The sequence below is a fragment of the Apodemus sylvaticus genome, chromosome 12 (genome assembly GCF_947179515.1).
Source record: "Apodemus sylvaticus chromosome 12, mApoSyl1.1, whole genome shotgun sequence".
Lineage (NCBI taxonomy): Eukaryota > Metazoa > Chordata > Mammalia > Rodentia > Muridae > Apodemus > Apodemus sylvaticus.
The window spans coordinates 71,717,458-71,941,238 of record NC_067483.1 but is presented as its reverse complement, the minus strand read 5'-3'; the positions used below and the strand labels follow the sequence as shown (position 1 = coordinate 71,941,238).

General features: G+C 42.7%; 4 protein-coding genes across 6 annotated transcripts; 2 read left to right on the top strand and 2 right to left on the bottom strand.

Annotated features, from left to right (window-relative positions):
• Window positions 1–22,236: 22,236 nt before the first annotated feature.
• Atp1b1 (ATPase Na+/K+ transporting subunit beta 1) lies at window positions 22,237–42,271 on the top strand. Its single transcript, XM_052200126.1, has 6 exons — window positions 22,237–22,816; window positions 27,095–27,223; window positions 37,355–37,510; window positions 38,660–38,844; window positions 40,701–40,784; window positions 41,550–42,271. Exons 1-6 carry the CDS (start codon window positions 22,720–22,722, stop codon window positions 41,811–41,813), a joined length of 915 nt encoding a protein of 304 aa, XP_052056086.1. The 5' UTR covers window positions 22,237–22,719; the 3' UTR covers window positions 41,814–42,271.
• A 504-nt stretch (window positions 42,272–42,775) lies between these two features.
• On the bottom strand, window positions 42,776–179,152 carry Nme7 (NME/NM23 family member 7). Its single transcript, XM_052200125.1, has 14 exons — window positions 179,041–179,152; window positions 178,552–178,746; window positions 172,797–172,933; window positions 156,502–156,609; window positions 153,899–154,065; window positions 145,296–145,406; window positions 142,742–142,792; window positions 140,539–140,746; window positions 138,107–138,212; window positions 105,609–105,673; window positions 103,862–103,930; window positions 98,827–98,928; window positions 80,617–80,724; window positions 42,776–43,072 (listed from the first exon to the last, which is right to left on the bottom strand). Exons 3-14 carry the CDS (start codon window positions 172,854–172,856, stop codon window positions 43,040–43,042), a joined length of 1,188 nt encoding a protein of 395 aa, XP_052056085.1. The 5' UTR covers window positions 172,857–172,933; window positions 178,552–178,746; window positions 179,041–179,152; the 3' UTR covers window positions 42,776–43,039.
• Window positions 179,153–179,309: 157 nt separating this feature from the next.
• Window positions 179,310–194,857, top strand: Blzf1 (basic leucine zipper nuclear factor 1). 2 transcript variants are annotated; one of them, XM_052200124.1, is made up of 7 exons: window positions 179,310–179,646; window positions 180,236–180,312; window positions 184,065–184,501; window positions 186,572–186,771; window positions 188,206–188,334; window positions 190,846–191,065; window positions 193,610–194,857. In XM_052200124.1, exons 2-7 carry the CDS (start codon window positions 180,282–180,284, stop codon window positions 193,793–193,795), a joined length of 1,203 nt encoding a protein of 400 aa, XP_052056084.1. In that variant the 5' UTR covers window positions 179,310–179,646; window positions 180,236–180,281; the 3' UTR covers window positions 193,796–194,857. The 2 variants fall into 2 exon arrangements, with proteins under 2 accessions (XP_052056084.1, XP_052056082.1); XM_052200122.1 differs by lacking the exon at window positions 179,310–179,646 and adding an exon at window positions 182,520–182,735 and having other exon boundaries at window positions 180,234–180,312.
• A 2,120-nt stretch (window positions 194,858–196,977) lies between these two features.
• On the bottom strand, window positions 196,978–212,345 carry Ccdc181 (coiled-coil domain containing 181). Of its 2 annotated transcripts, none has more exons than XM_052200844.1 (6): window positions 212,169–212,345; window positions 209,935–210,075; window positions 207,315–208,262; window positions 205,625–205,771; window positions 198,424–198,578; window positions 196,978–197,318 (listed from the first exon to the last, which is right to left on the bottom strand). In XM_052200844.1, exons 2-6 carry the CDS (start codon window positions 210,049–210,051, stop codon window positions 197,156–197,158), a joined length of 1,530 nt encoding a protein of 509 aa, XP_052056804.1. In that variant the 5' UTR covers window positions 210,052–210,075; window positions 212,169–212,345; the 3' UTR covers window positions 196,978–197,155. The 2 variants fall into 2 exon arrangements, with proteins under 2 accessions (XP_052056804.1, XP_052056805.1); XM_052200845.1 differs by lacking the exon at window positions 212,169–212,345 and adding an exon at window positions 212,026–212,145.
• Between the last annotated feature and the right edge of the window lie 11,436 nt (window positions 212,346–223,781).

The window sequence follows — 223,781 nt, the reverse complement described above, 5'->3', positions numbered from 1 at the left end:
ACAACAGAGGTTTGCTAAGTGTTCTATAAGATAAAAAATGACTTCATACCTATACTTGCATTCACCAGCATTGTAAAAGTGGGCTCTTCCCTAGGCAGCTTTTTAAAATTTTAATTCTGTTCTATGTGCATTGGTGTTTTGCCTCCCTGTTTATCTGTGTGAGGGTGTTGGAATACCTGGAACTGAAGTTATAGACAGTTGTGAACTGCCATGTGGGTGCTGGGAATTGAATCTGGGTCCTCTGGAAGAGCACCCAGTGAGCTAAGCTAGGCAGCTTTTCAAAAGAAAAATGTTACTGACAGATTCACTGAAATTTTCTTTATCAAAACATTTGCTCTCATGTATAAATATGATTATCTTATCTTATGCCTTTAAAATATTTGAGTATTTTATCAAAAATTACATTTTTTTAAGTACACACCATAATACCAGTGTGGAGGAAACTCAGATGGGAGAGGAACAGAGCAGAGAAGGCTGCATAATGAGTTCTGGACCAGCTTGATAGGATAGTGATATCCTGTCTCTATAGATCATATTTATATTACACACACACACATACATACACACACACATACACACACACATTGTTGTTTTATTTTATACAGGGTCTCATATATCCTAGACTGGCCTAGAACTTTCTACAGAGTCAAGAGTAAATTTGGACTTTTGATCCCCCATTTTCACCTCCTAATTGCTAGAATTACAGGGGTGAACTACATGCCTCTTTTTGTTAGATACTAGAGATGGAATCCAAGGCTTTGTGCATGGTAGGTGAGTGTTCTATCAACTGAGCTACCTCCTAGGACCCCAAGATCTTTTTTTGTTTTGTTTTTAAATTTATTTATTTATTTATTTATTTATTTATTTATTTATTTATTTATTTAATGTATGTGAGTGCACTGTAGCTGTCTTCAGAAACACCAGAAGTGGGCACTGGATCCCCATTACATACGGTTATGAGCCACCATGTGGTTTCTGGGAGTTGAACTCAGGACCTCTGGAAGAACAGTCAGTGCTCTTAACCGCTGAGCCATCTCTTCAGCCCAGACCCCAAGATCTTTTGCTTCCATGAATGTCCTTATTTTTGGAGCCTTTACTAGTTTTTAAAGGTATTCAAATCCCTTGAACCAGAAGGGAATCGGGGCCTAAGAACCAGTCAGTTGGAACCTGTCAGCCAGAAGAACAGCACATCCTACTTTGATCAGGAAAATTAAAATATTTTTCCAAGAAATTCTATTTCTAAAATATTTTCCAAAGCAAGGTCCAGTGGCAGGAATATTTTTGGCAACAAAGCAGCAGGGGGCTGAGAACCTGGTCTGTACCAACTTTGCTAACTCCATTGTGACTGGGGCTGGAAAATCTGACTTAGAGAATGATGTACTGAAACTCACAGGGCCCATGTAAGAAACGACATGTGTGTGTTAGGCAGCAGCACGTTTGAGCCACGGGAGCCTGCTCCTTGGTAGCCAGGACATGTAATGCTGTGACACTGAATGGTACATAAAGAAGGTGAGAACAGCTTGGGAGGAAGAGATGCTGAGGCCGGATGTAAGCTGCTACCTACACCTAGCAAATCTGAGAGACACATGCGCCTGACTGAACTGATCTAACCTAAGATCCACAAAGAGAGATTCAGAACCTTTTTGAATGAGATGCCAGGAGCATTTGGGGCATAGGGCTTGGCCGGCTTTTTTAAGCCTGGCAATGGGGATGGGAGGACTTACAGGAAAATACCCATATTATATAAAACAATACAGAGGGATCTCAAAATAACCCTGGCAAGAAAAAGGCAGGTGCTTTTAAAATGAGTTTATACTCCATGATTGCATTTATGTAAAACTCTAGCAAGTGCGAACTAATCTATACTGACAGAAAGCAGATGCTGCTTGCATGAGAGACAGAAGGGAAGATTATAAAGAACATATAAATATATTTACTCTCTTGACTATAGTGATGGGCCATAGGTGTTTACATACATAAACTTTAACTAACCATATAGTTTGAATATGGAAAACATCTTATAAGTCAGCTATATATCCATGAAAAGGAGATCGAAATTATATTTGGCTTACAGCAATTCTGATTCTGGAGGTTGAGGTGGAACCTGAGCATCATCGAGATCTTTAAGTGTTTCCCAAATGATTAAGGATGTAGAGCCAGGCTGAAAGTATGGGATCTTCTGAGCCACAGTGAGGTGTGTGGTGACACTGAAGGGCATTGACATCTTTGTTGCCGAGATCCAAGTCAAACACCTCTCCCGCCAACTATGGTTTCCTTGGAGAACATGAGTTCTACATAGACATCGTTCTCCTACTAAGCCTATTGTGGCACTGTGGTCGGTGGGTCTTTTACATTCTGAGAAAATCTATCGTGCCTGGACATAGTCTAGCTATTTGGTTTGGTTTGTTTGTTTTCACACTGCCAGGTAACAGACTACTATAGTTTCCAGCCGCCAAGCCAATCAAGGTGGCTGCTATGACCACCTTTGCAGGATCAGGTTCCCAGGTGCCCACCAAGGCATCCCACCCTGTGTGCTCCTCGATCAATAGGCTTTCAGGATAAGTCAAGCAAAACCCAACAGAGTATCAAGTTAAATTCCCCCAAGGTACAAACACAAAAGAATGCAAACTATTACCAAGGTCAACTCTATTATTAGCAAGAAGATATGTTTACATTGGTAGTTGGACATACCTTTAATCCCAGCACTCAAGAGGCAGCGGCAGATGGATATCTGTGATCTTGCAGGCCAGTCTGGTCTTCATTGTGACTTTCAGGACAGCTAGGCCTACATAGTGAGATCCTGTTTCAAAAAAAAGAAAGGGAGGAAGGAAGGAAGGAAGAAAGAAAGAAAAAGAAAAGAAAAAAAGAAAGAAAGAAAGAAAGAAAGAGAAAGAAAGAAAGAAAGAAAGAAAGAAAGAAAGAAAGAAAGAAAGAAAGATTTCACATATTTATTATTTTATATTTTTGCAATTTTAAAAAATTAGGCCTATAGACCTTTTGGTTAATAGCTATATAATTTCTATTTAAAATACTTTGAGAAATTTGTATGAAATTTTGAGTTCTTGCTGAGTCTGTCAGAATGTGTCAGAATAATTTTAGGAACCAATATTGACATATTTGTGGCTCCTAATTTATATAAAGTTTGAAGTACTTTAGAAGGTTTTGTTTCTTGGTTAAAAGTAGTTTGTCCACCCCATGCTTTGGTTCACAGATACAGATGGGGGGGGGGGGTGAGTAACCACAGCCTAAACTACTTTAAAGTATTATTCTTCATGTATGGGCCTTTAACAAGTAACCATTAAGCTTTGCTAGACTAAAAATGTACCTGCACATAAAAGCAAAATGGAGCTAACACCACTTTTATGGTTTTTACTTTAATTCTCTCTCTCTCTCTCTCTCTCTCTCTCTCTCTCTCTCTCTCTCTCTCTCTCAGAGACAGAGATTTGGTTTGGTTTTCCATTTTGATTCTTGGGACAAGTTCCTGCTGTGTAACTCAGGCTGGCCTCAGACTCCATCTGCCTCACTCAGTCTCTGAGTGCTGGGATTACAGGTATGTCCTAGCACGCCAGGCCAGACTTAATTTTTTCATGTGTATGTGTGCACTGTGTGTATGTGTATACATGTTCACATGTGAAAGTGCACATGCATGTGGAGAACTGAAGTTGGCATCAAGAATCTTCCTCCCTCCCTCCCTCCTCACCTTATTTTTTGAGGTAGATCTCTCAGTTGAACCCAGCGCTTGCTGATATGGGCAGTCCGGCTAGCTAACTTGCTCTGGGCATCTCCCGTCTCTAGAATTACAAGCCGCTGCTGTGCCCACCCAGCATTTATGATCGTACTCGGGGTGTGAGCTCTGCTCTTCACACTTGCATGGTGCGCTGCCCACTGAGCAATCTTCTCAAGCCTAGACTATTAATTTTTAATCTAAAGGCAAACTTCTGGATAAGTTTTTTCCTATATTCAAGAAGCATCTTCAATTTTATCTGGAAACTTCTTTTCACATAAGAAACTATCACTGAGTGTGCCCAATGTTGTGTTGAGGGAAGATGAAATCGTATGTGGAACAAGCAGGAGGATGGTATTTGGAGATGGCCAAGGGAGTTCTTGAGGTTAGGAACAGATAAAGCAAGAACAGGCTCTGACTGTGAGTTGGGGGAGAGCCACAGAGAGTTTGCCCACTCAGCAGAGGTTAAGGTTAAACACTGTGAAGATGAAAACAGGCATCTATCTTTCTCCTTCTCATAGTTCAAGGCCAGAAGCTAAGACAGAGCTCAGCTTGTTGGAGGAATGGAAAGATCTTTAGTGTGACTAGAATCCACTTGGACAGTGAAGGGGAGACCTACACTCTCTGGATGGCTGAGTTTCTGGGAACTGGTAAAGTATATCCAGCACCATGTGATGGAGGACCAGAAGACCCTCTGCAAAGCCTTCCTTCTTCAATAAGTCCTTTGGCTTGGTTATTTTGTGGAGGAATCATGTCTTTAGATCACAGACACTCAGATTTCCTGGGATTTAACTACTCAAATAACCAAGGCTTTAGTTCACTGTGCCTGAATGGACACATGGCAACTGGACAGCTCATCTTTGGCAAAATCCTGAGGTCACCGGCCTCCGAAACAGTGTGATTTGTTCATGACTAAGGACCACAGAGGATCTACAGCACAAAGGATCACGTCTCTCAGTGTTGCCATGGGGACTACTGGCTGGGTTATCTGAATGCTCTGTGGAGAACGATTCTTTTAAAGAGAAAATAGCTTCTATATTCCAAAGACTAACTGGTGGAGCAGGTATGTAGAAATTCTAGGAGAGCAAGAAGTGAGGAGTAGTTACTTGGTAGTCTGCAGGAGCAACCTCTGGTTAGGAAACTGGAGTCATTCAACCCACCCACAGGGGTGAGATCTCCACCAGAGAATGTGGGCTTTTCTTAGGTAACATCTGTATACACATAGGAGGAGATACAAGATTTGTAAGGCTCACATTTGCACTCTGAAACAAAGCCATTTGCAGCAGTGAAGGTGTGTGAAAACTTTCCATACTAAACTAGAAGGACACCTTGGCCTCACACTCCTGGGCTTGCCTGTTAGCTGTCTTGCTGTTAGGACTTCAGACCCTGTCACCAAATCTCCACAGAGCAAGTATCCAGGTACATTCCATCAATAGTTAAGAGAAGATGCCTTTGGTGTTCAGAGAGGTATCTTATCGCCCACACCACACTGAACAGAGCCAGATGATTGGGAGATAGAAGTTCAGCCCTGACATCTGCCCAGGGTTGACAGCAAAAGTTTTAAGAGTTCTATGAACTGTCATGTCCATCCAACCTGCCATCTGTCACTGGTTTACCATGACATGTATGGTCAATGACTTCCCAAGTCTGTGCCATCTGTGAAATGTGGATAACAGTATACCACATCCTTTGTCCACATCTCTCTCACCGTCCCTCCTTCTGTCCCTTGTCTTCTGTCCTTCTTCTTCTTCTTCTTCTTCTTCTTCTTCTTCTTCTTCTTCTTCTTCTTCTTCTTCTTCTTCTTCTTCTTCTTCTTCTTCTTCTTCTTCTTCATCTTCTTCTCCTCCTCTTCCTCCTCCTCCTCCTCCTCCTTCCTTCTCCTCCTCCTTCTCCTTCTTCTCCTTCTCCTGCCCCTGCCCCTGCCCCTTCTCCTCCTTCTCCCTAAATCAGAGAGACAGTGTGTCTGTAAAGTGCTTTGAGCTCCTTGGAGATAGAAGCTCTATAAATATAAGCTGTTATCACTGTCACCATGGGAACACACAGAGCGAACTGAGCTGCATTCCTACATGTGCTCAGCGTAATTCTGGCTTTCTTGCCTGCTGGCTGTTGAGCGTCAGTGCGTCTATGGAACTGTGTGGCCGGGCAGAGGTGGGCACCCAGAGTGAACTTAAACTTGCTTACTGGTCGGTTCTTCTTCATGCCCCTTAAAAAAAAAAAGATATTGTCTATCTGTTTGCTAAGTAGCAATATAAGGCTGGTGAAAGGATGCAATTTACGACTGGCTTGATTTGCAGTGGACCCACCCTAGGACCTGAGTTAGAAAGCAGGCTCGACAGAGAGCAATTCCAGTGAGCTTCGGGCATAATAGTCTACGCATTTCCTTAAGCTGTCCCCAATCCTGACTCTCTGACTTTAGAATTAAGGCTAGAAAACCTTGGTAGTGAAGAGGATCACAAGCCTGCCAAGTAGCCCATGCTTTTGCAAAAGTGAATATTTGAATGACTAAGTGTTCATCCAGTGTTAACTGGTACCTAAGATCCTAGAGTACATCATCTCTCCTTGAGGCTTGTCTGACTCCCCACCCCTCCGTCAAATACAAGAACAGTGTCCCCCCACTTCTAGTACCATGAGCTGTCCTGAAAAAGCCAAAGCCTTATACAGAATGATCTAGAATGACAGTTTCAGAGCAGGAAAGATGGCTCAGCAGTTAAGAGCACTGACTGTTCTGAAGGTCCTGAGTTCAAATCCCAGCAACCACATGGTGGCTTACATCTGTAATGAGATCTGACGCCCTCTTCTGGAGTGTCTGAAGACAGTTACAGCATACTCACATATAATAAATAAACAAATCTCTAAAAAAAAAAGAAAAAATGACTTTAGAATACCAGTTTCACCCTGGCCCAAGCTCTAGGGCTGGCTTTCCAAGGGTGTCACCTGTGGAGTTACACATCTCCCACACAGAGCACCTCCATACTCTGTTTAGTGCCAGATTATCATCCTCTTGGGCTTTAAAATCATATAACAAGTACCTCACATTTTCATTTTGCACCATGTAGTAGGTTTTGCTTGGCTGTCTGTGGTCCTTGAGTGATTTTTCTTCTTTCACATTCTATAATCCGTCTTTGTGAAGAAAGGGGCTCCCACCATCTTATTCTGGCGGGATGGAAACATCTCCCAGGCCTGCAGACTACACCCTAGTGAGCGCATTATTCAACACAGGTAGCCTTCTTCACACTAAGGGGCAAGCTAATACCATGGAATGAGTGTGCATGTTCTTTGTACACTTGCTGTACTAAAGCTATGTCCTCCAGACATGGCATGACCTTAGGCCTTCATGAAGAAGACTTGTGGAGTGACCCGTGGAGTGTCTGGCCCACAGCCTCTTCAACCAGGTAAGCAGAACAAGAGGGCAGGCGGCTAGGTGTGTGGCGGTGGAAGCCGCTGTTGGCATTCTATGGAGAAGGGGGAGGCACCCACTCAGACACCCCTCAGAGGGCACCTACAGTGAGCTAACCCTTGGCCCTCAGCTGCATGCGATCTTCTCTTGGATCATCGGGAACTGGGGGAGTTGCCACAGAAGAGGTAGAAGGTTGATTACACGGAAATTGTCGCCATGGCAACGAGCTTCCGTGAACCACGACCATCCTAGCATAAGGATATTTTTGGCGATGCCGCTGCCTTTGAGTTAGCCATACTCTTGTAAGCAATGGCAAAAAATTTACTGGTCCATCAAGCTGAACTTGGGTGGACTCAGTTTTTGGGTTTTTTTTTGTTTTTTTTTTTTCTGGACTGCTGGTACCTGAGCTGGGGTGAACAGATGTTTCTTTATGTCTCCCTAAGAAAAGCCACACAGTACTTAATAAGTTTTAGTGAAATGATAGGGTGAAACAGATGAAATTATAATCTCATGATATTCAGTGAGGAAGAAAGTGTGGAGGGGTGGGGGGGGGCTGTCTTCAGATGATTGACTCTTATATACCTGGCACTGCTAGGTGCTTTCTATCTTCAAATTAAGTGGAAAGCAATTAACAGAGAAAAAAAAAAACCTAAGTAATTGCCCAGGCCACTAATAAGTAAGTGGTGGGCGTCAGAATCTGTTTATCTAGTTTTTTTTAAAGCTTTGGCTCAAAAGTTAATTTCAATATAAAGAACCTTATGCTAGGGCCACTCATCATTGTACCTCAGCAAAAAAGAAAAGCTCGGGTGGCCTGTTTTAATTATATTCTTTTTTTCCCATTTTTTTTTTTAATTTTAAAACTTTTTGGTTTTTTGAGGCAGGATTTCTCTGTGTAGCCTTGGCTGTCCCACAACTCGCTCTGGCCTCAAACTCAGAGAGAGATCTACCTGCCTCCTCCTCCCAAATGATGGGATTAAAGGTGTGGGACACCATTGTCTGGCGGTCAATTATATTCTTTATTTGTGGACAGAGCCTTGAGGGGGAATGGGGGCTACTGAGAACAAGTTCAATCATTAATCAAGACAGGACTTTGTTCTGTGAAACCTTACAGTGTGACGCCAGGAGAATTCATTGTCTCCCCACAACTGCCTTTTAATTCTAGATGGCAAGCGACAGAGAGAATGCGGTCTGTGTTTGAAGGGCTTAGTAAGATGGAATGCAGATCCACCACATGGGGTGCAGAGGAGGCCACCACAGGAGGTCCTGAGAGCGCTCAAAGGATAAGGGACCTCACTTCTAGGCTGTTATGCAAGGAGATGATTGCTCTTGTCTTGGAGCCATTGTTTATTGGGGTCCCTGGGACCCCAACTTAGCTTTAACTACACAAGAATGCTGGGTCAGTTCATGGAGGAGGCTGCCATTGAGTCGGTGTCCTGTCAGTCCGCTCTGCCACCTGAGGCATCCTGATCATAGGCGTAGGCATTCTTCTAGGAACATCTGTAGGTCCTGTGGTGAGGGAGGAGCATTGCAACTAATGCAGAGGTCATGACCTCTGTCCTATCCTAAAATTTCCAATATGCTACACATTGTAAGTGCAAGATGTCACATTCCAATTACAGCATAGAAGAGTTCTGCTTGCACCTGGGGGTTCTGAATGTATAATACCTTTAAAGGACTTGTTAAAATGAGTTGCTACCCTGCTGAGGCCCAAGAATTAATTCTAATAAGCTTCTAGGTGCTTCTGTTGTTGCTGTTGGTGGTGGCAGTGGTATGGGAACCACAGTTTGAGATCCTCTGGCATGCAGTGTGTACTGTCTGTGCCTACTTGTAGTCTATATAGCACGTGATAGTCAGTAGAACATTAACCGAAGTCTGAATGCCAGATGTTAATGAATACTCAATGTTAGAATATTTTGGTATATTCAAAATACTGGGATGCATGTCCACTCTGTAGCATGGTGAGCAAACAAATACATAATTTATTTAACAAATGACTCCTCAGTGCTGATTTGGAGTAGGCATTGAGAACCAGGAGGTACGAAACAGACAGAAACGCTGGACTTCAAGGATCTTAAATGTGAGTGGGGAATACCTTTACTAAATTTCAGCTAAGTCCCATTACATCAAAGAGCTCTGGTTCTCACAAGAACAATATAACTGTCCTGTCTATCTCCACGATTATGGAGACTCAAGTGGTTCAGTGACTTTCATAGCACTCAATGCCTGTGTCCCCAAAGCCCATGCGTTTTCTTCAGCATCGCAGAGAAATATTTATTGGTTAAGTCTAGAAAAGGGACTTTTCACTGAAGTATCCTGCATTCTATCAGTTAAGGATTTCTTTTCTGTAGCTATAACTGGAGCACTCTCTAAGGGGCCTTTCATTTTAAGATCCCAAGAGCTGAGAAGGGCGGATCCTGAACTGGAGAAGACAAAGGTTGCTTCTGGCCCACACCCATTCACTGAACACCTGGCCTGGTAATTTGTCATTCAGAGCTTTTATGTTCGGAGGGTTACTTTGATCAGTCACTTGGCATTTACTCAGAAGGCCCCTGGCTAAGAGTGATAATCCTTTCTTTGCTTTTGATAAATGTTGCCTAGAGTTCCTGAGTTCCAGGCACTGTGCTTGACCCTCGGACCTTCCCAGGTGAGTGGGAAGGTCCTGGCTCTCAGTGAGTTCAGTGTTAAGGCTCTGCTGCTGCTGCTTCCTGGTTGCCTGGGTCCGTCATTTGAGCCTCTTTGGGGCACAGTGGTGTCTTAGTCAGGGTTTCTATTCCTGCACAAACATCATGATCAAGAAGTAAGTTGGGGAGGAAAGGGTTTATTCAGCTTACATTTCCACAGTGCTGTTCATCACTAAAGGAAGTCAGGAGTGGAACTCAAGCAGGTCAGGAAGCAGGAACTGACTCAGAAGCCATGGAGGGATGTTTCTTACTGGCTTGCTTCCCCTGACTTACTCAGCTTGATTCTTTATAGAATCCAAGAGTACCAGACCAGGGATGGCACCACCCACAAGGGGCCTTCCCCTTTGATCACTAACTGAGAAAATGCCCACAGCTGGATCTCATAGAGGCACTTCCCCAACTGAAGCTCCTTTCTCTGTGATAACTCCAGCCTGTGTTAAGTTGCCCCACAAACCCAGCCAGTACAAGTGGAGTGGTTGTTGGGGTTTTGTCTAAGCTCCACCCCACACCTACCTGGCAATAGCCAGGTATGCCCCACCCCAGAGATCTGGCCCACTATAAGAGGGGCTACTTGCCCCTCCTCTCCCTCTCTTTGCTCTCCGCTCTCCCACACTCTCACCTCTCTGCCCCTGGGGCTCTTCCCCCCTCCAAGTGGTCATGGCCGGCCTCCTCCTCCTCCTCCTCCTCCTCCTCCTCCTCCTCCTCCTCCTTCTTCTTCTTCTTCTTCTTCTCTCTCTCTCTCTCTCTCTCTCTCTCTCTCTCTCTCCCTCCCTCTCTCTCTACCTCTCTCTCTATTCTATACCATGTCTGTGTGTGTGTGGTCCCTCAGGGGCAGAGGTGTCCAGGCGGGCCCTTACAAGGGCCCGCCTGGACACCTTCCCCCACGCCGCCTAGCCACACTCACCTAATCCCCTATATTCCCCCCTTTTAAGCCCCTTCATCCTGCTGCTTTATGTCCTTCAGTGGTATTTTCATTTATAGGTTACAGGCCGGCCGTCTGAGAAGCTGAGGCAGGAACGTAGAGGCAGGAACTGAAGTAGAGATTATGGAAGAACGTGGCTGACTGGCTTGTTCCTGCTGCCGTAGCTGACTAGCAAGGGGTTATTCTCCTATTCTAGATGTTTCGTGGTTTACATTTTTATCTTTAGTCAAGACCACTGCTAATATCTCAACTTATGGCGGTGTTTTGCTTGGTTTCAGTAGAGTTGTTAAATAATAAGATTGGAGTATAGAGTGAGCTAATAATACTGTGATTGATTTTTAAAAGAGAGATGCCAGCGATGGGGGGTGGGGTGGGCATGGATTACCAGTTGCTGCGCAGGAAGGAGCTGAGCTGGTTGTCAATTCTCACGTCTAAGCCAGGCATGCGCCTGTCATCCCAACACCCCAACACTGGGGAGGGCAGAGACTAGAGGATGGAAGGGGGGTTGTTAACTGTTAGCCTATTCTAGGTTCGGTAAGAGACCTGTCTCAAGTGACTAAGACACCCACCTCATATGTGCACAGGCACTCTTACCTGCCCCCCAACACACACTTTTGGGCAGAAAACACACTCATACACAATAAATAAATAAGTAAATAAATAAATAAACGATAAACAGAAATGACAGTGATTATCCAAGATCTTGAATTATTTTTTTTAACATTTATTCAGTATTTAACATTTAAATGCGTATGGGTGAGCATATGGAAGTCAGAGAACAACTTGTGGGTGTTAGTTTTTCTTCCTCAACCACATAAGTCCCAGGGATTGAACTTGGGTCTTCCGCTTGGCAGCAAGTGCCTTTATACACTAAGCTGCTATGCATGCAAACTCCTTAATTTTGCTTTTTGCATTTACTTTATTTATTTTTATCTCTGTCTGTCTGTCTGTCTGTCTGTCTGTCTGTCTGTCATATATATGTCCAGGGCTACAGGTGTACATATGGAGGTAATTGGCTACAGTCCTTCCATCATGTGGACAGACTGGGCTCAGTTGCCAGTCCATTGAGAAGTTTTTTGGTTTTTGTTTATTTGTTTGTTTGTTTTTAAGGAGCCGGGTCCCAGGGCACAGAGAGAAGGAGTTTGGGGAGGAATCTTTAGAAGGTAAAGAACCTTGGATCTTTAAAAGATAAGAACTAGCCTCCAAGGAAGCCGGGAGAGACTGGGAATCTAAGAAGAGGAAGTGGTCTTTGGAATAGAAGGGGGAAAATGGGCAGAGGGGTAGGCCGTAAAAATCACACAAATGCTCTGTCCCCTGTGACTTGCTGTGACTTTCAGTGCCCTTTCTTGTTAAATGGCACTTGAGACCATATATTTGGCCAACTTCTTGTTTTTATTTTTGAGAAAACAAAGATTAACATTTCCCAGTGTCCTGGTTTAAATATCTTCCATAGGTAACCTTACCTGTACCTTAGTACATTTGGAACCCTGAAATCAGACTCAGGGCTCCAGGGAGGACTCTGTTCTGATTCACAAGGCCCCAAATTAAGAACACTGAGTCATCCGCCTAATGGAGATAACAACAACCAAGTCCACTTCTTTTTTTTCCTCCAAGACAGGGTTTCTCTGTGTAGCCCTGGCTGGCCTGGAACTCACTCTGTAGACCAGGCTGGCCTTGAACTCAAGAGATCCAAGTGCCTCTGTCTCCTAAGTGCTAGGATTGAAGGCACGCGCTACCATTGCTTGGCTCCAGGTCCACTGATTTAAACCCCTCTGTGCAGCAGTGTTCTGTGAATCTGCAGGGAATGCAATTTATCCTCATACTACCCAACTCCTTAGCCACATTTAACAGCTGCCTTCAAGCTTTCCCCGCTGTTTCCAAGTCTTAGCGTGCAAAGCAGTACACACTACTTTAAGCAGAGGTAGCTCTTGAATGCAACAGCTTTAATTCTGGCTTGTTCCTACGGCTTTAAGCAGTCTCCTCACTGTACCGGCTCCCCACCTTCTCTCTTACCCTACAGTGGGGCTTCTCCGATTTTGCAGTTACTGATGTCCTATACCGGGCTTTGGTTCAGGAGTACTTGCCTAGCATGCGTGAGGTCCTGTGTGTTCAGTCCCTAGCACTACCAAAAAAATTATTTCAAATAAATAAAACGAATCCAGTTACCTAAAAAGCTTGCTCATGTGCTGATCTCTAAACTGCAAACATCTATTTGTAAAAGTGGGATAAAGGTCAGGGAGCTGCATATGAAAGAGGGCAACTGGAGGCAGACTGCTCATCATTTACACAGAAAAGAACCCTTGCAGCTACGTGAGGGTTGGAGACACTCAAGGGAAGCAGCTTCATTCACTCAGCCAAGTTAACTGAAGGCACGCTGTGTGTTCCCACAGGGTATCCGAATGAACGGGGATGAAATCCCTTCTTATGAATTTAAAGTTTAAGCAAATAATCATACAAGTGAGCCTAGAAAGACAGCTGTGGCAAGCTCACAGAGAACTGCCCAGTGTGCAGGAAAACCTCTAATTCAGACATGCTTCCCACCGCCAACCCCAGAAGCCAAGGACTCTATACCCAAGGCTCTGTAGGTGTTATCCAGTCTAGAGGAAAATTGACTATTCCAAATGTGGAGGACCACGGGAAGTGGAAAGTTTAGACCACCAGAGAAGCTGACAAAAATGACTAGTGTCTTCAGTCACCCATGTCCATCGTTGGCCAACTCTCATGCCGGCTTCCAGAGTTCTCTCCAATGCCCCCACCCTCGTGAAATTGAAGACATGTCGATTTGCTGAAAGCAGCTATTAATCCACAGCTAAATGCATGCTGCTTAATGCCTTTTGTCAGTCACACAGTTGACACTTCCGCTGGCATTCCAGGGGCCTGAGTTGATCACACATCCTGTGTCACCTCATCCTGGGCTAAGAATGGGCAACAGCTGTCTAAATCCCAGAAGCCCCCCGAAGAGGCTGGCAGAGACTGGGATTCCTGATGCGAAGGGAGGGTAGGGTAGGACATCCACAGGGCTGGGCGTGCCAGCTGGTCAAGTCAGTGATGGTGCCCAGCGCCATATGCATCTGCTTTCTGATCTCTCTTCAGATCCTTCCTGGCTGCTTCAAGCCCCACCTCCCCTGGCCCCAGCAGCCTGGACTCCTCTAATAGAATGCTCTTGTAAGTGATTATCTTACAACAAAAAGAAAGAGATTATTATTTTTTTTAAGCATAAAGTGATAGTGAATGCTTGCCCTCCTGGGTCTTGTATTTTTAAAAAGTCTGGGTAAAACTACAGAGTTAAGAAGCCCATCAGGGTTGGTCAAGTTTTCTTGTCTCCTTCTGGCCAGGCAGCAATAGGACCCCTTGTTCTCAGCTGAACCTGGTGCCCAGAATAAAGACCATATTTCTTAGCTTCTCAGCTTACTAAGTGTTGCCCTGTGGCCAAGTTCTGACCAAAGAGATGGAAACAGAAGTGGCCCATGGCCGGTTTCTAGCACAGATGTTTCTGTAAATGGTGGTTGACTTCCATTTTCTTCTTTCTTTGTCCTTCCTTCTCTCTAGCCAGAATAGAATGACTGGTGGCCTGGACTCCATCTTGGGGAACTAAAGCAAGAGCTGTGTAGGAGGGATGCTAGGAGAACAGGAAGGGGAAGCAATCCCTGAGAGAGAACTTAGTACATAAAGCCATTGGCTTGGGCCATCAATCTCTGAACTTGTGGAAGGAAAATAAAATCTGATGTCACTGAAGGCACTACTGATTTGGATTTCTGTTATTCATAGTTAAACATAGCCTAAACTATAAGACCACAAGGCTCTCGCTCCCTCCATCTCCCCCATATCTATCCCTCCTTCTTTCCCTTCTTCCCTCCCTCCCTCCGTCCCTCTCTCCTTCTCTCTCCCAACAGTATTTCTGTTTTCATACACAGCAGTTTCTCTAGGTCAACTCAAGATGGAATCCCTGTGGCCTCGGAGAATGGCAGAACCACAGCTCTCCAGTCATGCTTCTCTTTTGGCCTTCTTCCATTTCTTACCTGAACATTAGCCTTCTTCTTACAAATCTGGTGATGGTGGTAGCCCATATGTATGCATGTGGTGTGTTTGTGTGTGTGTGTGTGTGTGTCTAATTACTGATTATTGATTGATGGAGATAGGCAGCAGGACCTCGTGGGTAGTGTCACATGGACAAGAAGCTGTCATATTTTCCAAATAAATTTCTGTAAAAGGCTCTTGCTTCTCCATGAGGTTGCAAGGGGAGGTATGAAACACTGTTACCACTTATTTTGTTTTATCTTTTCTGGTATTAATGAGAAAAAAAATAAGTGTTAAGTAGCTGGTTTAGCTGGATCCAGCGACTGCCATGGTCTGTCTGCTTAAAAGGACTTGCTGCTTCATTTACTCGTCATCTACTTGATGCAAATTATTTTGCATTTTCCCATCGCCAAGTTCTTCCTTTTAAAGTCAAATAAAAGCAAAATGCTCTTGTTTTCATCACCTCCCTAAAAACTAGGCACCTCAAAATGCAGTATTTCTAGAGTGAACTAGAGAGGTACAGTTTCTTAGAAAAAAAAAACAGAAAAGGAGGCACATTAGAGGTGGCATGAGAGGCCCTTTGCCCTTTGTCTACTTACACACGTGGCTTGGCAGTCAGTCAGTCCTGCAGGATTCTCAGCGCCTTGGCTACGTGGGAGTGAGGAACCCTGGCCTCACCAGTCAAGGCTTAGGTGCCCCAGCAACCTATGGCCTGCTAGGAAAATGTGTCCTGAGTCAATCTGACTCCTGCCTGGAGTCCAGACTGAAAGCTAAGTTTTCCAGCTCATAGTGGGAAATGCAGCTGCAGGATCATGAGAAAGGCAGGGCCATAAAAATTACAGGCATCAGATGAGGACACAGAAAGTCAGGGACATGGATAGAAGGAAACAGCGGAATTTGGGTGGGACACAGCCAGTCCGATCATGGCTGAACTCTAGAATTTATGATAGGTGTTAGGTTCTCTGGACATTACATTCCCTGGAGCCAGAGTAGCTTCTTAGGAAAGGCAGCAACAGGTAAGGATCTGTGCAGAAGAAAACAGCCAACATAATGAAGGAAGTTAGAACCATCTTACACAAGGACTGAAGAAATGCCGGCTTTCTTTTACAAAAAGTACAAATGAACTTGGCATGTCTGTGCTCTACGGAGGCAGAGGCCGGTGACTGTATGTTCAAGGCCAGCCTAGTCTACAATGAGCTCCTGGCCAATCAGAGCTACAAAGTACCTTATCTCAAAACAAACAAACAAACAAACAAACAAAAACAAAAACCAAAGCAAACAAAAAACCCAAAGGGCTGGAGAAATGGCTCAAACATTACCAATATTTCATGCTTTGCAAAGGATCTTAGTTTGGGTCTCAGCATCTGTGTGGAGGCTCACAGACACCTGAAACTCCAGTTCCAGAGGATGCAATGCTCACTTCTGGTCTCCCTGGGCACCAGGCATACATGTAGTGCATATACATGCATTCAAACACTCACACACATACATACATAAAATAACTAAACATTTTAAAAATATAAGCCAAGCCAGGTGGTGGTGATGCACACCTTTTATCTCAGCATCTGAGAGGCAGAGGCAGATCTCTCACTCTGGGGCCAGCCTGGTCTACACATTAAGTTCCAAAACAGCCAGGGCTACACAGAGAAATCCAAGATGGCAAAAAAGGCAACAAACTAACAAGCTAACAAATCAAAAACAAACAAACAAAAAACCAAACCAATCAACCAACCAATCAACCAAACCATGAGAGAGAGAGAGAGAGAGAGAGAGAGAGAGAGAGAGAGAGAAGGAAAAAAGCCAAACCTAAATAATTGATATATTCAAAGATGCAAAAGGTTCGCTGTTTGCTTCTTGGTCTTGCAAACAAGGGAAGAAGATTAAGCAGAAGCCACAAGGAGCTAGGGTTCAGCTCAGAACTTCCCAAGCACAGGATGTTTTCTGTAGGGATCTTGTAGATAGGGAGTTGAGAATCCCGGGAGAATAGCTGACCTTGTTCCAGTAGATGGGAATTTGAACCGGAGGACCTCTCTCCAGGAGCACCACCATTATCTTCTGGCCTTTGTCTGAATCTGCAATAAGAAGTTGAAGATTAGGTGGACAAAAAGAGACATTCTTTTTTATCTTTAGAAGACTCCAGTCTTTGAGGTTAAAACAAACCAAAAAACAACCAAAGAAGGTCATAAAATACCCCCAGCTCTCCCTCTCATCCTCTTTTGTCCTTGCAACTTTTCTAGAATGCTTGTAGAAGAACCTTTCTTCCCTTTTAGATTAATTACCCTTTCAGAAAGAAGTCCACTGTTGACTTAAAAGAAATTAAGTTTATGGGTATGTTTATTGTAGGAGTGTGCCACTGAGTGCAGGTATCTGCAGAGACCATGGGCATTGGCTCCTGCAGAAGCCGGAGTTTTAGGCCCGTGGGAGCTGCCCAATGTGGGTGATGGGCACCAAACTCAGGCTCTTTGGAATGAGAGCATGCTATTCTTAAACACTGAGCCACCTCTCAAGGCCCTCCACCACTACTGTCTTGTAAACAGACAGAAGATTCTGGAAATGAATTTATATATATTTATTTTGAGAAAGATACTGCTCTTGCCTTAAAGCAACCCTCCTCGGTAATTGGGGCTACCTTGACACTACTTACAATGGACCCTCATCCTTCTGGTGACTGAGCCAACATATACATCTAGACAAGTGCTCTACCATTGAAAAACATACTTAGGACAACACTTTATTTTTAAAGCTGAATGAAGATGCCTTCTTTGGTGCAAATATTCTAAAGGAATTCAATCAATTCACCCCTGACTGGGGGTACAGGTGCAGCTAATGAGGTCCAAAAGCTCCCAGAAGGAGTTGGTACCAGTAACCCACAAGTCTCCCAAACATCTGGGTGGGTCATGATTCATTGGTGACGTCACTCATCTCTGTCTTGTCAGGACAAAGCAAGCACCGTTCTCTACGTGTCGTTCTCTACGTGTCGTTTTCTCTCTGTTGCAGCCGCCTCCACCATATTTACCCTAAGATGAAAGGAGATGGACAATCTTGGCTTGTCTTGATACACAGATGTCTTCTGGATTCATCAGTTAGGAAACAGAACAGCAGAAAATGATCTTCCAGTGTCCAAGCCAAGCAGCATCCTGGTCCGCCAACTAACAATATTAAAGATACAACTTTCCAAGGAAACTAGGTTAAAAAGGTCTCTTTGGGGTTTTGAGGCATGGTCTCATGTAGCCTGAGATAGCCTCAGACTCACTAGGCATCAGGAGATGTCTTTGAACTTCTGACCCTTCTGTCTGATCTTCTGGACCATTGGGATTACCAGAGTCTTGATCCTTAGGCTCTGGGGTCTCCATTTGTTATTTTCATACTTTCCTCTTATAGGTCATAGATTCAATTTCAGACCTAGGCATATAGAAAAGTGTCAAAAAAAAAAAAAGGACACAAATGAAGGCAGAGGAGGACAGTGCCTATTAGTCCCCATTTGCCTGTTCAAGGTGTCTGAAACCAAAGCTGTCTCAGAGAATAGTTTCTCTTGTAACCACGAGGCATCCATTAGAAGGCAGAGTGACACCCTGTGGACTAATGAGGAGTCCTTCTGTGATGGATGGTGAGGGCATTCAACCCTGCCTCTTGTCTGCTTACACTCCAGCCGCACTGACCGGCCCACAGCCTTCCCAAGCCGACTTCCTCCAACTGCAGAACTGTATGTCCCAGATGCTTTCCACACAGCCTGCCACTGAGCCATTTTCTTCCGCAGTGCACACAGCTTCTGTTGCCAGGATGAGTCACCTCACAACTCAGCCCCTCAGCCCCTCCACTCTGTACTTAAAATACTCCGGGGCTGGCCAAAAAAGAACCCCGCTGTGTGCGTGCACGTGTGTGAGTGTGTGGACGTGGGGTTGGCAGCTCAGCCTTCCGCAGCCTCTGCAGAGCCAGAGTGCATTCTGCTTGCCAGAGGGCTTTAGAGAGTCGACTGCTCCAGGGAGTTCTGTTTTCGGCTCTGGTTCTCTCCAGAAGGCTGCCAAGTCGCAGTCTTCCCTTTGCGGGCACCTCCATTTTAGTCTCCCTGGTTTGGAGCAGAAGACTCTTAGAGATGATGTGTTCAGTCTCTCCTCTCAACCCCGTTTCTGGATGGCCATCTTGCTACAGCCAGGAATATCTATCACATCCTGCTTTTACCTGCTGGACCCTGTCTCTGCCCCCAGGTAAATGCTGTGTCAATTACAAATGCATCTGGCTGTTTTCGGGGAGTTGGAATCTGTTATCCTTACTTGGATCACGCCCCGCCTGCTCAGTTCTCAGCTGTCAATTCTAATGCTTCACCTCTGTCCACCCACACAGAATATTAACCTTGGACAGAACCAATCACAGGCTACCAGAACCGGCTCTTTTCCCTAGCCAGCACAGAAAGAGGACTGACAGTTGTTCTCTCCTTGAGCCCTTATACTGAGCTGAATCCTATCTTCCTCCAGAGAACTTCCGCAGGTACAGAGGGAACAGCATGCTCTTGGTTCCCGACGGTCCACACCCAGCTGCACACTGCACCTGCTAGCGGAACCCCTCCCTCTGGAGAGCCACACACATTTCGATTTCAACCTGCTGGTGCAGCACCCTTCACAGAAGGGGCCCTGGAACAAAAGCCCAGCCCAGTTCACTCCAAAGGGACATTATGTGCTTGAGTTATTCATTACTTGAGTTAGCTGAGGTCACAGAGCAGGAAGCACGTTGGGAAGAGAGAAAAAGGTGGCATTGAGGGTGGGGAATGAGTCAGGGTGACCTTCCAGGGCCCAAAGGGAACTCTGAGTCCTGGTTATATCGCAGTAAGATGGTCAGTCATAAAGTCATACCAATAGCCCCAAGGTTAGGCAAGGTCACGTGGAAGGAATTATAGTTAAGCTAGCTACTTAATAGCTCTAGCTATGCAGTAGGCACTGCGCTTAACACTTTCCCACATCCTTCTTTTAATCCTGGCTACAATGTATCACTCTAATTTTACAGCCCTGGGAACAGCTCTGGAGAACAAGCGACTTGACCAAGGTGGAGAAGCTGGAAGAGAGGACTGTGAAAACCCCTCTGTCTCATCTTTCCCGGGGCTGCTCTAGGTGGCAGATGTTGAAAGGCACGAGACAGCTCCAGATGGTGGAGACTGGCTGGCCAGGTGGGGTGAGGTGAGCCACGGACGGAAATGGTTCCCACATAAGTGGGCTGAGGTCATGTTCTCCTGTGGCAACACTAGCTCTGGGTGGGAATAGGGATGAGTCTTAGGACCCTGGGGAGACGCTGCAATGGCCCTTCAGGCCTGACCTGCACAGAGCTGGGGAACTCACCTGAGAAGGAGCGAAATCTACCCAAGGAAGGCCAGACAAGGTCAAGAAAGCAAGCTTTTTTCCCACTCCCCATTTCCAGTATTACTGGCATTTATCACACAAGCTGGCAGCTAAGGTGCAGTGCTTTTTTTTTTTTTTAAATAATTAAGGAAGTTCTGATTTAAAACCTGCCACGATGAACTGTTTGCAAGACATGCTTCTGGGGGTTTGAGGTACACTGGCTATGAGGGATGGGCACTGCAACAGCCTTAAGAGTCCTCTGACTCTCTTTTCTTTATCTTTCTTTTTCAAATTTGCAATCCTCCTGCCTATTTCCAGATTGGGATTATAGGTAGACATTATCAAACTCCAGCCAAGCCTCATCCCTGTTGAGGCGTACCTTACACCCTATACCCTATTCTTAATCCTTATGGTTTTAAAAAATTTTTTTCTGATTCTGCCCACAGGGTTTCCTCCCTCTTACAGTAGTGAGCAGTGAGTGTGTATGTGTGTGTGTGTATATATATATATATATATACACATACATACACATATAAACATTTATATGTATATATACACATACATACACACATATACATATACACATATATTATACATATATACATATGCATATACACACAAATATATATATATATAATTTCCCAGTCCAGTAGTGGTCTGGGAAACCCTGGGTCTGCTGGAAACCCCTCCATGATGTAAGTTCTGCCTAGAGACAGTGGCATTGAATCTACAGGTACAGTCTCTTCTAATAGCTTACCAACCACAAACTTGGGGTTTTTCCAAAATAAACGCTGCAGGAGCAAAGCAGGGGTGACTTCTTTCTCAACAAGCTGCTCTCACAGTTGTCCTTGACACAGCAGGTCGGCAGCCCCTGTGGACTCAGTGAGACTAAGTTGCTATGTCCCCCCAGAATTTTGAGGATTTTCGGTTTTTTTTTCAGTCTTACAAGTGGGATTAATGAGAAAAAGCTCATTTTGCATCCTTTCGATCTTGTCCTTGGGCCTGCAAGGTTGACCTTGAAAATGGCAGGGTGCCTGGGGAAACCATCTCTGTGTTGGGAAGGTCTCTGATAAGAAGCTAGCGAGCTTTTCCCACATTGGCCAGGTCGCTCCAGGGACAGGCTTTTCTGCAGCCACTGCAGAAGGCTCGCCATATTTTCTGCTGTGTCATCACCATAAGAGCTGTGTGGGAAGCTGCTTAGGGGCTCGGGGGATGAAAATATGAGTGGTTTTTCAGCCAACAAGGATGGAAAGAATGGGAAGCAGGCCATGTCCAACACTGCGCTCTGAGATAGTTTGACATGTGAGCTGGGTCTTCCCAAGTGCTCTGTCATTCCAAGAATTCTGCAGTATAGGGTAGGAGTGCCCCCTGTGAGATAGAACAGTAGCCAACGGTAATACCAACCACAGACCTGGGCCAGGAGAATCTTAGGTGGCTGGGTCACGTGCATAAATTGTTCCCCGGGGTCTAGACAGGCAGGAGCCACAACCGGTTCCCAGCTACAGCTCTGGGTGGGTTTGGCAATTGTCCGGATTGAGGTGGTTCAGGCCGCCCGCAAGAAGCACAGACCAGGAGTTAGGAACTGAGGCTGCCCGCTGGGCTGGCCTGCAGAAGAGGGACGGGCCGAAACTGCAACCGCAGTGGCAGGGAGTGCGAGGGGGCGGCAGGTGCACAAGCAGAGAGGCGGAGCAGAGCTGGGCAGAGTCACTAGCGTCCTGGAGTGACCTTCCCCTACCTAGCCAGGGCCTAGGGGAGGTGGACCTGCAGTAAACCCAAACCAGGAGTAAGAGGAAAGACCAGTATGAGGAAAGGAATGGAGTCTCCGAGGCTCCCAGAGAACAACACAGGTGCAGGCACAGCATCGGCGAGCGCGCAGGGTCGAAGGGGAAAATGTCCAGACACACCTCGGGGCGGAGAGAGGGCAGCAGAGCTGCGGGAGCACTACTCACCCGCCCCCAGCCCCTCTCTGCACCCTTGCTGCGGTGCCAGCCCCTCTAGCTTAGCCGGCTCCTTTGTGCCGGCCCAGTGCCCGCCCCTTCGGGGCTCAGGCTCCGCCTTTTCGGCGCTAGCGATTGGTCTGCCGTGCCGCCGGTAGGCGGAGCTACGGATGGTGGAGGCGCGGTATATAGTAAAGGTAGGGCGTGCGCCCTCAGCCAATTTCTCAGCTCCTGGCCTGCGCGCCCGTGTGTCGAGCCCGCGCTCCACTCTGCTCGTCCTTCCCGGTGACTTTCCCTCCTTGTCCCTGGTCCATCTTGCCAGAGGTCACAGCAGGCAGAGTGGTGCAGCTACAGCTTGAAGCAGCAGCTGCGGGGTTCGCTGAGACCCCCCGGAAGGCGATCGGAGCGCGGGGAGAGCCCGAGAGCGGCCGCGCGCCCACCTCTAGGTGCGGGGCTCGGAGCCGCCCAGCCCGCGCGCGCCCTCCTCCCTCCTCCCTCCTCCCTCCGCCCCCGCCGCACCTCCCCCTCCTCCCGCTCTGCCTCGGCTGCTCCGCGGCGCGCCTCGCACTCGGAGAGCCGCAGCGGCAGCGGCGCGTCTCGCATTCGGAGACAGAGCCGGGCCGCGGGGGACACCGAGCAGTCGCCGCGAGGACGCCAGGGCACGCGCCGCACTCACCCTTCCTCGGCCTCGGCCGCCACTGCTGAGCAGACACCATGGCCCGCGGAAAAGCCAAGGAGGAAGGCAGCTGGAAGAAATTCATCTGGAACTCGGAGAAGAAGGAGTTTTTGGGCAGGACCGGTGGTAGTTGGTGTAAGTACGCGCTCCGCGGCTCTTGCGGTCGGCGCCTTGGCTTTTCCTAGGAGGCGCATCCCTGTACGCGGGCACTGCGGACAGGTCTGCGCCCAAGGGGTGTCCAGGTTGTTAGGGATTGGGTGGTAGGCGCTGCTTGCTAGGAGCGCGCGGGCCTGGGCTTGGCATCCAGTGACAAATGTGGGGGGGGTCCCCAGGATGCTGCTTGGGTGGGAGCTGGAGCTAGCAAAACTGAGGGTTCTGGGCATGGTAGGGATCTTCGTTTCTTAAGCCTTCCCTCCTGGGAAATTCGGTCAGGTTCCAGGAGACTATGTCTATTCCCTCCCTCTCCATCTCTGAAGACCTTAGAAAAATGAGATTTGGGGCCGTAAGCAGAACTCATGACTGTACCTGTTCTAAAGCAGACGATGCTGCAATAGCATCATCCTTCCAGCCTAGAAATGTATCTAGAATGGAGAGGAACGGGGAGGAGAAATGCATCCACACTGCAGTCTTCACACACTGCAGTCATCACAGCCCAGAAATGGCCCAGTGAGCTCTATATCATGGCCCGTTTTTAAGCCTTGCCTAGACACATGGTGTTTATTTTTAAGATCTCCATGTTACAAACGAAGAAACAGGTTATATTAGAGCATTTCATGCAGCCTGTTGCTTCCTTGGCTGGAATTCCCTCATACCCTATTGAAAATTAGATACCGTATTTGTTTTTTACCTCCTTAGACCTTCGGAAAGGTGGTAAGTTTTTTTAAAGGTCATTTTGAAGGGCACAGTTGTAGACAAATCCTTGAGTCGTGACTGCGGAAGGGAGGGAGGGGACTCCCCACTGCTGCATCACTGCCCCCTCCTTCTCCAGTATCCATCACCACCAGCACCTCTACCTCCACTTTTGCCTCCTTCCCCCCGCCCCCCACCTCCCCTATAGCAGCAGCATTGCAGTCACTAAGGGAACCTTGAAAACTAGCGATGCGGCGTTCCTGTTTGGGGAGGGTCTATGGAAATAGACTGGAGAATGAGTCAGGGAAACAGCACTTGGCTGACATTTTGAAAAGGAAGAAGCTGGCGTGTATGTTGATTTTTTTTTCTCCTAAAGAAAAAAAAATGCAGTTAGGGAGGCTCTTACCTGACAAAAATAAAGGGTTAATAATGCATCATACTTCAAGGTTAGTCAAGGTGAAACTTCATTCATTTCACGGTATTACTAGGAAGCACTTGGCATCCCTGAGCCATGGGAAAAACGGTGTCTTAAATTGACGGTTTTTTTTTTACTTCACTTTATATTCCATTTTATTTGGGGAGACTGTTCTTCCATGGGAGTATGCCCTTAGCATTTCTGTAGTGTGGAAGGAGAAACCTGAAGAAATGTGAGGTATATATAGGATGAACCGCCAGGGCCATTTCCGGAGCAACTCTTTGTAACTCAGCTCAGAGGCCTAGGAGGTGCACTGCGACACTGGTCCCTCCTTCCAGTTTAGCTGGAACTGCTTTCCCCATGGTCTGGTCCCCGCAGCAGCATCACAGGACCAGGGGGCGGGGGCACTGACCCCAGGTACCTTGTGAAATTTGCCCTCTAGTGTTTTTCCACTTCTTAAAACAGATTTCTTTCCTCATTCCAATCTCACACTCCTTCTTCGAATAATATTTGCTTTAAAGGGTAAGGAAGGCTGTATGGAACCGTTTGTTCTGTAAACTGACATTTAATGGGACAGCCCTTCCGTATCAGAAAGAGAGAGAGAACGAGCCTGTGTGGTCTTGATCACATCCAGCAAGGTAGTGATTCCCACAGGCTTAGGAAGCAGCCATCGGAACTCGTCTTCCATTTTGTGGATGCCGGGCTGGAAACCCAGTTTGTGTCTTGTGCTAGTCCTGTCTGCCCTTTTAACAGTTAAGAAATGGCAGGGCTGTTCTGTTTCTATGGAGAAATGGAGAGCAGTTCCTATCTCATACAGAGAGAGAGGGGGGGGGAGAGAGAGAGGTATGCCCCCTTTCCAGCTCTGGGCCCAACATGGATGCCCTTGGGACCAGGGCAGGATGCCCTTGGCTCCGTTTTGCTTATAGGTAGATTTTTCACCAAGATGGACGGCAGGAGGCGCGAGCCTGTCACCTGCTGGAGAGATCACAACTTACAAATCACTTGGTGCTTTCTACCATTTAATTAAGTTAATATATGTGTTAGCAGGTTTTAATATTTGCCATCGGCTTCCCAGGCCTCTTTTAAACCTTACTTTTGGCATTTTAAAGGATATATATATATATCAATCAGCAAACTATATCAGCTTTATTTATTAAAGCAAAAGGATATATATATATCTGATATATATATATATGATATATATATATATATCAGCAAAATGCCTGGTGTTCCTTGTTCTTCAAATACAGAAGGAAAAGAAAATTTGCTTTAAACGTTAAAGATGCCTCTAAAGCTGACACCCCATTCCCCAACATCATGTCACCCAGCTAGTTGGTGGGACTAACCTAGCCTTTGTGTCTGTTTCTCCATGCCACTGGTAGCCTTGGTCTTGGGGAATCCATTGCCTGAGCTCACTAGACATGCGTGCTGCGCTCTGTCTGACCAAGTGACTTTACTGCAGTGACGGGTCTCCCAAGTCTGTGTGCAGCAGCAGCAGCAACAGCAGCAGCCCCTCAGTCAGCTTCGGTGTTCCGTGGGCAGAGTGAAAAGGCTGTATATGTTCTTGAGCTTGATCATGGTGCTTGTAGAATGACTAATTTGTCCATCAATTTGTCTTTTTAAACAGTAGCCTCAGTCCTGTGCCTTCTTAGGTTAGGATTAGCTACCTGAAGTCCAGGATATGAGTAGAAAGGTTGTAGTTAGGGGAGAGGGGCTAATGTGCCTAAGCCGAGAGCACCCAGGGAAGCATTGGAAGGCCAACAGGACAAGACAGCAGCCGAGAAGCCAGGCTCTCGGGCATTCTCGCTGACTGGCTTATACCAACTCTGTACCTCTTCGTTCGCTGGAAAAAATTTTCCAGATCCCTTGACGTCACAAGCTTGTCATTTGCCTACCGCTGCCTGGATACCAAATGCAGCACTTAACCCTTGTCCTGCCGGGGAGGAAGGGACAGAACAGGGGGTGGTTCTAGATGATGCAGCCGTCTCTCTTCTCATTTTTGCTTTTATCTTTATGTGTGTGTTGGGGGGGGGCGACAGGAGATGGGGTCAGCGTTTTGTGTGGGCTTTTATGCATGTTCTGGTTTGTTTCAATAGCTCCAGAACACTGCTGTCTTGAAGTATGTATTCCTGAGGGGAAAGCTGGTGTTTTTCCATGTATGGAAAGGGCTGCGTGGCTCATTTCCACAACTCATGTGTCCACTTCATTCCTGACCCCCTCCCAGCATGTACATATATGCCTTTTCAATGATCCCTCCACCCTGTAGCATTTTCTCAGAGACCCTTTAGAAGCAACCTGTGCCCCCCCTTTGCAGTCGTGTTTCTGATAACCTTACAGGTCTCTTGCTTCCACTTTCCCCTTCTAGATGAGTTGTTTGGCTGGCTCCAGACAGCCAGGCAATGCCTAGTACAGCCTGTTACTATGCTGCTAATCGGGGAGATAATCCTTGTATACCAGTAACTGATAGCCTTATTCCAGTCTACTGACTTCACGTTGGTTCAAGGTGGTTTTGTTTGTTTGTTTGCTTGCTTGCTTGCTTTTTTATTTTTAAAGTTCATTTGTAGCTATTTCACCCTGCCTTCTGTTAACCATGAGTAAAAGAAAATAAAAGAAAATATAGCTTACATGCACAGTCCTTACTCTGCTTGTCAGATGATGAGGTAAAAATGGCGGCCCTTTGTACCATAGGGTTTCCTTTGTATGTTTGATTGGTTCCAGTTGCCGCCCTGTGTCCTTGAAGAAAAGGATAGTGCTTTGTGGACAGAGTGACTTGATAAGGAGAACTCCACCTGTGTTTCTGAGCTGATTGTTCTTAGCAGTCTCAGGGTGTGGGGGACCAGCGAGTGACGCCCCTAAGGGAACACACGGCAGAGTGTGAGATGCATTGCGTAAGCGTGCCAATGCAGCTGCAGGTTTGCTGCTGATTTTCTCTACAGAAAAGGAAGTGACTTCCTGTTAGTCCTTCAGCTACCTAGATCATTTCTCCACCTGTGCCTTCCAAAAAAGTGCAGCTCCCTCTTTTGATTACTGAGAGAAACAGGCTGAGGAGGAACCCAGAAGGGGCTGTCTATGGGCCTTGTTGGGAAGGCTAGGCTTTGATTCCAAGCCTGTGACTACATCACAGCCTTCTCTGTCTGTTCTTCCCACAGTTAAGATCCTTCTGTTCTACGTGATATTTTATGGCTGCCTGGCTGGCATCTTCATTGGGACCATCCAGGTGATGCTGTTGACCATCAGTGAGCTGAAACCCACATACCAGGACCGCGTGGCCCCGCCAGGTAAAACCCAGGGAGTGGCTTCACCAGAGGTAAAAGGGTTCCACATCCAGTTGAGAAAACACCTTCAGAAAACCATGTGGTAGCGCTCTGAGCTAAGCACGGGGAGGAATCGGGAGCTCTGCTGTGGCCACGGCCCGCCCGCCCGCATTGCGGCTGAGTTCCAGATGGCTGGCTACAGATGTCTGTCTTACACTGCTCTGGGGTAAGGGTGGCACACGCAGCCCCACTGTGTGGCTGAGCACATCAGGTCCCCTTAGGGCTTCATTCTCCTTGGCCTAAACACCCAAGTGCTTGTCAGTGGGTTCATTCTAGGGTCTTTTTGGCTTAACACATTTTTTTCCTAACACATTTTTTTTTTTTTGTGATAAATCCTTCAAATAATCATGTCACAGTGAGGAACCATGGTTTCAGGGGGTCCTTTTTTTTTTTCTCTTGCTTATTTGACCTTGAACACAAACACCCTTCTTGCATATCTCAATAGGCCCTTGAGGGTTTTGTGAGCCCTCTTTCCGGTTTGGCTATCTCTGTGCTCTCTAAAAAACTTCATGGGGGGGAAAAAGATCTTCTTAGGAAAGGCTATCCTCCACTTGGGTTCTTCTGCATGGAGGACGGAGCTGGGGGAGGAATAGGGTTCGTGTTGAATAACTTTCAGTTCTCACCTTATAAATGACCTTGGGGTGGCAGCTGGGGGTGGCAGAGTGTCTCATGTGGGCAAGGCTGCCGTTTGGATACAGCCATCTGTAAGTGGCAGTCGTGGGGGGCCTGTGTAAGCCCTGAGCGGTCCCTGTCGCAGACCTGTCTCGCTCGCACTTCTCCTTGGGTTTATGGAAGAAGAACCTGTAGAATGCGCAGGTGGCAAACAGTATCACACAGTACTAAGTCAACGGTCCTCCAGTGCAGGGAAGGACCCCGGGTATTTTCAGATATATTTAGGTGGGGAGTGAAAAGAGAGAACCTGTAAGTATATGCAACGACTCCACCTGCTTAGTGATGTGCAGATGCCTGCAGCTCTTCTGTACCAAGAGGTGGGTCTTAGGAGAGGTCGGAGAGGTCCTGATGTGCCTTGGGATCTTCAGTGTGTTGCGTGGGATCCTGTGGTTGGAAGGCCTGACTTCCAGGGCCTCTTCTGCCAGGATCCTCGCATCAGCACAAGTGGCCATAGTAATTTTGTACAGAGCTCTTACTTTTTTTTTTTTTGTTTTGCCACTAAGTCGTTCTTCAGTCATGATTCTGTTTTATATTTAAAGATTTATTTTATTTATATAAGTACACTGTAGCTGTCTTCAGACACACTAGATGGGACATCAGATCCCATTACAGATGGTTTTTGAGCCCACCATGTGGTTGCTGGGAATTGAACTCAGGACCTCTGGGTCAGTGCTCTTAACCGCTGAGCCATCTCCCCAGTCCATGAGTCCATTTTATAATAATTTAAGCTTGAAGCAAAGATGACCAACACAGTCAACTTTATTATTTTTTTTTAAAAGACTATAGACTTTGGAAAAATAAGTCATTTATTTATTTAGTTTTTGATTTTTTGAGACAGGGTTTCCCTGTGTAGCGCTGGCTGTCCTGGAGCTCACTCTGTAGCCCGGGGCTGGCCTTGAACGAAGGAACTCAGATCCCTCTGCAGGATTCTACTGGGATTAATGGTGTGTGCCACCATGCCTGGCAGAAATAATGAAATAAAATTAAAACCATTTTTTCCCAGGTACTTTTCTGAAAAGAACCTTCCAAAATAAATAATCCAAGGCCCCGACGTTAAGTAAGGGTTTGCAGCTGACCTTGCCTGCTTGTCTGAGGTGCTCAGTCCCCCCCCCCACCCCCGTCTCCCTCTTTTCTTCCCAGCCTTTCCTATGAGCACCTATATTTAGTGTGCTCGCAGCAGTTGGACTGACCTGACAAACCCCTCACTTCTCCGAGGAATGCAAGTGGCTCATCTTGGAAATATGCATTCCTGTCCTTTGGTCTGAGTCACAGGCGACGTTTCCAGTCCTTCACCTTCCCATTCATCTCCTCTGTGGTTTTTCATCTTAGTGATTTCTGTCTCTGTCTGTCCTTAACTTTTACTTGAGTAGCAGAGTCTACACACCACCCTGCCCTAACCGTGTGGGGTTTTCTCTACTGCTCCTGACACTTTTTCAAACATGATGGTAACTTTGAATCAGGTCAGTAGAACTCTGGCTAGTGAAACTTAAAGCTCCTGGGCAGTCCTGAGCACCCTGTGCCCCCTCGGCTTTCAGGACCCTAACGGGACCCCCGTCTTTCAGAACAGATGTTGAGAATGTGTATTTGGAAGGTAATAATGGTTCATTAACCCTGCAGATTGAATAACTGTGTGGAAGTGTATTCTGATCATCTTTTGGCTTCCACTCAATGTCTCCAAGCCTACATTTTTGTCTTGAGTAAAGAGGGAGTTCTAATTCAGATGTACAAGGGAAGTGTGTAAGACCATATAGCACTTAAGATACTAGGACTTATGGTGTGTTGTCCTCTGGCCTTGAGGCATGAATATAAACATGGCCAGTCAGCTTTGGCATGCCTTCTACAAATTGAAATACCTTGTGACCAGATCTCTTCCAAATAGTGGGGCCAGGATGGGGGATGGGGGGTGGAGGGGGAGGATGGGGAGGTGGAATACAGCTGTGGCAATTCTGCCCTGCTATAATTGTGTAGATTGTATAATGGACAAGCTAATAGGCCAAGTGGGAAAGTTCCAGATAGAGGGGAAAGACACAAAATGGAAGGACAAGCCAGTCATGTGATTTCTGGATTCCCATAGATGCTGTTCCTTCCAAGGTCCTACTGCTGCAGTTATTAGAACTAAGCTGCTCGCTCCACCCAGAAAGCAGAGTCTTGGATGAGATGTTGACACATATTACTAAATAGCCATTTTTGTAGCTCAAAAAAAAAAAAAAAACCCACCATTTCTAACTCTCTGTTGCCTCAATATAATAAGTATTAAAGCAATGTTCAAAGCTCAAAGCTATTTGGACAGAGCTTCCTGAAGTTTTATCAGCCTAAGGAGCAAGAGCAGGGACTTTGGAGTTGAACCCAGACCCCACCACTGACCACACCAAACCTCAGTTTCATTATGAGGAATATTCTGTGATGACTAGACAGGAGATATATGCAGAATGTTAGTGCTTAGCAGAGGTAAACTAAATACAGCTGTTGCCTTCCTTCCTTCCTTCATGCCTCTGAGGCTTCTCCTAGAAGCAGAAGGCTCTGGATTTCCAGACAGCCAGCTTTGGGTGATGGGGACACTGCAGACCTAAATTTCATAGTCCCTGAAAAGGATTTGAATATCAGTGGATTAGAAAGCATTCAGAAACAGCCTCTGGTGAATCTAAAGGACACAGCAGTCAGCTCTCCCCTCCACACCTACACCTGCCATGAGTTTTTTTTTTTTTTTTTTTTTTTTGTCCAGCCGAGAATCTCTTGCAAGGTACGTGGCAGAGTCTTCTCTCAGCTGGATCTGGGACAGACACTGCCATTTGCGGTCCTGCAGAGAGTCAAACCCAGTGTACACAGATGTGCATACATGCATTCCACTTGCATTCACACTCCTCCTACTCACTAGGCCTTCCTCGCCTGGTGGCCTGCCCGGTGGTGTGATGGGAAAGGCTCTTTCCTGGGCTGCCACCCCTCCCCCACCCCGGGTTTTACTAGCAACTGTGCAGTGAATTCGAAGGTCACTGTGTGTCATTCGAGTCCACCGAGTTTCCACCTGGCTTGCTTCCCGGAGCAAAGGTAGGAATGCATTCCCTGTTCTTCCTCTTTAGGTTGTGGGAGGTTCTTTGTTTTTTTTCTATTCGTAAAGATGGCTCAGTGAGGAGAGGACTCAGTTTAAGAGGGTCAAATTCTTGGCCCCTGGGTAACTGGAACTGAGGTGGGGAGAGGTTGTGGATGAGCATGAGCAGGGGCGGCCATTCGAGTGCCATCCTGTGACTAGAACATAGCAAAGCCATCATGAGGGCACAGCCATCCCCAGCATGCTTCAGGCTCAGAAAAGCTGTGTTTCCAAACTACATGATGATTGGCCCTCTCTGATTTCAGAGGTAGTAGTAGAACCAGCTTCTTCTTGAGATTTGGAGGAACTGTATCTTCATAGTGTTGGGCATTTTCTATCATTTCCTGTCGGTTGGTCTGTGATCAGCAAGTGACTTCTGCTCACTCCTCCCACCCTCCATGGATCCTGCCAACCTGTTACCAAAGGAGATAGCCCAAAGTAGTTTATTTCTAAAGTCTCCTAGGTATGCAGGGAGCCCAGTACTCATGAGACTTAGAGGCAGAAGGATTTCAGGTCAGCCCAGAACTGCAGAAAATTAGGGTTTTACTCATTTGAAGACAAGTAAGCAGAGCTAGGACCTCTGCTAAGAGGAGCGAACAAAGAAATAGAGGAAAAGGGCAGCAGATATGTCAATGTCACCTCAGGCTGGTGGCATTCACACAAGAAGAGAGCTCCACCCTAGGAGACAGCACTGGAAAGACCATTGGTCTCACACCTTCATTTCTGCTGATGTAGAGTCACACAGGAGAGGACAGGTCATTGGCCGTCGGTCACTTGGCGATTCCAGAGAGGCTTGGGCAATGAAGAGCATCCAATGGTGTATTATTACCCAATAGCATCTGACCAGGAAAGAACCCCTTTTCATTCAGGGCTAGGCCCCCTAGAGTATCATCCATACTAAGGTGTCAGATTCCAGGGTATTAGTTACTTAGCCAATGCTGTGTTTTGAGGTTTGACAAGTGAAGTATACACTTGTTCTTTGTTTGACCTTGGCAAAAACAACAAAACAAAACAAAAACCCGTGGTGTAAAATGCCTAGAACTTGTCTATTGTCTTCCCCTTCATAAAGAAGCAGTGCCTTCCTTGTTTTGGGAATAAACACAATCAGGAGCTAGCCAAAACACCACACCCAGTGTCCGGAGAAATTGTCCTTTTAAATGATACAACATCTACACTAAAGTTATTCCTCCTCAACATCTGAAGTTGAATTTGCAGCTTCTGAGAAGGCGCCTGATAGATAATTCTTAAATAATGAAGGACCTGGGAGCAGAGTTTGTGGCATTTGGTTTAGACTGGGCAGATTCCTACACACCAAGGGTGGTTAACCAGCTAAATAGACTGTAGAAAAGGGGTAAGCTGCTTCTTCCAAGACTCCCCAGAGGGAGCAGACTTGAGGTGTCTGGGTGTACCCAGGCTGTGGGTGGGCTTCCTGTTGTCCCAAGGTAGGCCAGTTATTCCCAGCTAACCCAGCCTCCAGTCACGCTAACCCTGAGGCAAAAGGTAAGTGAGAGGGGACTGGTTCCCTGAATTCTGTTAGGTAAGTCGATAACCTTACCTAACCCCACAGATAAATAATAACCCCACAGATAAAATAATAAATAAAAATAAAGCACCTAGGTTGTTCAGATTGACATTTAAAGGGAGGTACTCTTCCAAATGTAATGGTAAAGGTGTACGAGTGTAGCCATATAAGTTGTTCTCACGCCTTTTTCTTTGTAACTGGAAAGTACTTTCAACCTGGAATGGATAGGAGACATGCGATGGCTTCATGAGAACATGTCCCTTAGCTTCCCGTGCCCTTGGAGGTTTCTGTGGAAGATGAGACCTGCATAAGAGATTTTGGCTGTGAGTCATCAGAAGTATCGAATGACAGCTCTAAGCAGCAGCGCCTTTGGTAGCTTTGGGATTCACTCAGGGGAAAACCGCTACAAGGTTAAAACGGCCACATTCTCCTCTAAGTACTCAGCTCTGGGAGCAGATTGAGAAATCACAAACTTGCTACATTGTAGACCTGACTGGAAACAAAATACCAGTTAATGAAAAGCCTCTTTTCTTTTTTTCTCTTCTACTGGTTTCTCTGGGTAGACCTGGCTGTCCTGGAACTCTGTACACCAGGCTGGCCCTAAACTCAGATATGCCTGCCTGTGCCCTGGGTGCTAGGACTATGGCTTTGTGCTACCACCACCCAGCAAAGGCAGAGGTTTTGGGTTTTGTTTATGCTTTTACATAATCCAGATCTTAATGTAAAACTGAAGTACTTGTAAGAACCCCAAATTAACATTACTCAGATTATTGCTTCAGTCCCGAGAGGTGGATAGGTAGCTTTGCTAGGTAACAGCAGGACCAGTTTTTGCTGATGGTGGCAAAGCAAAGGCTATATTGAGCCTCACCTTTTAGTGGACATTTAGGCTTTTTATGGTTTGGAACCCTAGCCAGAACTCTGCTATTCTGCTCTGGCCTCCGGGAGTTACCCCTGAGGTAGAGCTCACCCTTGTTCAGTTATTACTGTGTTAGCAGTGGGCAGCGGGAAGCCAGAAGGTCCTATGTGGGTGTACCAGCTGGCAAAGGCAACAGTTGGCAAGTGGGGGGTGGGTGGGATAGGGATTTGAGCTGTGATGTAGAAATCGGTGCGATTCCAGTGTTTTGATTTCATTATTTGCCTTGACTAGAGAAGGGTGGCACTGACATTGCACATCACCCTTCTGGGTCAGTGGTGCCACCACAGGTAACTACCGTACACACTGTTTTCACAGGTCAGATGGCAGGCGGTGGCGGGCAGCTCACACACTTGCTCATAAGTGAGGCTGGCATACACATCTAGGTGAGCCTGAGGTTCTGAAAAACAAGGACCCAGTTACAGGAACTCATGCTTGAGGTCTGGCACATGTCACTCTGTCTCTTAATGGAGACCTTGGCTTGGGATGGTGAGAGAATGACAAGGACTCTCTGTAATCCCGTGATCCTTTGCTCTTCTGAGAAGTGGCATCAATGTACTTCATACAGACATTTAAGAAATGGCACGTGGAGTGGCTCCTGAGAAAGAATACAGAGGGACCCTGGAGAGCGAGGCAGTGGGGATACTGAACCTGCTTTGCCACTTGGGTCCTATCTTGTTTATTTTTAGTGAGACCCTAAGGTCACTTCCGTGGGGGCAGCTTGTCTGCTGGACTCCATTGCTTTGCTAACAGGGTGGGGTTCTGCTGGATCTCCTGCTCTGCTGGCGACCACAGCTGGCACTGCTCTTACCTAGCTCGCTGGTGGCCCTTCATTGCTGGCTGCAGTCTCTCTTCTCCCAGCTTCCCTCCGTTCTGAAAGAAGAGGTGGGACTGCCCCTAGGCTTCTGACAATTGATCCCTTTCATTTCTTTACCCTTCCAGCTGCCTCCACCCGCCTCCTGGGCCCGGGAAGCTGGGTAGCCCTGCGGTAACCCTGGCCACCGAGTTTTCCCCTTTGTCCAGTTCTGCCTGACAAATTCATAGGCACTCGTTCTCGGCTCTTAGGCGTGACTGCCCCTCAAGAGTCCACTTTCTCTGGCTCCCAGGGCTCTTCTAGGAAGACACCCCCATTCTCCTGACTTTTTATTCTCTAGCACTAGTCTGTGCCCTTCACTTTCCCAGAGCCAGGCAAATCACCTTGACTTATGTCTTGTTTACAACTCAGCCTAGGCGTGGGTGGCCCTCCAGCTGCCTGTCCCGTTTGTTTCGGCCCTGTCCCCTTGCTGTCCTGTGCTGGCTGCCACTGTTCTTGCCCCTAGATGCCTTTCTCCTTGCAGACAGAGGTCAGTGGCTTTCACGGCTTTGCTTCATAGCACAATGGGTAAGTCACAGGGCTGGCCTCCCATGTAATGTAAAAAAAAAAAAAGTCTAGAATATATTGAGATTGATTTAGACATGAAAACAGTCTTTCCTGATTTAGGAACATTTACAGAAATGTTAACAAAGCCAAGTGTGGTGGCGCACACCTTTGATTCTCCTCAACTCTGGGGAGGCAGAGACAGGTGGATTTCTGTGAGTTCCAGTCCAGCCTGGTCTACAGAGTGAGTTCCGGGACAGCCAAGGCCACACTGAGGAACCTTCTCTTGAAAAATGGGGTGCTGTGGTGGGGGAGAATGTTTAATCGTAGTCCCCTTTATTTCAAGCTGAACACTGAGCTAACCCCGAAACAGTCCTCCTTTCCCCTTGTCCACAGCTTTTTCCCTGTGTATCCTTTGGGCTTTGTCATTAGCCTCTTTTTTTTTTATTAGATATTTTCTTTATTTACATTTCAAATGCTATCCCCTTTCCTCATTTCCTCTCTGAAAACCCCCATCCCATCCCTCCTCCTCCTGCTCACCTACCCACCCACTTCCCTTTCCTGGTATTCCCCTACACTGGGGCATGAGCCTTCTCAGGACAAGGGCCTCTCCTCCTTTTGATGTCCAACAAGGCCATCCTGTGCTACATATGCGGCTGCAGCCATGGGTCCCTCCATGTGTACTTTGGTTGGTGGTTTAGTCCCTGGGAGCTCTAGGGTACCCGTTGGGGACCCTGTGCTTAGTTCAGCGGGCCATTAGCCTTTTAAAGAACATACTTTACATTCATTTTTTTGTTATATGGGGTACCAGGCTCACGTGCCATGGTATGAACACATGGAGGTCAGAGGACAGCTTTGTGGAGTCAGTCTTCTCCTCCCCGCTTTATGTGGGTCCCGGGGACCCCGTCGGCAGGCTTGCACAGCAAGTGCTTTCCCTGCTGAGCAGCCTCGCTGCCCCCCCCCCCAGAAGATTCTTTGTTGTTTGTTTGGTTTGAGACAAAGTCTCACTGTGTAGCTCTGGCTGGCCTAGAACTTGTTCCAGGCTGGTCTAGAACGTACAGGGATCCCTGAGTGCTGGCATTTTAAAGGCCTGTGCCACCATGCTCCCCAAGAAGGTGCCTTTTGTCATTCTTGACTCGAGCACTCCTTTTCCCAACTCTACTCTCGCTTCCTCGTCTTCATCGCCATCCCTTCTGCCATCCCTCTGACTGGCAGCTCACCGAGCTCCTGCAGGTGGGCCACGTAGCCACTATGGAAGCTCAAGGCAATCCTTACTAGAAAAACTAACAGCTCTTGCCTTTGACTTGTGGCAGCGGCTTGTTCTCAAGTGCCACGAGTTGTACTGGTAAATAATTAACTGAGGTGGTTGTGCATCCCCTTGAATTTTGCCATTGTCTGCACTGATGTCGCCCACCATTGGCAGTCACTCAAAACCAAGGGTGCATTGGGCTTAGAGGTTATGCCCAGGTAGGTCTGGAATGGATCCTGGGAGGCTGTTGGACCCAGCCTTTGAGGAGAGTGGTGGGTGCTCCAACCTGCCAGGAGGAGACGGAAAGAGGTCAGGTATAGCTCCTGACTAGCAGGCCCCTGAGATGAGTGGGGCTGCCAGATATCACAACAGGAAACACACGATAGCTGGTTACCTTGAAATCTGTTAGACTGTATTCCTACTAAAGAACTGTCCTATGTTTATTTGGAACTTGGATGTAATTGGGTTTCTTTATCTGTTCTGGGGTTGAATGTCATTGTGACTGCCTTTCCGACTCACTGCCCTGGGTCTGGTGCTATCCTGTAGTGTAGTCCAAGTGTCCATTTAGAAAACACTACAAGGGCAGAGGCTTCTGGACAAGAGGGACTTAACAGCAGAGAAGGCAAACCCATGCCTTGAATTTCCCTCTGGCAGGGCTGACATGCTCAGACATTTGTTCCAGCAACTGCATATGTTTATTTTGAACTCCCCATTAGAAGCTGAAAGAATCTTCCTAGGTTACGAGAGCCAAAGGACTGTCTCCGTGGAGCAGTCTTGAGGTTAGAGAGACTTGAGATTTTTGTAACTCGTCCATGGAACATAGGGGCAGGTGTCTGCTCCACACTTCCGTGCTATTACTGACCAGAAAGCCACCTGCACACCGGCTGCTAGCAACACAGCTTTAAACGTGATGGCATCTGAGGGCCCTGGAGAGCCACGGGCTTTGGAGAACTGCAAACCTGGGTTGGGATTCTGGCTCCACTGCTTTCTCTGCGTCCTTGGACAGAACCCTCTGCCTTTCATTGCAAGTGGCATTCTCATTCATAAAACAGGTTAATGCTACTGTGACGAATTGGCAAGGAAACTGGATGATATTAGATATTATATCACCATCATTACATTTGGATACATAATCTAAATGCTAGTAGAATCCACCAGGGAAGTGGGGATTTAACGCATTCCATAAGCCAGGTGGGGATGAAGGAAGCATGTTTGTGCAGGGAACACCTGCTTTTGATGTCTCCTGGTTGCCGTCCTACTAATAGTGACTGTCTTTCTGACTCTTGCCCCGTTGAAGGATTGACACAGATTCCTCAGATCCAAAAGACTGAAATTTCCTTCCGTCCTAATGACCCCAAGAGCTACGAGGCCTATGTGCTAAACATCATTAGGTTCCTGGAAAAGTACAAGGATTCGGCCCAGAAGGACGACATGATTTTCGAGGATTGTGGCAGTAAGTGACTCCCAGACGCACGTGGTCCCACTGTTGAGAAGGACGGGTTGTTATTCGACTTCGTTGCTTTAGTTTAAAGGCAATGCCACTCAGTTCTTGTTAGAATTTACACAAGGTTTTCATCTTACTTCACAATTATTAAAAAGGGCCGAATGCTAAGCAAGGAGAAATTGTGAAGGGGAAATGATTTAATAAAAATACCCATTATAAGAATAGCCATAAAAATATATATCAAATATACAACAAAATATATGCATCGTTTATCTGCAGCATGACTTCAGATTCTATATTCATTTCCTTTTTCTCTGGCTTTTTACGTGAAGCATGAAGAACATCTCCCAGTTGATAAGTGCTTGTAATGAGAGTCGAATGTACAGCTTCCACAGGCAAAAGTGACGACTTCCATCTTCTCCTTGACCATTTACCCTCCGATTGGAGGAATAGCTTCAGAAAATTCTGACCCAAACCTTCCAGCTCGAAAGTATTGACAGCCTTTTAAATTCGTGTTCTTGTTGTAATGTCCCTGTTTCTGAGCAACGCTTTGTGTGTCTGGGAAAATGTTGCTGTCGCTGCTGCTGCTGGTGCTGAAGTCTGGTCTGGGTTCCTTCAGCCCTAAGTAGCTAAGCAATCCATTAGTGCAGGGGTTCTAAACCTGAGGGTCTCTGCCCCGTGGGGTGGAATGACTCTTTCCACAGGGGTAGCCTAAGACCATTGGAAAGCAGATATCTGCATTATGATTCATAACAGTAAAATTATAGTTATGAAGTAGCAGTCATGGTTGGGGGTCACCACAACATGAGGAACTGCATGATCGGGTTGCAGCATTAGGAAGGCTTGGAATCACTGCCTTCCTAATGCTGCAACCTAATGGAACAAGAGAAATACAAGCCCAGCCTCAGTCTCTGCAGTTCATGGAGGACAGCTGGTGAGAAGGTTAGCTTTGGGGTCGTGCACCAGCAATTGCCTTTGCTAATAACTAATACATCTTTACCTTCTGAAGAGAGCAGACAGCATAGGGAAGTCCGTGTGTCACGTAGACCATGTATATAGCCCTGTCTCCAATGGGAAATTCTAAAGAACAAGAAGCTCTTTTCTTCGTGGTGCAGAGCGAGCGACTGGCATGCTCTATCCACGTGTTTGTACTTTTAGGTGTTCCCAGCGAACCCAAGGAACGGGGAGACATCAATCACGAGCGAGGAGAGCGGAAGGTGTGCAGGTTCAAGCTGGACTGGCTGGGGAACTGCTCCGGTCTCAATGATGACTCTTACGGCTACAGAGAGGGCAAGCCCTGCATCATTATCAAACTCAACCGAGTGCTGGGCTTCAAACCTAAGGCAAGCACCGACTTACCGGCTTGTGTTGGGGGAGGGCACGGCGGGCTCACGGGCTCATGGGAAAAGGCAGGATGTTTCAAACGGCTCACTGGAACTTCTGAAGTGCAGTCCATCAGTATTGTAACACCAAAACCCTTCTCCTGGACCAAGGGTGACAGTCCTAGGCCCTGAGCTGCACATTGATGGCCACAGTCAAACTTTGTTGCCCAAGGCTTTGGATTTTTGTGTCTTTCTTTTTTTGAGGCAGGATCTCACATAGCCTCAGACACTTTGAGCCAAGGCTGGCCTTATGATCCCCATCCTCCTAAGTGATGAGACCATGGCGTGTTCACTCACACCTCCGTGGTCCTGTTCATCATACTCTGCTTCATGTCCAGATAAAAAAAAACCATTATTTTTACACGTGGTTCTGCACTGTGATTCCAGGCTGCTTTTGGTTTGGGTCCTTAAAGGAGCAACGAGGGTATTTCAGAAAAGCTGTCTGTTGATCAGAAAGAAGTTTTTTTGAGTGATGATTTCATTACCAAACCCAGAGCATACCATGGTCTCTGCCCTTTCTTTGATAACCACACAGTGTCTAACAAGTGACCATTACCTGTTTGCCATTTTGTGAGAAATTCTTCACAGAGGAAAAAAAATACTGGTGGTGTCTCAGTTTTTCTAAACGGTTAGGTTATTTCTCAGATCATGAATGAAGCAATGCTGGCTTCCTTAGGTGTGGCTTTCATCTGCAGGTTCCCCTAAGGCTGACACGAACACTGTCCATTAGTCATCATTTTAATTCTGAGAGGATTGACATCAGTACACTGAGTTAAAGCCACTTCCTTTCTGAAGCCTGGCTTTCATTCCCTCAGTTTCTCCTGCATGTCAGTCTGTTTCCATGATACTTGCTACTTAAAAGGAAATTAAATCAAAAGGCCAATTTTCTTTTTGTGAGATATGTTATCTCTATGTAGATAGCCCTGGCTGTCCTGGAATTCTTCCCACCAGGGTGGCCTTGAACTCACAGAGATCCACCTGCGTGAGTGTTGGGATTAAAGGTGTGTGCCACCAAGCCTAGCAGGAATTTAAGTTAAAGAATGCATCAAAGCTCCTTTATGCAATGAGAGGGAGGAACGAATTGTCAGTGGCTGGCTGGTTGTCCGACTGGATCTCTTGCGAATGCTAGTGTACCTTTCAGCAGAGTTTCAATCTTCCCACAGAGACAAGCACGCAGTGGGGAGTACTGTGGTTAGGACCACTACCCCAAGCTTACACTGGACATGCGCGCATGTGCGTGTATTCTTATGTGTTATGTCCAGACTCAGATGCAGGGCTAACCGGAGTAAGCAAATGGCTGCTTTCCAGCCATCCATATTCATCAGCCTTCCTTGTGGCTAGCTGGGCCAGGGATGGAGGAGGAGGGTTGTGTATCTTGCTGTAACTGTCATTTTCAGACTACCCCCAGGCTTAGCGGAGGGCGGAAGCCTGTTTGAAGACCGCATTGTGGAAGAGAAGCTGGCATATTGACTCATGGCTCAAGAGTTAGAAGTCTAACTCGTGCACTAAGGGTGCACTAGACTCTCCATGTGGTCACTGCGGTCTTAGCAAGCACCCAGTTAGCTCCTCATTGTCCTGAGTCAGGCTTCTAGTAGGTTAGGACCAGGCTGTGTCACAGTTCATGTGTAGCGATCATTTCAAACAAACCGAACAATTGTCTCAGACTGACATGGGGGATTACGCATTTGCTTTCCCGATGTTGTCTTATTAATTCAGCAGCTTATTGTCAACAATGTGTATTTGTTTGGACTACAAATGAGTTTTATTTTTCAGAAAAAAAAATATCTTTTGTTGACCAATGTGGGTTTTACTTTTAGCCTCCCAAGAATGAGTCCTTGGAGACTTACCCACTGATGATGAAGTATAATCCAAACGTCCTACCTGTCCACTGCACTGGCAAGGTGAGTTCGGGGCCACTGAGGGTGGGAGGGAAAGTGGGGCGGGGTGAGAGGAATGGGTGAGACTCCTCACAGTTAGAGGGACAAGAAACTGCTTTAGGAAGATAGGCTCAAAAGATGAGTCAGAGCTATACATGCTAAAGGGATAGAACTGTAACTAATAAAACCAAGTTTGTTTACTGGTACAAGGAACACAGATGTCAAACTATCTGAATTTAATGTAATAGAATGGGTTTATGGACCTGAGAGGTGAGCTAGCCCACAGCATGTGCTAAGTTCTGGGGCCAACTTTCTTTTCTCAATGAATGCTAAAAAGTTGTGCTACAGTACCAAGCTGAGAGATGGACGTAAGAAATAAGGGGCAGACATGTTAAGTCTTTGGCAAGAAATGTCCATAAGGAGACAGTATCCGCCAGAATACTGTCAGAATAATTTCTCTCACTATTGGCCTTCCTTGAGGCCGAGCCAGATTAGAGAAACCCGTCCTTGGCCTTTGCCTCAGGGCCTGCGTTTGCCCAGAGCCCCCTTTGTGAGAGCTTCTTGGCACTTTTGGCTAGAATTGACCTTCATCCTGTGGTGTCTCCTATCCATGTCACCCAGTGCTTGATGGGCTTAACTTCTGAGAGAGAGGGTTGGGATGGACACGCCACAGGGTGGGTGGTTTTCTTTTGTCTGTGATGGGGTTGAGAGTCTTGTTGTGAGAACACAATGAGACCCATGATGCATGTGTGCCCTTAAAATTAAGTTGCGTGTCCTTTTGGTTTCCAGCGAGATGAAGATAAGGATAAAGTCGGAAACATAGAGTACTTTGGAATGGGCGGATTCTACGGCTTTCCTCTGCAGTATTATCCCTACTACGGCAAACTGCTGCAGCCCAAGTACCTGCAGCCCCTGCTGGCCGTACAGTTCACCAACCTCACCTTGGACACTGAGATCCGCGTTGAGTGTAAGGCGTATGGTGAGAACATTGGGTACAGTGAGAAAGACCGTTTTCAGGGACGCTTTGATGTAAAAATTGAAATTAAGAGCTGATCACAAGCACAAATCTTTCCCACTAGCCATTTAATAAGTTAAAAAAGATACACAAACCTACTAGTCTTGAACAAACTGTCATACGTATGGGACCTACACTTAATCTCTATGCTTCACACTAGCTTCTGCATTAATAGGTTAGAATGTAAATTTAAAGTGTAGCAATAGCAACAAAATATTTATTCTACTGTAAATGACAAAAGAAAAATAAAAATTGAGCCTTGGGACGTGCCCATTTTTACTGTAAATTAGATTCCATAACTGACTTGTAGTGAGCAGGGTTCTGGCCCCTAAGTATTGCCGCCGTGTCTGTTTTATTTAGTGTACAGTACTATAGGTGCACACTCTGGTCATTTTTCAAGCCATGTTTTATCATATCTGTTTTCTACTTTACGTGAGCAAGGTTTGCTGTCCAAGGTGTAAATACTCAATGGGAATAAAACTGGCATGGTACTTTTCCCTTTCTTTCTTATTTTCTTGGCTCTGAGATTTCAAAGGTAACGGCCCATCAGTGAGCACTTTTAACACACTCCATAGTCTTTTCCTGTGGTATCAGGTCTTTATTATTATTATTTTTCTTTATTTCCTGGGGCTGGGGGGGTGGGTGGGCTGTCGTGGGGGAACTGCCCTTTAAATTTTAAGTGACAGTACAAAAAAATAAAGGTGATGGGTTGTGTTGTGTTCCGTGCTGAGTGCTGTCTCGCCGTCTCCCCCCTTGTCCTCCAGTGTGTGCTGACGCCTTGTCTGAGATCTGGATCTGCCCGCCCATCACTTTGGCGAGTGATGGGCGAGTTAATTTGCTTAGTACATTTCCGTTTCCTTCTTTCCTTTCTCTGGAGGCATCATGTGCTGGTGCTGTGTCTTTATGAATGTTTTAACCATTTTCATGGTGGAAGAATTTTATATTTATGCAGTTGTACAATTTTATTTTTTTCTGCAAGAAAAAGTGTAATGTATGAAATAAACCAAAGTCACTTGTTTGAAAATAAAAATCTTTATTTTGAACTTTATAAAAAGCAATGCAGTACCCCATAGACTGGTGTTAAATGTTGTCTACAGTGCAAATCCATGTTCTAGCATATGTAATAATGCCAGGAGTACAGTGCTCTTGTTGATCTTGTGTCGGTCAGGTTAACACAACGGACAATAAAAGAATGAACACATTCCTCACGTGTGTGCCTCACTTGTCTGAGCGTCTCAGTCTGTGTCGCTTTCACTCTGTGCGGCTAATTATCCAAGATCTTGAAGAAATACTGGACCTGAAGGGCAAGCACAGGCTGTTAGCATCATGCAGGTCTGGGCTCTCCTGCCGGCCACTTGCTGGAAGGGCGGAGGCCACAGTCACTCCACCACCACCACCCGGGGACCTGGATACACACTTCTTCCCCAAGAGATGACTGAGTTAACAAGAGGCAGGAAGGAAGGCTGAGACTTGGTTTTGAGAAGTGTTTTACAGTGCTGTTCTACTTAGTGAGCACAGGAAATCTTGACTCTCGTGACAATAACCACAGCTCAACAAAGTGTTCTCTGAGAGTGTGTGTATGTATAAATGTTTCTATCAGTTGAAAAAATGTTAGCATTGAGACTCAGTAACTTAAAACATGTGCATCTTGCTCTGGTTCAGGATTTAGCCTAAGTACTTACTTGGCTATATTTAATATTAGTCTTAGTGTCAGAAAAGACAAAAAAAATTACACTTTCTGGTATGATGTGTATGATGGAGCTGAAGATTTGGTACTGCCAACATCGGGACTTGCAAATTAAAATGATGGTGACACAGGGACCTGGTGCAGAAGGCCTGGGTTACTACAGCTCAGCTATATTCCTTCCTGCCTTCAGGCTACTGGGAATGCAGGTCCATGCCCGCTGGCCCCAAAGGCTACAGCTAGTTCACAAACACTAGTAATAGAGTTAGTTCCCACCTATTGCTCTATAGTAAAATTTCCCATTTTTTTCCTCTAAGTGTGGTAGGCCACACCTGTGATCCCAGATCTCCTGAGTCACAGAGTAAGACCTCGTGTGTGCAGCAGCAAATTATGGATGACAGATGAACAGCAGAGGAACAATTCCTCCATGTGACAGAAAGTAACAAAAGACAGCTTTGTTGAAAGGCCCGGTTGCCAAACTTTACTGGCTTTTGGAATTCTCTTAAATTACTAGGGAACTGGCAAAATTCATAAATGGTATCCTCAATATGAAAGTGGGTTTCTCAAAAAATCAGCCATACATTTATGGCAACAGGGGTGTCACTCCAGTGAAGAAGATGGTTTATCTTATTGGAACAGCTCGTTCTGAGATCAGGTCTCACTGTGTAGCCTCGGCTGTATGGGGCTCTATAGGTAGATGCTGGAGTGGGGGTGTGCCGCCATGCCTTGATACAGATCATCTATTTTTTTAGGCTGTGAATGAATTATGTTCATGATGATTGAGTAAGAAGGGGGATGGAGTGGGGAATCTCATGAAGGAATTTTTAAACTGGAGGACAGTTTACAGTTTTGAAGCTAGTCAAGAGTCACACTCTTGGTGTGACAAGCCTACTGGTTTCACAGACCTGTGTCCCCAGTGCTCTTGACCTACTGCACAGGCACACACCAATTTCCCTATTACCTCCTTCCAGATTCTCTCCAGATCTTGTTTCCTGAAACCTCTCCAGTGTACCGGCATGCTCAGGACTGTACCAACTAGGAAGGAGCCTTGTGAATGTTTTTTGCATTCTTTGACTTAACATATATATATACTTGTCTGCCCATTACACACTTACTTTGTCAATCGTCCTTTCAGCTAGAACTTGGTTAAACCTCAAAAGCATAAGGCACTCAATGGTGACACATTAGTATTAAGTGCCTGCATATTCAAGGTATTTTTCCTTCCGCACATTTGTGGATTTTGTTTTCATGTTCACATTCGTGTATTCTAACCACTTCTTGGGTGTGTGCAGAGAACCAGCCACCTGCTTCCTATAAATAGTATGATTGTTCTCCTGTTTGTCTAGATCCAGCCAGTCAAACACAAAGAGAAGGGAACGAGGTTTTCAAAGGTAGTATTAATCAAAGATAGGCAAGCCCTGAAATAATAAGAAGGCTCTTTCCACCCCTCGTAGCCCCTGAAGTGTTAGCATGTCCTAATCCCAGGTTAATAATGAATGGAGGCAGGCCATGGCTCAGCCTGAGCTATTATGTAATTAGAATTTAATGACCTTTACTTTCATTGTATTGATTATCTTCAGCTAACTAAGAACAAGGAAGGGTAGTTTTCCATCTATGGCTTTAACATAAACACTCCTGTAGTGTAGAGTAGTAAATATATTTAAAGGAAAATGCTACAAAAATCTCAAGTAGCAGTAAACTATGGCAGACATCTTAAGAGTAGAAATGGCGGCTGAAAGTGGGACAGAAGCCAGAGGTTCGGTTGTGTACCTGTTTGGGAAAAACTAAAGTTGAGCTCCTTCAGTACAAGAACAATAGCATGCTCTGTCTGCTCCAGCTGTACTTATTACCAAATGACTGCCCAACTTTAAATTAAAAATGTTATCAGTGATCACAGACAAAAGCCCAGTTATTAGAATCTTTCTAACCCAGCAGTAGCTCAAACTGGCTCTTAAAGGATTAGTAACACTTTCTATTATGTGTGTATATTGCCCATGGTAGAGAATCAAATGGGGTTACCTTGAAAGTCCAGGGCTGAAGACCCTCTACATACAGAAAAAGAGAAACCCCAGAAAGTTCAAGAGTGCTTTCAAACAAGTAAGTAAAGAGATTCAAATTCAACAGAGGAAACCTGGCTCTCTTCTGTAAGAGGGGCTAGCATTAACCATACATGGTACTTTTATTCCAGGGTTCCACGTTGGGAAACAGAATGAGGAAATAACCAACTGGTAGCTCCAGTTAGCATCACATCCTAGCCAATGAGAGACAAGCAGGGCGCAGCCCAAGTCCAGTATCCTGGTTTATTTGTCTCTGGAGTCCATTCTGTGGGACTGACTCCAGATCACACCACTACTTTATTTAATCGCTAGTGAATTCTGTATTCTAAGGGGGTGTGTTGCAACTATCACATTTACAGCTTGCTCCACCACACAGCCTTGTCAGGAGTCCTACAGGCAGCCTGCTGTTTTCAAGTGTTGGCTCCAATATGGGCCATGGAGGGGGTGGCATGGGTAATCTGACACTCAGGGACAGCTCCCGAGGTCAGTTTACTGGGTCAGTCTTTTGGGTTAAGTGTTAAGGACTGATTTCATTCCTGTGACTGGAACATATTGTCAATACCCTTTGGTATCTATAACTAGTATAGGAATCTGTCATCATTAAATTAGTAGAGGGTGGAATGGGGCCGAGACCAGCCATGCAGGAGGACACAGGAGCCAGTTTTGATATGGAGCAGGATCTACAGTGACCAGAGCTGGATCAGGCCTGAGGATTTCTCCCAAGGGAGCCTCTGGTTCTGGGATGACACATTTGTGGGGGTTGGGGATGAACTAGAGAAAATAAAAACATAACAAAGTCCACAACTAGCAACCCCTTCACCTAGAGCTGGCCTTTTCTTTCCTTGCACATTTCTTTGGGGTCTCCCACTCTACTGAGCACTGACTACTTGGAGAGGGGGGCCTCGAGACACATAGGGTCCCCATTTTCATGAACTGTTTGCCTTGAGACTGTAAATCATAAATGGTTGGTTTCTACCCACACATACTTTCTTTCCTCTTGCCAGCCACTCACTTGACTAACACACTGTGCATGGGACATCCACAACAATTTAAAAATGGAGAAAACTTGATCCTCAGAAAGTTCATAGCCTGGAAAGAGGAAAACCCGTGTGACAGAATAAAATCACAACCGTGCATGGACAGAAAGGGTGCTCATCAGCGGGAACAAAACACTTCAGGAAGGGGTTAACGTTTTGGTTTTGATTTTTGCTTTTCATTTTGGTGGGAATGTTAACATTTAACTTCATTTTTAAAGATGAATTACACCAAAATTGAGCTTGGTAAACGATTGCTATGCCAGCGGAAGATGATACACAACTATTTAGAAGAGGAGTAGTCTGAAAACTGGGTGAAGCCTTTGTCTTCACTGCCTTTCACACCGTACTGTCCAGTCACTTCAACTAATTCTATCTCCGTGACAAACTGGTCCTGTCACCTCCTTACCATGGAGATCTTGGCCCTCAGGTCAGCTAACCTTCCCCTACAAGTAGCCGGGAATTGGCTGAGTTGTCAGAACTGGACCTTTGAGCCCAGACTTTTCCCTTCTGTGGAGCAGTCTCTGCATTTATTGATGATTATAACCAGAATCATAAAAAGTGCTGTGTTTGTTAACAGTAGAGTTTAAAGACAGGTAATTGGTTCAGACAGGCTCAACAGAGCTCCCTGTGGGTCTGTGGAGCTCACCCAAGTGCAGTGACTAATAAAGATGGGCTGAGAACCCTGCAGCTGACTGCTGCTCACGAACCCGATGGAACTCACAGCGTAGAGATTTGGCGTTCGGTAAAACTCTGCATGGCTAGCCAACCGTGCTTTGCGCGATGGCCTCCCTTTGCAGACGCCTGGGTCTGTTCACTGAAAATGAATGCAGGAGTCTATTTTCAAATACTTCTTAATTTTGGCTTGAGCAGCGGGAAGACGTGCAGTCATTTTACTTCTCTTTTTTAAAAAGAAGATATTCAATAGTTAGGGATTTATCTCAAATGTTTAGGGAAATTTCTATTCAACTGTTGTGGAGTTCGAGCACCAGAATAGAGTATGCGCTTATACATAGATAGACTTTCAGATACGATTTAGTCTGTCTGAATTTGACAGAGGTATACGTTTGCTCCCTTCCCAATGACATGATTCTGGGCTTTAAAGGCATTCATATTTTCAGTAGGGAACCCACTGTCACTGCTCGTGGCCCTCCAGCCTTGGCTTCATGGGTTGTCACACGGCTCACCGCTCTGGTATTGATTAGAATTTCCTAATGGATTGTGATCATAGGGCCACATTTCCCTTTTGCTCTGGCTTTGTATCACACTGAGGGGTGGATATATTCAGCACCAGCTGCCCTAGGAGCTAAGCACACAATGTGACTGAGGGAGCTGCTCTTAAAACGAGCAGTGAGCAGGGCATGGTGGTGCACACCTTTAATTCCAGCACCCTGGAGGCTGAGGCAGGCAGATCTCTGTGAATTTCAAGTTAGTCTGGTCTACTCTGTTTTAGGACGGCCAGAGTACACAGTAAGACTCTGTTTCAGAACAAAAATAAATTGATAAATAAATAAATAAATAAAAATAAGAAATGAAATAACTATGCTGGCATGGTAGTACATAGCTTTAATCCCAGCACTTGGGAAGCAGAGGCAGTTCCAGGACAGCCAAGGCTACACAGAGAAACTCCACGTCAAAAAAACCAAAAAGGAAAATAAAATAAGCAACGGGAGTCAAGCAGACCTTCAAAGCCGATTGGGAGGTGGAGTAACCTAGGAGATGGCAGACTCTGGAGTGGATTTCTGGGCCTGAGCAGGGGTGTGCCGACAGCCACTCCAGCAGGCTGACACGTGGGCCCTTAGGCCCTTCCTGTGCTGGACTCTCTTCCCTGATTCCTTCCCTCAGTCATGACCCCTAGAATGCTCACATGTGGACAGTTGTGAGGAAGGGGTGACAGCCGCAGAAGGCTTAGAGCTCAGAGGGAACATTCAAACCTGACCAAAGAGATTAAACAACCGGCCTACCTACACTGCAGCCAGAGAACTCTCTACAGTGACAGGAAACTCAAGATTACATCCTTCATATGCCAACCTTCCTTCTCTACAGGTTCAGAGGCCACAGTTGACATGTCTTAAGACAAAGTGAAAAGGACTATCTGTTTTCCTAATCTTGCAAAACCTGGGTCCTCAGAGCCTGAACCCCCTCTGTTCCCGTTAGTGAGACCTCACACATGCAGGTGCTGACCCTACTTCATGGGAAGCACAGACACTCTTTTTTTAACTATCTGAGACACAGGACTCCCTTTTCAAAGTTCATTCTATGTCTTGTGCACATCTCCGAAGTGGCCTCTTCCACTTTCAAGGTAGTTTTGTCTCTCTCCAGCTCTTCAAAAATTAAAACCTAAGTGATTGATAATGTCACTTCTGTTCCCTTCTCTCAACCCCCAATGGTCCTCCAACTGTCCCCAAGACTTAACCATATTTCAGTGTGAGTCACCAATAATTTTCAACATTTATCTTAAAAATGTTCCTATTTTTAAATTTACTTTTAAAAAGATTCTTGCTGCACATTAAGTGGCTTAACAGGTTATTTCATCTTTAACAAGCCGCTATCAGTCTGTCTTAGTAATGGTTTTCACTGTGATAAAACACCATGACCCAAAGCCACATCGGATGGGAAGGGTTTATTTCAGCTTCTATGTCCTTCTATGTCACAGTCCTTCATGGAGGGAAGTCAGAGCTGGAACCTGAGGCAGGGGCTGATACAGAGGCCATCGAGGGGTCCCACTTATTGGCTTGCTTCCCATGGCTTACTCAGCCTCTTTCTTAGAGAATGCAGGACCATCCCCCCCGCCCCCCGGCCACCTCATCCATCCTAATTAATAAAATGAGCCACAGGCTTGAGTGGGGGGGCATTTCTCAGTGGAGTTCCCTCTTCCCAAACGGCTCTAGTCTGTCAAGTTGACATGAAACTCGCCAGCAAAGAGAGCAAAGAGAGCAGTGGCACAGTCTTGCTTTTTGCCTGCTGCAGCCACACAAACCAGCACGTGCTCCTTTTTTGTCACGTTTCCTCTCACGACCCACAAAAGCAGACCAGGGTCTCTGCACCTGAGATGTCCTTTCTCACAGACCCCAAACCCCTTCAGGGTAAACATACCTCAGCCATTCTGATCACACTGGTGTCCACACTAGGCCAAGAATATTTGGTTGTTAAGCATCCACAGGATGCACTCTCTAATCTTACTCACTCTTTTATCATTTGCTCTTTCTACAAGTTGGCCACACATGAAAAGGAAGCTTAACACGCGATCTCCTTCTCTGCCTTCGGTCAGTTTGGTTGACAGAACAACTCACAGGAAAGGAAGGAAAGGGAAAGGGCTTGGCCTCTAAGGCCACAGCTGGGTTGCAAAGAACAGTACAGGCAGTGAAGAGTCCGGGAGCACTCCGGGACAGGAGGACAGAACAGGCAGTAGAGAGTCAGGGAGCACTCCAGGAGAGGAGGACAGCACAGGCAGTAAAGAGTCCGGGAGCACTCCAGGAGAGGAGGACAGCACAGGCAGTAGAGAGTCAGGGAGCACTCCAGGAGAGGAGGACAGCACAGGCAGTAGAGAGTCCGGGAGCACTCCAGGAGAGGAGGACAGCACAGGCAGTAGAGAGTCAGGGAGCACTCCAGGAGAGGAGGACAGCACAGGCAGTAGAGAGTCCGGGAGCACTCCAGGAGAGGAGGACAGCACAGGCAGTAGAGAGTCCGGGAGCACTCCAGGAGAGGAGGACAGCACAGGCAGTAGAGAGTCCGGGAGCACTCCAGGAGAGGAGGACAGCACAGGCAGTAGAGAGTCCGGGAGCACTCCAGGAGAGGACAGCACAGGCAGGAGAGAGTCAGGGAGCACTCCAGGAGAGGAGGACAGCACAGGCAGTAGAGAGTCAGGAAGCACTCCAGGAGAGGAGGACAGCACAGGTAGTAGAGAGTCCGGGAGCACTCAAGGAGAGGAGGACAGTTCAGGAGGACAGTTCACTGAGAAAGTGACTGGCCCCATCCCTGTTCTCTTTGTGATGCATGGATTGAACCTTGGTTCTCATACACAGCAGGCAAGGGCCCCATCACTGAACTATACCCCAAGAAAGACCGTTTCAGGTTGTGCCGGCTAGCTCAGAACTTATGTTCCTGCCTTAGCTTCCAGAGACCTGTGTCGCCAAATCTGGCCAAAAATTTATATCATGAATTAATCTCAATTTCTTGCCAAAAAATCTACACTACAAGACTACTAGTGACCCACAAATAACTCCAAAGTTCTCTGACGTCCAGGAATGGCGCCATGTGTCAACTGTTCAAGTCGGGCATCTGAGGAGTTCACTCACAGGACAGAAAGCTTTATTTTGAAAGCTCTAACACAGATTCACCATAAAGCTAGATAATTTACTTCAACCAGAGTTTAATACTCTTCTCTTAAATTATTGACTACAGAAAAGTCATACCAAAAGCCAAAATGGAACCAAGTGGATCAAAGTACAGTGGGCTATTTTCTAGACAAATGCGGATGGAGGTCAGGAGTGTTGGGGGGTGGGGGAGACTCCCTATGCTTAGCCTTCTGCAACTTCATACCAGAGAAAAGATGACAAAGTGTTTCTAGCTCACATGGCAAAAACAGCAAGTCTGGTGCCCTTCACGTTTGTAAAATAATTTTGAATTAGCTGTTTGGGGTAGGTAGACAAGCACATGGCCTCTACTATAAGTGAGCAGGCTTGTTTGTGACTGTCACATAAGCAAACGTTATTAGACAGAGCTTTCCAGAATGTTCCTTCAATGGAGGTATAGGCAATGAGCTGTATTCTTGTGTCATTTACCCCGGAGTTCTTGCTGCCAGGAATGAACACGGGATGCTGGAGCCACAGCAGCCGCCAGGGAACTCAGAGGCAGTCTCGGGGAAACGCTAGGATCAATGCGGATCTGAATCACTGAGGTACAGAACCTGTGCCAGCTCCCTCTGTTTCCTGACTTCTTCTTCATGTCAAGAAGATCCACAGTTTGTTCTTCTGGCCCTTCAGCTGATCTAGGAGGACGGCAGTGAGAACAGGAGCAGCAGTGCTAACGCAGGTGAAGTCACCATCTGGGCTCCTCAGTGGCTACACTTCATCTCTCTACGGCCATCCCAGAGACTGAGGTTAGGTCTCAGCAGCGAGGAAGGAGCGGAGCTGTGCTCTGAAGCCAGGGACCCTCATCCTAACTGTGACCCACTTGCTGCCACCAGCCTGGAGGCTCTAGGTCATGTCGACTTTTCCCTTATGCCACTGACACACTGATACGTGCACACTAATGTGAAAGCAGCAAGCAGATCGGACAGTTGTAGACAGAAGTTCCCTGTGGGGGGCGGGTCAGAACACCTTGTGCTTCCTTATACTTCATCAGCTCAAAAATTCGCCTCTGGCCTGGTTCTCCTTAAAAGTCCGAGATGAGTTCTATCTTCATGAATTTTCTCACAACTCACAGTCCTAGAATCAGTAAAGACAAGGCTCTCTGGGCACGTCTGTGAGGGATTATCAAGATTAGGTTAACTGAGGTGGGGAAAGCACCCCTCAGTCTGAGCAGCAATGCTCTCCCGCTCAGTCCTGACTGCTGAGAGACAGTGCTGTGAGTGCCGTGCAAGCATTCCTGGCTTGCTGCTGCCTGACTAGAGATGCAGCGTGGCCCTGCTTCCACCTTCTGCCACCAAGGCTCCCCAACCTTCAGGCGCAGTGCCCTTGAACTGGGAGCCAAAATAAACCCTCTGTTCTTTACATGATGACATATTGGTCTTGTCAAGCATTATGTCCCAACATGAGAAAAGTAGCTAATCCAGTCGTTATGAAGAGAGCTAAGTCGTGCTCACCTCAGTGGTATTTTCCTGTTCAGGTAGCCTGTCTGGGAAGTGTGACAGCAGTGGGATCCTGGAGACTGAGGGGCACACACTGAAAGAGCGTATGTCTCCTCAGGGGCTGTGTCAGACAGCATATCTGACCACAGTGCCCTTCCTTGTCCCCTTCCTCACAACTGTTAACGCACGTGATGTACATACACACTGATGGCTCTCATGTGACAGGGCTTTGATTCAGTTACAATCTAACTAAATTTAAAGAAAAAAATGAGATACAGGTACTCTGGTTAGTCCAAGTTAACAGTTGATTGAATAGTCTGAACTGGACAAAAACCAGAACCACAGAAATTAAGAACTGAAGGAAATCTGAATTTTGTACAGTCCTGTCATTTAGATCAACCTCTCCTTTCTATGCCCTTTCCGTCCCCTAAAATTGCGTATCAGAAAGTGCTGAAGCTTAAAATTTTTACTCTGCTGAGATCAATTCCAGAATTAAGGAAACTCAGAGGAAAAGGAAAACTACGATGATTATAAAAACTCATATCAACTTGGAGTTTGTGCCACAATTTCTTCCCTTCATTCACAACACCTCTCTTATACACTGCTGTGTTTAGTTCTATGTTAAACACTGAGAATGCTACTAATAACACAACAGGCATGGATCCGAGTCCCAGAGAAGCTATGCCATGGTAAGAAAACGAAACCAAACAGCAACAATGATTTTTTTGGAACTATCTAATATATGCTATTAATGTTCTCACAAATATGTTGAAAGCTTGTTTTTAGCATATATGGACTAGGAAAATATAATAATAAACGTAACTAAGGGAGACTCTGGAGAAGCTAGAGATTCACAGACCTTTGGAAAATCAGGAGCAGTAGCAAAGCAAATGAGTCCTGGAGAGTGCGCAAGGGCTAGCAGGATGCTGGAGGGAGAGCATGCGCACGGGTCAGCAGGACCCTAGAGGGAGATTGCGGGCACGCACAGGCCAGCAGGATGCTGGAGGGAGAGCAGGTTCGTGTGATCAGGAGGGACGAACAGCAAATAAGACGCCATCGAAACTGTAGTGCAGAAAACACACGGGACAGGAATGAGACTGGGCTCAGTGGCCCGGGAGTCTGACTGCACCGTGCAGGAGTTCTGACTTCACAACTAAATAGATATGTTTAGGGATGAGTGCTCTGCCTGTGGCGGGTCAGCAGGAGCTGATCAAGCTGTCCCACAAGAGGCAGGCTGGGAGTCCGTTTCCTAGATCAGTGCTTACCTCATTGTTAACAAAATGTCAGTAGCCCCTAAGGCAAGGGGGCTGTAGGCTCCTAATTGTCTTTGTCTGCTGACTTCCCAGGTCTCACAAACAAAAACCACAAAACAGACAAGAAACCTAGTTCACAGAGCCTCTAGTCCTTTCAGTTCTGCCAAAAACAGCTGCAGATCTACCCACATGAACCACTGTGTTACAGAGCTTGTGCATGCACAACCAGGGAGTGGGCCACACGTGGCTAACGGCCTGGAGCCTGCCAACCCCTTATCTAAATCAGGTTATGTTGAATTAGCACAGATTCTCTAGCTGTTGATGACATACAAATTTCCCAGTCACTGAATAGAAAAATCAGAGTAATTATACACAGGAGGAGATACTTTGTCACAATGCTCACTTACCCTTATATCTAATAACAAAATTCTAAAAATTACTAGTACATAATAACCCTCAGTGGCCAATTTCTGGGTAACAATTATTGATGGCTCTTAGTGAAGTCAAATGTATACTTTTATCAAGCGTGTATCTGGTACTTAACAAAATACTAAGGAAAATGCTAGTTGAACCAAACGGGATAAAGAATGTCACAGGTTTCTTACTTTTAAAAGGTTTCCCATCATATTAAAATTACATCTGTTGTCTGTGTGGGTATGTGTGTGTCATGCACTCCTGTGGAGGTCGCCATGTGAGGCTGATGACTGAGTGACCTCAGTCACCAGCCTCAGTGGCAAGGCTCGCCGTACCTCTGAACCATCTATCAGGCTCAGTAGTAAGGCCTTTGCCACACCTCGGAGCCACCGTTCTATCCCCTCCCCTTTACTTCGATCATTTTATCTCATTCATTTATGTGTCATTATAAGAGAACTGTCTGACTAGAAAAGGATCCCAAACCCATTTTGACATCAGCTATTGCAGTCTCATCAGTTACAGCTCGGGGAGAACAGGGACAGGGAATGTGGCACCGGTGGATCTAATTCTTTACTCTGCGCCTCATCTGATAGTTGAGCCCTAAACCCTGCTCTGAGGGAACCGCCTTACTCTACGCTATAGACTTCATCTGCTGCACTGGTACAAGTTCTTTTCAATGATGTTATTGAGCTACTAACATCCTAAAATCTCCTTGGTCTTTATGAAGTGATTCAAGCTGATGTGCTCATTTGTATAAGTTTGGCCCAGGGAGTGGTACTATTAGAAGGTGTAGCCCCTGGCCAGGCAGTGGTGGCGCACACCTGTAATCCCAGCACTCTGGGAGGCAGAGGCAGGCGGATTTCTGAGTTTGAGGCCAGCCTGGTCTACAGAGCGAGTTCCAGGACAGCCAGGGCTATATAGAGGAACCCTGTCTCAAAAAAACCAAATCCAACCCTCCCCCCACCATAAAAAAGGTGTAGTCCTGTTGGAGTAGGTGTGGCACTGTGGGTGTGGGCTTTAAGACCCTCATCCTAGCTACCTGGGAGCCAGTATCTGCTAGCAGCCTTCAGATGAAGATGTAGAACTCTCAGCTCCTCTTGTACTATGACTGCCTGAATGCTGTCACGTTTCTGCCTTGATGATAATGGACTGAACCTCTGAACCTGTAAGCCAGCACCAATTAAATGCTGTCCTATAAGATTTGCCTTGACCATGGTGTCTATTCACAGCAGTAAAACCCTAACCAAGACACTCATTTAGCTTTATAATGATAAATCACTCAGTGTTTAGTATGTAGCTAATGGCATTGTCCTTTTCCCTCCACAGTTTTGTTTTTTTAAATCAAGCTGTGCGTGACAGCTCCTGTCGAAGGATGACCCTTTTGAGTTAGATCCTTCATATGGCCTGGAGAGTTCCTTTCTACTGAATTTGGGTTATCTCTGGACTTCCCTTGAGCAGGAGAGTGTAGTGGAAGGGCTACTGTACCCACGCTTGGCTTAAACTGTAAGAAGACCCAGCAGATCCTGCTGGTGGCGGTCCTGGAAAGGGCAGTGTAAGGATTGCACAAGGCCTCTTGCTGGAGAGGCGCCCAGAGAGAAGCTCTGAGCTTACATGGAGGGAACAGAGTCTTGGCTTCCCTTCTCTTCTGCCTCTGCCCAAACCCATGTGAAAGAGCCATCTAGAACATTCTATCCTCGCTGAGCACCTAGGTGACTGCAGCCCCAGTAAGCATCACAGGCAAAAAACACACGGGCTGTCACATCTTGTAAAATCATCTTAAGGATTTAATTGTGTACATGTATGTAATGGGTGTTGCAAACTAATTGGCAAATAAATGCTGAAAAATACTTCATTTTATATTTCACATAAGCTACAATGTATCCTTAAGTGATACATTAAACATAAAAGTTATATATGTTAATGGGATGTCATGTGCTGTTTCAACACATGTACACACTGTATAATGTTTAAATAAGGTTTACTATATTTATCTCCCCCCAAGTGTATCCTTTCTTTATGATAAAAGTGTTCAGAATACTTCCTTCTGTCATTTGTTGCTGTCTTTTGTCAGGGCCAGGGGCACTGAGTTGCTCTGGTTGGTGAACTCATTAGAAGACCAGCCTGGCCTGTAACTCACAGAGACCTGCCTGTCACTGCTTCCCAACTGCTGGGACTAAAGGCTAGTGCTGCTATACTAGCCATTCTCCTGGCAGTTTAAAATGTGCACTTCATTAGTGTTACCTATGGCATGGACTGTGTGACATCACAGTAGAGCCTTCTACCTAACCACAACTCAGCACCAAACTCGTCCCATCGCTCCCTGCGCCTCTTCTCCCCCGCCTCTGATAACAGCCCCTTTGAATAGTCACAGTTCTGTGAGATCAACTTCTTCAGACTTCATACACAAAAGGTCTTTTTGTGCTTCAGTTATTCTAGATCATGTAATGATCTAAAGTTGCATCCATGTTACAAATGAAAGAAGTTAATTTGTTTTAAAGACCAAATAGTCCCCACTGAGGTACCACACCAGTCCAGTATGAATGACCATTATTAAAAGACCAAGGATAACAAGTGTGAAAGATGTGGATAAAGGGAGAGTGGGGACAGCACCGTGGGGAAGGTACAGATTAGTTCAGCCATGATGGGCAACAGTGTGGAGGTTCCTTGGCCAACTGAAAACAGAAGCATCACATGATACAGAGAGCTCAGTAGTGGGAACAGAGCCAGAGGAAATGGAACCACTACTCTAAAGAGACATCTACACACTCGTGCTCTCTCCAGCCGTATTCACACTTAAGGACACCACTTAATTGTCCACGCATTAGTGAACCAGTGAGGAAAAGGTACCGCACACTCACAGTGGGTCTCATTTCATTTTCCTTCAGAGGCTTCCAAGGAAGAATTTGGATGAACTGGGCTCAGGGCCTGCCTCGGCTACTGGTCTATCCTGCAGCTCCCCTGATGCTCAGTCAAGCCCTGTTTCTGACCAAAATCTTCATGATTTCTGTTGTGGGGTACTGCCATGGCTGAATCACACTCCCTTCTTCCCTCTCAAAGTTCATTTGCTGAGGTGCACCCGAGCACTTCAGAGTGTGGTGCTGTTTGGAGATTGGGTCTTTATAGAAGTGATTAAGATATCTCCATCAAGGGGGGCCTTATTCAAATGGATGGGTGGGATTAAGAGGAGGCTGAGACACAGCCCGGTTTACAGGAAGCCTAAAGAACCATGACCCGTTGCTAACCAAATAGAGGCATCTTAGGAAGATAGCATCTAAGAAATGGTGCAGGTATAACTGGTTACTCACACACAAGCACGGCACCAGGCTTCTAGTTCTCAGCTTATATTAAAATCCACTTCAAATGAGTCAAAGAGCTGAAACTTAAAAGGGATGGAGAAGGAGGGACAAAGATATTGTCAAGAAATTGATGTGGACGAGTACTTTCTGAGCAGACATCACTTGTTCGTGAGATAGCCCCAAGCTTGACAATGGAATAAGAAAGTATCTGTAAGCACGGGAGGCAACCGAGGGGAGAAAACTATAGAGTGAACCAATCTGCCAGCCACGCGTCCGTCAGAGGATTCATACCGAGAATATATAAAGGATGAAGAAAACTAAACACCAAGACTATGAGCATTTCGATGAATAAATGTTCCACATCACTAACCAATAGAGACGTGGACTGAGACTCAATCACATTCTCAGAAGAATGGTATTCATCAAGGAAACAGATAACAAGACACTGGGGAGGATGCAGACAAATGGGAATCCTTATCCACTGCCCAGCAGGAATGTAAAGTGGTCCAGCCACTGCGGGACCCAGCAAGAAGGCTCCTGCAATGCAGACAGCACAGCTCTCAAAGGATGCAGCTCTGCACCTGCTCGGCGGTTACAGAAACACTTCAGAGATCCTTGCTCATCCGTGTTTACTGCCGCACCATCCATAACAGCTGAATTACAGAACCAACCTAGGTGTCCATAATGGAGGGATGGATACAGAAACTGATTTTATATACGCAACGGAACTTTATCATTGGTAAGAAGGAAATTATGTTGTTTGTAGAAAATTGGATACAATTAGGCATACTTACATTAAGTGAATCACGTCAGTCTCAGAGAGGTGACTATTGTATGCTTCCTCTCATTTGTGTGCCCTGGACTTTACAGGTACATAAAATAATGTGTGTGCAGATGGCATGAAAGTAGAAGCCACGCTACCTGGAGGCTAACAGAAATGGGGAGAAGAAAGGAAGGGGCACAGAGGAGAGACTCTGCTTAGAGCACAGTACATATTCTCACGAGTGTGTGTAACCTTGTATACTACAACTTCAAAAATGAAAAAAAATAAGTCAACTTGGTCTTGGATTCCAGCACCAGAATGGCAATGTGTCTACAATCCGGCCTACTGTAGTCTGTTATGAGAGCCACGGCCTACTGTAGTCTGTTATGAGAGCCGCCATGGTAATGACCCCAGCTAGTATGAAAACGACTGAGGTAAACAAGAGAAGCTGGTGAATTGTGGGTGGCAATGAAGATAAAAAGGAAACTGTACTGATCGTTTACTTGAAGAGGAGCCAGAGAGGAAAACTCCAGGAAGGAGACAGACTCAGCACTTAGGGAGCCAGGCCTGTGATGGTCAGCTGGGAAATGTCTTGATAGGTAAGATGTTCACCTGTGAACATATAAAATCAGAAAAAAAATACTTCTAGTGACCTATACTTGGAAGATTTTAAGTTCTAAGCCAGACTGAGCTACATAATAAGACTCTTGCCTCAAAGGGGGGAAAATAGAAAAATAAAAAATAAAAACGATACTTCTAAACCAATACAAAAAGACCGCAGGTTCTATCATCAGGACCCTTAATCTTTTGAAAAGTTTTAAACCATCTCCACAATAAAAATGGGAAGTAAAGCACCCCATTCATTGGGGCCCAGTCCTTCACTTTTTCAAATGACAACAGTGATGGCAGCATTGGAGATTTGGTACTTTTAATCTGTGTAAGATACAGCCACAGTTCGTGTAGAGTCCAGCTATTTTGTAGAAGTGGGCTAGGGATAACACTGCCTGTGTATGTATGTAAAATTACCACCCATCAATCATTTTCCCTGGTATAACAGAAAACTTTCCAGCCTTCTATACTACAAGAGTATCAAGTTTTGATAAATGGTCTGTTTGCATAATGAGCCAAAATGGTAAAAATATTGAAGAAATGAATTAGTTTTGGTCAAGGACATTAATTATGCTGTAATAATTTTTAAAAGAGTTACAGTTGCCTCTTTGCACCTTCTCAAGATGCTTCCTGTGCTCGTGACACATAGGAGCTCAGCAGCAGACCAACTTACTGGATATTCCAACTTGTAAAGTCAACCAAAGGCATTTAACTGTAGCCAATGATTATATTAGAAGAGGACTTTGTTCTCAGAGCTGAGTAATCTCTGTGATAAGATTAGACCTTCCTGAATCTTTGATCCACACAGAGTTCTAAACTAACCTTTGAGGGAACAAGGAACATTATTGAAAGTGCAGTTTATGGGCTGGGGAGTGCTCACTGCACAACTCTGCAGATCCAAGTTCACACTCCTGCAACCAGGTAACAAGCTAGAGCCATCTCAAGAACCCCAGGGCTTGGGATTGTTGGCTCCCAGCCTAGTTGAGAAAACTCTGAGGTCTGGGTTCAGAGATAAAGGAGAAAGGAGAGAGAGAGGAGGGGGGGAGAGGAGAGAGGAAAGAGGAGAGGAGAGAGGAGAGAGGAAAGAGGAGAAAGAGGAGAGAGGGGAGAGAGGAGAGAGGGGAGAGAGGAGATGAGAGAGAGAGAGAGAGAGAGAGAGAGAGGGAGAGAGAGAGAGAGGGAGAGGGAGAGAGGGGGGGAGGGAGAGAGGAAAGAGGAGAGGAGAGAGAGGAAAGAGGAGAAAGAGGAGAGAGGGGAGAGAGGAGAGAGAGAGAGAGAGAGAGAGAGAGAGAGAGAGAGAGAGGAGGGGGGAGGGAGAGAGAAGAGAGGAGGGAGAGGAGAGGGAGAGGAGAGAGAGAGGAGAGGGGAGAGAGGAGAGGGAAGAGGGGAGAGAGAGGGGAGAGGGGAGAGAGAGGGGAGAGAGGAAGAGGGGAGAGAGAGGAGAGAGGGGAAAGAGGAGAGGGGAGAGGGGAAAGGGGAGAGAGAGGGGAGAGGGGAGAGGGGAGAGAGAGGGGAGAGGGGAGAGGGGAGAGGGGAGAGAGACAGAGAGACAGAGAGACAGAGAGACAGAGACAGAGAGAGAGAGACAGAGAGAGAGGAGGCAAAGAGGACAGAGAAGGATATTACATGCCCTCTTCTGGCTTCCTTGCATGCACAAGCAAACACAATGGCACATCTATGCACATACATTACACACAGACTCACACACACATGCAGACACACATGGACATGGAGGGGAGAGCTGTACTTTACATTTTAAAATATGAAGGGTTGGAAGAACAACCTTTTATTTTATTTATTTTATTTTGCACGGCTTTTGTCAGGCTGATGTCTGAACCAAGCATACATACCTCATGCTCACCTCCCTTTACCATTGGACTCCACCAGAGAAACGCATTCTTTAATAAACAAAACCAAGCCATAAAAGTCTTAGCATTATAATGTAACCTCTTTTACTAATGTATATCAATATATATTAAATATATACAAGTATATATATATATATTTTTTAAATGGTGTAAATAAAACCTTATACCATGTTTAAAGTTTAAAGACTGGAGAGCTGCTACTATTTGAAGTCAGGGCACTGTTGTAATCTCATAGCACTGGCAACAAAACTACTCATTCATGTTCTTTTACAATTTAAAGTAACGTACTGTTCCCTTCCTTTGAAGTTTATTTAATTAGTGGAAAGAAACTTTTGAGTCCTTTAGTGATGCTGTAGAATTCCACTGTGCTTCTAAGTTGGGAATAAATACTCACAAATAATCAAATGAAATACTGTTATAGACTAGCACATGGTATTCTCTGTGGCTCTTGTCTAGACTTTATGATGAAAGTGTGCAGAGCAGAAGTGTTTTTAATCTGGACCGTTGGACCTAATCTCTGAGTACATAAGGGAAAAATGCTCACCAGTACAGCACTATAGTTCCTGCATTTCTGAAATCCTAACTGCTTGAACAAGGAAGAATGTTTACCCATCCCTTTGGAATGCAACTGGTCATAAGATCTGTACCTGAGACATGCTTATCTCCTGAGTTGCTATCATTCCCAAAAGACTAGTGAAAATCTCCATACTGAACCATGGATAGAAAACAGTTCTTTTCTTTATTTTCTGTGGGCTATAGATCTGTTTACCTTAAAATTCTGTATACTTGTTTAGATGATTCTTAAATGTCAGAGGTTCAATTTTTTAAATATTGAGTTTAATTAGAAACATCCTTGAATTGAACTTAGATTTGTGTCAATGTTCAGCGTGACTCTCTGTGGTCGTCGTTACACAGTGCAGGAAAATCTCTGCTCTGTTACTTGGTTCCACTACTACTGGATTAAAAACTCCAGTGTCTGAGTCACAAGCATTCCAAGGGTTATTACTCAGATATCATGTGGAGATCCGATTAGTGAGGAAATTTATTTTAATTACTAATCAGTAACCACATTACCTTAGTTTAGCAATTTGCCCACAGAACTTGAATTCAAATGCTCTAAGTGCTGGGTGTGGTGACACACACCTTTAATCTCAGCACTCAGAGGCAGAGATAGGTAGATCCCTAAAAGTTTGAGGTAGCCTGGTCTACAGAGTAAGTTCTAGGCCAGCCATGGCTACACAGTTGAGGCCTTGTTGCAAATAATAACAGAAAATATATAAAGAGAAAAGTACATTGTTTTCTGGATTTTCAGTGACATTAAGAATCTAAAAACATTTTATTAGAAAAATAAATGAATAAAAATTTTCAATTCTCTTGGCTCTAAATACTTAAATGCTTTTGAATACAATATTTTTTTTGACTGAGTAGCACACATAAGATACAGAATAAAACATGATTTGAGAAAAATGTATGCTACCAAGCTAAAGTAGGAGAAAGCTTCCTTTGCCCTTAAAAAGACAACTGGAATGCCTCCTGCTTTTCTAAGCATATCTGATCAGCTGACAGTGTTGTGCAAACTCTTATAAGTTGTTTTAAATTGACTCTTTCCTTGAGTAAAAAATGAAGCTCCATCTACGGATGTCTAGGGCCGTGAAACACGTGCAAAGCCCGCAGGAGAAGGCAGGGAGCTCTGCCTTTGCCCTGCTTCCTGGTATGTCTGATATCCATCTTAAAATGAGTGTAGAAGAAGCAGCACAGACCTGTTGTCAGGAAGGACAAGGTGTGTCAGATTGAGAGGAAGTGAGCAGGAGAAAGGAAATGGATAAAAGAGGTGAAACAAGCCGGGGCGGTGGTGGTGCACGCCTGTAATCCCAGCACTTAGGAGGCAGAGGCAGGCGGATCTCTGAGTTCGAGGCCAGCCTGGTCTACAGAGTGAGTTCCAGGACAGCCAGGGCTACACAGAGAAACCCTGTCTCGAAAAAACCAAATCCAAAAAAATAAAAAAAAATAAAAAAAATTAAAAAATTAAAAAAATTAAAAAAAAAAAGAGGTGAAACAAGACAAAATGATGATGAAACCAAGGTCCTGCCCCTGCTTCCTCAGCAGAGGGAAAGCAGTGTCAAAAGCACTGTGACATCTACAGGACATGTTTATCCTCTCCAAGATACTAAATGCTGTCAGGCATGTTTTGTCACAAAGTGGGGAATTGAAGCTGGTACTGCCAATTTAAGTCACTGGTTGTATAACTAAATAAATCAATACAGGCCAGGGTAAAGGTGTGGCCACAAGGCATGACAACTTGAGTCGGATGTCCAAGGCCAACATGTGGCAGAAGAGAACCAACTCCTTCAAAATGTTCTTTGATCTCCATATGTATGTTGGGTATGTGTGTGCACATGTATGCACATACATATATAATAAAAAAATTTAAAATACCTGGAAACTTGTTTCAGCCCATATTATCATGTTGATGGGATAATCATGTATGATCATGTAAATAACAAAGTTCCCAAAAAAGGTGATAATTTAGATTTAATTATATTCTATAGGATTCCCCTAGAAATAGAATCAAGTCAACTTCTTTAGGTTAATAAGCAAATTATACATAGACATTAAATGCTATCTGTACTTTGATAATAAATCAATCATAGAACTCCCCCCCCCCTTAGCAACATTTATTTAATGTCAGACCCTAGGCTGCACCCCTGTGGCAGACACTAAAGTCAGATCACTGACTTGACAGTGTACTTTTGTTTGGTAGTTGGAAAGCTATAAACTACATTTCCCAGACTTCCTGGCAGAGTCCACTAACTCAACTCATTTCCTTTGCAGGCCTAGGCTGCTGACAAGTATGTCAGAGATACTGAACATCTGGAGTGGATTTTGACCATGCTGACAGTTTCGAGGCAGTTTGGTTGGCAGTTGTGGCTAAGGTGGTAGCAAACAGCTGCCTACCTCTGGATCCAGAAGACAGAGACATGAGAGATCCACGTGTTAACTTCCTCACCTTTACACTGACCTTCCTAGATTTGAGTCATTGTCTTCTTGAAATACCTAGAGTGCACTCTGACTTCCGCATTGAACTCCACTGAATCTGCCCATCATGACATAGCCTTGCATAATTCTTACTGTGAAATGCCATTATTTCTATTCTGCGAGTAGGAAAAGTTAGTCTAAGTAAGAGAATTTGTCCTCAAGTTGGGAGAGAATGTGGTATTTTAAATTCAGAGCAGCCTCTCCACATCCTGGGCCTGGGATCCTAATGCCCCCTGGCCTTCCTTATACTTTAGTTCTCAACGGAGGAGGCCGTGAAGTATCTGCTTTGCATAAGAAGAACTTGAGTTCTAACTTTTACTTTACCAATTCAAGACTTTAAACTTTTGCCTTTGAACTCAAGTTCAGACCTCACAACTACTGAAAGCTCAGCTAACCACACCTGCGCACAGACTTTGGACTTTCTCAGAATGCTCTCTAAGCAGCGAGGCCACAGTAAGATAAAGGAGTTTCATTCTCCGAGGAATTCAGTTGTCAGGCTGCAAGTTTTAGTGAGCCAATGTTTGATTACACAGCGCACACAACCCTCATACCAATCATTGAAAAAGAATAAAGTATATTTGTGGATATAACTAAAGGAAAGAGGGAAAAAAATGAAGTGTGGAGTGGTGGAAAATCCAGGGCTTCTGACTAGGGACTCTTCTGCAGGTCCAGCCCCGTGACCTGAGGCTAGCTGCGCCCTTCACCGGGCTACACTCTCCTCACAGGCAAAAGCAGCAAAGCTAGGTTCAGGTTAAAGTTGCTCCAAAGTAAAATCCAGAAATGACTGGGGTCAGGGAGGGAGTCTCAAGTGCTGTCACCTTTGGCACACCTTGCTCACTACTTGAGGAACTCTCCTGCGAGTGCTTGGTGTTTGGCCAGGGTCAATAGTTGGTGAATGGGGTAGTGATTTTTGGTTTTGCTAAGGAAGTCTTCCTGGTGATTTTAATTTGTTGAATTAGCACGGTTCAATGCACCAAATTTCCTGAGATATGAAACAGGGCCATGGTAATGTTTTACTTCATTTTAACTGTGAACAGCAGCATCGGCCCCTTAGGACATTTCACTGCAAATATTCTTAATAGTTTTTGGATTGTGGGTCAGGCTGAGCTCTAATAAAAGGTATGAATCATTTTCCTAAGACAGTGACTATGTGCACCACTTTCAAAAGAGTGTGGAGGAGTTAGCTCTGAGTCTCCATGTACGAATAACTCTAAAGCCCCCAAACGCGACAGGAACAAGCTCGCGGCCTGAGCCTGAGCCACCTTCCCGTGTTGCCCGCCCTTCCCTCCCATATATTATTTTAGAGTCTAATTCATGGAATCCATGGATTTCGTTAGCACACAAATCATCATCTCTGCTAGAATAATGAGATCCTTTATAAAAAAAAAAATCCAGTCTCTAGTACTCAGAGCAAACCTTTATCCTCCAAGAATATCACCTGACTCTCCTGCTAGGAAATGGCTAATAAACTTTTTCAAGATGCCATGACACCTGATGACCTCAGCATTTGCTGAGAGAGGGAGAAAATGACCTATTTCAATGACAATCTTTCCTACAGACCATTAAATTCATTGGGAGTGGAAACTGCTTTATTCAGCCCTAGACAGGGTGGCCATAATAAACACATATGAAGCCAAGAAGGGGCAAAGTATACAACGTAGACGATCTAAGGGAACATGGCTGACACCCTTCAGCTAAGAAAAAAGATCTATCAACCAGTGAACATAAGTGTGTCAGCAAACGCTGTTCAAAACACAGCCGTGTCACCAGGCCACTGAGCTCCTGGGAAAATGGCCACCAAGCACTGTATGCCGAGCTAGCAATGCTGGTGTTGCTTCTGCTACAGAAAATTTATCACGCAGGCAACAGGGCAAAAGATTCTTTATTAAAACAACTTGAAGGCAAGCTCAGAATCTATCAGCACTGAGGGCATCAAGGAGAGCTCCACCGTGCTCACTGTGTGTGGCGTTTCATAATCTTTTACTGTGTGACTTGTAAGCAGCAGATCTTAGCTCTCAGTGATTGTACAGTAACCACAGAGTTAATGTGCAACAAGAGAAGGGGAGGACTTTGCACAGAGTTTTGAACAACTGATATTCTAAGCAAAGAAATGATTTTGTGGCTTTAAACCTGCAGGGGTGACCCATTTACTCAGTGGATTAGGCGATTTGCAGTTGTATGGAAGATGCTGTTAGAGCCAGTGTTTATCACCTGCACACCACTCCTTATATAACCATCTGTGGGCATGTGTAATGGGTTTTCGCGGTGCCTTGGTGCAATTCGACTAGAGGGTTAGTCCACGCATTTGTTCTCCTGCATTCTTCTTTCTGTGCTAGATTCTTTTATTGTTGGAGGCAGCAACTGTAACCCAGGAAATGCACAGTAGAGGCAGAGGGAGAAACATCAAAACCCTCATTGAAGGAATGCTCTGTTACAAAAGGTTGGTGTTTTGCTTTTTGTTTTTTATTAAACGCCATGTGCATTGGTGTGTTGCCTGAATGCAGGTCTGTGTGAGGGAGTCAGATCCCCTGGAACTGGAGTTCCAGACAACTGTGAGCTGCCGTGTGGATTCTGGAATTGAATCGGGGTCCTCTGGAAGAGTAAGCAGTGTTCTCAGGGACAGAGTCATTTCTCCAGCCCCTAGGACAGTCCTTTAAAGTACCCACCGGGAGTCCATATCCAGCTTTCTTCCAGGTCACCATAAGGACGAGTAGGCAGTGTTCTCAGGGACAGAGTCATTTCTCCAGCCCCTAGGACAGTCCTTTAAAGTACCCACCGGGAGTCCATATCCAGCTTTCTTCCAGGTCACCATAGGGACGGGAAGTTCCACGGACAGAGTAAACTCTGTCCAATATATAACATGGCTGACAAAAGAGTCGCTGAACCAGAGCGTCTACCCCATGTTAAAGTGAATTTGAAAACAAAAATACAAATATAAATTACACACACACACACACACACACACACACACATACACACACACACCCTACCCTGAAGTTTAAAAACTTCAGGAAAGAATAATGGTATCTAACACACAATGCACAATGAGCTAAGACGAAGCTGAAGTGTGAGTACAGAAGCCCAGGGGAGAACTGGAGAGCGGCAGACACAAGGTTTAATATTATTGCAGGCTGTGAACTTTATATTAGTCTCCCACAAATGGTATACAAATTTGTTGTTTTCAAGAATCAGTCATAATGTCTAAGGCAGACTTTCAGATATATTTTCTATACTATAAAATAAAAATTTTGATGCATGCATGATTTGGGGCCATAGAGGCATTCTTCATAAATTAAGCAAAAATGAGCATGCTTATCTCTAACTGTACACTGACTCACTAGGGCTACAGTTAAACCCTTTGGAGGACTGCACAGAAACCTCCACAGTCATTGGTGCACTAAGGACAGACCACATGTGCACATTGCCTGGCTACCTCTAGCACCTTCCCAGGGTTTTGACCACAAAACAATGTCAAGTCCAAGAAGGATTATCTTTAAAGTTTTCAATAATTAGACTAATAATCCTATTCTACCTATTGCATTCATTTATTTCTACAACCATTTGTCAATAATTATATTACTGAGAATTAGGTGCTAAGTTCTTGGGCTTCAGGGAAACACACGATCCCTGCTCCTGAGGCGCTCCACACTGAAGAGAAGCAACATAGAGATGAATAATGATATTATGGAATGTCAAGTGCTGTAAGAGGTAGGAACAGGGTGTGGTCTGGTTCATTAGATAGGAGCCATGAGAATAGTGCATTCACTTAACACATACAGATGACATTCTCCTCGTGGAGAAGTGAACTTAAAATGAGCTTTTCTCATTCCAGAGAGGCAGAAGAGCAGCAGGGCTCTTGCTCATGACAGCATAGTAGCCAATAATTGAGGAAATTCTAAACTAATTAATCTTGTAATTTTCATTTAAAATAGAAGAAACAAGTATGGGAGAAAAAAACATAAGTGAGGAGCTGGAGAGACGGTTCCGTAGTTAAAAGTACTTGTCACTCTCCCGGAGGACTTGGGTTCGGTTCCCAGCACTCACATAGGAGCACACAAAGCATCTACAACTCCAGTCCTAGAGGATCCAGTGCCCTCTCCCGGCCCCCTCAGGCATCAGGTGTGCATGGGGTACACAGACATACAGGCAAGCAAAGCACTTATTCATAAAATAAAATAAACAAGTCCTTAAAAATGAAAGTAAGTATGGGTAGAGCAGGCTTCTCAGTCATTCTGATTCTCTTTCGGGAGACCAAGAATTCTAGCTCCTCTGTAATGTCTTCCCTCACACTTAGCCTTTATTCTGCCGTTCTCTAGTCCATCACGTGCTCAAGAGATTGCACATGGAGCTAGAGAGGTTAGGGAACAGACTCTGGACCCACACGGCCTGGGTTCAATCTGTATTGTGTCATATGCCAGATAAATGGTTTTGAGAAAGTTGTTTCAGTAACTTAGCTGTAAATGAAGTTATCACTTGTACATCAATGGATTCTTGCACTAGCTTAGTTAATGCACACAAAACACTTAGACTAGAACAACTCTAGGCACAAGGTCAAGACTCTTTACAAGTTAGAATACATTGATACCACACAGATAAAAATGCAAAACTGGAGCTGAGGAGATAGCTCATTGATTAAGGCAGTTGCTACTCTTGCAGAAGACCCAAGTTCAGTTCCTGGCACCCACTTCAGACAGTCCACACCATCTGTACCTTCAGCTCCAGAAGATCTGACACCCCTGGCTTCTCTGGGGAATGCAGGCACACATAGCCCTTACACAACCACACACACTACACACAATTAAAAATGATAATCAAAGTTGTAAAAAAGTTAAAAGCAAATATAAAATCAATAATCGGATTATAATAAATTCTACAGCAGGATGAAATTTTAAAAGCAGTCACTAAGGTCTGAAGAAATGCCTTTATGGCTGAGAGCACTTGGTGCTCTTTTTTTTTTAATATATATTTTTATTTTCTATATTCTTTGTTTACAATCCAAAAGCTTTCCCCTTTCCCAGTTCCCCCCATATGTCCTATAAGTCCTCTTCTCTCCATCCATTCTCCTATCTTTCCCACTCCCCTTTCTCTGTCCTGGTACTCTCCTACAATGCTGGATCAAGCCTTTCCAGGATTAGGGCCCTCTTCTTCCTTCTTCATGGGAATCATTTGATATGCTAATTGTACCTTCAGTATTCAGAGCTTCAGAACTAATTAATATCTACTTATCAATGATTGCATTCCATGTGTATTCTTTTGTGATTGGGTTACCTCACTTAGGATGATATTTCCCAGTTCCATCCATTTGCCTAAAAAAATCATGAATTCATTGTTTTTAATTGCTGAATAGTACTCCATTGTGTATATATACCACATTTTCTGTATCCATTCCTCCATTGAGGGATATCTGGGTTCTTTCCTGCTTCTGGTTATTATAAATAAGGCTGCTATGAACATAGTGGAGCATGTGTCCTTATTGCATGCTGGGGAATCCTCTGGGTATATGCCCAGGAGATGTATAGCAGGGTCCTCCGGAAGTGTCATGTCCAGTGTTCTTAGGAACCGCCAGACTGATTTCCATAGTGGTTGTACCATCTTACAATCCCATCAGCAGTGAAGGAGTGTTCCTCTTTCTCCACATCCTCGCCAAAATCTGCTGTCTCCTGAGTTTTTAACCTTAGCTATTCTGACTGGTGTGAGGTAAAATCTCAGGGTTGTTTTGATTTGCATTTCCCTAATGGCTAATGATGTTGAGCATTTCTTAAAGAGCTTCTCAACCATCCGAATTTCTTCAAATGAAAATTCTTTGTTTAGGTCTGTACCCCATTTTTTAATAGGGTTATTTGGTTCCTTGGGGTTGGCAGGATTAATATAGTTAAAGTGGCCATCTTGCCAAAAGCAATATATAGATTCAATGCAATCCCCATCAAAATCCCAAAAGTTCTTCACAGAGTTAGAAAAATCAATTCTCAAGTTTATCTGGAATAACAAAAAACCCAGGATAGCTAAAACTATTCTCCACAGTAAAAGAACTTCTAGGGGAATCGGTATCCCAGACCTCAAGCAATACTACAGAGCAATAGTGTTAAAAACTGCATGGTATTGGCACAGTGACAGGCGAGTGGACCAATGGAATAGAATTGAAGATGCAGAAATGAATCCACACACCTATGGTCACTTGATCTTTGACAAAGGAGCTGAAAACATCCAGTGGAAAAAAGATAGCCTTTTCAACAAATGGTGCTGGTTCAACTGGAGGTCAGCATGCAGGAGAATGTGAATTGATCCATTCTTATCTCCTTGTACTAAGCTCAACTCCAAGTGGATCAAGGACCTCCACATAAAACCAGTTACACTGAAACTAATAGAAAAGAAACTGGGGAAAACCCTTGAGGACATAGGCACAGGGGAAAAGTTCCTGAACAGTACACCAATAGCTTATGCTATAAGATCAAGAATGGACAAATGGGATCTCATAAAATTACAAAGTTTCTGTAAGGCAAAGCACTTGGTGCTCTTTCAGAGGACCCTGGTTCAGTTCCAAGCCTTCACATGGTGGCTCACAACTTCCGCTCCAAGGGATCTGGCACCCTCTTCTGGCCTTCGTGGGTACTGTGCTCACAAAGTACACTTACATGTACTGTAAGCAATATACTCATCATAAGATAAAGTAGTCACAGCAAGACTTTAGTAAATGGCTATATCATGTAAGCATTTTTCTCATTATATTTTGAAACAGTTAAGTAGCATTTTCTTAAATTATTCTCAATTCAAAGACTGAAGGCTACTTTGCTATTGACAAGATGAGACATAAAGATTCTGAGTTTCGTTTGGTGGCTACCAGGGTGGGTGAATGCATGTTCAGGTTAATTAGAGCAGGAGATCTCATTCCCTGTTATTTACAGAAAGTTCCTCACAACATTGTCTTCGTATCTTCACAGTGTTGGAGGCACTGGGCACTTAAAGAGTAAACTTTTCAAGTTCTTTAAAGGCTTGGAACAATCTGGAAAACCTTGCTGAGTCTATTGTTCTTGGAAACCCAGGGTCTAATAGTTACCTTCTCAAATACTATTCCTGACTTTTTTCTAATCAGCACAGAAACAAATCTGCCTAACGGACAAAAAGAGGGGGTAGCAGTAGCAGTTATGAATGAAAAAAGAGGATGAATTTGATTAGGTCATCAATGTTTTAGGCTTCTTTCTATGTTCTCGATGCAGGCTTTTAATCAGTTACCTGAGAGTTACTCATTACCTCAGAAACAATTACTTAGTCACTGACTAAGAAATGACCAGTGTGCAGACCAAAGACAAGGACTCAGGGTCAAAGTGCAGAGTAGAAGGTCGTTCCTTCCTCCTCAGGATTTCAGAGCTAAGTACATGAAGAGATTAGACAGTGTGGTGCTGAGTAGTGAATGCTGTATCAGCTATGTTGTGCGAAGACACACAAATATATCCTTCCTTGATATCTGATCAATGCCATCCACAATCCCTCACCTGAGCCACTTTGGATTCTGCCTGTCAGCTCTTCCAACCATGCAGGCTCTGACAGTACTGTGGTTCTTCAGTCTCAGGCTTCTCAGAAACGAAATCAGAGCGAGCATTGCTGGTTTTAAATAAGGCTTCCCTCTGAGAGTTAATGTTTCAGTTACATACTTCTATTCATAATGCTCCTCACTTGTGCAGTCCTAAGATGATGAGTCCGTCTCTAATTTCTTTCCACTTTATGGTTTAGGGTGCCTTCCTGATCCCTACTCACCTTCGTTTAACCCCAGAATACTTATTTTAAGCTGACACAAATACTTTCATGTTCTATGAGAAGGGCAAATTTAAAAGTCAGTAGGCAAACTAGCCTCTCTGGACCCCAGTTATCAAAAGTAAGAGCTGCATCTTGGTGACAGGTCACAGCTAATGGAGAAATGCTGTCAGCGTCACCCTGGGTTTCAAGGACGTTTGTTCTTCTCTTAATCTACTATGGTGAAATCTCAAGAAAATTTCATATTAATTTCAATTTAAATATCAGCATTACTGATATTCATCTAAGAGGCCATCAAGGTAAAAATAAAGACAAGCTGGGCTAGAGAGAGGCAGCCACGAGTGTGCACTGCTCTTCCAGAGCACTCGACTTTGACTCCCAGCACCCAGGTGTGAGTTTGGCTCACAACTGCCTCTAACTCCAGCTCCAGAGGATCCAACCTCTGCAGATATCCACACACATGGTGCGCGCGCGCACACACACACACACACACACAAGGACACATGCACGAATACACACATGAAAATACACAAAGAAACATGATAAAGTCCTCTTTCTCGGTTCTTTTTAAAAGAATAGTGTTTGGAAGCAGATTTTTATGTGTTTTCCATTTGGTGAATGCAGAGTAAGCTGTGTCTTACAGTACAATTATACTTGTAGTCTTACTTCAGTTGAGGTGTAATTTGTAAAAAAGAGGCTAAGAAGCCTGCTACCTAACAGGCACGCCATAGAAGTTACAACAATTCCTCTTCCTCCCTGGGCAGAGGCTGAGAAGGAGGGAACATCTGAGCATGTGCAGACAGCTAGATGAGAACCTCCATACTCAGGCTTGGACAGAGAACACGGAAGCAGGATGGATGAACCAGCTGTTCATGTGTTGATGCTCCAGGGTAATAGATGTGAAGAGAGATGAATAAAAAGGTGAAGAACAATTGAGCACCAGGAGCCACACATCTGCCCCAGGGAAGCCACATGCTAGCACTTCCGCAAAGGCTCTTGGGCCCCATGGCCACCCCTCTTTGCTGGGGTGGAGCTTAGCACTGCCTGGAATAGCTTGGGTATATTTGGAGAATAGAAATAGGGGAGGCTCCAAGACTAGGACATAAGCTTTGGGGGGCAGGGGCACCCACAGAAGGGTGGGGCTGTTCTTATCAGCCTTGTCCTTATGAGCATCTTCTTTCCCATCTCCCTTCAGAGTCTCATCATGGCTCAGCTACTGACTGAACCCCATGCTTGACACGGAGGCAGCAGACGAGTGGAGCCCTACCCCAGAGCTCTCCGTAGACAGACAGACAGACAGACAGACAGACACACACACACACACACACACACACACACACACACACACAAACACACACCCCTCATCTCTGCTGTGGCCCAGGGATTTGTATCTTCAGTCTCCCTCTTAGCAGCCTCTACTTTTAATTTTTACTGTATTTTGCAATGAGGAAGGAGACTATGAACAAGATCAATCGTAAATGGTGCTTTGTAAAAGATATTATAAACTTGTATATTTTATTTTTACCAGTAAAAGGTAGTATGTTCCTTTGTTGATATACTTAAGGTATTCGAATTTAAAGACTGGGGCTTTTCTTAAAAAACGTCACTGCCTTTTCTTTTGATCCTAATACATTTATTTTCCCATGATCAAACTTAAAAATGGTACAACATTTGATAATACCATATAACCAGCTTCAAACTGAGACTATTCTTTTAAAGTAGATTTTTAAAAGAGTTTGATTTTTAGTGATGTTCGTGTGTATGAGGTGGACGTGTGAATTTGAGTATAAGAACCCCTGGAGGCCAGGAATGATACCGGAGTCACTGTAGGTAACCCTCTGGAGGCGTTTGTGAGCTAGGAATCAAACCCGGGTCCTCTGTAAGAGCAGTGTGGGGCTTTTAACTGATACACCGTCTCTCCAGCCCCTCATTTAAACTATTCTTTTCAGTTTAACACAAACTAATTTGCACATTGCCTCTTTTTTCTAAGTATTATAATTGTCATCCTAGCCTTAAAATAAGTGCTTGAGGCACAACAGTTTAAACAACTTTCTTAAATATCAAAAAAGTAGCAGAGCTGAAATTTAAACCCAGACACTCTTGAGTCAAGACTCATTTGCCATACTCAGAATGTTTAGCCACAGAGCCAGCCCTTAACACAGTGCCATTACTTTTATAGTTGATGAATGTGGAGCGAAGTGCAGTAAATGCCTCGCTCCTGGGGACTGAGGAATTAACATAAACCATGGGCTAGGTTCTCACAGAGCTGAGGCTGTGGGAGGTAGGCTGTAGTTGCTTAGAAATTGCATTCATTCCAGCTTCTGGCAATTATAAATAGGGCTGCTATGAACATAGTAGAGCATGTATCCTTATTACATGCTGGGGAATCTTCTGGGTATATGCCCAGGAGTGGTATAGCAGGATCTTCTGGAAGTGAGGTGCCCAGTTTTCTAGGAACCGCCAGACTGATTTCCAAAGTGGTTGCACCATCTTGCAATCCCAGCAGCAGTGGAGGAGTGTTCCTCTTTCTCCACATCCTCGCCAACACCTGCTGTCTCCTGAATTTTTAATCTTAGCCATTCTGACTGGTGTAAGGTGAAATCTCAGGGTTGTTTTGATTTGCATTTCCCTAATGACTAATGAAGTTGAGCATGTGGTATATATACACAATGGAGTACTATTCAGCCATTAGAAACAATGAATTCATGAAATTCTTAGGCAAATAGATGGAGCTGGAGAGCATCATACTAAGTGAGGTAACCCAGACTCAAAAGATGAATCATGGTATGCACTCACTAATAAGTGGATATTAACCTAGAAAACTGGAATACCCAAAACATAATCCACACATCAAATGAGGTACAAGAAGAACGGAGGAGTGGCCCCTTGTTCTGGAAAGACTCAGTGAAGCAGTATAGGGCAAAACCAGAACAGGGAAGTGGGAAGGGTTGGGTGGAAAAACAGGGGGAGGAAAGGGGGCTGATGGGACTTTCGGGGAGTAGGGGGCTAGAAAAGGAGAAATCATTTGAAATGTAAATAAAAAATATAGCGAATTAAAAAAAAGAAAAAAAAAAGAAATTGCATTCATATAGATCTATGGGTGATTCAGAGCAGGATATTTCTTACTGATCCCATGCTGCTTTCCTGGGTCCTTCAGACTCCACACTGGACAACCAGAATGTATGCTTCCACTGCTAGTATCCTCTATTCACCTTGAACTTCTATCCTTGGCTATAGGGAACTCAACTTTACCAGGTCATTTTCTGTCCCTTCCCCCCACAGCATTTAGCTGTGACCCTCCTGGCTGGCAACCCCCATCCTTCCCCAGGCGTTATCTCCGACCTATTCAAGCTGTGGCATTCCTGGCCTACAGCTTCCACCCTTCTCCTGGCGTTATCTCCGGCCCTAGTTCGGTTGAGAACAATACAGCTGATTTCACCTTAACTACCAAGGCCTCCACCCGGAGACCAGCAGAAAACTGCGTGACTGAAAGCAGACAACCCGCCGAGAAGAAGATCCTACGAACTCTCGGCCATTTGGGGGGCAGGGTGGTTTTTCCAAAGATTATAAATATTGGCTAAATGATAGTAAAGTCAGTCTCTATGGGCAACTGTCCTCTTGACTCATTTCTCTTTCCCCCCCTTACCATTAACCTCAGAATTCTCTTCCAGGTATTCTGGTTCGCATGTGGCCGCTGGCGGCAACAATTTTCTGCCCAGAAACCTTCGATGGATCCAATTTTCTACAGTTAAGGAAGCTACTGTTTGTTATTCACAGAAAAACCTTTTGCCCTCACCCATAGTGGGCTCCAAAAACCATCATGGAGACAGACATCTGTCTAGCAGTAGCCTTGGAATCTTCCCAAAGAATCAAGAATTGGCTCTTGAATTGAATTTTTTTTTTTAATCAATCTTGGCCCTAGTTTTCTAGGGGAAAAGCATTAGGTGGGACCTGAGGCAGACATGGGGTTGAACTTGCATCTCAGCCACTTATTTTTAGGGTGGTCCTGGAGGAGTCACCCACAGAACTGCACTGCCATGTGTAAACTGGAGACAATGGGACTTGCAGGTGATCTAAGGAACCCTTTAACAAATGTAGCATCTATTGCTTGTTAAATAGCATTTATTACTTTTAGCATCCATAACTTCATGTTTGCTGTTACTAGAAAACTTCCAAAATCTCAAAAACCTCTCTGTAACTTACATTTCATTATTTATCTCCCATAATTTATTAAAACAGCCATCTACTTTGACCAGATTTAATAAACCCAGTATCTCATAACAAATAGCTTGTCATGCTCTTTTAGGCACATAAAAAAACAAAACAAACAAAACAAAACAAAGCAGCTTTATACTGTTCCAGGCCTCCTCAGGGCAGTTTCCACAGAGGAATCTCCCCAGTTCCTCCAGCCAAGGCCGCTGGACTCCCCTTAAGCTCGCCCCGTTACTCTTACTGATCCCTCCGCACACGCTTACCGTCTGACAACACTCAGTCTGCTGCTGCTTAGATTTACACTACAACTCAACTCTGCAAACACACTGATCTAACTCTCAGTTCCTTAGAGGCTGGAATGAAAGAAACAGCATCTAGTGAAATGACCATACAGTCTCATCAGCAAATGAATGAAAGTCATTTAACTAAAATTAAGAAAGGTCATTTTTAAACTCTTTGTTATGCCGAAGGACTGGATGTGATATTTTTTAAAAAGTTTCTGATATTTTAAAAGTTTTAAAAGTAGCAAACTATGGAATTGGACCTTTACTTGTCAACTGATCATAGCGGAATATAGAGCTTATGATATATTTGAGCTCACTTATTCTAGACATGATAATGAAGGACTTGATTTTCTCACATATTTGGAAAGGAGTTTAGTTGTATATTATATTTTAATTTGTACAGTTTTTAGTATCCAGCATTATATTCTTGTGACTTAAGAAATCTTAAACAGTTTCTATTCCTTTTTGAACTATGAAACATGATATATGCCTTCTGCATCAGTTCTGAATAAAGCCAAGAGTGCAGAGTCCACAGTTAGGAGGAACTTCTATGTCTGTTGACTGCCACTCCATCGAGGACAGCGTTTCACCACTTCCCAGGAAAATGGGAAACCAGGGCTTCTAGAAGTGTGCAGTGCCAGGCTAGGTGACATTTCCACCTGGGGAGGAGGTAGGGTTTCCTCACTTACATGGCTTTGCCTGGGTCAAGTGACCACAAAAAGCAGAAAACATGTAGTGACTTTTACAGCTGTTTTTCAACTATGAACACAGGACAGAGCTGCTGTTGCTGCTGTTCCTGCTGTCGACTGCTTACCACAGCCATAAAAGTGAGCTTCGGGGAAAGCCGAGGTCAGTCAGCTGAAAGGATAATCCATTATTTTACCATTAAGTATTGTCAGCCACAAAATGCCATTTTAAATCAAATCGATAATGAAGCTGATGGGAAGTGATTTCCCCCCAGTGTCTTTACTGGTCTGTTTGGAACTGTCCATGCTTGAGAAATCCCAAGCATAAGGACACTGACTGAGGGAACAGCAGTGAGAGTGGCGGTGTGGCTGTCCAGTGTGGCGTCCTGGTCCACAGCAAGCATGCCAGAGCACGACTCAGAAGGGCAAGTGCTCAGGTGTGGCCAGATGCAGCCAACCAGAGACTGAGGGGGAGCATGGCAGGCTGTTTACAACAGCCTCCAGGAGATTCCACAGGCAGCTTACTTTAGGAAGCAGTACTTTAGGAACAGGAAAGGAGCGGAGACAACGTGTGAAGATTCTTAACTTGACTTTTTTAAGGTCTTTTTTGGCCCTGTGGTTTGGTTATGGACTTGCCTTAATTACTAATTAGTTTTTCAAAAGAATTTTCTAATGTCTCCACTGATTATTTTTAAGTGTCCGTATGTCTATATACAGAGCAATCAGTCACATAACCATTGTCCTTAAGGTGTTCACCTTGTTCCTTGTCACAATGGGAGGAGAACTAATTTAAAACAAGCTGGCATCACAGTTGTACTGAGAAACTGACTACTATGGACCTACAGTTAATAGGCATTAGGCACTACAACTGCTCCAGGATTATACGAACAATGTTTACAGAAACGATATGAAAAAAGCAGGTGTTATGATTATTCAAGTATGTTATTCCAGCACTTTATTATTAGATATTTGTTCTTGTTTTGGAAAAAAATCAAACTCTTATGGTGAGTAAGAGAGACACCAGTGGTTTCAACAGCACAGATACGGCTGGCGAACCCTGTCCCGCGTCTGCACCAAGGGTAGGCATTGTCAGCGTTTGTTCCCACCGCACATCCTTCAGATCCAGGGTGCTCCTCATGCTGTCACTTTGACCTTCCTAAATGGTTTTTTTTGAAAATTTTTGTTTCTGAATATCCTAATGGTCATATTCATTCAGACTACCAGAAATTTTTTCCTGAATTACTCTTCCCCAATACACCTCTAAACCTAAACGCCTACTCACTCTCTCTCTCTCTCTCTCTCTCTCTCTCTCTCTCTCACACACACACACACACACACACACACACACAGAGCCATGCCTGTTCTTTCTACATAGAAAGCCCATGACCTGTTCTCCATACTATCTAGAATGCCCTAACACTGACATGACCATGTTGCCCTGCATAGATTAATGGCTCTGGATAAAGTTCAGATGTCTTCACACGACTTTACAAGCCCCGAAGTGACTCTTCTAACTTTTCCCTTGTCACCTCTCACTTCCTGGTCAAAGCACCAGCCTCGCTAGATTATTTTTAGATCCTAAGAGAAAGCTGTTTGCTCTTGTCTTTGTACATCATGTTCCCTCTTTGACAGTATACTAGTCAGAATCACAACTCTGCTTCCTCCAAGACAGAAACTAAAACAAGGGTAAATCACAAGGGTCAGGATGTGCGCAGCCCTGCACTAACTATGACCTGTAAGTACGGGCTGTCCAATCAGAACAGACACCCTACATTTACATTTACTTCCAGCAAGTTGAGTCACTAGGGCAAGAATGTATTCACAAAGACTTGTCTGAGTTTCAGACTTGCTCTCATCACCTGTTGATGCATACAATGTTTAAGTGCTTCTTAAATCCCAGTTGGCAGCCAAAAACTGATATAACGATGCTACAGAATATTTGGAGAAGAAAAACAGAGGGAAGATGCATATTTTTCCAATATAATTACTAATAGAGGCTACGGAACAAGACCCTTGTAACCTATTTACTGCTATATTCTCAATACAATGTGTGTGTGTGTGTGAGAGAGAGAGAGAGAGAGAGAGAGAGAGAGAGAGAGGGGGGGAGAGAGGGAGAGAGGTAGGGAGGGAGGGGGAGGAGAGGTACAGTACATGAGCTTGCAGTTGTGCATAACTACGCATACCGTGGAGGGCAGAGGGGAACGTTTGTGACCCCCCCCCCCCCATAAGGTTCTCTGTTATGCGCCTTTAACACAGGGTTTCTCACTGATCGTGGAGCTTACTGAGTTTTGTTAGGTTGGACACAATCCTCAACAATTCTGCTCCATCTTCCCTTCTGCCCAGCACTGGCGTGACAGGAACACGTGGCCACACACGTCTTTTCACATGGGAGCTAAGAACCCAAACTCAGGTCCTACACTTACACAGGTGCTCTTATTCACTGAGCCAGCCCCACCCTCGTCCACAATGCAAGGTGCATTAAATGATAAAATCTGAGTGGAGGGGGACAGATCCATCGCCCTGGACTATAGAGTTCAGATCTTCCTGAACGTGCTAACTACACTACTACAGTCCAGCAGCAGCTTTGGGGATAGCACTGAGAACCGCATTGTCTGTTCTTACTGAGATACTAAGTGTAAGTAAGTGGAGCTACAGTATTGCATAGTGGACCTCTTACGTCTCACTAGAATATTTTTATGACTCGAACTTAATAATACCAGTCAGCTAATTTAAAACCATATTTTATATCTAACCAATTCTTATTAAACCATTTAAACTATAATCTATGCCAATAGAAAGTATTACTTATTTGATGACTAACTTTCTATGTATATAGAATAGTAAAAGATGGACTTTCCTATTTTCAGTTTATTCCTGAGGCTGCCTGGGAACTCTGGGGACCAGGGGATTCTTCTGGTCTAAAAACAGCGCCAGTTATGGGTTCCACCTTGAGGAGTGGGCCATAAATCCAATGAGAGTGGCTGGTTACTACACGGTGTTCCTGTCACTATTGCTTCAGTGGTTTTTCTTGCCAGACCAGTAGTTATTGTAGCTGCAGGGTTCAAATCTGGGTAAGACAGTTGGTTACTTTTTGCTGGCAGTGCACGTATCACCTCTAGGCACTATGAAAGCTAGCCAGTAGGGATCAAACACCCATGTCAGTACTGGCTTGATTTCTCCATGTTCTTTGTGGTATATTATGGTCAAGTTCTAGAAGGCTAACCAAGAGCTATGACAAGAACCTTTAGTTACTGATCAACATCTCTCTACTCTTATCAGAGAATCTTTTTCTTGGGGTAAATAGTAAATGGTGGTTAACCACAGAAACTCACAATTGGTCAATGTGCAAAGAATCAGAGATAACACAGTGCTCAACTCTAAGTAGTATCTCTATAGTATATCCCTTCCTCTCAAAACTATGGGCTACTTGCAGGAGAGGGTTATAAAGACTGTAAGAACCAGAGGCAGTGGCTGACTACACCTGAGCACTGTTTTCTAGAGAGAAGACAGCAGGTGCACATAAAAACTCACAATGATTGTGCTAAGACTTGTGCAAACTCAAGTCAAAAAATCTTTCCTTGAAGAGAGGTAGCACTGAGTCCTGTTCCTAGCTAAGGAGATACTAGAAACTGATAGCTTTTGAGAAAAGAAGAGTTGCCTTTCTTTAATGGTGTAACTCCTAATAGAACAACCATGCTCCAACACATGGCTCAATACCTATGAGGTTTAGGGCAGCACAAACTGGACTCTATTTTTTTACCTTAAAAAGGGTATGATATTGGGTGAGCAGGGAGGTGAGGATGGGTCTGAGAGGAGCTGGGACGGGGTTTGATGTGATGAAAATACACTGCATGAAATTCTTGAACAATTAGTAAAATCAATTATTTTAAGAAAGAAATTTTTTTGTCTTACCTTCTGGAGTACCTGGGGCCATAGGTGCATGCTTGAATATATTTGATTTACTGAGTATACTAGTATGAAGTTATTGGATGGCCAAAAGCCACCCATAATCCCAGACTATCAAATGGTTTGAGTCGTGCAAGAACTGTGGAGATTATTGATGAGCCTGCAGTACAGACGGGATTCTCACCCTTCCGTGGCTTACCTCCAGGAGCCCATCCTCTGGCAGGTCTGTACAATGAACAGCATTCTGAACCTTGGTTTTACCAAAAATTGCCCTGAGGGTCTCAGGTCGTAAATGCCGGGCGATTTCCTATGAAATATACATACATATAAAGTTTAAGTTAGTTATATGTATTAATAAGAAAAAAAACATTAGCTATATAAAACATTAATTATTTTATTTTATAAAATTCAAGTTATATATTGAGGGTGACAATTTTTCTTGGAAATATCACAAATATATGAAAAATTTGACCACTGAAAAATTTATATTTCCTAGTATAAATTTTTTAAACATTAAAACAGTGTTAGTAAGTTGGGCACCTTTAATCCTAGCACTTAGGAGGCAGAGGCAGGTGGATCTCTGAGTTTGAGATCTTCTTGGTCTTGGTCTATAGAGTACATTCCAAATTAGCCAAAGCTACAGAGAAAAAAACCTGTTTCACTCCCCCCCCAATTTATTTTAGTGCTATATTACTGTATGTATGTGTGTGAGTGTGTGTGTGAGAGACAGAGAGACAGACAGAGATAGAGAGACAGAGACAGAGAGAGAAACACACAGAGAGAAACATACACAGAGAGAAAGAGATTGTGTCAGAGGACACTGTGTGAGGCAGTTCTCTGTGAAGGACTGAACTCAAGTCATTAGTCTTGGGAGCAAGCTCCTTTACCTGCTGAGCCATCTTGTCTACCCTAGTGTGGTGCTTTGAATAAGAATGGCCCCTATGGGCTCATTTATTTGAATGCTTTGTCACCAGGAAGTTGATCTGTTTGAAAGGATTAGAAGGATTAGAAATTGTGTGGCCTTGTTGGATGAAGTGTGTGCCACTTGGGGAGGGCTTTGAGGCTTCAAAAGGTCACTCTAGGCCTAGTCCCCATGTGCTTGTGGATCAGGACACAGCTCCCCCCTAGTTTACTAGTACTACAACCTCCTGCTGCCATGTTTCCTGTCACCATGGTGCTTGCCATGATGACAATGGACTGACCTGAAAAAACTGTAAACAAGCCCCCCCAAGTAAATGCTTTCTTTATGAGAATTGTCATGGTCACAGTGTCTCTTCACAGCAATAATACAGTGACTAAGACATAGAAAAGCTTCTGTAGCCCAGTGTATACTGCATTATATTAGGAGACAAACAATAATTACATTTCTTTTTATCATTTCATTACTAGACCCACATAAAATAAGAGCTCTGTCAAAAACACATTTTATAAGGATAGTAAATATCTTACTTTTGTTTAAAACAAATCAGTTTTGTGGTATTGATTTTAAAGCTTTAAAAACTTTAAATCAGCTTAGCACTAGCTCATCTTCAAGGAGAAAAATGGTCACAATAGCCTTGGATTTACTGAGGCTCAGGTAGATGTAAGAGCACAAGGGACTAAGAACATCTGGGCAGAAAGCATAAGTAAGGAAGTGCAGCCCTGAGTGATGGAAGAAGGCGAGGTGATGGAAAGGCAGACCGGTGGGTTTGAGCTCAGCTGACGGGGTAGATAAGTACTGAGACAGAGTGCACTGGCAGCTGAGACCACCAGCATGGCAGTTCTCACATCACGTGCAATCTCCAGGTGTGAGGAAAGGGATTGGCAATCACCAGTCTAGAAGTATAACCATGGCTGAAGCCAAGGTGACAGCTGGAACGTTAGAAGAAAGAGAACAGGTTGCATGGCCAAGTTACTGATGACCATGTCTGTGGATATGGAGATCGGAATGGTGCCAGGCATGACTACAGTGCACTGATGCTGAGTACAATTCACAGCAAATTAAGGCTGCTTTGACAGTTTTCATTTACTTAATTACAGCCACGTGCCATCAGAAGGATACACTGAATCACTGTGAGCCCATGTGCAGAATGTAGGCTATGATGGAACCTCAATGTCCTATCATCTCATGGCATTGAGACAGTCACAATGTGTCACAATGTGATACCCACCTGACTGTGGTGCAACAGTGTAAATAAACACACTCTGCCAGTCATATACAAGGGTAAGGATACAATCACAGTTGGTAACATCTGAGTAACATGGAGGGACAACATGAGCAGTTTGTGCACTCCTCATGCTAGTCTCTGCATTCTTGGGAGTACTCCTACTTATTAGATCAAGCAGCCTCCACTGCAAGAGTTTAGGTTTTCATTTTGGATCACGTAAAAAAGGTCCTGCTAAACTGAACTGCCCTAAATGCATATTTCACATACGATCAACACACAACGTAAGGTGAAATGCTAAGAGCAATCTTTCCCATCACAAGCCCCTTCCATATTACAGCAGATTTTCCCCTAATCATTCCTAACAGATTCCTGTTCTTTCTTCTACTTACACTCTATGGTGAAAACCATCGTGTGCTAGCCTTTCTTAATGAGCAGAAATAACTTCTAGACACAAGGCCACATTACAACCATTTCATTTAATACCATAAACAATTCTTAGAAGGAACTTCAGTATTTATACATAACAGGCTATGCTAAGAATAGCCTAAGTGGACTCCTTAAAGAGTAATATTTATTTGCACTTAAAGCCAACAGCCTTTCAAACCACCAAGATCCTGGCATACTCATGTCCCTGGACAATCTGGTGCCCAGGTTCCTAGGTGCTTGGTTATTTCTCATCTCTGCTTAGGTAATCCTGCAGCGGGAGGGAAAAATCCTAATGAATACCCTCTAAGTCTATGGCAGGAAAAAAAAAGATCACTGCACAGTACCGTGACTAGTAAAAAACAGAAAACAATGACGGAATGAAAAGCTGTGTGCATTTCAGAGAATGCCACGGAGCACGGAACAGGTCTGTCCAGCTCATAAAACCTGTCCATGCCAAGAACCAATCGCTCCCTCAGGTCTTCACTGATGCAGGAGAGAGACACAAGAGTGACACACTGCCTCATCTCACCCTGTCCCTTACCAACAATGCCACCTACACTACTTCAGCAAGGGGCACCAGTGTCTTTACACTGTCACGTGTGAGCCCTTGACACTTAGCCCACGGGGTCACTCCTACATTCCTGAAGCTCCCCTTTGCACACCCACGTGCCACGATCCAGTCTCCTCGGGCTCCTCTTGCCACTCACAATTCAGTCTTGTTTCTGCCTCCCTGCTCCTGTCATCTTTATCTTCTGTTTTATTTTCTCCTTTTCTTTGGGCCCTCTCCATCCCATCCCATTTAGTGCTCCCCAATCCATGTCTCTTCAGATGAGACTTTAGCCCCTCACTTTCCTCAACAGCATCTCCCGGTTGTAAATTCCATTGGAAATGTGTTCTCTGTCTGTCCAAACACAAGCTCATTATCTCCTCTCAGCCTTTCTTCCTCCTAATTTCCCTCTCTTCAGGAACAGAACCAGAGCTCAATCAAAAAGCCTAGGCAGAAAGCGTTGAAGCCATCCCCAGACACCTCTCCCTTCCCTGAGCCCACATCTAGGCTGTCACAACACACGGACTGCCGCTGTTGGCACAGCATTCCTTCCCACGTCCCCTTACCAGCGGAGTTCTACCATTTATTCCCAGGCTATATTCAGACTTCAATGGTCTCCCAACAGGCTTTTTCACATCTGTCATTAACTTATATCTCATTTTCCTAATCCACACAAACTTAATGACAAGAGACTATGATCTTTACATAGCCAACACACTGAAAGTTCCGTGCAAGATGCCTGGAGTATCAGTATTGATGACTTAGCATATGAGTGAATGGATGAATCAAAGGACCAGGAATACCTAAATTTATACTCATGGGTGACAGAGTGGAGAAACTTAGCCACTTAGTTACCACTGGTAACTCCCTCTTGCTATTTTCTCCATAAGTGTTTATCTCAAGGAATTCAGAAAAAAATTCAACTGCCGTGTAAGTAACACCATTTGATTGATCTATCTTTCATCTTCATATATATGTGTATGACGTGTGTGTTTGCCTCTAGAGGCATCTGTGTGGCATAGTATCATGTATGGAGGTCAAAGGACAACCGCAGATATCAACTGTTGTCTTATATCTTGTTTGAGATGGAGTCACACTGTTTACTACAATATACATTAGCCTAATACCCCCCAAACTTCTGGGGGCTTGCCTGTCTCTGCCTCCCATCTCACCATAGCAACACTGAGATGCCATATGCACACTAACATGCCTGACTGTGCATGGGGTCTGGGGGTCTGAACTCAGGTCCTTATACTTGTGTGGCAAACACTTTAGCCACTGAGCTAAGTTCCCAGATGAACTTAACCTATTTGAGCATTGATAATTTTGTTTATCTGAAGTTCGCAAACTATGGCACACAGGGCAGAAAAGGCATTGAGAACCCTGAACACTAATTCCATATCTTTGAAGGAGACATGCTCTGGGTCTTGGACTTCATAAAATGTCACTAACATAAAATTCCACGTGGTACCCAAGTGAGATGGGGACAATCAATCAGACTAGCATTAGGGTTTTAAATATATCTAAGTGATTCTCCAGTTGTGATGATAAGACAGATTTAAAGTTCCAAGAACTAAGGTGTCTCCTGGTGCAGGAACATATCTGAGCACTGTAATCATCAGACTGCTACAGTAAGTAATCATTCAGTGTATTTGTTAGGTCCATCTATTACTACATTTAAAAATACACTCTGCTAAATTGTATTGACTCGTATTCTTTCTTTCCTCGCTCTTCTCTGACTCTGTCACTTTTCCTTTCTCCTCTTCTTCCACTTCCTATTTCTTGCTGGGTATCAAATCCAAGGACTCACACTTGCTAAGAAACCACTTTATTACTGAATTCCATCTGTTTTATTCACATTGAGACATTATCTCACTAAACTGTCCAGACTGTCCTCTAATGTGCAATCCCCTTACCTCAGCCTCTCCAGCAGCTGGGATTACAAGCCTGTGCCACCATTGGCTAATTCACATTGCTATGTATGACCCCGAGGCACATGGCCATGAGACAAGAGTCTCACACAGGGATAAACTCAGTCCCTTACAGCTGTGATACTATGACTGTTTCCTTGGTTACATATTTCCTAAAGTGGAACCATTGTGCTGGGACTGTGGAAGTAGTTTGTAACTCTACCTATGTGGGAAGCTGAGGCAGGATAATCTTAATCTTAAAACAATGTATTACCATTTTATCCTATTATGGATGTTTTACCTGCGTGTTTGTCTATGTATCATGTGCATGCCCCATCCCCATGCCCATGGAGACCAGGATGTAAAGATGGAGTTACAGATGGTTGTCAATCACCACGTGGGTGCTAGGAGTTGCACTGAGGTCCACTGAAGGCCAGCCAGTGCTCTTAGCCTCTGAGTTGTCTCTCTAGCCCCAGGGATCAGAACCTTGAAGCCTGCCAGGGGTTACTGGGTGAGTTTAAACCAGTCTAGATAACTCAGGGAAACTCAGCTCCAAATTAAGATAACAAAAGGAAGGCTAGAAAAGAATAGTGGTAGACACCTGCCTACCGTGTAAGAACCTGGAATTAGCACCTAGTGCCCCCCCACACACATGAAAGAGAGAGAGAGACAAAGACAGAGAGAGGGTGGGGAGGAGACAGAGACAGGTAATCCTGTTTAGAATGTGTTAATTATTCCTTTAATGAGAACAATTAATAAACCACAGCATGTTAACTGAATAACTTCGATATGAGTTGCTGTCATCAGAAAACTGGTTCCTTAGTGTCTTCCTTACCAGTTTCCCTCCACCACCACCACCACCACCACCACAAAAAAGGAACCTTTCCTTGGGGGATACATTCTAAAGGCAATATTATCTTCTTTCCAGTAGAACTGTAATTTGTGACTAGAGTCTTGTACCAAATTTACAGTTAAAAAAGTAAAATAACCCATTCTATCTCCTCATTCTCTTTTAGATCATTTGGTCTCTTTTTCTCCACCAAACCATCACCCAGGGCCTATTAAAAATTCATTTTTTCTATTATACAGTTGGAACAAATCAGTCATTCTAAAAATAAATGCCAATTTTGAATTTCAACATAACTAATATATCTTTAAAAAAAAAAACATAGGAAAAGCAACTTCAAAACTGCCACCCAATAGTACCTGGATCGAATGCTGGGCAGGCCCAGTCCAGGCATCCCAGCCTGCTGGTCGTCACATGTCCTGTCCCAGATCAACCCTATCACCTTCTCCCACTTCCTTCTCAGCCACTCACCAACTCAGCTTCTCTTTGATTCACTGCTGTCCAGACACTCAGACTAGACAGCACAGGCTATCTCAACATGCTAAAGCCCACAGATCATTACCCAACCTATTTATTGTTTTGTGCTGTATCCTAACCACCACCCTTTACCTTGTATATGACAGATGCTTTATTGATTATCAGTGTGCACATTTTATGAATCTCTTCCCAGAGTTGGTAAATCCACTGGAAGTGTGGCGGGTCTTTTACTCATTTTAATACATCTGGTAGCATTCGGGACATGTTACACAAAGAGGGACTTCACATACATGTCTGAGTTGCATTGACCTCTATATTTTAAGTATTCAAAAAGTATACACCATAGTTTATGAAATACATATAGTTCTAAAGTCACTCATGCAGTAAAACCTCTACGACTGAACTGCAAAAGGATTAAAGGAGACCTCTGGGAAATACAGTGCACTGACGGGCTCTTCAGACCTTACACTGGGGAATCAATCTCAGAACAATTCCAGCATCGCTGCCATGTTCAGGAGAAGCTGCAGCCACTTCTCCACCTGCTTCCTGTGGATGAAGTTTGTCAGGTACTGTCTTGGTTGACACTTGAGATGTACTCAAGTAACAAAACAGTCCCCACAGGCCCCAGCTCTAGATGCCACTGTCCAGCGCTTAGGTGGATAGGCCTCAGAGGAGCCCACAAGGTACCCAGAACACACCCTCTCTGAGAATGCAGGCCTGTCTATTATTCAAATGTGCAGCAAATTATTTCATTCAAATTCCTGAAGGTGTCTTCTGTGAGAAGGACATCTCCAAGGATACATCAGAAAAATGAGCCTTCTAGGGCAGATATGCTCCGGCTATTTTACTTTGCTTTGTTTGAATGAATGTGCTTTAAGGCAAATGACAAGGGAGGTCACAAGTGTTCCCCTAGTTTTAAATTTCAGGCTAAAATGATACTGTCACAATCTATTTGATATGATGTGGAAACCTGATACTCAAGTCACAGCCATGCAGCAAGTTACCCTAAATGTATGCAGGGCCTGCCTCTGGGTGCGCTCCCTCTCCAGCGTTCACCAAGGACATCCATCCATCCATTCAATGAGTGACCAAGCTTTTCTCCCCAGGCTCCACGAACCACACCTGGCTCAGCTAGCGAGAGAAACGCGCTCTCTGTGCTTTCACAGAGATCAACAATGACCCTAGGGAGTTTAACTTTGGACTTATGGGTCACTAGTTCTTATCCAAACTAGAGTCAGAAAAGTATATGTACAGAGAAGTCAAATTAAAGGCAGAGAAATTAAAGGGAGTAAAAGGAACCCATCATTCCTTTCGAAGCACATGAGGACACATGGCAGTAGCGGTGGGACCAGATACTGTTGACGGCTGTCTTTCCTAACTGGGACTCACTAGGCTGATAGCATCAGCTTCTTGTTGGGACACTTGTTAACCCTATCACCGAGGACAGGGGGTGCTGGTTCACATGGCACAATGCGAGATTCAGGAAGACATTCTCTCTCCAGTTGAGGGAACACTGGGCTTTTTGTGAACAATCATTTGTTTTATGCCCATTGTATTTATAAGGTGGGGCTGCTGGCAGCCACTGTATCACTGAACCCATTTGCTCTACTACCTGATGTTTTCACAGAGATTCTTACTAAAAAAGGAACTCTAAAGTTAATGAGCACATTACTTTTTTTGTTGTAAGCTAAAGATTCAAAGTCAATTTCCAGGTACAAATGTTGTATGTCAGCAGGTAATTTGGCTATAATGGTGCTGTCCTTTTAAGAATTCTCTGTTGCAGGGTCCTTTTACAGTGAAATTTATGCATTCAAGCTTTGAAAAATTTATTTACCTTATATTATTAAGCCAGTTAAAATAAGATACCTGTTTAAGCCATTTGCATTATTTATTTATTTTCCATTATTGTTATTTTTTTTTTTTTTACACTATGGTGTCTTATTAATAAGTGACTGCTTAGGGGGAAAGCTGACTTTGGACACATTTTCCCATAGACATATGAAAAAATCTCCCAGACACTACAAATCAAATGCTTATTAGTATGGAAATATTTGTATAGTTATTTTAATTCTTTTCCCTTTAATTGACTTTTTGATTACAGTCCCTTTCACTATTTTTCTTTATACTATTCAATACAATGAAATGTTAATACAGTACTGAGGAAACGGTGACAGGAGAATGCACATCAGTTCAGACACAATCCCTGCACAGCTCGCTCGGCTCCCTCTGCCTCCAGGTCCTCCCCCATCGGGTCCTTCCCCATAGGATGCCCCTTCCCTGGAATCGGTACCCTCTCCTCCCCATTCGTAGTCTGTGTTCTGTGGCCATCCCCACAGCTCTCCCTTCAACTCTTTATCCCATCTCATGAGTCCTTTCTGGTCTCCTGGCTTCTCTGTGCCTACCTAGTCTTGCTTGTGGAATATTTTCCAATTCTATCTCTTTTCCTTAGAAATTCCGTAGTTTCATGAAAAGCCGTGGTAAACATGAAAGCGCAAGCACTTCTGTAGGCCACAGAGTTCTCTGAGTACCTGTGAGGAGCCAGACGGTGGGCCATAAGGGACATCAATGCTGAGTGTTCGGTGGCCACCACACTGCTTTCCAGAGGGCTGGCTCAGTTTACACTCTCACCAGCAGCAAAGGAGGCTTTCTTTCCCCTGACGTCTTCTCCAGAATTTGTCCTCATTTCTTTCCTGATGATTGATAAGCTGTGCTATAGAAATTCCTATTTTTAAATCAGTGCAATGATCCACAGAATTATGTAACCATTTAAGAATATAACTGGTTCTATATTGGATTCTGCTTCCAAATGTAATTAAGGAAGAGATTTGAAATACAGCAATTCAATACATTCTCAAAATAAATCACCCCCAGTGCTTGTGCTTGTGCGAACGGACTGCAGGCTAGCCAGCTTCCTTTCCTTATATTCTTTTTTGTTGGTTTGACTCAGAGTGCAGAGCACAGAAAACACTATGATTAGCAAATGAAGCTCCCTATGTAGGGGAAAAACATAAAAGATAAATTTCTGCTTGGTGAAGAGACATTCATGTGTGAGCTGCTTCATGCAGGCTCGGCAGAGCCTGATGTGTTACTGTGACGAGAAGAGGACAAAGGCTGCATGTTAAGGCTGCTTCCCATCCCTGGGTTAATGAGGACTCTGAATGCCACGTCATCCTTTTGTATGTTAATGTTCTCTGGGAAATGGCATCCATCTTGTTATGCAGAGGAAAGGCAAAGGAAACCATGAAATAGTTTAACCCTCTCCTTTACACCATCAAAGCTACAGAAAGAGCAAAATAAATGCATCTTCAACGGGGTGCTTTATGCTGGTTCAGCAACATCACCCCCAGAAACAGACTCGAAGGCAGTAATAACGTGTTCGATTGCTCAGACAAAGGTTTGGTCTCCATAGCTACGTAGATGAATAAGGAAATTAGCAACAGTGAGATGCTGAGCTAAGCTCTATGCTGAACACCCACACAGCCCTTTTGCTTTGTTTTGCTTTTCAAGAAAGGGTTTCTCTGTGTAGCCCTGGATATCCTGGACGGTGCTCTATAGACAAGGCTGGCCTTGAACTCTCAGAGATCTGCTTTCCTGAGTCTCCTGAGAGCTTGGTTAAAGGCCTGTACCACCACACCTGGCTTTTTAGCTTTGAATAACAATGTTACATATTTTTGTATGTGTTGCAAACATGTGAATATACGTGTATGTGTATGAATGTGAATGTGTATGTATGTGTGTGTGCACAGGGCACATATGTCTGTATATATATATATATATATATATATATATATATATATATATATATGCACACAGAGGCCAGAGAAAAAGCCTGGGTGTTAATCTTCAAGAGCCACTATGACCACTACTTTTTTGGGAAGGGTCTCTCGCTAGCCCAGGAGCTGATGAAGGAGGCTATGTTGTCCAATCAAAGAGCCCCTGTCTCCACCTCCCTACCCCTGGAATTACAAGACCATGCCACTACACCTGACTTTTCTTACATGAGTTCTAGGGACTGAGCTCAGGCCAAAAGCACTTTCCTAATAGAGCCACTTCCCCAGTCCTGCAGAGGCATATTTAATAGTATTAGTGTAAAACTTAAGCAGGTATTAACAATATTAGTTACTGAATGACTTTAATCTTATTTTTATAAATATACGAATTTAAGGCCAAATTACAGTGTTTATTTCTGAAAAGAAGAAAAACAAGAGTGGTAATTAATTTTTGTTTTCTTAAGCCAAAATTACAGTATTTCTAAAAAGAAGAAAATTAAAAATGCCAACACAGGTAAATACACTTCTTTCCGTCTCTATTGGAACAGAGATGCCTCCCTTGATTTTTGCTATCTGATTTTACTTGCCAGGAATTTGATTCAAGGGGAGATCTGGAAACCAGGGGAGAAAGCAATACAAAAACCATGTAGGTCAGCCTGACTCACTCCAAACAGCACACTGCACTTGTCCTTTCTAGGAGGAAAGCAAGCCAGATATGCTTCTCCAGGCAAGCAGAACATGAATGCAGTCCTATGCACGCTCTAAGATTGGCGGGGAAGGTCTTCAGTAAGCATAACCTCCCAGGACCATCTATAATGTATACTATACACCGGCAGAAAGGGAAATGTGGCACTTCCTTCTGAACAAGGCGCACCTCTTTCCTGGCTACTGGTAAAGCTCCTGAACACATGCTCATTGCTCACTGAACTCTTACTGCCTACTTGAGTTCACTCAAAAGGACAAAAGATTTCATAGATGTACGTAAGCATCTACTGACCCTCCATCTTCAAGAGATATGTTCAGGACTCCAGTAGATACACAAAGCTTGGACATTGTGTGTTTCTCAAACAGACAAACTTTGCATAGAGTTGATTTTACCAAGCAAGCACAGTAAGAAATGATTAACAAGACTAATAAAGTAAATTGTAATACCCTACCCTTCTATAACAAAAAATATTTTTAAATGTACTAAATATTTCTAGAATTTTCCATGTATTGTTTTGGACCATGGGTGACTATGAAAAACTGAAACTGCTGATAGCAAACTTGCAGTGAAGGGAGACAGTGTATGTATAACTCTCAACTTTGAAGTAAGACCTTATCTGTGGGTTCTAGGATTTATTGGGATGACTATTCGTCCTTAGAACTAGACTGCCCTGAACAAAGGCAAAGGTCCGAAGAACATGAGATAACTTGGGTGCAAAGGCTTTTGCTTTTAAATCTGAGTCTACAAAAATCTGAAATAGGAATGCTTTAAACACGATCTCATCTGATCTGGCATTTATCTAAAATATAAGTCTATTTCTACTAATCAATGGGATAAATCAGGGAAAAAAGAAATATAATGCCTTAGTCATTCGTTTACATTTACTGTTGATTTTTATGTGAAATGTGCTGAGTTTGAGTTTTATTTAAAATGTAAGATATCTTTTTAAAGTACTTTTATGAAAAGTACAAATTTCTTTCATAATTAAAAACAACTAGTTCCTAAATCATATGTGAGTGAATATTTTCATTATATTTGAATTAAGTGCTTTCACAAATCATGCTTTTAATTAACTACATGGAAATAATGATTTTTGTTTATTAGCTGGTATTAACGAACAAAAACCAACATTCAAGATTAAAAGGATCACATATGTCTACTGGTTGCATTGGAGGGTTCTTAACATCCTTCTCTTTGGCCTTTCAAGGGTTAGGACTGTATCACTGACACAGCCTGAGACATCACGGCTCAGTATTTTTATACTGATCATAACAGAGTCAGGACTCAAACCTGGCCCTGGTGTGGTTGGCTTTTACCTTTGGGTAGACTTGTAAAGGGACAGGGTCTTTTGTGTCTAAATTGGTCATTTCCCAGAGTCTCATATTTTCCTTCCATCTCAATGCTCAGTCTATTGTCCTGAGCAGTGCCCCTGGGAGCTGACATTTGAAACTGACAAACAGCATGTGTGTGTTAGGGAGATAAAGCCGGCACATGTACACCAGCCTCCTGGGATTCCAAAATGCTAGCAGCCCCAGCTGGTGCTGCGCCTCTGTCCCAGAATGCACTGCTCCAGGCAAGCCTAAGTTCCACCTTCGACTGTCAGAGGGACTCATCTGACTGGAACCTGGTTATTCTAAAGTCTTTTATTGCAAAGGATACAACAGCATTTTTACCAGTGGAGAGAAAAAGAGGTGAGCTTGTCGCCTTACTCATGCTGGGTGAGGGCTCGATCACTGAGCTACGTTCTTAGTCTCGAAAGAATTCAACGAAGCAGCATTGCTACATAATATGTATTGAAGAAATACAAAGAGCTGCTCAAACTAACGTTTATTCTTTCCAAAATATATATTGAGTATTTGTTTAATACCAGATGTCCTGAAAATACCAGTGAAAGAAAAAGTAAAACTTCCTTTCCTTCCCCATGTCTACAGGGTGGCAGCGGGAAACGAAGGTTAGTGTCTGGAGAGAAACCCGTGCGCAGTGTAATACAGAGAAAACTAAACCGAAGGTCATGGGGCGTATGGGAGCAGTGCGACTGTCCACGGAGGCAGGAGCTGAGCTGGGTCTCTCCGAGATGGCACATTCAAAAACTAATCCTGCTAAGCACAAGTGATGGAATGGACTATGAACCAGCTTGGAGTCCTGCGAATGTGTAGTGGATGATGTGTGGATGGCGCCCAGCTACTGCTAAGGGAGCTAACTGGGCCTGCCCTGAGATTGCGACCCTAACCAGTCTATTCTTCGTGCTACTCCTGAATCCTCTCTCCGCCTACAGGAAAATACTGTGATTTAGAAACACAATTGTTGCTCTTGAAGTAGTAGGAGAAAGACTCTTAAGAGCACGGTTCCTATCCATCTTTAGACAGGTGTTTTTTCCTCCCCCCATATCACTCCCAGTCCATGGAACTTATTTTACCTGTTGGATGTCTGTCTTACCAGTGAAACAAAGACACTGCTAGATAGTGAATTTCTGTCACTCTCTCTGGCACCACTGCATCCTATGGACTAGCAATGCTTGGCATACAAATAGTATTTGGCATATAGTTGAATAAATAAAATAATAATTAAGAATGAGTTTTAGAAAGGAGCAAGTTTAGAAAATCGCCAGTATAGGTCAGTAATCAACCAAGTTCTGTTCTGTTTTGTTTTGTTTAAAAAAAAAAATACACACACACAAGGCTTCATGGAGCTCAGGATGGCTTGAATTCACTGTGTAGTGGAGGTTGGCCCTGAGCTCATGATCCTTCTTTCTCCCCCTCCCCAACCACGGAGATTACAAACATGTGCCACCATACCTGCGACGTTAATACTTGTGGTGTCAGCTTCCCGGGAAAAGTCATGTGCTCTGCCCCAGTTTGTACTGCGGCGGAAGCCAGTGAGAGGCAGCAAACTGAGCAGGTGAGCACAGCTTACAGACTGCTCAGCCTGTGATGTCACCAGTGGCTTTGCTTCTCTGATGGTGATCGCACACAGGTCTGTATTCAAGCTATCTGCCAGAATAGCGGGAAACATGGAGCCTGAGGGCTCAGGATGTAGCTCTCTTGAGAATTAAGAACCTTCAGTATAATGACATGCTCATTTCTAACCTAAAGGACAGTCTGGCGGAGGTGCATGACTGCAGAGAATCTGTGCAGATTTATTTAAGCCCTGTCTCCCTGTGGATAAAACAAGGTAACAGTACTATCAGTGAATGATAGCATCTGTATGCCACTGAATCATTGTTGGGACTAAATCAGGTTACCTAACTGGCTTATAAATTAAAAAGAATTGAAAATATATTATTTATTATAATCTCAGTAACCTTACTATCTATTATAATGGTTCACCAAATGTTTCAAACTAAATTTTCTAATTTTACTACATTTATGCTCAGGTGATGTTATCCCTTGAACTGGAAAGGGTAGATCCTCATTTCGCCTTAGAGAAACTCCATTCTGAAAGATGTGCTTACTTAGAAACCTTGGTATTTATTCCAAAGAAACAAAATCACTCCTTTTTAAAACAAACAAACATCGCTTCTTGGCCTTTTAGCTAAGAGCGAGTGTAAAACAAATGAACGAACAGTCTCTGTGCCTGCCTGAAAGCACTTATCTGACTCCCACGTTTTTTCCCATTGCCTGTGAGCATCTGTTTTCCTTCTTTTTTGTTTTTTTTTGTTTGTTTGTTTGTTTGTTTGTTTTTCAAGACAGGGTTTCTCTGTGTAGCCCTGGATGTCCTGGAACTCACTCTGTAGACCAGGCTGGCCTCGAACTCAAGAAATCCACCTGCCTCTGCCTCCCAAGTGCTGGGATTAAAGGCGTGTGCCACCATCACCTGGCTTGTTTTCCTTCTTATAATAGGTTACAAGAAACATCTAGCAATGTCTTGGCTGTTAGATTTTAATACATATTTGACATGGCTCTATTCAAATTTCAATTTATGCCTGTTGAAGCTCCTAAATGTGAGGTGTTTCTTGAGCCAGTTTGTTCTCTTTATAGATGACATAATTCCACGGGAAGTTCCTTCTTAAAAGACACAAAATAAAAAGGATAAAGATCATATACTAAAAACAGTTTCCCATGAATTTTCTGATCGCCTGAGAGATTGTTTTATAAGATCAAAATAGAAGCCATACAATCATATTGTAGTGGTTTGGCTAAGAACAGCCCCTATCAGCTCATATATGTGATTACTTAGTCATCAGGGAATGGTACTATTTGAAAAGGATTAGGGGGTGTGAGCTTGTTGGAGGAAATGTGTCACTGGGGGTGGAGTTTGGATCCGGATATAGTTCTCAGCTACTTCCACAGTCACCTGCTACCATGCTCCGAAACATGACCATGGACTAAACCTCTGAAACTATGAGAAACTCCCCAATTAAATACTTTATGAGAACTGCCATGGTCACGGTGTCTTTTCACAGCAATAGAAGATAACTAAGACACATATTTTACTAGTGTCATACTAATAATTATATTTGGTATATGCTTTTTACTGTTCCTTAACAGAATAAAGCAGTGTAGTTTATTTAAGGAACATAATTCCTATTGCAGGACCTGCCCTATGCATTCCGTACTTCTCCACATCCAACTGGGGCAGTGCCAAAGGCCTCCTCACCTCACCTAACTCAACTTTAGCATTGCTCTCACAGGCTCCTCTGAAGAAACGAGGGGCTCACTCCTAAGACAGCATTTAGCTCATCCTAACTTAACGACTCTCATAAAATCAAGACGTAGAAAGAAAGTCACTCTCAAGCCTTCTCATCCTGCCTACCATCTGCTCATGACACGTTCCTTAAGAACTCAAAACCAAAACAAACAAACAACCCAAAAACCAGTACGGAAAATTAGCTAGTAGTGCTTACAGTATGCTAAGCACTGTTCTAAGAAGCAGAACCATATTAGCTAATTTTAGCATCATAGAGTTGGGTTTTTTTCTTCATTTTATTGGTGAGAAAACAAGGAGCATTTGCTAGGCGGCCTGGCTTCTGAGCCCTGCTATACAGCAAGCGCACAATGCACCCTTCCTCCTGCTCCTCAGCCCACAGAAGCCAGAAATAGCCCATGAAAAATGTGTGAAACCATGCTGGTACTCTGAGAACTTCTCTCATGGCTCCCCCCCCTCTTACACAGAGTCAAGGCAAAAGTCTCTTCCCCCAGTTCCACTCTTACCGGAGTGGCCTCCTGGAGTCTCCTCACGCACCAACTGCACTCTGGCTTTGGAGCTGTCAGTGTGTCTATCTGGAAGCCCGGTGACTTTCTCTCACCTCTGCCAACTCGATATAACCTTGCCACCTTTCCCAATCTTCCTCTCCTGGTAACTCTATTTCTTGTCCTATTATTTCCCCACAGCATTTGCCACCATGGGACACAGAGTATATTTTACTTTTTAAGGTCTGTTCATGGTCTGTTCCCTCGGGTAGGCTGTAACTTCTGTGTGAGCAGGGTGAATGCTTTGTCTGTTGACTGCTGTATCTCTGGTCTCTAGAGAAGTATTGCATGTATGTGAGGGCCCCACAAAAACTTGGCAAATGAAGAAATTCATCCATACAATTAACTAATATAATTAGTATGATATAAATATGAGATTTGGAGCAGAAGCTAAGAGACTGAACAAGCCCAGCACTTGGGAGGCAGAGGCAGGCGGATTTCTGAGTTCGAGGCCAGCCTGGTCTACAGAGTGAGTTCCAGGACAACCAGGGTTTCCACAGAGAAACCCTGTCTCGAAAACAACAACAACAACAACAACAACAACAACAACAAAAGAAAGAAAAAGACAGAGAGACTGAACAAGAAGGATTTGCTGATGTGTTACTAAGCGATAAGAGAACTGGGCCAGGGGGAAGGGAAAACTACTGCTCAGAAAGGAACAGCATGGAAAGCTTCCATGGGCTGAGATATGTTTTCTAATCCCAGCAATCATTATTGGCGCTCTATAGCTCTCCTGTTCGCTAGGATTCTTGATCTCATCATGAACTTTTTCCAAGGCCATGTGTTTAAATGTACAAATACATGGGATTGATATTGTAATCACATTTTGTGATACAGTGTAATTCATGTACTTACTAAGCAGTATGCCCCTGCTGCAGAACCTGGCAGCTTGTACATACTGTTCACCCAAGAACTGTTCCCTGAATAGCTGTCTGTAAAGGGAGTGAATTGGCGTGTTCTCCTTTCTAGTACTCTCACGCCCACGGATACCCGTGTGTTCATCCCCAACTCCTCCTCCGTGAGCTCATCCTCTGTTGCTTCCTGCCTGTGCTTGAACATCCGAGAAAAGAGCTTGCTATAACGCGATGCTTTCTCATGCAGCCATGATTTTAATCGCCATCATCTGCCACCTTTATCACCTACTTCTCACATGCTGCATACTCTTTGGTAAGCTGCCTTGCATACATAGACTGAGATATCTATGCTAAGATTCTGGGTTTCTGTTTTACTTAAATATTTAACAGTGAGATGGCCACAATGCGTGAAGATTAACTGCTTATGGTGATCACGTGATATGCTGAGAATCCTTTGAAGCTTCCGCTCTTTTCCACCCAGGTTGACCTCGAACTTACAAGCTCAAATGAGCCTTCTAGCTTAGCCTGCCATGTACTCAGACCCAGCATGCACCACTCTGCCTGCTTGAAGCTTCTATCGTTATATCTGCTGTCTGTAAAGTTCAATAACCATTCACTGGCATATGAGAGAAGGAAACCATGACAAAGCTTAACCTGTTTCTTTTTTGTTATTTTTATTTCTCTAAATTTTTCCTATTTGATCACCTGATCATTCAGATTTTAATTTTCTCAAAAAAAAAATTAACAAATGCCTCATTTGGCTATCAAACAGAAAACAGAAACTAGAGTTAATAAAATGGCTCTGTCAGAGATGTCCTTCCTGAGCCTCCCAGGATGACATTCAGTAAATCCTCAGCATCGGCACGGCTCTCTGCGGACTTCTCTACGCTGTGCACCGCAGCATTGTTTCCGTCCTTCCTCCCTAACCTACACAGAGGAGGCCTTGCTGGCTTCCCTGCTACCCTCAGGTCTGCTCCCTTTTACTGCTAGAATCCCCTTCTTTACCCTCTTTCAATGTAATGTGATCTAGTTGAACCAAAAAAACAAACAATTCTGTGATAATTTTTAAAACTGAGATACATATAAAGGATTCTTCTTTCCTAATATATAAGAATTACATTTTCTTATTTCCTCTAATTAGGAAAAATACTTATTTCCTTATAGTTCCAAAAATGCATGCAACTGAAGCTGAGGAGATCATCCTCTGCGCAGCACTGAACGCTCGCTCGTCCTTCGTGCTCTCCCTGACCCTGTGATGCAGTGTTCATGCTCGCCCAGCTTCCCCGCACCCTAGTCTGTCCTTGAGTCTCTTCCTCATTGTCCTCATATTAGATTCTCTCTTACCAGATAATTCTTCAACATTTGAGTTTGCCTCAACTATCAATGCTTGGTCTTTATTCTTATTCCCTGTACATCCAGTTGTTCTAGAAGCTCGGGATGCATTCGCCGTCACTCATCTGCCCCACGCAGACAAGTTCAACTGCTCAGAATGTTTTAAGAATCAAGACGCCATATTTATTTTAGTTTAATACTTACAGGATCAGCAGGTCCACAGAATTCTCGAAATGTCTTCGTCGGGTTGCTCTGCTGGATTTCTATTGCTACGCAAGGGCCGGAGCATAGCTCTGTCACCATATCCTGTGGCATTCAAAAGAAACAAAATAATTAAAATAACTGAATGTTTTACCCCAGTTCCTTTAACTGTGCTGTTTTCCCACTACCTCTAGTCCCCAAATGGCTGGTCACCTTTGACCTCTTTCCCATCTGAATCCTGCACACAAGCTCCTTCTCAATTATGGCCACCTTGGCCTCCAAACATTCTCTCATTCCTTCACCTCCACTCCTAGGACCGTTAGCATTTTAAAGCGATGCTTTCCTCCTCTGGTCACGGAAGCCATTTCTAGCACATCTTCCTCAAAGACTTCCCCTCTTTCCATCTGCATAGTTTCATCAGATTAATATTCCTAAAGTATAAGTAGCCATGTTTCTCCTGCAGGACCTTCAAAAATCTATTATGTGGTTAGCAACAAGGAATAATATCTAGAAACTAAGAAAAAGAATAGATGAACCAGTTTCCACGACTGGATGGTGGCAGCCTAGGGAAGGGGGACCGTGTACTAGGCCAATTAATTGCTCCATCTTGCTGCATGACAGGAACAGCAGGCGCGGAGCAGGTAGTACAGTACAGCAGAGCCTGGCATTCCCACAGCACTGCAGAGGCAAGCTCAGGGAAGGGAGCCCAGCAGATACGATCGACAGGGCAGGATACTGCCCAACTCCACACCCTACCATACAACTTTTTCTACACCCATAAAACTTTTCCTACACCCATAAAACTTTTCCTATACCCATGCTTACTGCTGCTGTAGCCACTAGAGCAAGAAGTGGAAATAACTTAGATGTCCATCAACAGATGAGTGGTTAATAAAAATTTGGTTTATATATATATATATATATACACACACACACACACACACATAATAAAAATTTGGTGTATATATATATATACACACACATACACACATAAATAGATATTATTCAGCAAAGAAAACATAATCATAGTAAGTGAGGTCACATGGTCTCTACCATTTGCAGAACCTAGCCAAAACCACTCACACACATGTAAGCAAATGTATAGGTGGTTACCACAGCACGTGCAGAGGGTAATCATTAGAGCAAGAGGAAGGACTGAATGCAGGTGAGGGGCACATGTTATAAGCTGATTGTTTTCTAGTTCTAACTCTGTTGTAGAGTTTTCATTTTCTGTGGTGGATAAGTGCATGACGATGTATCCGTTAGTGAAGGTAAATTAGCAGGAGGCTCCACAGCTTCAAGATGGCCAAGAGGAGTCCATGCTTCTGTCATCCAGAGCTTGGAAAACCCTCAACAGCACATGGGTAAAGCACCAACACAACATCCAGGCTCTGTATCAGGTGGGGGCCTTAGAAGGACTCTGCGTCATAGCTGTCCTAAGTCGGACCTACATGAGGTGGCATCTGCCAATCCTACAAGGCTTGAAAGCCAGCCTCCCCAGAGTGAAGCTGAACCACAGTCACTTAACTGAGAGCCAGACCAAAGCCCAGCACTCTTTACAGGGCACAAGCCATGTCACCACACTTCACGGGCAGTCAATCATGACCAGGCCTGAGGAGGAGGAGAATACAAGCCACCAGTATAGTCATGTCAGGAAGGAGACATGGGTCCAGCACACAGGAGCAATGTAACGACACAGATTGCTCATACAGCTATCATCGATGAACCTGCATGCTCAGAGTATAGGAGAAACACAGACATTCTGAGGAAAAAAAATGAAGAGCAGAAACTCAAATCTAGAAATGAAAGCAAAGACACTAAACTAAGCAGTGTTTTGGATGGGTGAGCAGGGCACAGCCCTACAGGTAAGTGACCTGGGTGAGCAGGGCACAGCCCTACAGGTAAGTGGCCTGGGTGAGCAGGGCACAACCCTGCAGGTAAATGACCTGAGGCAGGCACTTGAAACTTCTTCAGCAAGGAAAACACAGTGAAGAAAAGCAAAGGCCTTGGGGCTTAGCATCACACATTTAACAGGGTGTCTTGGAAGACAAAGCATTTTAGTAAATGACTGATAAAAAAATTACACCGTTTCTACCCATAAACTTCTAAATCCAGCAGAGGAACAGGAAGGAGAATAAAAGGGGAGAAAAGTATCAAGCAGAACAGTGAAACCAGCAGGGAACAAAAGAAATCTTGAAAGTTAAGGAAAAATATTAAAGACAGGTAAGCAAAGTCATGTAGCAGCATCAACAAGGCCTGCCAGTCTTGGGCCCAAAACACATCCTATTCAGACAGACAGACATAGAAAGAGAAAAAGGAGCTATGAGAAGCCAGTGCCCAAATCCCTGTCTATAAGAGGCAGTCAAATCACATTGCACATATGTATGAAATTCTCAAAAATAAGTAAAAACATGTTCTCAAGGGGGAGGGCAGACAAAATTATAAACCTATGAAAAACAGCAGTAAGTAGAAAGCACTTGTTCTTTTTTGGCTGTCTTAAAGATACCTATTGAATGGCCCATGTCTAGATGAGGGGTTACAGACCTTATGTAGTTTCTGGGAGAGAGAGTAGGGGGTGGGGGTGGGGCAATCCAGAAAGTGATAAGGGCAATAGATGGAGAATATAATTAAAATATCCTGATGCATGTGTGAAATTCCAAAAATAAATAAATATAAATATATTCAAAACAGAAAAAAAAAGATAATTATCCAAAGAAAACCAGTAGTTTTGAGAGGATGGCCCCAGGTGGGTCGACTCCATTAGAGCGAATGGCCTACCACTCATTAGTACACAGACAGCACCAACTAACTTTAGGGGTTATTTACTTGTTTGTTTAGTTATTCATTTAATTTATGAGTCAAAGTCTCACTATGTGGCCTGTGCTGGCTGGACACTTACTATGCAGATCTCCTGGCCACTGCTTCTGAGTGCTGGGATTGAAGGAATGAGCTACCATGTTTAGAGCAGGGGTGGTTTGTTTGTTTTGAGTCTGGGAAACCAAATTGGAAAGGGGTGGGAGCTTGTGGTGGTGGTGAAAACTGGAAAGGGTTAAGGAAAGAATGGGAAAATATAATCAAAATACATTGCATTCACATGTGAGATTCCCAAAAAATAAATAAAAATATATTATTAAAAAAAACAGAAAAAATCATTCAAAGAAAAACATTAGTGGTGCACTGTAGAGTGTATCACACACACATAGAAATAAGATACAAGACAAAGTAACGCAGAGAATCGGGGAAGTTGTTAGCATTTTCACTCCATGTGAAATGGAATAAGGAAGAACAGGACGATCAGAGAAGGGCGCTTCTGGCCACTCTGCATCTTTTCACTCTCCTGTCAACACTGAAAAGCACTGTAGGCAAAGCTGAAAATAAATACGACTTTGAGGAAGAACTCCAGGCCCTGCCAACCCTTTCTCTGACTTCAGTGGGTTTGTAAGACCAAACTGAAACAACTTATTATCGGCACATTTAAATACTAACCCAAATGCTGTCTGTCATCTGCCCTAACGGAAATGACAGAAGAAGAAAGGGCTTAGGTAATATGATATATAGCCCTACTCATTAGAATCCCTAAATTTACCCCCAAGTGACTTTGCTATTTTTACGCATAATTCTATTAAATTTGATATTCCTTTTCATGATATTAAAGCACTGCCTGTACATAAAATGCCAAGTTCTCAGTTGGAAGAGATGTCAAACACTTTTTTTTTGAAAAGGAGAAAAAAAAACCTATCTGCCATTCTTCGCTCTTTCTTCCTTCTCTACTTGTCTGTGTCTCCCCCTTTGTGTTACTGTTGGCAGCAGACAGCGCTCAGAACAGCAGGTATGCAGGTTACTCAAATGAGCGGAGGAAGAACAGACAGGGAGCAGAGAAGGCCACCGGACACATCACGTTTCTTTACAAATTGACTCAAAATGTTTTGGTCCTCCCAACTTTTAGTTGTGATGGTTTGTATATGCTAGTTCCAGAGAATGGCACTATTAGAAGGTGTGGCCCTGTTGGAGCAGGTGTGATGCTGTGGGTGTGGCCTTTAAGACCCTCATCCTACCTGCCTGGGAGCCAATATCTGCTAGCAGCCTTCAAATGAAGATGCAGAACTCTCAGCTCCTCCTGCACCATGCCAGCCTGGACACGGCCATGTCTCCGCCTTGATGATAATGGACTGAACCTCTGAACTTGTAAGGCAGCCCCAATTAAATGTTGTCCTCATAAGACTTGCCTTGGTCATGGAGTCTGTTCACAGCAGTAAAACCCTAACTAACATTAGTTAAGGATAAATTTTTCTAAAAACTTGGCTGATTATTTTTTAAGAGTCTTTTGCTGACCTAAGTCATACATGGAATGATTGAATTAATGCCTATCCTCATTAAAACTTACCTTCTATCAATATAAGTTATGTGCCTTTTATCACAAAACTATAAAGTCTACAGCAGATGATCAGTCAGTATGTGCTGGCTTCATAATAACAGGATCAGGCCAAATTATCATTTTTAAGACAGCAAATTTGAAGTAAGTTTGAGTATAAGTATAAATGATCAACAAAAATCATCTATCAAAGAATTATTGAACAGTAATAAGACAACAACAGCAATAGCAGCTAATATTTACCCAGCACTTTCAATGAGGAGACCACTTTATATGATTTGTTTCAATTAATTCTCAAAACAATCTTCTAATATTCATCATTCTCATCTGTACATAGGCTACTAAAAGCTTTAAAAGAGTAAATACCCAAGGCTTCACCCAGGAGCTGAACCTGGGCCCCCTCACCCCCAGCCCTCTCTTCAGCCACGCTGAGCAGCTTTTGGTCATCTGCTGGCCAGTCACACTTGCTCTTTTAAGAAATATATTTTTAGATTGTATTTTTGTCTCTTTTTTTTTTGACTACGTTGTTTGTGGTATTAATCCTTTATAAGGTTTCTAAATAATCTTTTAAAATACTTTGAATTGACTACACACTATAAGTTTCCCAAGATTTGAAACACACACTTTGCATTTAGTCCCATTAATGGCATTTATGTTTATACTTACACTATACTCAGACACTACGCCTTTATAGACTTCATAGAATTCTTCAACATTCGCCCGATCCATATTGAACTACGGTAAAAACAAAAACAAAACTGTAAGCCAATCAAGTGAGATCCCTCAGCACCCTGCAGTTATTCCATACATACATTTCTACTTTTTGTTATGTGTGTGTCTTTTCCTCACACTGCTCTCAAAGACTCTATAAAGCCCAGGCTGCCCTTGAACATGCGGCTGTTCTACCTCAGCCTTGTAAGGGCTGGAATTAAAGTTAGTTGCTACCATGCCTGTTTCATTCTTTTAATTTCAAGATGTGATTCCTGGATAATTTATTCTTTTTAGGAGAAAAATGTTATTAAAGACCAGCTGATCAATAATAATCCTATAATTTATTTATTGAGATTTATCAAATACTTCATGTGTGAGGCATGACTAGGTTTCATACATGTGCCACCTCATACAAGTGTCACATTTCTGTGACATAAGTAGATGAGAAGCTCAGGTTTATGCATGTTACTGACAAGATTCAGAGGAACCAGGAGACCTCCCTGAACTGGCCTTCTAGCACTTCCAGAATCCGCCCCCAGGGACCATGCTCTCATCCACTAGTCTACAACTACAGGAGTGAAACCCTATTCTTGATACATCAAAACAGGTCCTTCAGATCGTGTAGAGAGAATAGAAAGGCATACTACTGCCCTCTGAAGGATTTGAAAAAAAAAATCACTAAAACTGGTTGGTAACAAATCACTTAGACACATCAACTAGATTTCTTACTAACATATAAGTGTGAATAGTATGTGTATAAAACACACCATGAACAACTAACTCCTTATCAAGGTTGGTTTTACATTCAGTTAGGAATGAAATATTGTATCTCACAAACTGGCAGTCTCACAACTAAAACATTAATTTAAAGGGGTCTGAACACACGTTTTACCCCCATTCCTTCTTTGCTTCTCTAGTATTGCCAAGATGGGAGTCACTGAGAATGCCCTCACCACAGGTTCGCACCTATAATGGCTTCTCACCAAACGCACCAGGGAGTACAGTTACAGAAGTATGTGCTATGACTTCAGTTAAGGACTTTCTGAGAATGTCTGAGAAGACAATTCTAAGCCAGTATGGGGAGGCTTAAGGGGCATGGGGAGATTATGTACCCTAACCCTTGAGGGACAGTTAGAAACTAGGCCCAGCTGAGAGTCATAAGGGAATCAGAACTCACATTCCTCCTCTATCACTATTTGCTAAGAAACTTAGAACACAGGACGTTCATTGATGCCCCTCACTTGGACTGTTTGACATTGGTAAGACTAAAGTAAAATGGCCTTTGCTCCCTACTTTTCAGCCAAAGTTCTAAGAAATGATGAAACTTTGAGGCTTAAATTAGGTTTATCATCTGAATATTGGTATCTCAGTAAGTCATTATTTTTGTTTCATTATAAAGCTACTGAGTTCGGTTTTTGTTTTGTTGCTGTTATTTTAGTTTGTTTTGTTGCTATGGTTGGTTTTGGCTGGACTGACACTCACCACGTACATCAGGCTGGCCTCAAATGCATAACTACCTCTCCTTCCAGAGTGCTGTGATTAAAGGCCTATGCTGCCACATCCAGTCAGGTTACTGAATTTGCATCTCTTTAATTTTAATAAATCCTAATCTCAAGTGCACAGTTAACATTCACTTACATGCATCTTAAGGGTTATTAACAACAATTCTCCCATTTAACGTGGCTTATTGCAAAGCACTTACCATCTGTATTGCTGACATTTCAAAGCATGCATCTCGAATAGCTATTAAAATCTTTCCCAACAGTCCTAAAAATGAAGAACAAATTGGTTTAAAATATAAAACATTTGAACTATTTCAGGTTTCTAAGCAATACAAGTTTTCAACAACAATGACCTTTGTTTCTACTCCAAATAAGGAAAATATAGCATCTCTGCAAAACAGAGCCAGCAAATCACTGAACTGAGCACCACATTTAATCATTTGATTCTCCATAAAGTTTCAGGAATATCAACAATGGTCCTGAGAACAATGTGAAAAGCTTTTAAGGTAGTATTTGCCTTTACAGCCCCATGAACCTGATATAAATAACATGGAAATCAAATAATTTAAAAATAACATTACCAAATGAAGTGGCATGCTGGATTTCAGAGGAAAACATAAAATGATAGATAAGGGAGGCAGAGGCTTCAAGAGGAATTAAAATATATATCATTCTTAAATCCTGAAGAAAAATGACGGCTAAAGAGAATAGTATGAGCAACTCAGAAAAGAAGACGACCACCAAGGAAGAAGAGAGACGGCACCCCAGTCGAAGGTCTGTGGAACTAGTTTGATTATTTCCCCACTGGGATATACATTGTGGTGGTTTGGATAAAAATGGCTGTCAGAGGCAAGTATATGTGAATGTTTGGTTTCTTGATGGCGGACTGTTTAGGAAGGATTAAGAGGTGTGCGGCCTTGTAGGAGGAGGTGTGTCACTCAGCATAGACTCTGAGGTTTCAAAAGCCCACCCCAGGTCCAGTCTCTCTCTGGCCCTGGCTTGAGGATCAGAGTTCGGCTTTCTGCTACTGCTCCACTACAGTGTCATGTCTGCCTGTCTGTCACCACCTGTCCCTCAATAATGGAAATGGATTAACCCCTAATTAAATGCTTTCTTTTATAAGTTGCTTTAGTCACGGTATCTTTTCACAGCAATTTATCAATAACTAAGGCATACACCACGACCAAAAGAAGCTTGGGGCAAAAAGGGTTTAACTTCAGCTCACAACATCCACCCCATCATGAAGGGAAGTCAGGGTACAGAACTCAAGGCAGGGGCCTGAAGCAGGAAGTAAAACAGAGACCATGGAGGAAGCCTGATCATTGGCTTGTTTTCCATGGCTTGTTTACCTTCCTTCCTTCCTTTCTTCTTCTTTCCTTCCTTCTTGCCTTCCATTCTTCTCCTTCCTTCTTTCTTTCCTCCCCTACCTCCTTCCCTTCCTTTCCTTCCTTCCATTCTTTCTTCTCCTTCCTTTCCATTCTTCTCCTTCCTTCTTTCTTCCCCCTACCTCCTTTCCTTCCTTCCTCCCTTTCCTTCTTTCCATTCTTCTCCTTTTTCTCTTCTCTTCCTCCTCTTCTTCTCTTGTCTTTTTGAGACAGGGTCTCACTACATTGTTTTTGTTGGTTTAGAACTTGCTATGTAAACCAGATTGGCCTCAGCTCATAGAGCTCTGCCTGCCTCTGCTTCTCTTCCTCGGTGCTGGGATTAAATAAAGGCCACTGCCACTATTCCCTGGGTCAGCTGCTTTCTAACACAACCCAGGACCACCTGCCCAGAGGTGGCACTGCTCACAGTGAGCTGGGCCTCTTCCATCAACCAACAACCAAGAACTTGCAGCACACACTTGCCGATAGGCTCGGAGTATGGAGGCAGGACCTTAACTGCGAGTCCTTCTTCTCAGATAGCTCACCATTTGTGTCACATTAACAAAAACTAACCAGCAGAGTCCTGGATGTCAACATGAGGAATTTGGCACAAATTCCTTCACAAATGGGTGGCTTTTTTAATAAGGGGAAGTTCTGTTGTTAAGAGTACGGCAATAATTTTGAGATAGTTTTGCTTCATATAAAAATTTTATGATATAAACATATCTTGACTAATTTTGTTACTTGACAATTTGTGCATTATTTATTATATTGTGGCTATTCTTGCCTCGCCTCTCTTTTCTCCCTCTCTTCCTATCACCACTGCCACCCCCACCAGTCCCTTTCCCAGAATCACAACTCTGGTTTTGAGTTGTGATCCATTTAACCAGGGCCATCTGTGTGACCATTAGATTGGAACAGTCTATCTGAGCCTGGGGGTTAGAGACACAACTGAGAGTAATGATTACCAGCACACCCTCCCCCTACACACACACACACACACTCTGACCCCACCAGTGAGGGCGGGGTCTCCGAGTCTCTGCTCTATCTATCCTCTCTGCTGAGGGACCCCTTGTTTTAAAAAAGATGTATTTATTTGTTTTATATATGAGTACACTGTACCTGCATTGATGGTTGTGAGTCATCATATGGTTCTGGGAATTTGAATTCAGGACTTCTGCTCACTCTGGTGGTCCCCGCTCCCTCCAGTCTAAAGATTTATTTATTTATTATATGTAAGTACATTGTAGCTGTTTTCTGACACATCAGAAGAGGGAGTCAGATCCCATTACAGATGGTTGTGAGCCACCATGTGGTTGCTGGGATTTGAACTCAGAACCTTCAGAAGAGCAGTCAGTGCTCTTAACCACTGAGTCATCTCTCCAGCATGAGGGGCCCATTCTTATGCAGACCCAGTGTAAGCATCCTTGGCTGCTGTGAGCTGTGATAGCAATCACTGTGTGTTGCCTAAAAGATAACTTGGAATTTTCAAGTAAACTACAACTCTATCTCCCTTTCTGTCTCTTATACACACTTGTGCACACATATACATACCATATGCTAAACCATCAAGATATGTACTTGGAATGTCCAGTTGCCAAGCGAGAATGAGGTCTTAATGTGCATTTTTATTTACTATCAGAATTGCAACCCAGTAGTGCTATTTTAGTTGACTTGGGATGGGGGCTGAAAGCAAGCCAGAGGTGGACTTATTTCTCAAATTATACACAAGTAAATAAAGGCCTGGTGATATCAACCACACAGTGAGAACATGGGTTTCTCTGAAGTTTGCAGATTTTTTTTAAAATGTGGTGTTCATTGTAGTTTTCAAACGTTTTACGATCATGGACCCTTTAATTCTTAGAAATTTTTAAGATTCAAAAGAACTGTTATTTATATAGATTCTATCTAACAGTATTTATTATAAATTAAAACAGGAATTTTAAAAGTCATTAATTTAAATATAACATATATATATAATTTAAATATAACGAAACTTTGTATGTTAACAGAAAGTACTTTGAGGAAAAGTGAATATTTACTAGTGATAAGAGAGACACTGCTTTATATATTTCTAAAGTCTCTTGAACTTCAAAGTTAACGGAGGGCAGCTGGGTTCTTATATATACTTTGGTTGTCAGTCTATGATGTTTTGGCTATGCATATTTGGTTGGGCAATGGTGGAGTATTTTAATAGCAATTCAAGACAAACATTCATATCCTTTACATGACAAGTGGTAGTTTCTTAAATGGTCACTGCAAAGCATAACATGGCAATGCTTTGATTTCTGCCACAATATTAAATGCACTGGTCTATCATATACTTTGTCCATACCCGGTTTGTACCACATAGTGATCATCCGGGAAGCACCAGTTTGCTGCATTGTGGAGGCCTTTCAAATGCTGACACAGTTTGTTCTGCCACAGCTAACAAACTGAGGACACTCCCAGCACCCGCACACTGTATGTTTGGGAAGCTAACCCTAACCCTCCGACCCTCTAACCCTCTAATCCTAACCAAGCTCAAGTTGGCAGAGGCTGTTCTCTGAGACTTCAGTTTTCATTTACAGTCTTCCCTTGGGCTTTACCTGCAGCAATAACTATTGCTAGCTGTTCTCTTTAAAATGATGTGCACACTTAAACTTAGGGTCTAGAGAGGTGGCTCGGTGGCTAAAAGCACTGGCTGCTCTTCCTGGAGACCCGGGTTCAGTCTCTAGCACCTTCACGGTGGCTCACAACCATCTGTCCCACCAGTTCCAGGGCATCCAAAGCCGCCTTCTGGCCTCTGAGGGCACCAGGCATACAGATGGTGTACAGACATACATAGAGGTGAAACATGTATATACACGATAATTTAACAAATAAAAATTACACGCTTATTTAATTGTAAAGAAAAGTCTTTCCATAATTAGGTCTAAAAGCAACCATTTGTCAAGTAAAAGTGTAACCATTAGCCTTTGTCATTCCTGTTCCAGAATAACAACACGAGGGTTTATTTATTTATGAATTAATGCCTAGGCCTTAAGCCAGCTTCTTCCCAAGCAACTTACAACTCTATACTACTAGTCAAGACTCTGCTACGGGGCTGGTGACCCCTTTTAACTTCAGTTTGTTCAAACCTTAATTTGAATTAAGTGGTTCTTAGACACTTTAACCTCCCTTTTAGCTCACCACCCACCAGAGGGAGTGAGAAAGAAAGGATATTGGAAAGTGGGCCTGTTTAGAAAGGTTCTTTGGAGCAACTCCCATCTGTGTCGTCTGGAAACCAGCAGTTCAGTTCACAGGTGAGCAGGCAGCGGCAGCTCGATCCACTTGCAAACACTTAACAGATACAGCAGCAGTCCAGCTCGGTAGAGTCAGGACAGCAACAGTGGTGACAGGACTTAGCAGAGACAGCCAGGCCTCAGCTTCAGCTCTAGTTAGCAGGAGGGACCAACAGGAACACCAGGAGAAGTTCTCGGCCGTGCCTCTCTCAGCAAAGCGAAGATCAGCAAAGATGACAGACCCACCAGTGTCGCACAGCTAGTTGTACCAGCAAGCCAAGCTCTGCCTCCGTCGCTCCACGGAGTCTGATTAATATCCTCCAAACATCACGTGTTCTCCACGGGCCTTGCCTCAGCGTGGGCCTTGCCTCAGTATGCGCATCCAATCAGCCCAAGTTTGCAGAGTCCTGACAAATGGAGCTCAACTACACGATGTAAGGCAGACCAATGCATGCGTGTTGTTGGCAAAGAGTCCTCCATCACATGTCCTTAATCGTGCTCGCTTTAGCAGAACATCCTCTTTCCTGTGTCTGCTTCAGTGAAATGTTCCTTCACAAGTCTGCCTTAGTCTTTCACCTGTGTCCACTTCAGGAAAACACTCCATGTGTTTGCCACAGCAAAACACCATCCAACACAGCTGACTTTCCAAGGAACCCTTAAGTTTCCACTTCAATCTCTACTCAGTTTCAGATATCTGACTTCCATATCTCAGCAGCGAATCCTCCGCACCTCACTCCTTCCCAGAGTTCCCCTCTCTGCCCGAAAGTTCTGACTTCCTACTCTCCTTTGCCAAAGGTCATAGGCTTTTTATTTTAAACAATCAGAAGGTGCTTCAGGCAGGCAAGGAAGATCAGAGACACATCTACAGTGTACAAAAACATCACTCCAACATAAAAGTGTTATTTAATGACAAAAAAATGCATGTAGTTGACTTCAGCAGAGCTCACAGTTTGAACAGCTGTATAGGATGTGAGTTTTCCTAGACACTTTAACTCTGGAAAGTTGTTCCTGTGTACTTCCCATTTCTTCTCATAGAGTGTTCAGGTGAATCCACAGTACTCCATTATATCCCTTCTGTGAGGGGCTTTTCTCCACATAATAATGTGACAGTTTAATGTACAATACACAACAGTATAATTTAGCATTTCACTTGATCTATTCAAAGCACTACAATATTCACCGTGCTTCTGCCTTGTGCAAGTGTCAACACACTTAAAGGCCTTGGTATTCCAAATATAACAAAGGAATGTCATGTCACACAAAGGTCACATATTGTAACATTGTATTTTGATGGGAGTGTGAGGCAGTATTTCACTAGTCAATATAAAGATAAATCTAATGTCTGTATCTATTATAAACCTATGTTATTGATTTAGCATCCTATTAAGCTCTGTTTCCTTGTGGGATGGATCATTTGAGTGACAGTTTTACTTACAGATAAGAAAGTAGGGTGCTACGGTCCCAGTTATGGCACTCACTACCGTCAAGGACAGTCACACTCAGGTCTGATTCCTATCTGAAAGTTCCCTACTAGTCTAGGTCATATGGAATTACTGCTCCCACGCCTGCTATCCAGTCTGCTCAATATCCATGGATACCGCCTTTTTATGGCCACTTGCTTGTGTGTGGTGATAGGCCACAGAAGCATTTAAGCGAGCAGTTTTGTGTTTAACAGCTTAGAACACAAAGAGTCGGTAACCATGTGTCCTCCACACCGTCCTCCATAGAAAATGTCCATATGACTGAACAAACTGCAGTAACTATGTAAATGAAGCCCAGGCACGCAGCAATAAAATCAAACAAAATGCTGTCCCAAGAAGCAAAGGACAAACGGGTCAAACACAGCCGAGTGTCCTAACGGGCTAGCGCTCACACAGCGGCTGCATTTTAAAACAGCTTGCTTACAACGCCACGAATGTCACCTCTTAAATGTCTGCCTGTCAAGCCACTCCTCCATCTCCACGCACCGACTCTCTCACCTGGGTTGTTTAAAAGCTTCTTTTCAGATGTCTTTCTCATAACAACTCATACAATAGCAGGGTTTTTTTTTTTTTTTTTCATTTCATCTTGCTCTCCTGTGACTATACCCAATTTCCTTTTAAAGTGATTTCCTAGCCATTTGACTAGCAAGAGAACTGTCAAGTTCCTAAAGACCCCAGTAACTATAACCTCCATGGAGAGGTCAAGAGGTGGAGCCAGGTCTAAGCAAAAAACGAATCACAGCTCTTTGATTCCCAGGCCATGGTAATTTAGTTAGGAATCATAATTAGCTTAAGCTACAGAGTCCTTCCCTAGGATTTATTTTTTTAGGGCTAGAATTGGAGAAAACACACTTTCCACTGTGTTCACACAGGTGAACCCCCTACGGTTGGCTGCTCTCCTTTCTCCAAAGTACTGGAAAATGTATCTAGAAGGATGAAGCTAAGAGTCAAGAGAAGCAACGACCAAGCAGAGGTAACACAGTTGCCAAGTCTCTGTCCAGAGCCTTCCCCAAGCCCAGCACAGCCCCTTTGCTTGGAGTCCTGTAAACTGAGACAGGGAACCCAGGGTGGCTTCCTTGCCTTGCATCAGCAGGGCTCTCCTCGGGCTACCTGCTTACACAGGAAGTGAAGTGCTGCATCTTGAGCTGGACCAGCTGAAGCCGAAAGCCAAGAATAAACCTGTGACATTCTGATGTGGGCTGAGCACAGAGGGCAGAGGATGTCCCACCCCCAAAAAGGTTAAAAGGGAACATCTCTCTGAATAAAGTAGTGAAATGATAATAAGGGGAGACCATAAACCCAGAAGGAAATCCTCTGCTACCTTCAAGTTCAAATAGTTACTTTCAGAAGTAGTAAATCCTTTAAATACAAATGAGCTTGCTTCAAATAAAGGAAGTTGATAAAAATAGGCAAGTTAAAACCAATGGGAATCAACATAAAAGGAACAGTAAATATTTTGGCAGGAATTAAATTGGAAGGTAAAAAACTGACATTGGGCTATAGGATCTAAGGGGAGCTGAAGAGCTGTCAGGTAAGGCAGCCCAGCTCATTACAGCACTACAATTCTAGCATAATGGGATTCTGACACACTGTTTAAGGTTCATTAAGATATTAAAGTGGGAACATCAGGGGACTTGCAGGATTTGAAACATGGGCTGTTCGTGGAAGTCACAGTTTTTATTAAACAAAAATCTCAGTGCCAGGTATGTCCTGCTGACTAGGGAGGTCCCAGAAGTCCCCCCAAATGATATAAATGCTAGTCATTCCTCCTGGACACCCACCAGAACTAGATGATAAGACCCTTTTGCTGAAGAGACCACAAACATTGGTTATGAGATACTAAGAAAGCTGAAACTGAGCTGGCAACTTCTCCTGCTGGCTAGATTTCAAAATGGCGGGTGTTATGAAGCCCACGAGAGCAAAAGCATCAGTCTTGCCAAGATGCGAGGCCTAATAAACTAAAATCCCAACCTAGCAGACCACATGTACACACTAATGCAATATGGCACAACTGGAGAGGGTGGTAACAAACTTCCCATTGGATTGGAATCAAGGCTCAATCATTGATTTCTTGGCTAGCAGTTGTCTGTAAACCCAGTCCAAAAAAAAAAAAAAATCCATGGCTGAAGAGGTGATATGGACACAGTAAAGGGATTTACTACAGTTGTTTGGCTAAACCAACATGGCATCAAACTGCCTTCTAAACATCCATAATTTTTTTTTGAAAAATTTTATTGAAAATATTCTTTTCTCATACAATATATTGACCACAGCTCCCCCCTCTCTGCTCCAGACCCACTCCTTTCTGTCTCTCATTAGAAAAGGACAGGCTGCTAGGAGATAAAATCCAAACATGATAAAAACATAAGACAAAACCATCACAGCAAGGCTGGACAAGGCAAGCCCACAGAAGGAAAAAAGCCCCAAGAGCAGGCGCAAAGATCAGAGACCCACTCGCTCCCACACTCCGGAGTCCCATAAAAATGCTACAACGAAAGCTGTGATCTCTATGTGCAGAGGATCTGGTGCTGGCCCTTACAGGCTCAGTCCTTGCTGCTCCGGTCTCTGTGAGTTCACACACACCTCGGTCAGTAGATTCAGAGGGCAGCGTTCTCTCGGTGTCCTCCTCCCTCAGGCTCTTACAGACTTTTTGCTCTCTCTTTCCCAAGGCTCCTTGAGCTATAAGGGGAGGGATTTGATGGAGATGTTCCATTCAGAGTTGAGCACTCCAAGGTCTCTGTCTGTCTGTCTGTCTGCCTGCCTGCCTTTGTCTCTCTGGCTGTGGGGTCCCTGTATTAGTTACCTTCTGTTGCAGGAGAAAGCTTCTCTGATCTATAGCTTGGTTAAATACGGCTCTGACCTATGATCATGGACGAATATCCACAGGAGTCATTTTATTGATCCTTAAAAAAAAAAAAAAAAAACAGTAGTGTTTGGTTTACCCTAGGTCGCTGGCTATCAGTCTCTGGTTCTTGGTCACGCAAACAGTGTCAGGGATAGGGTCTATCAGTCAAGTCACCTGTTGGTTGGTTACTCCCACAAGTTCTGTGTCACCACTGCTGGAGCATAGCTTGCAGGCAGGACAGATTGAAGGTCAAAGAGTTTGTAGCTGGAGTCGCTGTTTATCTTTTCCTTTTCAAAGCTTGCAGAGTGCCTTCCCGCATTAAAGGCCCTAGAGTACAGAGGTGAAGGTTCCACGTGGGCTCCAGCTTGGCTTCTCCATGGTAAATCAGCTGTGTGGGTGTTGCTCCCGGCAATGCGACCCCACAGTCAGTAAGCCTAGGGTAACCCACAGTCTTGGCAACAGCTCGAGTTATTTAGAGATTTCCACAGGAGCCCCTTGGCCAACAACTGAATGAAAACCTTGGTACTGGAAGAGTCCCTTGGCGACTCCCATTATTAGGAGACCTCACTAGGATTGCTCTACTATACTTTAGGGAGTTGCTCCCCCACTAGCTTTCCTCATCATCCCTCAAATGCTCCTCAGTTCTAGCTGTCTGCCCCTCCCACATTCTCTTGTTCAATGCTATTGCTCCTTTCCCTCCCCACTTCATCCTCCCATTCGCTTTCCAATCTACCTCCAGTCCACAAATAAAATCTATTCTATTTGCCCCTCCCAGGGCCATCCATGTGTCCCCCACCCCAGTCCCTTCCTCTATAACTAACCTCTCTGGGTCTACAGATTATGTTAGCTTTTATTTATTTAATGGCTAATATCCACATATAAGTGACTATATACTATGTTTATCTGTCTTAGTCTGGGTTATCTCACTCAGGATGATTTCTTTTAGTTCCATTCATTGACCTGCAAATTTTATGATGTCATTTTATTTTTAATAGCTGAGTAACACTTGATGTGCAAATGTACCACAGTTCCTTTATTTTGGACACAGTTCCTAAATCTTGTGTCCAGGGACTAGGTTGTTTCCAGTTTCTGGCTATTATGAATAGAACAGCAGTGAACGTGGCTGAGCAAGTGTCCTTGTGGTAGGATGGAGCATCCTTTGGTATATGTACAAGAATGGCATAGCTGGAGCTTGAGGTACACAGAGCCCCAGTGCTCCGAGAAGCTTCTATACTGATTCCTATAGTGGCTGTACTTCCACCAGCAATGGAGGAGTGCTCCCCTTATTCTACAACCTTGCCAGCATGAGCTGACACTTGTGTTATTGATGGTAACCATTCAGATAGGTGTAGGATGGAATCTCAAAGTAGTTTTGATTTGCATTTGCCTGATGGCTAAGGATGCTGAACATTTCTTTGTGTGTTTCTCAGCCATTTGAGTTTCCTCTATAGAAAGTTGTTTAGATCTATATCATATTTTAAATTTTAGATTATTTTTGGCTTTTTGATATCCAATTTCTTGAGTTCCTTATCTATTTTGGATCTTAGTCCTCTATTGGGTATAAACTTGGTAAAAATCTTTTCCCATTATGTAGGCTGTTGCTTTGTCCAAACGATGGTGTTCTTTGCCTTATAGAAGCTCTTCGGTTCCATGAGGTCCCATCTATTAATTATTGACCTTAAGGCCTGTGTTCTGTTCAGGAAGTCTTCTCCTATGCCCATGAATGCAAGGATAGTCCCCACTTTCTCTTCTATCAGGCTCACGTTTACGATCCATCTGGAGTTGAGTTTTGTGAATGGTGATGAGTATGGATTCATCTGCAATCTTTTAAATGCAGACGCCTAGTTTGACCAACACCACTTTTTTTGAGGATGCTATCTTTTTTCCCAGTGTTTATTTCTGGGATCTTTACTCAGAACTCAGGTGTTCATGGGAATATGGATTTATGTCTGTATCTTCAATTCACGTCCATGAACGTGTCTATTTTGATGCCAACACCACGCTGTTTTTATTACCACTACTCTAGAGTACAACTAGAAATTGGGAAGGGTGAGACCTCCAGCAGTTCTTTTATTGTTCAGGATTGTTTTTACTATCCTGGATTTGTTGGTTTTCCACATGAAGATGAGAATTGTCCTTCTAAGTGCTGTGAAGAATTGTGCTGGAATTTTGATGGAGAGTGCATTGAATCTGTAGATTGCTTTTGGTAAGGTGGCCACTGTACTATGCTCATCCTGCTGATCCATGGGCATAGGAGACCTTTCCATCTTCTTATGCAGAGGGAAACAATACTTTCAGCATTAATCAGAGAGGCTTCTCCTTACAATGAATGGTGGTATAGATATGGAGTCTTGGCTGCTCAAAGTGCTGAGAATAAGGGACAGTTAATTGATTAAACGTAAACCAAATATTTATAAAACCTTCTCTAGACTCAGAGAATATCATGTAAAAGGGGGCAAAAAGAATGCAAGACTGTGTTACCTCACTTAGGATGATGTTCTCCAGCTCCATCCATTTGTCTAAGAATTTCATGAATTCATTGTTTCTAATGGCTGAATAGTACTCCACTGTGTATATATACCACATTTTTTGCATCCATTCTTCCGTAACCAGAACAGGGAAGTGGGAAGGGGTGGATGGGAGAAAAGGGGGGGAAGGAAGAGGGCTAATGGTACTCTCGGGGAGTGGGGGGCCAGAAAAGGGGAAATCATTTGAAATGTAAATAAAAAATATATCGAATTAAAAAAAAAGAATGCAAGAGCCAGAGTATGCTTATAAATACTATCTAAGACTGATGTACCTATCATACTTCTGTGGCTGTCTGTTCTGGGCAAGAAAGACTGGACTTATCAGTAGTCATAGATGGAAAAGGAACTCATAGGTTCCTATTAGCCCTGCTGAGCTTTAAATATGAATGAAATAAAATTTAAAAAATGTAAGTATGAAAATGCCATAACTATTATTTTGCATGCTCACCTAAAAAATAAAACATATAAATTCTATCCCTAGAAAATATTATAAAGATAAATAGGATATGTATTATAGGCTTTGTATAAGAAGATGGTCATTATGGAATTATTGAAAATAAAACAAGAAAATTATATAATAAAACGAGAAGGTAAAAAGAAGTCTATTTTTACAACTGTTACTCATACCTTAAAATCACATTTTAAAGGTCACATTTTAAAATGCATATAAATTAATACAAAAATATAACAGTGTATGAAAAAAGTACAATATAAACTAAATAATTATTATTTCATTTGAAACTGGTATTATTATTATACAGGATAGTACAAGAAATAAAATTACCTATCAACAGAGATATAAAATTTCTTAATATAAGTCAGGAGCTTGGTGTGGAGGTGCACGCCTTTATTCCCAATACTAGGGAGGTGAGAGGTAGGTGGACCTCTGTAAGTTCAAGGTCAGCCTGGTCTACAAAGTAGGTCTAGGACAGCAAGGACTCTGTTACACAAAGAAACCCCATGGGGGGGAGCAGGGAGAAAGCCAAAAAATTCATCAACATATGAGAATAATTAAATATCAAGTAGGACTTATATCAGGTTCACAAGCCATATTCATTAATGTATCAATACTAGTAACCTATGAAAAAGAACGCATGGTCATATCAATGATGCAGAAAAGAACTTTAAAAAAATGTGCAATACCCTTATATTTAAAAAAATATATAAACTTAGAAATAAAAACATGGAAAAAAAAACATGGAAAAAAAAGAAAAAAAACATGGAAAACTCCTTCATCTTGATGTGTTGTCAGAGTTTAAGACAATGAACTGAAGCAAGAAGGAAGTTAGAGGCATTTGGATCAGAAAGGAAAAACTCTAACCAAGATTCCCATATTAGAAATGTTAATCTATAACATAGTCACAGAAGTAATAACTGGTTTCAACAAGATGATAAGACTCAAGATGCACATTAACAAGCTATATTTCTCTTTAAGTTGACAAGTTTAGCATGATCTCTATCAAAATTCTAGTAAAATTTTATACAGATACGACTATTCTAAAACTACATGGAAATATAACAAAAATGAGAATAGCTAAAACAGCTTCAGGAAGGAATGAAGTGGGGCCAGGCATTGTGGCGCACACCTGAATCCCAGCATCCAAGTGTGAGACCGAGGTGAGAGAAGGGGAATTGTAAGGCCAAGGCCAGGCCTGGCTTCAGGAGAATGACATCGTGTCAAGGGAAGACTCACTCTACTCAAAACTGTCATCAGAATGGTGAGTGTGGGCAGAACAGCTGCGATTGTGCACGGCAGTGGGACAATAAAGACACTGAACACTCGGGCCCCCCCCCCACCTTAGGCAAAAGCAGCTCTGCAGAGGGGAGCTGACCTCAGCCAGGAGCAGCACCCATGTGAGTAAAATGGCCTCTTGACGGTTCTCCTCTCACACATGTTGTATGTACTAGTCACATGCCCCTTCATTCAAGACTCATAGTAGTCCTGTGGACCGAACGTTCTATGTGGAGACCCTAAGCTAATGGGATATATTAGCAAATGGGGGAGCATACATTGTTAGCCTCTGGCTATAATCAAGTACAGGATTAGAAAACAAACCCTTTGAGAGTGATTAGGTCATCAAGATAAAGATACACAGAGAATCTTTATAAAAGAAACTTTAAGTGATGGGAAAATAGTGAAAATCTCCACAAAAAAATTTATATTTTATTCATGTATGATTTGTTAAGGAACGTTTAATCTATATACAGCCAAGAGTATATAAACTAACAAAACAGATATGTAGATGATATGCTAAATAATAATTTAAACAACATTACAGAAATTTTATTGCCTTCAATATTCATATCTAGTGAAATAAAAGACATGATAACTAAAAAATAGTAGTGTGTTTTTAAAAATGTGATTATCATAAACCAAAGGTGAAGATTATGAGCATTTAGATTTATTTGCAATAAAGCACCAAAGACATCACAAGGATTGCTACATTCAACAGAAAAAAAAATTTGTTGCTAATCCAACAAAAAAACCCTGTGTATAAAGCTATGTGGAAATATTTGTCTTCTCTACAGAAACGTTATGAAGCAATACCACTTCGGTGGGAATTTTCACTCGCAGTGTGTTTCGGAAGCCCACAGACTGGTCTGGCTGTCTCAGGCAGCTTCCCTTACCACTCAACAGCTGAAAAGTCAATTTAAGAAAATCTGTTTGGCTCACAGCTTGGCACGTTTCATTCAATGACATGTTGCTTTTAGGCCTGTGATTAACCTAGCACAGCAGACTGGCCTCACAGAGCAAAGCATTCACCTCACGGCCAGGAAGCAAGAGAGGAGGACTCTGGCCCCTCATCCACCTTAGGGCCACATCTTCGATGATCTAAAACCCCTACCAGGCCCCACCTCCCAATGTCACCATAAAGTCTGCCATTAACATATGAGTACTGAGAGACCACTTAAGATCCAAAATACAGCTGACTTATTGTGGTTTATGCTACTATTCCAAAAATAAGTAAAAAAGTTAGTATAATTGCATTAATGTGTAACACACATTAGTAACACACAATAGCTTAGATTCAGTTTAACCATTAAATTAAGAACTAAGAAAGACACTTAGGACCTCATATTGATCCATTACCCAACCATAAAATTCAACCTGGTTGTTAAGCTAGGTTAGACTTACAAATCACATCTGATTTAACCAATATCATTAGTGACCCTCCACTTATACCACACATCTAGATCTAAAGTGAACATTTTCCTTACCAACTATCTAATAAGGATTACTCAGAACTCGCAAGGCAATGGAAGGAGAAACCAATAGAGCTGTACAGATTTACCCGGGGATGTAGCACCTGCACATTAAAACTGATCCAACTGTAACTGAGGGAGTGGAAAACAGTACAGGCAGGCTCCTTACCAACAAAGTGTGGACAGAAGAGGTGGGCAGATACTAGGACTCCCAGGGAAGAGCAATCAAACACCAGTCCTTACTGTCACAAGATACAGTGTCACAAGATAGGTTTAACATAGCAAAGGAGGTCAGGAACAGATAGCCAGGTTGCAATAACAGGTTTAAGACTGAAATGATCAAGGAGAAGACAAAGAAGGGGACTAGGGAAAGCCAGAAACCGACAAAGCTCCCTGATCTGAGAGGTGAGCTTGTTAGGGACGGGAAGAAGAGCAATTCCTACTTGAAGATGGCTCCGAGCTTCTAGAGTGAAGCACAAGGATGCTACATACGTGAAAACCCACTGGTAGAAATTTGTTTCTTTCAGAGCCAAACACCACAAAAAGACTGAAAAGCTAACTCTAAGCCATGTAAACATCTGTCTAAATACGGACAAAACAAATATTTTTCCTGACCTAAAATTAATTCTGTTGTTTGTCACCTTTTCAAGAAACATATTTTAAAAGCTTCTCGAGGTTACCTGGCTGTGCAAGTATTTTTAAATGACTACACAGTTTTGCTTGTTTTAGCTACCCAAAGTCACAGCTAAGGAGACCTGCAAGGCTAGACACGATATTTCAAGAACACTGTTTCTTCTGTTGTTTTCAAACGGCTCTGGCATAACTTCAGAAAGACTATATTGCCATTCATACACAGGCTTCAAAATAGATACAAATTGGCTACAAATCAAATAAATAGTTCTTGCCCCTGCCTGTACAGCGTGTACTATAATCGAATTCTTGCCCTTGCCTGTACGGCGTGTACTATTTTCACAGCACAGACCACTTTGCCCCTGGTCTCCAGCAGGTTAATAATGGGACAGCTTTGCTGTTGGGCTCCTCAAAGTATGGTGCCAGCACTGAGCAGCATGAGCATGGCCTGGAGACTTAACAAGAAATCCAGCTCTTGTGGGACAGAATGGTGCAGGCCTGGAATCGCAGACTCTTGAGAGGACCACAAAAAAGTCACAGCCTCTCAATGTCCACAACTCAACCTACCCAACCAAAGGAAATCATAAGTGTGCAGTTAGTTTTAACTTAATTTCCCCTACTCTTTATTCTTTAATTTGGAAAGCATGAAACACATAAAATGAAAATGAAGTTGTGGATCAAGTAAATTTTCCCCTACCTGAGATTCTTTAGCTTTTAAAGGCGCTCATTGCTGTGTTAATTTCTCCAATGTTCTTCTAAAATGTCCAACCCATACATAAGCATACTCATATATGTATGCGTGTATACGATATATCTTATGTTTCACTAACTTAATTTCCATATAAGAGTTGTAAATAGAAGTAAATCTATAGTACAGCATATAGCATGCATGTGAAATTTAATAAATAGTTCTGGAGAGAACTACCAGTGACATCACAAGCGGGAGCTCCTGGTACAGGGCTCTCCAGGGTTAGCCTTCCCCCTTCAGAGGTGGCTGCGTGGCTCTGGGAGGATCATCCCCTTATGCTTTACCACATACACATTATTATTTTTTATTGACAATTAAGGTAAATGAAGAGGCAAGGAGAAAGGAAAGAACAAGAAGAAAGGAAGAAATAAAGAAAAGGAATGGAGAAGAATTAAGAAGGCAAGAGCAAAGAGAAAGAGATTGGAGGAGAAAAATCTAAAGATTCATGGGAAAGTTCATAATAACAGGTAAATATAAAAATATAAAAAACCAAAGAAAAGAAAAGAAAAAACAAAATTAGATAAGTGCATGGGGGTTATGGAGATGACCAAAAAAGATGCATAGAAGAAAGTATAAAATATGATTAAGTAAAATGTCTGTAAAAGTACAAGAAAACCAGAAAGGAGTGTGCATCGTCTTCCCCCGTTTTCTGCTGCTCTAGGCTGAACTGTATTGGGTGGCAGACATCCATCCCCAAAGGCCTTCATGTTCCTCATTGCTTAGCAGCGGCCTCTGCTGGTCACAGTCAGCTTTTCAGTCCCTGTGCTGGACTGATTGCCCCACCCTTCTGAGTCTACCAATTTGTAGGCCCTGAGATGGCTGTGAGGCAGGGGGTTGTTCCCAAGTGCCCTAACATGAGGAATGAAGCCACAGCTCTGCTTTTTGGGGGCTTGTCAGCAAATCGTGGAATTAGATTGAAGCTTCTGAAAGCTATAGCTCGTCTTGAGGGCAAGACTCCAGATGATTTCATTAGAGCTTCTTAGTCCCGCACACTGATTTCTAACTGGAGCACTCCAAGACAAAGTCCAATGCACGTGTGCTCAGCAAGCCTGTGACTGCAGCATGCCTTAGGAATGTAAGTGCTAAAGTCACAGTCAAGTCCAAGAGTCAATATGGGAGGAACCGCACAAACCTCTGAACATCAGTGTGGTGGTCTCAAGGAAAACGGCCCCCACAGACTCATAGGGAGGGGCCTTATTGTGTCAGTGTGGTGGTCTCAAGGAGAACAGTCCTCACAGGCTCATAGGAAGGGGTATTATTGGAGGTGTAGCCTTGCTGTAGGAAGAATGTCACTGGGGGGGGGGGGGGGCTTTGAGGTTTCAGAAACTGAAGCCAGGCCTAGTGGCTCACTGTCCCTTCCTGCTGCCTGCGGATCTAGATGTAGAACTCTTGGCTACCTCTCTGTCACCATGTCTGCATCCATGCCACCATGTTTCCCTGCCATGCATAGCAGACTAAACCTCTGAACTGTAAGCCAGCTCCAATGAAATGTTTTCCTTGGTAAGAGTTGCCATGGTCATGGTGTCTCCTCACAGCAATAAAACCCTAAGACAATCAAGAATCACCAGTCACTAGGGGCCACAAGTGCATCAACTGGGAGAGTGGCTCCTGTGCTGGCCAGCAGAGTGAAACTGGCTCTGGTCGCTCACAAAGAGCAGGACTGCGGGAGAGCTGAGGTTGCCCCTGCAGGTGGCAGCACTGGGTGGGCTAGCTGGGGCAATGCTGGAGAGCTGAGGCTGCCCCTGCAGGTGGCAGCACTGGGTGGGCTAGCTGGGGCAGTGCTGGAGAGCTGAGGCTGCCCCTGCAAGTGGCAGCACTGGGTGGGCTAGCTGGGGCAGTGCTGGAGAGCTGAGGCTGCCCCTGCAGGTGGCAGCACTGGGTGGGCTAGCTGGGGCAGTGCTGGAGGGCTGAGGCTGCCCCTGCAGGCGGCAGCACTGGGTGGGCTAGCTGGGGCAGCTCTCTAATATACTTCCAGGTCCAGACCCAGGGCTCTGAGTTGGCCCATCCCCAAATCTCCACCATCTGTGAACTGCTGGAGGGCATGAAAGGGCAGGTCCTGCGGTTCCAAAGCAGAAGACTTTCCATGAGACAGGAGGGCAACAACCGGATCCAGTACTAATGGTGTGGCAGAAGCCAGAGTCTTTGAGCCAGACCAAAGACTCATTGCAGTGAACATTTACAAGTGAAGATGTGTAGACAGAGGGAAATCCTGTGGGACATGCTGTGACACACTACAGCTTCCACGATGAGATGTTTTCTATGCTTTTATTTTATCATTGATTTTGTTGTTGTTTTGTTTATATTTTAGGGGGGGTTGCAAGGGTAAAGAATGAGTACAAAGGGGCCAGGAGATGGGACTGGGATATAAGATGTGATATACACAAAAAAATCAATAACAACAACATCAGCATCATCATCAACAACAACAACAACAACAAAAACCCAAGCAAACGTAGAAGAAACATCTTGGAGCTGGGTGGGGGTGGGCCGATGGAGCCACTACTATGCTAGACAGTAACTCTTCAAACGCTGGTCCTGAGCCTGTGGACCGTGCTTGTTCCATAGCTCTAGAGAAGGGCTGGGGCCTGCACTGGAGGCATCCGAGCTGTCTCTGTGAATGCTCTGTTTGAGAACAACTGAACTGAAGACTTGATGGTGGGCAATACCCATTCCCCCCCAACCCCAGGAATCTGCCTTATTCAGACGCAGGCCTTATGAAATTTGATACACAGGGAAGAGCACTAGTTTATTCCCCAACGCAGGTCAGTAACTCCCACAGGATGGTAAGTGAAGCATCATGGTTTGTTTTCAGTTATTCCTTTAACAGAGAAGCTTCTCTGTGGTACTTCAGAGTTATGATAATTTCACAGTAGAATGGCATCCAAACATTCTGTTCTGCCCAAGTACTCTCCCTAACACGCTTACTCTTTGGCACAGCAGCTATCTAATGTAAATAACAACAAAGTGTCATTTGTGGCTATACATGTCTCTTAGTGAGGCTGAGAGAAAATCCAGCTTTATGAAAATAAAGAGACTGAGCTGGAACAACATCAGGGATTGTCAAGACAGGTTCTCAAGTCACACTGTAATTTAAACTCAATGGCTTTCTAAGTATAAATGCTAGATATATCATCTCAAATTTTTGTTAAGTTTTCTTTATGCATACAAACTTTTAAGAAGTATTTTACATTTAATTTGAAGATTTTATAACATTTTTCTGTATGTGATATGTGTTTGCATATGTGAATGCATTCATGTTTATATGTACATGTGAATGCATGCATGTTTGTGTGTGCATGTCTATGTGAAGGCATGAGTATTTGTATGTGCATGTCTATGTGAAGGCATGAGTATTTGTATGTGCATGTCTATGTGAAGGCATGAGTGCTTGTGTGTGCATGTCTATGTGAAGGCACGAGTGCTTGTGTGTGCATGTCTATGTGAAGGCATGAGTGTTTGTGTGTGCATGTCTATGTGAAGGCATGAGTGTTTGTGTGTGCATGTCTATGTGAAGGCATGAGTGTTTGTATGTGCATGTCTATGTGAAGGCATGAGTGTTTGGTGCACATGCATGTGGAGGCCAGAGGCTGGCACTGGGTGTCTTCCTCTTCTACCTTATATTTTGTACTTAGTTTATTATAAGGCTAGTTATTTTATTTTATATGTATGAGTATTTTGATTGCATGTCCATACATCTGTATACCTCATGCATGCCTGGTGCCTGTGGAGGACAGAAGAGGTCACTGGATCCCTTACTGCACTAGAGTTGCAGACAGTTGTGAGCCACTATGTGGGTGCTGGGAATCAAACGCAGGGCCTCTGTAAAGACAAGTGCCCCTACCCACTGAGCCATCTCTTTAGCCCTTCTATCTTATTTTTTGAGACAGGGTCTCTCACTGAATCTAGAGCTGATCAATTGGCTAAGGCTAGCCAGCAAACTTGGGAAAGTCACCTGTCTCGGTCTGTCCCCTACCCTAACTTGGGGGTTAGAGATGGGAGTTTTGCCATACTGATTTTTGGTTTTGTTTTGGGTTGTTGCTGCTGCTGCTGTTGTTGTTGATGTTGTTGTTGTTGCCATTGTTGTTATTGTTTTAATGTGGGTGCTAGGGATCCCAATTCAGGTCCTCAATAAAGTGCACACAGGCACTCTACTGACTGAGCAGTGCACACAAGCACTCTACTGACTGAGCAGTGCACACAAGCACTCTACTGACTGAGCAGTGCACACAAGCACTCTACTGACTGAGCAGTGCACACAAGCACTCTACTGACTGAGCAGTGCACACAAGCACTCTACTGACTGAGCAGTGCACACAAGCACTCTACTGACTGAGCTGTATCCCCAGGCCACTCACATTTTTTTGGTCTGGTAAAAATTTGTAAAAGAAATTTCCATAATTCCCTTCTCTCACTTTTTGCTGTGTCTTAAGATTCTAGGTTCGCCATTCAGACAATGATGAGAAGCCATCTGACAGAGGTGCTTGACTAGTTAGCTGCTCAACGGTTCAGTTCTAGGAATATGAAGAATCTTCTAGAAGAGGATTAATGCCAATGGTTATACAGGTCTCCAATGACAAAGCACCGTCTCCCTCAATGGTTTCCCATGCTAGTCTATTAGAGGGTTGCTCATCTATTAGAGGGTTGTTCATCTATTAGAGGACTGATCATCTATTAGAGGGGATTACCTCCAACCATTTTAGAGCTAATGATAACTAAGGTGCACATGGCACAGACTAAAGGAAAATAGACATCAAAGACCTCGCAGCAGACATGTTTATCTAAGCACTGCCTGGCACTGGTTCTCGATCTTCTCCTAGCCCTGTACACCCACACAGTGAAGAACACAGACCTCCTTCTCTCCCTCCCTTCCTCCCTCCCTCCCTCTCTCTCCCCGACACTGTGCTATGTTCTGCGGCCTGCTTCCTCCCTTCCCTCTTCCAATGAGGAGCTGGGTCAGGCCCTATGGAGGTGGCATCTAGGATCTGCCACATATGACATTCTATTATTTAGTTTATTAAATGTTTGAAAAATGGGAAAATAAACTAGAAGACTAAGGAATGATGCATGCCCTGTGGAGGATGAAAATGCATAAATTCTGACTTATAATAGGTTCTTCTGAGGAAGGGGTAGAAGATGTAAAGAACAGGCTTCCTGACTGACAAGCCTCTGGCAAGCCCAGGCTCCTGAATGACATGGGAAATGGCGGGCAGACTTACAGTTTATAAAAGTTGCTAAAGGAGCACAGTCACTGGAAGCAACTCTGTGTGAGCTGAGAACCAGCTCTGCATCCTGCTAGCCTGCATATCTGTGCATCTTTCATACTCCAAAGAACCATGGATGAAAGCCCTAAGTTCTTCATTTCTAAGCCACCGCCAAGTCCACATCTCTATCTTAGCACACTTAGCACACATAGGTGGCCGCTGAGTGTGAACAGGGAGTGAAATATTCACTCCGGTTACTTCACCAGCGCTGGCTTCATGGTCGTCGTGGCAGCAATCTGGGCAAATTGGGACTAAGTAGGTCAGATGACTCAGGTATACTTGAAATCAGTCTTGAAGGTTTTGGTACAGATTGATGCCATATTTCCTTTCATTACCTTACCATTCTTCAGAGTATTCTGAACTCGAGTGAGATGAATGTTGAGCGGAAACTTATTTAAGCATCTGACTCACTCGGAAGATTTATATTTCAGATGAAATAAAACTATTAAGTAAGATGGTAGACTAAATGCTGACCTGCTGAAGAAGTGTCACGTACATAAAAAGGAAGTAAGAACCTCAGAAATCCACAAAAGCGTGACAGGACAGCTCAAAGGCACAGAAAAACAGAACAGAGAAGCATCCTAGTGAACGAGGCCACACCAGCTGCACAGTGCCCCCTGCCCTCCCCCCCAGTGTGGGGACTGAGGAGCAGAATCGCATCCTGAGCTTAAGTCAGGGAGAGGCCGTGTGGAGAGGCTGGCGGGTGAGAGACAGTCGTCCTCGGCCAGCTCTGTGTCCCTCCCAAGGACTGAATGGGGCCTGTGCTTAAGGACTCGGGGTGTCCTATGGAGGGATGATCAGCTGACAGTACACACACTTGTGAGCAATAACTAATCATTTTTAAAGGGTACACAGAAGGGTAACAGTGACTTCAAGTATTAGACACTACAAGCCAAAGCAGGATTCCACAAAGCTCTTTCCTGCTGCTTTCTAGACTCGTAAGCTTCTTCTCATTCAGATGAGTACAGATCTTCTGTGTGCAATATGCATCACAGGCTCTGAAGGGACCCTAAGGTTCCTAATGTCTGAGACATCACAGTTGCTAGGTGCTTTGACGGCTGCCTAGCAACAGATTTCACTTTACTCTTTAGTCAGGTGTTAGAGTACCTCTGACTGCAAACGATAGCAACACTGTGACTTTCCATTTCTTTGTTTTTAATAGAAAGGATGACTGTGAAGGCAGACAATTAAGCATGGGATGAATCTACTCAGTCCAACAGCTATGAGCCTTACCAATCAATTAGCAACTGAATAATAGGCTAAAGCCATACACACATCCTCTAAAAGTCTCCAAAAGGGACACACCAAGAAAAAAACTAGTTCATAAGCTAAGAACTTCTTGATTCGGGGAGTTCAAGACAACAAAGTATATTCCCAGAACTTTATACTTAGAATGGATGCATTTTGTGTTAAATCAATAAAGTTGATTTAAAATTAAAAATTAAAAATACACAAGTTAATAGTCTCACAACAACGGGAGATTTCAGCAGCTGTTTAAAGTATTCTAATTTCTCTCTATTTCAGTCCAAGTCTGCAGTGAATAAGTTTAAGTTTCATAAATAAAATTTAGAGTTAAATATACATGCTAAAATTTGGCATTATGTACAAATTAAAGTACACAACTTATGAGAAAGGAAGGGTCTATGGAAGACAGACAGTAATTAATATTTACAGCTCTTTCCATTGCGTGGTGTGTCACAGCTTCTTCTGCTGTATAACCTAACAACAGCCATAGACAAAGCAGAGGTGAACAGCTATGGTAAATAGACCTCCAGCAAAATGGTGTATTCACAAGACCAGGCAGTTGGCCCAGTATGGACAAAGTGCTGTTTATTGTTTTCCCCTAAAAAATTATGTGTAATGTGTACATCTTTGTGTGAGGAGTGCATGTGAGTACAAACAAGGCCTTACAGAAGCCAGAGCTATGCGATCCCTCTGGCTGGAGCTTCAGGCAGATGTGACCCACCTAACATGCACGCTGGGCTCTGGAAAAGCAGTGCAGGCTCTTAACTGCTGAGCCATCTCTGTAGTGTTTGTACAGTCCTGATCTATGACTCTAAAACCGGCTCATGATCAAAGGGAAGAGGAACAAGACAAAGACTGTCGATGTCACAGAGAGCAAGACTTTCAGAGAAGCCAAGAAGAACATGAGGAAAAATAAATTTTGAGGAAATGAATTCAAACAGATTATTAATTACAATAAATATTAATAAATCAAATTCAAATGCTATAAGACTAGAACAGGGGGACGGAAGAGGGCTTATGGGACTTGCGGGAAGTGGGGACCCAGAAAAGGGGAAATCATTTGAAATGTAAATAAAAAATATAACAATTTAAAAAAATAGTGGTAGAAATGGCAAATTGTTAAGCTATGTTTTATGGGTTTTTTTTTTTTAAATCTTGAAGGGTTCCCTGAAAGTTACCATAGTAACAGCCATTTTAGAACAAAGATTAGGTCACTTGCAAAAATTCAAGATTCTTATTTGAATATCTGACGCATACCGCATTAGCATTCATCATTTGTCTTTCCAGTATTTGCTTTAGACAACAACTTAACAATAGAAAATGACCAATAAAAACTTTTGTGAATAATTGGAGAGTATTTCAAAAAGAAAATTAAATATTCTGTAAAAATAAAAAAAATTAAAAAAAAGACTAGATCCAACTTAAAGACACCAAAGTCATTTATATTGAGTATATGAAAAAAGATCTGAACACCCCACCCCATAAGTTCAAAAACAAAGAACATGCGTATAAAGTAAAATGCTATAAATAAGCAATTAACAATTATGTAGCCGGGCGGTGGTGGCACTCACCTGTAATCCCAGCACTCTGGGAGGCAGAGGCAGGCAAATTTCTGAGTTCAAGGCCAGCCTGGTCTACAGAGTGAGTTTCAGGACAGCTAGGGCTACACAGAGAAACCCTGTCTCAAAAAAACCTAATCAAAAAAAAAAAACCAAATTATGTAATTAATAATTACCAATAGTCATACATAATGATGACTCAAGTACATAAAAAAAGCAGTTCAAAGAAAAGAAAATCACATAGAACAATAAAAAGTACTCTGACTAAACACTTGCTCAGAAACAATTGCCAGGAAGGGTTCATTTTGGGTTTTAGTTTCATGAGGAGAGAGAATGGAACATGACAAATGATGTTCCAGTCTTGGTGTGGGGGCTTATAATGGTTCCCAGCCCAGGGGCAGACCAAAGCAGAGACTCGGGCCAGAGTCAGGGGTTAGGGACTCACCCTGTAACCGTCCTCTGCCTGCCACATCTCACCTCCCACATCCTCCCAATACAAGAGGCTGGATACCAAGTGTGTAAACTACCATAGGCACCTTCTTATTTCTTTCCTCAAACATACAGTCAGTAGAAACATTTCTTAACTCCATAGTAAATTAACACATGATATTAATAATTTTTAAAGCTCCATTATTCTAGAGACCATACATTCCCTGATGCTATATGCATAATAAAAGAATTCCTAAATAACATAAGACTAAATTATAATAAAAAATATAAAACTGTCCCCATAATAAAAGTTCTATCTTGTGGGAGAGACAGGCAATGACCATTACCCAACAACCAACATGCAGTACATACAATGAGTGATATTTACATACATCCTGTAGGGGAGCAAACTGTGATGAGTGCTAAGAAAATGAGCAAGAAGTACACGAGAGAATGCCAGCTGGGGCCACACTGAGGAAATTACACACTGAGGTTGGGGAGATGAGAAGGAGAAGCACTGTGTGTGCTGGAAGAGGCTGGAAAGGCGGGATGAAGGAAGAGGAGCAGGTGTTCCGGGAGCCTAAAGGTAGACCAGAAGACTGAGCTACAGAAAGGCAAAGGGAGTAACGGAAATAGTCTAAGGACGCAGCTGCTCCTCAGTGGCCTGAGGGAACTGACTGTAGGTTACCTTGTGAATGCCAGACTCGGCAGATGCTCAGACCCCTTATATCAAACGGCACAGTGTTCACAGATAACTTACACACATCCTTTGTAATAGTTAATCAGCTCTACATTATTTATGACACCTCATCAATGGAAATGCTACATATGTAATTGTTATACTGTAATGTGTAAAGGTCAGCACATGTTCAGTATGCATGCAGTTTTGTATATGTGAGTATTTTTCACCTCCAGCTGATTAAATACATAGATGCAGAACCTACAGATATAGAGGGTTCACTGAATTTAGGGAGGTAATTGTTTGAAAATGTAAAAATAGGGGAAAAGTCTCTATTTTTTTTTTTTTGTCACATTAATATATCCCAGTGCTTGCCTGTTTGTTGCTGGGATGAATGTCACAACCAAAACCATCTTGAAGAGGAAAAGCATTATTTTTGGCTTACAGGACACACACCATCACCCAGAAAAGTCGGGGCAAGAACCAAAGCAGAGACCATGAGGCAGGCTGCTTACGGCCCTGCTCCCTGGCTGGCCCAGCTCACTTTCTTATACAGCTCAGGCCCACCCGCCTAGGGAATGACCTACTGCTCTCCACCTTGGCCAGAGAACCGTCCTCAGTAGGCAGCAGTGTATACAGACCCATAAATGGTCAAAACGGTGAGAATCAGGGACTTGTGAGTTCCTAGCTTTAATTGGGATATCGGTATCAACCTCCCCATTCATACTCCTGAAAAGGTCAAGGGTCCTCAGGAAGAGTGGGCAGAGAGAATGTACGTGCTGAACGTTGGGAAGAACTGTGAAAAGCTGTCATCTGGACCAAACACGGCTGTGACATGGCCGTGACACCCATGACCCCATTGTAGTTGTGGTCATCCACAAAAGAACAATCAATATTCCAGTAGGCATCACTAATTGGATTTAGTGGATGAGGGGGAGAGAAGAGAGACAGAAAGGGAGAGAGGGAAAGAGTGCAGAAGGAGTCGGGAAGGAAGGAAGGAAGGAAGGAAGGAAGGAAGGAAGGAAGGAAGGAAGGAAGGAAGGAAGAACAGGGCATGAGAGTGTAGGTTGGGAGCTATTTAGGGGAAGCAGAAGTGGGGCGTTGAGGGTAGATATGCTCCAGCTACATGGTATGAATGATACAAACTGTTAAAGGATAAAAGAAAGTAGCTGCTAAATTAGTTCCTTTTAAGCAACAATCCCACTTTATGAACTTAATTTAGACACAGGCTTTAACTAAGGAAAGAAATTAAAGTTCCCTTTTCCTCAAACAATGATAAGAATCTTGCTCTTCCCCCCTCACCTCCCCGGTGGATGGTGGGTTTTGGTAGCATTTTAAACTGCCTTCTTAGTAGGGAAAAGTTCAACTGTAGTTAAAAATTAAGCCCATGCATGGTATTAGCTGTGGTATTGGTAGTAAAAGGATACTAACCATAATAGCAACAATCGCTCAAACACACAACACTTAACAAGTGTTGGGTATTGTCCCAAGCACCTTTTACAGAATGTAAGAATTTAATCCTTGGCCACCCAAAAGATAAAACATTATTATCATTTTATAAATACATAAACAGGATGCAAAAAGGCAAAATAATTGTTCCAATATATATGGATAGTAATCAACAGAACAGTATTCAAGGAATATAATCAGATTTCAGAATAAAATTATCTACCTATAACTCTACTTACAGCTAACCTTTAGAGAACTGACTGAAATGATTTAAGTCCATATAAACATAAAAATTATATATGTAACATAAATTTCATGTTGATACCTTTCAATTGTGTATATTATGAAATTATATATGACTTGTCAGTTAAATTCATCTGTGTAATTATGTTATACACTTATGATTTTTTCTAACATCCCCATATTTTATGACTATTCATTTTATCGATAGAATTAAATTAAATATATACAAATAATAGTGAGAACATATAAACATGATTTTGAAATTAAAAATAAAAAGTACAAAACCAAACATTTGCCTGGTTTTATTTTCTTTTCAGTTCTGAGCTCTGAGATGAAAACGTACTTCAATCTAGACTTAAAAGACCATAAAACCTCAAATACACATTTCTCCTCACAATGTATAAAAAACAAAAAATTAAAAAAAAAACTAACAGAAGTTTCTCCTTTCCCTACCCTTCTTAGAATGAGAGGAGAAATTACTGTAACCTCACAGATTAATTGTAGGACTAAGAATAAACACTGCCCACATGCACATGACTACTATTCATGCCCAGAAATTCTTACCGGGAAAGATAAGGATGCAAGTCAGTAAAGGACTTCATTGTGCACACCAGGAGCGCCCCCACAGTTATTATCCCAACAATGGACTACTCAAACAGGCGCTGTTTCTTTCACAAGTTCCCTCTGACTGGGCAAACAACTTACTTATCAACAACTGTATACTCAAAGTACAGAGCTGTGATTCCAATTCACTGTGTGACATCCCCACCCATAGGTATGGAATGAACTCTGAACAGGATCCATCTCTGACGAGACAGAGAGCCCATCCTAGACAGTATTTCCCAGCGGCCGCTCTGCAGGCCCGGTCTACGAGGCCTGCATCAAGGCTGTGCTCTTCCTTGCAGGTTAACTGGCAGGAAACCTGCAGCCAGGGCTTGGGGATGGTACCCAGGGAAATCCGGAGGAAGTCAGCAGATTACCCATTCCAATGTACTGCTTCTCTAACTAGTAACTCACCTTTAAATCTTAGTCTCTGCCTAGAGTAACCATGGGTAAAAATCAAATACAGCAGCATATGGATTATTATAGGAAGAGATAACTGTAAACAAAATGATGAGGGCTACAAGAAATCTGACATAAGATTTCAACCTTCAAATTTCATTATTGCCACAGTGAATTGGACTGATCACAAATTTCAAAATGATCACAGTCTGAGTGTAATTCAAGCTTAGCAATAAAAAAAATGGTGTTAAAAAACTCTAAAACGTCAAAGTTCATGTTCACATCTGAGAAGATTTTACAAAAAATGTTTTCTTCATTTTATCCTTTATGATTTTAAGCTTGAAAAGTCGATTATTTAAATGTGTATAAGTAAAAAATTATCTTGTATAATAAAACTTAGCATTTTGACATCATTAATTTATGTATTTTTATTAGATATCTCTTATATTTATCTATGTGACAAGTTATATAGCTAATATTTGTTCTAAAGCTAATATTTATTCTAATCTTGTTTTATTTTATTTAACCTCACATTTTTTCTTTATAAAAAATTAAAACAGCAGATGAAGATTTAATTCAATGTGCTTGCCTAGCAAGTGGAAGGCCCTATGTGGACCTCAGAACAAAATCATATAAATACTGAATAAAACATATTAAGATGCTGATGTTTAGCAATTTAAGTAAGTATTTGTTTCCTCACATTCAAACAGGTGTTATGTTTGTACATGTATATGCATATGTAAAAATCTATGAAAAATAGGATTTTACATAGAATCTACCCATCCATACTGTGGTGGTTTTAATATGAGCCTTGGGACGTAGCACTATTAGGAGGTGTTTGTTGGAGGAAGTGTGTCACTGTATGAGTTTTGAGGGTTCCTAGGGCTCAAGCTCCACCCACTGTGAAAGAGAGCCTTCTCCTGGCTGCTTGCAGAAGACATAGTCTCCTTTTGGATGCCTTCAGATTAAGATGAAGAACTCTCAGCTCCTCCAGTACCATGTCTGTCTGCATGCTGCCATGCTTCTTGCTACAATAATGGACTTAAACCTCTGAAACTATAAGCCAGCCTCAATTAAATGTTTGCCTTTATAAGAGTTGCTTTGGTCATGGTATCTCTTCATAGCAGTAAAACCTTGCCTAAGATACATACCTAACACTCCCAGGTTAAAAAAAATTATGTACATGTACTTGCATATATATGTACATCATGGTTATACATACAAACAGCCTTGGGGATATATGTGTTATATTACATATATGTGTGTATGTATATGTACATTTGCATATATACCTTACATATATACCTGGGCAAGAAAAAGAAATATAACATTAACCAGCAGTTTACAGGGAACACAGGTAATAAGTTTGATATGAAATTTTAGGCTACATTTCATTATTACCACAAAGGCTATTGGCCATCTACATTGCTATAATTTCCTGTGAAAATTTACCAACCATGTGCTGAGAAAATGTAAATTAGAAATGTTTAACATCCTTAGTCATCAGGGAAATGCAAATCAAAACGACCCTGAGAGTCCACCTTATACCAATCAGAATAGCTAAGATAAAAAACTCGAGTGACAGCAGATGCTGATGAGGATGTGGAGGAAGAGGAACACTCCTCCACTGCTGATGGTATTGCAAACTGGTACAACCACTCTGGTTCCTCAGAAAATTAGAAATGGTTCTACTTGAAGACTCAGCTATATCACTACTGGCATATACCCAAAAGATGTTCCAACGTCTAACAAGGACACATAGCCCACTATGTTTATAACAGCCTTATTTATAATAGCCAGAAGCTAGAAACAACCCAGATGTCCCTCGATGGAAGAACGGATACAGAAAATGTGGTACATTTACACAATAGAATACTACTCAGCAGCCGGGCAGTGGTGGCGCACACCTGTAATCCTAGCACTCTGGGAGGCAGAGGCAGGTGAATTTCTGAGTTCGAGGCCAGCCTGGCCTACAGAGTGAGTTCCAGGACAGCCAGGGCTATACAGAGAAACCTTGTCTCGAAAAAAACAAATCCAAAACGCAAAAAAAAAAAAAAAAAAAAAAGAATACTATTCAGCTATTAAACACAATGACTTCATGAAATTTGTAGGCAAATGGATGGAACTAGAAAATATCATCCTGAGTGAGGTAACTCAGACATGAGTGGTATGTACTCACTGATAAGTGGATATTAGCCAAAAAGTACAGAATACCCAGGACACAACTCAGACCCAAAGAAGTTAAACAAGAAGGAAAGCCCAAGTGAGGATGCTTCAATACCACTTAGAAGGGGGAACAAAATAATCAGAAGGCAGAGGGAGGGAGAAACTTGGGTGGGAGAGGGGAGTGTGAGGGAAAAAGAGGGACAGGATCCAGTGTGGGGGTTGGTGAACAGAAGAGAAGCCCAGAGGGCCAGGAGAATGAATGGAATATGCAACTGGTGGGGGTGGGAGACAGGGACCATCTAGAAAGTCCCAGAGACCTGGGCGGTGAGAGAATCTCAGGACTCAATGGGGGTGACCTTAGTCAAAATAGTCAGTAGGGAGAGGGAACTTGAAGAGTCTACTTCCAGTAGACAAGACAGAACCCCAAGTGTGGGTTACCAAACCACAGTTGAAATTTCTGACCCAGAATTGTACCTATCTAAAAGACCTGCAGGGATAAAAATGGAGAAGAGACTGTCCAGTGACTGGTCCAACTTGGGATTCATCTCATGGTAGGGAGGGTGGGAGGGTGGGACACCAAGGTCTGACACTATTTCTGATGCTATGATGTGTTTACAGACAGGGGCCTGGCGTGGCTGTCTTCTGAGAGACCCCACCAGCAGCTGACTGAAACAGATACAGATACTTACACCCAACCATTGGACTGAAGTTGGGGACCCCTATGGAGGAATTAGGGGAAGGAGCTGAAGGGAAGGATGACCCCATAGGAAGACCAGCAGTCTCAACACACCCGGACCCCTGGGCGTTGCCAGAGACTGAGTCACTAACCAGGCAGCATACTGGGCTGGTCCGAGGTCCCCAGGGCATATATAGCTAAAGACTGCCTAATCTGGCCTCAGTGGGAGCAGATATGCCTAATCCTCCAAAGATGTGAGGCCCAAGGGAGGGGAAAAACCTGGTGTGTGTGTGTGTGTGTGTGTGTGTATGTGTGTGTGTGTGAGCATACTCTCCGAGACAGAGGGGAGGAGGAATGAGATGAGGAACTGTGGGGTGGGTAACTAGGGTAATGTCTGAAATGTAAATAAATAAAAATGAATTAAAAATTAAGAAAAGAACAGGTTTCTAAGAGATAACAATAGAACATAACAAAATAACAGGACAGAACAAAACCCATTTCATTAAATCTGGACCAGGAGACCAGCAGAAGGAGAAGAGCACAAGAGAAGAAGCAACAACAAAACAGAAACAACCAAATATCATACATATGACTGCTAGGAAATATTCAATCAAGCATCAAAATATTCATGAACCCTCAAAGAAGGTCAGAATGCTCACAAAAATTAAATGACAGCAACAGAATATAAACACATCTCAGCAACACTGCACTCATTTGTATCATATATGCACACACACACACACACACATAAAGGCAGAAGAAAACATACCAAACTATTAACAGTAACAATTCTGATAGGAAGCAGTAAGGTCTTCCTACATAGTCCAGTCTAGCCTCACACTCACTTTGTAGCTGAGGATGGCTTAAAAAGCTCGATTGTCCTACCTCAGACTTCCGAGTGCTAAGATTCCAAGTGTGTACCTGTGCCTGGCTTAGGTTTTCTTTTTTACTGTCTCATGTACAAATATGTATATGCAATTTTCAAGTTTTTCTACTATATGTATGCTTAGAACACATAAAAACTCCACTCTATTATGTATACTACTCATTGTATTCCATTTTCTAAGGAGTATTTTTTAAATTATTTGTATTATTTCCAAAACAACTTGGAGAAGCTGATGGAGATGCACACAATAGACTCAAACAAAGCAATGAAGAAAGAGATAAAGGCAAGGAATGAATTTGTACTGACCTAGTGCATACGTGTGCAGATCCACATATGTGTATGAATGTGTGTATATATAGAGATAAGAGATATGAGAGAGAGAGAGAGAGAGAGAGAGAGAGAGAGAGAGAGAGAGAGAGAGAGGGGCAAGCAGGCATGTAGACATAGATATTCATTTCCATCAAAGAACTGTTTCAGATACATAGGACTAGAGGGAGCATCTCCAACTCTCTCAGTAAAGATATGCTCTAGATATAATGAACGTGTATGCTTTGTTCCCTCAAGGTCAGAGGAAAGCATCAGATCCCCCTGGAACTGGAGTTGTGGATGGTTGTGAGCCACCATGTGGGTGCTGGGAACCAAACCCAGGTCCTCTGCAAAAGCAATAATTACTATTAACCACTGAGCCGTCTCTCCAGCCGTATACACAGTGCTTTAAGTGATGCACTGGGGTTACTGCCTAAGTGAAGCGAGTGAACCTCAGCTATGTGGTTGGAAAGACAGAGGATTCGAAGCACAGGAGCAAGACCTGCTCACAGCATGATGAGCCCAAGGAACAGCTACACGAATGCACGGACACCAAAATAAAGCCCGAAATTTAGACAGATTTCTCCTAAAATATAGCCTTGAGTCGTGAGCCTCCAAAGAGAAAACCCTGAAATATTAAAGTATACTTTAATTTCATCATTAAAGCACAGCAAGAAGACAAACATTAGCAAACTACGTTGTTCCGTTATGAACATCTCCGCCACGGCACGTACCTTCATTGATAGCATGCGGCTTAATGATGCAGCAGGTACAATTGGTAAATTTAGCCGTGTTTGCTGGTCCACAGCCTCCGCTTGAAGGAAAAAATAATTCCATTTCCTAAAAACAGGGGAAGATGAGAAAAAAGATTTGACACAGATGATGTCTTATCTGAAACTTGAAGACTTGGAGATACACAATTACACTTAAGAGTTTCAAGACAGAAAGTCTTTGCGGCAAGTTTTCTCAATGTGAATTTTCAAAGACTGAGAAATTTAGCTCTATTTCAGCATTGTGGTCAGAATAACATGGAAAGAGTATTAATCAAAGCAATGCAACAATGTCGTTGTGTGACCTCTATTGTAAGTGACAAAGGTCTCAACAAACTCTGAGGACTGGGAAAAAAGTATGAAGTTCTTACTTTCCCCAAAATATAGATTATAAATACAGATATGATATAAAGTTTAAAAATATGTAAAAATAAAATGAAAACAAGGATATCCCTACAGAAACAGAAACATTCATGTTTAGGAATCTGAGAATTACAGCTAATTAACAATAACTTACAACAGTTCTATTATAAACCAAAATGGGCACTAGATTATGGCGTAACTCACAAAGTGGTTATCTGCTTTGCCAATGGCTTGTTATGCCAACAAGTCAGCAATCTGAATGAACCGCAAAGACGTTCACACTCATCAGTTCTTCTAAGGACTTAAATGCTGCCCTAGGCTTTTGGCATTATTCTTTCCACTGTGTTCTCCACAAACCCCTCTGTTCCACGCTCCAGCATCTGCCAGTGAGCAAAAGACTTTCCGAATGTGCTCACTCTACAGAGCTTTACCCGATGCCCCCATCAGCACCAGGTATCCGTCACAGCTGTGACTACTGAAGGACTGTCATCTACCACATTATAAAGCTGAAGAAAAGAGCCAACTTGCAGAGCTTACTAGCTTCCAAACACCTAGAACAAAACCTGCCTCCGAGGAAGTATGTTTGAAAGATCAAACCTGCCATTCTGGGGGCAGAGGAAAGAGGCTAGTACACGTCGCCCTAGCCGACAGAGCAAGTTCCAGGGCAACTATGGCTATGGAGTGAGACCTTGATTCAAATTTACAATTAAAAAAAAATGGAAAGATAACAGATTTGTTAATATGCTATACTATTAAATTATATATTTTATTAGAATACATTGATCATATGGGGAAACAGGCTTCATGGGGACATTGTCATAGAAGCCCACGCCACTGTGATCTTACCGTCCCATGTTCCCCTCTCTTACTTCCCCTCTGTCTCCCCATCCTCTTCTCTAATGGCCCCCTTCTACTTTTATGTGTAAATATTTTTTAAAACACAAGCAAGCGAGAGAAGGAGAATTTACTCAAATACTATATATACATGAGTGATTCTGTTGGCAGAACACTTAAAAATTAATAATTAACTATTATTATTATTGACTATTGGCTTGCTTTGTCACTATAAAATTAATTTCTATAATTTTATATAAATAGATTCATACAATAGATGCTATTTTTCCTAGCTTCTTTCACTCAACAAAAATATTCTGAGATTTCCTTCCTGTAATTCATTCTTACCCCTTTTGTTTTTCTTTTTGACAAATCAGCTTCCATGGATGGCCACACAGTGGCTTGTTCACTTGTCCCTGCGGGGTGCCTGTGATATTTCTAACATGGACTATTACAAACAAGCTGTTACAAATGCTCACATCAAAGCTCCTCACAGGAGAATTCTTAATATTTTGTTAAGACCTAGATTTCTTTCTTTTTTTTTAAAAAAAAAGAAACTTCTTTTGCTTTGAAAATTTTATTACATCTGTCTGTATGTGAGTATGTGCATGGGCAGAGGCCAGAGAATGACTTACGGAAATAAATTTCTCTCCTTCCATGACATACGGGTCCCGGGTCACACAGCAGGACATGGGCTTTGCTACAAGTGTCTTTACCCACTGAGACCCTGCTGGCCCAAGACCTCGGGTTCTTGCTTCTTCATGTATGCTGCATGTTCCGGGTCTAGTCACCTACTTAGCTCACACCACTGCCTGATCTGAATTGCAAACAGACTTCTCAAATGATACATTTTTGAAATATCTACTTCAGATCCATAAACTAGTATTCTTGATTGATTTAAGTCACAAATACGAGCCTCAGCAATTTAGTCTTTTACAGAAAGATGGGTGGCAACAAATGTCAGATTTTGAGAAAACTGCACTCCACAACTGCGACCAACAGGACTAATTTTAAAAGGGGGTGTGGCTTTGAAACAGTACTTGATCCTAGGAAACTGTCACCAGGTGTTTCCCACTACTACATTAGCTGTTCAAAACCTCCCAAAGTCCTCAGCAGGAGAAACATTTTACTTTGACACACATAAAAAAATAAATTTCCCTAAACAAAACAAAAGGAAAATATTTCTCAAAACAACTTACTCTGGCAGCAGACGCAAAAGTATCAGGGCCGTGAGCTGCATTTCTTATGCCATCTGTCCCAAAGAGGGCTCGGACGCTTCCAGGGGCATCTGACCGAGATAGCCCAGAGTTTGCAGGTCCAAGCAATCTTTTCCACTCACATATTGCGTCATCTCTTAAGATCTCCATGGCAATAACAGGCCCACTTGTGATAAACTGGATCAGTTCGCTGGGAAGCAGGGAAAAGCCCGAGTTACTTCTCTACAACAGTCTAGACAACCTGCTAGACAATGAAGATATGTTAGGACATCAGTAAGTTTTTGTGATCTATTTCTGAGCACAGGGAAGTGTATGAAGAGGCAAATGTGCATGAACACAGTGCCTTAATAGCCACTGAGTTTGTTACATAATCATTACAGAAGATATATGACAAGGTCACTTCTGTTTGTCAAGGGAGGGAACACTTGTTGAATTTGGATGATTTCGCCAACTTAAAATGCATATCGTTGATCTGATCTTTCCCTGCTACTCTAAGGACAAAGGTGATTCCATTTTATTTCCCAATGGTTTACCACAGCAATCAGATAGAATGTTATAATAACAAAGTGACAGGCATGGTATTTCATAACATTCTCAAGAAGAACTTATTTAATTCTGTAGTGTGTAACTACTGGAATGCAGAGAGTGACAACTCTAAATCAATGTGATAAAGAAAAAGAATCTCAACAGGCCTTCAAAAACAAGCCTTTATTAGGAGGAAACCTACCCTGGGTGATGATATCTAAATGATGGACCAGACACACCGGCTTTTATTGAAGTTTATGTCTGAGTCCCAGTTCCCTGGGAATGAAAACTGACACTTCATTTTATGTTTCTATTACTTCATGTGCACACAGTGCAACAATAAATTTAACTTGAAATAAGTGACATCCTGCCTCTTGTCTTCTTAAGTAGAGGCAAAACAGAGAGAGGATAGGGCCTTCCTTCTCCTTCAGAGAAAGGAAGTCAGTGTACAGGCCTTCCCGTGCCTCCTGCCTTACACTGAATTGTTTACTAGCTTCTGAGCCTTTCACTAATCCCTCCAGTTCACTTAGAAGACCATTTCCAAAAAATAACATGTAGAAGGAAGTATCTATATCCACTATACTAAGAGGACAAGACCTCCTCAAGCTTCTGCTAGACTTTAGCAGCCAAAACCAAAACAAAACAAAAAGAAGAAAAGGGAGGGAAGGAAGGAAGGAAGGAAGGAAGGAAGGAAGGAAGGAAAGAAGGAAGGAAAGAAGGAAGGAAGGAAGGAAGTTAATTATCTGAATATCAATATTATCCACATCAGAATCTAAGCCATAAAATAAGAACCAACCTCAAACAATCTTTAATCCAGTATCCAGTTAATACAGAATTCTCTAATGTGGCATGTGACAACTGAAGGAATGGTGGGCTACTGAGAAGATACTGATCATGACTGACTTCCAGTTACTGTGGCTAGTCATTTGTTAAGTCTCAGTGCCACAGAACCAGCTAATTCATTCCTTAAAACTTTCTGCACATGAATTATATAGAAAATATTAAACTAGGATCTGTGATTTAGTGTTATAAAGACATACAAAGAATATAAAACAAAGAAAAATTGCCAAACAAATGTATATGATAACTCTAACAAAGTTTAGGAATATTTTATACTATATGATATGATAGTTTATATATGATAGTTTATAAGATATGCTATACAATAATTTTATTACATAAACATTCTTTTTTTAAAGTTATTTTTCTATGTATGATACCAAATAAAATGTCTGTCGCAGCAGATTGGCTAATATTTCATTTGTCTTTATTAGAAATTTATCATTCCTTTGTCAGTGACAATGAGTATGCACATTATTCACTTTAATTATATCCAAAATACTTAGAATAGATTTCAGTTTCTAACATATATGATTAGCCATTTCCAAAGGAACAAACTACATATCCTTATTTAATTCTCTGACTATTGCTTTGTCCATACAAAATACAAAAAGGCCTTAAAGCACAACAAAGCACCAACATAAAATATAATTACAAACACGGTCTTTTAATTCAGTGAGATATAAAAAAGATGTTTCTTAAAACAAATAGGTCACCCATTTGTTTCTGATTAAAGGTTCAAGTATTGAGTGGTGGATGTAAAGTCTTATTTAATAAAAGTATAAAGAAAACAAGTTTAGTCCCCAACCTGAGTACCTACTTATAAAACGGTCTTGAGTGGTGGTCCACATGAAAGTCTGTTGCTTCTTTCCTATATGATAATAAAAATAAGAATAGTTAAAATTTATGAAAATAGTTTTTTTAGTTTATATTAGCAAACTAAAATAAATATTAAACACACACATACACACACACACACACACACACGCGTGCACACGCACGCACACACGATCTGTATATAAACTAATTAATGATTTTTCCACCAAACAGCATATTCCAAGTAAGGGAAGATATAGAATTAAAGTAAGAGGATATTTTTACTTTTTTATTAATGTTACACTTCATCTGTTTTACTAGCATCTCATTGTATTTTTAATACAATGTTAGATATCAGATCAGTAAGAGTGTTTGTTATTTAAAGTCTAAACAAGTTACATAAAAAATGGACATCTTCTGATTCAAAATTAGAATTAATTTTAAGCTTTAGAATTTAGGTTCCAGATTATTTTATTGTTTGTCATTGGTTGGGAATAAACCGAGGTCTCACTCATGCTAGGAGGGAACTGCTGCTCAGCTATATGCCAAGCCCCTGCATATTTTAATTTACTAGTTGTCACTTAATTCTTAGTTAGATATCTTCAAGGAAAAGATCTATCTATATATTTGTATTTTTTAATTTCTTGACAAATTATACATATTAAAATCTACATTTCTACTAAAAGTATCTATACAGACAATAAAAAGATACTATAACCTAAACTGGTAAGCTTAAAGATCTAAAAATAAAAGGCTTTTTCTGCCCCATCAAAACCATTACTGTGAAGCTTTCTTATTGGATTGAAAAGATTTTATACTATGTAACAACTATATATAAACACCAACTAATTTTTTAAAATGTTAATGTTAATGTTAAATTTTAAATGTAGGGGATTTAGCCTGCATGTCTGCTTAGCACATGCATGCAGTACCTGCTGTGCTCCAGAAGAGGGCATCACACCCCCTAGCGTTACAGATGGTTGTCTACCACCGTGTGGGTGCTGGGAACTGAACTGGGGTCCTCTGGAAGAGTAGCCAGTGCTTTTCACTGCTGAGCCATCTCTTCAGCCCCTCAACTATTTTTAAAAATTGCAAATAAACTAAAAGTGTTCACTAACAAAAACAAACAAATAAACAAACAAAAAAACCCACAACCTTTTAGGTTTGAGAAATAATTTTGTATACAATGCTTTTAAGACCTTATCAATGGCTAAGGAGGCCATAGGCCATCGTGGGAAATTCAATGTTGTTCTTTAGCTAAATTGTCGAACTGTCTTCTATGTGACTGTGTGTACCTACAGGCAAATGCTGCTCTCAAGAACCTTACTCTTATAAGCCTCTTCCCAGTGAACATCGATGGATGCGAAGACTCAAGGATACTCAAGGTACCAAGAGGAGATCGTTAGGGACTCAGCCTTAAGGAGCTCTCAGCCCTAGTGCTGAGTGCTAAGTCCTAACCAAGGTATTTATACCATACCCTGCAAGGCTCAGGGGCGATCACAGAGGCAAGGGCGGAACGAGTGTAAGAGATGGATGACTGGGAGAAAGGCTGCAAAATGTAATAATCTGCTGGGCTCCACACAGCCACTGTGGTCATGAACTCAGCTGCTGTGGCTGCCTACACCGGGCCTGAGCAAGACTGGACCGGTCAAAAGGAGCACAAGTAATTTGTTACTAAGTACTAAGTACTTTGCTCCACTTTCCTACTAGTGGGTGCTCCATTAGTGGTTTACACTGGCATCATCTCAAAACAGTGCTAAAGTGTATGACATAACAGCTATGATGTCACTAGGTGATAAAGAATTCTCGTCTCCATTGGAATGCTGTAAGACCGCCATCATATATCAGTCTATCATTGACCAAAAGTTGATAGGTGCTGTGTCACTTCATTTATTTCTGTTCTACCTTGAGTCGGACCCTGGCACTGAAGGAAGGCAGACGTACCTCTCTGTTCTTTGCTTGGCACTGTGAATAATTGGTTACCATTCCCCCTTATCCTTGGATCATGATTACTTTGTGATAGAAAAGGCTTACTAGAGTAAGTCGTCTTTTCATCAAATTCTTCAAGAAATCTCTAATTAGGTTGGATAGAATTGCTTTTTGGAAAAGTAAACAGGCATTTTGGCATCACATTAGGATGAATAAAATGTAAGTAAACATCTCTAAATGATTCCCTTTTGGCAACCAGAACTAACAGAAATCATTACATGTTCACATCGTCTATTACCTTCGTACAGTACATTCTTCCATAGAAGAGATGCAGTCAGGAATTGCTGTTAGGAAAGCAGAAGGGGCTGTGGCCGTCACCACAGTTAGATGAAGGCTAAGAATCTGACAAATTCTGATGCTGAGAGCTCAGGCGCTGTTTCGCTGTTATCTGTTGTCTTGCTTTGGTCTCCATCATGTTCTATATTTGCCTCTCATTGAAACGATTTTTTTGGTTGTTGTTCTTGTTCTGTGGGCTTTCTGTTCATTTGGTTTTTTCTTTTGTGTATTTAAAGACTGATGGGAAAGCTACGTGACATTATATAACTGAAAGGGAGAGATGCGATAATTACCTTGACAGCGTCATCATTCGGAGTTTGGTTATAGTAAATCCACTTTTGTTTATCATCTCAATGATTTCTCCAGCCTTTGACACTGCATCTGGTTTGATCAGGGCTAAAGTTCTGTAAGGCAATAAAGAATGGATTTGAAAATAAAACCAGTCCTATAGTTTTTATTTATGATTACAAGCAATCATCTCCTTCACAAACATATCATTCCATTAACATCCAAATTAAGCCTATAGGGAAGTATGTTAAAGATGCTATTGCTTAAAATTTTACATAAAAACCATTATTTTTCAAAAGAAATCAAAATTAGCTAAACCTTATTTTTACAAAATAAGAGGCTGGGTGTGGAGGCACACCGTTTACTTAATTCTAGCACCGAGTGGGCAGAAGAGGTAGTTCTCTCTTGTGAGTTTGAGGCAAGCCTGGTCTACATTGAGAGTTCCAGGCCAGGCAAGAACATATAGCAAGACTCTACTCTATAAAAATAAAATAAAATAAAATACAGTAAAATAAAATAAGAGGAAGCAATGGAGGAAGAGAGGAATATGGGTAGGAAAGAACACTTAAGTTTTTATTTTTAATTTTTTATTACATGTATTTAATTTACATTTGTGGGTTTACATATGTGTGGGAGCGTGAGCATTCTAAAGCCTGTGAATAGAGGCCAAAAGACAATTTGTGAAGTCAGCTCTCTTCTCTCCTGTGGATTTCGGGGATATAACTCAGTCCTCTGTCTCAGTGGCAGGTGCCTTGACCTGTTGAGCTATCTCATCAGCCCTAAAATAGTGTGTGTGTGTGTGTGTGTGTGTTCTAAATACCCAAATTAGAAAATGCAGGTGTTTAAAACGTCTATATACTATAAGATATTTTTATAGAGAAAACTAATCTGCAAGAAATTGCATTAAATATACTAGGAATTTAGTGTTTGTTCTCTAATAACTAAAACTTAATGCATGGCGTGTTTTCAGTTGTCAATGTCCCATAAGCACTGATCAGTTCTCCCACTGTGTCTACTCATGACCAGGTTCTCTCACCCAACAACACGTGTGAACATCCAGTGCCACGGCAGCCTTTAAACATGAGGCACCCTATCTTCCAAAGCTGCCCCCAAGTCTGCACTCAGGCCAGCCGGCTCCCACAGCCCCCTCCTCACTTGCACTGAAACAAGCATTTTACGCATCAGGGGGCAGATTCAAGAGAAAACAATATGAAAACCAATATGTTAAATTAACCTCTCAACAGACAGCGAGAAGCAGATCGGTCAGCCTTGTGTTCACCAACGCAGACAGGATGCAGATTTCTGGAAAACAGCAATCCTCCCAGAACCATGCAGACAAACATCTCTCTAATGCTTCAGGCTCTAAGCAAAACTGCAGCAAACTTGTCTGTGAGAAGACAACTAGTAGTCTGCCCTAAAACAACATCCTGGACCACAGTGCAGGGGGCTTGTCAGTCCTGTGCGGTAGACTTAAAGGAGCAAACATGCTCATTTATGAAAATGTTTCATGTTCTAGGGCTAGAACAATCCACTTTAAACAACAATTTGTGATTTATGTTCTCTTTACAAGCATAAAGATGTGCTCACTTCAGAGATGAAGGACTACAGTCTCAAGAGGCATCCTTCTACTGAAGACTCTTTTTAAAACATGGGTAATACTTATTGAAGAGAAGGAAGGAAGGGAAACATGGGCAAAGGGAGAGAGGAAGGAAACAGGCAGGGAAGGAATCTTGCTATAACCTTGAAGTTTCAACACTCCTGTCTCCACTTCCTGAGATTGACAGACATGTCCTACCATGCCAAGCACCTTTAAGACAAAACTTTTAGGGTAGAAAAGAGTAGACCAGATAGTAAACAGCTATCAAGAAAGTCTAAAATACAGAATCTCAGGAAAGTTGAGACTCAAAGTTGCTTTTGACTTGCTAACATGGCCTCTGGCCATCTGAATTTTAATATGCTCTGCAGTACTTGAGGAAGAAATAGATTTTAACAGATGATAAACCCTAAAATAATTTGGGACCAAATTCTACAACTCCAGGGTAAGCCAGAAGGCACATGTTCACCTCATAGATTCAGAACTAAAAAAGAATGTTTAACTGCAGTTTTAAAGTGTGTGTGTGTGTGTGTGTGTGTACTAGTGCATGTGCAAGCACATCATGGCATACATTTGGAGATCAGAGGACAATCTGAATGGTTAAATTCTTTCCTTTTACCATATGGGCCCAGGAATCAAGTTCAAGTCATAAAACTTGGCAGCTGGCACCTTTACCCCCTGAGCCAGCTTATCAGCCCTTGAACCCAAAGCTTTGAACTTGGCTAATGCTTACACAGATGCCCACTCCTCTAGGAAACAGGCAGAAGCAAATGGTTTCGCCCCGGGAGCTAAGTAAGCTGATTCTTCCCCTCGTGTAATTCAGCATAAACACACAGTACATCCATCTTGCACATTTATGTAGTGTCCTCACACACATATTCATAACAACCACAATATAAAGATAATGAGAGAGAGAGAGAGAGAGAGAGAGAGAGAGAGAGAGCAAGCACCCACCAACATAAGGAAGAAGCAGAAGAAACACCAAAGAAGAGATAAGGACCTATAAACCTATAAATAATTCAGATTCTGGCACTATAAGTTTTGAAATAATACTTTAGAGGAGAAATGGAGACTAGATAAACTGAAAAGATCAAAAAAAAGATGACAACAGCTGATAAATGAAGAAGTTGCTGGGGAAGGTAAGTTGATAACAGTGAATTCTATCTGGATCTGGGGTTACAATGGAGATGGGGTTCAGGGACCTGTGAACCGCCTACATCTGTGAGTGTGTGAAGGCTGAGAAAACAAAAGGATATTCAGTACAACAGAACTTTATCTTGAATTTGTTAATTGTTAAAAACCTGTGGAAAACCCAGGTGGAAGTGTTCAGGAAATAGACGAACATATGGTTTTGCAGCTGGGGTGGAATGAAACATGGACAGAAACTTCTGTGCAGTTGCAGCACAGAAGTGAACAGAAATCTCTTGGTATTAATGGGAGAAGTGAGAGCCCATGAACAGAACTGTATTAATGCTGAATATCTGTGTTAAACAAACATGTGTAATTATTTGGATGTACTTAAACACTCAAAAGAGATTTAGGTCTTTCTCCTTGCCCCCACAAAGGCATCTTTAAATATCTTCTAAGCACAGATACCACCTTAAATGCAACTTGGACTACTTATACTCTTTTTCAGGGCAATAAACACATAAAATCAGGTTAAATTCCTAGACTCAGAAGTGTATTTAAATCACCCAAATGGCTGCTATTATTTACTATCCATTTGAAGTTATGATACGAATCAGAAAAAAAATGGTGAAATTTGTCAGTGAACTATACACTACTACATGCATTAACATTAACTATATTTACAAAGTCTCGATACTTCAAGTATTTATTAGTCCCTGTGGTGGACTGAATAGGTATGGGGACCGTAGACTCACATATTTGAATGCTTTGGAGGAAGTGTGTCACTGTAGGGGTGGGCTTTGAGTTCTCCTACGCTCAAGCTCCATCTAGTGTGGAGTTCAGTGTCCTTCTGCTGCCTGGGGATCAAGATGTAGAACTCTCAGCTCCTTCTCCAGCACCATGTCTGCCTGGACGCTGCCAAGCTTGTCATGATGATGATAATGCAAATAAACCTCTGAAACTGTACACCAGCCCAATTAAATGTTTTCCTTTATAAGAGTTGCCATGGTCATGGTGTCTGTTCACAGCAATGACATCCTAAGACAGAAGTTGGAACCAGGAGTGGGGTATTGCTGTGACAGACCTGACCATGTTTAGGGAGGATTGTGAAAGGACTTTGGAACTTGGGTCTAAAAAAGCCAGCCAATGGGTGGCAAGACCTCAGTGGGATGTTCTGTAGGAGCTTGAAAGAAATGAATGTTGAGAGAAGTGCAGAAACTGAAGGCCTGGCTTATAAAATTTCAGAAGGAAGATTAAAGGTTCTATCAGGGCCATCTGCTATGTTGATTTAAGATTTTGTGGTCCTGGTTAGCTGGGGCTGAAGAATCAGCTGTGATTAATACGAGATCAGAACCACTCAAATGAAACCTTTGTGATACTGGGACAATTGATGCTGGTTAGCTGGAGTTAAGTAATTAGTAGTGATTAAGAAGAGACCAACATCAGTAAGGTGAAATCTTCTGGAAAGTGTTCCCAGAAAATCAGCAAAGAGAATCTGTGTTCCAGAGGTGGCCACAGTTGCTTCTCACAATGTCAGCTGGACTTGGTAATGTTAAGAGTCACCCAGGTGATACTGGTTTTGAAGGCATGAAGGGGTCATGGAGAGAAGCTGATGCTCTGCTCTGTGAGAGGCCTGGAGAGGTCACTGGTGAAGGTGCAGCCTCAGTTTCAGCTGACAGCCCAGGACTGAAGGGGTCATGCAAAGATGTTGAGGCTTAACACCATTTTGAGAGCCTGTGAGGGCCTATTGGTGAAAGAGCAGCCCAGTTGGAGGAGGAGACCCCAGCGGTTCCACAGGATGATTACAAAGATTGGCGACAGCAGTGGAGTGAAGCCAGCCAGAGCCTAGAAGACAAAGCTGTGCGTGCTACAGAGAGCAGTTAGAGAAGTGGCCCAAGCCTTTCGGAGGAGTCCAGAAGACTGTGAGTAGGTCCTAGATATTAGATGGCTGGAGTTTGATTTTGATTCGATTTGATTGTGACTGTGCCCTGATTTTTTTCCTAAAATCTGAGAATGGTTGTAGGCATAATGTTATTGTGCACTGAGTAAATATTATCCTTATTTTACTCAAATGCGGACTTCTGTGCCCCCATATCCAGGTGCAGTCCTTACTCTAAGAATCTTTGGTCTCAATGTTGTGTAAACATTCCTCTCCAATTATTCCCTGATTGGTCAATAATGAAGCTGATTAGCCAAATGACCAATCAGGGAAAAGAATAGGGACAGATTTCCTCCCAGCCAGGGGAGAAGGGAAGAAGAGAGAGTAAGTGTGAATTTTCCATGTAGCAAGTGGGTGAGGGAGTCCAGGAGACACACAGGAGAAAACAGCTTGAGCAGAGAAAGCCGTAAAATGCAAGTATCTTGGGGATTTTGGCTGGGAGGTAGACAGATTAGCTAAGGGGATTAAAATAGAGTAATACTGCTCAGTCCTTAAAGCTTGTTAAATAAATACAGTAGTTCATTCTCAATTATTTGGGAGCTAGCTGGGTTCAGGGGAAAAATGAAAGACTTATCAAAAAGCCACTAACAGTGGTGGTGCGTGCCTGAAATTCTGGCAACTGCAAGAAAGAGAAGGTGGATTCCTGGTGTCCTGGTGCTTGATGGCCAGATAGTCTAGCCGAACTGGTGAGCTCCAGAGAATGATAGAAGATTCCCAATGTCAACCTCTGGCCTACACACACACACACACACACACACACATGAGAGAGAAAGAGAGAGAGAGAGAGAGAGAGAGAGAGAGAGAGAGAGAGAGAGAGAGAGATGCTGTTTCCTTGCTCTCACAAACTTTTTATAGCCAATCTTATAAGAGGAGAAGACGCCTCTTACTCTGGTACTACAGGCCTCTCCCACTTTTACAGTTGTCCTCTGCTCGTTTCCCATGAGGCAATCATTCTACCTTTGGCCCTTCACCACCTGTGCACTCATCTTTACAATGGGCTTCAAGTCACCTCAAGAATTAGAAAGGAACTGTAAAGAAAGGGTAAGGAAGTCATACAAAAAAATTACCTTACTCTATAGGGGCTACATACTATACAGATATTAGGCATTCAACTATTTTTGTAGTAGGCCTTAAGAAATAGCTTTACTGATTTTTTAAAGTAGTTTCTGGAACTTTTAAACAATTATCCCTAATGTTAAGTGCTATATCAATAAGTTCATAAGTACTGATAATATCTTTCAAATATTCTATCCCCAAAGGAAAACCCAAAATGATGAAGGAATTAAAGTTTCACTTCCAACATATTTAATCTATTCTCAGAAAGCTGCAACTCACAAATGTGAACAATGAAAGCTAACATTCCATTTTCATAATACTACAAACCATCTCGGAAGAGAACCATTATTAAGTCATGTTTTTCCTTTAAAGCTCGATATTTAGCTACATCTCCACTTGGTTCTGTTTCTTTATAAATCAAAACTAAAGAAAATCTGGATGGCAAACAGTAAGGAGAGAATAATGAAGAGGTATATGTGGTATATGTGCATATGTGCCTGCGTGTATACGTGCGTGATGGGGTTGCTGGGAGGTCTTAGCTTAGCAGGGCTGCTAGAACAGCAGACCCTCCTCCCTTACTTTTCTGCCCTGAGGTGAACAGCTTCCTCCACTACTCAGTATCTTTCATAATGTGCTGCATTGCAGCGACCCAAAGTGTTGAGCCCAAACAGTCACGGAACATAGGCTGCAGAACAATGAGGCAAAATTAACCTTGCACTTGCAATGTGTAAAGAGAGTTGCCCAGTGATACAGAAGACACGGAAATGAATAAGACAGGATGAGAAGACTCACCGCCAGGTCCTATCCAGTCTCCTGTGTTTAAATTCACGTCTTTTTATTTTCAGGTATTTGGTTATTGCACCGAGCAGTAAGTTCCACTGTTCATTTTCATAATGTACGGAGTTGAACTTCGCTCATCCAACAAGCTTACCCACTCCCTGTCAGTCCCCTTGAGGGTGACACTTCTGTCCCACCCTGCCCCCAGCCCCCGCTGCCAGGGAGTTACCACAGTGGAGCAGTGTGCTACCGGCTCCTTTCCACTGGGGTGCCCATTTTGTCTGCCCACACTATAGCTGACATAATTTTCTTTAAAAAAAAAAAAAATCTTAGCGGGGCCGTGGTGGTGCATGCCTGTAATCCCAGCACTCTGGGAGGCAGAGGCAGGAGGATTTCTGAGTTCGAGGCTAGCCTGGTCTACAGAGTGAGTTCCAGGACAGCCAGGGCTACACAGAGAAACCCTGTCTTGGGGGGAAAAAAAAAAAAAAAAAAAAAAAAAAAAAAAACCTTTTTAGCTAGTACATAAAATAATGTGATTCATGGTGACATTTTTGTTACAGTCTATTATTTTTCACAGCCCACCACCCTCTCCAATCCTGACTCACTTCCTGTTAGTCCCTTTCCCTTCCTCCAATAATCTTTTATTTAATTATATAATCCCCCAATAAGCTTTTATGACATGTATATTTTATTACAATGTCTCACTCCTCAATTCCCCACTCTCTTTAGACTTCTCGCCTCCATGGTCCCCTTTTTCCACCCTATCTATCTATCTATCTATCTATCCATCCATCTACCCATCCACCGACCTATCCATCTATCTATATTCCACATATTAAAAATAACCACTTGATATCTATCAGTAGTCTGCCTTCTTTCACTTAGCATAATGATCTCCAGTTCTATCCACTTTCTTGCAGATGTTAGAATTTCACTCTCTAGCGGAATAAAATTCCCCAGAGCAAGCTATTTCTTGCTTTGAGATTTCTGCTGTCCTGGTCTCTGTCCTTGGAGCAGGGTCTGTTCTCTGTCCTCTGCTGTCGCCTCTGCTTCGCCATCCTGAGGCAGCTTCTCATCAGCTCACCCAGAAGTTTCTAAAACTTCCATCCTTAACTTGAGCTGCTTTGAGCTTTATTATTATTATTATTATTATTATTATTATTTAAATTTTTTGAGACAGGGTCACATGTAGCCCAGGTTGGCCTCAGACTCCCTGTGTAAACTAATATGACCTTGAACTTCTGACCCTCCTGTCTCCACTTCCCGAGGGCCGCCATGTCAGGCATGTGCCACCACCTCCAGTGTTAAGCAGGGCTAAAGCTCAGGGCTTCAGGGCGTCATCTTTGCTAGACAAGCACTGTACCAACTGTGCTGCTTCCCAGAATGCACTACTCCATTTCTATTAACCACACACACTCCTTAGTTCTTCTGAATATCTATTGTTACCATAATAATTCAGATCATTATTTTACTAATTAAACTTTTATAAGTTTTAACCACCAACTCACTCAAGCAGGATAACAAATAGTTGTTCTCAACTTAAGACAGAATTTCCCACCTTCGTATCTTTCTTTATACACACTCCTTTGATTAGCATTTCTCCCCAGTTCATCTAATTGGGTAATAATTCAATCCAGTTTTATCAAGACAGAACAAACCCACAACGCCTTCAGTTTTGCAAGAACTAACTTCATCATCTCCTGGGTTTACAGTGACTCGTGCATCCTTACGTCCCCTTTCCCCAGCTCCGTGCTTATCCTTAGGAAGAGGATCTTATGCTCAAATAGTCTTAGATTCTTTTTAAAGAGAGAGAGAGAGAGAGAGAGAGAGAGAGAGAGAGAGAGAGAGAGAGAGAGAGAATACCTAAGAGCTTTATCTCCGCCACCCACCCATCCAAACAGTCACCTCCTAAGACTACAGATAATACTTCATTATTCTAAACAGGAACAAGTCCCAGAATCAGTACCCAAATATTTTTTTTAATGTTATAAAATTATATTGGGTCGTTGGATAAACTATGTTGTGAAAATATGACTGAGGAGAGGAAATCAGAAGTTAGTGGCCAAAGTCACAGGCAACGTTTCAATGGGAAGAGACGGCAGGGCTGTTCTTACTTCTCCTTCCTACTGCCCAGCTGACGCGCTGTATACTGGTCCCCATAGTCAATCAGCACCAGCTGTCGGGAGAACACGTTGACTTTGTTGCCGATAAACAAATCTTCCAGGTGCAGGTCCTCGTACTTGGTCCGCTTTAAGAAGGTGCGACGGTTCTTCACATCATGCTGCAAACACACACAGCAAGAATGCTTATGAAGAACAGCCTCCTTACAGAGAACAGAAACTGCTTCCAACTTACTTTACAAAAGACAGCTATATCCTATTACTTTTTAACTACACATACAAATCATATTTTATGCTCTAAAGTTCTATTTCCAAACCCGATCTAGTGATAAACGTTTGTAATTAAAATATATATTTTAAAATATCCTGAATAGACCTATACTAGCAAAGTTATTTCAGTAATTCACCAACTATGAAAGACAGAGAAGGATTCTTAAATTTCTTATTTTTATGTATACATTACAATACCAAAGAAGCTCATTAAAAAATTGTATTTTAAGTAATGTGTATTTGTGTGTCTCCCTCTCTGTGGTATATGTACATGTGAGTCCAGGTGCGGAAGAGGGTGTGGCTTGCCAGCAGCTGGAGTCACAGTTGCTGTGACCTGCTCAGTGTGGGTGCTGGGACTTGAACTTGCGACCTACAGGAGCAGTCAGTGCAGTTCACTGACCTCCTCTCTACGCTCTCCATCCCCAAACAGGATGACTTTTTAAAGCGATTACCAATGAAAGAACGCAAAGAAAGGGACCCTCCTCTTAGAGCCTCTTCAGTTTGACTTTTTATACAGATACCAACTTTTAACAATGGTATTTATGACTATAATAACCATTTTTATCTATAACTACTTATCAAATATTGATTAATCCAAAAACCCAGTTGTCCTACTTCATTTGGGGGGGGGGGTCTCTCTCTAGACCTATCTACTTCCTTGTGAGTGTGTAACAAGCATGTTCACACATAAGCATACATACATGAGAGACCTACAGGAGGCTGTCCAATGCCTTCCTCAGTCATTTCTCACCTTATTCTCTTGACACAGGCTCTCTCGCTGAACCTGAAGTTTGCTCTGAGTTAGGCCGGCTGGCCAGAGTCTCTGTACTCGGTGTTGGAGTTCTCACAGGGATCAAGGCCCAGCTGTTATGTAGGCAGGTGCTTAAGAGTCAAGCTCGGACCTTCACACTTCTGCAGCCAGTATTATTTCCAGCTAAGAGATCTCTCTAGGCCCGTTTGTTTGTTTGTTTGTTTGGGGACAAAGTTTTCCTATGCAGCTCTGGCTAACCTCTAACTTGTAAATTCTCCTGCCTCTGTCTCCTAAGCATTGAAATTATGGTCAAATGTCCCCAGGCTTAAGTTGTTCTTACATTTTTAAGGTAAAATCTTGCAAAAATACTTTGGTTAGAAATTTGCAACAAGGCTGGGTGTGAAGGTGCACATTTATATCCTCAGTTGAGATTAGACCAGATTGCAAATGAGCCTGTCTACCACATAACCCAGAAAAAAAACAGCACAAAGTTATCTTCCTGTATTGGTATATTACTGAGCACCAAGAAAAAGAAATACAATAAAGTGTATCTACAGATAGTGGTTGGTTACTATCTGAAACCAACCCAGGACTCTGGGCCACTATTGCCTTGATCCTGCAGGCTGGTCGCTGTGCACACAAAAAATGTGTGTGTCTCAGTGTGTCACATGTTCTTTGTGCTTTTCTTTGGATTGTTTTCTGTTGGTTTTGTCATATTCCAGTTTGTTTTTATTTTATTATTTTTATATGTCTATTTATATTCTAATGAAAGAGAAAAAGGATATAGTGGGGAAGAACTAGAAGGAGTTGGGGGAGGAGAAACTGTAATCAAAATCTATCGTATGGAAAAAAAATACATTTTCATTAAAAAAAAAGAAAATACATCCTCAAATGCATTTTCAAAATCAACCATACAAAAGGCGGTCTTATTCTTCTCCCTGTCCCAGAGGAAGTAATTTTGCTAACTTTTAAGCAAACAAAGATTATTCATCAGTGTGGGAGCTCCCCTGTGTGAGAGGACTTCCATCACATGTGGAAGCCAACGGCAAACTTCAGGTCTGGCTCTCGGGAGCTACCCACCTTATTTGTATTTTCTCTGTTTTGCTTTGTTTGAGGGAGTTTGTTGGTTTTGTTTTCAGACAATGTCTCTCAGTGTAGCCCTGCTGGCTCAGAACTTACTAAATATTGTTGGTTTTATTTTACTTTGCTTTTTTTCGTTTTTTTGAGACAGGGTTTTTTCTGTGTAGCCCTGGCTGTCCTGGAACTACCTTTGTAGACCAGGCTCGCCTCAAATTTAAAGATCCATCTGCTTCTGCCTCCTGAATACCAGATTAAAGATGTACTCCACCACACCTGGCTCACTTTATAATCTGAGGCAGGACCTCTCACTGAACCTGGGGCTTACCCATTCAGCTAGACCGCCTAGCTAGCAAGTCCACGATCTCCGCTTCCACAGCACTGGGATTACAAGCAGGCACCACCTGCCTGACTTTTTACCGCTGCTGAGGGTCAGAGTCCCATGCTCACACAGCACACACACTTTACTGACTGAAGCATCTTTCTAGCCCTCGCTTACCATTTCAACAGATCCGTCTACAGGGTAAAACAGAAGCTCGTAACGCCGGAGCAGTGACGCATTTGGATCATACCACTCTGCGATGAAAGCAAATCTCTCACTCTGATTCTGTGAAGGAAAACAAAGATCGTATAGGCACTCGTATGTAAGTCATACAAGATGATTTCCAAATATTTACACAAATCTTTGCTATTATACTCGATTATTTGTTTCTTAGAAATTTGTCCTTCTGGTTTCTGATTAAATATACTTACATATTTCAAAGGTGAGTTTAATTATTTTTTTCAAGGCCATTCAGTTGTCTCAATTCAATCAGCAGTCTTTGGAACATGAGCTCCTGATCTGACTACTTCAACATCTCATAGTCTTCTGCAGTCAGGTTTACTCCAAATATCAACAAGCTACTAAGAGACTCCATCGCTGGAAGTTTTACTATCTTAAACTGGGGAGTTTAGCAAGTGTAGACCATTGCACTATTGCCTCACTCTCTTCTCAGCGGGAGAAGAGCGGGATCATTTTGCAAAAACAGCAGAGGAAAGTGCTCACCTCTGAGAAACAGAAGCAAGGCAGGCCTCTCTCATTCCTCTCTGACAGGTAAGCATGAAACAGAAAAGCTGACAAGATGGTTTTCACTGTTTCCAAAGCGCTCAACCGCGCCTAAGCCCCCATATATCAACTCTTGGAGTTTTGACGTCAAGTTTACAATAGAAACTACAGAGAGGTGTCCTGAGTGTCATCTGGAAAAAGCAGTCAGTTTCCTCTATTACCATGACTTGCCTCAGTGAAACACACACACACACACACACACACACACACACACACACACACTAAAAATCAAGGAATTGCTACTCACAGAAGCAGAAAGATAACTCCCAAGTCATACACACTGTTTCCTCCATGAGGTAAAGAGGCATTCAAACTTGGCTTAAAATCTATATCCGATTTCCTTTTGAAGTCCACACATTGTCCCTTCTTGAGTCCCGCATGCACTTAGAGATATGAGGGTGGTTTAGGCTTCCCTAAAGGTTTGCATGGCCCTTCCAAACGCATTTTCGAAAGTTAATTTCCACCGTGACAGGGGTAAATGTCAGAGCTTTAAGAGATGCTCACAGGTTGCATATTTGATTCACTAGTGACCTGGTGCTGCGTTGGGAGTGAGCTGTTACAAAAGGCAGCCCCACTCTTCCTCTACCGCAGCCCGTAAAGATGCTCGAGGCACATCCCTCAGATATCAACCCCCAGAACAATCAGCCAAAAATCGTTTCTTTTTAAGTTACCCGGTCTCACATATTCTGATAAAACAGCAGATATTAAGAGACCTTGATCTCTCTGTTTTGATCACACACATACTTTCACACCATACTCATTTTCAAAATTTTTTAAATTTTACTTTTCAGCTTTACCGAGTCAAGTCTATCATAAAAAAAACAAAACAAAACAACAACAACAACAACAACCATGATTTCTCATTTTCTAAGTGATATCAATGTTTGTCTTGGTTTTGTTCAAACCCTTCATTTCCTAGATAAAGGAATTAAGTTCCAGAGGATACACATGACCAGCATAACATCTCAAAGCCTGTTGTGTGAATGAGCCAAACCCAGAGACTACACTTTGTGTCCTTCCGATCTGGCCTTGTAAGTGAACTCCAGGAGAAACTGATTCTCTAGGACACCCAGAGAGTCACCTTGAGTTAGTGCCATAGTGCACCAGCTGGTTACAGGAATAACCTCCCATGCCATCTTCATTGAACTTTTCAGTTTCTCTCAGAAATAATTTAAAAAGAATAATTCAAACATTACATTATATTAAAATTTTTCTATTTTTTAAAAAATTATTTTGGTTTTGGTAGTGATGGGATTAAATTTAGGCTCGCTCACTAGCTAAGCCCACGAATGTTTCTTAAAAAGGCTGAATGAGAAGCGGGGTGGCTGTGGAAGGATGCGCTCCTGCATACCAGCCATCCCTTCATCAGCCAGAGCAGCTGGGATGACGGAGGCATCAGGAGACCTGTGGATGCTCCCTCACAGGAGGAGCACGGGAGCTGAGATTCCTGCTACTTCCTGAGCACACCCTGTTCATCTGAGATTCCAGCTACTTCCTGAGCACGGCCCCTTCCCCCCCCACCCCACCCCCCGCAGCTGTGTATAGCCACGCCCCCCAGCTGTGTATAACCACGCCCCTGAGCATCAGACCCTGGAAGGTTGGGACTGCAGAGAGCACACAGTAACAGGTATGCTGAAGGAGGCTCGGTCTATGTCTCTGGAGGGCGCTCACACAATCAGAGTTATTCTGCCTAATAATTGGGTAGCGATTTTCTTTTTAAATTGTATAATTCCATTGGTTATATAATGATTTGTTTTATACTTTGAACTTACAAAATAGGCAAGGCATTTCATATTAATAATTATTAATAACACTAATCAATATGAAACTCCTATTAACAAATTATAGCTCTGAGAAATTAACTGCAGTGCTTTGGCTTCACCCAGAAATCAAAGGTGTTAGGAAAATAGCAAGGCCTTCACATTCACATAGCTAATGTAATTTTGTTTTATGGATTTTAAATTGTAATTTACTGTTAAGAGACAGGGCCTCATAGAGCGTAAGCCATATAGCCAAGAGTGGGTCTGCTGACTGTCTCTGCCTTTGCCTTTTACGTGCTGGAGTTACAAAACGATGCCACCAAGCCCGGCAGAAACTCTAAGGCCATATTATAGATTGCACTTATTAGCAGTGTATTAGAGAGCCTAATGCCACATGGCTACTCTAAAATGAGAAAAAATAATTACAGCTATGTTTGCAGGGCCAAACAGGAACCTAAGAACTCTATCAAGGCTTATGACAAAACGACTTATATTTTATTTAAAAAGAATACATATTAAAAAGAATAAATATGTATAGCATTTCAGTTCAAAGATTTCTGGTATCAAAAATAAAGCATGTAAATTCTTTTCAAATAAATTACTGTATTTTCCATTTAATGGCTCACAAGTGAATAAAATCTTAAGGAATTACTGCAGTATAAATTATCTACTTTTTAAATTTTTAATTAAGTATTACATCATTCTTCTTCCTCCAACATCTCCCTCCCAATAGCCCTCACATTTTATTCTTTTCCCTTCATTACTATTGTTACATATACACATCTACAATAAATACAAGCTGCTGAGTTCATTCAGTGTTCTGTGTCTATATGATTTTAGGGTTGACCACTTGGCATTGGATAACCAAGTAGGGGGCTCGTCCTTCTGGACGATTAATTCTCTCTCTTAAGTTAGTCATTATAAATCACAACATTTCTCAAGACAAGCTGTGTTAATGCACTTTTCTGATGTAACAAAACCCCTAATTGAAATTTCTTATGCTTTTCCAGGACCTAATATTCTGGTGAAGCCTCAAGAAGGCAGAGCAGAATTAAAAGTAAAGAGTGAGTTTAGCAACATACTGACAACATCACTCTTAAGGACCAAAACCTCATAAACACAATCAAGGGAAGGCGAAATAGAGGGAAGTGAGGAGGAAGGTTATTACAGTTTGGGGATGAGGGCACCAACTACCAGTACCTATCCTGAATCAGCGAGGTCCACTGCTTATACTTGGTGGCTTTTATTAGGTACTTAGTGCTCTATAAACTACTACTATTTAGCAAATCTCTTAAAATCTTATTTATTTCTCCGAGTGATTGGAATCAAATCTTACATTAAGTGTGGGGATGGAGGTAGAGTGAGATCGGCTAGCACTGGGGCAGTCAGATTTGTATGTCTACAGCTAATAAGCCTCAAAACCTACCTACAGTTTCCGCTTCTCCCTGCATTCCGCCATGTGAGAACTGAGGTTCAGTGCTTCCTACATCAGACAGCTGGTCAAAGCCAGACTTGGCCTTTCAAACAAAGTTGTGTCTGATGCCAAAAACCAGTATTTGGGCCAGATATCAAAAGCTCCATATTAAAAAAAGAGGGAAAAAAATACAGTGAAGGGTTCTGATGAGCCAACAGAGGGACAGGGAAGGAAGAGAGAAAGGTGGTCTGCCTACGAGGTACACTCTAGAGAAAAGAGGAAACAGGCATAAGGAGAAATCAGCAATCACTATGGACCACCAGTGGGGCCTCCATCCTATGAGGAACAGCGCTGATCTGTTCTTACTTTCAGTGTTTCTGGCAATGTTATTTAAGATACGCAAAGGAATCTGAACCTACACACTACAGAAATCCCCGATCTGTCAGGAGTTGTAATACAAGTCTTTAATCCCAGCAGTTAGGAGGCATGAAGATGTCTGTGAGTTAGAAGTTAGCTTTGTCTACATAGCAAGTCAGCCAATCAAGGTCATGCAATCACACCTTGTCTCAGAAAACAAAACAGAAAACAAGTAAACAAAAGCCCACGACTATCTGTGTTTACTGTGGCATCATTTACAAGAGCCAAGAGACAGAATCAGTCTAGTGCCCCTCAACAAATAAATAAATAAACAAAATGAAGTATAAATATACATGAAGTTTTATTCAACTACAGAGAAGAGTAAAATTATGTTGATTGGTAAGTGAGATTGGAGACTATCACATAATGGGAAACAAGTCATTAAAACAGAACCAGAAAGACAAACATGGCATTCTTTTCTTTTGTATGTAAAACTTAGATATCCTCCCTCTTCCTCTCCCTTTCCCTCTCTCTCCATCAAAGTAGAAAGGGAACTATTTGGGAACAGAAAGAGCAGGAAGGCAAAAGGGGGGAATGAATACAGTTGAAGGACATTGGACCGGCTGGTTTTGTGTGTCAACTTGACACAGGCTGGAGTTATCCCAGAGAAAGGAGCTTCAGTTGGGGAAGTGCCTCCAAGAGATTCAGCTGTGGAGCATTTTCTCAATTAGTGATCAAGGGTGGGAGGGCCCCTTGTGGGTGGTGCCACCTCTGGGCTGGTATTCTAGGGTTCTATAAGAAAGCAAGCTGAGCAAGCCAAGGGAAACAAGCCAGTAAGGAACATCCCTCCATGGCCTCTGCATCAGCTCCTGCTTCCTGACCTGCTTGAGTTCCAGTCCTGACCTCCTTTGGTGATGAAGAGCAGTGTGGAAGTGTAAACTGAATAAACCCTTTCCTCCCCAGCTTGCTTCTTGGTCATGATGTCTGTGCAGGAATAGAAACCCTGACTAAGACAGACATGGAAATTTTGAATAAAAAATGTCTTTATGAAATTCATCATTGCCTAATTTTGATACAAAATTTTATGAAGGCAGTAAATGAAACTCAGTTCATGGTATAGAAAGGCATACTAAAGAGAAAAGAGGGAGGGAGAGCAAAATTTAATATCAACAGTAAGTAGCAAGGTGTAGTAATGTGAGTTCAAAACTACAGTCTTGAAGATTTTACTGGCAGAGAATTCTAGGACATAGCACCAATAGTTACTACGTGATGTATCCAGAGGAACGATACTTGGGAATTTTTGCCCTTAAAACAGTAATTGAGAGCACTATCCTAACTAACCTATTTTTCAAAAGAATTCATCTATTAAAACTCACTGAAGTCACATGCCTGTCATCTAGTGTCTGCCTGATGCAGTGCCCAGGAGCGGGAAGCTAACACTGCTGCCTGCACATTTGATAATTATATACATGCAACGGGTCACTGTCCAACGAGAAATACCAAAAACTATTTCTATGCAAATATGATGGGCTGGGCATCCAGGATGGGAACTGAAATGTTTATAAAGTTGACTAAGATAGCTAAAGGAGCTTAGGCTTAACTAAGATGCATTGCTAGCATTCAAAATTATTTTAAAAGTCAAAAATGACAAAAGTTAATAATTTCTTGAACATTCTCAAAAACTTTTCCACTACCTCCCAATAATGTCAGCAGCTCTGAGCCCTCATGATGTATGAAGTGGCGCTGTCTATTTTTGCCATATGTTATCACACAATCCTTATGATAACCCTAATAAGTTGTCCTTTTCCAGAATTAAAAACTACACACAGAAAATTAAATACTGATGAAGTGCCAGGTAAGATGACCAATAATCCAATAATAAACCAATAATCCAGAAAGTATCAGATCTGCCAAAGGAGGAGCAAAGGTATCAGTCTTTCTGTCTCTACTTAGCTTTATGCTAGCTCATCAGTGCTTTATTACTACAGATGATTTATAATACAATATACTAATAATGTGTACTAATAACTTTACACATAATTCCAACTAAGCACATATTTTTCCAATAGAAATGTGAGATTAAAATATTTTAGAGATTAAATGGATTGTTCTGCCCCCAAATCAACTTATGTTTCTTATGAGAACTCAATGTCAACTCCACCTCTTTCCATTTAAATACAGATCATATCTAACTGGATACTCAACTCCTGTAATCTTATCTATTCCAAAATGTAGATCAACTTCTTCCCTTATGCATAATTCTATGGCAAATCCCAAGAACTCTACAAACCAATGCCTGCAGTTAAGACATCAGAACCATGAGACCCACACACGTAAGCAGAACCTTACAGCCCATAATATAAAGAAGCCAGAGTATGAAGGAGCAGCACTGTCGGTCAGGCACTGGCCCGAGATGTCATTTTATCTACACAGGACCATTTTTCCTTTACAGATGATTCTACAGCTTGGGAACAAGAGAGAAGCTAGGCAGTTAGATTTCAGAGCTCGTGCTCCTAACCACGATCCTTAGGAATGAGGAAATGTTTGGAGCACATCAGCAAGGTCTGATGAACTGAGTTTCAGCTCCAGGACACACACACAGAAAGAGAAAAATTACTCTAGAGAATGGTCCTCCGTCCTAGACACACATGCACAGGCACACGCACACACACAAATAAACTAACAAATAAATGTACACAAAAGAAAAAAGAGAAAGGAAGGAAGAAAGGAAAGAAGGAGGGAAGGAAGGAGAGGGAAGAAAGGAGAGAGTCAAGACAGGAATGGTGAACAGAGACCTCTAAGAAAAGTCAGTTAGTTCACCCATTTGCTCTGCACTTAGATCTTCAGAACTGGCAACTATATCCTGTCACCTTAATCCTCCACTAGAGCAAAAACAACAGCAACAAAAATCAGGCCATGTTCTCAGACACGAGCCTAACACAACACTGAGTACACATATTTTATACACATTAGCATTTTATTGCTCTATTTCAAGTAAGGTATTTTACAAGAGGTAGCAAGACACTTTTGCTCATACATAAATGCTTCTTGCTGTAGCATACCCAAATGGACAGATTCACTGCATCATAGAGCAATGTCTTGAACTAACTGAAAATTGGATTCTCAGAATCTGCATATTTAGAATCAGCACTAGCTCTTATCTGACTTAACAAATAAATATCAGCTGGTGTGTGACTTCATTAAACTCTGAGACAATAAAGGTTACAGTTCCCCAGGCTATTAAACTAGTCCGAGCCTCTCCTCTGTGCCAGTAGCCACCCTGAATGGCTTTACCCAGCTGCACCCGAGCCCTGCCCACTCCATCCAGCTGCTTCCAGTAAGGGAGAGAAAAAAGCAGCGGCCGAAGAACAAACTTCATTTTGCCCCGAACATTCCGAGAATATAGTGAATCATTAAAAATTTATTACCAGGCACAGTAAGCATCGAAGCCAGCAGTTCCCACCTTAGATGATAAGCCCAGGGAATGGAAACACAGCACCCAAGCCAGAGTCTAAGCAAATAAGTTGGCCTTCACAAGATGCTCTCCTGAAATCCAAACACTGGGGGAGCGAGGAGAAAGCCTCCAGTTCAAGACCAGTTTGCACTTTATGGTTTAAAGAGTGACAGCAGTACCCTGAAAGCAGAGGCAGGAAGATCACAAGTTCAAAGCCAGCCTGGGCTCCACAGGGAGTTCCAGGCCAGCCTGGGCTAAGACAACTATCTCAAAAAGACAGAAAACAAAACAAAGCCCAAAACCTCAGGCTCACACTTCTTAAAGAGCAGAGAGGGGAAAAGCGGAAAAACCGGGGCCACAGTGCGTACAATCCAGAAAGGGGTTTTGTTTTTAAACCCTTTTCTTCTTGAGCTCCATCTTTTTAAAAAAAAATCTCTTGACTTCTGAGATCACTGCCGTGTGAATAGGCAGTGTTATAGACTTGTATTAAGGGAAAGCTCTCTGAAAATCTGGGGCAAACCCGCCGCCGACATCTTAAAGCAAACACGGTTGCAGTGAAGTCTTCCCATCAACCCTCGGGAGTCGGGATTTCTGGACTTGTGATTTGGTTTTCACAGGGGCCCAGATATCAAAGGGACACTGACAATGAGGGAACAGAAATGCAGACAAGTGACTAGGCAAGAGCTCTGTGACTTGTTACCCAGCTCTGCTATACAAGGACCCTTGTCTCCTCGTGGGACAGACGAATTTCCCACGGTGTGGCACCAGCTTGTCATCTGCTACACTTGAGCAATTAAAATTCTCCTTATAACCAGATTACAGGTTCTAGAAGATAGTGACCATTGTTTCTTTTGAAAGTCCTTACTGGCATGTGCGTTCTGAGACCTTTGAAACATCAGACAAATTCTGAAATAAAGATCCAGAGAAGGAATACATGTACAATGATAGACAGATCTTGATAAAATAGCAAAAATAAAATATTCAATATTTTAAAAGGCCCAAAAAAATTGTTATGTTTTTCTGGGAAGAATCTAAAGATCCTCCTCCTGCACCCCAGGCCCCTGACCCATGTTCCCTGGCTGGCACCTTACAGAACACAGTTAACATGCTGCTAGGTAAACCCAGGGCAAGGGCGACCCTTAGGGAATGCTTGATATCAACAAAGCTCAAAACTAAGAGAAGAAATGGATCTGAGACAAAACAAAATGCTGGATCTAAATATATGTAGCACAATAGTTCTAAATTAATTATATACTATTTCTATTCAATATTCAATTACAGAATTGACGCCAGCTCAACCATAAACCATGTGATAGCAGAGAAAATACCAATATAAGTGCTGTCTAAGCTTTGCAATTGTCCAGGTCATGAGCACACACTGGAGGTGGGGGAAGTTCTGCCTCTCTTTACCACACCATTAGGCCTGGAAATGCACGCACTGGACATTTTCCATTCGTCTCTCTAGATCCTCAGTCAGATGCCTGCAGTCAGTCCTGGGCCTGGGCAGGGCGTGGCCTTCCTGACTTCACCACAGACCCCTTTATGTTCCATCTTTCATGTGGATTTGCTGGGAGGAGACGATGGCTGGATCAGGGAAGAACACTGGGGTAAGACGTTTACTCCCCAGCTCCCTGTCACATCCCGTTAGCTGCTGGGCTCGGCTGAAGCCACGGCTCCTGTCAGCCAGCCCTCCACTGCAGCCAGCCGATCTCTGACAGGGCTCCTCTTGCACCCTGATACGCACTCTGCTCTTGTCAGTCCCTCCTCCTGCTGCCTGCAGTCTTCTCAGTTTCTCGGCCTGCCCACAGCTTTGCACTTGAGCCTTTATTCCGCGTCACAGCCCCACCCTCACAGATATCCACACCTGGGTCCAGCTGGGATCTAGAATTGGTATTTCAGAGGCCCCCGGGGTCAAATTTGCTGTTCTAGAACATTTCACTGGCAAGAGGATGGGACTGTTGGTGACTTGTGATTTTGATGTCATATTCTAGAAAGCTTTGCTTGACACACTACTGCAGGGCTGTAGCCCTGTGTTTCATTGTAACACATTGCTGATTTGGGGTTTTATATTTGGACCCATGATCTTTTTTTTTTTCCCTTTTTGAGCTACTTAAGAATCTAAATTGATCCTTGTAATGCAAATATTCAATTATCCCAGCAATAACTTGCAAATACTTCTTTTTTCTCCCGGAACAGTGCTGGCATTTTTGTTAAAAATCAATTTATTGCCAAGAGTTTACCTCTGGGCTCTGAAGCCCATTCTACCTGCCATGAAGCCTATCTCTCCCTGGGCTGCATCACAACTGTCTAAACCAGAAACTTCATACCTTTTTCATTCAGGAAAGGCAAATCTTCCAATTTCATATTTTTAAGCAATTATCTTGGCTGGATAATTGCCAGGAGAAAGCTCAGTTTGTAAAATGCTTATCGTGCAAGCATGAAAAGCCGAGTTTGGTCTCTAGCACACATGTAAAATACGCGGGTACGGCAGCACATGCCTGCGATTCCAGCACTGGGGAGGTGGAGATGGGTAGACAGGTCTCTGAGACTTGCTAGCCAACCAACATAGCCTTTCGGTGAGTTCCAGGTTCGGTGAAAGACACAAACTCAAAAGATAAGAAGGAATATAAATGAAGCAGACACCCAGTGCTGACCCCTTGTCTCCTCGCACCCACTCAAGGGGGCACAGGCACGAACACACACACACACACACACACACACACACACAGCCTTAGCTAACCTCAGTACTTCATGTTACCATTTCAAACGTAGAATGAGCTTTTCAGTTTCTGCAAACATAGCCTCTGGGAGTTTAACAGGGAATGCATTCAGTCTTTTACCCCATTGGAATATCAAGTCTTCTAGCGCACGAATATGGAGTGCCTCCATTTCAACCAACCCCTGTGAGATCTGTCTTCTAACTACCTGTCTGTGATGACCTCCCACAACGGCCACTCTTGCGGACTTTACCCTACGCACCACGGTCCTATCTCCTTCCTAGAATGTTTCCCTCCAACTTCGCCATGGATCATTCTTTCTCATCCCAACCCTGCTCCACTTTCATCTTCTTCCCTACGAGAGACCTTGGCCACCTCCTCGAAGTCCCGTCCACCACCAGGAGCACTCGCTGCCCACAACAGCCTCACTCATTCTCCCTGGAGCACTTACTGTCTTCATGCAACAGATGCTTACTGCAGAGTTCCCCTGCTAAGATGTCTGCTTTGTTCAAAGCTGCATCTGAAAGGACTGTATAGTGTATGTGTAGTATAGTATATAGTATATAGAATATAGTATATAGTATATAGTAGTATATAGAAAATGCAACACAATACTTTCTGAGTAAATATACGAATAACAGTATGTATCCACCCGTAGTCACACACGGAAAGGTAGGCATTCTTAAAGGTTGAATTTATTTCTTTCATTTGCTTAATAAATATTAATGACTTCCCTTTGTCAGGCACTACAACAGTCACTTAGAATGTTCAAAATGGACAGGATTCTATTAATATAGACCATACCTACTAATTTTCTATCTCTCCCCATACTTTGCATATAATGTAAAAACAAATAATACTCGTCATAATAAATGTTCTAAGGACAAGGGAATAAATATATGTGATAAATTTTAGGGAAAAGAGGTAAGGAACCCACCTTCAACTAGGAGCGACAGTTAAGGTCTCTCGTTAAGACAATACCAGAACCCGGACAAGGAGAAGCCGGGCACGTAGAGACCTGGGAGAAAAATACTCCAGGGAGATAAAAAGCACAGAGCCGGTATGGGAAAGATGGAGTTTGGCAAGTTCAAGAAACAAAAGGTGCCACACCCTGAAGCTGGGGTAGGGACAGCAGGCAGATACGAGGGGGAAGGGAGCCTGTCTCCACAGGGGCGTGGCGCTCAAACCGCCCTTGACACTTTTAGAATGTTCAGTCCCTCCTAGCCTACTCCATTCACTTTCTCGAAGTCGATGGCATAGATAAGCAGGGTCACTGACAAACATGTCTAACATCCGGGCACCTAGAGCAGGCTGTGCTCTTCCCAGAGCGTTGTCTCCGTTGGCATGGAATGTGTACCACATGATGGTAGCTGCAGCTCATCCCCAATCCTGCAGCGCCTGCTGCAAGAATTCACACAGCAAGACACAGCCTTGGGTGTGGAAACAAAGAAAGACAGATCCGGCAAGCAGATCGGTTCTGGAATGGTGTTTTTCCTCTTCCATGGGCCAAATGTTGCAGACACCAAATGCACACGTGGACTCGCATGCACTGTAGCAATCACCACTGGGCATTAGCCACAAGCCACTCCCGACTCTATTTGCATTTCTGTCAGGAGCAAGGGGTGTTCGAGTATTCATTACTGGAGAAGATGGTGTATTGATGGTAAACAGACCGGGATTGAGAGGTTATGAACAGACATCCTTCTATATCAATACAAGCTTGTATGTATATGCCAGCACATGTTAATAACATCGACTGCCAGAATCTACCTGAAGACATATGGATTAGGACAGAATTTTCTCTCATGCATTGCCTGGATAGCCTCACACAACTCAGATATTAGTTAATGTTGAAGCCTTACTTTTTTTTTTTGTAAGAAAAAGCATTTTCAAGTTTAATCCAACAGAAGAATTATCATTCACATTGGTTTCTTTTTTTTTAAAGCTTTCACTTTATGAGACATAATCCTGGTTCTGCGCACTCCTGACGTCTACTGAGTGGCATCTGAGTGGCACACCAATCTGAACAACAATGAAACAAGGAATAAGCACTGAAAAGGATCCAGAGAGGACATTTCCCCTGAAAGAACGCCATCCAGTGATGGAGGAGTGCCACCTAGTGCTCACTGTGGTTATGACATGTCACCAAAGCTGGGTCACACAACCAACCACTGTATGCACTCACCAACTTAGTCCTGTGATTATGAGCTAAATCATAGCAAATTTGCAAAGGGTCTGGTCAAGTGGCACCATGTGAATCATGATTTTTTTTTGTAAAAAACTAGCATGTATTACTCTTCTAGAAATTGAAGGTTTAAAAACAAAGCTAAAGTGTCATTCATTCTACAGCTGCATGAAAGCTTCAGTCATTCCCCAGAACTAAAACACTCAACATCTTCACCCTAAGTATGGCATTTAGAAATTATACAGAGCTGTAAATCAAAAAAATAAAATAAAAACTCAACCTGGGCTACACTGTGGAGCTGTGTCACCATGAGTGGTCACAAAACCAGGACATTACTGCAAAAAGAGCTCCGAGGAGCACCAGGCTTCGCTGATAAAGAGGTAGTCTTTTGGTTCTACTAAACCATCTTTATGCCAGGTCAGGCCAACAATGTCTAATCCCTCACATTAAAAAGGGGATCTAATCTGATTGTTTTTTTGTCATTTCCCCAGGATATTCTCAAGCAAGTTTGAATCCTTGTTTTTTTAGCCACTGGTAAAATTATCAGGCTCAGCACCTACTGCCATGGAGGATGAATAACAGGTGACTCTCCTCACCTGCCCCCCACACCTAAGTCAATTATAGAAGAGGAAAACATTTCAAAAACAAAGGTTCTATTAGCTACCTCAAGAATAACTTCTTGTGGAATAAAGATTGAGTGTGTGTGTGGTGTAAAATTTTTCAGCTTTTGTACTCATTTTATCAAGCTCCTTGAAAGGTCTTTAAAGTTACACAACATTTAATTAAACCTCCTTTGAAGATGTGGATTTTTAAAATTTGTCCTCATAAGAAGTTAACTACAATACACAGGGACAGTAATTAAGACAGTCTTTTAAGCAAAGAGTTGCAGAGAAGCATGCTCTACCAAACTCTTCTCAGTCCTCCAAGAGCCAAGAGACAGGACGACCACACAGGGAAGTCCCCTGTGGTCAGAAATGGGCACAACTCCACTAGCACTGCCCCCCAGGAGCCTCGGGGCCAGAAAGGGCAGAGGGGTCTTGGAGAGGGCAGGGGTGAGTGGCAGGGGCAGACGCAGGATACTTCCTTCTCTGACTCAGGCGCTCCTCGGTTTCCTCTCCCTCTTTCATCTTTGCACTTTGCACTTTCTACAGGTACAGAAGGAGGACATTAGAGAGTGACAGAGGAATAGAAAGGGGGGCGAGCCAGGAGGGAAGGTTGGTAACACAGCGGAAGCGGGCATAGTATGCTAGTATGGAGCTGACTAATGCTTTTTAAAATTGGAATATAATTACATAACTTTGCCCTCCCTCTCCTCTTGCTAATCCCATCTATATCCCACCCTGCAAATTCCTGGCCCCTTTCTTTAATCATTATTATACACATACGCACATACATATATACAAATATATATATACACACATATATACACATTATATATATATATATATATATATATATATATATATATATATATATATATACACACATATACATATATGCAACCTGCTTGGTCCACTTAGTGTTGCTTGAATGTATTTTTACTTATTTATGTATTTTTACTCATTTATTTATTTTTCTAGGGTTGACTAAAGCTTTTAACTCCTTCCCTTCACTGAGAGAACAGAACTAACTCAGTCCGGTCAGCTGAGAATACACAGGAAGTGTGCACGGCCTGTGGGATGGTGGACAGCAAGTATGCCACAGTGAGGCACATGGCCTCAAAGCCTGTCTCAGACATTTATCTTTAAATTTGGGGACTAGACTAGATTAGCAGATCATGAACATGTTTTTAAAAAAAAAACAATCAAGTATATGAATTATAGTTTCCACTTGAACCAATACACGTGCGTGCGTGCACGTGCGCGCGCGCACATACACACACACACACCACCAACACCACCTCCACCACCACCACAACAACAACAACAACAGCAGAAACAAAAAAGAACCGCTATGAAGTGATTACTATCCTCAGTGTGTACATGCACCACTACAACACTTTTGAGATTGTATTTAGTTTTATTCTATGTGTATTGATGGTTTGCCTACATGATGTCTCTGTAACACAGGCAGTGCCTGTGGAGACCAGAAGAGGGTGTCAGGGTCTACTCCATATTGGGTGACAATCTCAGTTTCGGAGTCATCAGAATTAGAAAAACCCAGTGTCATTCGAGGGAATGGGGAGGGGCTTCCTTGACTATCCAATACCAGCCCTTTCTATAATTTTCACTCCGCAGCCTTACAAGGTGTTTCCTTTCTTGTGATAAGCAATACCTGATATCATAGCATATCCTTTTTTTCTCTAAAATTGTATATCTCTCTAAACTCAACCACTTTAGTTCCTTAGGGGTTTGAAGGTTGTCTAGAACAATGAGGAGCACATAGAAGAAATTTAACATGGGCATGGATGACTGGGCATGGATGAAGCCAGACTTCTCTCAGAATAAACATCTGCTGCTTCTGATCTGAAACTTTAGGTTTTTCACAGTACCAGATAGGCCCAACAAGAAATCGTTCTCTGCCTGTTTCTAGCGAATGACTAGCGCGGATACATGATACGCGTAGAAAGTCAACTTGTTCTCTTTTCTTCTCAACTATCTTTTCACAGGACTCTTAGATGTTCATTCTTTCTGTTCTCCAACTGTGCAGAATTATCTTCTTGTGCATATAATAGCACCTCCCAGACACTGCGGATTACTTAAAACTCCTAACTGCCACAAAAGAGAAAAACTACAAAATTCCAAGGATTATCGTCATTTTTGAAAGGGTCTGCCACTTTGTAATGTTTCTGTCAGGCACTAAGATGAAAGGAGAAGGAGAAAGGAAGCAGGTGGAGAAGAGTGTATGGGGAGCAGGATGGACTGCTACTTTAGAAGGGTGGACAGGGCCGGCCTGCCTCCTGCTGAGGCGCCCTCTGGGCACCAGGGTAAAGGAAAAGAAGATTTTCAGGTAGAGGAAAAAGCGGGGTGACTGGAATGTATGCAACTATAAAACCACAGAACAAACACAATGAAACAAAAAACTGAGTATATTTATCCAGAGAGATTTTAGATAGATAGATAGATAGATAGATAGATAGATAGATAGATAGATAGATAGATGATATACAAAATACAAAGTCTTTATTTTTATGCTCACTAATAACTCATAAAAAAGGATTCAATGAGAAAAACTAACATTGTAGAAAAGAGAGAAATAGTCTGTTAAGCATTGAATTACACAGATAACAGAGCTGAACTCTAACACTGATTCATAACAACATGGTGTCCTACTGCCTCTAGATGTCTTCTGACAAATTTAGGAATTGATGTTGGCTTTAAAATGCATAAGTTTCGCTTTGGATTTATAAATATATTCATATGTTAAAGAAAGCATAAAGCTCACTGAATAAAGATAACACAGGAAAAGCTCCAACATTAGCTAACTTGTTTTTTTTTTTTTTCAAGTTAACGTTTCTTGACTTGGGGATTTGGTAGCTGAGTGTTAGCCTAGCAAGCAGAAGGCGCTGGGTGTGGTCTTCATCATTGGGGAAAAAAAAAACAGTAATAACATTATCTCATAGTGATTAGTCTCTCCTCTGTGTTCCTCAATTTCTGAGATTGCTCTTAACACTTATCAATAACAAAACAGAAGAATGTGCCTAATATCCAGGTGTTATTAAACAACGGTATCACGCCAGATGTGGGATACTTCTGTTGATGCCGTTGGTCGGAGAGACCCCAGAGGCTCCCCACACAATACCGACTCTTGGTTGTTCACCAGAATGGGTCCATAAGGCTCTATTGTTGAAGCCACTACTCACCTTGGGTGCAAGATATGGAGAAACCAAATTGCAGCTTCTTCCCTGCTGGGCAGCCTTCATCCTGCCCAAGGATGCAGCACCTGCAGCTCCGAGGATGCAGCGCCGGATGCAGCCCTGGATGCAGCGCCCGCTGGCTGCTAGGGAAGAAAAGGCACAATAACCATCAATCTCCGCATGATGTTCTCATCAACTACAATATCACCCTGCGGGCAAGATGTGCTCATCACTGCAACAACAGCCCAACCGTTAGGGGACAAGCACTCTGATCAGTTTCCAGGCCCGCCCACCAGGAGGGAATTCATGCTGGTACTGTAAACTCAGTTAAGACCCATGGCTGAGATGGTTCTACAACCAAGTGGGGAACTTATCACTGTTAGTGAGCTAAACTGACAGTGCCAAGTTGTCTTCTAAATCCTCATATCTCTATCCACAGACAAACGCTACTCTCATTCTGAATCGGAGAGATCGTTCTTAGAATGAGCGCTGGTGAACGCAGACATGTTCAAGACACTGAGAATATGTGACTGTGAAGTGTTCCACCCTAAGTGTGACATTCATACGACCCCCGTGATGACTGGCTGGAGAGGAGCAGAGAGAACGCAGACGCCCTTGAGAAGAGCTATGAAAGGCTGTGTCATGAGCATGACTCAGCCAATGGAATCAGAACCTCGCAGGAGGTCTGGGCACTCTTGATGAATATTCATGACCAAATGGAACTAAGACTGAAAACCAGAGAACTACAAGCCACAGAAGCAAATATTCACAATTAACCCATGTAAACTGAGGAGAAATCCACAGAGCAGATATAAGGCCTGATAAAGTCGGGCATGTTTAGCTGCCCTATCCCCCCAAAACCAAATGTGTTCTTTAAAATATATTTCAATTAATTCTAGGACAATTTCATACAACATGTATTGATCATATTCACTCTCCATTCCCTTCTAACTCCTCCTAGATCAGCCCCCAGCTCCCGGCCCCTCTCAACCCCAGGTCCCTTCTCTCTTTGTAGCACGCCAAGTTTAATTTGCGGCACCCACTGACCAGCCAGTGTGCGGCCATCCACCCGACCTTGTGGGGTCTTAAACTGAACTCAAGACCAAGTCCTCCTACTTGTAATCCTCTCCTCTCTTTTCTCTGACCTCTAACTGTTTCCACCAGAAAAATGAATCTGTAAGAGAACTTGAAGCAAAATTAATTTAATATTCAAAAGTAAGTTTCTCAACCAGATGGTGGTTGGTGCACGCCTTTAATCCCAGCACTTGGGAGGCAGAGGCAGGTGGATTTCTGAGTTCGAGGCCAGCCTGGTCTACAGAGTGAGATCCAAGACAGCCAGGGCTACACAGAGAAACCCTGTCTCAAAAAAACCAAAAAAAAAAGAAAGAAAGAAAAGAAAAAAAGTAAGTTTCTCAATAGTAAAAATAGTCCAAGAATCCTGGGAACTTCAAATAGCTACTTCTGAAGCTTATTTTAGATTTTAATCTCTTTCCATTTAGCCCAACTATTTCCCCTTCTCATTAGGAAGAAATCTAGTTAATATAAAAGTAATATATTCCATATGGATAGTACATTATAGTTTATGAATTACTTTTATAGACATTCACTATTCGATCCTCATAAAAATGTCCTAAGATAATCAGAATAAAAAGCAGCTTTCTGACTTTATGAGAAGGCAAGGGCCCCAAAGCTCCCCCAGTGCCAGCCTCACTGGTCAGCGCTGAGGCCAGGACTGCAATAGAGCTGGGGAAGTCAGTTCTGGCTCTGCAGGAGGACAAGCAAAAAGCAGCCTCTTCCAAACAGCTAGAAAAGAGAGGAGCAGCCATCTGCAGGAGGGCTGAAGGCTGCTTGGTGTCCTCACCTCAGACAGACAGTACGCTCCAAATCCCAACACTTCTCGAGAGGTATAAAAAAACAATTACAGGTAAATATTAGCAATTACTCTCATTTATGTACCAGGCAGGAATTTGTGATCTCTATCAATATTCTAAGAAAAGCAAGAGGCCTTCTTAGTAAAAGATCAAGTCTATTGTTAAATGTATGTGTGTCCTATACAGAAACACCAGTTCTGAGGGTTAGGAAGGCGGGAACTCTGGTATTCTGCAGGCAGAGCATACACTGGTAAAACGTTTCTGGGGTTAATTTGGCAGCATATCAAAATTTCAAAAATACATGTGCCCTCCACTTAGTTATTACCTTTCTAATTTATTCTAAAGAAACAATGGCTATAAGATGTATTTATTATATAGAATGATAACAGAACAGATTAAAACATAAATTGACTCAATCAGAAAAAATAAAAATGTAAATTGTAATTCTTAAAACTCAGCCAGAAAAAACATACAAGGTCTGTTAAGTGAGGAAAAACATATTTTAAAACAATATATATAGTAGAATTATATTTACATGATATATACATATATATGTATGTGGATATATATGTGTATATGTATGTATATATACATATACATAAATATGTGCCTAGGATGTTTCACCAAAACAATAATAACAATAACAATAATAATAATAGTTTTAAAAAGGTAGTGAAGTTTAGATGTATTTATATTTTTTTCACCACTATATACTAAAATCTACAAAAATGACTGTACTGGCTAGTTTTGTGTGTCAACTTGACACAAGCTGGATTATCACAGAGAAAGGAGCCTCCCTTGAGCAAATGCCTCCATGAGATCCAGCCATAAGGCATTTTCTCAATGAGTGATCACAGAAGGAGGGCCCATTGTGGGTGGTGCCATCCCTGGGCTGGTGGTCTTAGATTCTATAAGAAAGCAAGCTAAGCAAGCCAGGGGAAGCAAGCCAGTAAGAAACATCCCTCCATGGCCTCCACTGCTTCCGGATCTGCTTGAGTTCCAGTCCTGACTTCCTTTGGTGATCAACAGCAATATGGAAATGTAAGCTGAATAAACCCTTTCCTCCCCAACATGCTTCTTGGTCATGATGTTTATGCAGGAACAGAAACCCTAGGACAATGACAAAGTAGTTTTCTATATGTCTACAACAGAATAAGCTGTTTTATACATGACTCTCTCTCTCTCTCTCTCTCTCTCTCTCTCTCTCTCTCACACACACACACACACACACACTTAATGTGAACTCATCAGGTCTCTGGACAAGGATTAAATTAGGTTTAGATCCATCTGAGAGGCCTACAGCGGTTACGCATGCGTACAGAAGCACATGTAAAGAATACAGAAACAACTGCAAGGCAAGTCAGTCGAGGTGACAGCAGGGGCAGCAGACCAGAGTGAGTGCCAGGAAGCGGACGTGAGGTGGAGGGGACACTGGGAGGGCTGTAACGGCCTCTTTAAATAGCCCCAGTCTTTAAGATGAAGTCATGTAGGCTAGGCCTGCAGAGAGCAGTGGAGGTTTACCTCGTTGGAAGTAGGATTAATTCTAGAGAAGAATTTGCTGCTGCAGCATCAGGAAAGGCAGCATAAGAGCCTCGGGGGAAACTACACCTCATCAATACCCATGGAAGTTACTATGGAAACCAAAAACAGCCAGAAAAGAACAACCAAATTACAAAACAGCAGTTATGAAGAAAAAAATTAGGAATCTCTGGTCTCCAAAGAGAGAAAATATTTTCCAAGAAATTTCAATAGTAAGGGTTACAAGACCAGAAAAAAAAAAATGGTACTGCTAGATCAGATTAATATGGCTGAAGTTTCAAGACAGTCAAGGGGAAAGAATTGAAATGATGAAATAGATAAAATATATGAGACACATTATGCTAATACATCTAAAGTAAAATCTAAAATTCTTTCTAAGCTCCATATACTACAGTCTCTTGGGTTCCTGCCCCCTTCACCAGTCCTCTGTCCCTCCAGACTCCCTAATATAGATCTGCACTCACCTTGCCTCGAACAATCTACAGCCACCTGAGATCTTTGTTATCACTAAAATCTGTTTGAAAACCACATCTTGTGATGACCTTCCTTGACTGCATGTCAAACTACTTTATTTCTTCCTCCCTACCCCCATCTCTGTATGTGTGTGTGTGTGTGTGTGTGTGTGTGTGTGTGTATACAGGGTCTCACTACATAACTCTGGCTTGCCTAGAACTCATTTTGTGTATATACATGTGTTACTCATTATGTGTATATATGTGTGTTGGGGTACACAAAAATATATACGCATATGCATGTAGAGGATAGAAAATATCCTTGGGTGTCATCCCTAGGGTACAATCCACATTTTTACATTTACTTATAGTGAATGTGTGTATCAGAGTACATGTATAAAAGTCATAGGACAACTTATGGGAGTTGAATCTCTCCTTGTATGAGATGGGTCCCAATGACGGGAGTCATCTTTGTTACTACTGCTTCTTTGTTTTTTTTGAGACAAGCCTGGAATGTCCTAAATAGGATAGGCTAGCTAACCAGTTATCCACCTGTCTCTGTCTCTCCAGTGCTGGGATTACAGGCACATGCCACCACGGCTATCTTTTTTTCAAGTGCATTTTGGGGACTGAACATAAGTCCTCATGCTCGCAAGACAAGCACTTCACCAACCAAGCTGCCCCCGATGCTGGTTATATACTTAAATCAGTGATTAGAAAGCTACACTAGGCCGGGCAGTGGTGGCACAGGCCTTTAATCCCAGCACTTGGGAGGCAGAGGCAGGTGGATTTCTGAGTTCAAGGTCATCCTGGTCTACAGAGTGAGTTCCAGGACAGCCAGGGCTACACAGAGAAACCCTGTCTCAAAAAACCACAAAAAAAAAAAAAAAAAAGAAAGAAGAAAGAAGAAAAAAAAAAAAGAAAGCTACACCGGGGAATGAACATCTTCAATCCTCTACAGACACCATGAGCCTTTGCCATATCCATCTCTCTGCCCTTGGCTAGACTGCACACACAGAGGTAATGACACCTCGCTTCCCTTCCTTTCAACCATTTCACTGCTTCTCAGAAAGGATTGACAGCAAATGAGAAAGATCTAACTGTAGGGGGAAAAAAACTGAGATTTTTTTTCCTTAACTATTTTTAGGCCTTTCTTTTTCTTTTTCTTTTTCACTTCAGTTTTTCCGACAAACAGTAACAGCACTATCCCTAAGGAAGCCTGCATGCCCGGAGAATTCTACTCTTCATGCCCTGAGATCAAGTTTTGATTTTGATGAATCATAAGTCACAGTAAGAAGTGGATTTGCATAATAATCAGCATACACGACACACACACACACACACCAGATCAAATGCTAACTTCATGCCACAAATGGATACAACAGATGGGAGCAAGTGAAAGCAAGAGCAAAAGGAATGAAACAGTCACTTCGACACTTCCTTCTTTAAAGTAGAAATACAAGGCTACAGAATGGATAAAATCATTGATTATTTGGAATCCAATACTGAATGCATTGCCTCTTAGATTCTGTCAAGTGCCTAGAAAGGAGAAAAGAGAAAGACAAGAGATAGGGTTTGTGAAGTAAAGGTTTGAAAAGATCTCTACAGACTGGGTAACAAGAACATGGTGAGAAAGCCTGGTATGTGGAGCTGTCTCTTGCTAAGTCACAGCTAAACCCATCTGAAGGCAACAGTTGCTCAGTCCCGTCCACCATGCACAAGTGCTGAGAATACTAAAGGTGAGTTAACTACAGCTCTGTGCACTGGGGCAATGGGTGCCTTAAGATCATCTAAAGGCTCATTAAGATGAAAATTATCAAGCCCCATTCCTATTCAGTCATAATTTATGGTGGTGTTGGTGAACGCTAGAAGCTCTCCAAGAAATCCTCAGAGACATACCTGCTAAAACACAGTGCTCTGGAAAGTATGCAACGAACTAGAAGCTGAGCCAGGAGACATCAATTACTAAGCGGTCGGTCGTGGTAGGAGACACAAGGCAGAACTCCACCGCGTGGGAGAACAGACTCCAGTATTCAGGGAGATTCAGATGCAGGTTAGTGTTGAGACAGCACCATGTTGATATGGGCCTGCAAGCTTGAAAAATGAAAATGATGAACAATGCAAACTTAAAAACTGTTTATTCGAAATAATGTCTCATCTGGTTTTCTTAGAGTCCAAATCATCCCCATTTCCTTTCTGTTATATTACCCTAGTTTGAGGTCCTAGTGGCGCTAAAATGGAAACTAGGATGCTACAAGAAAAGGCAGAAGGAGCTGCTCCTAGCGAGATAAGGAGGTGAAGAAAGGCGGGGTGCCCAATCGCCCAAAGACGTGGACGTTCAGTAACCAGGGTCTCGGAGCCTACCGTAGGGCCTCCGGTAGCACTCACCATAATTTGTGGAACTCAGCACAGGAAATACATATCTGTACACAGGAAGACAACACCACCAATGATCCGGTTACTCTGGCAACGTAAGCCCCGCCTTCCTCCAGTCTTTGCCGGAGACTCCGCCTCGAAGCTGCTTCATTTCCATTGGCTGGAGTAATTAGGCCCCGCCCACTTATTCAAAGATCCACCCATTGCCTCATCTCCTGGGGCAACGCGACGCCAACTTCTCCGTTCCAACGTGTTCACTTCCGTCCGGTTGGTAGTGACCCGGAAGTTTGAGCCTCTATACGGCTTGCTTTCTATATTGGTACTTTTTTTAAAAAGCAGATATTTTCCACTTTTCGCTTACTGAGCTAATACATAGTAGACCCTGCATTTCTTCATTACACACAGCAAGAAGTGTGGGGTGGTCCTGGTCCTTCAGAAGAGCGTTCCGGAAATGAAACCCTGAGTAATAGGAAGTGATTAGAGTGAGCCAGTAGCTAGGTGTCAGGAAGACTTGGGGCGGGTTGGCTTCCGAGTGCCAGGGGAGTTTACAAGTTAGCCGGCTGCTGAGTGAGTGAAGAGCCCGAGCTGTGAACTTTGATTGACATCCGGATATCAGAGGTAAATCCAGGAGCCCGCCGTGTGCCAGACGCGGTGGGAGGAGGGCAGTCCGGGTTGGACCTCGGCGGCCATTGGTTTTGGATTTAAAGGTTGCACTGGAAAGAGGGTTCTTCTGACAAACTTGGGCTCATACTCCTCGGGAATGAGGCTGACGGTCTTAATGCTTCCACCCCGTCTCCTTTTAAACTTCCTTGCCTCCTTCACCCGGTGTTTCTTAGACGAGGACACTCGCTATTCGGCGTCGCATGGGTCCAGCAAAGTTTCTGAATTTTAAATCTCTGTTTGCCCTTGGTTAGAGTTTCGGGATGCGTTCCTATAGCAAGGATTTATGGCGTTCAGGAGTTAGGCTGTGTACTGAATTGTATATATCTGAGACCAGGCAGCTTTTAGGACGTGTGGTCACCTCTGCTACAGTCTAACCTCTAGAGAACACTTAAATCTATGCTTTTAACAGATGTACATTACCGCCTGTCCAAAGGAGATAATGAAGAACGTGGGTACTAAAGGCAGAAACAATTAAAACATAATTAGATGCATTTACTAAACATACTGTTATTGCTTTAATTCTTTCGTATGTATACATTTCTAGGTCTTCGGTGAAAGTCTTGGATTGTATTTTCGTTACTTAGGGAAAAATGACTACCCTTAAAAGTTTTGAAAACAAAGGTGAGTGTTTCTGTTTTGATAATTAGTTTGGTTTTTGTTTGATTGGTTGCTTTTGTTTGGTTTTTTGGAGGGGGTTGGGGTTTTATTTTTTTTCCAATTTTTGTTCTTTGGGTTTATTTTGGAGTGGGAGGGCAGGATTCTCTGTGGAGACCGGGTTTCTCTCTGGAGCCCTGGCTGCCCTAGAACTCACTGGCCTTGAACTTAGAGAGATCAGCCTTGATTATCTAGTAAGGCAGGTAATACAACTGTTTGTTTTATTTTTACTATAATGTAACTATTGTAACTTTTTTCACTATAGTAAAAAAAGATGTTTGTGCTACATGGACCAAGAAAAAGAAGACCTATATTTGATGTTGTAGCTTGTCTGAATCCTTTAACTGCCTCGGGAGAGCAATGTGATTTTTAGTATAGCAACAGAACTTTCTCTCAAGCAAGTGCATAGCACTGCCATCGTAGGAGAGGTGGACCATTACCCCTAGGGTTCATCTCAAACCTAATATATGCAATTTAATTAAAAATTAAAGTTGTAGGGCTGTACTCCTATACATTAAATAAATAATATTAAAAAAAATTAAAAAACTCTACATTAAAAATATAGCTATGACAGTTTAGCAAACAGATAGTAAGCTCTGGGACATTTAAATAATAAGGATCAGGTGAAAATTATTCTATGAGCAAATGAATTTGGAAATGCTGGGTTGAATTGGTTATACAAGCATTTCTTAGTACTGCTAGAAAACCAGTATGCCCTGTGAAACACCAGAGGCTATGCATCATGCATAAGTGTGCACACACATTTGACCAAGCAACTGTTTATCCAGAGCCTATAGAGCAGAAGTTCTCAATATGTGGGCCATAACCCCTACATATCAGATATTTGCATTACATATATACTTAACAGTAGCAAAATTATAGTTGTGACGTAGCAACAAAATATGGTGTTGGGGTCACCACGACACGGGAACTGTATAAAGGATCTCAGCATTTGGAAGGTTGAGAGCCTCTGGAGTAGAGGGAAGGTCTGTGTTTCACGTTCATAAAGGTTAATGTGATTGTCTATAGCATATTTCTAATGTCGTAGCTAAACTTTACTAGGTGATAATGGTAACATTGAAAAGAACACTAAAGCTGTGCCTTGTGGCACAGGCTTGTAATTCCAGCTACGTGGGAGGCTGAGACAGGAGGATCACAAATTCATACCCTGTTTGGGCTATGGAGTCAGTTCAAGGCTAGCATGGGCAACCTAGGGAGATCCTGTCTCAAAATAAAACTGAAATGGGGGCCATGATAAAGCTTTGTGCGAGACTGCTTGCTTGCCGTGCTAGGGCCTAGCTTCAATCCCACTGCCTGACCCTTGCATGCTGAAAGAATACTGTCTTAAAATTTACCAAGCGACATCCTCAGTTTACCAGTTTACAGTTTAGTTTGCATATGTTCCAGAGAGTCTGTCAGACTCTAATATAAAGGAGCTATGAATTAATGATTTAATGTAGAAGGGAAAACAAGATTGTTTTAAAATTTTTTCACTAATGGTTTAAGTGAAGTTCAGGTATGTGTTTATAGAGTAATAAGCTCATTAATTAAGCATTTACTTTTCTTCTTTATGCTGTGCACATTTCCTTAGCTGGTAAAATGAGCTGGTAAAAGTATCTGTAACTAAAGGAGCTTCCCATAGTCCAGCCTGGAGGAGAATCAGCTTATCTGGAATCCTATAACACTTAGAATATTCTCCCAGCTCCCAGGGATAGAAGGATGGTGTAGCTAAGGTTGTACCACAGCCGGCAGTGGAAACTTAGTATTATTTTGCCTCATGAGTTTGAGGTTCTGCCTGTGCCCAGTCATGTGACTTAAAAGTACTTCTGCTCATACATTGACACTGTCATTAGTAAGGGAAGTATTTGTTCAGTGATAGCCTCTAATCATGCTCTTTTCCTTCCAGACTCTAAAACAAAAATTGGTAAATTGTGACCCTCAGACCCCTTAAAAAAGTTTGCAGTCAGTTTGATGATTATAAACAGTGACTAGAATCCACATAAATCAGGTGTTATCCCGAATAAAATAGATTCTGTTGTTCTTATTACTTACTTAACAAAATATGGTTTTGCCATTAAAAGGAAAAAATGGTTTTGTTTTCTCATGTACATGCTTAGAAACTTTCTTTAATTTTACTCCCATCATTCCAAAAGTCTACAATCTTTCCCCCTCAGGCCCTTTACCAGAGCTGTTGGACAGCCCCTGTGTAGGATGTAGACTAGTGACCTCGCTGGTTCTTCACCTGTCATCAGCCCAAAGGAAAGCCGGGACAGAAAAGCCACGAAGCTTCCGTGTGTTTTAACTGATAGAGCATGGTCACAGGTGGAAGGAGAGGCGTGGTCCAGGGATGCTCCTGGCTCCCTCAGGGAACGGAGGGCCAGGATTGGTTGGTGGGTTGCTTTACTCAGCATTGTTCATAATTACAGAGCTGGTGCCAGAGGGTTTGGTCTTCTCACTTGAAGGATGTAATTATTCATGAATGTGCCCTGTCTTGCCTAGTGCATATGTAATAAAGGTTTCTGTGTGTGTCACAGGGAAAAAAGGAATTATGAAAGGTAAGAAAATGCAAAGCCCTGGCTCTGCCTGCTCACCCACACGTTAGCAAGAGCTGGTGAGTTGTTTCTGATAGCCATGAGTTCTTAGTGAAGTGAGTAGAACAGTTTAAATAAACTTAAGAGTAAATTGGAATTGAAAGTTGGTTGAACTTCTTGACTGGAATTTTGTTTTGTTTGAAAAGAAATATCTATCAAATGCACATTGTTTCTTTGCCTTTTAGCAAGCTTTGTGATTTGTCCTCAAATTTCTATTATTTGGAGTTCCTTTATTTAATTTTTTTATAAAAGCATTATTTAAACTTCTAGATCAACTATGTTATGGCTTGCTTAGGAATCCATTTTGACTTGAATTGTAGCCAAGTATCTCACCGGATTCTTATTAGCCAAGGTCAGTGGGCTGGAGTGGAGATACTTTAGGGGTGACTTTATTTTTGTTTTTGTTAACTTATAGTTAATACATAATTCTACACCCTTAAATACCAGAAATTAACAATTAACAAAAAAAAAACAGATAAAATTAGACAAAGCTAAACCCAAATTTTAAGAATATGAAAACTAGTCAAGTGTTGTCTTAAGAGGCAGAGACAGGAAGAATCCAGACTGAGGTTGTCCAGGGCTTTATGTCAGCCCTGTGGCCAGCTTAAATTACATAGTAAGGCCCTGTCTACACACACACACACACACACACACACACACACTTCTTTATTTTTAATCTATGAAATGAAAATGTCTTATATTCCAGTGACATCATTTTTAACACTATCATAAGAGAAAGTAAGAATTATATTTTATGATATTTAGTAAACTTTCTTTGGACAGTGCTTTTACCAGGTGCCATAGTTCTATGCCTCCTCCAGGCAGCCTGACTGGTTTCTGTTTCTTCCAAGCAGCTGGTCTGATCTCCTCAGATCTTTGCAGCTTGGCTCCTAAGAGTGACTGTAGGCCTATATTGTTTACTATAGGAATGGAGGGGCCTAGAGAACCTTATCATTTTCTGGGACTTCCTGGAGCTGTCTTGAGTTTACTTCTGGCTTAAGGAGCTTCCCTGCAGGAGGGAGTATTTCAGTCTGGGAGGACACTGCTACATGACAAGTAGTCTTGGTGGGGTTTTTTTTCCCCATCATTTCTTTTGGCAAATCATCCTCCGTTAAACGTCTTTGTTAGGCATCCTTGCTTCAACCCCAATCCGAGGAGCAGGAGATGGAATGGAAACGGAGGAGCCCCCTAAGGCTGTTGAAGTCACCCACGGAGTCCAACCCATAAGTCAGCATGTCCTTCCGAGTCCGCGGAAGAAAGTCCCCTCAGACAGCCCGGGCGTTCTTCAGCTGGGGAAGATTCTTAATGAAAGAACAGTGGAAGTTGAAGCTGTCAGAATATTTGTTCCCAAAGCTGCTATCACTCACGACATCCCCACCAAGAACACAAAGGTTAAGTCCCTAGGACATCACAGAGAAGAACTCCACAGTCAGGCAGAGGTGGTCACGGACCCGAGGAAGGAACTCTCAGAGGTAAAGAAGGTTTTGGAAAAGCTCAAGAATTCTGAAAGGAGGCTACTTCAGGACAAAGAAGGTCTTTCAAACCAGCTCCGAGTGCAGACCGAGGTAAGCCCAGCCCGTAGCTCCAGTGAGGTCTGCTCTTTACCTTTGGGCCTTTGAATCCAGGCTAGCAAACCTCATTTTCTCAGAAATGTCGTTTGTTATAGGTTGTATTTCTCTAAATACTTGCTCTTTAATTTCTCATTCTGTCATAGGGCCTCTAGAAAGAGTTTGTGTTGGGGAGTCAATCATACTCTAAACATGATGGAGGTGGGCGTGGGAGGAGCTTTAGACCAGACCGCCTCTAAGTTATAAAAGTAGGTTACGTTTATAAACTGACCAAGTCAGTCTTTGCCATTGACAGATTAGCAGTCCTTGTTTTAAGAATTCATTCCTGATACTGGGAGATGAAATAAGTCACTGGGTCTTCATTAGAAATTAATAAGACTGTAGTGTTCAGTTGTGTTTAATCTTTAATCTCTGAAGTTTAATAAAATTGCTTTAACCCTCCCTTATGTCTGTTTAACCTTTACATCTTTGCATTTATTAGCATTACTGTTGTTATTTATTATTATTGTTGTTGTTATTGTTATTATTAGTGTGTGTTGGTGTTAGTGTGCTGTCTATGGAAGGTGAAGGGACTCTGCCCAGCTTGAGCGTGGTGATCATGGCCCTGGCAGGCCTTGCCCTTCTGCATTGCCTCTGCCTTGCTAAAAACTGTTAGATTACATCCTAAAGCTAGCCACCAAAGTCCATTCCCATATTTGTCCATGTCCTCTTCCTGAGGCTGACTACCACGGTCCAGCTATCAAATGCCCCCTTACCTAATTAATATGCCCAATCAAAATGAAATACCTCATGCTAACATGGGGTTTGCCCAGGTACCTTTATAAACCACCATTTTCCTATGTGCCACGTGTATCTCTTCTCTACCCTGAGACATTTCTCTGTCCTCCTCCAGGACAAATACTCTCCTTCCTCTCCCTTCTCCTTCATCTTCTGTCTCTTGTCTTTGTCTCTTATTTCCTTATTTCCAGCCCTTTGTCCTTCTGGGACAAATAAATCTCCTTTGTTCTGAGAGCTTGGCCTTGGGGTCCAGAGCCTGTACTTTTCCTAACAGAGGGGGTGCATTCTGCTTCACAAGCATGGAGGTCAGAAGAATTTACATGGAACCGACTTGGGTTCAAGGGTTACACTCAGATCTGGTTGTTAGGCCTTCATAGTGAGCTCTACCCACTGAGCCATCTCTGAAGCCCAAAACTGCATCACTTTGCAAGAAGATTGTGTGTGTAACATGATGATTAGTGGTTCTTATCCAAAAAACATCATGAATTTAATATATTTTAATATACTTAATTACTTTCTAAATATAAAATAGTATATATTTATTTGTAAACATTTTAGAAGATTCGGAAAGAAGAGACTAGGGAAATGGCTTAGTGTGTAAGAATGCTGACTGCCAAGCATGGAGACCTGAGTTCAAATCCCCGACACCCATGTAAAAAGCCTGGCATAGCCAGGCACACCTTTCCTGTCCCGTTCTAGGCTGTTGGGCGTGGGGCCTAGACAGGATCTCTGGTGATTGCTAGCCTGTAGCCTAACTATGGTTTCAGAAGGCCTAACACTATGACAGAACCTTTCTCCAGGAAGTAAGTCAGATGTAAGGACACTGATGTCCTCCTCGGCCTCCACACGTGTGGACACACACACACACCATTTTTAAATGATGAAAAAGAGAGTTCAGAAAGACAATACAAATGGTAACACCTATAATTACATTGCCCAGATACAAATACATAACTGCCCATATAAGTTTATTTCATCTTAGTTATAGTATTTTTCTTAATTTATTTCTTTTTATTGAAAATAGATTTCTGTTTTATATACTATATCTTGTCCCCCTCCTCCCCTCCTCCCAGCTCCTCCTCCCCTCCCTTTCTCATCTCTGTCCACTTCTTTTCTGTCTTCTCATTAGAAAACAAACAGGCTTCTAAGGAATAATAATAAAATGGAAGACAGAAACCAACCCATGGGAACAGGAGCCAAAGGACACAGAAGTAGATTGATTCTCTGTCATAAATGTGGCTACAGTCAGACCAGTGACGTTTCTGAAGCTTGGTTGTCTTCTGCCATTAGATAAATCGCGAGTTAAAGAAGTTGCTCGTGGCTTCGGTTGGGGATGACCCGCAGTATCACTTTGAACGTCTAGCCCGGGAGAAGAACCAGCTCATCCTGGAAAACGAAGCGCTGGGTCGGAACACAGCCCAGCTCTCTGAACAGCTGGAACGGATGTCGATACAGTGCGATGTCTGGAGAAGTAAATTCCTCGCAAGCAGGTATTCTTCTGTTACCAATAGACTGTCCTTCCCCACTGTTTTTTTTTTTTACCACAGTATGTCACCATTTTGATGCATAACACAAAGTAATAGTGAAAATTTCTGACTTACGATTATCAGAGTGCTTCATACCTTATTCGATGAGCAGCACTCCCTCTCTGGGGGCCATACAGTCTCCTAGAAGGTGATGCATGGTGCCCTTTAGTCTAGAGTCACTCTTACTGCAGTAAACAGAACACAGCTATAAAGTTAAATATAGAAGTATTGTGGTCAGAAAGGGCATATGTAGACCCTCCCCCTTCTCCTCCCCTACCCTCCCCCTCCTCCCCCTCTGGCTCCTCCTGGAGAGAGCCTCCTCATTCCTACTGCCTGGGACAGTCTTCCCCACCCAGTGTGCTCTGATCTTTTTTTGCTCCTTTATCCATGTAAAGAGCTTTTCAACCTCCTTCTCCCCACACATAAATAGAAAACTGTGTCGTTTCATGGCAAACTTTAATGCATGTGAAAAGCCTCGAGGCTGTAGAGTCCAGGCCTCTGCACACGCTGGTCCTGGGCAGCTGTGCTATGTATCTTGGTTCCTCATCTGTTCATCCTCTCTCCACTCAGCTTTTCACAGGCTTTCAAGTTTGCCTCATCAGATAGAGAAGGTATCTTCTGCAGAAAACAAAAAGCAGGGTGTAGAAAATTTTGTAATAAATGTTTCCTTCTAGTAAACACATTCCATGTATCTATTTTTCACACATTCATATTGAAATATATTAAATTTATTTTTTGGAAAAATAAGAAACTTGTCTACATAAAAGACTATATAAAAGACTACTTTGTTTTATAGAAACTTTTCAGTATTTTGTTGAGTGGAAAGTACAACTGTGTAGTGAGAAAAATCATTTATTCTTCTTTCCCTTTCTGTTTCTTATAGTTAGAAGTGTCTACTTAGTAATTGTAAACTGATACATTTAGAGTAGCATTGGTCTCCGGGCGGTGGTGGCGCACGCCTTTAACCCCAGCACTTGGGAGGCAGAGGCAGGCAGATTTCTGAGTTCAAGGCCAGCCTGGTTTACAGAGTGAGTTCCAGGACGGCCAGGGCTACACAGAGAAACCCTGTCTCAAAAAAAAAAAAAACAAAACAAAACAAAAAACAAACAAACAAAAAAAAAAAAACAAAAAACAAATAGAGTAGCATTGGTGTAAATTCAAGTCACTATATAAAAAGTTAAGTACTTTTCTTTCATTTAAAAATGTTTCACATGCTCTGCTTCATATAAGCTCTACATGTTAACATGTTCTCATTTAAAATGGTAGAATCGCCAAGCAGTATGAGAGTTAAATCCTGTTGTCAGCTTCTGAAACTAACAATCTGGAAGAAACAGTAGATTGACTTCTGTGTGCTATGTTACCCTGGGAGAACTAGATGTGAGTTTTAATCTTTTTCAGGGTAATGGCAGATGAATTGACAAACTTCAGAATAGTTTTACAGCGTCAGAACCGAGATGCACAGAGCGCTATCCAGGATCTCCTGAGTGAACGGGAACAGTTCCGTCAGGAAATGATCTCTACCCGGAAGTAAGACACTGTTCTCATTCCAAATCCCTCTCTTGTCTCCGATGGGTTTGTCATTATGAAAGGTTTTGTTTCCCTGTTTGAGTGTGGCCACGTTTGTTAACATGCTGACCTGTATACTGTAAGTCTCACTTTAAAATAGGTGCCCTGAGAAAAAGAAGCCCTAAAAGCAGAAAGGATGGTGCTACATCTTACATTGCTAATAGGGAAAAGAATTATTACATCTGTAAGTGAGGGTGTTTCTGCATTTAAAAGCGGTTCCCTAAATGTGGTTATAGTGGTTTGTGTAGTTTTGGTAGAAGCCAAGTGTCTGGGCTATGACCTTATAATGGAAACATTGAACTGTGGCTGGCTTACAGTTTCAGAGGTTTAGTCCATTATCGTCATGAAGAATCATGACAGCATGCAGGCAGAGACGGAGAAGGAGCTAAGAGTGCTACACCTTGATCCTCAGGCAGCAGGAGACTGTGTGCCACACTGAGAGAGCTTGAGCATCTGAGACAAGGCACACCTCCACAGTGACACACTTCCCCCAAAGCCACACCTCTTAATGGCGCCACTCTCTATGGACCTAGCATCCAAACACATGAGTCTGTGTAGCCATTCCTATTCATACCGCAACACCAAGTGACGAACCTGTTTCTCCCATGAAAGAGATTTTTGAAGTCTTTTTGTAGTATTAGAACATGTCTGCATATCTTTACATTCCAGTACTAACAAGCTGAAATCTTTAAAAATAATGATAATAAATAAACAAATAGGCAGTGTTTCTTAAAAGGACATAGTATTTTATGTAGCTGAATAATTAACAATCAATTATATAGGAAATTAGAATAAAGCATAAATATATTAAAGTACAGAAATTTTTTTAGGAGCAATTAAGGCAGTGCTTCAGGGGAAATGCTTGTTTGAGGCTGACCATAATGGTTCATTTCTATAATTCAAGACTTGGGAGGCTGAGGCTGAAGTGCTTGATTCCAGGCCAGTCTGGCAATGCAGTAATATCATACCTTTAAGGAGATAAAAAGGGAAGTTTATTTGGAGACATGAGAAAAGTCTCATTAGTAATTTAAGTTACTATGTCAAGAAATACAAAAAGCAAATTCAACCCAAACTAAACAGAACTGAGAAAGAATACTAATGATGAATGATAGGGAAAACAATTTTTTGATGATACTTTTTTAAAAAGATAAACTGAAGAAATGTCTAGCCTGAAGTGATGGTCACAGAGCCTGCATGGGTCTGCGCTGAGCCCTCTGCATACGTGCTGGGGTTGTTAAGCATGGGGCTTTGTGGAACTCCTAACAGTGGGAGTGGAGCTGCCTCTGACTCTAGCCTGCTCTTGGGGCCCTTTTCCTCCTACTGAGTGAATCGCCTCATCCAGCCTTGATGTGAGGGTTTGTGCCTAGTCTTACTGCATCTTGTTATACTGTGTCTGGTAGTTGATACCACTGGGAGGCCTGGTGTTTTCTGAAGGCAAACAGAAGAGCAGTGGATCTGCGGGGGCGGTGTGGGGGGGACTCGGTAGAGAGGAGGGAGGGGAGGCAGTCAGGGAATGTAACTGATACCTCTAGCCAATCAAGTCAGTGATTTAGATAAGCTCTGTAAGGACATTGCTAAGGTCCCTTGAGAAGAGGCATAGGAGTGCTGGAGATGGCGCAGCAGTTCAGAGCGCACTGCACTTGCCGAGCAGCTGCGGTTAGTTCTCAGCACCACGCTAGGCGACTTATCACCACTTGCAGCTTCAGCTCCAGGAGATCTCATACCCTCTTCTGGCCTCTGTGGGCCCCTACACTCATGTACACACACACACACACACAAATAATTTTAAAATAAAATAGATCCTAAAAAGTATATAAGTTAACTAGCCCTAACTCATTAAAACAATTGAACTAGCCTGTAGTTAAAAACCAACATGTGAAAGAAATTCTAACCCCAATGGATCCATTAAATGCTAATAAACATCTAAAGAAGGAAGAAACACAATTGTACACAAATTCTTCTAGAGCGTAGAAAGGGAGGGAACAATTTCCAAATCATTTTGGGGGCAAGCATTATGATAACAAACTAGAGGCATAAGCAAAAGCCTATAAATTTTCAGTCTTTAATGAACATAGATGTAAAACTCCTTAATAGAATGTTAGCGAGTCAAATCCAACAATCCAGAAAATCATTTCTACATTATGACCAAGCAGAGTTAACTACAGATATTGGAGATTGATTTAGCATTCAGACATCAACAAATGCTAAAACTCTGAAATACACTAATATCTGTAATTTCTATACCGAAATATGGTTACACTAAACTGTACTGTTTGATTCATGGTTTTCAGGTAATAACCTAGTAGTAGATTAACAAGTGTCTTCTATCCTATAACCTATGCATCCTGAATCTTGAAATCTGAGCTAAGATGTTAAATGATTTCTGAAATATGTTGCTCACTTATTTTCTCTTTCTGGTTCTTATATTTTGTCTTTTTATCAGTGTTCATTGTTCATGTGTGTTCTGTGCAGATTTTTGGAAGAACTCTTGGTCTCCTTGCAGTGGGGGAGAGAGCAGACATACTCCCCTGACACACAGCCCCACAGCACGGCAGACCTAGCACTCACGAACCACGGGCTGGCAGAAGCAATACATGCTCATCTGTTGGGGAATGTTGGCATTAGCCATCCAAAGAAGGTTCCTGCAGCGGTGGAGTTCTGCAGTACCCCAGCTGAGAAAATGGCTGAAAAGGTAACATTTTCTCTTCCGTGCACTGTGGAATGTGTTCTGTGAGCTGCGAGATTTTATTCACCCCTTACTGAAAACAATGTGTTATGCGTGGCATTAGGAGTTGTGAAATGTAGATCTTAAAACTTGTTTTCTGTGTAGAAATTTGTCTTAGTAAATTATAGGTCACAACAGAAGTGATCTAAGATTATTTAATTCCCACATATAGATGGAACAGACATGGAGTACTACAGAATCAAATAGACCAACTACTTACAGTCCTTGTTGAATTCAAGGCCTGCGTAGGTCACCTGTCACATTCCAAGCCTACCTCCATTAAAACTTCAGTACCCACCTCCCATAACCTATAATCCTGTTACTAACCAGAACCTTCTGCTGTTAAAATGTTAACTGACTCTATGTGACCTGTGCTCACAAGCCTGTTTTCACACTTACTTGTTCATCGTGATTACCTCTGTTTCCCCATTGGTCGCATCATTATGTTTAAGTCCTTTAATCTGTGCATCTTTTCCCCTGTCTCATTAGCTTGTTTTGCAGGCTTCTCCTTTCTCTGTCGTTGCTAGTTTTCATTCCTGAGTACCTGTCTCCATAGTAGGAGACAGCTACTCTTCCTCTTCCCAGCTACCCAGAACCCGAAGTTTGTGTCAGTTTACCTATTTCTCTTCCTGTGGTACTTCTTAGATTAGTACTTCCTGTTCAGCATATGATCTTGAATAATTCATAGAAGAAAAAGCGGGCACAAGAACAAGCCAGCTTAAACGAGACCTAGTTGCCTACCTGGATTATATACATTTCTCTCCCAGGAAAAAGTGTGTGCCTTATGTAGCTCTTATATTACGTTGTTATTGGATGATTCTCCCTCTAAAATGCAAGGCTGGAGAATGTGTCTCACTATATTTCTTCATGAGCTAGTATAATGCTGCAATAGTAAGTGCTCAGCTACTAACTAAAAGGATCAGCACCTAAAAAGTAAACTACTCAAAACTTGTTTGCTCTTCCTACTATTTCGTTGTTAGGAAGTTCCGTCATGGCGTACTCAGTTGCCTGCAGTATCTGAGTGCAGTTGGCTTACCGTCTTCCACGAATCGCTTCTCTTCCTTGGTTTCTATAACTAATCTCCACCTTCCTGTCTTCTCTGCTCTTGGCTTCTTTGTGCAGTAGTGGGCGTGCTTCAGGCCTGGTCTAGATCTCCTTGTTCATCTGCTTCCTTACTCGCCACACTGCCTCACATGACAAGACTGGCAGCCTCTGCTTGCGTGCCTCGTGACCTTCCAGCCCAGTTGCTTCAGGAGCTGGCCTCTCAGAGATAGGACACGCAGTCACTTAGCCTCTGCTCTGTCTGCTTCAATGCCCACCTGTTTCCATCCTCCATGCTGGGTCCCAAGATCTCTGCTTAAAATCCTTCCCCGTCATTTTCAGACTAAGATCTAGAAAGCTTTTTGCCGTATCTGTCTCCCACTGAACCGGATCCCTTAGCATTTTATTTTTTACGTTAAAGACCCACAATATCATAGCATGTGCCATATTTGGAAACCATTCTTTTGTCCTCAAAGTTTACAAGAAACATTACTTTCTGTCTTTGCTTGTCATCTAACATTTAACTAAGGTCTATGAAAATAAAAGGTCCAGGCGCTGAATTTTAAAGGTACAGTTAGCAAACGGAAGTCCTGAAGTAGTAGGGTAGTTCTTTCATGAAGCCTCTTTAAACAGGAGCTGGGACATCTTGGACATGCTGTTAACTTAGAAGAGGGGACAGTCTCAGAGAGTGGGAGGGCAAGGGAGGGTAGCCTGGCAGAGCCTATGAGTAAGTGCGACTACAGGAAAGCGACTACAGAGCCTGCCCTTCCCTGCTGCGTCTGTCAGTCTGTCAAGGTAGCGTACCAGTCACAGTGCCTGCCGCCTTTAAAGCAAGACTGCTAATGTTATGATGAGTGTGAGAATTTGAACATGAGAAGTACGAGCTGGGAACCAATCAGGCTGTCCTTGTCCTTACTGGGACTATTTTTCAACCTAAGGCCTCCTCTCCTACTGTGAATCTCAGTAGAGGAAACAGGAAAAGCCAGGACCAAGGAACAAAGTATTGTGAACATAGTTGTTAACATAAAACATTATATATAATTGAAAAAGGGAGAAATGAAGGCCATTTATTTTACCATAAGTAAAAACAGCATTTCTGTAGAATGGAGTCTAATTCTTATAAACAATTGAGTGAAAGGCAGGACACAGGCAGAGAGTGCTTTTTGGCTAAAACTGAAAATTGATATCATATGAAGTAGCATTCATAAAACTTCATTTTTCTGTTTTTTTTCCTTGTATAGATATCTGTAAAATGATTAGTTTATAATTACTAAAATACAATGATAAAACTAGGCATCATTGCTGACTTTATAGCATTTTGAAAGAAAGGATGACTTAAATTCATTCAGGTGTTATTTTTTATGAACTCCATAAGACTCTGAAACTGTACAGGTAGTTATGTACTGGTGAAGCCCAAGGCCTTTACAGCACATCCTGCGTACATCTGACATGACCTCTCACTTGTCTTAGGTTCTACGGATGTTGGATCCAGTTGCCTGTACAGAAAGCTCTCCGGACAACCCATTTGCTGAATCTTCACCAACCACATTACTCACTACAAAGAAAAATATTGGACGTTTCCATCCGTATACCAGATATGAAAATATAACTTTTAATTGTTGCAATCACTGCCAGGGAGAGCTCATTGCTCTTTAGGGGATAGTCTACTGGAGGCATGCTCAGTACCCCACAGTCATTATTTGGGAGCCCGGATTATTAAGATGCTAGAAATAAAATCAACTCATCCTTATATAATACATACCCATGAAGCTATTTCATGTACTGGATTCCAGATTATTTTCTTAACAAATATCTCAGGGTAAGAAAATGAAGCTTTGTAGATATAAAGTACAAAATACTTTCCAGTACATAGTATTTATGCTAAAAAACTAAAAAAGATTTTATAACTTTCTTTTAGGCCCTATATTATTATTCTGTGTTTTATATTTTATATAAACATAAACACGTTTCATTTTGGTGCATAAAACAAAACCCGGCAAACTACAGCCAAGCATTTAAAGGGATGAGACCATGTCCACCCTTTACCGCTGTCTAGGCTGCTTGACTGCACAGCATCGGAGCCCAGTGTGTGGCGAGCAAAGTCCATCCCTTTATAGAGCAAGTCTTCTAGTGTAGCTGGGGTACAGGAAAAAGGGGTTTGCAGTCCCTTTATGGTCACATTGTGGGTATACAAGAGGCCTTCGGAAACGCTGGGGTAAAAGGTTAATCTTTCTAACCAGATATATTAGGAAAATAAAAAACATTTTATAGCTACAACAAATACTTCAATAAGTATGCTGTTTGGGTTTGGCAAGGTGTTCTGTCTTTGCACGGTTGCAGTTTGATGAAGGAAACAGTCATAATTATCAACTCATGATAGCGTGTTCAGAACAACAGGAGAACCTAGTGTGCTAATATAATGATGGAAAATGATCCTTAGGGAAAAATGTAATCCATCAATTTACATATATTATTAAATATAATTGTATAATTTAATATAAGATGTTCATTCATTTGCCTTTAAATATTCACAAAAATCTGTCATCAAAAAAAATACCAAATTTTACAAATTAGTTGGAACAGTGCCTATCAGAGAAATCTTCAAAAGGTAAATCTCGTGAAATCAAAGTGTACTTCAGTAGAAACCTCTTATTTTTGTCTGACTCATCTGAACCATTTTTATAGCTTTAAATGACAATAAAGTTCCTATTCTTTGTGGTCACTGCCCTTTCCTTTCAGAATACCATACTTTGGCTTCAGTTTTCATGTGCCTTTCACTGTCTGTGCTGGTGGCTTGTTGCCTCTTCCCTTCTTAGACGTGGGAATTTCCATGACATTGAATTTGACTATGATTTCTTGTGTATAGCAACAAAAGCAAAAAAAGAGAAAATTTCACCTAAATTTAAAACATTCATGCATTGAGGTACACAGTAGCTGTAAGAATGGGAGGGAAAAAAAGAATAAATTGTACATCTGAAAAATGGCCAGAAGATACAAAGAACTGCAATTCAGCAACCAAAAACCTACCCAGTTAGAAGTGGGTAGAGGCTGAAGAGATGCCTCAGTCTATAGAACTGCCACACAATGTGAGAGCCCAAGCCCAGATCTCCAAGCACTCGCAGAGAACACTGGGTACAGCAGCCCACATCTGTAATCCCAGCCAGCACAGTTGCAGCAGACACGGGTGAGCAGAGGTCACAGACCAGTCCCCGCTGAGTTGACGAACTCCAGGTTGAGTGGGAAATCCCATCTCAAACATTAAGGTGGGGAGTGATAAAGGAAGACACCCAGTACATAAGCCTGTCCTCATGGATGTGCGCACACTCAAACGTGCCATACACACTTGCAAAAATGAGCAAATTATTAGTTACCTAAATTGTATGTATATATTTGTATATACACACAAATAGCAAACAGACCAGAAGATTGTCTGCATCAGTAATGAGTGAAGTGCAATCATTAGCATTTTCATGTAGGTAGGATGACTATTAAGAAAATAGTCTATTAACAAAAAAGCAAGATGGCAACTGTAGGCAAGCGTGAAAAAACCTGGAACTGCTGTGCTTACCAGTAGATGTAGAAAACAGCTTTCACTGAAGATAGCACAGAAGTTCAAGTTCAAACAAACAAAAAAAATCTTGCCTGACTCATTATTCTAGGTTTATTGCCAAGAGAATTTAGGCACCATCATAGATTTCTATATACCAGTTTTTGTAGCAATATCATTCATGGTTGCTAAAAGTTAAATATAATCTTAATATCAATCAATGGTTAAGTAAATAAAATCTATATGACAAGGAATACATTCAACCTCTAAACTACAAAAACGGCCCAGGTGATGAGCGCATACACAGAGCCCCGCCTAAGTGTTACATATTCAGTTTTGAGTTTAAATCATGTAACAATCCGAAACCGAGTGTTACACAATATGAACTTGGATGTCAAAACTAATTGTAATAAAAATATAAGCCCACTTGAGTGCTACAAAATTTTAAGATAGGTACAGAGCATGCAGATTCACACCTGCAATCCCAGCACTTGAGGCAGAGGCAGGAGGATTCTTAAGTTCAAGGCCAACATAGGCTACATAGAAAGACCCACATAGTACAAAAGCAAAACTAACAAACACAAGACGAAACTATTCTCTGCATTTTCCAATTCTTGTAAAATACACTTTAGAGTTTATGTGAATGAGCTCACATATACGTAATATATTACTATAAATTTAGATAGATAGACATACAAAGGTTATAGGATTGTATTATATAAAACATTTACAATGATAATTTTAAAACAAGTCTAAACCTATCAGGGACTTTTAGGCACAAAATAGAATTAAGTGTAGAAAAGCTATATTATCTTTCCATGGTACTAGCAGGTCATATTTGTTCTACACTACTTAGGTCACCACCATTAAAATTCAACTTTGACAAGTAGAATTTTGGATAATGCCTTGATAGAGACTTAGGTCATTCTTCAAGCCTTATGAAACGTCCTTCTGAAGGATGTGTGTATTCATCTGTCCTGTGGTGGGCATGTGGGGCGTGCACTCCAATGTGCATTGAGGAGGTCAGAGACAGCTTGTGAGAGCTTGTTCTCTTTCCCACCATGTGGAGCCCAGGAATTGAACTTAGGACATCAGACTTGGTGGCAAGTGTCTTTACCCACAGACATCTTGCTGTCCCTCTGCTGCAGTATTTTAAATGATCATGAGAACTATAAAAAGAAATGTATGCCTTTCTTGTGGATTTCTGGGTAGGGATGTTAAAGTGGCTTACAGGTAGAACAGTTTCCTAGTTGATCAGTTTGTGGCACTGACTACAAGGTGACACCACACATTCAACACTGTGAGAGACATTTATTTTGTGTTTGTGCGAAAACAACATAAATTCAGCATCACCAAAAGGCAAATCCCACTCCCACAATTTGGAGTATTATCAAGACAAGGGGCCCATGGGAAACAACACACACAATTCTGGTGACAGCAGCTTTAAATGAAGTCTTTCCCAGGCGGCCTCAGTTGTAGTGGTCTGTGAAGCGGAAAGCCTTGGCTTCCGGCACGCCATACAGGCTGCTCTGGAGCTGTTTGGAGCGGCGCGCTTCCAGCCGCAGCTGCCGGGCTCGCTCCTTGACAGCCTGCTGCTCGGCTATTTTCTCTATCTGTTTCCTCCTGAGCCATCTGTAGGAAGAGCATGATGAGATTGGTGAGTACCACAGGCTAAACTTCTCCTCTACAAGCATAGAAAACTAACATTTCTGTAATGAAATGGGGTCAAAACAACGGTTAAAGAATCAACTGAACATTTATAGGCTTATTTCCCAGGCTCATTCAAGAAAGCTGTTTACACCTGGGATCAAGTGCTTGAAATGAGGTTTGTCTTGTGGGAAAACTGACAGCTTGCTTCGCTTGGTAGTAATCTAACTTACACAAGTTACATACAGGTCCTAGCCCTTTTCCAAAATAATCATTTTCTAAGCAAATAACTATTTGCTATATTCCAAATAAGTTAGTCCTTGAAATTAGCATGTAAAACATTAGTTCAGTTAAAAACACTAGCAAGATTCAAAACTGCTGCCTCACATTTCTTAACAGGGAAAGTGTGGAGCCTGTGCCTCTAGCTGGATAAAACAGCCCTTCCTTAAGATGCAAGAGGCACCTGAGTATGAAAGGGATAGAGGAAATCTAAGCATCAAAAGGAAATTAAGGAAGAGTCCTTGCTTATTAAAATAACACAAGAACTAACCTTATACACATCTATCTGGTATAGAAATATATGTGGGATATACATATATATGCATAAATACTGTTTTTCAGAAATAAACCCAAACAACTATTAGAATAATAAGAAAATCATACTTTGGGGGTCCTGAGTTGCATTTTACATTAAGCAAATTAATTACGTTAGGAACAATATGATCACAATGTGTCTTTTTATTGTAAATATATTTGCAAAGAAGTATTTAAAAGATAGGCATTCTAGTGCTAATAGTCATGATTAGATTTTTGGATGATGAAAATATAAATTTGCACTTTTATAATAAAAGGTTGACATACAGATAGGAAAAGAATGAGGGAGAGAGGGACAGAGGGACAGAGGGAAGAATGGACGGAGGGACGGATGGAGGAAGTTCACCCAAGTAGAGTCAACCTTTATTCTCCAACCCCCCCCCCCCCCCCCCCGAAGGCTAAAGCTCTGATGTATGCTCAGGGCCAGTGAGGTAACAGACCCCAGCAGGAACGGCTGGGCTAGCTTCTGAACACTCCAAGCCCCACTTTAACCTACTGTCGGAAGGCCCTCTCACGGCCCTCAGTTCCTCTCAGGAAGAACAAGCACTCCTCTTGCTTTCTGAGTTCCTCTGTCTTCCTTTCTTTCATCTGCTCCTCATGCTTTTTCTTAAGCCATAATCGAAAAGCTTGTTGTGGGTCTCTGTTCACTTGCTGAGGAGAAAGAAAGGGAGAGAGATTGGCTTAATTCAGGGGAACTAAAGCTGCTTCTTGACGCTCCACAGAACCAAGTCCCCAGGCAGCGTTTACACACCAACTTCGTGGCTGCATTCCCAACACAACCCAAGTGCATTTCCCATCATCCACCACACTGATTACGCTTCTGTAAGGAAGCCTTCACCCTAGGGAGGAAAATGGGGGTGGGTGCCCAGGAGCACATAGCTGGCATTGCTCAGTGTCCTGAGATCCACCCCAGCACCACCCCAGTACAAATTAATTAAAGGAGAAAAGTAACGGTTGTAGTTTTCAAAGTTGAATTACTTGACAAATCAAACATATTTTCCCCAGAGATACAAGCATATAAAACAACGAATTGAGAGCTTTAGAGCAGTTCCTAAAAGTTCCATAGAGTACAGTTTATAAATATGTAATTCACTGCACATCTTCAAAACTACTATTGGGACTGGAGAGATGGCTCAGTGGAAAGAGCACTGGCCACTCTTTCCAAGGACCCAGGTTTGGCTCCCACATCCATGTGGCAGCTCACAACCATCTGTACCTCCAGTTCCAGTGGCTTCCACTGCCCTCTATTGGCCTCCATAGGCACTGCACACGTGGTGAGAAGGCATACATGCAGACAAAACACCCATACACATGAAAATAAGTTATTTGAAAAAATACAACTATAATTATTGCTGGATGCACACATACACTCATGATTTTGCATACCATTTTATATAGTATTATCACTTCATAATTAACATTTTTATTTTATATGTGTGTCAGTCTGCACATGCACATATGTACAGGTGTCTCCCCAGAGCTTTAGTCCTAGCAGCTGTGAGCCACCTGATATGGGTGCTGGGAACCACTCAGGACCTCTGCTGCACTGTTTAGTGTTAAGTCACCTCTCCACCCTCTCTAAACTGTCTCTAAGACAGAGTGTCCTTATTTTGGTTGAAACTGTATTCCTGACACGAGACAGCACATGTCACCTAATAAGCAACAGACAAACTGTTACATTGGATACCTGATAACTTTAATCAGTATTTCTTTGGTTTTAGAGTTTGTATCATTTTTTATACGCTATGGTCATCTGTAGGATCAACTTACTATTCATATCCTTTCCTGATTTTTTTCAACTGGGACACTGAAAGTTTTGCTCTAACAAAATAAATCCTGAAAATACTAATAATATTTGTAATAATTTTGAAATTCCTAATTCATGGAATTTTTGTTAAAAGTAATTTTAGGAATTCTTTTCTATTGTTTTAAATTATGTATATTTGTGCACATAATTCTGTGTGTGATTATGTGCACATGTGGGTAGTGCCTGTACAAAACTGAAGCATCGGACACCTTGTAAGTCACAATCATAAGGTACATGTCAGTGCTGAGAATTGAGCCTAGGTTTTTCTAAAGAGCAACAGGTGTTCTTAGCTACTGAGTTCCCTCTTCAGTCCTGATACAAATAAACTTTGAGTGGCCACATTGGCCAGGGAAGCAGGAGGGCTAACTGCAGATCTTCACCTCTCCATCAGTAAATCTAAATACAATCCCCCAGTCTTGTCCTCTGGTTTGTATCAGGCCAGCGGTTGATGCTCCCCCTTCTTCTCAGCCCCATTTCCAGAGGATCACACAGGATCTTCTCCTACAGCAGCCTCCATCACCACCTCATCCCTTGGTCTCTGCCACCACCTCCCACAGGCATTCCCTGGGAACCCACCCACCATGCAGGCCTGGAAGGAACAGGCAACCTTCAGATCCTCACTCCCCTCCTCTCCTCCAAATCCAATTGCCCTGTCTCATCTTCAGCTCTGAGGCAGACCAACTGTGGTGCCTCTCCCCTGTGTCTGCCCCCATTCCCGGGAGATAAAGCAGATGCTGGTGGCACATCATGCTTCCCTCCTTCCTTTGGACTCCCTCAGCACGCACCCCACCCATCTCCACTCCTGAATGTCAGTTCCCAACACCTAGAAATACACTCGGTCCAGAATGCCCAGGGGCCACACCTGCAGGATCTCACAAGCATTCTGTACTGGCTAGTTTCGTGTGTCAACTTGACACAGGCTGGAGTTATCACAGAGAAAGGAGTTTCAGTTGGGGAAGTGCCTCCATGAGATCCAGCTGTGGGGCATTTGTGGGTGGTTCCACCTTTGGGCTGGTGCTCTTGGGTTCTATAAGAGAGCAGGCTGAGCAAGCCAGGGGAAGCAAGCCAGTAAGGAACATCCCTCCATGGCCTCTGCATCAGCTCCTGCTTCCTGACCTGCTTAAGTTCCAGTCCTGACTTCCTTTAGTGATGAACTGCAACATGGAAGTGTAAGCTGAATAAACCCTTTCCTCCCCAACTTACTTCTTGGTCATGATGTCTGTGCAGGAATAGAAACCCTGACTAAGACACATTCCTTACCAGCAAACTTAAGGCCACCATACTCTCCTAAAAACCAAAGAGGGCAACAGAAGCCAAGGAATGGAACACTCACCCAAAAAGACAAGACCAGGTGTCAGACTGAAGTTTTCAATCTTCCTAAGCCCACATGCCTAGACACCAGTGTAAAAACAAAGCAGAGAGGACAATATGCTTCCACTACAACCCAGTCGCACTAGTGCAGTAGGACCTGAGAAACACACTATAGATGAATCACAAGACAAGGCCTCCAGCATAGCCTTTATGGATATATTAGAGGTCCTTAAAGGGGAAATGAATAAGTTTGTTAAAGATATCTATGAAAATATAAACAGTGGAGAGAAATGAAGGAAGCATTCAAGATCTGCAAGTAGAAACAGAATTGATAAAGAACCCCTTTCTGAGGGAAACTGACAATGAAAAGTTTAGGAACCAAACAGGAGCCTCAGGCAGGCCTCGCCAACAGAATACAAGTAAAGGAAGAGGCACTCTCAAGCACTGAAGACAAGATAGAAGAAATGGATACCTTGGTCAAAGAAAGTGTTAAAATTAAAGATTCCAGGCATAAAGCATTCTGGAAATCTGAGATACCACATAAAGACCAAATCTGTGAGTAATAGGAACAGAGGATGAAGAACAAACCCAGGTCATAGGCACAGAACATTGTCCTAACCTAAAGGAAGGTGCCTATCAAAGTACAAGAAACAAAATGACTGGACCAGAAAACCATGTCTCCTTGGCACATAATAATCAAACACTAAACATACAGAACAAAGAAAGAATAGTAAACTGAGAGGGAGGGGATGGTAGACCTAGTAGAATTATACCTGGCTTCGTGATGGAGTCTCTAGAAGCCAGAATGGCCTGGATCTGGGCCTGGGAGGGAGCTGAGTTGGTCAGCCTGCAAGCTCTCCCCAGCTCACACCACCAGGGCGAGCTCTCCAGCACTACCTCAGATAGCTCACCCAGTGCTGCAGCCAGCAAGGGGCAGGGCCAGGAACCCCGCTCTTATGTCCATGACATAAAACTCACAAAGAATTAATACAAAGTTAATTTAAAAAAGAAAAGAATGAAGGAAGGCAGGGAGGGTGGAAGGAAGAAAACTGACTGAGCGAACCGTGGGAACAAGCCAGTGAGCAACACTCCTCTAGGGCCTCTGCCCTGCTCTTCAGGTCCCTGCCCTGCTGAGCTCCTGCCTTGACTTCTTTCTTTTAAGTTACTGGAAGTGTAAGCAAAATAAACACTTTTCTCTAAAAACAAACAACAACAACAACAAAAAGCCCAACTAACAAAAGCCCAGGGATGTATGGTTTTAAAAGAGAATACTACTAAACTTTCAGAAAATGAAAGCCAATACTCCTCAAAGAACTCCCCAAAACAAAAGAAAGAACACTGCATGAAGCCTTTTATGAGCCTCAGTTACTCTGATGGCCACATCTCCCTCCTACACAGAGACACAACAAAAAAGAGAAGTTCAAACTAATTTCACTTATGAACATAGATGTAAAACTTCAATAAAATATTTGCAAACTGAATGCAAGCATATATGAAAATATCATCCACCATGCTCAAGTAGGCTTTATTCCAGAGGTGTTGGGATGGCTCAACATAAAATCAATAAACTTAATGTCATAGAAACAAATTGAGAGACAAAACCTACATATACAATCATCTCATTAGATACAGAAAGGCCTTTGACAAAATCCAGCATTCCTTCATGATAAAACTCCTAGAGTGATTATGGACTTGTGGTGGTATGAATAGGATTGGTCCCTATAGGTCCATGTGTTTGAATGCTGGGTCACTAGAGGTGGTACTATTAGGAAGTGTGGCCTTGCTGGAGTAGGTATGGTCTTGTCAGAGGAAGTGTATCACTACGGGTAGGCTCTAAGGTTTCAGACGCCAGACCCAGTGTCTCTCTGCTGCTCTCTGTGGACCTGGACGTAGAAGTCTCAGCTACTCTCTAGCACCATGTCTGCTTGGCACGCCCCTCACCATAACAATAACGGACTAAACCTCTGAAAATGTAAGTCAGCCCCAATTAAATGGTTTTTTTTTTATTATAAGAGTTTCTTTTATAGTCACAGTGTCTCTCCACAGCAACAAAACAGTGACTAAGACAGGGTACAAGAGACATACATCAACAAATAAAGGCAGTTCACAGCAAGCCCATAGATAGCATCAACTTAAATGGAGAGAAACACAAAGCAACTCCACTAAGATTAGAAACAAGACCAGGCTGTCCACTCTCTCTGTACCTGCTCACTATAGTACCTGAAGTCTCAGCTAGAGCAATAAGACAGCTGAAGGGGATCAGGGAGTACAAACTGGAAAAGAAGTCAAAGTATTATTTGCAGATGATATGATAGTGTACATAAGCAACCTCCAAATTTAATGTCATATAAACTGTCTCAGCAAAGTAGTGTGACACAAAATTAACTCACAAAGATCACCCCTCCTATATACAAACAATAAATGAACTGAGAAAGAAATCAGGGGAACAACATTTTTCACAATAGACTCAACTAATATAAAATATTCCTGGACTAACTCTTTAACCAAGAAAGTAAAAGATATATATGATAAAAACCTTAAGACATTGAAGAAAGAAACTAAAAAGATAATCAGAAGATGGTAAGATCTCCCACACTTACAGACTGGTAGAATTAACATTAACCATTAACTATCAATGTTAATTTACTATTAACATTAATAGTAAAAATAGCTATCCTACCAAAAGCCATCTACAACAGGAACCAGTGTTTCTATCTTTCTTATTATAGCCCAAACACAAACCTGTGCTCACATACAAGCATGGATATTACTGATCTGAAGACAAACTGAGAAGATAAATCACACACAGAATTACTAATCTGTGGCAAACACATCACTCATACTGCTGTAGGAACTAGACATTGCTTTAAACTTGAGTGAGTAACTGGACATGACAAAAATTTTACTCTGACCACTCAAAGTCTAAAATTCTACTTTTAAAAAACCATCCCGCCGGGTGGTGGTGGTGCACACCTGTAATCCCAGCACTTGGGAGGCAGAGGCTGGCGGATTTCTGAGTTCGAGGCCAGCCTGGTCTACAGAGTGAGTTCCAGGACAGCCAGGGCTGCATAGAAAAACCCTGTCTTGGAAAAAAAAAAAACAGAAAAAAAAAACAAAAAACATCCCTACAGAGTCTTGATGTTCCTCACTATAATGTACAGCTTCATTGAAGCACCAGTACGGCACAATATGGAAGTCTTTCTAATCCTACATGAGGAATGAGTTAATTAACAGAAGGATAGAAGTTAGATAGGTAAATGTATTATCTAACAACAGAGGCTGTCCATGAAAAGGGACAAGCAACATACTGAATTTCTGAAAATACATATGTAAAAGTTAAATTAAATAAAAAGAGCCACCCCTCCGGGCACTGTATTTCAATTTTTAAAAATGTGGCTGTGGCGCTGGAGAGATGACTCAGTACTTAAGAGCCGTGGCTGCACTCCCAGAGGACCTGGGTTGAATCCCAGAACCTACACGGAGGGCAGCTCCCGGCTGTGATCTATCTCCAGGGGATCTGATGTCCTCTTCTGACCCCTCAGGTACCAGGCACACACATGGGGCACAGCATACTTGGAGGCAAAACACACATACACATAAATAAAATCAGTAAATACTTGGCATTTTAAATTTGAGAGATTTTACTTATGGCTGCAGTCTGTTGGTTTGTAAGGAGAAGTGTGGGTTTTTTCCACTTTGAATATTAAGGTTAAAACACCTTAAAATATGAACTAAATTTTTTTCCTGTGGTAGTAAAGTTTGACTATAACTAGAATCATCTGATTTTGGTCAGTTTAAGGAAACTAGAGCCACACCCATGGCTCCGTCTGCAGGGGTGAATTGGGTCGGTCATGTTTTCCTTCTGCAAAGACAAGAACACTGCTGCTCTTCCAGAGATCCTGAGTTCAATTCCCAGCACTCACTTGGTGGCTCACAACCATCTGTAATGAGATCCGCTTGTCCCCTTCTGAGGCGTCTGAAGACAGCAACAGTGTACTCACATACATAAATAAGTGAATCTTAAAAAAACAGATGAGTCCCCCGTGGGTGCGGAGCTCGTCTCTCCCTGACCCCCGTGGGTGCGGAGCTCGTCTCTCCCTGACCCCCGTGGGTGCGGAGCTCGTCTCTCCCTGACCCCCCGTGGGTGCGGAGCTCGTCTCTCCCTGACCCCCCCGTGGGTGCGGAGCTCGTCTCTCCCTGACCCCCTGTGGGTGCGGAGCTCGTCTCTCCCTGACCCCCCGTGGGTGCGGAGCTCGTCTCTCCCTGACCCCCGTGGGTGCGGAGCTCGTCTCTCCCTGACCCCCCGTGGGTGTGGAGCTCGTCTCTCCCTGACCCCCGTGGGTGCGGAGCTCGTCTCTCCCTGACCCCCGTGGGTGCGGAGCTCGTCTCTCCCTGACCCCCCGTGGATGCAGAGCTCGTCTCTCCCTGACCCCCCGTGGGTGCGGAGCTTGTCTCTCCCTGACCCCCGTGGGTGCGGAGCTTGTCTCTCCCTGACCCCCGTGGGTACCGTGCTCGTCTCTCCCTGACCCCCGTGGGTGCGGAGCTCGTGTCTCACAGCGCACGCACGCAGTTCACTCACTCTGCTGCTCATGTCTTCGATCTGCTTTGCCCGCTGAACTCTCCGCATTTCCACGACCTGCTCTCTTTTCTTCTGCAGCCATGCTTTAAACACCATCTCGTTCTCCTTTTTCTTCTCATTCTCTTCCTCTAGTTTGCGCTGTTCTTCCTGGGGAGGGGAATTAGTGGGAAATTCATCAGTCTGGATGTGAGTCAGGAGGGTGTATTTTGACTTCTGAAATTAGGATTCCCTGCCTCAAAACTTTCCAAATCAAAACTGCTCCTCTTTCAAATGGGGGTGGGGGGGGAGGGCTCTAATTAGCTTAAGAGGAAAAATGGAGTTCTTTCGAGCAGTTAAGTCAGAGAAGTGTCTAGTTACATGGTGTTCACTACACACCATTGGGAACCATGTGTACCTTTTGTCTATTCTTACGTTACTCTCGGTACCAATTAATTAAATTACAATAATGCAAACACTTTCAAGAAGCATTAGACATTGCTTGAGCATTTTTCCATTGTTAAATCAGTTGTGAAGATGGTACTGCAGTTATGAAGGGAAATAATTCACTCACTTAGAATGTGTGGGAAATACATGTGGAAGATGCAGGATGTAGCCTATGCCTTATTTTAAAAGAAGGCTAACTAATGCTGGCAGTGTAGCTTAGCAGGCTGGTGGGGTACCCACTCAGAAGCCTGGGGTCTCGCCTCACAATAGCACAATACTAAGACTAAAGCAGTAACTGAATAAATAATTTACCTTAAAAATAGAAAAGAAATGGAGTAAAGAGACCAAACTTTAAATCTGCTGCTGATGATAGAAGAGTTAGCTGTAATTTTATAGGAGTTTTGAATTTTTTATTAAAATGTTTACCAGGTTATTTATGCTTATATACCAGCACTTTTGCTATCAGGAGCACACTTAGTGACTTGGTTATTTAAAAAAATGAAACTGTAGCTACCATTATAAAAAGAAGCTATCTAAACTTAAAGGAAGTTGCTTATATCCATTCTGCAGAACTGTAAGATAGTCACCAGTAGTCAAAGAATGAAGCATTGTGGGACAGCAGGAAGCTACACGTTGGTCGTGAGCCAGGATCTCTGTGATCATACAAATGCCAAATGCCAACTTGGGCAAGGCGTTTGACCTCTTCTCAATGGTGTCATCATTTGCGATCTCAGAGGGATTTGGAGAATTCCAGCATGGCTCTACTCCCTTATCCTGAGGAGAGGTGATGGAGCCAAGAGCGCTGGGCATGCTAGGCACCGCACTACCACGGAGCTGCATCCTCAGCAAGATCCACCCTCATTCCATTAACTGCAATCCCCGGAATCAAGGAATTATAGACACGAAAGATCTATGAAGTGCAATGGTGATGCAAGCTGACCTGTCACCTACCTCGTGCCTTCCCTGTTTCACATAAGACCTGAGTCTCACCTATCTCGTAGCACTTGCTTTCAAGTCACGATAACGGTGACAGTGTCATGTCTGAGATTGGTCTGGGCCTAACAATACTATCTTTTGTAATGTCTACAAGAAAGAATCAAGGTAATGGCAGTACCCCAACCCCTCAACATTTACCCCAGCAATTTAACAACATGAAAGTCAGTACGAGGCTACAACTCCTGGGATTTTGAACCATTCCTGTCTTGTGACACGGATCCAACATGAGATCCACTCTTCTTCCCACACACCTGCCCACCTGCCTTCTTACCTCCCTCTTGAGCTTCTCGCGCTTCCGTTCCAGCTGTTTTTGGAGTTCCTTCTGTCGTGGTGAAAGACAGTATGTTGAGGTCACTGGAGAGACACCTGCCGACTGTATCCTGTGATTGGATCTCCTGATCTTTTTGTTTAGTTCTGAGTTGGCAGCTGAGCTTGGACGGTTCTTGGGGTTGGGTGGTGGCTGAGGGACTTGAGCCAATGGCTCTCCTACTGGAGAGAGAGTCACGACATGAGCCTTTGCTTCAGGCTCTTCTTTCTTGATGCCGCCGACAGATGGGTTGGGAGACCTGAGCGGCAACTGTGAGGACTCATGCTCCACACCATTAGCACTGCTAATGGGGGGCAGAAAGCCCTGACTCTCAATGTCCTGCAGATTCATGAGTTCAAACTTTCCATCTCTCTCCACCAGTATCTTCCTATCGTTTTCTTCACAGCTGCCATCGGTAACTGACACAAGCACACTCTCTTGTCCTAAGTCACCAGAAATACATAACTGGGACAGTTTCCCAGACATGTTGGTCTCATTTTCTAAGAGAGCTTTACAGGTATCACGGTCCTCTAATGGTGGCACTTCCAGATCAACCAATTTGTCTTTGAACTTCAGTTTTCTCTCCCTCTTATCGTTCACAGGTTCTTGAGTCTGCAGAAGCTTGTTAGCCTCTATAATTTTCTCCATAATGTATCTCCTTACTTCCTCATCCTCTTCGTCCTCCAGGTCTTTCTGGTTTTCTGGTTTGGAATCCTGGAAGGAGTTCTCACTGTCTGAGTCTGATATGGGATCCAACGGCTGAATACTTGGGACAGAAATGAAATCATTTCTTCTGGGCAAGGCCTCATCCTTTGGAGGTTTATCTGGATCAGAGAGCTGTTGGCCAAGTTCTGTTTCTGTTTCCTTCTCTTGTAATTCCTGGTCAAGATCGTCTTCCTTCTTGCAAGCCATCTTTAAAAGAAATAAAACCAACAAAAAAAGCAAAACAAAACCAAACAAATCAGTTTACTCTCCAGTACAATTGAAATTCTATTCATTTACTTGGGGGACAAGTGAATAGATTGCTTTTTGCGTTCGTGTGGTTTATTTCATACACAGGGCAATTTAGGTTCTTCTGGCCTACACCTTACCATAACACTGTAGCCCATCTTTCTGAGCACCTCTGAGGCATACAAGGGAAACAATGAGTCCTCACTATCGTCACTCTCACGCTACAGCCCTGCGCGCCACAGCCAGAGCTACTGCAGCTTCAAGGCCCTGGCTCAGCTCCAGTTCTCCGGAATCTCTGCCTCCCTCACGCTGCTACTTCCTGGGCACATGGAACTCTGCTCTTACGACCGCCTAGGAAAAACTTCACTGTGGTTATTTTTTTCAAATATTCTACTGCATTTTTTTCTCTACCATGTAACAAATCAAGATGTGCTGAGTTTGTAAAACCTGCTCCCCTTCATTTCCTCAAATCCTTTCTGTTCACCTCCTGGAATCTAACTAACTATTCTTATTGCTTTCCTTCTAAAGTCACCTCAGGCAACATCTCAGGCATATGTCTTGTTACTCCTTCACTTATTCACACTGATATCTGTACACACAAATTATATATGAGTATATGCACCGTGTGTGTGTGTGTGTGTGTGTGTGTGTGTGTGTGTGTGTAAAACAGGAAGATCCAGGAAAGGGTCATTTTTCCTGATTTCCCCTCCATGTATCTGATTATCAGCACAGGATCCTGATTCATTACAGTTCAGGTCAGCTCTTTATTTTGTTTCCTATCTTCACTACTCTGAAGTGTTAATTTTGTCATAAAGTTTCAACTATTATTTGGGAGATTATATTTTTAAAGGATTTATTTATATTAAAAGTATAAACCCGGGGCTGAAGAGATGGCACAGCTGCTCTCCCATAGGTCCTGAGTTCGATTCCCAGCAACCACATGGTGGCTCACAACCATCTGTAGTGAGATCTGGCGCCCTCTTCTGATGTGCATGAAGACAGCTACAGTGTACTCATATACACAAAATAAATAAATAAATCTAAAAGAAATAGTATAAACCCATGATGTTTTTTAAAGTTTTCAACTTGGATGCATTAAATCATGTTATTTATTCAGTTTTAAATCTCTTTATCGATTGAGCTTTGTTAAATGCATTTTAACTCCTGTCATTAACCCAAACATTAAGACATAGTGTTTAGGGGCTGGACAGATGGCTCAGCGGTTAAGAGCACTGACTGCTCTTCCAAAGGTCCCGAGTTTAAATCCCAGCAACCATATGGTGGCTTACAGCCATCCGTAATGGGATCTGTTGCCCTCTTCTGGGGTGTCTGAAGACAGCTACAGTGTACTCATATATAATGAATAAATATTTATTTAAATAAATAAATATTTTTAAAAAAGACATAGTGTTTAAACCATCCAATGTCCAAGACAAAGATAACAATGCACATAAGAAAATGCTGTGAAGTTTAGGTAAGAAAGCAAGAATGAAAACCTTCATGGCTGCAAAACTCTTTCCTGATGTACATGCCAAGCATGCTATTGGCATGATTACCACGCATGCTACTGATGTAACGCCCTGGCGTGCTACTGATGGAGTTCCCATGCAGGCTCTTGGTACTGCACACACACCTCTATTATGCTGCCATTACTTTTTTCTTTATCATTGATCAACCACTCCAGGTCCTTTTCAAAGTCATCTTCATATTCTCCACTCTCTTTTGAATCAATATCTTTATCTTCATCCATTTTTCCACTTATCAATGAATAATGCTGTAAGATTTTAAAAGATGAAGGTATATGTTAAGCCAGTTTAGAGGTGGGATGGACACGGAGATCTGCGTTGCAAGATAAGCTAATTACCACACAGAAACATGTAAGAGGAAGTACTCACAGACATGTTTATACATACCTGCCAGTGGCAACACATTTCCATAGCAGGCAGTCCTAACAACCCTTCTACCTATCCCCGGCCCTCCCAGTGCTAAGCAATGGGCTCTCTAAGTTAGTAAGAAGATGGAGCTTGGAACAGGGTTTTCTCCATCCCCTGCCAATTAGTAAAAGTCTTCTTGAACAGACGATGTAGTTTATGTCCTGTTCTTAGTGTTAGCTTTTAGCTATTTGGATAAATAAGGAGTTAACTGGATAGTAATCATTATCAAAATATTCACTGTATTCTTTACAGATATTCTTTTAAGCTAATATATATATTATATATATATAAAACAGGCCTTCTTGATGAATGCAAATATAGGGCTTCAATCATTTCTCTATTAGAAGTGTTTTGAGGTAACTTGAATAAACCAACATCTACCTTCAAGACACACTAGCTTACACTGTCTGCCCACCCACCACTGAAGATGATTCCAGTATGACACAGAATAAAATACAAAAGCAAAGAAAAACCACACTAGTGTTCACACTCACTATACCTTGGTATCATTAGCTCTCTTCCCACAGAAGGGAGACTGAAATTAAGATGTTTAATTTGCTGCTAGAAGAAAACTTTTCTAGAACTAACTCCTTGATGTTTCCCCAGAGTCTTATATCAAACATAATTCTAAGTTTACAAATAATAAGTATGAAATAGTTCATACTTCTGCGTTCATAAATGAAGATTCTAGTAAGTCTGCATGCGTTATTACTTACAAAAATATCAACAATGTAAAAGCTAAAATGCTAAACTCAAAACAAGAACCAATAACAAATGAAAATATAGCAGATATATTAGGAGCTATTAAAATCACACAAATATAAGTTTAAAAGGGGCATAGGCAAAGTAAATGAAAATTAAATGAAGCTGGATCAAAAAAAGGATCCCCACCAGTTCTAATATAAACACCCGACATAAACATGAACTCCTGTTGCCAAGTCCGTTAAGCCTGTCAAATGAGTCACAGGGTATTCGAGCCTTTGGCTTCCTAACCACCACCAGGGCACTGTCAACATTCACATTTCCTAGCATTTCCTAGTTTATTGCTGTGATTTTTTTCCATACACTTATAATATAAAGTTATTATCAATTAAAAAAAAATCTTTGTAAGTGGTTTTGGCCAGATCAATAGTAAACTGCAGTGGTAGAAATGAGCTCCTTCCTCTTAAGTGTGTGGAAAATCCTGAGTGTCTGAAGACCTTCCAGTGTGGGTCTGAACCACGTGCATAGATGCACATTATATTGGTAACTTTCTCACGAGATTAAACATATTTAAAAATACTTTAACCTGATACTTCTATTCCACCTTTACCACACATAAACTTTTAAACAGTATTTGTTCAAATACCAAGAACCAAAAGAATAAACAGGAAAGAGAAAATCTTTCCATATAAAATAAGCATTTTAGAGGGAAAAAACCATCTTATTTCTAAAGAGAAGTTAAGCAAATTTCCACAAAACTATGAAACTACCTGGTCCACCCTTCCTGCTGCATCCTGATAAGGCTGTGGTGTAATGGAATTTTTTTTTTTTTTAATTACAATCTGTTACAAGCTCTGACAGGAATATTTAACAAAATTAGGTGAAAATCTGGATTCGTACTGGGCATCCATCTTAAGCACCAACTGAATGGGCAGCATTCTATGTGTGGAAGCTAACAATTCAGGAGCGATTTATTTCTTCCACGCAAGCTGCCTTTCACGTTCTTAAACTTTGAGAAGGGAAAACGATAGGAAAAACACTCATAGCGGCTAAGCCGTCCGCTGAGGGGTTCTGCATGGTGAAGTGACCTGCGCGGGGCTGGGGAGATCCTGGGGCTTATCCCGGGAGGATGGCTCGCCTCCCTCCCACGTCGCCCGGACGTTTATCCTCCGCCTGCTCCTGCCACCTGTGTGCGCGTCCTTCCCGCCACTCCCGCTAAGCCCCCTCCTGCCTGTGGAAGATGCAGCGGCTGGGGTCACAGAGATGGCCGCAGGAGCTCTCTTCTCCTTTTCTAAGCTCTGACAACGAGGCAACGGTGACACGCCGGGGCCTGCTCCTGAAGCAGCCAGCACCCGGGTGCCATGGCAACGGCGCGTCTCTGTGGCCTTCTTCCGGGCTTCCCGCTATAGAGGCGTGTTAGGATCGCGCGCAGGCGCAGAACGCATCCCCGCAAACACCTGCGCTGTACATCCGGCCAGCGTTTCCCAGACCCGGAAGCCACACACCCACTTTGGTTTTCAATCTGCGCTAGCGCCTGGCGAAGGACAGCTGCCTCGGGTGTGGGTTTTGTATACCTCTTGCCAGATTTTTAATCTGTTTTCAAAACTTACAAATATATATGCATTTCTGCGTTCATTTTCCTCAAGTGAATATTAAAAGATAGCAAATTGTGAATTGCTCTTTCGACCCTCAGCTTAAAGAAATTATAGTCAAAATTTTATTTACAGAAAGGAGTTATGAAAGAAATTAGAACTTTAGTTCCAGCATTCAAACCTACCAAGAGAGGCAACTACAGTTTTCCCATAACTTCCCTAAATGCCTTTATGGATAATAGGAAAATAAGATGACATTCAGATTGTGTTGATAGATAATAGGCCAGCCATGAAGGAGCTCACAGAGTGTAAATAGAAGGATACTTGGAAAATATAACATAGATGCAAATTCACCTAAAAAGGGATGGTTCGAGGAGAGATATGTATGTGTACGTGTATGTGTGTGTGTGTGTATGTGTATATGTATATGCAAAGAGTTTAGTTCAGATCTTATGTTTGAAAAAAATAGTATAAATTATGGGAGACAGACTGGACATTACACATGGGATGAGAGCCTGTGGAAAGACAGAAGCATCAACTTGTTTTGTTGACTCAAAAGATAGGATGCAGCATACATCAAAACCTTATGACTCACTGCCTATTAGCAATTACAGGCATAACTCGGAAACTAACAATGTGATCTAGAGATAGACCCAGCCATTTCTCATTTCCTTGCAAAAATAATCATGGCAGTCATTCCTGTGAAACAGGGAGTTCTCTTTCAAGTGGAGACTGGGTTTTAGCCATTTACAAGCCTCCAGCCATACAGCTATTTAAAGGTTTGATAGATAGTTACTGAATTCCCTGGGCTAACAGGTCTTTAAAATAAACTGACTGTAAAGTTTACAAGCTTTGTGAGGATAAGGAAGGTTACTGAAGGAAGTGGGGCTTTGATAATCAGAGATGAGAGAGGAAAATACCTTAAAAAGAGGACATTTTTAGAAAGTTCACGATCTGATCATAGAATTACACATGCAGGGGAGGAAGGGATGAAGGTGGGGTTATGTCACACTTTATAATCTCAAGCAGAGCAGGTAAAGGTACCGACTTCTCCATATGCAGGCATGTCATTTCATGTCCGCCCCTCTCTCCAGGGAGCTGAGGGAACATGGGCTACCCATGACTGACCAGGGGAAAAAAACGAAGAACATGTCAGATCTGGTAGGAACACCTCACAGATTGCCACACCAACCCCAGTAGAATCTGGGTGACAAGTTCCCCAGACTGAGGAGAAAACTTCAAAAGAAGGAGGTCTCCCAGAACAGGTTGCGGAACTCTTGCCCAGAACAACATATTGAGCTGTGGTTCTCATAGCAATTTATCTGTTTTGTTTTCTTTATTCCTTTTCTTATTTAATACATTTCCTGGTAGCCTAGGCCAAGATCTTGAGCGAGAATAATGGATAAGAAACCATCCCTTGAGATGGGCTCACTAACATGACCTTATCTCCAGGGAAACCAATGCTTTACTTTATAAATCATTTACAAAATTACATAATAGTATTATGATAGATAAAAACTTTCCCAACAATAAAATTTCATATGGCTACATGTGTGTTATCAGAGGTGGGCTTTGGTATATGGTAAAAAAAAAAAAAAAAAGCCTCAATAAAAAGAATTAAAATAGTTTCAATTTATGTGTTGAAGATTTACAAAAATCAGGCATCAGTTGTTAAACGATAATTGATCATAAAGATTTATTAACTGCTCTTGTAAATATGGCACCAGCCTTAGATGACTGCCCCGCTGAGTACATCCTTTCAAAGTTGTAACACTTGGATGATTTCTATTAATCATGATGTTACCTGTTCTGTTTGTGATTCACTGAGTACATCTTTTCAGAGTTGTAATGTTTGCTTGATTTTTTGTGCTTCACAGTGCCGAATGATGATGGTGTTTGTTATTGCTTCACTGAACACATCGTCTAAGAGTTGTAATACTTGTTTTGTTTTGTCTTAGTGTATAAAAACCTTTGCTTGAGAGCCACAAAATGCACTCAGATTCAAACTGCCTCTGTGCTTGTTTCTGTTTGTCACCGCCGAATCCTTACCCACCTGGCCTTCAAGGTCCCTATCCAAGGGATCCCTATACCTGACTGGGGTGGTCCGTGGCAACAGACATGCCCAGAGCTGTGCTCTCATTTCCTAAGCATGCCTCAGTCCAACCTAGTTGACAGCGTTACCCATCAAATATGTCAAGTAAATTAAGTTATATTATATGTTAGAAATATTTCATAACTAGGTATAGTCATAATAAAAAAATGGACTTAATTGTTTTTTAAAATTTTCTTTTTATATTTACCTTTGTGAGTCGCACCAGACTGGAGGACGTAAGTTTGCCTCTGACCCACAGCAGGGGAACAAATCTGCTTCCAGCTCAAATGCCAGCAATGCATTTCTTAAAACAAATGCTCTAAGGAAAAAGGTATTTCCGTGTAATTACTTCCACATGGTAGTAGATTTGCTCTGAACTCGTTTGACTGTTCAGCACTTTTGACTGCAGGTCCCAGCCCCGAAGGGCAGAAGATGAAAGGGGTTTCTTGCTGAGAGGCTCCAGCTTACTTACATATGATTAGCATCCTGTGATCCCTTAACTGTGAAAGAGGATTTATAGGAATCAACGCCCATAGCAAAGAAAGAAAATCCATTAACTTCAGTTTGTCCTTTGAGGAAAACAACAAACATAATGCGCTTATAATTATTGAGTTTATAAGTTGAGTTTTATCATCTAGTAATAAGTATCGATGTGGTTGAATATGAGTGCCAGTTACTAAGCTAGCCTATGCATTTAGCCTTTCTTTGTATGCAGTTTTATAACACATGGCTTTTTGTTTACATCCAGACAAGATTATTTAACATGAAAAGTAAAATACTGTAATTAATTAGAGGCAAAGAAGCTGGGTTACCAAGATGTATATATACACTTTTGATTAGCGGTGAGATGGACACCATCCGCTGGATAGTATCACAACAGTGGAGGCTAACACACCTCTGAGCCAGTGTTCATTTTGTTAGTTATGAAAAGATCCTTGCCAGTTCATAGTCTGTTTATTCATGGCCCCCTACACTCTTCCATGTTGACGGTACCTCATAAAGATGACTTTTTTGTTTATTGACCAATTGTGAATTACTATAAAATGTTCATGCTCTTAAATGTGTGTTTGACACGCACCCCAAATCTGAGCCTACATAAAATGACATGCGCATTTCATTGAGTTCCTATCACAGACAAGTGGGGGCTAAACACTGACCCTAAGAATCTGTTTTCTGGGACTGCATTTCAAATTCAACAGTTAGGTGTAGGGGAGTATGGAAGGTCAGGATGTGGGCCCTGTGAGCAGAAAGATAAACGTACAAGTTTGTTAGAAAAACACCTCTTGTATTAGTATTGTTTTTTGTTTTTCTGAGCTAGGGTTTCCCTGTGCAGCTCTGGCTGTCTTGGAACTCACTCTGTAGACCACCTGGAACTCAGAGCACCTTCCTCTGCCTCCCACATATGGGAGAAAAGGCATCTGTAATGGGGTCTGATGCCCTCTTCTGGTGTCTAAGGACAGCTACAGTGTACTCATCATACACATCAAATAAATAAAGAAATGCTATCACAACTTTTCTTGTTATCCTTCCATGTCATCTTAATACATCAACTCGGGCGTTGTCAAGTTACTCATTTATATGTAAAACCTACTCATATGTATAACGTATGTATAAGTTGCTCATTTATGTGTGCTGCCCAGGATTTGTTTAGCCTACAAGTAGGCAATGGGGTACAGTCTTGAAAAGTGTTGATCTGTTCTGCTCTGCATTTCCTCTGCCCTCTCAAAAGAAGGAGAGAAAGGGAGGGACAGCCATCATAACTCCCTTCTCTCTCTCTCTTCAAAGCATCCGGGATTTGCTGCTCTGATAGGTATTGCATCACAAAATGGGGAGGGACCCACTGTCATATCTTCAGTCACATTCTGGTTGCTGTCAGAAGCCTTTCAGGGTGGCCTTCTATAATCTTGGAATACTTAGTCTTGACATTTGGATACAAAAGATGTGTCCATTATTAGCCAAACCATCATAGCAGCCGAAGGCATTATATCTAAGTTTTATAATGAGTTTAATAAACTTGACAACCCAAAGAAGGAAGACATATGTAGTCACTACTGCTCTTGGATTGTCATAGAAGGCATGAAAACACTGACTGAAAGAAATCAAAGCCAATTTTTAACATGTCATTTGGAAACACAGTCTTTCAAAATTAATATTCTCAGGAAAATATGACAGTATTTTCACACTTAAAAAATAATATTGTTGTATAAAACCACCAGAAGAAGTCTGCCCGTGTCTTTGTTATGAAAGAAAAAGTTGCTGGGTGACACACATCTTTAATCCTAGCACTCGGGACAAAGAAGCATGCAGGGCTCTGTATATTCGAGGCCAGGATGGTCTGCTTAGTGAGTTCCAGGCCAATCAGGTGTACACAGAGACCTTGTTTCAAAACAGTTAAGGAAGGGGTGTGTATGTGAGTGGTAGAGCCCTCACCTAGTGTATGTGAAGCCTTGAATGTTATCCCCAGCAAAACACACACACATACACACACACACACACACACTTGAAAGTTCTCCTTTTTTTTTAAAAGGTTTATTTATTTATGAGTACACTGTAGCTATCTTCAGACACACCAGAAGAGGGCATCGGATCCCATTACAGGTTACAGATGGTTGTGAACCACCATGTGGTTGCTGGGAATTGAACTCAGGACCTCTGGAAGAGAGGTCAACCTCTGACTACTGTTGACTTGCTGTTAACCTCTGAGCCATCTCTCCAGCCCCATGATAGCATTTCTTAACAGGATACAGTTGAAAGTAAGAAGAATTGGGGCTGACTTAAAGCTCATTTTAGCTTTCACAAATGAGGAGATGAAATGACCATTCACTGAAAGCCAGAAGCAGAATCAATGATTGGAAATTCTTTGCTTTGTGGCTATATTCTGGTTATTTAGGAAATCAAACAGAGATAGAACTAGGCAGTCGGGTAGTCTGGAATTCAGAGGGGTAAAGACAGCATGTGTGAAATTTTTGGAGTGATCGGTTTGAGTCGTCAAGTTACTGGAGCAGATGGGATAAACCTCAAGGGTGTGGTGGGGAAGTGCTGTGAGAGGAGAGGAGGCAAACAGCCCGGGCTTTTCTCTCAGTGAGGTGCTCAGAGGGGAAGGAAGGACCTTTGAGGAGATTCAGGAAACAGTTGAGATGTGGAGCGAGAACTCAGAAGAGGCTCTGGAAGTCAGGAGCGGAAAGGCCCATATTTGAGGGATGCTCTCAAATTGACAGGCTGCACAGCTGTGGCGAACTCTTGGTGCCACTTCAGTGATATCAGCAAGAATTTGACATTGGCCTAGGATGAGAGAGTAGGCTCAAGATCTTGATCATCTTGCTAAGTCCCAGAATACCACGGAGCCTTGGTATTTATTTATTGCCTTGTTTGTTCCTTGACTACTTTGTCTTTGACCTAGAACTGACCCTACTCTTTGCATATACCTAGAATGGTACAAAAGCAGACCGAAAAAAAGTAAGCCCACTTCAGCGCTGGCTGGGGTCAAGTTATAATGTTGTCTAATTGTCTTTTCTCATTTTAATCATCCCTCCCTCCCTCAAGACCCTGTTGGCTGACTAAGCTGGCAACAACACACAACAGAAACGAAAGTGAGGAGACAGTCTACAAAAAAGGAACACAGGCTTTGTCAATTATGCTTCCTGTAAGAATTTCATTGCCAGGACGTGGTTGTCCTCACCTTCAATCCCAGCACCCAGGTGGCAGAGGCAGGCAGATCTCTGAGTTCCAGGCCATCCTGGTGTACAGAGCTAGTTCTAAGGCCAGCCAGGGCTACACAGAGAAGCCTTGTCTCAAAAACAAAACAACTCATAAACAATTAACGAAGTATTCTTTCATTCATCTGTTCATCTATGTGGGGTGCAGTGTGTGTAGCTCAGAGGATGACTCGTGGGAGTTGGGTCTCTCCTTCCACCATGTGGGTCTCTGGCATCAAACTCTGGTCATCAGGCTTGACAGCAAGTGGTCTGTCAAGCCTCTTCTGAAAGGGTATTAACATCCAGAATGTATACGGAACTCAAAAAAATTAAAATTAAAATTAAAAAAAAAAAGCAAACATCTCCCAGGAAAAAAATTCTAATCTACAAATGCAAAGATTAATCTGAGAATTCTCAAAAGAAAATGTGCATATGAATGGGCAGTAAGCATACAGCCCTCCCCCAAATAAAACAAACCAAAACAAAAACACAGGTTCAATAGTTTAATTATCAGGAAAGTGTAACCTAAAAGGACATTGACCTTCCTTCTTACCCCAGGCAGGCTTGGCTGTCATCCAGAAAAGCAAAACAAATGGGACTCAGTGGAGAGAATGGAGAAACCCTGACACACTCACTGAGAATTAGTAGTTAATGATTAGTGCAACCTCTGTGAAAACCAGTGTAGAGTTACAAACAAAACAAAACAGAAACACAAAACAAAACTGAAAAACAAAAAACAACAAACCCCTCTAAAACAGAAGCATCAAATGGTCCAGAGCTACCATTCCTCCGCATGTAGAACCCAACTCATCCATGTCAGCACACTTTATAAAGATATCCACAAGCCCATTTTTGTCGTGGTACTTTTATTAATAACAGCGATGATACGGAACTGGCCTGACGTGCATCGATAGATGAGAGAGTAAAGAAAATGTGGCAAATAGTCACAGTGAGGTTTTATTCAGGCAAAAGGAGGAACAGAATTACACTGTTTGTAGGGGAAGGGGATGGAACTGGAGGTCACCATAGCAGCAGAATGAGCCTGACTCGGGAAGATAGACATAACGGTTTATAGATTTTCTCTCACTTGTGGAATCTAGTAAGTAGAGGGCAAACACATGACAGTGTCTGGGGTCTATTTAGGAGAAAGAAGGGACCAATGTTTGGGGGAAAGGAACCAATAATGGAGGGAGGAGGCGAACAAGATTAAGCACATGGGAGCTTGTGTGAAAACGTCAGTGAAACCCATTATTTCGTCCAATTCCCAATTTGTAAATGCAAATACAAAGACTTACAGGCTTGCTTTGAAAGGAGGACTGCTCAGCTGTGTCAGGTGATGCCGACAGGTCAAATATAACAAGAACCAAGTCCCTGTACTGCAGCCTCAGTGGAACAGTGGATATGCAAGGGCGGGGCGGGCGGGGGGTGGGGGGGTGGGGGGGAAGAGTGGGAACTGTGGACAGTGCTTTCCAGGAAGCGGTATAAGGAGGAATGAGACCCGAACTTAAATCCTAAGGAATCTGAGAGGAAATATAGCCGTAGAGTTGTATGGAAACAGAAATACTGAAGACTTAACACATTTCTGAGTACTCGACTATGGTTGAAGGCAGATACTCTCTAGTGCAGTCTCTGTTTTTAATTGTTTTCTTTTGGACTAAATAGGTAGTTAATGTGAAACAAATATGAGAAAGGATTTTGACGTTTGAGAAAGAAATTATATGAGATTGGAGAACTAGCAGACAGATCACTCTTTTACGAGAGATACCGGCTGTATCCAAGGACCAGACTTGGTTGTTTAAGTGATAGGACTTGGTTTCCATTATGATTGTTTGGATGTTTCTGAAATAACTAGACACCCACAATCTGGTTATCAGTAATCTGAAACACCCAGGAGCAAGCCAGTATTTCTACAATGTATCCCTGAAGGAATTTTTTTAAGAGGCTTCTGGACCTTTGTACAACTCTTTCTTGGCCTAATATGTAATCACAGACGGAGAGGATAGAATATTACTCCCCTTTCTGTTGTTTCCTGGGTGTTTTGACACAGCAAGGAGCTTCAAAGACAAGGAACAGGGCCAGACCAGTAACCTTGGAAACACTGCTCCCAAAGTCCCCTCTCCTGGTTTTCACCTCACCCTTTCCTACCCAAAGTCCTCATCTCTCACACTTTTCATTTCTCTCCCGAAGCTTTTCTGAGCTCTGAGGCACTAACAGTAAACATTTAAGACCATAGAGTTGTTGTCCCTCCCTGCACAGAGCATCCCTGAGGAAATGTTACTTTGGCTATCATCTCACAAACTCTAAGAGCAAAGCACCTCCATCTGCCACATTCAAGAAGCCTGTTAAAAGTTTGAGTGACCGGCAGTAGCAGGGCTTCTCCCTAGCACCTGTAGGATGTACAGTCTCTCAATCACTCAGTTCCACTTGCTGAGTCTGAGGAACCCTTTTACTGTAGAACCAAGCTGCTGTTCTGGAAACTTTTTCAAACCGGCAGCGAATATATCTCATTCTTGGAAATGTCTTTTGCCTATCCTCATTTCAAAACCAAGCCCTTTATCCCTAGTCTAACGGTTGACTTTTCTCCATAGCCCACCTACCTGTTTTCCTTCTTGGATTTCTTTCATTCTGGACATGGTCTCACTCTGGACCCGTGGAGGGCCTAGAACTCACTCTATATACCAGCTGGCTGTCAACTTGTGACCACCTGCTTGCCTCTCAGCATCCTCCCAAACGGCGAGGCCATTCACGGTCATGCGCCACCGTGCCCACCAGCACAGCTTTATCTCTTTCTGGATTTGAAGACATGGCTTTGGGGAAGCATGAAATGACTTATATCCTAAGCAATGAGCCTGAAATGCAGAGAAAGTATCTGTATGGGGGAAATTGGAGATCCAAAACCTAACCAAGAATGAACTGTCAGAGCCGGAAGCTCTTTAAGCCCTTTGCTGGTTGTTTGACTAATTTCTCAGTCTCTGGCCACAGCTCCTTGATCTCCTAAGCACGAGACACAAGATGTCTCTGTCAGATTGTTTGGGTCCAAGTGCTGGACCTGTGAGTGCGTTTCACATTTCAGTCAGTACTCCAAGAATATCTGAGGACAGCCTGTTTTGGCTGTCATTCAGGAGGGAATAGACACTCAAATCATGAACTTTGGTTCTGGGAGAGAAGAGATACAATCTATTAAACTGGTGAGAAAACTTGGGAACTTTAAGTATTTGAGCAGAGGGATTTTTTTTTTTTTTTTTTTAGTGATGATTCCTCTTGTGATTTTTAGCAGTTTACTGTATCCCCAAGACCCTTGACTGACTTATTTTAAAGGAAGGCAATTTGGAAGATATGACATCAGAGGATACCACGCATGGGTTCACATTATGTAGGTTTAAAATATTAGAAGTGCATACCCAATATTCACGAAAGGTTTGTCACTCAAAAGATTTGGTGTGGGTTTTGGAAGTTTCAGAAAACTCAACTTGACTCATCCGCCTCTGGAGCTCTGTCAACAGACTGGCCAGAGCACAGCTGGCCTGCCTGAGCTGGCTGACTGGAGGGCTCTTGCTTTGGTAGGTTGTTAGAATCTACATGGTGCAGGAGTGAGAGACGAAAGGTCTATAGCATGAGCCCCTAGTGAGTAGGCACAGGTTAGACTGGCTCCACTCCACGAGGGATGGTATGCTCTGGTCTCCAGCTGCCAGCCTGGACTACAGGGACTAAGTGGTGAGACTCATTTTGGTGGGGGGTTGTGAGTGTCTCGCTTCCCCCACATGACTTGAATCCCCAAGCCGCCCACTTCTCTGCCAGCTACCCACTTCCTCTTGCAGATGTGTCCAAATCCTCAACGTATCACCTGACATGCTCTCCCCCAGGCTAGAATTATCCCCTCTATGGGCTTTCCTGAGCCAAGTCTGCCCTTTTCCACACTTGTCCCCGATGCATATTCCATAATGGGATTGAAAGGAAGTGACTATCAATTTATAGGGTTAGAGAGGGAATCAGAACTGGCTTAGCACCTCCATTTCAAGATGTATCATTTGGGGGGAAATGTGTAAACTTCCTAAGCCACTTTTAAATATGAGCACACAATGTAGGATACTAATTTACCAACCTAAAATCCCTCATCTTTCCCTATTTATTCTTCTGTAAATCAAGAAGGGCCTTCCTCACCTACATGGGACCAACTACAATGACAGTTCAAGCAGCAATCTTAGTGGTTAGCTACTCAAACATTTATTTACTCTGTTCACTGCTTTGGGAGTGCGTTCCTTACAGATGGAATTCCTCATTACTCGCCACCCCCATCTTCAGCAAACCTTATCAAAAAGACAGTGATGATATACTGGAAGAAACTACAGGGACAGACAACAATAGCTCAAATATTGCATGACAGACCTCCTGTCCTTTTGTGATAATGAAAGACCTTACTAAGTAGGCTGTAGAAGGAAAGTATTCCTTTGGATGATATATGATGAAACGGATGTGATTCCGAGATTGATTTGGTTTCTAGTACACAATGAAAGATGACTTTAGACTGGAGCAATGAAGGTGTTTCTCTGGGTATTAGAATATTCTGATATGGAATAAAGAGGTTATGGAGTTTCACAACAAGACTTCCAGCCCTGGCTTTAATTTTCTTAATTTAAAATGTTTAGTTGCTAGCAAAGGGACTAAACACTGTTTTAGTTTCTGAAGGGAAGAATGCTTTAAAACGAGATGTGAGAGATGCAGGGAAGCCAACATTGCAGACAGTGCCAGCAGAGGTGCTGCCAGGGAAGAGTGCAGGGGAGAGGGCTAGGGAGGCCAGAGAAGAGGAGGAGTCGATGGGCTGACTGGTGGTTTAGCTAGGAAGGTGAGAGGCACGCTTTAAATGAATGTTGTCCACGAAAGGCTGTTAGAAGACTTACAGACATAAAGCTCCTTTTGAAGATGAACTCAAAACAATTTTGAGTGAAAAGGGAAAATATACTGTAAAATATTTATTTAATAAAAAATAGTTTTATAGTCTATACAGATTGAATAAAAAGTGCAACAGATTATTTTCACTTCTTTGTAAAAGTGCATACAGTATAGCACATTGGGTTTTGCATTCTACAAATATGGCCACGTAGTAATATGTGAACACAGTCTTGATTTAGACAGGTTAGAAGGATCAGATTAGGTGCCACAAACAGTGAACTAAATTCCAAGGAAATATTGCTTTGGTAATGTGAACAATTTGATTGTATCATAATACATGTTATTTTAAAAAACAAATAAAATTTCTTAATCACAATGTTTCTTCTTGTTTCTGAGCAACCAACTTCCTAGAGAGCAACAAGAAATAAATGGTGGAAGGAGGAAGAACAAAATGTAAGCCTGGAGACTGCTACTCGGACTTCAGTTCTCCATCTCCTTAGTGCTCTTCTCTTTTCCCTAGCTGCAAAGGAAGATGCATGGAACCGACCTCTGGTACCCTCATTCCTTCCAGGCAG

Excerpts from the sequence above, each read along its gene's own strand:
- Blzf1 (XM_052200122.1), top strand. The coding sequence starts at position 182,693 with ATGCTCCTGGCTCCCTCAGGGAACGGAGGGCCAGGATTGGTTG. Across the intron at positions 182,736-184,064 it reads CGGAGGGCCAGGATTGGTTG|GCATCCTTGCTTCAACCCCA; the intron begins GTGGGTTGCTTT and ends CGTCTTTGTTAG. Across the intron at positions 186,772-188,205 it reads AGTAAATTCCTCGCAAGCAG|GGTAATGGCAGATGAATTGA; the intron begins GTATTCTTCTGT and ends AATCTTTTTCAG.
- Ccdc181 (XM_052200844.1), bottom strand. The coding sequence starts at position 210,051 with ATGGATGAAGATAAAGATATTGATTCAAAAGAGAGTGGAGAATATGAA. Across the intron at positions 208,263-209,934 it reads GTAATGGCAGCATAATAGAG|ATGGCTTGCAAGAAGGAAGA; the intron begins GTGTGTGTGCAG and ends TTTCTTTTAAAG. Across the intron at positions 205,772-207,314 it reads GCGAGAAGCTCAAGAGGGAG|GAAGAACAGCGCAAACTAGA; the intron begins GTAAGAAGGCAG and ends TCCCCTCCCCAG.
- Nme7 (XM_052200125.1), bottom strand. The coding sequence starts at position 172,856 with ATGAAGGCTGCCCAGCAGGGAAGAAGCTGCAATTTGGTTTCTCCATAT. Across the intron at positions 105,674-138,106 it reads GCCGCATGCTATCAATGAAG|GACTGTTGGGAAAGATTTTA; the intron begins GTACGTGCCGTG and ends CTTCATTTTTAG. Across the intron at positions 43,073-80,616 it reads CAGAGGATGGGCTCCTGGAG|GTCCAGTATTTCTTCAAGAT; the intron begins GTAAGCCACGGA and ends CTTGCCCTTCAG.
- Atp1b1 (XM_052200126.1), top strand. The coding sequence starts at position 22,720 with ATGGCCCGCGGAAAAGCCAAGGAGGAAGGCAGCTGGAAGAAATTCATC. Across the intron at positions 37,511-38,659 it reads GATTTTCGAGGATTGTGGCA|GTGTTCCCAGCGAACCCAAG; the intron begins GTAAGTGACTCC and ends TTGTACTTTTAG. Across the intron at positions 38,845-40,700 it reads TGCTGGGCTTCAAACCTAAG|CCTCCCAAGAATGAGTCCTT; the intron begins GCAAGCACCGAC and ends TTTTACTTTTAG.